At 41.3% G+C, this 288,358-nt stretch overlaps 9 protein-coding genes, 2 long non-coding RNA genes and 13 other non-coding genes across 40 annotated transcripts; 18 read left to right on the forward strand and 6 right to left on the reverse strand.

Annotated features, from left to right (window-relative positions):
* Positions 1-38,037: 38,037 nt before the first annotated feature.
* On the reverse strand, positions 38,038-47,312 carry LOC139635491 (uncharacterized). Of its 2 annotated transcripts, XR_011694231.1 has the most exons (3): positions 47,236-47,312; positions 41,238-47,137; positions 38,038-39,287 (listed from the first exon to the last, which is right to left on the reverse strand). It is a non-coding gene; the product is annotated as an uncharacterized lncRNA (long non-coding RNA). The 2 variants fall into 2 exon arrangements; XR_011694230.1 differs by having other exon boundaries at positions 41,238-47,306.
* Positions 42,429-42,500, forward strand: trnaq-uug (transfer RNA glutamine (anticodon UUG)). Its single transcript has one exon. It is a non-coding gene; the product is annotated as a tRNA-Gln (tRNA).
* On the forward strand, positions 42,947-43,018 carry trnaq-uug (transfer RNA glutamine (anticodon UUG)). The gene has a single exon. It is a non-coding gene; the product is annotated as a tRNA-Gln (tRNA).
* Positions 46,010-46,092, reverse strand: trnal-cag (transfer RNA leucine (anticodon CAG)). Its single transcript has one exon. It is a non-coding gene; the product is annotated as a tRNA-Leu (tRNA).
* Positions 47,313-47,792: 480 nt separating the features above from the next.
* On the forward strand, positions 47,793-47,864 carry trnaq-cug (transfer RNA glutamine (anticodon CUG)). Its single transcript has one exon. It is a non-coding gene; the product is annotated as a tRNA-Gln (tRNA).
* Positions 47,865-49,724: 1,860 nt separating this feature from the next.
* Positions 49,725-49,796, forward strand: trnaq-cug (transfer RNA glutamine (anticodon CUG)). Its single transcript has one exon. It is a non-coding gene; the product is annotated as a tRNA-Gln (tRNA).
* A 1,860-nt stretch (positions 49,797-51,656) lies between these two features.
* On the forward strand, positions 51,657-51,728 carry trnaq-cug (transfer RNA glutamine (anticodon CUG)). The gene has a single exon. It is a non-coding gene; the product is annotated as a tRNA-Gln (tRNA).
* Positions 51,729-51,960: 232 nt separating this feature from the next.
* On the forward strand, positions 51,961-52,043 carry trnal-cag (transfer RNA leucine (anticodon CAG)). Its single transcript has one exon. It is a non-coding gene; the product is annotated as a tRNA-Leu (tRNA).
* A 1,350-nt stretch (positions 52,044-53,393) lies between these two features.
* trnaq-cug (transfer RNA glutamine (anticodon CUG)) lies at positions 53,394-53,465 on the forward strand. The gene has a single exon. It is a non-coding gene; the product is annotated as a tRNA-Gln (tRNA).
* Positions 53,466-55,325: 1,860 nt separating this feature from the next.
* Positions 55,326-55,397, forward strand: trnaq-cug (transfer RNA glutamine (anticodon CUG)). Its single transcript has one exon. It is a non-coding gene; the product is annotated as a tRNA-Gln (tRNA).
* A 1,860-nt stretch (positions 55,398-57,257) lies between these two features.
* Positions 57,258-57,329, forward strand: trnaq-cug (transfer RNA glutamine (anticodon CUG)). Its single transcript has one exon. It is a non-coding gene; the product is annotated as a tRNA-Gln (tRNA).
* A 232-nt stretch (positions 57,330-57,561) lies between these two features.
* trnac-gca (transfer RNA cysteine (anticodon GCA)) lies at positions 57,562-57,639 on the forward strand. The gene is given in 2 exon segments: positions 57,562-57,600; positions 57,605-57,639. It is a non-coding gene; the product is annotated as a tRNA-Cys (tRNA).
* Positions 57,640-60,054: 2,415 nt separating this feature from the next.
* Positions 60,055-60,126, forward strand: trnaq-uug (transfer RNA glutamine (anticodon UUG)). Its single transcript has one exon. It is a non-coding gene; the product is annotated as a tRNA-Gln (tRNA).
* Positions 60,127-60,691: 565 nt separating this feature from the next.
* Positions 60,692-60,763, forward strand: trnaq-uug (transfer RNA glutamine (anticodon UUG)). Its single transcript has one exon. It is a non-coding gene; the product is annotated as a tRNA-Gln (tRNA).
* Positions 60,764-61,565: 802 nt separating this feature from the next.
* LOC139634874 (FYVE, RhoGEF and PH domain-containing protein 4-like) lies at positions 61,566-71,857 on the forward strand. 3 transcript variants are annotated; one of them, XM_071501583.1, is made up of 16 exons: positions 61,566-61,819; positions 64,971-65,084; positions 65,199-65,775; positions 65,870-66,326; positions 66,505-66,650; positions 66,747-66,903; positions 67,414-67,552; positions 67,682-67,740; positions 67,997-68,140; positions 68,349-68,521; positions 69,072-69,102; positions 69,270-69,323; positions 69,445-69,570; positions 69,664-69,807; positions 70,054-70,194; positions 71,016-71,857. In XM_071501583.1, the coding sequence occupies exons 1-16, from the start codon at positions 61,684-61,686 to the stop codon at positions 71,334-71,336; spliced, it is 2,919 nt and encodes a 972-aa protein (XP_071357684.1). In that variant the 5' UTR covers positions 61,566-61,683; the 3' UTR covers positions 71,337-71,857. The 3 variants fall into 3 exon arrangements, with proteins under 3 accessions (XP_071357684.1, XP_071357685.1, XP_071357683.1); XM_071501582.1 differs by having other exon boundaries at positions 61,567-61,819; positions 69,240-69,323; XM_071501584.1 differs by lacking the exon at positions 71,016-71,857 and having other exon boundaries at positions 69,240-69,323; positions 69,975-70,114.
* LOC139634875 (DENN domain-containing protein 11-like) lies at positions 71,378-83,872 on the reverse strand. The gene is made up of 9 exons (XM_071501585.1): positions 82,943-83,872; positions 80,908-81,007; positions 80,529-80,687; positions 77,279-77,435; positions 77,031-77,169; positions 76,392-76,523; positions 76,093-76,243; positions 74,803-74,871; positions 71,378-74,490 (listed from the first exon to the last, which is right to left on the reverse strand). The coding sequence occupies exons 1-9, from the start codon at positions 83,343-83,345 to the stop codon at positions 74,295-74,297; spliced, it is 1,506 nt and encodes a 501-aa protein (XP_071357686.1). The 5' UTR covers positions 83,346-83,872; the 3' UTR covers positions 71,378-74,294.
* Positions 74,390-77,699, forward strand: LOC139634877 (uncharacterized). The gene is made up of 3 exons (XR_011694092.1): positions 74,390-74,517; positions 77,042-77,180; positions 77,290-77,699. It is a non-coding gene; the product is annotated as an uncharacterized lncRNA (long non-coding RNA).
* A 19-nt stretch (positions 83,873-83,891) lies between the features above and the next one.
* Positions 83,892-89,076, forward strand: arl1 (ADP-ribosylation factor-like 1). The gene is made up of 6 exons (XM_071501587.1): positions 83,892-84,056; positions 84,593-84,730; positions 85,955-86,036; positions 86,300-86,411; positions 87,355-87,533; positions 87,836-89,076. Exons 1-6 carry the CDS (start codon positions 84,053-84,055, stop codon positions 87,864-87,866), a joined length of 546 nt encoding a protein of 181 aa, XP_071357688.1. The 5' UTR covers positions 83,892-84,052; the 3' UTR covers positions 87,867-89,076.
* A 66-nt stretch (positions 89,077-89,142) lies between these two features.
* utp20 (UTP20 small subunit processome component) lies at positions 89,143-114,007 on the reverse strand. 5 transcript variants are annotated; one of them, XM_071501579.1, is made up of 62 exons: positions 113,908-114,007; positions 113,061-113,111; positions 112,750-112,830; positions 112,574-112,640; positions 112,280-112,412; positions 111,969-112,157; positions 111,614-111,695; positions 111,278-111,415; positions 110,818-110,973; positions 110,448-110,600; positions 110,213-110,347; positions 110,038-110,115; positions 109,765-109,943; positions 109,439-109,606; positions 108,956-109,044; positions 108,088-108,195; positions 107,782-107,930; positions 107,469-107,531; positions 107,206-107,373; positions 106,177-106,253; positions 105,862-105,941; positions 105,420-105,684; positions 105,106-105,291; positions 104,457-104,547; positions 104,100-104,185; positions 103,364-103,489; positions 101,891-102,057; positions 101,172-101,380; positions 100,627-100,770; positions 100,464-100,543; positions 100,109-100,344; positions 99,810-99,954; positions 99,588-99,675; positions 99,160-99,303; positions 98,196-98,249; positions 97,914-98,066; positions 97,673-97,828; positions 97,401-97,541; positions 97,168-97,305; positions 96,893-97,032; positions 96,602-96,684; positions 96,194-96,513; positions 95,958-96,097; positions 95,522-95,678; positions 95,048-95,146; positions 94,731-94,898; positions 94,488-94,654; positions 94,157-94,304; positions 93,744-93,860; positions 93,442-93,612; positions 93,151-93,282; positions 92,924-93,034; positions 92,658-92,807; positions 92,297-92,479; positions 92,018-92,149; positions 91,805-91,937; positions 91,444-91,625; positions 91,276-91,347; positions 90,896-91,168; positions 90,123-90,249; positions 89,849-89,994; positions 89,143-89,764 (listed from the first exon to the last, which is right to left on the reverse strand). In XM_071501579.1, exons 2-62 carry the CDS (start codon positions 113,109-113,111, stop codon positions 89,609-89,611), a joined length of 8,460 nt encoding a protein of 2,819 aa, XP_071357680.1. In that variant the 5' UTR covers positions 113,908-114,007; the 3' UTR covers positions 89,143-89,608. The 5 variants fall into 5 exon arrangements, with proteins under 5 accessions (XP_071357680.1, XP_071357679.1, XP_071357682.1 ...); XM_071501578.1 differs by having other exon boundaries at positions 113,061-113,407; positions 113,908-113,947; XM_071501581.1 differs by lacking the exon at positions 113,061-113,111 and having other exon boundaries at positions 113,908-113,976.
* A 242-nt stretch (positions 114,008-114,249) lies between these two features.
* slc5a8 (solute carrier family 5 member 8) lies at positions 114,250-122,804 on the forward strand. The gene is made up of 17 exons (XM_071501986.1): positions 114,250-115,369; positions 116,093-116,212; positions 116,899-116,964; positions 117,076-117,127; positions 117,249-117,316; positions 117,470-117,508; positions 117,811-117,926; positions 118,892-119,032; positions 119,272-119,401; positions 119,698-119,786; positions 120,092-120,201; positions 120,295-120,362; positions 120,546-120,632; positions 120,924-121,141; positions 121,514-121,617; positions 121,739-121,827; positions 121,924-122,804. Exons 1-17 carry the CDS (start codon positions 115,136-115,138, stop codon positions 122,041-122,043), a joined length of 1,851 nt encoding a protein of 616 aa, XP_071358087.1. The 5' UTR covers positions 114,250-115,135; the 3' UTR covers positions 122,044-122,804.
* Positions 122,805-123,983: 1,179 nt separating this feature from the next.
* On the reverse strand, positions 123,984-125,294 carry lyrm5a (LYR motif containing 5a). Its single transcript, XM_071501989.1, has 3 exons — positions 125,168-125,294; positions 124,948-125,020; positions 123,984-124,853 (listed from the first exon to the last, which is right to left on the reverse strand). The coding sequence occupies exons 2-3, from the start codon at positions 124,990-124,992 to the stop codon at positions 124,641-124,643; spliced, it is 258 nt and encodes an 85-aa protein (XP_071358090.1). The 5' UTR covers positions 124,993-125,020; positions 125,168-125,294; the 3' UTR covers positions 123,984-124,640.
* A 12-nt stretch (positions 125,295-125,306) lies between these two features.
* dnai7 (dynein axonemal intermediate chain 7) lies at positions 125,307-131,576 on the forward strand. Of its 2 annotated transcripts, none has more exons than XM_071501984.1 (17): positions 125,307-125,378; positions 125,719-125,736; positions 125,933-126,017; positions 126,252-126,340; positions 126,578-126,682; positions 126,869-127,006; positions 127,283-127,417; positions 127,628-127,731; positions 127,849-128,007; positions 128,131-128,284; positions 128,367-128,457; positions 128,687-128,856; positions 128,961-129,120; positions 129,289-129,503; positions 129,584-129,742; positions 130,679-130,792; positions 131,259-131,576. In XM_071501984.1, exons 1-17 carry the CDS (start codon positions 125,322-125,324, stop codon positions 131,532-131,534), a joined length of 2,229 nt encoding a protein of 742 aa, XP_071358085.1. In that variant the 5' UTR covers positions 125,307-125,321; the 3' UTR covers positions 131,535-131,576. The 2 variants fall into 2 exon arrangements, with proteins under 2 accessions (XP_071358085.1, XP_071358086.1); XM_071501985.1 differs by having other exon boundaries at positions 127,972-128,007.
* A 65-nt stretch (positions 131,577-131,641) lies between these two features.
* lrmp (lymphoid-restricted membrane protein) lies at positions 131,642-164,394 on the reverse strand. 9 transcript variants are annotated; one of them, XM_071501978.1, is made up of 39 exons: positions 164,254-164,394; positions 162,642-163,393; positions 161,491-161,601; positions 160,062-160,242; positions 158,681-158,739; positions 158,479-158,554; positions 158,185-158,343; positions 157,968-158,085; positions 157,174-157,224; positions 156,914-156,991; positions 156,614-156,670; positions 156,396-156,455; positions 155,658-155,722; positions 155,295-155,388; positions 154,566-154,706; positions 153,851-153,952; positions 152,916-153,067; positions 151,315-151,426; positions 150,237-150,519; positions 148,466-148,518; positions 145,592-145,688; positions 144,721-144,886; positions 143,314-143,401; positions 140,937-140,983; positions 140,629-140,717; positions 140,309-140,490; positions 139,417-139,501; positions 139,167-139,221; positions 139,038-139,065; positions 138,558-138,698; positions 137,905-138,039; positions 137,628-137,775; positions 137,288-137,331; positions 137,111-137,179; positions 136,428-136,486; positions 136,041-136,139; positions 134,744-134,872; positions 133,042-133,196; positions 131,642-132,727 (listed from the first exon to the last, which is right to left on the reverse strand). In XM_071501978.1, exons 2-39 carry the CDS (start codon positions 163,336-163,338, stop codon positions 132,585-132,587), a joined length of 4,608 nt encoding a protein of 1,535 aa, XP_071358079.1. In that variant the 5' UTR covers positions 163,339-163,393; positions 164,254-164,394; the 3' UTR covers positions 131,642-132,584. The 9 variants fall into 9 exon arrangements, with proteins under 9 accessions (XP_071358079.1, XP_071358080.1, XP_071358082.1 ...); XM_071501979.1 differs by having other exon boundaries at positions 164,226-164,362; XM_071501981.1 differs by lacking the exons at positions 134,744-134,872; positions 164,254-164,394 and adding exons at positions 133,770-133,796; positions 163,820-163,969.
* Positions 164,395-164,552: 158 nt separating this feature from the next.
* On the forward strand, positions 164,553-175,194 carry bcat1 (branched chain amino-acid transaminase 1, cytosolic). The gene is made up of 11 exons (XM_071501988.1): positions 164,553-164,683; positions 165,541-165,597; positions 167,612-167,806; positions 168,663-168,773; positions 168,867-168,986; positions 169,071-169,231; positions 169,607-169,749; positions 170,022-170,107; positions 170,371-170,511; positions 171,278-171,352; positions 174,186-175,194. The coding sequence occupies exons 1-11, from the start codon at positions 164,630-164,632 to the stop codon at positions 174,222-174,224; spliced, it is 1,182 nt and encodes a 393-aa protein (XP_071358089.1). The 5' UTR covers positions 164,553-164,629; the 3' UTR covers positions 174,225-175,194.
* The last annotated feature ends 113,164 nt before the right edge of the window (positions 175,195-288,358 follow it).

Below are 288,358 nucleotides of genomic sequence, written 5' to 3' on the forward strand. Positions count from 1 at the left end.
GTCAACATTTACTTTTAGTAACAAAGTCCTTACCTCCTGAACTGTGACCAATACCAACAGGCTTGTATTGGTCGGAAGATGCCAGTGATTAAATGAGATCTGACTCCATATTTTTCATATGCTGTTTTAGGTTGTATTGGTGTATGTTTTTGTTTGTTTTATGTATTTTACTTAATACTTACTTATAATTTAATTTATTAATAATATAATATAATAATATATATTATATAATTTACCCACTGTGCATCTTAATGTGAAATGATGAAGGTTTGAAACACTGCCCACCTGCTGGTGTCTTAAGATAAAAGGTTATAGATAATGTGTGCAAAGCGTCAGAGAGCTGACATTGGGGTTTATTTCATTTATTATACCCACTGAAAATTTTTTTAAAATAAAACACATGTGAAGATAAATTAAATTCAAATTGAAGTAACAAAGGAATATAAACCTACCTACGGTCTGTGGGAAGTTGTTACACATTTGCTCATTTCTTTAAATTTACAGAGCTAAAATGATCAGGGCCTCCCCTGCTACCAAAGCCAACATTGCTATATTTATTTATCAGAAGTAATACACATTAGTTAACATTAATGTGATTTAAAAATGCTGTTCTAGCCAAATGCTAATGTTCCTCTGCTGTTTTTAAAATGTGAATATGAGCCCAGAGGGCTTTGTGTGACTGGGAGGCTATAAATCATACAGTATTGAGGGTGATTATCATTTCATATGAGGCTGCTCAGAGAAAGACACATGAAAGACTTATGCAACTTTCACTACTTACTTCAAATGTAGAAGGCCATCATGCATTATTCTCCTCACTGATCATTTCTGTTCACTTACCTCTGTTCCTGCTGAGTATGGTCAGTGACTGCCTGAGACATTATTTCCAAGCCTCAAGTTCTCTTTTATCAAAATTGATAAAGACCTTCTGCATAGGTGTGTGAAGTTCTAGCCCTGTAATAATGTATATTGCCTTCCATCATTTCAGACATTTTTTTAAATTTAAGAATTCCTTTTATTGTTTTTATACTACAGGATGAAACCCTTCCACCAGAGAGAAATATTTCGTCTCATAGTGAAAAAGCTTTTTGAGACAGTGAAGTGCGGTCTATGGAAATCAGGTTTTAGGATGTACTCATTTCTTTCTCAGTAATGCTCAAAATAATTCCCTCTTGATTGTGGCAACAGACAGTGGTGTGACCTTTGACCATTAATATTGTGTTCGTACGTGGTTCTCTTATTAAAAACACAGGGTGTACAAGGGGAGGAGCCTAAAAGACTTATGCAGATGACCTGATATTATACATTTCTAAACCTGCTCAGTACATTCTGTAGAAGCCATCATCTGTCATTTTGAGGAAATACCTGGAGGTACCTGAAACCTGGATGAGTGTGAACGCCTACCTGTTAATACCACTGGCAGCTTGTATAGAAATATGGCAGTTATGAATGCAGAGTAATATGTGACAGAAATTGGATGTGTGTTCATATGGAAGCCCGGTGTTCATGTTAAATCATGTTTTGACTTGGGTTTCAGGCTGTGCCAGCATGAATCTACTGAGCCCCATGACAAGCAACACAGTTCTCCAGCCCCGGCTTTTTTTACTTTTAAGCTGCCTTTAAATCCTACAGTCACCCAAGCAAAGAGCAAATGCTCTGCAGCGTGACAGGGCCTCATATCTACATCGTATCTCCTTAGGATAAACTACAGTGGTTGGCCCCACTGGTGTGAAAGGCAGTTTCATGCCATGGCCTGCTCAGTAGTCCCACAACTATCAGTGTGTATCTGGAGGGGTTTCCACTCATCAGCATTACCCTCTGGTCTGAGAAACACTTTAGAATTATGCCCTTTGACCTCTTTTACCAAGCAACATGGTTTTAACATGAATTTCTATGTGAGTCTACAAGTGCAAAGGAGTCTACAAGGTCCTCAGGTAGACAAGGAAAGAGCAACAGTGTGTTCCATGCTAAGCTAACTAGCATGCTAACTATAGTGCCATATAAACCAAGCAATTGTCTCAATTATTGTTGATAACGAGATCTTGGGGGGGGGGGATTACTGAAATTAAAGTGACACTTATATGTGTTGTGTAGTGCTTATTGTTGTGACTTGGGTGTTTTATCTTCATTGTGCAAAATGATGTATGTGCAGAGGAAAAAAAAGCTGCACACTCATACAGCTCTGATTCATCTGTTTCAACAAATGAAGATAAATATTTCAGCAAACTGATTTGCAGCAGTGCTCGCAGCTGCTTTCCTGGGAGGGAATTTTTAGAAACTCCCATTTCAGTACAACCTAAAAAGGCAACTGTTTTTGTCTGTTAGTGTGTTTTGTCCTTTCTCTTTTTTCTACTTTGCGTTATTGTGACTTCGTATGTGTGCAAGCTATGTGTGACTCAGTGTTCATGTGAACGTAGGCTATACCAGCAGTACAGCATAGGCGAGTCAGCATGTTTAATAAACTTTGAAAGAGCACCATTAACTTGTGAATGTCGCCTTGATGTGTGTTGAAAATGGACCTTTGCGCTGGTAGCACCTCCACTTGGACACAGACTGAAACTCTGCACATAGTAAATGTGTGAGAGTCTGTGTGTGTCCTGTCCCCCCACCAGCGCTCTGCCAGGGCAGCCTGAGCAGCATCAAATGTAATTGAAGATTTAGCCCGCTTAGCTGACAGTCTGTGGAGTGATAGTCATTTAGCTAAGACCAGGGGCATGAAAACACAGCCTCTGTGACCCTGCCGTCTTATCACATACATGCACATACACACCATACGCATACACACACACACACACACAGTGACTTTTTGCCTATCCTGCACATCAAAGAAAAGTTAAAAAGCAGCCGGGAAAGTGCCCATGCAACGCTGAAGTCATGGCTGTGAGGAGATTACGTGTTGGGAATTTAAATCCTTTAGCAGCAGCAGAAAGTGTCACTTTCTCTTATTCACTGCAGGATTTACATACACCGCTCTGAGATGCATAACAACCACCGACTCCACAAGGGGGAAAGTTCACATCCTCAGAGGAAACATCTGGGCTTAACACACACACACACACACACACACACACACACACACATTTTATTGTTTTGATGGAAACAATCCTGATGGCAATACACTTCAGAGAATTAATATTTATTCTCATGTGAACAAATGTATTAGTCAGAGGTTAGAGGAAGAATCTCTGATGCTTTGCTCACATGTTTTGATGTTAGGTGAACACCACAGATGCACTGACTAAAAATGGTGAGGCAGACAATACAATACACTGTCTGGCCCATGTCTAACATTAACTTGCAGCTTTATGTACTAAGACAATGAAAATATTAAACTTTTATTAAACAAGCAAAGACAGTAAGCAAGAGCAAGGAAATGACAGACATTTCAAAGCCCTTAGGACAACTTCAAAAACAGAATTTTGAATTCTCTCTCTCTCTCTCTCTCTGTGTGTGTGTGTGTGTGTGTGTGTGTGTGTGTGTGTGTGTGTGTGTGTGTGTGTGTGTGTGTGTGTGTGTGTGTGTGTGTGTGTGTGTGTGTGTGTGTGTGTGTGTGTGTGTGTGTGTGTGTGTGTGTGTGTGTGTGTGTGTGTGTGTGTGTGTGTGTGTGTGTGTGTGTATATATATATATATATATATATATATTTATTTATTTATTTATTTATGTATATGTTTTTTTTCTCTGCTCGAGTCCAGGAACAGAGAACTATACTGGTGAGGGCCAACCAACCAGACATCGTGTTGGTCCAGCAGATTCCAGGTACAACATCTGACGTCTCCGTCCAGAAGAGCGCAGGCCTAGGAGCAGCTAAGATACTGCACAGAACCCTCAAACTCCCAGGCCTCTGGACTGAGACCTGAGCTTGAAGACACACACACACACACACACACACACACACACACACACACACACACACACACACACACACACACACACCACCCCAGGTGAGTGAGAAGGAGATTTTTATCCTAAAAACTAAATGTGACCAAAGTCTATGAGGTAAACATATGTAAAAGTAAAGTCCCTGTGAGAGAAAAGCTCAGGCGTCAGTCTGCTTCCAATGGTTTCCTTCTTCTTCCTGTGACAACATGACATCATCATGTCACAGATTTCATCAGCTCCGGGCTCAGCTCACTCCCCCAAAACAGTCTACTTGAGTAGGTTTATATGCATGTAATGTCTCCCAGCATATAAATCACTGACAGTGCTGGTTTACTATAGAGTCATTTGGTTTCAGCAGAACATTTTCATGGAAACAGAAAGCAGATTTCTTCCACATCAGCATTTTAGCTCATTTCCCACACATACAACTGTTAATAGGAGCATATATAAAAAAAATCCATTAGGCGTGAACAACTGTTTAAAATTTCCTCACATGACTTGTACTTCTCTGCTTCACCTCCACAAAGTCAATGTCAGCTTGTTTTAAAGCTTTTTTCCTTCAAATGCACAATAAAACAGATTATTATTAAAGGCTGCAGAGTGAGGGAATTAACTTCTTGAACTGAGGTTGAGTAAACCAGACACAGTCTATGATCTCACTGCATGGTAATTCCAGCAGCCAGGCTGAGGTTCCACTTTATAATGGTAATGGCTTTCTCTTGCAGGGGAAAATGATAATGGTTCTCCACTTACGGCTCTCAGGGGAGGAAAATTATTTTTCATTTGTGGAGTAAATGCATTTTAGACATCACTAAATGACAGTTAGTCAGGTGATATATCTGACCTTGATTGAGAATAACTAAGAGTGTCTGTGTGTGTGTGGGCGTGTGAACTCTACAGTGACACACACACACACACACACACACACACACACACACACTATTTTTATGAGGGAAAAAAAAAAAAAAAAAAACACACACTAAACTACTGCAGGGAAAGTGATAGACTTTTAGCTGTAAAATTTTCTGGTTAAGATTTGTGAATAATGCAGCAACAGATTTAGAAGTGTTGTTGTTTTGATCAAAAACAATTTGCTCTTCCTTCTCTCCACAACTGCTCTGAGCTCCTCACAGCATGAGAGCAGGATACAGTTTCACAAACCCGCACCGGCCACACACCAGCAAAGCTCAATGGCAGAACTGACCCATTAACTACAGCTGTTTTCAAATCATTCAGGACCTCAACCTGATTTTAGACAAACAGCTTCCCCTTTGCCTGTGCTCACATGGCCTCAGAGTTGGCAGCTGTGGAAGTATATTGACAGCAAAAGATTTTTTTTTTCTCCGAGCCATCTGCCCAGCGTGTCCTGCTCATCAGCTCGCCACCTCCATGCTAGCATTTCCCCAGAGATGTTTGTCCCTTCATCTCCCCAGACCTGCTATTTTCCATCCACCCACCTGATGTCCACAGTCTCCTTACCCAACTACTCACCTGAGTTCCCCACCCACTCACACACCTGTTCTAGTTTTCTCATCGGCCCAATCAGCGTATATACCTGCTATTTCCACCAGTGCTTTTGTCCGAGCAACTGTTTGTTTTCCAGAGACCTGCTACTTGTTTTTAGTAACCTGCTGCCCTGTTCCTGCCTGACGACTTGTTCATGTCATCTGCCTGTAAGCTTGTTATGTCGCTGCCCCGGTGATAGCCAGGGCCATATGTATGTCCGTCCCATTCTCATGGACACGATATCTCAGTAACCCCATCACAGAACTTCCAACTTGTCCACTTGGACTCAAGGATGAACTATTACATATTGGTGTTCAAAGGTCAAAAGGTCAGTGTGACCCCATAAAACACTTTTAGCCATCACTCAAGATTTCACACAGCAATTATGACAAACATTCACACAAATGGTCATTATTTTATATGATTCTGGATAAACAAGGATGTAATCTGAAACTAGTTTGAGTCGCGGTGGCATACAACCACAAGGAAGTGATTCTAGTTTTTACTTTATTAAAGTATCTTCACTCCAATATACATACCAACTCGTTGGTCTGATCTCTCCAAAATTGTGTACGCTTCAAGTCAGACATATTTGGCCAAAGAATTGGCCATTTAATATTAAGATTTTAGCAGAAATGTTTCTGCTCTCCGAGAATCCAAGCAGTAGGGAGGGTTCTGTTAAAGAACTGATCCCACCATCCTAAATCTGTGCAACAAGCATGTTGTAACTGAGCTCATATGAAAAAAGAATCTTGGTGTCAGGTTAAAATGGTCTGGGCTGTAGACTTATGTAATCATCACTGGATCCTATTGGTAGCAGAGCAGCTGAATGATGTGCCACTGATGGTGACGCATGAATGAAATGGCTGATGCTAATCAGCTTGGCTAATGTGACTGTAAAGTGAAACTGCAGCAGTCCATGTAATCTAATGCAATGCTGCTTTTAAACTGTCAGTTGCTGTCCACGCTGACTGTTAATTACTTTTTGATACAATGAAAATAAAAAGTCTTTTATTTTGTCTTTCTCTTGTTGATTTCAGTCATGTCATATGTAGGGTTTCCACCCGTCCCGTATAACACGGGAGCATCCTGTATGGTATAGCCTATTGTTTAATCAATTGTATGTTGCCAACTGTAGCCTATATTATAGTCTATGGGAATGAGGAAGCCAGTTGACCGGACATGTAGCTTGACCACAGAATGAAGGGAAATTTGATTTGGCTATACATTTCATGCAAGTGAGGCAAACTGCCAAATTTATACTGCCATTATTTTATACTACTATATAAAGTCTGAACTACTTCATAAAAAAAAAAAAAAAAAAAAATCCGGTCCCTGCTTTCGCCAATTCAGAGACTCATTTTCTACATGAAAACACTCACACCTGTGCTCCTACTTGATCCCAAACCTTGTTCTCAACTTAACTTGTATTTTGGTTATAATCATTCATCACCCTCCATAACATCACCAAAAAACCATGCAGTTGAGTATCTATATGGGGGCTGACTGCAGGGACAACACCATTACACATGCTGCGGGCTGCCACCTTTGCATCCTCCCATCTATCAGCGCTAAGCTCTTGGTGACTGTTAACTCTCTCAGTGTGCTCCACAGCCACACAGTCTAAAATCCAGAGTTCAATCAGAATGGTCCCTCCCCATCAGCACCTCTCCTCCACATTTATCAGTCCAATTAGATTTTTCTTAATGTTGCCTGCAGGTACCACTAGGATTTATTAGGATGTCTGTGACCAGAACACCTGAGAGCCCCCCCCCCCTCTGGATTCAGCAGAGCTGCAGGAATAAAACAGAATGAGAAGGAATGGGAATAAATTACTTCAGCGTACAAATGATGATTAAAAAACATGCTCAGCGATGACTAGGCCTGGCTAACAAACGGATTGAAAAAGATAACCACAGACAAACACACACAGAAGAGAGAACATAGGCGGCGTAGCTCGAGAGTCAGAAGGCTGTAATTCTTTCATTTACATCGCAGGTCATAATAGGACCACAACTCCATTAATCTTCTGGCCAATTTAATTAGACTGTGATGACAGGACCGTTCCTGGAGGACATTGCATTATTGCTGATAGTACGGATGATTCAGATTGTGCAGAAGTGTTTAATAAGCACAGTGCAACTTTGAACTTGCACAGTCACTTTGAGGATGTACAGCAGACCTGGAGCGAGCTGAACAGCTGAAGCTTCCTTGATTCTGCCAAGCTAAAAATGACATTATGGTCAATGGACAACAAATGATAAATGACGTTTGAATCACTGCCCACATCTCTATTTGTTTGGCTATTTAAGCTGAGTGGAGGAACAATCATCCAATTAGACCCCATTTACACATAGTTAACTCATATGCCCTCTGTGGATCTGGACTGAGGTGGATTCAGGGGTGGATTTGAAATGTGGATGTTTTAAATCACCTCTGTGTGAGGGCTTGTACTTTTGTGTGGATTGGACCCCAGAGCAGATTCAGACTCAGACAAGCAGATCTAGGAAATAGGAAGGTTTGTTGTCAGAACTCGGCAGCTCAGAGTGGTGTGGCAGGGAATGGCCATGGAGTGTGGAGACTCAGGGAGAGTCGGGGTTGCGGGAGCAGGTAGAAGCGCTGGAGCGGGAAACTCTGGATCGAAGAGAAAACACTGATGAGCACTTTAAAAACCACAAAGCGATTACCCAAGTTCAAAACATACAAGGGACTGGTAAGGCCTGAAGTGTTTACCACTAACCGAGCAGAACAATCTAGCAGAGAGTGGGTGATGAACCGGGGGTTTTAAACTGGCTTGATGAATGATGGGCTGCAGGTGGGTCAGGCTGCCAGTGCTGCACCACGCCCCTGCTGTGAGGAAACACAAGAACACGGGGGAGGAGACAGACGAAAGACACACAAGGAAACACTGGGGGAAAAACCCCAGCCAGGCTGTAACACTCTGGAGTTGGTTTAAGACACGTTCCAGTCAGATGTTAAAAAGGCATAAAAGTATCTGTATCTTTATTCCTGCCATCGTGTGGGACACAGTAAACAGTCTGTGGAAACAGCCTTTACTGTCTCTGCCTGACAGATGCATTAAGAAAGTTGCTATGATAATGGCAGATAACATTATACTGAAATTACATTCAAATAAGCCATTGCTCTATTACATTAAAGATCCCATATTTTACATTCTTCCTATGTTTTATTTGAAGTGTTGATATCCATAAGGAGATATATTTGTTGTTGGTTTTAAGAACCAAAAACAATCCCAGTGTAGTTTCACATCTCCTCTCTCAGGCTTCTCTCTGGAGCTCTAGTAACAACAGGTTGGTGAGCCAATGTACTATACTGTGCTGGATTTACAAGGTTTTGTCTCAACAGCATTTAAACGATGTGCTCTATATCACAAGACAAAATTATGTCCTGTATTGGTGTTTTGTGTCAGACAGCACCACCCACCTCCACTGAAACAGACTGTCTCCTCTAAAAGTGTTCATATAACTTTGGCTTTGGGTTTCAGCCTGTGTCTCAGTGATATGGTTTCACTGTGCTGGATGATGTTAGTAACACAGATACAGGTGTACACATGGCTGACTTTGCTTCACAAACACGGTGAATTACTTGTTTATCCTCACAGTTATGAATTGAAATAAAAGGAAACCAAAAATCCTAATGAAGTATAATTTGTGCAGCTGTGCACATTTTCAAAACAAGGTCTTCAAGGTTAAACCAAACTCAAACAGGGAGAGAGACGATTCGATGCTGAAATGATCAGTGATTGGTTGTTTCGGACCAGCTGCTCAGCCTGTTCTCTGATCTGGCAAGGCGCCACCAGCTGTTGCACGAACCTCTGATTGATTAGAGGCTGTGTGCTGCTGTGTTCATGTTCACAGGCAGCTGCAGTTGGGTTTCCATCATGCAGCTTTTTTTCCCCCTTACCCATGAGACAGAAAGTGTGTGTGGCCACGTGGTTCAATTATGTGTGTCAGACTCTTCAAAGAGATTCCCAAACTCCCGGGATCAGGGAAAAGTGTTTAGGCATTCTTACATTCACCACCTTCTGCCCTCTGGGTTTGCCGATCTCTAACGTTCAAGGAGACAGCTTCCTTGTCTTACACGATTGGTATTCAGGGCCTATCCCCTGCCTCCAAATTACACTGTAAAAGTAATCTCCTCCTGTCTCCCGCTTCTTTCATCCTCATCTTGTTTTGTCCCCTCTGTCTTTCACTTTCTCATTGAGACTCTTCACTTTTCCACCTTTCCTTTTCTCAGTTTTTTTTTTGTCTTTTCATCAGATATTGTCCATCACACAAGACATTATGACAGTGGAAGTGAGCATGCCCCCTCTCTGCTTTATTGATACCAATGCTCACTTAAAGTGTTTTAGACACTTTTAAAGATCCAAAATCCATATAAATGTTCACTTAATTTACAATATTCTCTGTGCTTTATCTTTATCAACTGCTTGACTAACGTATTCCTACGCACAAGCGCACCTACAGGGCTCATTGTATTACGCCACAGCCACAGGTCAGCTGCATGACTCAGAAAGAGCTCAACTTCACTTTGTTTTGGTGGGAAGATGGAGCACTAAAAATATTGTAAATGAAGATTACATTTAAAAGGATATTGGATTGTTTCGGTGGGCGTCTTTTCGAAAGTGTGGAAAACATGATTTTTTTTCTGCTGACCCCGCCCACAGCAGCTCACCTGCTCTTCTAAACTGGCAGCACGCTGATCTGAGTCCTCTGCAGGTAACACACTGTGCATGACTGAGACAACCCCACGTCAGGTAACCCGAACAATCCCTTTAAAGACCTTGCCTTGACCTTGTCAATGCTTGCAAGCTTAGCGTGAAGCTCGCTCGTTAGCAAGCATTGTGAAAACACGCCACATAAAACTTTTTCAAACAATCGATGTGATTGTGAAAAGCTGCAGTTAAATTTTGTTTGTACTTATTATGGTGTATTCATACATGATCATCTCCCCTGGCACAGCTGTGAATGTGAAACTAATTTTTAAAGGTGGCGCGATCTAATGATGCGAGCGCTGTAAACATACCCTCTCTTGAACGGGCACTTGCTGAGCTGTCATAAGGCTTTGTGTTTAAATTTGGAAACTGCAGATCTTGTGCTAGCGCTGACAGCTCCGTTGTGATTAATGTACAGCATTCACTTCAAACACTTATTAAATGGGATAACTTCATCGCACTAGATTTGACAGTCACTTTAAGAGTAATGTCCTCGAAGGTTGGAGTGGCATTAGCAGCACTGTTACTGACTTTAGCACCAGTGGATTTTGTAGGCACACTAGCAGCATGAATCAGTCCACCACTGATCCATCAATCCAGACATAAATCTCTACATTACCACTGGATGAATCGCTACGAAGTTTTGTGCAGAAGCTCTTGGTTCCCAATAAATTTATCAGAATAACTTTTGATGATCCTGTGACTTTTCCTTTAGAACCATAAACAGGTCAAAACCTTAGTTTGTCCAGTATTTGGTTTATGACCATATAACAAATTATTATATTCTTCTTAACTGTACTTTGTGTTTAGTGGTAAATAGCAAACGGTAGCATGCTAACAGACTAAATTAAGAACCAGGCAAATATTACATATTAGCCTACACATCATCATGTTTGCATTGTCATGGCATGTTAGCTTAGCTTGTGTCTAAATGCACAAACATTTTAGCTCACTTAAATATTTTCTAAAACTACTTGAAACTACCACACAACTTAATTCTGTGTCTGGACTGTGGCTTTGCACCTGGTAGTTGTTAATGTCAGTGAACTCCTCACTTTGCTGTGTCAGTTTTACTGTGTGAGCACAACACAGTCACAACAAGACTGAAATATATTCAAACTTCCAAGACAAAGTTAAACTCTTTGCTGTTTGCTGAGGTGATCTGATCTGGAGTCAGTTACAGCAACAGCTTTGGGGACACAATTAGGAGCCCCACACCCACCGAGGGTGAAATCCAGCCTTGCAGATGTTCTTTGGAGTGTGTACCCATGAGACAAACACACAGAGCCTTGTTGACATGCTCCATTTTAAAAGCCTGTTTCGCTTCCCTCCTTGCACTGTAATGGATCTCCGGCTGACACTATACATTTATATGCATGAGCTGAGCTAATTTGCTTTGAAGCGAGGCTAGCACAGTTGTTTGTATGAGCAGATTACTTTCTTATTTAATGTTCTCAGACAAAGTGGTGTATCCAAATAAAAGCGCTCTACTGAGAGAAAAGAAGTTTCACATGAAATAATTAGGTCCATTCATAGTGAAGCTAGCTGAAAGCAGATTCTGTCACTGTCACGAGTTGATTATTGGACGTTCAACAGTTAGATTCTTGTGATGTGGGAGGGGTCTGAGGGCTGCTCCAGCCTGGAAATTGGGTGCTATGTAAAACTGGCCTGTGTGGGACTTATGAGAGAAATCCACCCATCATTCCCTACATACAAAGTTGTGATGTCACTCATCGGGATTGAGGATTTATTACATTCTCTTTTACCAAAACATTTAATATATCTCTGTGGTTTACTATGTAGATAAATGAGAATACAACTTTCCTTTTTTTCCAGTGCAAAAGAGCTTCAACAATTCTCTCTTTCCAACGTTTTAGCTGTTTCCCCCTTTTTTATTTCTCTACTGAGCTCATACCTTGTCAATGTCATTGATAATTGGAGGAGAAAGGTTGGTGGGATTAATTGAAACGTAACTTTTTGTTGGAGGATACACAAAGTAGCCCCAAATTATCCCCAAACCATTTTTACCCAATTAAATCGGCCACACTTCTCTCAAACTGGCCTAACTGGCTTGCAGGAAATGATGCTCAGTAAAGGCTGCTAAATGGAACATAGCTTATTTATTGGCATCCCTGCCCAGACAAGTGGAGTAAACTAAACTTTACAACACACTGTAGGGTAAGGTTATGTTCTGAGGCTGGAGTTTTCATCTCCCTGGCCTCGTTCCTCTGGTGACTTTGTGGGGCTACATCATCTACTCACTCCTTTGCTTTGCAGACAAGCGTCATAATTCCTTCTGTTGATTGGTCTGTAGAGAGACGCACACTCCAGTCTCCTGGATGAAAGTCGGATACTCCTCTTACCTTCACACCGTGGTTGTTGAGTGAGGTCAGAGGAGAATCGCCAGACTGGTTGGAGATGACAGAAAGGCTGTGGTAACTCCACACTCTTTACATCTGTGTGGAGCATAAAAGCTGCTTAGGAATGAACAGCACATCCAACCTTGAGGTCAGCAAGAACAGAAATCTGAGGGAGCAGTGGACACAGACTGAATGAAACTGAACAGGTGAAGACTGGAAAAACATAGTCTGGTCTGATGGATCTGGATTTCTGCTGAGGCAGCAGATAGTAGGGTCAGAATTTGGCATCAATAGCATGAATCCATGGACCCAACCTGGCCAACAGTCCAGGCTGGTGGTGGTGGTGTAATGGCGTGGGGAATGTTTTCTTGTCACACTTTGAGCCCCTTAATATCAATCAATCATGGCTTGAATGCCACACCCTGTCTGAGTATTGTTGATGACCACGTGCTTGCCTTTATGGCCACTGTTTACCATTTTTAATGGCTACTTCCAGCAGGATAATGCTCCATGTCACAAAGTAAAAGTCATCTCAAACTGGTTTCATGAACATGACAATGAGTTCAGTGAACTTCTCAGATCTGAATCCAGTAGAACCTTTGGGATGTGGTCGAACAGGAGAGCATGTCAACATGGAGCAGAGTCTCCAACAGAGTAACCAACAGCACGGCTGCTTCCTCCATTGACACTCACACTTCTCCTATACACCCTCCCCTGTTGCATTGGTGGGGAAAAAAGAATAGAGGAAGAAAATGCAGACAGACAGACAGACAGGTAGGAAGGTGAGTTGAAGTTAGGGAATTCATCTTAATTAGTAACAGCTGATTTGATCGGGTGACGTTTGTCATTTTAATGGCGGCTAAAATTAAAAAAGCTTCCAGTTGAATGTTTTGCACGTTGCTGCTCTTTGCCAATAAGAAAGAGAGGAGACAGGAGGCAGCAGGTGTGGTAATGTTGGAGCCAATCAGCACAGTCACTCACCACTGCACCCAAATATTTCTTTTACTTTCACACACTGTCATGTGTAGGTGTTAGAACTGTAGCCCGTGGCCGTCTTAAAACAAAGCAGCTTTGCAGCGCTGGCAGGCTGAGGTGGACAAATCAGCAAGGTGCAGGGGAAAGACGACTGTGGGACATCTCTACTTGTTATGCTCTGCTTGTCTGTTCCATTAGATTTACTTTTATTAAATCTTCAGGTCTTCGTGTCCCTGCTGTTTTGCCATCACTCATCCCATCCTTCCATCACTCCTTACCTTAATTTGTCTCCTCATCCTCCTCTCCCCTCTCTCCCCCTTTCTTCATCTCCATCCCTCAGGTCTTCAGAGAGGACTGACTTTCAGCAGGATCATTAATGTATGCCAGCAGCAGTGCCTCTGCAGTAAAAACAGGTAGCAGAGGCAGCGGGAAGATTTATTACATCTCTCTCTGTAAATACCATTAGTGAGCGTCTGTGTTGTTTTATCTCTCTATCTGAGTGTACTGAGTGCTCACTCATGCGCATGTGAATCATATTTGGGGTTTTTTTTGTGTTAAGCAGTCAACTTGTGTTTTGCTGTTGCCCAGTTGGTTTGCATGTTGCATCATTAAATCTAAATAGAAACATATATTGTCTGCCACCAGACATCAGAGGGAGAGTTTCACTCAGCTGAGCAGACCTGTCATCCGCTCAAACAAATCTGTGTATGCGCTAAACTGCTTTTATGGAATAGTTCTGCCAGAGTCACTTACTGTGCATCAAAGTTACTGCACAAAAGAGAAGCGCTGGGGGTAAAACTCCATGCACGGGAGTCGTGAGAGCAGCCCCCCCCCCCCCCCCCCCCCCAGGAGCAGAACAGTTGCAGGCTGCAGCAGCTGTTTCAGACTTTATAACAGAGCACCAGCCAGTAAAGATGCTGCAGCATCATCTGTACAGATTACTGTATGTTTAAATCACACATAGGTATTCACACACAGTGCAAACACTATTATTTTACATGCTGTTAAACAGTTTTTGACTCAAGTTTTCAGCCGTGGTCCACCACTTCAGTGCAGACTGAAATATCTCAACAGCTATTTGATGGATTACCATGACAGTTTGTACAGACACTGATGTTCCCTGAAGACCCTTTTTAATGACTCTGGTGAATCCATACTGCAGCCACAATGAGGCTGTAGGGCTATCGCCTTTGATGTGTGAAAGACCAGGACACTTGGATGATTTTTTTCCACTAATACTGTTACCAGCACCCACCTCAATCCTCTGGGATTGGGCAACGATGGGGTACACCCTGGACCGGACATCAGTCTAACACAGGGTTAAAAATATGGAGACAAACATCCATTCATTCTCACATTCACACTTAGATTCAATTTCAGGGAGAACATGCAAACTCCACACAGAAAGGCCCCAAGCCCCAGATTCGAGCCGGGAACCTCCTTGCTGTGAGGCGACAGTCCTAAGTAGGACTTTACCATTGTAAATAAATAGTAAATAAACACAAACATGTCATTATGGTGCAGGTCTAACTGACATTTTAACAGCACTGGTGTACTGAAGAGGAGGGCGGAGAGGGAAGCCATACGGTGGCATCCACATTACACCCATAGCGCGAGACCTGGGGGCTCAGTGGAGATCTCACACCTGCTGATGTCAAGTGTCCCCTGAGGTGGAGATTCAGTGGGCGGCTGAGACAGATGAGAGGGGGCAGCGGGTGAGGGCTGAAGGAGAGGATAAGAGGGAAGGAGCTGGGTGGGAAACAGGGAACGGCAGCAGCAGAAGGTGACTGATGAGGAGAGCTGCTGTCGTCTTGTATAACCAGACCTCTCTCTGCCCCTTGGTGAACATTTGTTATAATGAAGGCAGGTTCTAGTGGGAACACAGGCTGATAACAACATACAGACAGTTTTTGTAGGAGAGCTTCTAACTTCGTGTTAGTCTTTGATTCTGTGCATTTGGTAGTGATAATGTGCAGCTTTGTTTTGTTTCTGCCATTCAAAAAAAAAAATTCTCTGGTTGCAGCTTCTACATTGTGAAGGTTTTCTGCTTTCTTCTCTTTCATGAATATCTTTGGTGTTTAGTTGGTTGAACATAATTGTGATGGCATTTTTTTTTAAAACAGTTTTCAGACATTTCACAGTCTAAATAATTCCTAAAATTGAAATTGATTATGATATAACAGCTTGTTGCAGTAATAGCAAACCTGGATACCCACAGTGAACATAAATGCCATAATTTTCTTAACTTCCAAGCCAATATGACAACAACAAATTTCTACATTCATACTGGTAAGCACAAAAATCACTGAGGATGCAGATCTTCAGATCTTTGCAGATTTTTCTTGTAAAATATTTCACTTTCTTTCTTTCTTTTGCAAAGGGAGTGTTGAATCTGCCCTCTCTCTGTATGCAGACAGCTTCATACATCTGTAACTGGATATTTTGTGGGATTATGACTGACACATAGACCACAGAGGACGCTGGTAATTCAAAGCTTCTACCAGACTGGTGCGGAAGCTTCAGCATAACATTAGCAAACATCCTGAGAAACATTTCTGTCAGTTTCTCTCATCCACCAGGCAATCAGCTGTTCTCTCTCATGTGGTGGCCTTTTATAAGCAAATAAGTTTATGTCAACATAACCAGACATCACTGCAGGGACCCCTGAGGCCTAATAACTGTGATTAATCCCTTTCCCCCCTCTTAAGACATCTGTAGCCGACTACAACTGTCCATCAGCTTCGAGCCTGAAATCATCTGCAGCGCTGCTAATCACATCACCCACATGGATGCACTTTTGCATTTGTCTCCCTGTGAATATGCACAAAAAAAAACAAAAACTAGGGACCCATCCCTGAAAACATTGCTCCATCTCCAGCTTCTAGGTCCACACTGTTGCTTCCTTTAGGAAATGTAAACCAGCTTGATCTGGACTTGACCTCTGCTTTCTACTGACATTATGTGTTTTGTCTTTTAACCTCCTGTCTACACCAGAAGTCAGAACATATCCTGTTAAGTAGATTGACATCTGCTGCTTGGGATCACATTTTCCCACACTTTAGAAAACATCTTAAGGACAGACGGAGCTGGAAGGAAACACAGCAGTGGAAACACTGTTTGTGTAGCGGCACTGTCAGATCAGTTTTCCCACAGTGCTGAAAAGCTGCTTTTATCATTGTTGTAAGAGGTATCTGGTCAAACTCTGTTTGTATTTATTCAAAACAATGTTATTGATAATATACATATTGTAGATTACATGTTCATATTTACAAATCAGATTCCAGACCAACAAAGCAAAAAGCTGCAGGTTTAAATTCTGTTCATAACTTATGAACCTGCATGATCCCGGAGTTGAGAAATGTGCATCAGGCTGTGTGAACCTCATCACGTCTGAGACCTTTGACTTACTGAAGCTTTAACCAGTGACTGAGAGTCAAGAGACAAAACCAGAAATAGACCTAATTAAAATGTGGAGGCCACAGTAGTCGTTTGATACTATTACCAAACCATAATACTAAACATTTTGTGACAAAGCATCAATAAAGTTCTGTTGGTTGATACTGAATTGTTAAATTGAATTGTTAGGCCTCCCTTGCCCTTTTTTCCCTGTTGTTTACCTGTTGTTTTCTCTCTCATGTGTGTGTTTGTGCCCAGTTTGTTTCTGTGTCTGTCTGTGTGTGTGTGTGTGTGTGTGTGTGTGTGTATGTGTGTGAGACCATTTCAGGATTTTCCAATCAACACCACACCCTGCAGCAGTATTTAAGGCCGGCTCATCAACCCAATCTCTGCCAGATTGTTCCGTCATGTCTAGTGTCCGACTCTTGAAAATCTCATTCATTCATTCTTCAAATAAAGTGTTCACTCTACAATTGTGTAAAAAAAAAAAACTTACAGGAATGATTCGGATCAAAACTGCACTTAAAGAAACGAAAGCAATAACAAGGTCAACAGCCCCATTGGAGGTTGGAGGCTGTGGCGTTACTAATCGTAGGGTTGAAAATGTTAAGTTGGTCCTGGAGTGCAGGGGTTCATGCCAGTGGGAGCCTTGTTAGTCTCTGATACCTTGTGTACAAAGTCTGAGGGTTGAGAAGGGTTTGCATTTTACTCACTTATTGTATGCTCAGCAAATTTCATGACAATCAACCCAGTAGATTTTGTCTGGGTGGCACAAGACGATCACCAAAAAACAATCTTCATCTGGTGATCCAGAATGTAAATCCAGCCTTTTTTAAAATTTTTATTAGAAACCTGTACTGAAGATTTGGTCAGGGGGTGATCGTTAAAATTCATCTATTCACTGAAAATTTCACGGAAATCTGGAAAGGAGTGTCAAAATAAAACAAAGTGTTGTACACACCAGCAGTCCAACTAACAACATCAGGAGAGGGAGGATACCAGAGTGATCTAGTGCCAGGAAGATAAAGACGGAACAAGACAAAGAGACTGAACAAAGGTTAAATTAAACAACTACAGTGACTGAGTATCCGTCTACCCAGGCGAAAGGAGAGAGTACACAGAGACAGAGGGGACATGGTGAGAGGGCCCATCAGACAACCTTTAGGTATCCTTGGTGAATCAGAGCACAACACAGTGACAGAGCAAAATGTTACTGCAGACTCATTTCTCTTGCTGACCCATTTATTTGCACACCTCCCATTCAGCTGTGTGTGTGTGAGATGGTGTGTGTTTGTGTGTGTGGACTTGTTTTACTATATTCACGGGAATTCAGCCTTGTTAAGTTTCAGTTGTTTCTGAGTTTCCTTTACCATGTCTGAGAAAGCCATCAAGGGTGGAGAGCGTGAACAGGAGGGAGCCGAGCTCACCACCCTGGGAGACTCCGCTGTTAAGCACTAGAGTGGAGGAGGTGTGACTGTCTGGGGTCCGATATCCAACTGCAGAGTGTGGCCCTCAGGCCCAGAGTGCTCAGTTTGTATTGAACGCTGAGCTAAAATCAACAAACAGCATCCTCGTGCAGGTGTTTTCAAGGTGTTTGCAGACTGAGTGGAGGGCAGTGGAGTGGGCATCCTCTGAGGACCTGTTGGTTCTGGAGGAAACTGGTGAGAGTCCAGGCAGCTGGGATGTTGTCTATGAGTGCCACAGTCACTTAGAAAGTGCAGACTCAGGCACAGGGACGATGGCGGTTGTATGGAAGCAGGTGGGACCGCTCTCCTGTGACAGTGATGTGTTAAAAATGTCAGTAATATCATCATCTGGCTGACTGGCTCATGTTTTAGTCCACAGCTGAGGATGTTATCAGACCCTGCAGCTTTACTCGTCTTCACTCTCAGCAGGATTCTTTCACGTCGGCTGTGGATGCTGACAGAGGCAGGTCCTCTGGAGGTGGAGTAGACGTAACAGCTGACTCTTTGTTGAGCAGATCAAAGCCAGTATAAAATGTATTAAGTATCATCTGGCAACGTGGCCTCACACATGGTGGGGGCGCCCCTGCTTTTGTAGCCTGTGCAAATTCCATTCTAACTGTTGTAAATCCAAGGTAAGCTTGGCCTCTTCAACCGCTGAGGGCAGAATCACAGCGGTGAGGCTCTGGTTAACGTGTTTTCTCTCAGTGATGCACAGACATGTGCACAAGTGATTGTATATATTAAAAGTGCACTTGATAGTGTGTCCACTTTTTACACACGTACATGTATATTGAATAAGCATGTGTAATGTGGTGTGTGTCCATATGTTTAAGCACTTAAAATACCTTTGGGTTATTGCAGTGTCTCTCTCTGTTTTGCATAATTTCTAGAAATATATTCAACATTACTTTTGAACGTCTCCCAAAGTAAAGGTGACCCATTCTTTCAAAGTGATATATAAACTGTCTGCGGAGAGTTTTAGGTCTGCAAGAACATTTTCATATTGTATTGAAATGAAGTGAAACTAATGGCTGCCTGGAAGGTAGGAAATCAATCCAAGAAGTCCTGGTTTGGTTTGGAGAATGGTCAGCACTAGTGTAGCATATATATGATTTCTAGTTAATGAGCTGGAAAACTTACAAGTGTACTTGAGAGAAGGGGTCCGGACTCTCAAAACAGCTGACTGCACAGAAATCCCTTTAATTGCAATGAGCTAAAGTCCAGTTTCTCTATGTACTTGGTGCTACACAGTCTGCAAGTCTAAGCATGCCTCAGAGCGCAGAAACCTCTCTCTAGTATTTAAAGGTCGCATATTGTATAAAGTGAGATGTTCATGTCTTTATTAATTGTAAAGCAGATCTAGGTTCTATATTAATACTGTGAAAGTATCAAAGCCTCAGTCCACAGAGAAATGCTCACAGCCTGTATTCACAAACTGAGCCTTAAAACGAGTTGTCAGGACTTCAGTAACTTTGTGATGTCACAACAAAACAGTCACCACCCTTCAGCCATGCCCCAAGCCCAGCCCACCTGGACCCACCATCCAGACTTGCAGGATTTGGTTTTCTCTGAGTGATTACCTGAAATCTGCTATATTTTTATTAGATCACTCAGAAAACAGTCGCAAAAACAGTCTGTCTTCTGATTGGCTGACTGACCTGTTTTTTCTAGAGCTCAGATGCCCTGAGAAAGGAGATATAAAACTACACTGAGATGATTTTTGGCACTGAAAACCACAAATATATATACTTATGGACAAAAAAAAACTTCAACTAAAACACAGGAGAAGTGTTAAATATGGGACCTTTAAAGTGATTCTGGATTGCTGCATTTGGTTGCAGACATTTTCAGCACAGGGAAGACACAGGTGCACAGACTGGTCTCTTTGCCAGGGTTTGACACATGGATCTGTCGTGAGAGTCAGCGCTGGTGATGAGAGGAGCAGAGTCAGGAGAAGAGCCGCAGGCAGTGACCCCTGTGAAGCCGACCGTGGATTGGCCTTGCTAGCCTGTAATTATTTTATGGGCAGAGAGGGGAGAAAGTGTGAGACTTGTAATTTTCACACCTGAAAAGTACAATTGAAGAGGTGGGTGAGAAATCTAATCTAGGGAACTAATCGGAGACTTTTAGCTCACTTCATATCAAGAGCCATATCAAGTGTGTGTAACTGAGGTCAACAGTCCGGTCACAAGGGATAGAATACACATTACACAGATTATTGTTTCCTTAAAAGACAACAGAGGGAAGAAAGTGGAAGAAAAGTCAAGATTTTGCTTATAGGACCATCTTCTGTGATGTCGGTGGGGCTTTGTCAGGGATTGGTGAGAGGTGGTGTTGTTGCGCTGAGTGTGAAATGCCAGTTTTAACTTTAAAATTCATGGTGGTTGTGTCAAGTACACTTGTCTCTTTGGTTACAACTTCTGTGTGGACTCCCCTTCTTTGCCTTGAGCCAGGTTACAGACTGGAACAGTTTGTTGAAGGCTTGCACGGCATCAGTCGACTCTAAATCAAGCAGGAGCTCACTAATGGATCTTATTGTGTGCATCATAAAAAATGTATAAATGAGAAAAACCATTACAGAGACACTGCATAGATGGAAGGACCCCTGCTGAAACATATGCCAGATATATCTTTACTAATGTGACATGAACCTGTCTGACAGGTGTGTTGTTTGTGCAGTGGTGTTCTCTGCTGCTGTCTGAAGGTACAGAGGAGCTCAACAGGCACAGAGGCTTTTAAGCCGCAGCAAAGTATTCATGTTTTGTTGTGTATCAAAGCCCTTTCAGCGTGTTTAAATATTAATATCTTTGTTGATATATTAAAAGTGTTTCCTTAATGCATTTGGTGCATACGTCGCCTTCAGATTTAGTTGAGTTGTTTTGACAAAGAGCAGAGATCTCTTTCATAAACACGTCTCCTGCCCCGGGGGCTGTGTGCTCAGCGGTAGGACGGAGCAGGCAGGCTCCATTGATCAAGGGCACATCTTCCACAGGTCGGCTCAGGACTGGGCACTGAGCCTGGGGAGAGCTGTGCCGGGAGGCGGCCTGCCCTGGAGCATGCTGATGTTTCTGTCTCTTTGTCTCAGTCTCTTTTCCTAAATTATACATCAGAGGCAGACCATATACTCCTTGGCTCAGGGCTAATCACATCAGCTCAGTCCAGAAGAAGGAGCCTGTCTGTGGGCATGAGCTCGTCTGTCAGATCCCCTTGGCTCCAGCTCAGCCCATGAGGTAACACAGAGGACATGCACACAGAGTGTAAGCCCTGTAATGAAAGGAAGTGTGGTGGCAGTGGAGGAGAAAGCTTCAGAAAGTATGGAAGTAGATAGTTGTGGAGTCCGCAGCGAGGCCACAAAGAAAAGGACGGTACGTAACAGAGACTCAAGACAGGTCAGCAGGATGAGGCAGAGGTTTCGTCAGTGAGGCTAAAGAGTGAGTAAGTTTTCAAAGCTTCCGGAGACTGAGTAGCAGTGTTTTCCTAGCTGCAGGAATAGCAAGCTGTTTCTCTCCAGAGTTATAAACACTCTTATTAACACACTGTATCTCATTTGTTTTGTCCTTATTCATTTATTTATTTTCAGATTACCCATCTGCCTAGCAGTTCTGTACCTTGTCTCTGCCATGAATAGATAAATGTCATTACTACTCGTCTCAATGTTTTCCATATTTGTTGAATTGAAATTCATCCTCAACAAATATGACTAAGCATCATAACTGCCCAGGTACATCCGGATGTGTCCATTTAGATCACACATTGTGTTGGACACAACAGCAATACTTGTTCTGTGTTAAATTGTCGACAGAAGTATTTGTTGATGAAAAGAAGACATGATGTGCATTCATTAAGTCACATCAGCTGGTTTAAGTGTACTTGTTTGATTTAAAAACTATTTACACTTTTACCACTTCACAGTTTTCATCACAGTTTGGAGCCAGAGCGTGGGAGCAGATATGAACCAGGAAGAAATTGTCAGATAGACTGAACAGCAAAATGAATTTAGTTCTCAGGACGCTTTAGCCTCAGCTTACCGTCTCCCTCTCTGCTTTTCTCTGGGGTCCCAAAATTCGAATTCTCTTCATCTCACACCAAACTGCTAGAAGAGTGAGCTGAATTTCATTTGCAGCTTCATTTAGGTTTGTCTTCTCCCAAGTCACTGATAGAATCGATGCTGATTAATTCAGGGCTGAGGAGCAGGAGATGGAGGGCATTTGATTCATGACTACCCATTGATTTAAAGTGCAGGTGACAAAAGAGGTGTGTGTGTGTGTGTGTGTGTGTGTGTGTGTGTGTGTGTGTGTGTGTGTGTGAGAGAGAGAGAGAGAGATGCGTTTTAATACACAGAAACAGTAATTGAGGCTTATTTGGGGGAGGAAACCGTTGCCAACTTGCCAGTTACGCTGCTGTAACCAAAAACTCTGACAAGTTAGGAAGTCGCTCAGTCTGCCGTATCCAATCACATTACATCAACCAGCAGCACAACAACAGCTCAGCTGGCTGCAGGTGTGTGTTGCATCAGGTTGGAGCTGCCTCTGAAGAGTAATGAGCCTCCTGTGTCCTTAATGGCCCAGAAGATGTAAAAGTTTCTTCAAAACTTCTCCTGTAACATTGGTGGACAGAAAGATACAGCAGAACCAGAGATAACCTTTATTTATTTATTTATTTTTATTCCACGTGTTCTTCTTCTTTGTCAAAAAATATACTGTACACTACCTACTGAATTAATAAATTAGTATGCCATAACTGAGCTGTGTTCACACTGAAGTATATAGCCAGTATCCCAGAATGCATTTCGCACGAACCAGCAGCGACAGCAACGACTGGCAGGGATTTTAGAGACGGCTGAAAACTGTTACAATATTCACTAATAACACTGTTAATAGGTCACTTTTTAAAGTTTTAACATTTTTTCAGGCAAGAATATAACCGTATAGACTTACAATTTTCAGTCTGCACATATAAGTAATGTCTATTTGTAAATCTGCTCCAACAATTGATTGATTATTCATCTAAGAATCATTACTTATTCCTGTCTACGTCAATGATTGTTGAGATATTTCAGTCTGGATATACTGTCCATACAACCACACAGTTAGCATAGCATGGCTAAAACTAATTCACTTTACAGAGTTATTCAGATTTCAGGACATGCTCTGTTATTGCCATTTTTGAAAATGGATCAACTGAGTATAAAAGTAGCATTAGCTGCTTTTACCCTCAGCACATTGCTGCATTGCCAGCTCCGTCTTTCCTGCAGCACAGTTTGGCTGATCCTCCTCAAATGAATATTTGTCAGCTGTGCTTGACTAGATCAAATTCAGATGAAAACAAATTGTGAGCCTGCTGCAGCTGTTTTAGAGTTTAGCTGGAGAGGCAGGACGAGCTACTTCTCATCCAGTATTATATTGTGTATATGTTTATGTTTTATTTATCAGCTGAAATACACAGATGAAGAGGTAATTACTCAGAACTAAAACTGACTGAGAACGTAGATCGCAGTTTTCCTGCATGAGCATGTACATCTTCACATATACTGTGACACTCAAACAGACAGAGACTGTTCTGGTTTGTCTAATTGTTAGACAAGTTGATTTTACTTAAATAAAGACAACCAGCACTAGAGTTCAAATGTGATATATCTCACAGCCACCCTTATAAACCTTTTTTAGTCAAAATCATGGTTATAAAATAACCAATCACCAACCAGCCTCCAGTTACCTCTGATTAACAATAGTGTGCTGAGACCAAATCTGTTTCTGCGTATTACTTCCTCACTATGATGTCTGACACCTACATCACAAATTAAAACACAGTCAACATGTCCAGAGAGAGCAGGAGGGTCTCTGCAGGTTTCTCCGGAGCAGTGGGTCACTGCGCCTGACTATCAGTGGACAGGAAGGTGTGGCACATGACTGATCTGGACATGTGCAGGGCATTTTAATGTATTGTGGTTCACGAGGTGTTTTCATGTGTTTATTTGCAGGCCTATGTGTAGGTTATTAATCCTGGAGCTCAGAAACAGGCCTACATTTCTCACTGTCACACAGTGTGGTGAGCTTTTTACCCACCACCCCACCCTCCTGAAGTTGTCCACGGTGCTGACATGTTTTTGTGACAGATGCGTGTTTGCCCTCTGAAACACTGATCTGACAGTAACCCTTCACCTCACCTCTGCAGCACTAATCATTCTGCATGTTTTAAAAGATCAACGCTGTCCTATATTCACATGGTTGCTGAATCCACACACTGTTCACTCCACTTCCACACACAAACAGCTGATTTATACAGAAACCTGAGGGCAACCAAAATTCAATGAAGTGTGCACGTCAGAAATTATTAAAACTACTGGAAATCAAACCTCAAAGTCTTGAATATGTCAGCAAATAAAGTTTAACTGTGTTGGTAGTCTTTTGTCAGTTTATACAAACACTATCAATATTTAATGATTTATTTCCCTGCAGTTCCTTACCCGTATCATCTATATTTCCTGATTCCTCCTTTACAGATGTGCGTCATACCTCGCATGTGGCCATAGAAACTGCAGGCACATGCACGTGGTATTTGAGGTCTGCATTATTTACACAGCCTTAGTAGATAGTCCACTTTTATCCTGGTAAAAGAAGATAAGATAACATAACCAAAGCCAGGGTGTGGGGAGCCTCTGGAGGAGAGCAGAGAGAGAGGCTAGTCTGCAGCCAAGACTTAAGCAACCCAGAACACACTGAGCGCCACAGGGGTCCCGGGTACACCAATCCGGTACCTGCAGAACAAAGATCAGAAACCCCAAGAGGACCCCAGGGGTCATCACACAGAGACAGACTGATTCAGATGAAAAGAGTCAGAGAATTGGAAAGATATGGAGAGGATGACACAGGACAGGACACAAATAAAGAGAATCAGTTAAATTATTAGTCCAAGCTGAAGCAGTCACCACTAATTCAACTATAGGCAGCTGCTCTGCCGTTACTGACGTGACTGGACTGATGATCGTTGACTCTGTGGGAAAAGGTGAGCCACAAGCGACACACAGCAAAGAGGATTTGTCTTTGAGTCTAACCGGTTTTACAAATCAAATCCCACACAGACTGTGGTGATGTCCTCAGAGACAGTAATGACATTAGTCCTGAGTCCAGTTCCTCTTATGATCTGGTTAAGCAACAACTGGACACAAAGTTCAGCAGGAGCATATATATATATATATATACATATATATAGAAAGAAAGTTAGCACCAGCCTCTACTTTTCTACTTTCCTGAAACATTCAGCTAGTGTGCAATCATTTTTATGCTGGAGTGAAAATGTTGCAGGGAAAAGAAAAATCCTTGAAATCCTTATCAGCTAGCTGTGGAGCCTCAACTTCTTACTTTGATGGCCCAGCTCGCTGACGTAACACCACCCCAAATTCCTCTCTGTGCCTATAACCACCCTTATGTGTGGCCCCTGACACATCACCTGCTTGCTCATCACAGAATGGCATGATGCTGAATGTTGGTGGCTAGTGCTCGATGAGAGGCCCTGTGGCTTGGTATATCAGTAACCTGGCTGTTGCTGTAAACTTTCTCCGGAGGTGTAGTGAGTGTATTTGAAGCACTGAACCAGTTAAACAGGATCAGGTGCAACAGGATGGGAAACAACAGGGTCTGGCCGAACTAATCCTGTCTCCTCAAACACACAGAGCACTGTCCAAGCTCCCAGTTGCTCAGTTTGTCCTGGTAGCCACCTCTAGGAGGTGTCCTGGCTGTTCCATCATGAATTATGGAGGCCACTGTGCTCTTGAGAACCATCAATGCAGCAGATTATTTTTGTAGCCTTCCCCAGATCTGTTCTTCGACACAATCCTGTCTCTGAGCTCTGTAGCCGGTTCCTTCCTCCTCATGACTTGGTTTTTGCTCTGATATGCACGGTCACCTTTCCAAATCATGTCCTATCAATCGAATTTAACACTCCACTCAAGGTGTAGAAACACCCAAAGAGGGTCAAGTAAGTGTCATGGCAAAGTGTCTGAATACTTATGTCAGTGTGATATTTCAGTTTTTTTTTTCAGTCTTTTTTCATAAAGTTCAGTTTCCACTTTGTCCTAGTGGGGTGTAGATTGATGAGGGAAAAGAAGGCTGCAACATAACAAATGTTGCTCTGTATATCACAAACAGATTGCTGATAATTCATCAACAAATGTATTGTGTGTGGCAGAGAAATAGGTGGCGTGTGGCCTTTCAGATTCACGACATCACTTGAAAATGACTTAATTTCCCCTTTTTGTTCCATTTGCTGACATTGTCCTCTGTCACCATCTTTTATTCATCTCCTGTTATCCCTCCTGCACGGGTGATTGTGCATTCACTGTAGCACAGCTGAGGGAGGGGAGGTCCAGCTGTTAGTGGCATCTCTCCTCTGGCTACACGATGGAAATGCCAGAGGAGACCGGGAGATGAGAGATGCTGAGAGTCACTAATATGGTTCGTTGCCTTAGGATAAATTCAACTCTACAAAATAAGAATGTGAAGGCTTCAAGCACATGTTCTTTATCACACTATCCCACACAGATATCCACCTGGTGCTTAAGAGTAACCGGCTTTTGGAAAACAGACCCAGATTTGAAGGAGCATCATCCTGACGTGACAACTGCACTGCCACACCATCATATTATGGTCATTTTGTTTGCTATTTTCATTGTACTGCATTTTGTCCAGGCATTTGTGTAGGTGTTGTATGCATTAAAATGTTTTTGATATAAATGATATGTGTTTATTTACAGTCTGTGGAGGGAGCAAAGGTGCAGCCTTTATTATGTGTGATCACATGTTAAACACACAGTGGGAGAAAATGACTACATCTTCTGCTGTGTGTGTGTGTATATGTAGCTACCAAGTGGGTGTCTGCAGCAGTATTTCATAAACTGTATGTTCACTGGAGAGATTTAACATGGAGCTAAGAATAGCAGCACAGGCTGTTTAACTCACCTATGGCAGCTCTACACACACACACACACACACACACACACACACACACACACACAGGAAGTAATTTCACTTGCAGCAGATTCCTTTCCATCATTTTATATAGCTGCACGCTGCTCATCCTGTATATGTATGAATGTATAAGCCTGGAGGCTGTGTGAGTCTCAGCTATGAATGTTTCATAAATGTAAAGTAAAGCTGCAGTTAAGGGAGATGCATTTATAACACACTTTAAACACTGCACTTTGCCAGGAAGTGGCTCAGAGACTACAAATACACCACAAATACAGGTCAGGGGGAGAGAAAATAAAAGTATATGTACAGAACTCCATATGGCAGCCAAAAGCAAATGTGCTGTCAAGGACGATACATTGAAGTGGATTTTAGTCACTGATTTGGTTTCTGATGTAGATAAAGGGGGAGTTCAAACTTGGTGAAGGTGAAGTTTGAAAGAACGGCTGGATGCAGTAAACCCAAAGTACAATGTCAATGTATCGCATACTGCATAATTACAATATAGCTGAACATTTATCATACACCACACGTCTGTGGTGTGTATATGTGTGTAGTACTGTTCACAAACCTTTTGTGAACAGTAAAGCTGCTTTTTTTTACACTGTCTAAAACAACAAATCAAACAACAGAAGACAAACAAGAAAAGCACTGATGGAAATAATAACATTAATGATGACTCCTTTCTATTATGCCAGTAAGCCATGTCAGTGAGTCAGCGCGCCCTCAGAGCCCTGGGACTGGAAGGTAGCCATCATTATTGTCATTAATTCCATTTGTGCGTCTTCTGCTTCGACAAGTCAACCCGTGTGCTGTGTAAAAGCTGTGTTCACCCTCTACAGGACATCTCAGCGATGCACAGCTCAAAATCTCCACCATTACACCACTGATGTCCCTCAGGTGTGATGCATCAGCGGTTAATTACAAGTCAAAGCTTTCTGCTCCATGTCACCTGTCAGATCTATAATAACAGATGTCATAATTGGCCTGGGAAACACAGCTGCAGCGAATACATGAGAGATGGGTATGTCTGACTGAGGTATGCTAAAGAGTAAACGTGGATAATAGGTATTTTCACTGTTTGCTAATTGGCAGATTATCAGTCTAGATGGAGACATCCATTTGGACATTTGTGTACCTGTGACAGGTGACTGGCTTGAAAGCCTTACACACTGCAAAAGTACTGTAGTCATATACAAAAGTATATGTTTAATTTTCATTTAAACTGTTTAATTTTAGTAACATACAAAAGTATCTGACTGAAATTAAACAGTTTCTTTTATGGTCAAGACATAACTTTCTCTGTCTGCCCAGTTAAAAAGAACACACACAAAGAAAAATCTCCATTCTCATACAAATGGGCACAAACAAGCTTCATGGAGAACGAATCTGCCTTCAGTAAAAGAAAAGAGAGAGAGAGTATGATGCAAAGGCTTCAAAGGAATTCCTCCTCCAAAGTCAAGGACAGGATGGATGGTGTAGTAATAGCTACTGACAAATGAAATGACATATTCAAAGAGTCCGCTAGAGATTCAATCTGAGAAAAACAAAAAAAACAAAAGGAAAGGAGAAGTGGTTTTGACCAAGAAAGACAGATGTACGCCATGAGTCAAAATTCACTTTGCTAAAAAGTAAATAAAAAGATTCTCATTTGAACGATATGAACATCTAGAGACAGCAGAATCTCATTGAAACCACTGAACGTAAAGCTCACTTTGCCCACTTGGGGACATCAGAACAAGCTGAAACACAACAAACACTTGTGTTTTTATGAAGGCAGCGGACACACAGCAATGTCACCATTCATTTAAAATTGTGTTTGTGACCTGATAAATTTAACTCCACTATTCCCTCTCTTTTAGCTCTGTTTTGGGTCACTACCAACTCCTGAGGGAAATATCTGGCTCTTTAGCTGCTAAATGCTCCACTACGTTCACCAGCCGGTCTCTAACTGTGTGTGTCTCCTGTGTGGACAGTGGCTTTATCAGAACTTTTTTTTTTTTTTTTTTTTGTCCTGAAAACAGCTGCTACTTTTACAGGCCGTAAAAACAAAACAACGAGCATGAAAAAGGATAAAAAGCTCTGTAGACATGAAGGAAAATGCAGAGTTGGTGATAATTCTCTGAGTTTGTCACTATAAACAACGCCCTTCATATTAAATTATTTACATAAAAATGTTGATGACAGCAGTTTGACAGATTATATAAAAATGAACCTTTCTTACTTTTGTCGGGTTGTGCCTGAACTCTGAATGTATGACCAGGGGCGGGAGGTGGCAACATCAGCCTAGTAAGATTATGAAGAAGTAGTGGATGCCAAGTGTCTGTCATGTTATCCTCACCTTGCATGTTGTTTTTCTGGCATTGCTTCCTCAGACATCTGTTTCACAGTGCTGGCAGATTTGAGATGAAGGCAACATGCATTAAAGTGATAGTTCGGGTTATTTGACACAGTGTTGCATGAAGTACTTATACATAGTCAGTGTATTACCTGCAGTAGAGTCAGACTGGCACCTTCTCAGTTTAAAGAAGTCGCAGGAGCACTGGCACAGAAGATGAGCGATGTGTTACTGTGGACAGGGCCATTCACAAAAATGTGTTTTAGCAACTTATTTTAGTCAATGTCAGTTGAAGTATATGCTTTATTTTTGAATATTTTCACTTTCCGCTTTATCTTGCCATCAAACAGCCCTTTCCTTTGGAATTACATTTTCTCAACCGCTGAGCTACCATATCCCCATGCTAAAGCACACCTACACTTTCTGACTTAAAGAGCTGATTTATGCATAATACAGTGCACATGTGCATATGAAAAAAAACCCCAAAATATAGCATACACTTAAACTGACATTTAATAGCAGGTATTAATGTGAAGGCCCAGTGATCAGATGTCATCAACCGGATAAAAATCTCATGTTAACGCCAGGTGGAAATAGATCAGAAATGCTGAGGGGTTTATGCACCACGCATACACAACATGAATAATACAAAATATGTAGGAACTGTCGCTCGTCTCCGTTGTCTTAGAATCAGGTCTGCAGCCGTGTTCCCTTCACAGAGTTATTTCAGTGACAGCAACAGCTGGTGTCCTTTAACCAGCCTGAGCAAACAGATCCATCTCATTTACAGAGATGATCGCTGATTCAGGGTAAATAACTAGGCAGTAGAAAAAGAGAACTACTACACACTGTATTCAGTCTGATCATAGTCTATGGAGCATCACATCAGATACATGCAGTATTGATATAAATTGATATTTAATGCCTAGGTTAGTGTGTGTTTAACAGGCAGACTAGAGTCTAGCTGCAGTCTCAACATGAAGAGTCTCCACAGGAGACTGGATCAATCTTACTTGTCTACAGTGTATTCTCGTCTTTGATGAATTATTTCCATGTAGCCTCACTTTTTCCGCCATCTTCCCTGTCTCCAGTCAACATAAAACATTAAAAGCTGATTCTGTAATACAAAGACAGACTTACAGGTTTGTTGCCTCAGAGCTGAACTTGTGAGAGACAGAGACAAATAGGAGAAAAACAAGTGTTTGTGTGATATCAGCCCACTTGCCCATCGATGTGTGAGGTGGGAAACAAAGATGTTCCCCCAAACATCAGACTGGTCTTTCCCATACACATCCTTACAAACGCCATCTTTTCCCCAAATAAATGAGCAGGTTTTATTTCATGACATATATTCTCTACACTGCAGTTTTCTCTTTCCGAGCACATTAGACAATGCACTGCACCACAGGAGATGTGTTTGAGTGACATCAATTAGTGATCATGTGACTGGAAAGGCATGGAAGTGCCATGTGTTGTGATTTTTGTGTTTTTATGATAGAAAAATAACAATGTTTTAAAAGCTGAATATGGAAACACACACATTTTATTGGACCTTCACTGTCTCCAGGTTCATGATGTGGCTCTGGAGACGGCAGTGTGGGTTAGTTGGTCCACAACCTTTAACACAGACTGAAATATCTCTAATAGACCGGCAATCTGTAGTACAATCCTTAAAAAACAAACAAATCTGACAAATGAAATAAATAAAATGTATTACCTTCCTTCCCCTCATCCCTGAATGTCAATCTCATAGTGCTAAAATAAAAGTTATTGGGTCGCCAAAGCCAGTAGGATTTAGTGATTTATCCTATGGGATCTATGAATCATGAATATCTGTACAAAAGCAAACCAGTGTGACAGCTATACTGCCTTCAGTAGAGTTCTGCCTCTAGCAAGGCTAAAAATGTAAAGGCAGATAGTGCACTGTTACATCATGTCAATTTTATTTATATTGCACTGAATTATAACAGAAGTTATCACTTTTCATCTAGAGCAGGTCTAGACCGTACTCTTCATCATATTATTTACAGAGACCCAACATAGTTCCACATAAAGATGTGTTATGATGATAAAAAGTAATAAGACTAACTAACAAAAACTGATAATAGTAATAATAATAATAAAGATACTAAATAACAAGACTAATAAGATAAGATCAAATAAGATAAGAGATACTTTATTTATCCCTATAGGGAAATTCACAATAATAATAATAATAATAATAATAATAATTATAGTCGTGGATGTTGAGCAGGATCATGGGGCAGTACAGGAGCGGGGAGGAGAGAGATGAGGAGGCACAAAACTACAGGAGAGAAGAACATGTATTAATGGTATGAATGAGTACAAATGGAGAGGGACAGGAGGAGAGAGGAGCTTGGTGGATCATGGGAAGTCCCCCTGGCATTCTCGGCCTTTAGCAGCATAATGAAGGGATGGTTCACAGCCCACCTGAGCCAGCCTTAACTATAAGATTTATCGAAGAGAAAAGTTTTAAGCCTAATCTTAAATGTAGACAGGGTGTCTGCCTCCTGAACCCAAACTGGGAGCTGGTTCCACAGGAGAGGAGCCTGATCGCTGAAGGCTCTGCCTCCCTGTCTGCTCTTGGAAACTCTAGGAACCACAAGCAGGCCTGTCTTTAGAGAGCGCTGTGTTTGAGTGGGGTAACAGGGTACTATGAACTCTTTAAGATAACATGGTGTCTGACTATAAAGGGCTTTGTAGATGAGGAAAAGGATTTTAAAGTGTATTCTACAGGGAGACAGTGAAGCTAACATCGGAGATATCTGATCTCTTTTCTTAGTTCTTATCAGTACACCTGTAGCAGCTTTCCTGATCAACAGGAGAGTCTTTAGAGACTGGATTGCAATAATAGAGACTAACAAAAGCATGGACTAGTTTTTCTGCATCTTTAAGAGGCAGGCTGCTCCTGATGTTTGCCATGTTACGCAGGTGAAAAAGAAAGCAGTCCTTGAAGTTTGTTTTATGTGGCAGTTAAAGGATATATCCTGGTTCCTTGGTGGTGCTGGAGAGCAGGTCAATGCCATCTAGAGTAACTATACCATTAGATAATATGTTTCTGAGGTGTTTGAGGAGTGCAAGTACAACAACTTAAGCTTGGTTCAAGTCTTCCAATTCTTTATGTCCTCAATGTGAGCTTGAAGTTTAGCCCGTTCGACCACACCGCAAACTGCAGCCTCCAAAATGATCACTTTAACACAGTTTCAACAAAATCAGGAGCATTACAACCTTCATGAAGGGGGATTTATTGCAGGACTGTTGTGTTAGACTGCAATAATTTTGGCTAAATGTTCCTAATAAACAAATATAAAAGTGGTTTAGAGAGTGTGTGACTTTCTCTGCACTGTCTGTTGTTTGTGTCACAGCCAGTGTGACATGATATATGCACAAATAAATAATGCAAAGATGGAATGGCACATTGCTGAGTCCCACTCTCTCTCATCTGACTTCCTCTTTTCATCCTGCCATCACTCCCTCCAGCTTCCATCTTCCTCTCATACTTTTCTTTTGAAATTCATATCCATCCCTTGCCCTCTCTCCCCCTCTTTGTGTATTTACATGCATATATGTTTTCCTTCCATCTGTAACATGATGCCAGAGATGGCTTCCCTGCAGGAAAGATGGTAGCAGTGTGAATAATGGATCCACCGTGCTGACAGTTATACAGTACAGTGCTGTTACAGAGCAGCTAATGGCAGAGGTCGGGCTGTGGAGATGAAAGAGGAGGACAGAAACCACACGGTCAGGATTTAAAGCCTCCTGACAGCAGACTGATAAAACCCTGAAGGGAGATAAAACTGTGCTGATGCATCTTCTGCAACATATGAGATGTATTTGAAGTGACGGCGCCAAATGATATTATCAACAATCTGTGGAGGCTTTTGTCCCGCTGTTGTGTGGGCAATGGTTTGTTGGTTTGTTGGTTTGAAACATTACTCAAATACAGTGCAGAAGTATATTGACTCAGAATATAAGAAAAACAAATGCGCTATGCCATGGTTTTTTTTTAATTATGAATCATTTTTGTTTATCATTTATACATGTATATGAAAGTTATATGTATATGGCACATATGAGCTCTGGGGCAGGGAGCTCATATGTGCCATACCATAATCTTATCACTATGAAATATAGTAAACCGTCTTCATATTCCCAAAGGAAGAGTGTTTACATTGCTGTTTATATGTGGGTTAAACAAATGAAATGGTATCATTTAACTTTCTACAGAGCCTGTTTCCCCTGCTTGATTATTTATGCATAATATTTGAATCTGCAAAGTGATATATAATTCCTGTCTCTAAACAAAATGACCTTCAGAACTTGTGGATGAAAACAGCTTTAAACTCTGCTGCCCCATCTACATCAATGAGGGCAGACTAAATATTAGTACCACCTCTTAATTTGATGCAGTGCAAGGGGGTGGGTGGGTGGGGGTGGGGCATTTAACTGTGGAGATTCAGAGCAATTTACCAGAAACAAAGGAACAAGCGTTTCCCTTTCAGTTTGTTAAATGTATTGAATGGAGCCCAGCAGTGACTAGCGTGTGTTTGTGTGACTCTGTGTTTGCTGGCAGTGCTCACTCGCACCAGCAACAGAGAGTTTGTCATTTAGCCAGCAGCTGCAGGTGACACGTTCATCAAGTGGTAACAAGAACAACGGGCGTATATCAGGACAAACACACACAGCTACACACGGAAACGCAGGCCAGGCCTCAGCTCCCAGAGGGGAAATATCACCTTGCTTCTGTAGTCCAGAGAGATGAGACTGCTCACTTCCTGTGTGAGAGAGTGATAACCACTCAGCTCCTCAAAGTGCTCCAGTTCTGTGAGCCAGCGAAGAGCAGCATCACTATCTGTGGGAAAATACATCAAGCATTCATTTCTGCTACCACTGTCACCGTTTTTGCTCTCTCTATTCAGCACGAAGGTTTTTCTGAATACTTTAGAGCCGCAGTAGGCAACTTTGTAAAATAAGGTACCTCATACGAGTCATGGATTTAGCCACCATGTTTGGGTTGTAACACAAAGGCAAGACAAAAGAAGAAATATCACTTGCTAACAATAAAATGGTAACACGTTTATGAAACCCAGGTGTATACTGGATACAAAATATAACTCAGATATTATAAATTATAAATTACTTTTAAGTTATAACACTTAAGATTTCATACCTTATTCACTATTTTTGTTTCTCTACAGTATCTAGCAGTGTGGCGATGTCTTGGTAGGTGGGTGTACTGTGGTTTCTAATATGTCTTTTATTTTTGATACTTAAGTACAGTCGGCTGATATGACTTTTACTTGTAACGGAGTATTTCTTTTTATATTGCAGTATTTGCTGCTTTCAGGATCTGAATACTTCCACCACCAGTTATCAACGAGCCGTGGCCACAGGTGTAAGAATAATAGTGAAAGAATAATTTGAAGTGTATTTAGTTTACTCTGATGTGTTCTTATGTAATTTGTACACTGAAAGTATATGGCTGTCCATAAAAGCTTGAGTAGTGAAATTAAAGTGTATGTTGTTTGTGTTATGAGTTATGAGTACTTCAAAGTTCATTGTATATAAGCAACATCCCATGATATATATTCTTATAGCAGTAACAGTATGCTCAGTTATACTGTTGGCATATTCCAATTACTGAAAAACACATTTCATAGATAGAATAACCAATACATGTTGTTATTACTTTGCTGTACTACCTTGTATGTTACAAAGTTTTACCTACTGCAGTATTGCACATTTGGCGTGATGATGTAGGACGTTTACAGCCTTTCCTCAACAGTTTTCAACTACATGAATTATTTACCACAGGCTTTCCAACCATATAAAAGGTTTTGACATGTAGCAGAGTGTTAAGACAGAAGGCAGGGGAAGCCATCCAGACCTAGACCACATGTACCTGAAGGAAACCACAACAGCATAAGGAAATGTACAAATGGTGTAACCTGAGATCAAAGGGGTGTATGTTGGTGTCCAGGGATAAGATCAGCAGCAGCTGGATTCAGGACCCAGTAAAGTCAAAGTTTCACAAGTCAGAGATGATCATGGCTTTGAAGCTGAGGACCAATATGTTCCCCACCTTATCACTGCTAAGCAGGGGGGAGGAAGACCAGTCACAATCCCTGCTGTGCAGGCTGTGCAGCGCGGAGAGAGAAACCGGGAGACGCATCATCAGACGATGTGTGACTCTCAAGAGGAACAGAATAAAAGATCACAATAAGATCAATGACTTCTTACAGCAGGAGGGTGAAGACAAGGGCTGGAAGGTGGCAAGAGAGAAGAGGTTCACTGCTAGTGGTGAAGTCCTGGACATGATTTTGGTGAAAGGGGAAACGGCTTGTGTGCAGGGTACCAGGGGCACAGAGTTTCATATGCTACCAGAGGCATGACTCTGGCTGGCATGATTGGTAGTGTGTAACCATGGAGGGGTGCTTATAATTGGGTTCACAGGCATGACTGGTGGGCAAGGTCCCTGCAGGCAAACTTAACAAGTCCCAGATCTTGGCAACCTGGAGTCTGGAGCCAGTTCCAGGGATTGGGAATTACCAGGTTAATCTTTTGTTCCTCGCAAAGCTTTATAAATAGTTTCCTTTTCTCTTGTTTGATTTGTGTGTTTGTGGGTCATTTACTTTTCTGTCGCCGTTAATAAACCAATATCTGCTGGTGCTCTTGTGCAGTGAAAAAAAGACAAGGTCAGCTGTGGATATAGGGGTTCATTTGGAGCTGTACAAATATGATAAGGTGTCAAGAGTCTGTTCTTTTCTTTTTTTAAATTTTGCCTGTGTGTAATCTAGGCAATGACCACTGGATGGTGCTAGAGACCTCACATGACCCCTGCTCTCCTGCTCAGTGGCAGAAGACAGTTTCAGGTTTTAAATGTTTGCATGTCTTCATTTTGACAGTGCAGACACATTCAGCTGAATGCATGCAGTGTTAAATCTTTTGTTCATCACATGGCTTTATAGCTAAATCAATTACATTTTTCATGTATTGACATGAATTTCACTCACATGAATTAAGACATGTATTCTGTATATGTTGTTACCTTTCTATGAAAAGAAATGATGTCTCCAAATGTTGGTTTCTTTTATTTAACAAATATAATTTATAGCTTTTTTTTAATGGAATTCCTTGTCTTATTTTTCTGTCCATGTTTAAAATGTGATGAAGTATTATATTATTTCTCCCCCACAATTCATTCTCTCCATCTTGTCTACTACTGTGAAAATGCATGCCTTCTGAAGACAAAATTCTAAGCTGTACAATAAATCAACACTGACCTTGGTAAGAAAATGTTTGAAATTACCAAAGATACCCAGTGTAGTTAAGAGGTGAAACAGCCAGAACATTGGGTGTATTTTATTAGTTGCTGCAGACGCCTAGTCCTCCTTCTTTCCCCATAAGTATCTGTAATTTACTCCTAACCATACATAATGCATTAAATACTGGCTGCAATCTACATTCTCATCTGAGTAGCATCATCTTACCTGAAATGTGTGAAGATATCTTCATCATCATCAGCATCACATAAATGTACCTTCCAGCAGCTGCACTGCATATATTTTTCAATGTAAGACCTTCACTGAATTTCCTTCAGGTTGGTCTGAAAAGTTTGTAGCAAACTCCTTAAACAGCCCTGATCACCAAGGCTTTGTGCTACTCCTCTCAGTGCATAATAAGCAGCTTGCCGCTTGTCAAGTCCTATACTTCTGCGCAAAAATCAAGAATCACTTTAAATATAAATGTGTTTGTTCTTTTTGGAAGCAAGATGTTAGCTTGAGCTGTCTCTGGAGTCAGCAGAATACAACAAATCACATCCACAAGCAGATCCACACAGCAGCTCTCCACTCCCTGCTTGGCACCCAAAAGGCTTCTTAATGAAAACTTGCCAGTGACAGCCAAGGTCGGTGAGATTTTTGCTACATGCTCTGGGGAACTCTGGAGCATTCAGCTTGTTTTTTCCCCACATACGGACTAATAAAGGACTATCTTATCTTATCTTATCTTATCTTAGTCACAGCCATGAATGAAGGTTTTAAGAAATCAACTAGCCAGTGAAAACTGTTCTTCCTCCTCAGGAATAAAGGGATCCATGAGAGAGCGGAGAATAGTGGAATGAATGTCAGAGCTGAGAATATTAGCTGTCAGTCAGCCTCCCTCCACTCCAGGAAAAGATGAGATGGGTTGAACAGAGAAGGGATAAAACCTGTTTGTCTGACAAGAGCTGCGGCACAGAGAACCTGGTATGTCCCCCCCTACTGCAAGAGAAGAGGAAGTGAGAGTACAGGATGATCAAGAAAGCAGGCCAGAGCAACACTTTTTTCACTTTAATTTTATTTTTGTTTTATTTGAAGTGATGATATCCAAGTACCAAACTCCATCTCAGTGTAGTTTTACATCTCCTCTCTCAGGCTTCTTGGAGCTCTAACAACAAATAGAAACAAATCCTGCAAGGTTGGATGGTGGGTCTGGGTGGGTGGGGCTTGGAGCATCCCTTTGTTGTGACATCACAAAGTTACAGAAGTCCCAACAGCTCATTTCAAGGCTGTGGACTGAGCACTTTGATACTTTCACAGTAATAATATAGAACCTACACCTGCTTTATAATCAAAACAGACATGGAAATCTCACTTTATGCAATATGGCATAAATAAGGCATGAATGAGTGTGTCACCCTGTGACTGCAATCACACCAGGGGCCTTGTTTATTTAATTCAACAATAGAGTGCAAGCTGAAAAATATCCTCAAAAAACTGTCAGAAACAATCTGCTATGAATAGAACCAAAAAGACAGGCCAAAGTTTAATTTAAAAACTTAACATAAAAACTCAATTTGAATAAAAAAAGAAAAAAAATCTAAAAATAAATAAACAAACAAAGAAAAAAACACCTTACTATTCCTTTAACACATCAAAGCATAATGATGTCACAGGCCTCTTTAGCGTTTTACTAAAACGCTAAAGAGGCCTGTCCACTGCGTGATAAAAAACGAAATCCTGAGGTTGACAGCCGAATCATTTGAAAAGCAGCAGGAGTGCAGCAACCCTACAGGTCCTGTGAGAGGGCTTTAAATCTCTCTGTATCTCCCTGTCTCTCTCTTCATCCTCTTGCAGAGTGGAGATGAAATCACAGATTCTCCTCACACCCATAAAGCTGCGCGTGCTCACCTCCCCTGTCCACCTGCAGCACATACACGCACATCCACACAAACACACACACACACACACACACACACACAGACTGCACTGCACTGGCAGCCGTGCATTAAGTCTTTGTGGCCAAAAATAAACACACTTTAATCATCTGAATGTGTTCTCTGCCACACATTTAGGCTCTCCACAGTCCATAATAATCCCCTCTCAATGCTCCAAACGTAATCAATATTTTTACACAGACAGTTCAGTTAATCTCCTGCCTTATTCCACACGCTGCATCTAGAAAATAACATCCCCAGGAGAAACTTATATGCTACATGTACAAGTGTAGATTGATTCAAAGAATCTCACAGAATCTCTTTTGCTGGCACAAAAAACTCACAACTGCTGCCACTCTCTCATTCAGGAAAGTTGCTTCGTTGAGTCAGTGAAGGCCTCGTGGACAGATGTGCTCCACATTTGGTGATGCCAAGCACATTTGGCTCCCTGCAAAACAATTATGTAGAGTTAAGTCGTTTGGCGTGTGGAAATGGGGTGTGCTTTTGTTTGTCTGATTATTCTGCAGACGCATTTAGCTAGAGTTTACCAAATTGGTTCAGAAAACAAGCCAATAGCTGAGTTATAACTACGGCTGCTGCTCTGTATGTTCAAGCTGCAACATTCAAGACAATAGGTAAAGGTAGATTCTCCTAGAGGTCTCACTGTTGTGCACTTTAGTGTGCTGTTAATTTATCTTCACTGGTCAGAATCCAGGGGAAGAATCAGCCAAACACAGAGAGGTCCACGAAGAAAACCTCCTTCAAATTCTGGCCAGACTGTAGGTTTTCATAGATCACCATCTGAGCCCATGTGTATTGTTTTCTGTACTGTGAGAAAGGACATGAATGCAACCTTTTCAGTTTTTTTTAGTAAAATGACTGCCTGTGCAGTTCACTGCCTCTGCTAATCTGTCTTGTCTAATTAGCATGCCTTGTCATATTTAGTGGCAGCCATGATAATCCTTTCCCTGTGTTGGCTGTCAGTCTCTCAGACAGGTCTGATCAAGGTCAGTCTCATCTTCCCGTCAGGTCGCTCTGCTCCAGCCAACACTTTCCCTCTGTGCTGGACATTATTGATTGGTCTGCCCGGTCGTTATGTAAGAGCCTAGTAAGAGGCGTCTCTCTGAGGTCATCCAGGATGGAGAGATGAACTGTGTGTGCGTGTGCGTGTGTGTGTGTGAGCAGACAGCATCCATACAGTGCAGAGCTGCAGTGTCTGGTGGAGTCAGTTCTGTCCAGAGCAGTCGCAGTGATTAATGACTTTCACTGTGCTGAAACACTTTTCTTTATTTCTTTTTCTTTGTCCATTTCTTTGTAGAGGTGAATAGGCCTCCATAGGCCCAGCCAAAACTAGGGGGGTTTAGTTCAGGATTCACCATACCATGTCATATAATATACCCTACACATGTATTATAAAATCAAATGTAGTATAAAATCAAGTGTGTTCTCAGGACAATCTAACCAAATATCAACAAATCAAAAATACATCCAGTTTGTAGACAAACTCAGACAGAAAACATCAATTTGACATGACATGTGCTGCAAATTCACATTCACATTCGCCTATTTGGTTGTGTTGTGAAGATGTTTTCTGAATTTGTTTGTGGTTTGTCTATTTGTATGTGTTTTCTTAAGCTGCGGTGCGTTGAGCTCTCAGGGCCACCGTGGATTAGTGACTTCTGAAGTTAAAAGCATTGTAGGCAGCTTTTTGACCTGCCAGAAATCCATCTGATTGTCCACGTTCATCAGAGCTGAGCAGAAGTGGACAGAATCCACTTTGCATTTGTTAACTTTTAGTCCTGCCATCAATCGAGATGTGACATGGTGCATAATGGAGCGTTATCCTGGAAGTGGAATTTACTGAGTAATGCGTACAAAGTAAAGCAGCTACTCCTCTTCTTCTTTGCTGACTTTTCAGTGACTTTTGAAAATAGTCACGTAATAGCAGACAAATCTAATTACTTAAAGGTTTAATGGGAACTCGTGTATTTTTATGTTCCTTCAAACATGAATGATGCAACATCATCTAAGAGAAGAGAAGGTCATAGTGAGAGATGAAATGTGTAATCAGGTGTTCCTAAAGCTAGTTATTAAACACACTCTGGGGAGTGTGTTTGCTCCTGTTCTCTTTGAAGCTGATTTCAAATATCCATCTCATTAGTTATTCATTGGAAGCTCCATGCTAAATGCTCCATCTACTCCAAATACAGTTTGGGGAATTATATTGTGTGACGTTGTATGTGAATGAATGTGAGCAAGAAAGAGGCATGAAAAGCAATTAAAGAAGAAGTGTGAGGGAAAGTTAGCTATGCATGGATTGACTAAAGCACAGTGATTATGTATATTTATGCAAATAAGATCACGGTTGGATAAATGAATTGAAAGCAACTGAACTTACATGTGAAGGTGAGTTTGCAGCTGACAGCGACCACCACCAGAGAATGTGGACGACTTTCAGCAAAAATCAGTCGGAGGAGCTGGAGAGTGCTTCGGCGGTCACTACCCACACATCCAGAGAGGAGAGGAGAGGAGAGGAGGAGAGGACAACAGAGTTTGAGAGTTTTCTTTCCTCCCTTTCCTCAGAAGGCTTTGCAAATCCTTTCCTTTTCCTTTTGTTTGATCTGTGTGTTATCATCACTTTTCTGTGAAAATAAGACAGTTTAAGCTACATTATGTCTCTTAAAATGGCCCGAGAGCACTTGATATATGCTTTAGAGGACAATTTAATATCCGATGAGGAGTGAGTTTGTATTGCTCTATGAAATGAACAGATCCACCTGCCATATAGACAATATACTCCTTTGAATCTGGATGACATGGAGGACGATCAGTGTCATGAGTGTCTTTAGGGTGAGAAAATATTACATACCACTGCTGGTGGAGGCTCTTGGCATACCCGCCGAGTGTGTCTGAGAGCAGAGAGGTGTGGCGTCTGGCAGGGAGGTGCTCTGCATGTTACTGAGGAGGCTGACATAACCAGTGACATGATGCAGCAATTTGGCCAGCAACCAGCACCAGTCTTGTGCATGGCAACAAACTATGTGCTAGATTTCATCTACGATGCTCACTATTGCAGATATTACAGAGTGGAGCTACTACACAATAAACTATTACAGCATATATTTGGTTTGGAAATGTATGCTGCATACACCAGACGTGTGCCCCACTGGCCAACTGCTTTGACTTTGTGTAACCTTATCGCCAGACCAGGAATGGACCAGAGAGTGACGTACAATGGCCACAAAAGAGTGCACAGCTTGAAATTGCAGGCAGCTGCCACCCCAAATGGAATAATTGCCAATCTATATGGTCCAAGAGTTAAGATATACATAATTAGCACTCATGAGATATAAATTACATGAAAAAAGAATCAGAATTAGGCCTACTCCCAGGGCTGAGTTTGATGTAATAAATAATGCATCTTTTGTATTGCAGAGGGGAAGGGAACATGATTCTAGTAGTCAGCAGACTCAGGTTCACCACCTGCACTGAAACAGCAAGTATAAGATCCTGCACCCCCATGTACACCTCCAGGCCTGATTCAGAAATGTCCATCACACTCCCTAAGACAACACTGTCTTTTCGTCCTGGTTCCATGGTGTAATGGTCAGCACTCTGGACTTTGAATCCACTGATCCAAGTTCAAATCTTGGTGGAACCGGATTTCATTCAATAGCATGTTAAAGGGTTTGACCTGAAATCACAGTCTCATCCCGGTTGTTGAAATACTTAGATAGTATCTACTATGAACTTTATGGGTTGCAAGAGGATTGTGTAATCACCTGTTTCTAATCTGAAGTCTTTGTTAGCCTTCATAGTCTAAATAAGGTACTACTACCTGATCCTTGTCTTTCACTCTCTAAGGTCAATTCTATAACTGTTTTGTGTATAACCAGTGTTTCACGCAGGAGCTGAGCTGTTTGATACTCCCACTGTGAGTCTGTTTTGGAGTGTCTCTGCCCTCTAGTGGCCAGAAAACAATTAATACAGCTTTAAACCATGTTTATTTGTTTGGCTTCAAATGAGAAATGAACAGTGATAAAAGTTCTGTTTTTTGTGAACTGACTTACATCAGTGCTCCTATGACTCTCATCACCACTAACTAGAGGTTCCATGGTGTAATGGTCAGCACTCTGGACTTTGAATCCAATGATCCGAGTTCAAATCTCGGTGGAACCTCACTCCCTCTGTTAATTAACATGTTAAAAGACTTGACCTGAAAAGGTCATACTTTCTTGATGGTCATCCAGCAGAAAACAGCTGAAGTACTGAATTAAATTATCTACTATGTAGTTTATAGGATTCAAGGGGAAACTGTAATATTTGGACTCCTATAATCACCTAGGCAAACAGACTTGACAGTGTAAATTAGGAACTGAAACCTGAACCTTCTCTGTTACTCTCTCTTTCAGGCCAATTTTACAATTGTTTTGTGTATTCTCAATGTTCCAAGTGGGAGCTGAGCTGTTTGATAATCCCTAATACCACTGTGAGTCTGATTTGGAGTTGCCCTCCAGTGGCCAGAAACAGTGGTCTACAGTGTGAATGTTCTGGGTTTGCAAGCTGGATTACATCAGTGATTGCTGCACTCAACTTTCAGACACTCTCAGGATCAGGTGACGGCAGGTGATTATGCCATTGTACAAAACAAGGTCTCCCCAAGATTTGGATTTGAACTTGCTGGATTCAGAATCCACAATGTTAGCCACTACACCACGGATGTACTACGTAAGTTTCCCAGACTTGTGGAACAGTTTTGCACACCCAGATTATAAACTGTAGTTGGTGGCAACTTTGTGAAAATTTTATGACACTGCATGAACTTGGCGCCAATAAACTATTAATTTTTTTTCTCAGGTGCAGTCTTTTAGAGATCTGTTTTCAGAAAAGTGGATCAAATAGAACAGTCCTTTGAAGAACTCAGGATATGCATGTGGTCCCAAGGGTTTGTGGTGTTGATAAATTTTTCTGCCAAACCTGCAAATCAAGGCTGGAGTGAAAACTGCTGGGAAAATCACTGACCTCATTTAAAATTCTCTGCTTCTGACCCTCCTGCACTGTAAATGCTGCTAATTTGTCATATTATTGTCATCCATTTTCAACATTGTTCACACCTTCAAGGTTCTGTAGTGTCGTTTTCTGTTGTTCCATGGTGTAATGGTAAAACACTCTGGACTTCCAAATCATCCGAGTTCAAATCTGGTTGGAACCTGACTTAAAGTGCAGACAGGGCACTTTAAAGGTAATTCTGAGTGCGTGTTTATTATAGTTACTAGTGTGCAAATTGTATGCCATCCTAAAAATCACTAACCAAAGCTTTACAATACCCACTCAGTCATTGTGGTACTCCAATGATGTTCAGTTCTCTGGAAAATCAACCAGTGCTTCTTAATTCCTCCACTAGTTCAGTGTACTTTCCTCTCTCACTTCAATGCAGAACGGCAGGTTCTCAGAGAATGATCTGTTTGGAGAATTTGTGTCTGCACTAGGCCCATGTGTTGTAAAAGAAAGCAAGTTGTGGAAAAATCTTGTACACAGAATCAATTCTTAGTTTATATAACAATTGATTCTGTTCATTGGTGATGATGTTGTCCAATTAACCTGGAAATGGGTAACAGATGACTGTGTTTATGGGCTTATCAGACATCAAATCACTAAGTGACATTTTGTAATACTCACAAACAGGATTATTATGGAGGTAAATTCTTTTTTTATCGTTCATCATTATTGTTGAGGCAAACACTAGAAATCCATTGTTAAGTAATCTACTAGGAGTGAACACATTTCCACAGAGCCTTAAAAAGTCTTATGGCATTGAATCAATGCCTCCGTCTTCTCAGGAAGAACTGGAGTCACTATGTTTGAAGGCGAAGAGCTAGAGCGGGCACCATCATACCTTCTGGTGCATCCTTTAGAGGAGATGGTCAGTTATTCTCTCTCTGGTTCTGTTCACTATGGGCAAAGGGTGTAAACAATATATCCTCTCAGTGGGATTAAATAAAGGGAAGTCTTTAGAACTTGTGACGAGGCTGTGTTACATGCTGGGTATGGACTCGCACATGGAGTCAATGTTTGATCTGCTCAGAGAACGGTTCCTCGAGTGTGTAACAATTATTTTGAGGATTTGTGCTGGCCACAGATCAGCTTCTTGGAAAACGAAAACATTAGTCACATTAGTTATGACATGATCTGACTAAAGCCGGGGGTTAAAAAGGGAAAATAACTGCAGTTACAACTTTCAAACAGTTACAAACAAACTGCACTGTTACATTTTCACACTTTGTATAAGTGACATATGAAACAGGATTTAAATATCCTTCAAACTGAGTGCTTCTCTAAAGTGCTGTCTGATTGTTTCCAACATGACTTTTTGGCTGCATTTGAATCAAAAACTTAAGTGGGAGACGAAAGCGACAATTGATCGAGGTGTCAGCTTCATATTTCATTCAGAATGGATGGATTATATACTTCACCGATTCAAAGTATATAATCTGTGGGGGCCCCGTACACTTCAGAGTAATGTATATAACCTTTTTAATTTTCAAATCTCTAAACTCAGCAACACTGATTTACAGGTGACTGAGAAATTTCAAATCCAGATCCAGCAATTAAACCATAAATGCTTTGAAAAGACCATCATGTTTCCTTTAACGTTTGAATTGAACTTGCACTTCTGACCAAAACACTTACCCAAAGAGAGTACTTTACAGCATTCACTGATATTTTACTGGATCTTCCTTTTAAATGGAATGAGGAAAGGATTCATGGTTTCTTTAATTTTATTTTTATATTATCTTATTTATTTTTATGACTGTATTGTTTTATCTATATACAGAACATAAATTGATGCATTTAGAGATAGTATTCAAATATACAACCATATTGACCAGTTGATGTTGTCATCAAATCTTGTCAGCTTGTACCAAGGACTCCAAAGGTGCGGAGGCTGTTTGGTAAATTCAGCATTACATTAAACAAGCAGCACCCACAGAAAATAGACTTTCAGGTGTTCACAGGTTATTGCTGCCCTCTAGTGGATGCCAAATACATCACTCTCTCGTTGCCTTACCAGTTAGCTCATGTGGCAACACAACTGGAACCGTGTACAGAGATAATACGGCGACAGCTCGAGTGTCACAATACAGGCACCGCTCAAACGAAAAACAATATTGTCAGAAGTGGGATTCGAACCCACGCCTCCAGGGGAGACTGCGACCTGAACGCAGCGCCTTAGACCGCTCGGCCATCCTGACTGTATATACAACACGAACTTCCGCATTTATGAATTTTCATAGCATTAATTAATTATTAATCGATTGGTGTGTTAAATTCGTCGTTTTCGTGTACATTTCTGATAAAAACAGTCAAGTATCCGTGAAGGACGCTTAAGTTCACCCCTCTAACTTAAGAACTCACCGCGCTAATCGATGAAACATATTAATTTACCCTCCTGTTAGGGTTATTGATGTGTGATGATGATGATGATGATGATAACGGTGGTAATCACATTTGCCATGCTGCGTTCATAGACAAGTGCGGAGTGGGAAATTCCATGCAATCCAGTGGCTTTAAAACATGGTTTTCAAAAAAGATAGAAAAAAGGTTTACGTATAAGTCTATACGTTCATATAATAGTTAATATGATAACAAACATAAAAATACAAAAGCTCAAATAAAACACAGGGAGAAAATCAAAATGTATCAACTCAATGAGAAGATTACACAGACTGTATATAAAAAGGAAGATTAGCACATTACATGCGTTATGACAGTGTGACACCACTAGATGGCAGAAGTGCCACAGTAGTGGTTCCGTGGAGTAAACCCTGTTGATTGTCCCACAGTGCATCGTTTGCACTCTTTTACCTGGACTGATTCTGAAGAACAGAAAACAATGTTTTATTTTACAATTTATTGTATTCTAAGGTCCTATGTAAATGTTAAAATCATTTTTCAATATTAAATTAACCTGTCACTATTAATAGACTGTTTTATTACCAATATAGGCCAACTGGTAAGTCTAATAACACAGTTTCAATTGTCCTTTCTTATGTTTGGCAAAAAATGAATATTCAGAGGCTCTCTGTATTACTGCATATTACTGTCAGCTGACATCAGTGGCAAGCCGTGCATTTTACACCCAGGCCTTCAGTGGTGTCTCACCTGAATTAATCCACCTCTTAATACCGTCATAATGATGCCACGACTGTAGAAACCATCAATATTATACAGAAACGCAGTACAGCAGGGCCTTGCATCACAGACAGCTGTCTCATGTAGCGAGAATGAACACCATGACTAAAGCAAGAAACCCAATTAACACAGTTCAACAAGCAGAAGCATCATTATCAACCTTATAAAATTACAAAAATATCAACAAAATGCATTGTACTCACCAAAAATACTGATTATTTGTACACAAACTGGATCCTCCTTCCTTTCCTCAAGAACAGTTCAATCATTCTGTTGAACAACATAAAGTCCTTTTCGATCGCCATGGAGGCTAATGCTGAAAGTAGTTGTAGTGATTGCTGAAAGTGTAGGTTCACTCGGGTTTCCCTAAAAGTTTTCAAAAGCACCTTTGCCTGTCAGTGTCCGGCTTTGGTGTCTCGCTGCTGCCTTGGTTAGAAAACTCAAGTTTGCAGATCCGGTGTGGCTCAAACCACCGAGTCGATGTGTTGAAAATAGCGGGCCTTCCCAGCGACGCAACTCACAACAGAGAAGGAGGCAGACATGTCAAGACGAAAAGCTCATGTTTAAACTATGCTGACCTAAACATATTTTTTTTATTGTCTCAAGTGCCATCTGTCCTACTAACCTGGTAACCAGGGCTAAAACGTTGATGTTCAAGGTACAGACAAGTGCTAGCTAAAGTTAGCAAGATCTGATCGGCTACAGATTGCCTGGACTGCGTTCCGCATGGTCCAGCAGCAGAATGGACAGGCTCCCTAGAGGTTCCATGGTGTAATGGTTAGCACTCTGGACTCTGAATCCAGCGATCCGAGTTCAAATCTCGGTGGGACCTGACAGTTAGGAGCTACTATGCAAGTAAGACTCTAGTCCCTCTTCCTTTGGGAAAATCACCCAGCTTTCATCAGCACCTGGAAATTACCTCCTTTTATTCACCTAACTTCTATAATTTAGAGAGATGTTTAGGCCCATTGCAATGTGGTCGATGCAATCCATTTGCCCCACTCAAGGCGATGTTTTCGCTTGCTGTGGATACACTGTAATGGGCTCCCTTGGGGTTTCACACAGTCAGGATGGCCGAGCGGTCTAAGGCGCTCAGGTCGCAGTCTCCCCTGGAGGCCTGCGTTCGAATCCCACTTCTGACAGCCTGTGCTTTTAAAGACACTTGATCTCTGTAAGGTAATATGTGGGAGGCATTGATAATGTGATATTGGGACTGTACCTGCTCAGTTTCAGCCACACGTGGCAACTTTGTACTTCAACCCATCTCTACCCTCAATGAACTCTTTGTAGAGACTGGATTCCTGAAAGCTACCTTGGAATTTCCTGCATCACCTATTCTCTGTCAACGCCTCATGAGCTAGCTATGCCTAGTTTCTGTGTGGTCAATCTGTCACAATGTCGTCAATCCACCTGAAAGCCCTGCCAATCTATGGTTTAGAAAAGCTCATGTTTAAACTATGCTGACCTAAACATATTTTTATTATTGTCTCAAGTGCCATCTGTCCTACTAACCTGGTAACCAGGGCTAAAACGTTGATGTTCAAGGTACAGACAAGTGCTAGCTAAAGTTAACAAAACCTGAGGTTGCTATACTGATCGGCTACAGATTGCAGAGACGCTTGATCCCTGTGAGGTGATATGTGGGAGGCATTGATATTGTGATATCGGGACTGTACCTGCTCAGTTTCAGCCATATGTGGCAACTTTGTAGTTCAACCCATCTCTACCCTCAATGAACTCTTTGTAGACACTGGATTCCTGAAAGCTACCTTGGAATTTCCTTCGTGACCTATTCTCTAGCTCCTACGCTAGTAAGACTGTAGTCTCTCTTCTTTTGGGAAAATCTCCCAGCTTTCGTCAGCACCTGGAAATTAACTCCTTTTATTCACCTAACTTCTATAATTTAGAGAGATGTTTAGGCCCATTGCAATGTGGTCGATGTAATCCATTTGCCCCACTCAAGGCGATGTTTTCGCTTGCTGTGGATACCTCATAATGGGCTCCCTTGGCATTTCATGCAGTTAGGGTGGCCGAGCGGTCTAAGGCGCTGCAGGGAAATTAAAAACAAAGAAAGTGACGTGAGTGTGGAAGAAAATGCTGCCGGTGGCAGCGCAGAATCTGATTTGGTGCCAAAACATAAATTATCCTCCATTATTTGGAGGTATTTTGGATTTAAAAAGGATGATGTAAACCAGACCGAGGTGTTGTGCAGGTAGTGCTTGACGAAAATTGCGACGAAGTAAGTTAGCACAACAAACATGTTTCAACACCTGGAACAACACCATCGCGTGCTGCTCGAAGAGTGTATTGGAATGAGAGAAACACCGGGGACTTCTCAGCCATCCCAAAAGAAGCAACATTACAGACACTGTAATGTCCACCGGACGTATTGATATTGAGATATCTGGCATGAATATCAAGATATGAAATTTTGTCCATATCGTTCAGCCCTAGTACCTGTCAGTTTCTTTTCTATGGTTTAGAAAAGCTCATGTTTATACTATGCTGACCTAAACATATTTTTTTTATTGTCTCAAGTGCCATCTGTCCTACTAACCTGGTAACCAGGGCTAAAACGTTGATGTTCAAGGTACAGACAAGTGCTAGCTAAAGTTAGCAAGATCTGATCGGCTACAGATTGCCTGGACTGCGTTCCGCACGGTCCAGCAGCAGAATGGACAGGCTCCCTAGAGGTTCCATGGTGTAATGGTTAGCACTCTGGACTCTGAATCCAGCGATCCGAGTTCAAATCTCGGTGGGACCTGACAGTTAGGAGCTACTATGCAAGTAAGACTCTAGTCCCTCTTCCTTTGGGAAAATCACCCAGCTTTCATCAGCACCTGGAAATTACCTCCTTTTATTCACCTAACTTCTATAATTTAGAGAGATGTTTAGGCCCATTGCAATGTGGTCGATGCAATCCATTTGCCCCACTCAAGGCGATGTTTTCGCTTGCTGTGGATACACTGTAATGGGCTCCCTTGGGGTTTCACACAGTCAGGATGGCCGAGCGGTCTAAGGCGCTCAGGTCGCAGTCTCCCCTGGAGGCCTGCGTTCGAATCCCACTTCTGACAGCCTGTGCTTTTAAAGACACTTGATCTCTGTAAGGTAATATGTGGGAGGCATTGATATTGTGATATTGGGACTGTACCTGCTCAGTTTCAGCCACACGTGGCAACTTTGTACTTCAACCCATCTCTACCCTCAATGAACTCTTTGTAGAGACTGGATTCCTGAAAGCTACCTTGGAATTTCCTGCATCACCTATTCTCTGTCAACGCCTCATGAGCTAGCTATGCCTAGTTTCTGTGTGGTCAATCTGTCACAATGTCGTCAATCCACCTGAAAGCCCTGCCAATCTATGGTTTAGAAAAGCTCATGTTTAAACTATGCTGACCTAAACATATTTTTATTATTGTCTCAAGTGCCATCTGTCCTACTAACCTGGTAACCAGGGCTAAAACGTTGATGTTCAAGGTACAGACAAGTGCTAGCTAAAGTTAACAAAACCTGAGGTTGCTATACTGATCGGCTACAGATTGCAGAGACGCTTGATCCCTGTGAGGTGATATGTGGGAGGCATTGATATTGTGATATCGGGACTGTACCTGCTCAGTTTCAGCCATATGTGGCAACTTTGTAGTTCAACCCATCTCTACCCTCAATGAACTCTTTGTAGACACTGGATTCCTGAAAGCTACCTTGGAATTTCCTTCGTGACCTATTCTCTAGCTCCTACGCTAGTAAGACTGTAGTCTCTCTTCTTTTGGGAAAATCTCCCAGCTTTCGTCAGCACCTGGAAATTAGCTCCTTTTATTCACCTAACTTCTATAATTTAGAGAGATGTTTAGGCCCATTGCAATGTGGTCGATGTAATCCATTTGCCCCACTCAAGGCGATGTTTTCGCTTGCTGTGGATACCTCATAATGGGCTCCCTTGGCATTTCATGCAGTTAGGGTGGCCGAGCGGTCTAAGGCGCTGCAGGGAAATTAAAAACAAAGAAAGTGACGTGAGTGTGGAAGAAAATGCTGCCGGTGGCAGCGCAGAATCTGATTTGGTGCCAAAACATAAATTATCCTCCATTATTTGGAGGTATTTTGGATTTAAAAAGGATGATGTAAACCAGACCGAGGTGTTGTGCAGGTAGTGCTTGACGAAAATTGCGACGAAGTAAGTTAGCACAACAAACATGTTTCAACACCTGGAACAACACCATCGCGTGCTGCTCGAAGAGTGTATTGGAATGAGAGAAACACCGGGGACTTCTCAGCCATCCCAAAAGAAGCAACATTACAGACACTGTAATGTCCACCGGACGTATTGATATTGAGATATCTGGCATGAATATCAAGATATGAAATTTTGTCCATATCGTTCAGCCCTAGTACCTGTCAGTTTCTTTTCTATGGTTTAGAAAAGCTCATGTTTATACTATGCTGACCTAAACATATTTTTTTTATTGTCTCAAGTGCCATCTGTCCTACTAACCTGGTAACCAGGGCTAAAACGTTGATGTTCAAGGTACAGACAAGTGCTAGCTAAAGTTAGCAAGATCTGATCGGCTACAGATTGCCTGGACTGCGTTCCGCACGGTCCAGCAGCAGAATGGACAGGCTCCCTAGAGGTTCCATGGTGTAATGGTTAGCACTCTGGACTCTGAATCCAGCGATCCGAGTTCAAATCTCGGTGGGACCTGACAGTTAGGAGCTACTACACAAGTAAGACTGTAGTCCCTCTTCTCTTGGGAAAATCACCCAGCTTTCATCAGCACCTGGAAATTACCTCCTTTTATTCACCTAACTTCTATAATTTAGAGAGATGTTTAGGCCCATTGCAATGTGATCGATGCAATCCATTTGCCCCACTCAAGGCGATGTTTTCGCTTGCTGTGGATACACCGTAATGGGCTCCCTTGGTGTTTCACACAGTCAGGATGGCCGAGCGGTCTAAGGCGCTGCGTTCAGGTCGCAGTCTCCCCTGGAGGCGTGGGTTCGAATCCCACTTCTGACAGCCTGTGCTTTTAAAGACACTTGATCTCTGTAAGGTAATATGTGGGAGGCATTGATATTGTGATATCGGGACTGTACCTGCTCAGTTTCAGCCACACGTGGCAACTTTGTACTTCAACCCATCTCTACCCTCAATGAACTCTTTGTAGAGACTGGATTCCTGAAAGCTACCTTGGAATTTCCTGCATCACCTATTCTCTGTCAACGCCTCATGAGCTAGCTATGCCTAGTTTCTGTGTGGTCAATCTGTCACAATGTCGTCAATCCACCTGAAAGCCCTGCCAATCTATGGTTTAGAAAAGCTCATGTTTAAACTATGCTGACCTAAACATATTTTTATTATTGTCTCAAGTGCCATCTGTCCTACTAACCTGGTAACCAGGGCTAAAACGTTGATGTTCAAGGTACAGACAAGTGCTAGCTAAAGTTAACAAAACCTGAGGTTGCTATATTCTCTAGCTCCTACGCTAGTAAGACTGTAGTCTCTCTTCTTTTGGGAAAATCTCCCAGCTTTCGTCAGCACCTGGAAATTAGCTCCTTTTATTCACCTAACTTCTATAATTTAGAGAGATGTTTAGGCCCATTGCAATGTGGTCGATGTAATCCATTTGCCCCACTCAAGGCGATGTTTTCGCTTGCTGTGGATACCTCATAATGGGCTCCCTTGGCATTTCATGCAGTTAGGGTGGCCGAGCGGTCTAAGGCGCTGCAGGGAAATTAAAAACAAAGAAAGTGACGTGAGTGTGGAAGAAAATGCTGCCGGTGGCAGCGCAGAATCTGATTTGGTGCCAAAACATAAATTATCCTCCATTATTTGGAGGTATTTTGGATTTAAAAAGGATGATGTAAACCAGACCGAGGTGTTGTGCAGGTAGTGCTTGACGAAAATTGCGACGAAGTAAGTTAGCACAACAAACATGTTTCAACACCTGGAACAACACCATCGCGTGCTGCTCGAAGAGTGTATTGGAATGAGAGAAACACCGGGGACTTCTCAGCCATCCCAAAAGAAGCAACATTACAGACACTGTAATGTCCACCGGACGTATTGATATTGAGATATCTGGCATGAATATCAAGATATGAAATTTTGTCCATATCGTTCAGCCCTAGTACCTGTCAGTTTCTTTTCTATGGTTTAGAAAAGCTCATGTTTATACTATGCTGACCTAAACATATTTTTTTTATTGTCTCAAGTGCCATCTGTCCTACTAACCTGGTAACCAGGGCTAAAACGTTGATGTTCAAGGTACAGACAAGTGCTAGCTAAAGTTAGCAAGATCTGATCGGCTACAGATTGCCTGGACTGCGTTCCGCACGGTCCAGCAGCAGAATGGACAAGCTCCCAAGCGGTTCCATGGTGTAATGGTTAGCACTCTGGACTCTGAATCCAGCGATCCGAGTTCAAATCTCGGTGGGACCTGACAGTTAGGAGCTACTACGCAAGTAAGACTCTAGTCCCTCTTCTTTTGGGAAAATCACCCAGCTTTCATCAGCACCTGGAAATTACCTCCTTTTATTCACCTAACTTCTATAATTTAGAGAGATGTTTAGGCCCATTGCAATGTGGTCGATGCAATCCATTTGCCCCACTCAAGGCGATGTTTTCGCTTGCTGTGGATACACTGTAATGGGCTCCCTTGGGGTTTCACACAGTCAGGATGGCCGAGCGGTCTAAGGCGCTCAGGTCGCAGTCTCCCCTGGAGGCCTGCGTTCGAATCCCACTTCTGACAGCCTGTGCTTTTAAAGACACTTGATCTCTGTAAGGTAATATGTGGGAGGCATTGATAATGTGATATTGGGACTGTACCTGCTCAGTTTCAGCCACACGTGGCAACTTTGTACTTCAACCCATCTCTACCCTCAATGAACTCTTTGTAGAGACTGGATTCCTGAAAGCTACCTTGGAATTTCCTGCATCACCTATTCTCTGTCAACGCCTCATGAGCTAGCTATGCCTAGTTTCTGTGTGGTCAATCTGTCACAATGTCGTCAATCCACCTGAAAGCCCTGCCAATCTATGGTTTAGAAAAGCTCATGTTTAAACTATGCTGACCTAAACATATTTTTATTATTGTCTCAAGTGCCATCTGTCCTACTAACCTGGTAACCAGGGCTAAAACGTTGATGTTCAAGGTACAGACAAGTGCTAGCTAAAGTTAACAAAACCTGAGGTTGCTATACTGATCGGCTACAGATTGCAGAGACGCTTGATCCCTGTGAGGTGATATGTGGGAGGCATTGATATTGTGATATCGGGACTGTACCTGCTCAGTTTCAGCCATATGTGGCAACTTTGTAGTTCAACCCATCTCTACCCTCAATGAACTCTTTGTAGACACTGGATTCCTGAAAGCTACCTTGGAATTTCCTTCGTGACCTATTCTCTAGCTCCTACGCTAGTAAGACTGTAGTCTCTCTTCTTTTGGGAAAATCTCCCAGCTTTCGTCAGCACCTGGAAATTAACTCCTTTTATTCACCTAACTTCTATAATTTAGAGAGATGTTTAGGCCCATTGCAATGTGGTCGATGTAATCCATTTGCCCCACTCAAGGCGATGTTTTCGCTTGCTGTGGATACCTCATAATGGGCTCCCTTGGCATTTCATGCAGTTAGGGTGGCCGAGCGGTCTAAGGCGCTGCAGGGAAATTAAAAACAAAGAAAGTGACGTGAGTGTGGAAGAAAATGCTGCCGGTGGCAGCGCAGAATCTGATTTGGTGCCAAAACATAAATTATCCTCCATTATTTGGAGGTATTTTGGATTTAAAAAGGATGATGTAAACCAGACCGAGGTGTTGTGCAGGTAGTGCTTGACGAAAATTGCGACGAAGTAAGTTAGCACAACAAACATGTTTCAACACCTGGAACAACACCATCGCGTGCTGCTCGAAGAGTGTATTGGAATGAGAGAAACACCGGGGACTTCTCAGCCATCCCAAAAGAAGCAACATTACAGACACTGTAATGTCCACCGGACGTATTGATATTGAGATATCTGGCATGAATATCAAGATATGAAATTTTGTCCATATCGTTCAGCCCTAGTACCTGTCAGTTTCTTTTCTATGGTTTAGAAAAGCTCATGTTTATACTATGCTGACCTAAACATATTTTTTTTATTGTCTCAAGTGCCATCTGTCCTACTAACCTGGTAACCAGGGCTAAAACGTTGATGTTCAAGGTACAGACAAGTGCTAGCTAAAGTTAGCAAGATCTGATCGGCTACAGATTGCCTGGACTGCGTTCCGCATGGTCCAGCAGCAGAATGGACAGGCTCCCTAGAGGTTCCATGGTGTAATGGTTAGCACTCTGGACTCTGAATCCAGCGATCCGAGTTCAAATCTCGGTGGGACCTGACAGTTAGGAGCTACTATGCAAGTAAGACTCTAGTCCCTCTTCCTTTGGGAAAATCACCCAGCTTTCATCAGCACCTGAAAATTACCTCCTTTTATTCACCTAACTTCTATAATTTAGAGAGATGTTTAGGCCCATTGCAATGTGGTCGATGCAATCCATTTGCCCCACTCAAGGCGATGTTTTCGCTTGCTGTGGATACACTGTAATGGGCTCCCTTGGGGTTTCACACAGTCAGGATGGCCGAGCGGTCTAAGGCGCTCAGGTCGCAGTCTCCCCTGGAGGCCTGCGTTCGAATCCCACTTCTGACAGCCTGTGCTTTTAAAGACACTTGATCTCTGTAAGGTAATATGTGGGAGGCATTGATATTGTGATATTGGGACTGTACCTGCTCAGTTTCAGCCACACGTGGCAACTTTGTACTTCAACCCATCTCTACCCTCAATGAACTCTTTGTAGAGACTGGATTCCTGAAAGCTACCTTGGAATTTCCTGCATCACCTATTCTCTGTCAACGCCTCATGAGCTAGCTATGCCTAGTTTCTGTGTGGTCAATCTGTCACAATGTCGTCAATCCACCTGAAAGCCCTGCCAATCTATGGTTTAGAAAAGCTCATGTTTAAACTATGCTGACCTAAACATATTTTTATTATTGTCTCAAGTGCCATCTGTCCTACTAACCTGGTAACCAGGGCTAAAACGTTGATGTTCAAGGTACAGACAAGTGCTAGCTAAAGTTAACAAAACCTGAGGTTGCTATACTGATCGGCTACAGATTGCGGAGACGCTTGATCCCTGTGAGGTGATATGTGGGAGGCATTGATATTGTGATATCGGGACTGTACCTGCTCAGTTTCAGCCATATGTGGCAACTTTGTAGTTCAACCCATCTCTACCCTCAATGAACTCTTTGTAGACACTGGATTCCTGAAAGCTACCTTGGAATTTCCTTCGTGACCTATTCTCTAGCTCCTACGCTAGTAAGACTGTAGTCTCTCTTCTTTTGGGAAAATCTCCCAGCTTTCGTCAGCACCTGGAAATTAGCTCCTTTTATTCACCTAACTTCTATAATTTAGAGAGATGTTTAGGCCCATTGCAATGTGGTCGATGTAATCCATTTGCCCCACTCAAGGCGATGTTTTCGCTTGCTGTGGATACCTCATAATGGGCTCCCTTGGCATTTCATGCAGTTAGGGTGGCCGAGCGGTCTAAGGCGCTGCAGGGAAATTAAAAACAAAGAAAGTGACGTGAGTGTGGAAGAAAATGCTGCCGGTGGCAGCGCAGAATCTGATTTGGTGCCAAAACATAAATTATCCTCCATTATTTGGAGGTATTTTGGATTTAAAAAGGATGATGTAAACCAGACCGAGGTGTTGTGCAGGTAGTGCTTGACGAAAATTGCGACGAAGTAAGTTAGCACAACAAACATGTTTCAACACCTGGAACAACACCATCGCGTGCTGCTCGAAGAGTGTATTGGAATGAGAGAAACACCGGGGACTTCTCAGCCATCCCAAAAGAAGCAACATTACAGACACTGTAATGTCCACCGGACGTATTGATATTGAGATATCTGGCATGAATATCAAGATATGAAATTTTGTCCATATCGTTCAGCCCTAGTACCTGTCAGTTTCTTTTCTATGGTTTAGAAAAGCTCATGTTTATACTATGCTGACCTAAACATATTTTTTTTATTGTCTCAAGTGCCATCTGTCCTACTAACCTGGTAACCAGGGCTAAAACGTTGATGTTCAAGGTACAGACAAGTGCTAGCTAAAGTTAGCAAGATCTGATCGGCTACAGATTGCCTGGACTGCGTTCCGCACGGTCCAGCAGCAGAATGGACAGGCTCCCTAGAGGTTCCATGGTGTAATGGTTAGCACTCTGGACTCTGAATCCAGCGATCCGAGTTCAAATCTCGGTGGGACCTGACAGTTAGGAGCTACTACACAAGTAAGACTGTAGTCCCTCTTCTCTTGGGAAAATCACCCAGCTTTCATCAGCACCTGGAAATTACCTCCTTTTATTCACCTAACTTCTATAATTTAGAGAGATGTTTAGGCCCATTGCAATGTGATCGATGCAATCCATTTGCCCCACTCAAGGCGATGTTTTCGCTTGCTGTGGATACACCGTAATGGGCTCCATTGGGGTTTCACACAGTCAGGATGGCCGAGCGGTCTAAGGCGCTCAGGTCGCAGTCTCCCCTGGAGGCGTGGGTTCGAATCCCACTTCTGACAGCCTGTGGTTTTAAGGACACTTGATCTCTGTAAGGTAATATGTGGGAGGCATTGATATTGTGATATCGGGACTGTACCTGCTCAGTTTCAGCCACACGTGGCAACTTTGTACTTCAACCCATCTCTACCCTCAATGAACTCTTTGTAGAGACTGGATTCCTGAAAGCTACCTTGGAATTTCCTGCATCACCTATTCTCTGTCAACGCCTCATGAGCTAGCTATGCCTAGTTTCTGTGTGGTCAATCTGTCACAATGTCGTCAATCCACCTGAAAGCCCTGCCAATCTATGGTTTAGAAAAGCTCATGTTTAAACTATGCTGACCTAAACATATTTTTATTATTGTCTCAAGTGCCATCTGTCCTACTAACCTGGTAACCAGGGCTAAAACGTTGATGTTCAAGGTACAGACAAGTGCTAGCTAAAGTTAACAAAACCTGAGGTTGCTATACTGACCAGCTACAGATTGCCTGGACTGCGTTCCGCGCGGTCCAGCAGCAGAATGGACAAGCTCCTCTGTGGTTCATTGCAATGTGATTGATGCAATCCATTTGCCCCACTCAAGGCGATGTTTTTGCTTGCCGTGGATACCACGTATCTACAGCAAGGTGTTTCATACAGTCAGGATGGCTGAGCGATCTCAGGTGCTACAGTCGGGTTGTGGTCTCCTCTCGAGGCGTGGGTTGGAATCCCACTTCTGACAGTCTGTTTTTTTAAAGACACTTGATCTCTGTAAGGTGATATGGGGGGGCCTTGATATTGTGATATCCCGACTGTACTGGCTCAGTTTCAGCCACATGTGGCAACGTTGTAGTTCAACCCATCTCTACCCTGTGTTCTATGGGTTCCAGCAGCATAATGGACAAGCTGCTCCATGGTTCTATGGTGTAACGGTTAACTTTGGGCACTGAATCCAGTAGCTAGGTAGCTAGGCGGTACTACGCTAGTAAGTTAGTTTCAGAAAATCACCCAGCTTTCCAGTGGACCATCTGCCACAGATGGTCCACTAGTCAGGGCAGCAGCACCACTGTCCTGTGCAGTCTTTCCAGCAGGTATATCTGAAAACTCAGACTGTTGGCACTGGTCCCTAGAAGTAGGTGCAAATGAAGAGTCTAAAGATGTAGAGCCTCTGGCACATCTGTATGTTTGTCACTGCACACCTCCCTTAGTGAGCTCCCCTGTTTGGGTCTATAGGGCAACACGTAGCGGGTCCTAGATGTACTTTACATGCTTTCTCTGCACATGCCAGATGTGTTCAGTCCTCTCACTGTCAAACGGGAACTCTCATGGAGTCATTGCCACTGCTTCCCATGTGCACATACAGCTGTGCCTCCTGTAAGTGAGCGGTGGTCTCCTCACCATGGGTCCTGGCACTATGCAATTTGGCAATAGACATCAGTCCAGTTGTGAGGACAGTCTGACTGTAGGACACATGGGTGGGTCTACATTTGGTGCAGGTTAGAGTCTGTCACCATATTGTAGATCCTGTCCACATCTAGAACCCACTGTGCCCTCTTGTGCAGCACAGCTCCTGTAAGGAGATGCTGCCCACAGACAGGGTTGGGACAGACCACTTTCACCTCCCACAATTTGTAGATCATCCAGACAAGAAGTGGGTGGTAAAAGAAGTGGTCTGGAGTAGGAGCATGGTGGTACATATGGTTTGGCTGTGGTGGAAAGTGCCAGAGATTCAGGTTGTCTTGAATAAATAGGATATATTAAAAATTAAATGATAAAGTACTTACTGACAGAGTGGCACCCACTGCTTTGGGACTGAGGACAGGCACTGAAGCTTTGCCATCTGTCAGTAGGTCGGGATCCTTTAGAATTATGGCAAGGAATATACTCACATTTGTTAAAAATAAATCAAAATTTACATCACAGTCAAACCTTGTGTCATTATTTTAACTGCTCTACATGAAATAATATTATGTAGTTTAGTGTAATTTCTGATATTAATGGTTTTCAATACTGTTCATAACCCTGGAAAAGATATGTAGATGTAGAAATACAAATACTAGAATCACTCAATGATCAGGAAAAAATTATGGAATCATGAACCAAAAAAAAAAAAAAAATCATCAATCATCAAGTGATTCCATAATTTTTTTCCTGATCATTGAGTGATTCTATAATTTATATATATAGTTTTATAAAGCCAGAATGTTCAGCTGTTAAACAAAAACAGTTTTGTGTCACATCTGTGAATTGGTTTTTCTTGCTATAAAGTAAAAAAGCTGAATGAACATCCTCCAAGAGTAGTGATACCATATTTTGCCATGGGTTGTATTAAACACCCAACTTAAACAGATGATCTTACCTTTGTTACTTTTCTGGCAGCACTCAGGTATAGCTTTGCAGCAGCAGCATGAGCACCACCAAATCATGTCTTAATCAATGCAAATGGTTGTTAAGTGGTTCCATGGTGTAATGGTTAGCACTTTGGACTTTGAATCCAGAGATCCGAGTTCAAATCTCGGTGGAGCCTAATTTAAAATGTTGTCATAATTACATGACTTCAGAGGCAATATCAAGGCTCTGTTAAACCATTGAGACAATGATATACCATACAAGGAAAAAAAACAATGAAAGCATTACAGTATCCACACATTAATGTGACACTCAATGATGTCTAGTTACCCTGAAAATAATCATTTCATATCATTATTTTTTTAATTCATTTGTATACATACCATAAAATTATGCATTTTGAGATAGTATTCAATCATGTTACCCTCTAAATTTTGTTTGTACAAAACAGCGGCTCACACATATTTCCACTTGCCTCTACAACTGCCATTCTTTTACCTGTACGTATTTTCAAAATCAGGAGCCAGTGAGATCTGAACATGTGATTCAGGCAAAGTGTTATCCATTAAACCATGGAACCACTATACAAGTTTGCCAAACTGTAGTGGAATGGTTGCTTACCTGAAACACCTGAATTGCAAATTGTAGGTAGTCACATCAGTAACATCATGAAAATTTGTTGTTGGTTTATTTTTTGTTTGTTTGTTGTTGTTTTTTTGTTTTTGTTTTCTTTATTTTGAAGGGGTTCTATGGTGTAATGGTCAGCACTCTGGACTTTGAATCCAGTGATCCGAGTTCAAATCTCGGTGGAACCTAAATTAAATTAAAGAAAGTGTGGTGATGGAAGACTTCAGAGGCAATACAAGGGGTGTGTGGTGGAAGGGACCAGTGAGACCAGAAAACAGTCAATGTGGTTGTCTCCTCAAAATGCCCAAGATATTCATGAGTTCAATTCCCTGTCTGTCTTTTTCAATTATCACCAAACTAGTTAATGTAATCACACCTATCCAATTTGACTGGGCTAGATGTGTGCATGGATTTTCTTTCCGCCCTCCAGATTGTGTTTGTACAAGGTTGTTGAAACAGAGGCTCGCACCCCGGTTCCCTCTACAGCTGCCCTTCTTTCACAAGGACCTGTTAAGATCTGAACTCCGATCATCACACCACGGAACCGCTATACAGGTTAACCAAGACTGTAGTGGAACAGTTTCTTCCTTCAAACACCCAGATTGCAAATTGTGGTTTGTAACAACCTTGAGACCAAATTTGTGACATTGTTGCATAAACTCAGCACCAAAATGTTTTACAAAAGTGGATCAAATGAAGCAACTCAGAATCATAATCTATAAATGCTGCAACCTAATGTATGGATGAATTCCAGAGCCTATGTAATCTCTTGTTTAGTAATGCCTCTTTGTTATGACATGATTGCTTCTCTGGTAAAGAAACACTTGAAGTTAATCAGTGTTCAGCTTTCTCTTCTCCTCCAGTGATCTGTGAGATCACTTTCACAGTGTTAGAGGTGAGTCCGGTGATTGGCCGGTGTCTTGGGCTCTGTGGGGGGCGTGTGTGTGTGGGGGGGGGGGGGGGGTGTCAATCAGAGGCGGTGCTTATCAAACAGCTGTAGGGAGATTAGTGGTGGTGATTGAGAAGGTAAAGCGGTGGACGTCGCTCTCCCCCTCTCAGTCTTCTGCGCTCTGGGGAAAGAGCGGAGGGAAGTTGCGGCTCTGTGACAATGTTCGACCTGAAGAAGAGGAACAGTGTGACTCTGAACAGTGCGACTCTGAGCCGGGAGACTGAGGAGTTCAGGAGAGTGGCGCTCAGACGGAAGGCCAGGGGTGCTGCGGTCGACTGCCGTGTCTCTCAAACAGGTGAGGTACCTGAACTTTCACAGAAGCTCCAGTGCTCCAGTCACACATTTTTAATAAGATGTTTTCAGGATTTAAAAGAAGTAATTATCTGAACTGACAGCACAAAATATCCCAAACATCTCTGTGACAGTGAGATAAACGCTTTTTACCATAATGTTATGTCTCATTGGCTCGTCTGCAGCTCATTGGCTTGATGCATGTCAAGATGCGGAACGGGCATTCAATCTAATCAGAGTAATTACGCAACAATAAAAACAGGGCCTCAGTCAGCCCATGTTGTTGCACATATGTTTGTATTCAGCATGCATGTGACAGCTTAAAGCTTATAATGTCCAGTCGCTGTTGAACATGCTTGGAGAGGTGTTGGTGCAACTTCATGGTCATTTTCACTCCATTTATATCAGCGATGGAAGACTAAACATTAGAAACATTCAGTGAAAATAACGGAAAGCTCAGACCGCCTGTGAACACAGTGCCTCTGTATGTCCGTGTGCGCATATATCTGAATTTTGTTCGGCACAGTTGGCACCTGCTCGCCCCTGAGCTTGTTGGATTACTGTGGCGAAATCTCTTTCCCCTGATTCAGCCTGGACTATGCCTGCGCGTCTTGAGACCGGCACTCGTCAGTCCCTCAAACAAACACATGCACACGCACACAAAGCCTGTCTGTTTAGGCATGAGAAGTGTGCTCGCTCCTATGGTACTGTTGGATGCAGGGTTCAACAGCACCGTTCATCACTCGGACCTATATGGTGCAAGTTATTCTTTGGACACTTTTAAGGACGAAGTGTGAATTGAAATGAACACTGACATTGTTGCAATGGGGGTGTTAAAACTTGGTGATGGATACATTTCAAAACTGCAGGACAGCAGTTGATTTGGATTTAGTGCCTTTCGGAACCAGTCTAAAATAAATAAATAAATAAATAAATAAAATCTTAAAGAATTAGTTTTACATTTTGGGAAATTGTCTTATTCACTGTCTTGCCAGGAGTCAGATAAGAACATCAATGCCACTCTCATGGCTGTATAATCAACATGTAACATGTTAGGTTTTGTCTGTGTAATCTGTGTAAAAATGTGTCAAAACAACAATTTTTATGGGGGCAATATGCTAATTAACCTATAATTAGTAGAGAAAGAAAACATATTTATATTTATTCATATTTTTATTTATGAAAATCTCTGACTGAAAAATAACAAACTCAAATGATAAAAGCTCAATAACGATTAAAAAGGTTACAAATAGTTATAGTCTTATAGCATACCACTTTCTCTTTGTAATTCTCTGTCAAGCTTTTGTTCATGTCAGTGATCTCTTGACACTACTCAGTGAGAGTAATAGTACAGTCCAAATTTAGGCACGTCCTGAATGTTGTTTCTCAGACGCTGACGTAACTCGTAACACTGGCAAAGGTTTGAGTGCATGAGGGAAAAACGGAAGTGAGAAAGCAGAAGTATTATGCTATTGAGAAAGTAGGCTTTAGCCCGCTCCACATGACCAACAAATCTGTCACACTTCAGACAAGCCAGGAGCGAACTGGAAAGCTTTACTTTCTTCTACAAGTAACTGGAGATAAAGTGCAGGTAAGGAAACAAGCACTTACATCATTTGAAAGTTGCACGTTGTTGTGAAGTGACGATGTCAGTGCACATTTGTCTAAGAGTAATGAAACAGGAATAAATTATATCCATATTAGATCAAATACAAAACCACTGCAGTGCAAATCAGGACTAATATCCGAATGACCTGTGGGGCTTCTGAACAAAAATAAATCTCACCTATAACATTGAATAAATCTAAACTCATGTGTGAACTTGTGTGTTTGCATGGAGAGGAGGGAGGGAGTTTGAATAATTTCTCTTGTGCAAAAAGGGTAAAAATGTCTGGATATTGTGATGGCAACATGTTGTGATGGATAACAGTTACCAAGCATGGTCATGAATTTTTATGCACGTCACATTTTTGTTGTTAGTTGAAGGCTCAGGGGGAACACGACCTCTGAATCATGCCCTCAAAATGGTTTAAATTTAAGAAATATCGTTGTCAAGATCTCAAGCTTGGAAGATTTTTGGGAAAATGTGTTTTTGCACAACATTTTTCCAGTGTCTTGTAATGGTGCAACCAAATGCACTGCCACAAGCTTAGAACACCTACATTTTTCCAGTTTTTACTGAAATTTACATGGTGTAATGTCTCAGTGTTAAAGAGAGAAATTGAAGTGTAGAACAAATGAATAGTAAAGATCTTTCTTTCATATCATATCAATCATAAATGTGAGTCAAGAATTTAGATTATTGAGCAGCCGGACACACCTGTGGTGTTCTTTCTACAGTGGAAATGAAACATTGTTTAGAAAGTTCATCCCAACAGTGTTGCAGAAGTTCCCATAAATGTGTTGCACTTGTAGTTTGCTTTGCTTTCGCCTACTGTCCAGTTCCCAGACCAGCACCGTGGGGTTCAAGTCTGGAGGCTGTACTAGTCTTCCATCATGCAAAGCCACCGTTGAGTTCTTTACTTCTAATGTGTTGGTTCATTATCCTGCTGTAGGATGAACCCCTGACCAACCAGTCTGTCGTCTCTTGTCTCTTGCCTTTTTCTCACCAATCCAATAGCGATATACACAAGGCTACTACTTTCTGCAGTACAGCATTGTTCTAATAATGCACCAGAGGGTGTGGTAACAGTTTGTTCTAAAACTGCCTTTTGTACAGAGGGTTTCATCAGCAAAATTTGTGGCACCAAAAGGAATAGTTTGCATTAACTTGCAAAGCCTCATTTACTTCCATTGTTACAGGAAAGCCAGAAGTTAAACAATTTGTTAATCCATCCCTGAAAAAGGAGTTTTCCGGCTTGGCTTTTGGTGACCCCTTTTTTTTTTTTTTTAAACCCTTTTTACCTTACCGCTTAACTTTGCACTATTTAAGGTTATTCACTGAACTTGAACTGCTTAAATTTTAATTAAAAAAAAAAAAAAAAAAAAAAAAAAAAAAAAATTCTAAAACATTCTAAAACTTTTTAACCAGTATAACTGTGTTGAAGTGTCAATAAAGAGTGAAAGAAGTATTATATGTAGAAAACATTGCCATGCAGTTTTGGGAATAATATGTATATATGGTTTAAACAGTTACAGCATATTTCTTTTACTAGTGAGCAGTGGAGTGGGTGGCTCGTACAGCCGTGACAGAGTCTGTGAATCTCAGCCAAATTCCGAGGAAGGCAACAGAACAAGCCCAGCTAAGAGATCTCCTTTAAAACCACAAGGTAGGCTGAAATCCAGGAGCTTCTGTCCATCACCTGAACCACCCATGCTAACTCTCTTACATGTATTGTACTGTAATCACAAATTAGCCAATCACACTGTTTATCTCTTTGTAGTGCCTCCTAAACCAGCTTACCTCCAGAGCCCTGTGAGGCCAGGACAAGATCAAGCCTGCAGTCCCACCACAGGGAAATTACCGTCCTGGGTTAGTGACACAGAGGAAGACCAGAGTCCTAACAGAAGTTGTGGACTTTCTGTTTCCTGTGTCAGACCTGCACAAAATTGCCAAAACTCCCCTAGTCCTGTTAGAGGACGGGGGAGCTTGTTTTTGAATGGAGTATCTGGAGTCCGCATCAGCCCTGCCAGACATGTTCAGGGGATTCCAAATTATACAAGCAGCCCAGTTTTAGGATCTCCAAGTCCAGGCAAAAGAGGCATTCAGAACTGTAGCCCATTGAGGGAAGCAGGACACAGCCCTGCTAAGTTGTCCCCAAGAAACCATAGCCCTCTCAAAAGAAATCTGCGGACCCCCAGCCCTGTTCTGGGGAGAAAGGGGAGCTACAGCCCCGCCAAGAACTCTAAATCCTGGCTTGGACTGCACAGAATCTCAAGTGGCAAGATGGAAGGACAAGAGATGAGGACAGGGAAATCTTTGAGTGTGCCTGACTTGATTGTTTACTTGGATGAGAGCAGGTAGGACTTTTAATTAGGTCTGTTTCTGTTCTACCTAAATACCTTCATGAGTATTACTTCAATTTTCAATCATGAATGCACTTTATTTCTGCAGGATTCCTGCTGAAAAAGTTGAACGCTCTCCACTGAAACCGCTGCAATCTCCTAACTGCAATGGGCCTGCCATCACCATCAAAGCACCAGCTAACCATAGACTCAATCAATCCACAAATGAAGCCCATCTATTAAGCAATGGCAAAGAGCATTCCTCAGGACAAAATGGCATAGTGCAGGGGAAGGAATGGGCAGAAGTAAATGGGAACGTGGACCAAAGCAAAATAACCAGAACATACAGCTCCAAGTTTTCCTGCCAGTGGAATGAGGCTACCACAGAAGGTGGGAGGATTCACGAGGAGTCTATAGGAGAACAAAATGAGGAGGACAAGAGGAAGCAGAGAGGAGAAAGCGACCCAAAAGATGAAGAAAACACAGAGCAGAAATTGTATAAGATAGCCAATGAACTCCTGCAGACAGAGAGGGCCTACGTAGCTCGCCTCCACCTGCTAGACCAGGTCAGTGTGGTAACCTGTTTGTGGCTCCCTCCATAAAACGCAATTCTCTCAATCTGCAGCTGAATTTGTTCTTGCATTGGCGGATACTTATTGTTCTTGAGGGGTGAAACATTTCTTGTGTAGAAGATCAATAACTGTAAAACTAATGAGCATGCCCTGGCTCTGACTCCCACCACAGGTGTTCTGCTTGCGCCTGACAGAAGAGGCAGGTCGTGGTTCATTTCCCCCTGAGGTGATCAGAAATATTTTCTCCAACATTTCCTCTATCTACTCCTTCCACAGCCAGTTCCTGCTACCTGACCTGGAAACCTGTATTACCCGCTGGTGGGTGTTTGTGTCATGAACCCAGGCAGCATTCATGTAACGTTGTCTGTTGGAGCAGACTCTTAACTTTTACCGTCTCACTTCCACCGAATCTAGGTGTGAGAGGCCAGGCCTGGGTAATGTTCTTCTGCAGCACGCACCCTTCCTGAGGATGTATGCTGACTATGTGAGGAACTTTGACCAGGCAGTGGAGCTGGTGCGGACCTGGTCTGAGCGCTCCTCTGCCTTCAGAAACATCATCCAGGACATACAGGTGAGACATATTCAGCAGGTTATACTTTAGCTGTGTGCAATTCAGGGGCAACATCCTTTGGAGGATGCGTCTATGAAGGTGTGGCCCTTTGTAGCCAACCTAGACTGCAAAGGTCAAACCAAAATGAGACAGTCTGGTCTCCATCCTGGAGCTTTTTTTTTTTTTTCACCAAAACTAACTGTTGTACCGTTAGCTGTTGGACTCAACTGAAACCCAATTTAAAAGTGTAATCCACAGGCTCTCTGTTGGTGTTGATTGTTGGCATATTATTTTTATTACTGGTGTGCAATGAATCTTGAAATGGGTTAGGCCACGAAGGATTGGACGGGTGGATCCTTCTCTCCCCAGGAAAAGGAGGACACATTCGTTGGCTGTATTGCGCCGCTGTGACGCAGTCGGTCTTCAAGTGCAGCCTACGAAGGACTTGGGACTCAGTTATTGTTACCTGTTACTGCACAGCTCTGATCTGAGATCTGAGCAGGACGTAATGTATACATTGTCCCGTTTTAGAGTCAGGAGGTGTGCGGCAGCCTGACCCTGCAGCACCACATGTTGGAGCCAGTCCAGAGGGTTCCACGTTATGAAATGCTGCTGAGGGATTATCTAAAGAAACTGCCTGAGGATAGCCCAGACTATGAGCTTGCTCACAGTAAGTACACTGTACCATCTCTTCACCATGCGCACTTCCAGCATGTCTCATAAAGTGCCTGTCTGTCCCTGAAAGGTCATTATGTCTGCATTGAGCAATAAGAAACTCTCCCTTTGTCTCCTCCCTCAGAGTCCTTGCAGACTATTTCCATGGCAGCCACCCACTCAAACAGTGCCATCCACAAAGCTGTACGTTAGTATAACATACCAAGTCATTTACCATTGTTCTGAGTAAGATTTTATCACTTGACACAGCACATAAACTGTATTAAATTGTCAAAAGTGATCCTAATAATATAGTTTTCCGTTTTCAATTTCAACTGACATTTGTCCCTTTTTTATATTTTGAAATGTTATTTGTGGGAATAATTATTGTCATACAATGATTGTCTCCATACATTTGTATGAGTTTCAGTGTTTTTTCACCACCTCTCTTTGCCTGTAGGAGAGCCTGAAGCGGCTGCTGGAGATCTATGAGATGCTTGGAGAGGAGGAAGTGGTCAATCCGACCAATGAGTTTCTCAGGGAAGGTCGTCTGCTCAAGCTTGCTGCCCGGAACACTTCTGCCATGGAGAGACACCTGTTCCTGGTGAGGACGCTGGTTTATATGCAGAAACATTTTTCTTGAAATATAATACACCCTTATAATTTGCTTTTCTTTTGCCTCAGTTACAAGTTGTTACAGGTTATGTTAAATCACACCGTAGCTAAGAGCACTGTAAAATGTAGATCCGATATGGATAAGAGTTTGTAAGGTTAAGCTTTTGATTTTTGGTTTATGACCATTTGCTCCACAGTTCAACAACTTTCTGCTGTGCTGCACTCCGAAGTTTAGCCTGGTTGGGCAGCGTTTTACAGTTCGGTGCAGAATTGGAGTGGACGGCATGCAGGTGCAGCAGACCACCAATGAAGACCACCCATACACCTTTCAGGTGTCTGGAAAAGAGAGGACCCTTGAGCTGCAGGCCAGGTGTGTCTGTATACTTGCACTACATATGTGAATATTTACCTCTGTCAAGGTTATGTTTATGGTCCTGGTTGTTGGTACAATCCAAAATAATCACAGTAGATTTCTATAAAAATTTTGAACATTGGATCTTGGACCAAGAACCAAGGTTTTGGTGCTGTTTAGATCTAGGTTTACATCCAGGAACTTTAAATGAGGATTTTCCAAACTTATGAGACATTTTTATTGTTTTCTATTGAATAACTGCACTTACTTAAATGAAATCTGACACATGTATTCCATGATTGTTTATTTATAAATATATTTATATATTGTGATGTAGTTATTCAGTGTCCATTTTCTATTATTAAATTCAGAGGCTTGTGCAGCTTTGGCAGTAGTACAATATCTGAGTACATTCTAGTTATAAAGTGTATCTAGTTGATTTTAATTTTAAATTACTGTCGCCCGTGAACACAACACATCTTTTTATTAATTTGAGCATAGTGTACATTCAATGCTTTAACCTGATTTCCACTTAAAATGTAATTGTTTTGTTTTCTTCTTTTTGAAGCTCTGAACAAGACCGAGATGAGTGGCTAAAGGTACGGGGTAATTTCATTTGGTGTTTGGTGCTGTGTATTTAGTAATGGATGAGGAAAAGATCGAGTTGTGCCCTCCATTTTTCTTTTTTTCTTTTTTTTTTTTTTCTAAAGCAAATCTAAATCTGTCTGACATCCAGGTTATTCAGGAAGCCATTGATGTGTTTCAGAGGAAAAACGAAACCTTCAAACTGGCTTCTAAGGATCTCAATGTAGAAGAACCAGTGAGTTTCATATTTATTTGTAAAAATATGATCAGAAGAAGGTTGTGTCTATTTATAATAAGTTCAGAAAATACTGCAAGACTCTAGAACAGCCCAGCTGTGACATCCATATGTTTTACAGGCAGAGGAACTTGGCCGGCGAGCCCCTCGTTGGATCAGAGACAACGAGGTGACGGTGTGTATGAAATGCCAGGAGCCTTTCAACGCGCTCACAAGAAGAAGACATCACTGCCGAGCCTGTGGCTGCGTGAGTGACCAACGCCTTTGTAATGCAAACAGCGGACATAAGCTTGTTTTAACCGAAGGACAATTGAGCAGTGGTGGTTTCTCTCCTCCCCAGGTGGTATGTTGGAAGTGTTCAGACAACAAAGTGGCTCTAGAGTATGACAGCAACAAGCTGAACAAAGTGTGTAAAACCTGTTACTCCATCCTGGCTGGTCAGAGAGGGGACAGGGTGGAGGGCAGGAAGAGAGGAATACCGGAGGTGAGTCTTCAGGGGTTAATTATCACTGTTAATGTAACTTTTCTGACTTATATCTGTTTTCCTATTTAGCAAACTTTCATAATTACTGCACATTACATGTTAATCACAGCAGAGACACACTTTTTTAAAATCTGCCATTCATAATTGTGGTGTTGTATATTCTGCAGGACATTTGGGAAGTCTCTTCTTAAGATCATACAATTCAACAAAACAATAATAGATCTTTTGGTATGTGTTGTCTCCCAGTCGGAGGCATCTCCAGTGTCTAGTGACATTGTCATGAGTGGATTCCTGCAGTATGGTGACAACCCCAAAACCTGGCAACGAGTGTGGTCTGTTGTCACGAGGACTGAGCCTCCAGTTCTCTTCCTGTACGCTGTTCCACAGGTAGGGATCTCTGTGATGAGAAAATGTCTGATATATTCATGTTGAGTGGATTTTGTCAACAAACCAGTGCATTTTATTCTCAAGCTTTTAGTAATGATGCCACATACTTGTCCCTGTTTGTATTTCACTGGTATTCGGGTGTGTATGGGTGTGATGTTGTCATATGTTGCGACAGTCACTCCCCCAGAATGTCAAACATGCAAAACAACAGTCAGCAGCTGCCATCCTACACTCACGTGGAGAAAAGGGAAACTGAGGAGGAGCTGTTGTGCAACTGCACAGACAGATTCTTAAAAAAGTTTGAGGGCTACACAGAAGAGAGGCAAACATGTTGCAGCAGACTTTCCTAAATGAAAACTAATAAATCAGATTGTTTTTTTTTCTTTTTTTCCAACAAAACTCCCCAGACAACCAGAATACTCTTTGAAGTCCTCCACGATTTTGATGAAACACCAGCAAACACTCCATCTTTAAATCTGGATTAGTATATGCCCTTTGTTTATGTATAGTCCAACATTGCTTCTGAGTGTCTCGCTACATACACACATTCTGTAGGTGAGAAATAAAATAATATAGAGTGTCCCTCGAGGCAAACACGTCGAACTAAATTCTCCCATAGGTGTTCAGCTGGGTGCAGTGACTGTGAGGGTCGTAACATATCATTAGTTTTATTTTCATAGTCATCAGACTTCACTGACACCTCATGCCTTACTTGTAAGTATCGAAAAAACAACAGATAAAAAAGACGAATGTGGTTTTTCCATATAAAATGTTGCCTAACACAGCTTCAATTTTTTTCCATCCACCTCCTCCATCTCCAGGATGTGAAGCATCTGTCTAGTATACCTCTGGTGGGCTGCAGTGTGGAGGACTCCCCTCAGGAGCTGCAGGGTCAGCCTAATTTCTGTTTAGGTCAGCCCAAAACCACCCACACTTTCTCCTGCGACAGTCTGGACCTGAAACAGCGCTGGCTGACTGTTCTGAAAGTTGCTGTGACAGGCAGGATGCCAGCGAGCACACTGATTGGCTCTGACACCACCAGCAGTGACTCCGGATGTGGCATCAATGGTAACGTCAGTGATGGAAGTGTCTCAAGTGGTGAGGAATTTATCATCAGTGGCAACAAAGAAAACCATTCTTGAATGTTGAGGTACTTTTTCATGCACAAGCAGGTACATAAATACAACAGCAGATGGAACACGTTCATTGATTTTAAAGACAATAGCTTTGAACTATACATTTTAAGTGAATGAAATGTAGAGGTGAAATTCAGGAGTGACAACTGTTTTCTTTACAAGTGGCTTTGCACTTTATTTCTGAAATCTTTTACAGTAAAATAAATAAAGTGAAAGTGTTTTAAAATGAGTCGGACTCTACCTTCAACTACAAGGATATTTGCTCTGTACAGCTTGTCTAAGGTGTCATGTGACATGGTATGAAAATGTGCTTAAAGTTTTTTGTTTTGTTATTTTTTTACAGTGGACAGTTAAACACGATCGCATAAAGATTTCAGTGATACACAGAGGCTCAGCGGGATCATTATTGTCTTATAAAACACATTCAACTGATCCCATTTCTTCACAGATAGTTACAGCAATCGAATATTTACACTCAGACATTTACAGCTAAACAACATAAACACACTAAATAAAAAAAAAATAAATAAATAAATAAAAAAATGAAATGGATAAGAATGACCGGTGTGAAACATAAGGACTTGGGGTGTACTCCACCACAAACGATCTTGTTTGTGTCACATACACAGCATATATGATGACCAAAGCACCAGATTATCTCACTATGTTGCATGGTTCGGTCTGAAAAAAAAAAAAAAAACTTTTGCAGAAGCAATTACCACAATTAACGTAGAGCTGTTACTTCAATAATGTTTTTCTCGTTAGCATATGTATTTTCAAGTGTGAAAGATGAAATGATGGTTGGAGTCAACCCCTGAACACTGACCTTGGTGTTTCACATGAATTGCTGAACTATACCTGATCTATGAATGAATGCAGGCTGAGGCTGAACATGTCCCACAAAAGGGAGAAATTTCCTAAAGCTGCATTAATAATTATTTTTTATATTAACATAAACTCAAATGACAATATGCAATGTGAAAGGGGTTCCTGTTGCGGTCTCTGTTGCTCTGTGGAGCTTTTTAGCCTCTTAGCGAGCAGCGGTTCACTTTAAGGTTCAATGTCACTGCTCTCAACAAATGTTCCCAGCTTCTAGTTGTTTTTAGCAAAACGTTACAATAAACTGACTGTTTACAGCTACTTATCCAGCACTAAAGAGCAGAAGAGTTAATGAGGACCAAAGATGACCTAAAAAAAACAGACATGACATGACACCACATGACTGCTAATGCTTCTCTGCAACCACTGGATGTGTAATAATGCAATTGTTTACTAACGAGCTTAGAGTTAGTCAGCTCAGAAGTAGTTGCTGCCATTTTAAAGCTCTTCTGCGCCTTAGTTGCCAAAAACAATTAATAATGCACCTTTTAAACTGCAATTAGAAAATGCATTTTGTTTTTTGTCACTTGGTGAGTAATGGAAACAGACGCTAAACATAACATTAAAATTCAAGAGCTGGCTTTTCTGAGCAAGCAAATGGGCCACTAGATTCACCAGCTCATCGCTAAGTGTGTTTGTCTGGTGTTTGGAGCTGAGCAGATAGTGAATGGTGGGATGTGAAAGCTTTGGCGTAAAGACAAGTCTATGAGAGCAGTAAAGCCAAGGGGAACTGACAAGGTGGTAATTCTCTGTCGGTTCATTACTACAGGTAACGCCTTTCACTTTGTCATTTGATGCATCGTTATTATAAAATAAATTGATTACAGCTGCTTTAAGTTTCTTGCTCCATTTCCTAACAACAAAGAAGCTTGTGATGTCATGTTTCTTTTATGTCACTTGTGTGTTGCCTCTTGTATCAACACACGACATTAAGATTCCCTCCAGTCTTGCTGCTAAAAGGAACTAAAAGTATCTTTTATGCTGCTGGGCGTGCTTCAAAAATATGCACAGCTTAAAAGCTATCGAATTGTGTCTAAACCCATTCCCTCTGAGATGTTTTCTGCTGTAGGGTGCTTGACAAATGTTTAAAAACAAGTTTCACGTTTGTGCCTACAAATTGAGAGAATCAGCTGAAGTTGTGAGTTAAATCCCCGTCTGTCTTTCTTTTGATGGTTGAGCTAAAAACACAACTGGGCCTTTGAGAAAAGCATCAAACACTAAACAGTGTTTTGACTATTTGTGTAACAGCTTATTCTGAAATGCAGGCCCAGCTGACAATCAGTGCATACAAGCCATTTCTACATGCCTTTGCCTTTGGACATCATTAGAAAATCTGGTTTGGTTTCAGTGCAGGCAAAAAAAGACATTACATGTAAATACTGGATAGGCCAAATCCATCAACTGGTCATTTTCCACTTAAACAGCAGTGGTTACAGACATGGCTCTTGAGGACAAAGGCGGTTTGATCAGCTAGTAATGACGTATTTCAAGAACGGATGCCCTGATTTGGATATAGAGGCTTAAAATGGGATGTTAAAATCCAGCACTTGATAAAAGGATAATAACACTGGCAAACAGTCGGACCCCATATCACACATACGCTGACACACTGTACACAAAGAGAAAAATGAGCATTATTTACAGAAAGGCTACCTCTCTTTCACTTCCACACATCAATCATCAGTACGCTAACTTCATCTGAGAAGTCTTCTGCTCTCACATTCAGATCCATCAATTCGACCTCATGTCCCAGTACTGTACATTCCTCATGAGGAATTATTCCTGCTGGGGAGTGGGAAATCCATCTCAACGGCGAGTTTATCTCCACGAGGCTGTATCAAGCAGAACTGACCACATTACTCATGAGAGTTGACTGTTATTGTTCTTGCCGTTAGGCTGTGAAGGAGCGGAACCACGGTGAACAAAAGAAGGACAGGGAGATGTACAACAAAGAAGTTATACCAGAAGAATTTCTGGAGGCTCAACCCGTCCTTAAGACTCCAAGACGCCAGTAGTGCAGCACACAGAGTTGGCAAATCAACTCCCTTTAAAACCAGCAGTGACGAAAAGCTACCCATCTGTTTCTCAGCTGCAGCAGAGCTGATCTGACACCAGCAGGGTGTCATAGCCGTAGATCTCCAGCAGATGGAGCAAGAAGAGCCTGTCTCCATGGGGGTCCAGGCCCATGGCCCTCACACTCTCCTGTGTCAAAGTGGGATCAGGGCTTCCCGCCACCTCGCTCAGGGTCTGGAAAATTCGGTTGTTCTGCTCCAGGAAAAATCTGGGAAAGTTCATGGTGAGAAAGCAGGTGAGGCAGTTATTGTTTGATTCATTTTTAATAATTTTGTTTGCTTCAGTTCCTTTAATCACTCCATAACATGTCTCTAGGCTGAACAGAGACGTAACAACTGAGGCGACTGTTGGAGGAGAGAGATCTGGGGATTCTGTCTGGCGCAGTCGTTACCGCTTGGATTTAATTTTAAGTTTCCAAGTTATCACTGTGATGACTGTCGTACAAAGAACTAGTTAGGTGAAGTGGTTTATCAGTAGTTACCAGCACACCAGCTCGTTTAATGATTGATGGTGCACTTACAGAATAAAGAGATCCTCTTCACTGGACACACAGTCTCCATTTTCCTCCTGGGAGTACAGCAACATCTGCCTACACACACACACACACACACACACACACACGCACACTATTTCTAACAGTTCCTTTGAAAACCTAAAGGACGGGGAGCGCTGTCCTTGAGATATGTAATGCATACTTGTCCTGTTCTGTGAGGCTGTGTGTGAGCTAAATGCTAACGTTGACAAAAATGCTCACAGATATAATGTTCACATGCTAAGGCTGGCAGGTATCCTTTTTACTATGGTCACCATGTTAGCTTAGTCTGTTAGCATGCTAACATTTTACTGATTACCACTCAAAGTGCAGCCCTAGGCTCCGGGCTCTATTTTGAAATTATTTGCTTATTAAAAAAAAATATTGGACAAAATTTTGAACTGACTGTGGCACTGTATAAGAGATTGTCTTCATATTTGAGTCTAGATTGTAGCAGTGGACTGCGGCATCCTTAGTCCTCCACTGCTAGCATGGCAAAAAATGATTTTGTCTGCGACGATAACTTTGACATTATAGCTAAAAAAGGAGGAAATCCAAAAGAGGATAAGGATTGTGCACACCTGAGAATGGCCTACTGGAACGTTTTGGCCAGAGGAAGTTCTTGAAGTTGAAGTTGAGATCCTGCATGTATCACTATTTACCAGGGTTTTGCTGAGAAAGATTATTGCGCTTGCTCTATATTTTTGTTATTGTTAAAATGAAAAGACCAAAGCCAACAATGTGTTTCAATCTATCTCTCAGTATTTTCAGACTGTCCTACCCTGTCTATCTTTAGAAATTGGACTATACTGTGGCAAAGTATATGGATTCATTTTCTAAAAAGTGTAAGTAATTTTCTAAAACCACTGGGCACTGTAGTATTTTTTACTGGAGCAGGAGGGAATAGTGCATTTGTTGGGTACTATTTTAATTTGTGGATGAATAAACTTTTCCTTTAGGAGGACAGTATATGTATGTAGAACTGAAAATAAACTGCAATGCCCTTGTCTGTGGTAATAAGGGAGGATGTCACCCAATGCAACAGTGTTGATGAGTTCTTAATCATTTTTGGTCAACAATAGAGCACTATCGCACAGAGGAATAAAATATATCAAACTCTGGCTACACAGGAAATATATTTTAGTCGACTAAATCCATATATGGTTTCAGTCTTTTTATGGGATTTGTTGACAATAAGAAAAATATAGTATATCAACAGCTTTATCCTAATTTATTACCCTGGTAATTAGTCAGTAGTAGTTCTGTTGTTGTACCTACCTTTGCTCTGTGAGTTTGCGATATTTCTCCCGGTCTGCGGTACTGAGACGGAGAAGAGGCTTCAGGCCATCTCTGTAGGTTTTTACATTCTGATTGTCTACATACACATCGTAGAGATCCTTCTTTTCCTCAAAGATCTTCTCAGTAGTACCTTAATGTACAAACATACCGGAAACAATTTGAGATACTGAAGATGCTACACATACCTGTGAAAGGTGTGCATTAAAGCAACTACTCCTGAGTCCTGTTTCAGTGGGTCTTTTCACAAATGTTAAGCATGTTTTCTAAGATCCACTTACATGCTACATAGGAGAGCTCGTTCTCCAGGGCGCTGATATCGGCCACATTAACATAGAAGAAAGGGCGGAACTCAGGCACAGCCACGCTGACCCCAGGGATGGAGATGTTTGCCAGGCAACAGCAGCAGTAGACTGAGAGGGGGTGGAGAGTGAAATTAGAAAAATTATGCAGGAGTGTGGGAGAGAAAGAGAGGAACACAGGATATGAATGTGTGCATGACGTGCGGGCTGTCCAGTACTGTTACAGCTGGAAAGGACCTGCATGTATGCTGACGTGCAATCCCCAGACTCAACACCAACCATTCAGTTCTTGTACAGATTATACAAATGATAGAAAACATGTTAATTCGGTGTTAATTGTGAAAATACACATTTTCACTGTTTTTTTTTACCTTTGCACAGAGCCAGCTGTTTTCACCTGTTTCCAGTCCTCGTGCTAAGCTAAGCTACCCATGCTTAACCTTGATACTGAACAGATATCAATCTTTTCATTTCAGTCTGGGCAAGAATGCGAATACATTTAATTCCCAAGATGTCAAACAATTTCTTTGAACTTCTGTTCATTTTTATGTACAATGACAATAAAGGCATTCGATTCTATTCTATTCAAAGCCTTGTGAATACATCCACGTTTCTCACCCCTGTAGCAGACCACACCCACAGGAGGAGGGGAGAAGATGAGGATGCGTCTGCGGAGGAGAGCCAGTTTCCACAGCACCATGATCTGCTCCCCAAAGAAGCGGATGAACTGGGACATACATCCTGCCGGGTGGGTGATCTGTACCCCAGGTATTCACACACACACATGAGTAATATAGTGTAAGACACACTTCAGTCACAGATACCAGCTGGCATGATTGAAATTGAGATGGAAAATCTCCTCCTACCTTCATCTCAGGGTGCATGCTGTGGTTGATCACAGCTCCCCAGGCATTGGCCGGACATGCAGTAACGACACCATCTCCACTGGGGGGCAGGAGCGCTCTCTTGTCCTCATAGAAGGCCTCTAGAGGAGAGTAGTGGCCTGGGGACTGGAGCTGGAGCCTGGAGCAGGGGATGAAATAACATCCATAGATGTCAAAAAACAATGACACTGGCAATTCTGAACCTTAAAAAATTACACAGAAATTACACAAAACCCTATCAAAGACCAAGAAAAATCACCCAGTAACGTCCAGTATGGTGATACAAACAGTGAAAATTATTGATTTATTGAATTATATTTTGCATTAAACGTGTGTAAATATAAAACAGTCCACAAAGAAATACTTCGATCAGTGTGTATGTATCTACTGATGCACATCTGTCCAGCAGCTGAATACTAACTGCACAAGGCAACCAATGCCTTTTGATGTATGTGCATACCTTGATTTCTCTGCTGAATAAATGTTCCAAAGGTTGAGCAAACTCCCTCATCGCAGAGAGCCTTTTGGATTTTAAAATGGAGAGATAAAATGTGGAATGCATGTGGTTAACAGTTACTAATTAATGCAGAGTGTGTTTTGTGAAACAAATGATCAGCTGCAGCCCTTTCCTTTAGGAATTAATATGCCTGTGGCTTGGAAACCATCATTCAGTAACAACAGACTGGACTGAATTGAACTCCCATCCATACTCAGTGGCCTGGATGTCAGTAAGGTTAAATATGCTGCCAAAGAACAGAGGAAAAACTGCTGCCAACAGTGCTACACTGAGACTACGGCTATTTTTTTGCACGAAGGCTTTGTTAAATATATTATTTCTTGGTACCTTTTTGCAACGAACTTTTATATATACTGGTGATTAATCTATGAGGTATTTTTCCAATAATTTGTTTCGCCTCTAAGATGTGAGAAAATTGTCATAATTGTTTTCATGAAATTTTTTGAAGAGCCTATGGTGACATCTCTAAACCACTTTATAAAAAATATTTTATCCATAGATTTAATTATTATCACAAACTGAAACAACACTACTTTCTGACACCCACTCATACCCATGCATTAAAAAATATACAACATTATGGTAAAAGAAAAGAAGAAAAACAGTAGAAATAAAACTCTTACATAATCAGTCATTAGTTATTCCATACATCTCAATGTTTAATTTCATACATGGGGGCTTGGTCATCTTTGTAAAATATCCTGACAGACGATCCTGTATAACATATTTAAATCCTTCAAATCCATGGATTACCACTATGTGTTTCACAGTAGTCCACCAACAGGAGCAAACTGGATTATTCAGTCAGCAATACAAACATAAAAAATGTGCCAAATATTCTGTTGTACACATTCAAACTTAACACTCCATTTTTAAGACACCGAGATACATCTCTATTTATTATTCCTACCCTTGTTAGCTTAATTAGCATTTCTCTGTGATAACCAGTGACTTCAGTGAGCTGCGAATGCCAGGAGAAGACGGATAACAGGCTCAAAGTCAGAAAGAGAGGGAATGAGAGAAAGAGAGAAAAAAAGGAAAAAGTATCCATAAATTCCTTAATATCTTAATCACCTCATGACCAACAGAGAGCCCTTTGTATAATAAACAGACGGCCGCAATAGCAGTCAGCAGATGGGGAATCTGGAGCGAGCTACATGGAGAATGATGAGTAAGGAGCATGATCGCTGCGTGACTGGAGGCCAGGAGAGGCCAGAGAGTGGGAACTGGTGAGGGGAAAGACAGGAGGGTTAGGGAAAGTAGAGAGAAAGAGGGACTGAATATAGAGAGGGGGGTTTTTTTTGAGGAGGCAGGGGGTGTGACAAGACTTCAGATCACTGAAGTACACAGGCCTGTTCATCCCAGCAAAAAAGATCAAGTGGGTGAAAAGATAATGGGAGTGAAGTGTTGCTGGAGGAGAAAAAGGTTGTCAGACAGAGAAAACAGATGCACACAGAAAGTGTGAAAGTTGTCTTTTTGAGTTGAGGGGAAAGAAAAAAGAGGAACTGGGGTAATAAGAGCGAAAAAGCCCCAACAGCAGCTCATAGAGGCTCTTGGACTGACACTGACATACCTGAAGCCTCTTATTACCATATAAAAAGCTTTTTATATGTTGTACCCATACAAACTGCGTAGTTCTAGGGATGTTGACTAGCCCCTTTGGTCCTGCCTGCATTTTATTTTCATGGTCTGAACATCGTCATATAATATCTGAAAGGTCTGCAAGAATGGTGCATTCAAGTGCAGTCATATAAAGTGGAAGAATGTTTTAAAAAATCAGAATGCACTGCTGTTTGCTGCTGATTTTTTTTATATGTGACAGTTGAAAATTTGTTGAGGATGTCTTTTAGTTGCCCTTGTTTAGTCACGGTGACTAACACTAATAGTAAACATAATATTGCCCATATTTTTAAGCCACAACCTTTCTCAGTCTCACAGTCCTATTCCTCAAAAGAGAATCATAAAGAAGAGAAACATAAAATCAATTATATAACCAGCTGATAATTCTTTGCCTTTTCTTAAGTCAAATGTTGCTTCCAGCTTCTCAAATATGAAGATTTGTCGATTTTCTGCTTTTATCTCAGTTTAAACTCAATATTTTTGAAATTCAATCTCAACTTTTATGAAAAATACACATCTACAGTTCCATGAGAACTGGGCAAATCCATCTGCTAATGAAGATCCTGTTACATGACTGAAAGCTTCACAACGGTTACTGCATAGACCTTGTGATTACACTGTTTTGCCAGCTACTTTATTGCTCTATCAGAAAAATAATTGAGGTTACACAGTAATGAAAACAAACAACAGTTTCAGATCGATCAATCGATCGATCGATCGATAGATATATCGATCAATAGATAGATAGATAGATAGATAGATGTGATTAAATGCTAAATTATACACAATAACAAAATAAGCTAAATATAGTATAAAAATAAATAAATAGAAATAATAGACCACAGATAGGCCCATAGCTTTAATGTGTGCTAAATTTACACTGTAAAATGGTGAAAATGTAATAAACTATTACACAGTGTACATTAGTGCAAGGCAGGTGGGTGTATAAAGAGCTGCATTAACCTCGAACATTTAGATTAAGCTAATATATAACAGATGTGACACGTAATGTGATAAATAAAAAGTCCAGGTGAGCAGTTGAAGTGTCTGTGCACATGTGCAATCCACTCTGTTGAACAAACCGGCTCCTCTTACCTGACCTGGTGCTCCAGGAAGCTCATGTAGCGGTAGAGCAGAGTGTAGGAAGGAGACAGGATCCCTACCGACTTCATCCTCGCCCCCCTCTCCACCGTGCTCTCCACCGCCATGTTGGCAAAGCACGCCAGGCCAAAGTAGCTGCCCTTCCGGAAGTAGCTGTGGGTGCAGGAGAGAAGGAGACAGATGAAGCCATGAGTCAAGAAAAGCAAAGATACTGCCAGATGGCAGTGCCTCTTTTTTTTTTTTTTTTTTGCCAGGCAACACTGTGTCGTTCTGTCCTGCCAGGAGGGAGACATGGGGCCGCATCCTAATACTCACAATTAGTTTCCTCTACTTGGCTGTATGCAAACACACACACACACACACACACACTTACATGAAGTCTGTGGTAACTCGGTGAGAGCCGCTGGCGATGGCTTTGAACTCCACACCCTCCAGGTCCATGTCTTTGGGCAGACACCACTCCAGCATGTTTCCTATCACACCCACACACACACAAAAAGACAAGAATAAAACAAACACGCAAGCAGACAAACACTGATACAGGAACAGACAGCAAATATATTATCACCATTTCATTTCATGTTCATGAAACAACAGTGACGCAGCTCGACTGGATTCTTTGGACTTCATTTTGTGCCGGTCGAGCAGTGACGCTCCAGCAGCAGCTGAGCAAATATGGTCTGATAGGAGCAGGGAAACAGAAAAGGTGACTCAGCCAGTGCGGTTTTCAATCTAATCAGTAGCTCCATGTATCAGTCAGGGGAGTTTCTCCACCGCAGAAACGTATCGGCCACCAAATTAAGGCTGCAGCTCTGTATCCACTGAGACACAAGCCACCTGCACCTGAACACCAAAGGTGCTCTATCGTCCATTTCACAGCTGTTATTGACTTAAAGTATTGAGCTTAAAGTATCATGCAGTGCTAAGTACCTATCAAAGGTATTCGCTGCACAGACGGAGCATTGTTAAACAGTCACTGCTGGGTGAAAAATGGCTCGAGGTATAATATTTTTAGAAAGTAAGGATGATTTGCTTTGATTTGTGATGTATCATTTTGCTCTTGATGCTTGACTAAAGTCTGTAAGAAATTAGGCTAACATCAATATTCTCTACTCCTACTCTAATGAATGCTAGTGCTATCTATAGGCTCTCTTTATAAGACTTGTTTAGTAGCTTCAACAACTGGGGCCTTGGGATGATGACCACGTGATCCCAGTGACCCCAGTTCAAATTCAGTTGTATAGCTTCATTGCATGCCTTCCTCCCTCCTTTTCTCCACTCATTATAAAAAGAAAATATGGAAACAAAACACTTTCTGCAAGAATAACAACTTCAAAAAACAAGATAGAGTGTGGATGTTTTGCAAAATACTAATGATCAGCAACACCTGTTTTTGTGAAGCGTTTTCGGGCGGATTGTTCCTTTAAATGAGGAGCAATTGGGTTTACTAAGTGTTGGTATATTATTCATATACTATGTATCATCTTTTTGGTGAAATCTTACATGCATTTGCACCAATCATCTGTTACATGCCACAGCAGGTGTGTGTCCTCCCTTTTTAATTAACATTGCAATGACATTTGATGTGGTATCAGCTCATTAGTGGGCAGTGACAGAACTGACCATACAGATCAGAATTCAGCTAATCTACCTGGAGTCTTATTTGTTCACTTTTTATTAAGGCCTTTCCTGCAAAGCCCCTATCAAACCATGTGATGGTGTTAGTGTTGGTGTATTTACGACATTATCAGTGATCCTTTCATTGAACAATTTTTTTTTTTTTTTTTTTTAAAAAAGCATCATCATCACCAGTTCAACACCCTGTTCTCCTGTTCTCCTGGTCTCATGTCAATCTGACATTCTGCAAGATCAGAAAACACCCAGCTCCACCCTGTAGGGCATCTCCTGTTTAGCAATCAAGTCCGGTTTTCTCTCACATTATCCAAACATTAAATTCTACGATTCTTAAATTGTAAGTAAAACAGCTGTTTACTATTTCACAGGAGCTCAACCTGTCTTCAAAATGACCTCATGAAAAATGTATGGGCCTCCCAGCTGATTGATTACCATCACAAAACTCACTCAGACATTGAGACACATATGTTCCGTCGGCTGCAAAAGCTGACATGGCTTTTAATGATACCTCTAAACTTATGGCCAGGTCAGAAAAAAGCCGCACCTGTAGGAGAAGGGTCTGCAGACTTGGTACAAACATGCGCTTATCATTCTGGGCGTCAGACAGAATGATCGGAATCCGTGTTAGACGAGGCAGGCTTCATCTGCCCCCCCCCCCCCACCTGACTATAAACATAATTATGTCCCATTTTTCTGTAAAAAAACAAAAAAACAAATGTGCATTTCGTTTAATACAGCAAAGATAATTCCATGTTGCATATTTTATACTCCACCTGATCTGGTGTTGAATGTAACCACAAAAACCGACACAATCTGGTCCTTTTCCTCCCATTTCACCATCCTGTCTTCCAGCGACACCTCCCTCGGTCCTGAATCCGACAGATGCTCCTCCTTGTCGGGACGCAGCCCTTCATCCGTGCCCGCCGGGCTGCTGGAGGTCATGGGCGGGGTGCTGCAGCCGTCTGAGCCGGAGACAGACCCGCTGGGAGTGGGACCCCCCGGACCGCTGCTCCACCCAAACCCAGGCGCGGAGCATCCTGATAAGGCACGGCTGTTAGAGGGGCTCGCCAGTCGGTCCTTAGCGTGTGCTGCCGCCGGTGCTGCACCGCCGGGCTTCTCCGCAGACGGCACCTCCTCCCAGTCCAGCAGAGGGGCTCGGTCCGACCGCTCCACCATCCTCTCGGCGGTCCCGCCTCGTCAGTCTCACCGCGGATCGTAAATGATGTCTCAGCCGACGGGCACCAGGTCCATCCGTGGATTATCACCGCTCAGAACAGTTCATTGTGAAGTTACTCTGAACTGCTCAGAACGGCTGCATTTGGCATCAAATTAACGTTTTGCAGAGCAGCTTTCACATCGAGCTTTTGAAATCTTTCTAGACTGAGGGGATCATAAATTTGATGCTGTTGAGAGAAGGCAACTCCTTCGCCTAATTCGAGTTGCGTTCAAAACAAACCACCACCTACTGTCACACTCCCTTTCCTGAGAACAGCTGTGGAACACTTGCTAACACGCATTGGTTTTGGCCTCTTGAATGTACCCTGCATCACAGCGTCGGGATTAATCTTTCTTCACAAGCCGCACTTTCGATTAAAAGATTTACATTTTTACAAAACAATGCACCCGTGAGCCACGCGTATAAAATCTCAAAGGCCATGAATGCGTCGGCTTTATTGTTGGAAATATTTTAAACTCATTGTATTGGTCGCTTTTAGTCTATTTCACAGTTAAACCTGCTGTTTTGAATGTGACGAAAGATGCGAAACTAAATCCAAGCTGGAGTTGGTGACATCGTTCAGCGACACGTCAACTACGCGGAAGGAGGTCTCTGTCCAACCTGCCCGTGTGATTGTTACTGACATAAGGAGCGTAGTTTTGTCGAAATGGGTGAGTATTTTAGACATTGGTCGATAAAATGTGTTTCTGGGGCTTTTTGTACCTGTAACCTGCGTGTGTATGAACACTTACAGACGGACTCACTAAACGCGCAGTGCGATTGTTGCCAGCAAGCTAACGTTAGCTACTTACAGCGGATACCGTGTGTTTTCCATCCACGGTGTTTCGGTGTGGACAAACTCTTTTTTTAATATTTACACATTGGTTTCGAGGATGTAACTAATAATGTACGACAGCTTGAGGTTTTCAGTGAATACCATGGCTACTGTAGCTAAGTTAACCTCGACTAACTTGCTCAACCAACCTAAGTGATACTGTCAGCGAATGGTTACCCATTAACCTTTGAATAACTTTTTTATTTCTACTTTTTTTTAGTCATCATTTTCTCTGTTTATGAAAAGTCTAAATGATAAACTACGAATTGTGAACCCAAAGTATTCAGCACACAATTAAGATGGAATTTCCTACAAATCAAAAGCTTCTTTTCCCAGCACTAAAAAAAAAATCCCCTCCGTGTGTTTCCCCAGGTGGTTTCTTCTCTAGTCTCTTCTCTGGCCTTTTTGGCACCAGGGAAATGAGGATTTTGATTCTTGGTTTGGACGGTGCAGGAAAAACAACCATTCTGTACCGGCTACAGGTTGGAGAGGTGGTCACCACAATCCCCAGTATGTACTATTGCTCTGTTTCTTTATTGAGATACCTCAGTAGGGTTTATTTCTCATCACATGCCATCCTTAGATCTTGAAAAGCTAAACGTTCACTCTATCAGATGCACTAATTCTAACATAGTGGTGTGGGAACAACCTATGTATGTACAGTAATTAGATTACATATGGCGTTGACCAGTAAACCTGGAGGCAAATGCTGTGACAGGCTTGACAAACACATGCAACTAGTCTGGACCGCATTCCTCTTCGGTGCTCAAATGTTTTGACTGAAGAGAAGTGAGCTGGTGGGAAGAAACAAGTTTAACTGGCTCTAATTCTGCAAATTTGATAACAGGTAATAGAGAAGGTACTGACATAATTCTTTAATGTGATAGAACCACCCCCCCCCCCCCCCCCCCCCTTTCACCTTCACCGCAGCTGAGTATGAATGGGGAAAGTTTAGGCCATCAAATCAAAATCACATCTGTAGAACTGTAAACATTGAAGCTAAGACATTCACACATATAGGTCCTGTTGTAAAGCTGGGCATTTTTAGCATGATAAAAATCATATGGACCCGAAAACATATTCTGGTTGGCTGTGGGCAGGTTTCATAGACATTGCTTAATTTAATTGCATGATTTTGGCTGTCTGTGAAACGGTATTCTCTCTGCATAATTTCTGTTTGGTGCAGGAGATCACCCAAGAATTCTTTATATTCTTTTTCTCCTTGAGAATGGAGGTGCTCAATATTTCCATGTTTACCATCCTTAGGGGTGTGGCTAAGACATCACAAACTTTACCACTGGTGTTTGTTGTCAGTGTTGCTTATTTTCAGATCTCCGAATTACCACTGATATACATATTTACAATAAAGATGGAACACTATAGATTTTAAGTTGTTTAACGAACCTGGACGCATGATTTGTTAAAGAAATGGCAAAAAAAGTATTGTCTATTTCTCATGACTAATGTGACTCACAGCCTGCAGTTTGTTTCAGTGGGACAGACGTCGGAAACTAAAATTCAGCATTATCCTTGTCCTGCTGTCTTCTGCAGATTTTTCATAGCCTGAGAATAGAAATCGAATTAAGGAAAAAAAGCTGTGTCTGCATGTATTGCAGTGTTTATCATAATTGCAGTGCTCAGCACAAGCTTCAGACTGTACGTCCAGATAAGACAGTGGTGAGAACCAGGCTCATGTTCTCTGCCCTCACTGCAATTGGGTTTCTCTCCACACAGCAATTGGCTTCAACGTTGAGACAGTCACATACAAGAACCTGAAGTTCCAGGTGTGGGATCTGGGAGGACAGACAAGTATCAGGTAGGTGTGGCAGATGTTAGCTGTGCTGTGGAAGTGAATGCATGTGGAGCAAGAACAGGTTGTTGCTCTGTCAGCGCCTTGTAGACTGTTAATTTTATGTTAATGCAACCTATTTTCACCTCACTCTTTAAATGTTGTGACGTTTGTCTACATGGTTATGTCTTTGCACTGTCTCACCACTGCTCACCTTCTCTTCGATGGACCTTCCCTTCTACCTCTCCTCTCTGTCTGATTACCTTTCTCCTCCTCTTTCTGATTCACAGGCCCTACTGGCGGTGTTATTACTCAAACACAGATGCAGTCATCTACGTTGTTGACAGCAATGACCGCGACAGGATGGGCATCTCCAAGTCTGAGCTGGTGGCCATGTTGGAGGTAAGAGGACCGATTCTCAACTACAGCCTAAAGACACTGCACCAAGTCAGATGTGAGGATATTTCTTTACAAGCTGGAACCATCATGCTAGTGGTGTCCAGTCCAGCACTTTGGTTCTGAGTGAAATTTCTCAACTATCGGATAGATTTCCATTACAACGAATGTCTGCAGAAGATCAAATCAAATCATTTCCTCTACTGCCACCGTGAGGTCACATTATCCGTTTGTCGAACTCGGGTACTTGACAAGATATTATGAAAAACAACAGTTAAATTTCTATTAAAATTTGCTTTGGAAGCATCATCGTCCTCAGATCATTTAGGCTGTTTATTAAGGCCCTGTTACATGATACATGGCGCCTGGAACCATATCCTTTAGTGAAATTTATTCACTAAGGAATAGTTGTTCTGAAATGTAAATGCCACTGAATTTGTAGCATTTAAATTAAATTGTAACAGAAACAATTTGCCTGAATTTATATGGTTTTAACTCCTCTTTTAAACTTACAGGAAGTCATTTAAAGTTGCTCAATTTTAGAAACTTGAGTTGAACTTTTTTTTGCATGTTGCTTAAATATTGCATCAAAGTTCAGGATGAAATTCAGACTTTTTGAAAATCCCCTACTTGAAATGACCTTCTAGAAATTTCAAAGAGGGAATTCAAACCAAGTAAATTCAGACACATAGTCCTCTGAGTATAATGAGTTCAATGGTAGTTAAATTTTAACAGTAACTATTAAAGAGTCATTAAATTAAAAAAAAAAGTTATTTCATTAATTATAAGATGCAAATATTTACAGTTAAGCTTTATTTTATTTATTTATTTATTTTGCTTTTGTGACGCTGATATCTAGAGCTCTCTGACTTAACTAGCTGGCTGTTTGGAAATTCAATCAAAATTTCACTTCTCATGATGTCATTTTGTGACTGTGCATCTTATCCAGGAGGAGGAGCTGAAGAAAGCGATCCTGGTGGTATTTGCAAACAAACAGGACATGGATCAGGCAATGACGCCCACTGAGGTGGCGAACTCTCTCGGCCTTCCCGCCCTCAAAGACAGAAAATGGCAGATCTTCAAGACCTCGGCCACAAAGGGCACAGGCCTGGATGAAGCAATGGAATGGTAGGCTTTACCGTATATGATATATCAAGAAGTAACAGAAATAAGAGTAAATTAATTTGTAATGAGTCTGCAGTAGGAATAACATGACATCTGATTGGATATTTGATGTTGAAACACCCAGATAGCGGTGAGCACATCAGCCATTTTAACAACAGCAAATGACAATGTGGAGGGTTCATAAAAAGTTAATTTCACTAGATTACTCATTCTGTTCACTGTTATTGCAAACACATATTGCACAACATGTTATCTGTTCAGCGTGTTTACTGAGGCTGAATTATATTTGCTCTCTGTCATTGAAGGTTGGTGGATTCCCTGAAGAGTCGGCAGTAAAGGCTCCCCCACCCACTCTGTATATACTCCTGACCTTTGACCCTTCTGTATGAAGCCTTGTGACTGACCCCCTCCCCATGTCCCACTTTCCTTTGGACCAGTGCTTGCACTCCTGCCCTCCTTTCCCCACCTCATACCCACCTGAAGCCTTGGCCAAGCCCTCCCAATGCCTTTGAAGCCTGGAAATGAGGAGCGAGGGCTGCAGTAACGTCTGGACACACAAATGCACACACACACACACACACTACGCCCAAGGGAAGGTTGTAGAGAGCCCTAGGACTGCAGGATGGATGGGCAATAGTTAAACTGCAGTATTTACATTTTTGTATGCTCTGGAAATGCATCTTAGTGTCAGTTGATTAACACCTGTGAACAAAACATGTCAAACACAGCTAATTTTATGAATACATTTGTAATAGTGTCAACATTAAAATAAGTTATCATGGCTTAAGAGGAATCAGTAAATGAGGCTCTCTTCGCATTTCTGAAAGCAGGCATCTTCACTGGACGCTCATCATTTAACTTCAGCTAATAATTTCCCAAAGGGAAATTCTGAGTAATCTGCATGTAGTGAAGCCAGAGAACGATAAGTACTTGGTGGGCACTAATGTCAGCAAAAACAGGCCATTAAAGCACAAACATCATCAGGTCTGTTTCTCACCTCAGTTATCAGAGACAAGGACAGATGGTCATTGAGAAGAAGCTGCTGGGTCTTGGTTTGCTAGACTGGCCATTCAGCATTGTTTAGTGCAGCAAATATAAAATCCAACTTTGTTTACAAAGAGGTGTTTTATCCAGATTTGCTGACCTTTATGAAATGTTCTGATTTACTTTTGGAAATGGTAAAGTAAAAGGAATTTGATTTCAGACTGATTAAAATGAAGAAAAAAAAAAAGGATATTTCTCTACATCGACTACATGTTCTCTAACCACGTGTTACTGCATCCTGGGCTGTTTTTGTACTGAAGTCAGGCAGAAACACTGACATTGATTTCTACTTTTTCTTCCTGTTTATTTGTGTTGTTCCAAAATTAAAAAAAATTAATGTAGTAGTTAAAGCTTTTTCCATTGAAATCCTTGAGTGCAGCTTTGGCATATTAGTCTTTAGTTACTGAACACTAACTGTATGCTCAAAGTTTTATGGTGGCATATTTATATCTGCTTGTACAGTGACATTGATTCTCAGTAAAGATTGCTATCAGTGCTTGTACCATTACTGTGTTAGAACTCCTTAATTCTCAAATTATAATACAGCACGAATACCACAACAAGTACAAATGTTGGATCTTTTTTAATTACAAAACATACATTTAACTGCACAGGATATAAATGTGGACACAGTTCTACACTGCTCACAGCAGAAAAAAACAAAATGGATTTCAGCTTTGATCTGCAATTCATATGAAGTGATGTCAGTAGTGATACATAGACGACCTGCTGAGCAACAGCTGTTACATGATGGGTCATTTCTAATTCTCCTTACTCACACAAGAAGGCTGGATGTCTGTACAGCCTCCATGTTCCTCACATTTTGTAAACCACCAGCAAGAAACTTTTCTTGGCCCGATCCAATGTTTTCTTTGTCAACTGACATATTAATTACAATAGTAAAGTCATTCTGTAACATCATGAGGTGAGACTTATGGAATCTGGAGACGTCCAGCTAACACCTGCCTGCTCTCCTGGCCAGCTTTGATCCCCACCTAGCGTCCTTGACAAACAGATGAAGCCACCCACTTGGCTCACTGCACCATGGCCAGGTCTTTGAGCGCGTGGCTCCGATGTTTCTTGGCTTTATATCCAGGCCGTAGGAACTCAATTTTCCTCTTCTTGGCTTCGATTTTGTTCTTGTGCTTTTTGAGCTTCTTCTTGGCAGCGATGTCTGGGTTAGCTACCGCCTAGGAGAAGAGAGATGAGGGCAAATGTAAGGTGGTGTGCCGGGTGCGTGCGTTCATTGTGTTTGTGTTTTGCCTACATCATACCTGCATGGCTCTGTGTCGTTTACGTGCTGCTCGCCTCTGTGAGAACTCTTTCTGGACAGCGGAGAAGGCCAGTGAGAACCTCTCCAGCCCGACTTGTTTCTTCAGCAACTCGATCAGCTCCTGTGCTAGGTTCTTCAGTGTGGGGTCTAGACAGAGACAGAGCAGCGGTCAGCGATGGAGTAAAGTTTGAGGATGATTTCATTTTTCAGCCATTCTCCCATGTTCCAGGGTTTTGTTTGCTTTTTTTTTTTTTTAAAGAGGTAGGAGCATTTACCTTGGTCTGCATAGGTACTGTCCAGCTCTCTGTACAGAGGAGTGATAATGGTGGTCAGATAAGGGCCTAGCCTTTCCTTCCCCAGATCCATGGCTATTGCTCCCAGGAACTTAAACACACAGGTTCTCTGTTGGAGAAAGTGAAGAGAAAGAAAACAAAATTACAACTCAGACACTGAAGAGTGATTTACAGAAGACAATATCCTTTACCTATTTATATATCCTACAGTGAAGCACATAACCAAATAAAGCAGATCTGCAACAGCTTGCTTCTCAAATCTCCACAATCTATATTCTACGCCCAGACCCTTATCAGTTACTCCTCATCCCACATCCACAGGCAAAGTCCAAAGGTGACCAAGCTTTTACCATTATTGTTTACCTATTTGTTTTTGTTTTCACTATTTAAATATATTTTATATATATATAGCAAAGCGGGGAGATAAGTGCAGAGTGCATCAGGTGATGTCACAGTTGGCACACTCACACAGGCTGTGTTCAGAGGTGCAACAGCCCTAAAACCTTCAACAATGAGGTCTGTGTGAAATTAATTCTTTAAGCTGTACTGTCATGTTTATGTTATAAATGATGGACATGAAAATATACCAATGGTAGTTGTGGGCTTGTTTGTTACATCTACTAGAAAATTATTCAATTAAAAAGTCACTGGTGCATTGTTATATTGTGTAAGTAAGTTTATATCTCGTAATTGAATAACAGGATTCTGTCATCAAGCAGAGAACAGGACATGTGACTCCTAATGTCTATGATTACCTTCAGGGGAACTTTGGGAGTGTGCGCTGCCTCTCTCTTGGCCATCAGAGATAGCTTGTTCATCAACCACAGCAGGGAAGGAGGTCGATCATCCTTGTCATCTTCTTCCTCCTCTTCCTTTTCCTCCTTCTCCTCCTCTCCTTCTCCCTCCTCTTCATCTCCATTCTCACTCTGCTCCTCCTCCGCTTTCACCGCTTTCTCAGGGGAAGTGACGTCAGACTCGGGGGAAATGAGGTAGATCACCTTGCCGACGAACAGCAGGTTCTTGATCACCTGTGGGCGGAGCATGAAATGTCCTTCAGTCAAATCTAATCTGCGTGATTTGATGGAATATGCTTGAGACACAGTAAAACAGGTGTGTATTGGTGGAGTTTGTGCACCTGCTCCCCTGATGCTGTGTCCAGGAACTTGGACTGTAACTGATTGCAGAATGATAATGCCAACTCTCTCATCTAGAAGTCAGAAAAAGGAGGGAAAGAAGAAGAGAAATTTATTCAAACAATAAGTTTAAGACGAAGAAATCAGAAACAAGTGGTCCTCAGCCTCACCTTCTTGTCCAGGTTGGTGGTGATGAAGGCTGTGGCTGACTGGGATGAAGCGTCTCCACCCTCTCCTCTCCAAACATTAACCAGCTGTTCTGCCTGATGGGCTGCAAACAGCTGGCCAAAGAGCTGCGAGGCGGTCAGCCATACCCAGCAATGAGGGTACCGCAGGTGGGCTTCAATGTGACCTGCAGGTGTAATGGGGAAAAAATTCAATTGAGTATATGTGTATATGTATATGTATATATATATATATATATATATATATATATATATATATATATATATATATATATATATATATATATATATATATATATATATATATATGTAAGCAAAAGAGCAGTTGTGAGTGTTGGGCCTTTACCCCAGATACGAAAGAGTGTGTCATGATGCTTGTTGAGCTCCAGCAGACCGCAGTGCTTGCTGAGTTTGGTGATGAGTGTCAGATAACTGAACAACAGCCTGTCTGCTCCTTTCTCATCCTGCTCCTCTTCAATCTGAAAGACAGAGTCACAAAGATGCTTTCTTTTCCCCATGTTTCAAAACCGGGGGCCAAAAACAGTGTGTTGACATTTACATCTTCGTAGTTGTCAGGGTTAATCTCTCTCTCCAGCAGAGGCAGCAGGTCGTCCAGGCGACAGGCAAACTTCTCCTCCTCCACTTCTACAAACAGACCACATATCTGAGCACCGAGACGCCGCAGGCTGGCCTAGGAGGAAGGGAAAAGTCAGTTTACACTGAGTCCTTATTCAAAATCATTTTAAGTGAAAGTACAAAAAAAACTCCTGATTTTGATTTACTTTTGGCTAAAAATGTTCTCCTAGCATTTTTACAAGCATTTTAGTTCATCTGTTACCTTTTCTGCATTCAGCCAGGTGTTGACGAAGGAGAACAAGGTATTCTGGTGGTTTACATCCAGCTGGGTAAGCAGGGCCTTGATGGCCATGGCGGCCATTTTTTTACAGCGTGCTGAGTCATCGTTGACTACGACCAGGGCCAGCGGGGCAAAGAACAGTCCACTGTGCTTTAACAGCAGCTTCTGGAAAAAAAAAAAAAAAAAAAAATCTGGTGTTTTCTCGAGATTATGATCAAAGCAGAAAGTCAGCATAGGTAAGAATATGTTGGTTTTTACGTAAGAGCTACTGATGTGAATTATGCCCCATGTAAGATTATGAATAAGATTATAATGAAGTTCAGTCGAGGTGAAATTTACTCACCCGAGGGAAAGTCTGGAAGATGTATGCCAGCATCTCCAGCACAGACTCCCTGCCTGTGTCATGCTCATAGTGCAGCTGAGCCACCACAAAGTCCAGGTGCCCTCTCAGCTTCCTCCCCAGTGGGTAGTCCAGCAGGTACTTCAGATAGATCTGAACAACACAAACACTGTTTACCTTTCTGAGACAGCTGTGTCTTTATTAGACATTACACAGCAGAGAGGGGAACTATAGTGTGTCCTCTCCTACTCTTTTGTGTGTGTTCGTACCTGTCGACAGTGGATTCTGATCATAGCGTTGCTGCCGGTGACAGACAGCTTGGCAACTTTTTTCATCACCTCCTCCATCTCTGGAACTACAAGCTTCCTAGACAGAATCGCCTGAAAGAGAGAGATACACACAAATGTGAAAAAAAAGCTTTAATGATATTTTATAATTTTAATCCTCTGATTTGTCCTGCATGTAATGTTTACAGCACCAAAAAAAACTTGTTAACCTTCAGTAGCCCAAAGGCAGTGGCTTGGCGTGACTGATCGTAGATGTCCTCCTCAGCGTATCCCAACAGCACCTGCAGCTGCGTCTCTGAGATCTTGTTGCTTTTGACGTTCTTCACCAGAATGGTGATAGCCTGGGAGACAGACAAAGACAGGCAGGAGAGAAAACTTAAATTTTCTATGAGGTTTTACCAGCCAGGGGCCCTAATAAACAAAACAAACAATAGTTGATAGATGGTTTCACCTTTTTAATTGTGTTGTGTTTGCATGTGAGTATATATTCTTTGCATTACCTTGAAGCAGTTTTGGACCAGCTGGTAGTTCTCCCCGCGGGCAGCTCCGGCCTTGGAGTAATCCTTCAGCAGAACAAAGAGCTGCTTGGTCAGCTGGTCGGCGTTCTGCTCCACTGCTGGTAGAGGGAACTTCAACAGCAAGGTGAATGCCACCAGAGCCTCTGTGATCACCTAGAAGGGAGGAGAGACAGAAGAAGAAGAGGGCAAGTTATCATCTCTATCATCTGATTTGAGGAATCTGATTGGATTTTAGGACCCGATGCTCATAGTTAGTATTATATGTAAACATCAAATGCTCGTACCTTGACGTGCATGGAGTCAAGGCAGTCGAGCAGCAGCCGTACGAAGGGGTCTAGCATCTCTAGAGCTGAGGCCTCAGACGACGTCACTTTGGATTTCTTCAGACTCAGGTGGAGCAGCTGAGGAACAGATGGATTCATATGATGACAAACACTTCTGCTTCTGATTAATTTCAGACTCACAAATCAATCACAACAAGACAACCCTTCCCTCTCAGGGTAAAGAAAGAGTGAAAGATTTATTTTACTGGAGGAGAGAATGAGATAATGTATGCATGTTGTTAGTGTAAAGAAGTTCAAAGACCACTGTTAGAGAACTATGAAAAAAATAATGGTAGAACCAGTGCATTGCTACAGATTGATGCTAATAAAAACACCATATAACATTACTGAAGACTAGCTCGAGTGATGTGTACCTTGAGGCCAGCGTCCACCAGGATGTGCATGTTGGTTCGGCTGCTGACAGGAGCTTTCTGACCCCCTCTCTTTGGGGTGGGAGGCAGGAGCAGGCAGCTGGGAGGGGGCAGCCGGGGGTCAGGGGGAGGCTGTGCTGAGGCTTTCTCTCTAGAATTGCACGCATATGCACAGTGTTATATATAGTGGATGAAAATAAGCATCAAAGTGATTTACTGTACTTCGACCTGAGCGTCAGAGAGTGTGTGTGTGTGTGTGTGTGTGTGTGTGTGTGTGTGTGTGTGTGTGCGTGTGTGTGTGTGTGTGTGTGCGCGTGTGTGTGTGTGTACATACCGGTCTCTCTTGGTGAGCAGCGGCAGGCTCTGGCTGACCAGGCCATGGCTCAGCAGTAAGATATCCTGAGGAGTCATGCCCCCGTTGACGAGCAGACCCAGGACCAGCCGCCGCAGCACAGCACCCACCCGGTTACACACCTTCAGACTGGATGAAGTCTCCAGTATCTGATGGGAGGATAATACCAGCATTACACACATGCAAAAACTTTCACTTTTTAATCAAACTAAACCACTTCCTCACCTCCTTCAGTGGTAGAATGAGCTTGGTGATGCTCTCCCTGCTGCAGAACTGGGCCAGCAGCTCATAGGAGTCCATGCTCTTGCTGTGTCGAGCCTCCATCAGCTTGGAGACGATCCCCTTCACCTCTTTCTCCTCAGCCACGGCTCCGAACAGTTCGTTGTTGAAGATCTGACCAATGTTGAAGAAAGAAGAGGGGAAATAGAGGACAGAGATAAAATATAAATGAAACTACATGTTAATCAGGAGTTTTCATAGCTAATCCATCCTCCATATCTGAGAAATAGAAAGTCCACACAGTAATAGAGTGAAGTTCTTACATCGATGAGCATGTTCATGCATGGGTCCAGGTCACCACTCTTTAGGGTTGGTCTGAGGGCAGACAGCAGCTGATATACAGTGAATGTTAGCACATGGACCTGGATGGGGGGAGGGCAGAAACAGTTCAGACACAGTATAAACACGTCTCTTCACAACAACAGTGACACGCCACCATCTGGTAAATGAACCATCTATTTAAGTTTTTGTTTTCATGTTAACTGCATTAAACTACATGTCACAACTTTCAAATGTTTCTGATCTAAATGTGGGAGAAATATAAAGGCTTATTTAGATTTTGTAAAATATTTACACAGCAAATAGTGTATTGTGATGACTCACCATTAAATTAAATAAAATGACAATATTTAACATCAAGCTGTTCTTACTTATCATATGCATGATTGACCAGACAGGTATGTGTATGCTCTTCTCTGCTGTACTCTAGTGTTCTGTGTGTGTGTGTGCACTCTTGCCTGGTAGCCCTTAACCAGGATGCCCTGCATCTCCTTGAGCAGGTACCGCAGGTATCTGCACCCCAGCGTCTCAATGATCTTCACCAGCGTTCCTCTCGCTACGTCACGTATCTCCTGGAAACGGTTCCTCAGTGGTACACACACCTTGATCAGGATCCTGCGTAACACACACACATACGCAAACATTTAACAGCAACAGCAGAATGAAATGTCATATTCTTATCTAAAAAAAAAAAAATACAGCAACATCTTGCTTGTCCCCTAATCTGAAGATGCCACACACAGATTCGTGTGTGTGGATCCTGGAAAGAATGTTTTTCTGTTGATCTAGAGCTTTTTCTGCCTCCACATGTTTAAAGACATTCACCTGCAACACACACGCACACACGCACGCACACACAAAGTACACACACACAAAGTACACACAGCAGCATACCCAGGCAGGTTGGCCTCCATGATGTGTGGCGGCAGAGTCTGCATCAGTTTAACCATGGCGAAGGCTATCGGTATCCTCACCACCTCCTCATCCTTCACATCCTTTGACTTCACTGCCTTGTGCTCCTCGTCACGCTTCACCTAGAGGACACACACCCACATGCACTTTCACTATTACACTGCTGCCTGGAGAACTGTTTAGGCTTGTCATGTGTCAGTTGTGGGTGCAGTGTGTACCTTTGCAGTGAGACACTTGTGCAGGCGCGGCAGCACGCTGTCATTAACAGCCTGGTGGATGGTGCTGATCAGAGATTCCAGCTCCTCTTTGCTCTGTGGCAGCCCGCTGACCACCGCCACAGGTTTAGGAGCCTTGGCCTTAGCAGTGGCTGCTTCCTCTGACACACCATTCATTTCTCCATCTTTGTTCTCCATTTCCATGGGAACATCAGATGGAGCAGTTTTACTGTCAACCTCCATTGCCTCCTCGTCATCGCTGGCATCTGACTCATCGGCTGCAGCTTCGTCCAGGTCATCTGCATCGACTGTGACGCTCCCAGCTTGTCAAAAATGTGTTGTTTGATTTAGTTTCTTTTAAACAGAGAACAAATATGAGTGAACAAGAAACAGATCTAATTAGTCACTCACCTTCTCTGGTCTTAGCTGCCTCCATTTCTCTGCTGAGGGTCTGGTGGTCAAAATGGAAAGCCTCCAGGACTGTGACAAGCAAACTGGATTAAGAGAGAGAGGAGGAGAGGGAGAAAGGGGAGAAAGAGGAGAGGAAGACTTATGAAATAGTTAAAGTATCATGAATTAGAACGGGCAATAAAAAGGCAAAGACAAGAATATAAAAAGCAATCCAATGGTCAAAAAAAAAAAAAAAAAAAAAAAAGGATGAGGGACAATTCAAAAAGTGATTTAAAAGCCGAGATAAAGTACCTGACAGCCAGTTTCTGCTCAGCCTGTGCAGTCTGCAGGATGTGGACAAAGTGTTTCAGGTAGTAGAGGTACTTGGACCAGGTCAGCCTGCGACACACTGCACCCACCACCTCCACCGATGCTGATGTCATATTCTCATACTGCAGCATTGGAGGAGAAAGATTTATAGTTTCCATGCACAGCTTTAAAACCTTCTCACTAAAAATCAAATGCATTATGTTGCATTTTAAAATGAATCCATTTTCTTGATGAACATTTATGTGTAGATAAGTCACCTTCAGCATCTTTTCATCTAGCAGGGCTGTCATGGCGTACGGCATTATGTAATTCTGTAGGGAACGAGATGTCATCACCACCGTGCCCTCGGTCAGCTGCTTGGCCAACTTCCTCAACGCGCGACCCCGACGGTGGATCTAAACAGAGAGGAATGTGTTAGCTTTTGTGGTCCCACTGGCACAACAGTTAGGAGAGGAGTCAGAGGAGTCAGTGTTGATGGGGTCTTTCTTACCTGGATGTGCTTCATGTGTTCAAAGAAGTCAGACTCAGGATCGTTGTAGTCTGTGAGCTGCACCAGGTCTTTGAACTCTTTCCTGGAGGGGAAGGTCTTCACCAGGCAGGCTAGCACAGTGGTGTATTCATGCTGCACACTCTGGTAGAGTGAAGGGGGCGAGCAAAGGAAGAGAGCACATTTTTAAACATGTGTCGTAATGAGTGTGTTTGTAGTGGTTTCTTATTGGAAACCACAGAAACTGAAGGAAGTGTGTGTATGTGTGTGAGTACCTCTGTCTTGCTGCGCAGCCCCTTGTGAACAGCATTCAGGATGGTATGTTGTACAATGTCTTTGTAGATCTGTTCTCCAGGTCCGACCGCTGCCAGCTGAATGATCACTGCAGACAGACACAAGGTGGCATTGTCTGCCAGCGACATGTCGCCGATCTGCACCAAAGGAGGGACAGTTAATGAAAATCTTATGTTACAGCTTTTAGTTTAGACGGTATATCTGTGTGATATATTTGCTGACCTCAAAGGTGTGGAAACAGTTGTGTATGATGGTGTAGATGTAGTCCAGATCCAGAGTCCGCATGTCTTTCACCCGCCGGCTTGCTTCTTGGAAAGCCGTCAGACGCAAGTCGAAGTAGATCTCATCCAAGTGTCGACTGTCAAACGCGTTGAGCTGGAGAGGACGAGCAGGAAACAGTATGTTTACCGTTACTGACTGTAACGCTGTGGAGCAGGTGAATTTGACCACAGAGGTTAAAGTGTAAGTAATAAAACATCTTGTAGGTGTAATATATGATCTTACCTTTGCTGCTAAATCAGTGATATATGAGAGTGAAGGCTCCAGATCTGACAGAGTCTGAAAACAGAGCAGTACACATAGATTAAGAGACAGGACGTTTAATTTAAAGAATGGCCTTATTTTATTAAGAGGAGTCATTATTAAGAACAACAAATACCTGCCAAATGCACATTTTATTTATATCATTCAAGTCAAGTCTGGGCTTTATATCAGCAGCATCAGCCTACGTCTGGAACAATTTAGTCATCTTCTACTAGTGATATTCAGCACATTCAAGAATTTAAATTTTTATCTCTCATTTTTTACATCATATACAGCAGCCTCAGATTAGCAAAGGAAGTTTATCAGAATGCAGTGCTTCTGTCCTGGTAATTGATGGTGCTCATGATCTTGTGTCAAGATGATTTCCTCATCAGTTAAGGATGAGGATCAGGATAAGAATAAGACTTGATTTTGACACCACCAGCAACAAGTGATGTGGTCTGTATGTCTGGAGGGACACACAGCTTACGGGCTAGATCAATAGTTCCCAGCCTTTTTTGGCTTGTGTAAATGATTCAAAGCCTACTTTCGAGCCCTCATCACATCTTATGGGGATGAGCTGTGAGCAGTTAAAAGAGGGATTCGTGTCAATTACAAAATTTTAGGTCTGCAGAGGTGAAAGTCTATTTCACGCATTAAAGAAGCAAAGTTTAAAAAAAAGTCAAAAATTCGAAAGTAAAAGATAGATTTCACTCTCTTAGTCATCTAGGGACCCTTGAAACTTGTCCTGAAACCCCCAGGTTGTTGGAGGAACCATATCACTCTTCATACTGTAGATAAATTCATACACACATGCATAAATACATCTCTGTCAGAAGTGAGATCCCAACAGTTGAATGCGGTTTCTAATGGTGGTAACAACAATCTTGAATCTCAATCACTGTGTTCCTGTAATCACGGTATTTTGTCAGGTTTTCTGCCGTACCTGGAAGACGTTGGTGAGGGCCTGCCTGGGCAGCTTGTTGTGGATGACGGAGAAGAGTTTGCTGAGAGGACGCAGGAAGGCAGAGGGCTGCACACACTGCCGCAGCAGGTTCTGTATGGTGGCCAGGATGTCGATTTCTGTTTCCTGAAACAAACACAAACAGAGGTGAATAAGTGGTAGCATGAAGACAGACAGACAGACAGTTACTTTCAAATCTCTAATTTGGCCAATTTTTCCTTGAACCAAGCACTGACTAACGCTAAATCATTAATATCTTTAAGCTTTAATTCATAGAGGTAGTTAGGTGGTACACACAACCTTGGAGGCTCAGTTCAAGGCAGAAAGATCTTGTACATTAAATACTGAGTTACTATGAAATTGGCCTCATTCAATTATGGAGCACACATAGAATAATCTGTTAGTCTTACTTGAGGGTTCTTGCCTCTCTGGAGGTAGGGTAGCAACAGGCTGATGAGCACTGAACTCTGCTCCTTGTCGCTCACAAATCGACTGACCCTGGCAGAGAGAAAGAAACACATCAAAAAAAATAGTTTAATGAGACAACGCAAACTCCAAACAAGTGATTTTTAAAAGAGAGAACACATCTTGGATACAGTAAAACAAGAAAAAAATGAATGAATGTGACTCACTTGGAGAGGATGTTGAGCTCCTTGGCCACCTGTGCTCTGAACTTCTTCTTCTTGAGCCTGTCAGTGTTGCGTACAACTCCACTGAGGTACTGCAGCAGAGTGGAGATATGGGGCAGCAGCAGCCTGGAGCCCTGAGTTAATGAATCTAGAGGAAACAACAACAACAGCACGCACATCTAACTGTGGCCAGCATCAGATTAAGAAGAGATGTAGGATTAGGATAAAACAGGATAAAACTACAGTCAGATTGTACATTGAGGAAAAGTGTCCCTTTGATTTTAATCTCACTCTCAGCTAACCTGCAGTGACAAGAGCTCCCTCTCCAGGCCGAGGGAACACACTGTTGCTGACGCTCAGCCCTGTCTCTGTCTCCGAGGCAACAAAGTCTTCTGCTGTTGCTAGAGTCTCAGCTATGTCCATTACCATGGCGATGGTTGCTGGGGAAGCTTTCTTGGCAAAGAGGAGGGCGAAGACATTTAGGAGGACATCACACTCTGGATGGTCTGGTCTTTGCTTGGCCAGAAGGGGGAAGTACCTGAGACAGAAAGATGAACCCCTCTCAATATGCTGCTTAACATGGATGAAAGGATGAGGAATCGATGGATGAGCAAGCGTGATGGGAAGAGGACAGATGGAGAAGCGACTGACTCTGACCTGGCATTTTTGCACCACACATGGATGAGTTTCAGCAGAGGGGTCGGGGAGTAGGGGCTCTCTGTGGGGAGACGACACACCTGCACAAAAAAAGAAATTTCAACTTCTAGGTGAACCAAAAATCTCTGGACAAAGACAACAAATGCAATATTGCAATATGTACCTGAGGCCAGATCACCGCCTGGAAGACAGCATCCAGCTCGTCAGGGCTGAAGCTGTAGGAGTCAAAGCCGTCAAAAAAGTCCTGGATCCTAAGGATGCCGAGTCGCCTTAAGTTCTTCAGAGGACTGATGCAACCTGGCCTCAGCTGCAAACAAAAAGAGGCAGAATTCAGCACAGGGTTTTTTTTTTTAGATGTGACACAAAAACCAGATTCACTGAGGAAACAGTCTCCTGACACTGTAACTGTAATGTCAAACAATGGACAAGAACATAATCTATAAGAACTCTGGCAAGACCATATCTGACCAGGTACACAACAGACTGTGATTTATTTCATTAACAATCTTAGTTTCCTCCTACACTGTAAATTTTAGGGTATCGTTTGAAGTAAGAATTCTTAATAAAATAACAGCTTCATCTGGACAGCTTCAACCAGTTCAATTCAATATTTTTAAGATGCTCTCAAGTCGCCTTGCTGATTGTAATTTCTACAGTAAGACAGAATTCAGGAAATAAACACTGGAACCACTTTATCATCCTGGTTACCTGGTCCCTGTTGTCCAGGACGGTGGACACAGAGGCAGTGACACACAGCAGGATCTGCAGCACTTTAGGCAGGTAGATGTGGATGAGGTGGCCCAGTTTCTGGATCACAACATTGATGATGTTCAGCAGGCTGTGCTGACGGCCCAGTGGCAGGATGGCCCCCACGTCTGTCTCAGCAACTGCCCTCTCCACTGCTGCCAGACAGGGACCTGAGGACACGGCACAGGAAAAGATTGACAAGGGAACTTCTACTGTTTAAAAGCTGTCTCACACATTTAATTTAAAAGTTTATAAAAATGTATTTATCAGCTCATAAAATTGCAAAAATAAAGATAATTGCCCCTCACATTACTGGTTACCAGAGCACAAGTAAATATTTTCAAATTGCTTATTTTGTTTTGTTTCACCAGGAAATTTATTATATTAACCTCACACCTTTAAAATGTTAACAGACAAATATTACATGTTTTTGTAGAATACATTACCTTAATAATTAATTATGAAAACAATGTTAATTATACTTTTCTGTAGATCATCTACACAAGTAAAACAAGGTCCAGACAGACCATCTGTTGAGTGGATCTGCTAGATAGAAGAACTTTTTGTTGTGCATAGAGAATACTTAATCTTAATACGACAACCACACAAAAACAAACTCAACAATGTGTTTTTGTGTGGTAGAAAAAGTTTTGTGTGTGAGGGAATCTTTTATTTCCTACCTTGGCTGTGATGGCAGACGGGCTCCAGCAGCAGGTCAATGAACATCCCCAGCTCCTCAGCCTGGCAACCCGCCAGGAAACGCAGGATGATGGAGGAACGGGAGGCGGCAGCGGCTTTTCCCTGGAACTTACTGCCCGCTTTACTGCGCAGACGTCCAAACAGGATCCTGAATCATGAACAGCAAGAACAAGGCTGGTGACTGAGAGAATGTCATATTTAGATGCTCCTACTAAAGCTACACTATGATCAGAATAAAAGTAAGGAAAATAATCAAAATGTCCTCATGTACTTATATGCAAAACAGCGTGGGGCAAAAGTAATTGAGAATGAGGTATGATACAACTCCCATGAGTAGAACTATCATTTTATTTTTCAGTTATCTGTGTAAGAACGGACCACTAAGAACACCTCAGCCCATTCCTGAAGCTTTCTTAAGTAGTAGAAAATGTTGACAACAATCAGCCAGTGACAGAGGAAAAGGCTGATTCCTTGTAAACCATTGAATGAATGAAACAGAGTAAATATTTATATTTAAGAAAAAAAAAAAAAGTCAACAGTGGAAATGTGGGAGACAGACTGGCTGGGGACAGAGTGTGTGTAAAAGCACACTCCTCTTTGGTAAACACTTTTAGCTGCTTTCTAGCCGATGAAAAGAAATTAAACTATCAACTGCCTTTGTGTGTTTTTAGGCTAATATGTAACCTATGGGTGTTGTTTTGTAGTTCAATAAAAATACTCCCAAAATGAGCAAGGAATAGTTGGACACCACTCTCATGTCGCTTACATATGCTGAATATGACACTACAGCCAGGAGACAGTTATCTTAGCTTTAGTCTGACTCTGTCCGCAGGTAAAATTGAAATCCTTTCCTGACACTGAAACAGACAGATGTGAGAGTGGTATCGATCTCTTTGACTCACGGAAGAGAGTGAATAAGCACATTTTCAGAATTGGTGGACTCTTAGGCAGCAAAGAAACCAAACTATAAATGGAAGAATCTCTGTCTGTTTTTCAGTGTTCTAAAAAACCACTCATCCAATTGACCTCAAACTTTGCACATGTTGCTGAGGACCAAAGAAAGTGCAGTGTCAAGAGTGAAGTTTTTTGGATGAGAGGTTCTCAAGAAAGCTTCAGATATTGCTTTTTCATGTGTTACTGGACGTGAAGAAAAAGGCTACACTACAAGGGCGGTGCAGCACCTTTGCAGTGCACACATGCCAGGGTGATGGCACTTCCTACACCATCACCCAGACACCATCAGAGCAGCCACCAACTCCAACACTGTCCAACCACAGACTGCAGCCTGTATTGCTCAGGAGTGTGATGCTGTTGGGAAGATGCTCTCAGGAAAGCTGAAAGCTTGATTAATGCAGGTGGTCATCAATCAGCCCGTTCCCACAGGCACATTTTAAACGGGCCCTGCCCTAGTGCTGCAATAAACACACTCTGCAACACACAAAAACGTACAGTACCTCATCAGCAGCGGGATCAGTCTGGCTCTGTGTGAAGCATCAACCACTCCAGTCTCCTCAGAAATGTTGAAATGGACAATCTCCTCTTTGAAGTGTTTGTCTTCCAGTAACCTCTCAAGATTCTCCCTAAACAAAGACAAACACACACAAACAGAGGTCAAAACACTTGGACACAGAGCAGCACCCCTGGGGCTAGCAGGGGTTGAGCAGCTTGTTCAAAGACTTACTAGCAGGGCAGACACTTAAACTTGGGTTAAAGAAAATCCTATTTGTCTATAATGTGGTTTCCTAATGATTTTACATGTAATTAATAACCAGTAACAACATGACAAACAATATGAAACACCTTAGTGCAATACAGTACACAAGCAATACTAAAACACAGAAAGAAGCACTGTTCAGAAACCAGGTCAGTGTGGCAGCCTGATGCTGAACAAAGAGGCACACATAAAGACGTGTGTAATGCAAAACTTCCCCGGAACCACACATCTGTCTGCAGGTAGGCTGGAAGTGCAGTAAGTGGATATCTTGATAACAGACAGTGGAGGGCATAATGAGAGTGGAAGTTAACATTCCTCAGTCTGTAACCATAGAGGGTTGGTGACGAGAGCCATAACTTATCAAAGAAGCTCTCAATGATCCCATTGAGGAAGAGGGACATACTGGGAGACTGTTGCTTCCACAGAACTGCTGTCACTGTACATTTGTTTTAAGAGGATTGAGGTGGTTTTCTTACTTGTATGGTACTATGTTGGGGTCTTTGTATGTGTGAACACATTCCAGTGCCACTCGCTGAATCTGCTGATCCTGATGGCAGAGCAACTGAAAACAGACAGAGAGAAATATATCTAAATGGACTGATGCCTGAGGAGTTGCTCAACCTCACATACTGTATAATCCAACTGAAAAAATCTAAATCAACCAAAACTCCTTATTCCTTTTTGCTTTGCTAAAATGTCTACAAATGTCATGTTATTCACAGGAAATCCATAACATTCAAGAGAAAATACACAGTCATGTTTCAGTATTAAGCAGCTCTAACACTGGTTTGTTTTAACACAATGAACAGATGCATGTGAATTATTAGGTTTACCTGGTTATAGAGCTCACTGAGACTGCCCTCCAGGTAGAGAGCTCGAGGGTTGGTGAACTTGGCAAAAACTTTCAGATGTGCAATCAGCTGTCTATGGAGAGAAAAAAAGAAATCCCATTAAAACTCAACACAATCAGCAATGGCTGCCATTAAGGGTACAATCCATGCTTCCAGATCCTGTTATTATGTAACACCAAATACAGGCACACTGGTCATTAAAGCCCCTCCATGTAAAATATTTATGTGACTAGATCAGCTGTCAAACTATTCTGATTGTGTAGGTTTTTGTTTTTGTAAGAAATTAGACAAATGGTTCAGTTTATATGAAGCTTTCAGCTCATTCATTCTCAGTGTCTTTTGCTCTGATCCTTGGAAATCTCACACATAGGGGCTTTAAAACGAATAACAAAGTGTAACAACAAAGTATAATGATGATTTTGGAGGCTGTATTGAGTAGCGAATATGGCTTATGTGTTAGCAAACCGTTATCTATTTAAACACCATGCAGATCAACATTTGCATTTTTGGTCTCCTCCACCTCCCGAGAGAAATATGTGGATGTTTAGCTGCTAATTGCTCTATTATGTTAATAACAGCCATTAGCTTTGGTGTTGAGCTGTTAGCACTCAGTGGGTAGCTGATGTCTTACTTGGCAGCAGCTCTCCTTGGCGGTGCCTTCCTCTGCTGTTGGTCTCTCTCCTCCACATTCTGTTCCTCTTCCTCTCTCTCCTCCTCTTCCTCCACAGCCATCCCAGAATCCTCTGGGGCAGCATCATTCCTCTTCCTCAGGTCCTGAGTGGGGGCTACCAGCAAGTCGGCAGGATAAAACTCATTCCTGACACCGAAAAATAAAAAACATCAGGACTTGTACTCCCATGACACAAATGTACACTTTTTCTTTTTAAAAAAATGATATATTAGGCAAAGGTTCTTCGTAAATTAAGACTCTTTTGAAGCAATTACCTGATGAACCTGAGCAGCAGAGGACTAAGCTCTCGGCTGCGTGGTTCCACTCTCTCAGGAAACTGGGCCATTGCGCGCCACAGCAGGCTGCGGAAGTTGGGGAAGTCCGTCCTCTCATTGGGGTCACAGGTCAACTTCAGCTGCTCTAGGAACAGCACCCCCACGTCCCCACTTTCAATGATGTCACAGCCCGGCTCACTCTGATGATTGGACTCTTCCTCTTCACAACTGACATCATCTTCATCATTCTCCCGCAGTTCCTTTTCTATGACAAGCAGACAGGATTTATTTTTCTCACATTTCATTTGAATGCTGTTTTTCCCTTTGCTGACTGCATTTTTTGCTAAATACAACGAACCAAGAACCTGTCTGTTTAGCATCTAAAATTTGATTCATGACAATATGTTGCAGCAGAATCCAGCAGCCCAGCAGGCAGCCTTACCAGCCAGCGTTGCCACCATCTCTAGATGTTCGTGGTAGACTGCCCAGAAGTCCTTATTACCCATCCCTCTGGCATGGCTCCTGTGAGGAGGAAAGAAATCAGTTTAATATTTGGAAATTGGGCAATTCAGACCTAGTTCTGTAAATTAAATGTGTTTATAATGTACGGTTAAATGCCAAAAATCCATGGTGCTGTGCATGTTTAGAAATTTTTACTTTATATGATATACTTATACTTTATATAAGAATGCACATGACTCAAATGACGCTTGTTAATTTCAGTTAATTATTTCTTTTAGGAGCCTTTTATACTCACACAAGAAGCTCAATGACTGCGTCCCACAGTGGCCTGAAGTTGACAAACAGCATTGCAATGAGGTAACGCAGAGGCACCTGAAAGAGAAGCAGGGGAACCAGGATGTTTTCAGGTGTAATGTCATTACTATTTAAATGACTAAAAATAATTAGAGCTGCAACGATTACCTAATTAATTAAATGGGTGATCGTCAAAAAATCAATTTGTCAATTCATTAAATTCTGCAACAATTTTGATAATCGAGTTATCATGTAAGTCATTAGCATCTCAAATTTCAGGGTTTTGCACTTATCTTTGTCCTACATGAAAATAAACTGAATATATTTGCACTTTAGATGGTTGCTCAGAGAAAACACATTTAAGAATGTCAACTAGGGCTGTGGGAAATTATAACATTTTTTAAAACTAATTTCTGGCATTTTATCAACAAAATGATTAATAAATGACTAACGATTAATCGATAATGAAAATAATCTGATGCAGACCAAAAAACACCTCTCCTGTCACGTCCACAGTAAGTTTTCAATGCATTACCTTCAAGGTTTTTTACACTGGCATCACAGCAAGTGCATTTTAAACGGGGGATAATATACATCTTCCTCAAATGCCAACCAATTAAAATTGAAGCTCCATCAACAGTTACTTGGAAAATGCCAAACCCTGCTGCTGTCTTCATCTATGGAAGCCTGTCAGAGACACACTCTGAAGCATTGCTATCAACTGGTCTTCTACTGGTCACGCTGTCCTCCAAATATACGCACCTGTTACTGGGTGGAGACGATTTTATCTTTTTGTGGGCTGGAAAGTTTATTTTAAAATCCATGAATCTCAGAACTTGGTTAACTTACAATGAGTCATTACTTTGGATCAAGCAACCAAAACTCTACTGCAACTTTTGCCAATGATTGGCGATAAGAAAATGTCAATCCTCCTTTAAATGACTTATCAGAAATGATCAATATCATAGTGTTGCTTTTATCCAAGTGATGAAAAAGGTATCAGCAGCCAGGAGTACTCCTCTCTCTGTACCTGTTGGAAGGTGCCGGGCGGCCCCTGTGGTAGGCTGCGCTGCACCAGGTCGTGTCTCAGCTTCCGGAGGTGCAGCAGCTTGTCTCTGTAGTCCTGCACTGAGGCCGGCACCAGCTCTGCCTGGAGGCAAACTGCAAACACCAGCTGCACCTCCACACTCTCCTCACCCTGGACACAGAGGCAGACACACACAAATAAGTACATGAGCTTATTGTTTCTATAACTCCTATGTCTGGTGGAGTTTACTGAGAATCTGGACTGACCTCAGTCTGTGGAGGTAGCTCTGCCTCAAATTGAGAGAGAATCCTCAGAGTCAGAAGGCGAATCTGAAATCGAAAACAATTAAATTAAACTGAAGGCAATAAATGGAAAAAAAATCTTAATAGACCCTTTATATTTTATTATTCATATTATTCAGATATTCTGGATTAATCGTTTTAATATTTAAAAGTATTTGCTAAAAGCACACAAAGTCAATCCTCAGGATATGAGATGCAAAAACAGTTTCTCTGTATTTAGGTGATCTTTCTGACTCTCAAGGGATCTAATCTGCCTCTGCTGTGACTGAAGACAAACCTTAGAGATGTTGGATGAGAGGTTGGCGTGCAGAATCTGATAAAGCTCCAGCAGTGTACTGTGGGATAGATGCTCTGAAATGCCACTGAGTGACAGGCGGGTATAGTAGAGGTCTCCTAGCAGCAAGGCAGACAGGTCTGTGGGGGAAACTTCCTGTAATAATAATAATAATAATAATAATAATAATAATAATAATAATAATAATACATTAAATTAAATAAAAAAATTAAACCCTTGAAAAGAAGTTCAAGTGTTTTATTTCAGTGAAATGTTAGAGGACTTGGACAGGGATGCTCTGCAGCACACACCTTAGGATTGAAGTGATCTTGTCCACAGGAAACAGTGAGAGAAGCTGGGCAGAGCCGTCCAGACTGAGGAGGCAGCTCAGGGCCTGTCTGGCTACGAACAGACCAGCTGGAGGGTGGAGGAGCAGTGACAGGAGGGAAGAGCTTTAGTCAGTCTTAAGAACAGCAAAACCTGATGCAACATTCAAAGTCTTGCTTGGGGAGACTCCAAAGAGAAACAGATTTATTTGCTTGTAGGTAAAGTTTTAAAAAATCTCCACAGGGGCCGAGTGGTTTCAGTGCAAATGCCCTGGGAGGCAAGTCCCTGATTTGACTCCTGGCCAACTGGACTCTTTCCCCTGCTCTCAAAGACCATGTTTCCTGTGTCTCTACACTGCCCTAGCTAATAAAAAGGCATAAAATGCCCAAAAATTCCTTAAAAAAAACTTTATTACGTCAAGTCAAAGAATCCCAACCTGAGCTCACAGGCTTGAGGAGTCCATTCAATCTATTTGTAACATAATTTTAAAACTTTTTGTAAAGTGCAAAAAAATATGAAGCTGCAACTAGATTATTTGATTATTTTAGATTAATCTAGTCTTTATTTCACTGATTAATTATTTAGCTAATAAAACTGTGTCCATTAGGTTCCTGCAGACCAAGTGCTTTCAAACAGCTCACTTTGCCTGACAAATAATCCAAGGATAATCAGTTATCAAGTTATCAGTTATCTCACAGACATATTTCCTGTTGATTCACTAATCGATTAATCTGCTAATCATTTCAAACCTAATAAATCACGACCGTTGTTTTAGTTGCTATGGAGATTTTGCCATTTACGTTTCTGATCCTGTCTATACATGAAAATAAGAGAACAAGATGTCTCAAACCTTTCCCCAGTTTCTCTGCCTCAATCTCACACAGGAGGTGGTTTAAGAGAGCACACACAGCAGGAACAACACTGGCTGCAGCCAGAGGTCTGGAAAATGAAAAACAGTAAAGACAATAGATGAGGAAGAATAAATATAATAAATCAGTCAGATCACTTGTGTCCTAATTATCTTACCTGATTTTATGCCATCTTTATTCAAATTTTTTAATGTTTTTGAATGTCATCTTAATGTTTTATTTCTAATGTATTTCCATGCCTCTGTACAGCACTTTGAATTGCCTTGTGTCTGAATGGTGTTATATTATTAAACTTGCCTCGCCTAATGCACCATCTAAATATTTAGCTTAAAACATGTCACTTTCCCAAAGAATTTGTCATTTTCCCTGACTCTACCTGCCTGCCTCTTGAAAACACAAACTCTGACCAGGAGCCCTGAGGAGTGTGGCAGTGCATACATGTGTGTATTATGTGTGTGGATTACCTGACGTGTGGCAGCAGCATCAGGGCAGCCCAAGGCAGCGACAGGTCAGTGATGGATGGGTTCTGCTCCTCGGGAAGTTTAATGAGAGACAGCACCAGCTCTGGCACTGCTGGCTGCTCTGATGTCATACTGGTCACCTGACCTGCCTCCTTACTACTGAATACTCTGCTGGAGGAGACAAACACATTCACCTCATGGAGAAATGATACGATTGTAAATACAAGACAACCAAACACTTTTCAGGACTTTTAAAGTTCACTAGAATTCAATTTATGACCTAATTAAAAGTGGCATTAAAATGTTTGAGGTATGCTGCCGTATCTCACCCTATGGTCTGCCCTGTGAAGAGAAGTGGGTAGGTCTCAAAGGCCATGGAGCCATCTGTCGGGGGTGGGGCTTTGGCAAGGATCAGGCTGACCAGCACCTCCAGGCCATAGTGGCGAGACAGGGCATCTCCACAGCCAAACAACCCAGCAGTGAAGCGCAGCAGGCTGGGGAGGAAGAGCTGGAGGAGAGTGGAGGAGGAACATGTTAGAGAGATACAGGTAGAGCCAGAAACAGAGGAAAATACAGAATATATCACTCTGGTCATGACTCACCTGCTCAAACTCCATCATGGTGAACATCTCCTTGGTGAACTCCAGGATTAGGTCTTGTCCCAATGTGCTGCTGAACACCTGGTGAAGAAAACAGAGTCAGAAAAGCAGGCACACGGGCGCACACACACACAGACACACAAACACACACACACGTGTAAACTTTCTTTCTCGTCACCTTTTGAACTGTCTCCTGGATGAGTGATTTGGGCAGGCTGATGTTCTCCCCAAGGAGCAGAGAGGAGATGATCTGGAGGAGCAGGCGGGAACAGGGAGTTGACAGAGTCGAGCTCTGAATCAGCCGCAACACCATCTGCAGGCGTGAGGGAACAAGATGATGAAAACGTACAGTTGAAAGGGACAAGCTATATGATGCAACATTTTGACTTCTGTGGGGAATACAGTTTTCTTACCTGGCAGACAGCCTCTGGCTTGGTGACCTTGGCTCCGTCTCTGTGGGACACCAGGGTGTGGAGAATGAACAGCAGCCTCTCCAGCTGCTCTGTTGCCTGGTCTGCATCGTCTCCCTTCGCCTCCATGACATCAAGGACCTCCACCACACTGACCTACATGTAGGGACACACCACCATCAGGCACACAGTATTACACTGGTCTTGGAGAGTGGGGAAATTTAAGTCAAGACACAGACAGCGCATGAAATGAAAGGGCAAAAACTTGCTATTTCATAATCATTACCAGAACTGTCAGGGCGGCCAAAATTTCAAACCCAAATAAGGGTCATTCTAAATTTGCACCTAATGTTCTGACTGACTCCAGCTTTACCTGAAGGGACTCCCATAAAACCAGGAAGTGTTCTCTGTCAACATGATTGGCTGCAGCCTGGGCCATGTGATCCAGAGCATCCCTGACATTGTCCCAAGGCAGAGAGACTCCTGGGTTGGTTGTGGGACCAAGCTTCCGCAGAGCCACAGGGAAAGCCTGGAGAGAAAGACGCAGAGAAAGAGGAAATGAAGATAAAGCAGGATCACTTCAGTCTTCTACTGTAGGACATTACCACATTATGATGCTCTAAATGTCTTGAATAACAGACTGTATTACATTGAATCCTACAGGCAACAAGTCTCAATTTTCTATAAATTTTCTATCTGTACTGGGTTTCTGAGGCTACTACCATCAAAGCTAAGAGAGTAATGACTTTAACAAAAACTCTGTACAATATGCAGTATATATTCTGCACAGCACTGTCATTTGGTGTGCATCTAATGAGAAAATAAAACCTCACATTTGCAGCACAGGAGTGGAACATGTTTCTGACTCCTTTGCACATCTCAAAGAGCAGCTGACCCGCTCCTTCAGCCTTTTCGGGGTGCTGCTGCAGGTCTGAGAACACATGAGTCAGCAGGGCATCAAGATCTGGAACCTGTGGGATGAAATGAGTCATGAATTCACCACTGGATACAACAAAATATAAAAAATATTTAATAATGCACACTGAAGTACTGTAATGCAAAAAAACCTACATGATGATATTTGATCAAACTTTTGTTTAAATTAAATCACAGCAGTTCCAAACAATAAAAAGTCATAAGGATGGAAAACATGAATTCATGCCACTTACCTTTCTCATCAAAAAAGAGAAGCTCTCTGCTGCAAACTTGCGGATGTGCTCCTTCTTGTGTGCCAACAGTGTGCTGTACAAACTGTGGGGTGGAAAGCGGCAACCAAAATGTGACCTGCATGCAGTCTGATTGCTAATATTATCAATTCTGTATGTCACAAAACACAAACAGGGAATCAAGGGCCCTTGACATGACTTAATTAGAATGGGTAAAATAATTAAAAACATAACAGGACTGTACATTACACCTCTTTTGCTTTCAATTCAATTCAAATAAGATATCAAAAATGTTTAATTGAACTGATCAGGATTATATTTTTAAATGGTCCATGTTTGACTCCAGCTTATTCCTCACCTGTAGATGTTGGTCATGTCCTTCACCATGAGCCTCCACAAGTACTTGTAGAGGTAGGAGAGACAGGTGAAAGCCCACTCCAGGACCTCTGTGTCCTTTGTGTCCAGCAGTGAGGTGATGAGAATGAAGAAGTCAGGGAAGTGAGGGTAGAAGTCAGTCTGCAGGTCTCTGGCCAGCTGAACCACAAGGCTGGGGGGAGGAGGAGGGGAGAGACAAAACTTGAGTTAGTGGCATGCAAAGTTTCATTAGTTTTGGTTTTAAAGCAATAAAAAAAACAACTCATTCCTCTTCTACAGCCACAAAACACTTACTCCAGCAGTGGTTGGGAGGCCAGACTGTTTTTGACAGCCAGGTGTGTTTTCAAACTCTCCACTATCATCTTCTGATGGAAAACCAGCATGTTGAATGATTGGCTCTTGTTGGACACCTCTTTCAAAAAAGTTGCTGTGGAGGAAAGGCATCAGTTTTACATTAGCTGCAACAACACAACAACTTTTCATAGGTTTAGAAGTAGCAAGGCTAAGCCATTTTTGTTCATAACGGGTCAACTAGTACAGGGTGATAATAGAGCCAACAATGTGGTATTTCTTATATTGTATACGTACTGAAATGCTCCGTCAAGTTGAGGTCTCTCCATTTTGTCAGTCCTTCAGAAAAGTATGTTTCTACTTCCTACATTGAGAGCAAAAAAAAAAAAGCCATTACCAAACATATAAACAGGGGAGTTTACTGTATAAATGTGATTAAAAATGAAGGTGCAAAGATTACTGCCTGTACATACCTCAGCATAAGATCCACTCCTGTCAATGCGATGGATGACATCAATGTTGACATTGGCAAGTCTTTCAGCAAAAGTGAGAAACTGAAAGAGACAGAAGAGTTAATATTCTCCTATTGATTACACCTTAAATGCCATCTTTCCAACAACCTATTAAACCGATGTGAGGGAAATTAATAACGAATTTCTCTACTTGTATATATTTAACAAAGTGGTGCTACACTACTGAAGCGATGGGGTTTACACAGCTTTATCTCCACATTACTCCTGATACTCTGTCAGCATCATGGTGCAGTATGTTTGTGGACTCTCACCCTGAAGGTGTTCTCTGATTTGTGGTACGAAGACTTGGACTTGATCTTCATCTTGGCGTCGTTGTTTGATTAAAGGCAGATTGAATTCCAAACAATGGCAAGCGATAGAAGCGATTCATGAAAACTACACTTTGTTTTTTCTCTTAGCTGATGCTACAACTGTTTACACACACGCCGACACCAGGACGCAGCCATGTTGAACAATGCATCATGGGAGTTTTTTTTCCGCGTGGTGGGCGAAGAGAGGCGAAGAGAAGCGAAGAGGCGAGAGAAAAATCCTCCCTTCACTTCCGCCTTCGTTCGAGGCTTCATGCCAGTTTCCGAGCTCGTTTTAGTCTATAAGGCACCTTTTAAATCAACACATTTGTGAGGTAGACTTTAAATTGATAAGTATTTCTGGCTTCCAGTCTAGTCTACACCTTACTCCAACCGTTCAAGAGGACTTGGGACCATGTAAGAGCATTGAGCGAAGTGAGAAAAAGACACACTCCGCCATGTTTGAATGAATTAAAAATTACACAAAGACAATTAAAAAAGCTTTTTTTTTCTGTATTTCACCGGCTACATATTGCTATGACTCTTAATAGTAACATAAAAAATAAAGTTAAAAAAAACAATAAAAAGTAATAAAGTCAAGATATGACCACTAGCAAAAAAACCCACCAGTTTAAACTAGCTTAGCCACTACTGTACAATCTACTTTTTCCGCATGGCATTTCTTTTATTTGTTTTTCTTGAACAGACTTTGCCGTGAAAATTTGAATAGCCCGTGATTTTCACAAAGATAAAACAACAATTAATTTGTCAGCATTCAACGCCTCCCATGAATGAGCCTTTGGCAGCTTACCTATGTTAAAGCAGAATAATTCATTCTTCTTCACAGCAGATATTTTGCACCAGAACGGAAAATGCACAGGTGTAACTAATAACATTAAATTCAGCATTCAGTTCAGGTGTGTCTGTGCATGCTGGCTCACTGACCTGGCTTATCATTAAAGTTATTAGTTACACCTGTGCTTTTCCTGCTATAATAAGGAAACTGTCTTCTGTGAATCTACCTTTGATTTTACCTCATTTATTATAGTTATTACTTAGTAGTTCCTGTGTAAATCACTGACACACACGTCATCTTGAAGCGTACAACCGTTTTTAGTACAGTTTGGGGATTCTTTAGGGCACTGATGATGTAATGATTTAATTATGAATTAATTTTCATAGATAACCTGACTTACTTATCCCTTATAATTATCTTTTTAAAATGTATGAAAAGGAAACCCTTCATTATGAAACTCCACGTCCTTTGCTTGTTGTCTTTTATATCTGGATGGTAGCAAACCCAGTGGCACCACAGAAAACTCAGGAAAAAGTGCTCTTTGTCAAGGATGAGTTGACGATGTACAAAGTAATGGCTAATTATATGTTATCTATGTTCCAGAAATTGTAAGCAAACTCCAGAAAAATATTTGTTATCAATAAAGGAAAAGAGTTGTTTACATGTTTTTACATCTGTACTGACAAATGCCAAATATGTCCCAGGTCAATTTGACCAAGCAAATACCACTGAGCAGTTCAAAAGCGAATAAGTACACAAGGACTAAAATACCTCAGGTCAGGCAATGGGCTATTTGACGACAGCCCTGCTGGCAGCCCCTCAGCCATTTACCACGAAATGGCTTCTAAATCCACCAAAATCAAGTGCCACAGCCTCTCCAACCATTTCTCCTATTCACAAAATTGTGTGTTTGTGTGTGTTTGAAGAAGTGATGACAGCTTTTATCCTGTGGTTAGGTGAACAATCCATTCTGGCCTGTTGACTTCACAACATGTACCTGCCTGGAATGCTCTCTCTCTCCTCTCTCTCCCTCCTCACACACACACACACACACACACACACACACACACACATAAAAGGTTTCGGTCTGCTGTCCTGCTTTTGGCTGAGCGTTGACTGAGAAGGTGATGTGCCAGGACCTCCATTTATCCACAGAGGACTGTCTGTTTCTGAGACCACATGGGACAGTTTGAGTAACTTCCTGAACAGTTTTATTTCTAGTTTTGGTTTGACTTCTACCAAAATGTCAGGGGACTCTGTGGTTGCTGGCTCCTTTGTGGTAGCAGACTATGTGGTCTTTGCTCTCATGCTGGTGGTGTCTGCTGCTGTTGGGGTCTACTACGCCTGGACGGACAGGGGCCAGAGAAGCTCCAGGGACTTCCTAATGGGGGGCCGCAGACTGACGGCCCTGCCTGTCTCCTTGTCCCTGACTGCCAGCTTCATGTCAGCCATCACAGTGCTGTCGAATCCAGCCGAGGTAAGATTCCCGCGGGACGAATGCAAAAACCGTCTCCTGCGAAAAGTCATTTGGAGTCTGGTTCAGCCTGCAGGATTTTTTTTTTCTTTTTTTTTTTTTTTTGCTAACCGTATTTTCCATGACTTTTCAAGTAAATCAGAGACATAGTGATAGACACAATCAGACATGTATGGGACATAAACTTAACACTTAAACTTATGAGCTGTAAGCAGGGTAACTCATTGTGCCTGTGGAATTATAGAAGGACTTGGAACATGTCTAAATAATTAATTTCCGTAAAACATAATTGGAAATAGTACAAAGATAAAAATTTTAAAAATCCCCAAACTCAAATTTTACATTTTATTCTGTAGCTCTGAACTGAACTGTAAGGCAACTGGCTGATATCAAACACAAGACTGGTATCAGCCTGATGTTTCAGCAAACTGAAATCTGTTTTAACCAGATAATATCTTTACATAAAATCCCACAAGACATGCTCACTGAACACAGACAATGGGGGATTTCATTGCCTCTGTTTTTTTTTCTGGAGGGTGGTTGATAGATATATTTGAACTACTTTATGTGTCTTTTTTTTCCCTCGCTAGTCAAAAGTTCACATTGTAATCTAAATACCAATTTTCCCAGCTCGCCACTTTAGCATGTTCAAATGAATGATTTCTTTCAGTCTTCATTAGACAAATTCATATGAAACATTAGTAATTCATGTTATCCCTGGTCCAGGTGTACCGCTATGGAGCCAGTATTGGATTTTATGGTCTCTCCTATGTAATGACGATAGTGGTCACATCTGAGGTCTTTCTTCCAGTCTTTTACAGACTCGCTGTCACCAGCACATATGAGGTGAGTGTGCTTCGGTCTTCAGTTCATGTGCTAAGTCTTTTTACTGTTTTCATATTGTTTTGTGTCGTGTTATTGGTGTGGTTTTGCAGTGCAGTGGTTGTATTCTACTTTTACTCTTTTCATAAAGGCATGAAATATGTAAAATGTTTTGTTTACTTGTAAAAGAGTAGAGAAACTGACCCAGATATTTGACTGCTGCTGTCTTACTGCGCAAATAAAAGGTTGGTGTAAGAGTTGTTGAAAATGACACTGAAACACCAAAGAGCACGTCCAGGTAGGTAGATATGGCTCTGCGCCTGAAAGTATGTTGAAACCGAGTAAGGTAAAGGTGAGGTGAGATGTGTTTTGGAAGGACTGGTCAGGGCTGTCACTCTCCAACATAATTTCTTCTTTAAACAGAGAGATTGTTTGTTGGTTTGGTTCTATATCAGTAAAAGTGTGCTGTAAAGGGCATGGAGGGCTACTGTAGTTAAAACTACAGGCATGGTTTGTAAAATAGGCAGTGAGTTGGGGTCAGAAATTGTGAAGCAAGGTCAAGAGTCAGTTTGCGACAACAAATTGACTATTATAATTTTTTTAATTGAAAAATTGTCCTGGACTTAGTGACCTGACTTAAACTGACCACAGTTCTGATACAAACCTTTTACATTGTCTGTTATTTCTGTCTGTGTCACGTCTCGGCCAAGTATCTGGAGCTACGTTTCAACAGAACCACCCGTCTGCTGGGAACTGTGCTCTTCATTGTGCAGACAGTGAGTAAGAAGCCCATCAACACATAATTACAGAGCTGTGACCTTTGTGGGTTACACCACAAATCCAACACCTACCAAGGGTCATTTATGTTGGATTTCTCTTTGTCACAGATTCTCTACACTGGAATTGTCATTTATGCCCCAGCTCTAGCTTTAAACCAAGGTATGTTGATTTCAGTCCACAGCAATGAGGTTAACATCACAAACCTACATGAGGGCACTTACAGCTGCTTGGTTTTGCTCGGTTGAGTGACCACTGTCTGAAAGCCTCCATCTCTCTGCAGTAACTGGTATGGATCTGTGGGGTGCAGTCATCTCCACAGGTGTGGTGTGTACCTTTTACTGTACAATGGTACGTAACACAATCTGCTCTAATGAGTTCTGCTGTGCACATAAACAAATGAATTGACCTCACTGAGTGTTTCTCAAGAATTTTGTTTCCACGAATTCCTGGATTTTAATGTACAGTTGACACAACACCTGCCTCTGGTTTACATTGTTACAGGGTGGTTTGAAGGCGGTGGTGTGGACTGATGTCTTTCAGGTAGGCTTCTGGGTGAAAAAAACAACTTCACTAGAGCTTGTATGGTGTTACTGGTTCTACACAGTCCAAGTCAGCTTAACTGGATATGCCACATGTCATATGTGCTAGTGATAATACTGTAGATCAGTGTCATCTCTAGCCACCTTGGTACATATTAGCCAAATTTCATTCAAAACACCCACATTTTTGGCTCATGTTTTGGAATAATGCATTACACTTTATATGTTATCCATGTATAATAATTTAAGGTGAAATTAGAACCACTAAAGCAACCCTAAAATTATTTAAATTTTCCCCTCCAGCTTGGTGTCATGCTTGCAGGGTTCCTGTCTGTCATCATCAGGTCCGTGGTCTTACAAGGTGGAGTTTTCCCCATCATCTCAGATTCAGAACAAGGAGGGAGACTCAATTTTTGGGAGTGAGTATAATTAATTACATCTGTGAATGTACATTCAACAGTTTTGATCTTCTAAACCAGAGTACTTGCTTTCAGCCATGTGGAAACCACTGGGAAACAAACAAGCTGCCTGTGGAATGAAACATTCAAACCCTTCATGTTGTCTGTCTCTCTCCGTGGTGCTGAAACATTTGACCCCAAACAGAGTTACTAAATCAGAGGCTGGATCCTCTGAAGTCTGCACTGCTACATAAATTTTCATATTATAATCATAACAGGTCATGGGACTGTCCCATTTTATAGGTTCCTCCAAATCCATTCAATAAAGAAAGAATCTTTTTGTTTGAATTTGGAGGAGACTAAAAGGGTATTCTCAGTATTACCTGAACTGCCAGGTCAGTTGTTTGATGGAGTGCTCAGGTGATCTTCATCAACTTCTAAAGTCTGTAAATATAATGTAAAGTGTTAAATATTTATGTACATGTGGTCATTGATCTCTGGTAAATACAGTGAATTACTTAGACCAATGAAAAAGCTGTGTGTGATGTAATTAATAATAGAAATCAGACATAAACTCCATGGTTTGTTTTTGATAGCTGCTACATAAAAACAGTTACAGTATATACTATGGTACACTATTTCCCAGTGGTGCATTGTGTTGAAACTACATATGACAACTCTTCCTGTTCACTCATTATGTAACTTTTTCCAATTTACCCGCTCTGTTTACAGTTTGTGAGCGGTTTCCTGGTCCTAAACTTTGAAAATGTTTACTGTGCAAGTTCACAAGGTCTTCTTCAATGCACCTTTTGCTTAGGTCAAACCATTTTATTTGTTAAGGAGGACTTCAGATCCTTTGAACGCACACATCTTTGTTGTCCATCTGAGGAACTAGTCCCTGGTCTGGAGGACTGATGACCAATTTCTGGCAACAAACTTCAAGTTTTCACTTAAATTCAAACGGCCGTCTTTTTCTGTTTCACTAGCTTTGACACAAACCCTCTCAGGAGACACACTTTTTGGACCATAACCATTGGAGGGACATTTGTTTGGGCCAGTATCTACGGGATCAACCAGGCCCAGGTTCAGAGATACATCTCCTGCAAGAGCATCACTCATGCCAGACTGTGAGTCTTGTTTTACTCGTGGGTACAGTTACCAGGACACATGATGGGGTGTACCTATTCTGTGAGCTGTCAAAGGACACCTCCCACTAACCTGAGTCCTGCTGCATCTCACTTAAAGCAGCTGGAGAATTAGCACATTTATCATAAAACATAAAAACATTTTGTAATGCTTTTATATGTTTTTGTCCGAGTGCTTTGGCATTGGTTGGATGTCTATATGCGTTTCCTCTCTTATCCAGATCTCTGTACATCAACCTGTTAGGCCTGTGGTCCATCTTGCTATGCTCAGTTTTTGCAGGAATGTGCCTCTACTCCGTCTATAAGAATTGTGACCCATGGACAGCTGGCCTGGTTTCTGCCCCTGATCAGGTATGATGGAGAGAGGCATAGCAGAGCTGTTACTGCAATAACTGACTTAAGATCCGGTAACCTAGATTTTGTTGGACGTTTTCACAGATAATCAGCCAGACGTTCATTTTATATGTGAGATACCAAGATGGTCCAATGAAGATGAGAGGTTGATTTGTAAACCTAATCTTAAACAGCTCTGCAGCAAGTGTCCCAAAGCAGACTCTTTTTTTGACACAGTGGGCAGGTTTAGATGCATTGAGAAACTCCAATCCTCTTGATCATGTGTGTAATCCACTGTCACTCCTCTTCTGCAGCTGATGCCATATTTGGTGATGGACATCTTGGGAGACTATCCTGGCCTCCCTGGACTGTTTGTTGCAGCAGCATATAGTGGATCTCTAAGGTTAATACAGTACTTGACATTGAAGTTATTATACTCAACAGCTCCAATGCATCCACTGGAAATTTAAAAACTTGTGTGTTGGGGTTTTTTTGTTTTTTTTAGCAGATTGTGGTTAGGGTAAAACATATATCATAGGTTATATTAGGTCTGTATCATCTTTCATTTCTTCATCTAGAATTTCTTTGCTCAGCATTTCAGCTACTGTTCAGTGCTACAAAGTGGGACTGACAGGAAAAAAAATTGTAATTTTGCATGTGTATGTATCAAGTAAATTGTGTTTGACTTTTGTGTTATATCAACCCCAGCACAGTGTCTTCCAGTATCAATGCACTGGCTGCAGTGACAGTGGAGGACCTGATCAAACCGTACATTAACATGTCTGAGAAACACCTGTCCTGGATCTCTAAAGGACTGAGTGAGTGGACTGTCCCTGTGTTCAATATTTCAGTCTGTTGAATCCTAATACAGTTAGGTGGTAGTTAGGGATTGAAATCTCTGTTGTTTGCAGGTCTTGTATATGGGGCTTTGTGCATTGGAATGGCTGGACTGGCATCCCTCATGGGAGGGATCTTGCAGGTAGAGCGGATCTGTTTCATAGGGCTTCATAGTCTCTGGTTATACAAAGAAAAAAATACTGATGAATGTATATAATTGTTAATTATACAAAGTTTTTGTACGCTTTTGAATGAGACTCTGCCTGAGGTTTAAGATTTGTTATAGCAGCCCTGCATTTTAAGGGATATGTGTCTCTTCATTCAGGCAGCCATCAGTATATTTGGGATCATTGGGGGTCCTTTACTTGGCCTGTTCACACTGGGTATCACTTGTCCATTTGCCAATTCCAAAGTAAGTCTGTCCTCTTTTAACTAGACATTAATCCAGCATCATAAATTGATTTTACTCCTCAGATGTGCTGCATAATTTAAGGCTGTGATGTTTTCATTCAATTCATACTGGTGTAGATGAAGTTATTACCAATGTAGCCCATAAATGTATTATAAATTACAGGGTATCTTTCCAAATTCTATATAATAGCATTTGTCCACTTACCAACTCTTTAAAACTTCTGTATATGATTTATATGTGATTCTCTGAAAAGCACATTTTAACATTTTCAATGATTACAATGTTTTCTAGGGAGCTTTGTCAGGTCTTGTGTCAGGGTTGGTCGTGTCCCTGTGGGTGGGCATCGGAGCCCAGATATACCCTCCCCCGCCTGAGCTGACTCGACCTCTACCACTGACCACTGAGGGCTGTAACTTCACCACTACAGACGGCCTCAACTGGACCACCACAGCTCTGCCAACACAACTAAACTCCATCACCACAGCCCCAGTACACAACCTTGATAGCAGGTAAGTGTGCAACTAGCTGCAATTGATTATCAGTTTGTACCTTAGTGAATAGTACCTTATTTAGAGTCCCCTGTGGAGATAAGAGTAATGCCCGTCTGTAAGGTTACAAACTCGTAGCATAAGAACATTATGATATCAAGTTAGTAAGATGTTATATGTAAGTACTGAGTTTAAGGAACATACAAATAACTATGTTCCTGTAGGAAGACATTAGAAATCAACTAGTGACTTTTTGCTGGGGAGTCAAATTAAACACAAGGAGGACATAAGGGGGAATTTAAGGATGTTGATGCAACAGTTTTGTCTGTATGTGCAAGATTTCACTCCTTGGGCACTATTTTCTCAACATATACTATTGTTTACCTCCTCCAGGCCTGTGCTGGCAGATAACTGGTACTCTCTGTCCTACCTTTACTTCAGTCCCATTGGAACCATAATATCTATTGGTGTGGGGCTGATAGTCAGCCTGTTTACAGGTAAATGTCATATATATTTGTTTAATACATTTTCTGAATAAAGTACTTTTGGTTATGAAAATCAGAGTTTGTCACTGTTTTGTGATGTGTTGTTTAGACATGTTCTTAATGGACTTTTCAGGAGGCTGCTGGCTGAAGGCGGAATCAAGGCTTACATTAATGAAGGAAGACACAACTCTTTATTACCTAATCAAGTTTTTCAAAGACAGAGTAAGTACTGCAGCAGTGAACCAATATAAATGCTACTGCAAATGCTACAGACTAATAACAGCTGCCGACTCCTGCTTTGTGCTCTTCCCTCTCAAGGTTATGAGACGAACAGGAAAGCTTGACCTGACGAAGGACAGAGAGAAGAAATTTGGCAACACAAATGTTGCTTTCTGTGACACTGAGATGGACTTAACAAAAAGCAGCATTCCCACATGAAAGGAAACACATTTTATGCAGTTGTCACATTGTCTTAATATAAAGGAGGAATGATATTCATCATATAGCCAAATGCAAGAAATGTCAGGAAAAGGATTTAAATTACAGGAAAAAAATTTGTGAACCAGGATATCACTGCTTTTAAAATGTACATATACATGTTTATTTTTGCTCTCTATCATATTGTTATATTCATGACAATTAAATATGTATTTACAAATATACAGTGAAATATAAGACACAAATTACCACATTGTAATATATTATGGGCAGCTCAGAAATATGTTTTCCTCTAATGACTTAACATACACGTTCTGTGACCAGAACAATATCGCCTCTTGGCTTATTTAACTCATGTATCTGTCTGGTGAAATACGCACACAATCACATACAAACAGACACAGTCTACACTGTAGGAGATTGAAGGTTTCAAGGCTGTTTTACTGTTTGTCATTCTTGAGTGAGAAAACATTTTGTGGACAATTTGAAGTTTTGGTCCGACTTCCACCAAAATGTTAGGGGGCTCTCTGGTAGCTGTGGTGTTTGCTCCCATGCTGGTGGTGACTGCTGGAGTTGCGCTCTGCTATGCCTGTGTGAGCATGGACCAGATAAGCTTCAGAGACTCTCTATTATTGGTCTGACAGTTCTGCCTGTCTCCCTGTCCCTCACTGCCAACTACCTGTCAGCCTCTGTAGTGCTGGCCAACCCAGCTGAGGTGAACAGCAGACAGACCCTTCATGCAATAAAACATGTCTTCTTGATCCAGCCTGTTGAATGTTTTTTCTTTAAATAAGGAAATCCTCCATTGCTGTTTTTATTTGAACTGAAATGTTGGTTAAATTGATTTTTAACTATATTTTATACTTTAGGCAGCAAATTAAGATGATATCCAGTCAGATTTCCAGTTGCTGAGGTTATCAGCCAACTCAGAAGGATAAGCAATGGGGGATGAAGTATAATAAACATACAGAGTATCTAAAACAGAGGTAGACCGTGGTCCGGATCCGGACCCAGAAAGAGTTTAATTATGAACAAAAGGTCACTACAGAGAGTGAACCGGAAAAAATCTTTCCTTTGTTTCTCAACATAAAACCGTTTGTTTGCATTTAGCCTGAAGATCATCAACTGCAGTTTTACTGTGGAAGTCAGTAGAGATAGTAGAAATGCAATGCCTCCAACCTCCATCCCTCTGCTCGACGCTCTGCTTGGTGGTGTGAGGATTAGATGTAAGTGTGAAGCGCCCTCTTCTGGAGATATGGTAGGAGGCAGATCATTGCTTTGTTCCATCCTGGGAGAATACCAAGTCCAGCAGCTTCTGCCAGGTAGTCTAGACCCCTGAAAACTGAAGTCTCTGTGGAAGTGTATCTCAGCTGTGGACTGATGTGCTCCAGGTAAGCCCTCCGATGGAAAGGATGCCCATGTTGTAGTTGGAGTGGAGGTGCCAGCAGTAATACCTCTGTCACTGAGCAGAGGGCTGACTTCATTACTACAGACCACCTCAACTAGACCAGGAGGAAACACTGGTAACTGGATATATGATTGACTTGGAGTAAGAGACCAGGTAAGTATGAAATCAAAAGACATCTGTAGATGACATAATGACATTTACATGGAAGTACTGAAATTAAGATGCATCCTAGGATTATTGAATTATTAAATCAGCACAGTGATGCTATTATATCCTGGCTTCAATATTACACATGTATGCAATGAGAACCGTGTAAGTTGTTTTCGATATTTAATAAAAAAAAAACTGAAACAATATGGATTATACACTGGTCCAACTTTTTGTTGTGTCATTTTTACTTTTCTTGTGTTGAACACTTCTTAATGCAAAAATACAAATACATTTATTGTATATTGTAAAAGTTAAAATATTAAGGAAAAGTGCTGTGGTATTTTAATATTTATCATGACAGAGGACTCTTTTAAAACATCTGTACAGTTCCCCAAAATGTATTTTTTATTTCTATTTAATAGTGCAAAGATACACAGTCATGTACATTCTCTCTTCAAGAAATATGACCATGTATTTACAAATATATACATGTACACTGAAACATGTACAAAATACATTTCACAACATGATTCAGTCAGAAACTCCACCTCTACAGTTTATTACAGATCAGGTGGATGTCTTTATTATTAGCTATAACCTCTTGACAATAGCCATGATCCAAACACCTGTTTGAAATTATAATGAATTAACTAAGCTAATGAAATGTTGACTTAGAATGTAGACCAAGAAATCTGACAGTCGGCCAAACCGGGTCTAACAACTTTTCTGGATGAAAAACCTATGATATATAAATACATATAATATATGAGATTAAACACTGGCATTAAGGTGCAACTTGTGTATAAAACACACAAAGCACATTCTGTAACAGCTACATTTTTGACACTTTCTGGCACTTAGGGATCTTCCCTTTCCCTGATGAGGCAAGTGTAGTTCATATATAAATAAGGGCAACTGTTGAGAGTTTGCTTGAAAATAACAGACTGCTGGATGCCGTTGATACTTTGTACTGTGAATCACCGTTCCTGTTGCTTGTTTTCATTTCAGAAAGATAATCTGGATCTGTGTTTATGTGTAATTATTTTTCTGGTTCATAATACCTCTTCTTCATGGCTCGATATTTCCTGAGAAAATAGAGAGCCTCCAGTTCCTTGATGACAAAGTCGCCCCGGGCCACCAGCTTCTGGATCTTCTCAGGGTCTGTCACATCTTTATTCTTCATGAAGGCTGACTTCAGGCGCTCTCTGAAATACGCGGATCCCTGGGGGTACTCTCGGCCAAGGTACAGCAGCTTAGGGAGGACGACAACCACACTTATATACATTATCAGCGCAGGATACCGCCGACACTTCAGTGAAGCAAGCGTGTGTCACTAATTCACTTACATTTTTGTAAAGTCTGATAACCTCACCCCTTAAAGGGTTGGCCATGTCAAAAACGAGGAGGTCTCTCACGCTCCTGAAGCGAGAGGGAGATGACAGAAAGCGTTAACCAGAAGCCAGGCTAACAATAGAATTAGCTAGCTAGCTTGTTAGCGTTTACCACATCTACACCTCTCACAATCTCTACAAAAACAACAACATTAAATACTGTATTCATATTTACACGTGTTATTTTGCTGGGTAGGTTTACTCAAGCTTTTACTGAAGAGACGTCTCCTTTTCACTTTGTCCTTCCTTTGCCTACAGTGGACAGCTCAGTTGTACACCCTGTCGTAAGTCGTTTCGTGTGGTCGTAAATAAAAAACAGATCACCGCGCATGCGTACATGTTTCTATGGTTACCCAGACGCTAGAGTTTTTCTAAGCTTCAGTATGGTGAGTTTTTAACATTTTCTTTTCGAATAAATTGCCCATTTTTTTCATCTTAAAATCATTTTATTCTAATGGTACAAGCGACAGGGTTTAACTAAAGGTAACAGCTATATATATATATACATAAATACAAGGTAAGGCGAAAGATAAAGTAACTAGGATAATGAGTAAAGGGCTGCAGTTAGCTGTACTACTTAGCAAGCAAGTTAGCAGGAATAACCCTCTTTAAACTTCTACTTTAAACTTATTTTCATACTTTTCTTCGTACCCTGTGCCTTGAATTCATGTCTTAAAGCATGTTATTCTTTAACTCTCTCTCCATGTTTTCCCCTGTGAATGATAGCCGCCCAAGAAAGGAAAGGTATGAGCAAGAGGCAGTCAGCACATTCTCTGTTATACTTTGATCTATATAATGAAAACCGTTCTGTAGTCAAAGATGAGTATACAATCTTCCTTATCCGCGTCACTCAGTCAGTGTATACCCATCTTTTCCTTAGCAGTCCACCTATTTCCAAGTAAGTATGTATTGATCACTGAGCTTTTTTTCTGGTTTGAAGTCATCCAAAAAGGGGCCTAAACTGTCCAAGGCCCAGAAGGCAAAGCAGCAGCAAGAGGAGGAGGAGAGGAGGCTGCAAGAGGAAGGTAAATCCCTGTCAAACATCTGTCCCTAGTAATTTGAACTGGGGCAAAGTTATAAAATCTAGGTATGTGATGTAAGCACTTGCAATCATGCAGTTTACAGTGTGTAACATGAGATTCAGCAGCAAGCTGAGGAAAAGCAATCTGTTTATTAAACTGTTTTTGAGGTTTTAAAATAAAAGAAATAGGAATAAATGTTAAGGTGCTTTGTACATCCTAAATGCCTTTGCTTTACAGAGGAAGCTCGTCTACAGGCAGAGAGAGAGGAACAGGAGAGGTTGGAAAGAGAGAGAAAAGAGAAGGAGCTGGAAAGACTAGAATTAAAGGTAAGATGTCCCTGTGGAATATAATACCATGTCTGTCATGTTCAGTGACTTTGATATACACCAATATGGAGTGTGGCTTCCCGATTCTTTTTTCTTTTAAGGAAAAATTCAGTTTCAAACAAACACTGTTTGTTGAAGATATGTCCTGTAACTTTAAGGAAACACACCTTAGACACCACTGTTGTCTTGGGTCAGTATACTTTTGCTACAGTGTTCAAGTATGTCTTTTGCCAACAGGATGGAGAGCGCAGAGAGGATGAGCTTAATGAACTGCGCCATCTGCTGGAGGAGAATCATACTGCAGTAACCAAATGGAAAACCGAAACAGTCGAGAAAGCCAGGGTGTGTTTTCCTGTCTGAGTTAATTAGAGAGAGAGATATTTCAAAAAGAAAATTAGGATGTCTGACACATGTATTGTTACCAGTCATCAATTAAATAAATCAATCAATCAAAACAGTGCAATCCATATAACATCTTAACAGATTTCTTGTGGCTGATAATAACATACAGTATATTTTTGTGTGCAGTGGGAGCGGTACATGCATTCTGATGGTACCCCTGACCCAGCAGTGCAGCAGGATATTAACACATATATCAGCTTATGGAGAGATGACCCAGAGGTCAACATCACAACTGTACTCAAGCAATGTAACCTCGCTCTACAGGTTTGTTTTTTATGTGTAGATGTGGATGTGTCTTTGTGTCTATTACTTGATGAGTCCGTGGACAGGAAATAGAAAGGTAGACACTTTTAGACACATTTACAGTTATTTCTTATACTGAAAACAGGGCCCTTTGAGAAAATGCCAATGTATTCCTTCCATATAGAGTATAATTAAAACTAGAGTATCGGGAGTCAAGCTGAGTCCTAGAAATGTATTATTTGCAAATGCATTCTAGTGTTACAAAATCTGGGAAAAAGTAAATTTTGTCCCTTATAGCTGGTTGAGGAGCTGGAGGGTCTGCTCAGAGATGTTACAGATCCACAAGAGGGCCAGAAGTACCAGGAGGCGCTCATAAATTTGCAGGAGCTGATCCACTCTAAACACCACCTCACTACTGAGGAAATTCTTAAGGTAAAAATGTATAATTGCCAATGTGCTCACACTGTGAAGTACTTTGTGACTCAAGTATAAGGAAGTGGTTTGTAAACATTGGTGATTTATCATTACGTCTGTGGGTTGCCTGTTTTGCAAGATATGAGGCAATATTGGAAACGCTGTGTATGATGGCTTTTTAGAACCACTTGTGTTGTTTACGTTGTTTGCATGTCTCCCTGGTAACAGAGGGCCAGTGAAAGCATTGACACTGAAACAGGCAACATGCAGACTGTGGTGAAAGATGACAACATTACACTGTGTCTGTGGGCCAACCTCAAGAAAGATCCAAGGTCTGTGTGTGGCAGAAAATGCTACCAATATTTTGTATGGGTTATATGTGACAATAAAAGAAAAGTCTGCAGCTGGAACATCTGGTACTTCTCTCTGTTTCTAACTGGTCCATCCAGGTTTAAAGGATTAAACTTTGAAGAGGTCAGCCTAGGCTTTCAGCTTCCAAAGCAGTTGGCTGTGAGTGATGTTGCTGTACGGATTCTCCACACACACTATGACCACCTCTCCTTGCTTGCTAGGATGGCTCACCTGAAAATTCGCACACCTAGCCGCAGGTCTGATATTACTGCCAATACTACTATTACTACCATTTCTTTTGCAGTAATAATAATGCCAGAAATACTAATGTTGGTCTCTTTGCTTTGTGTTCTCGTCTTTCATCATCTGTTCTGCTCCAGATCTCTCGCAGGTGGCGACGAGGTTCCGGCAGACATAGCTCCACCTGAGCAGGGGGAGACAAAAGAAGACGGGGAGGTGAAGGATGGCAACGAGATGCCACAGCAAAGAGTGGATGAGGAGGTGCAATCCATCCATGGGTTGGAAGGGAGGAAGGTAAAACAAGAGATAGAATGACGGGGCTGGGTTCCTACATTCAATGTGGTGTTTTCATTCTTATTGTGTATGTGTCTCACAGAGTGCAGCCAGTCTACAGTCGAGGAAGAACAGCCTCCAGCCTGCAGAAGGCCAAGGGAGTCAGATAGAGACACAGATAGAGACACTCTGTGGTAACATGCCCAAACTAACACTTCCTGACGCTCCAAATGTAAACACAAAGATAGCCACACCACACAGGATTCAAACCTGCTGTCACTCAAATTGGTTGACAGGGTTTAGTTACTAATGTTGTTTAATCTTGATTAAGGGTTGTTTACATCAATGATTTTTGTAAATTTAGGATTAAATGAAGTTTAGAAAGACAAAAATTCTTACTCTTTTTGGATGACTCTCTCCCAGCTGAGGGGGACTTAACGTCTCCCTCAGTGCAGCTCTCAATGATGGACAGTGGTGAGCATGTCCAGGTGGTGGACTTGATGCAGTATATACCTCTGGGTGGGGTCTTCTTTTATGATGTGTTCTGCCTCCCACCACAAGCGCACCAGGTCAATGGCTGGGAAATTAGACAGGTAAATAGAAAAGAGTTTCAGTACCTGCTTTCACCAGGCTCTGCTGCTTACCCCTAAAGTTGACCCCACATTTCTATTTTTCTCTCATACCACATCCTTCTTAGGTGTTGGACACAGGGCTGCAAGTGTTTCCCTACCCCACAGAGAGGTTCAACTTGGATGACAAGGAGGCCATCACCTGCCCCCCTGTTGGAGTGTCTTTGAAACTGCCTGACTCTGTTGTCTTCTTGGAAACTCCCCAAGTAGCTCGCTGGGATGCTACATGTAAGACAGACAGGAACACACACACAGCATAATACTCAAACATCAAACCCAGAAAAGCAACAAAAATAGTAAAAATGAATTGTAGATGAAATTGTAAATGGCACATCAGGTGCCTGAAAGTCACCAAATAGTCGTAGACATGACAGTGACAGTTGGTCTCTCATCTAGGTAAGCAGTGGAGAATGGACGGTATCACTGATGTGTCTTACGAGGAGGAGGAGGCCATGATCTCCTTCAAGATGGACTCTTTCCAAGCCTTTGTGCTGATGCAGGAAACTTACGCCAACCTTCCCTTCCAGAGCTGGGAACTCAGGCCACTGGGCCAAGACTCTGCTGTTTTCACTGTCAACGGAGCACTCTTTGATCTCAGTATCATGATCCAGGTAGGAGACAGGACACTACTGTACACACATCAAGGCTTCTCCTAATTTAAGAATAAAGTTTGTTTCATTTTTAATGACAGGGTGACCAGTGTATGCTGCAGTCAGAGCAGGAGAAAGGCCTCTCTCAACTCCTAGGAAAGTGGATGAGCAGCCCGGCCCTACAGAGAGCCATGCTCAACGTGGGGATCAACGTCTTTGTGAATGAGTACACAGAGAAATATGTCAGCACCTGTGGCAAGGTCTGCATCTGCTACCTGCTGGCTTTTAGAATAAAAAAAAACAAAACAAGATACTAGACTTGAGCCCGGTTTGACTTTATTTTGTTACGTCTGTGTTAAATGGACAAACCAGTGTTTGCGGCATGTATGCATATATCAGTGACAGGAAGTGGGAAATGACATGTGAGATGCCATTTATGCTTCCAACTTACATAACATAACATTTTGAGCAGTTATTTTAATGGCTGGGTTCAAAGAGAGAAGACTAAGCATCTACAGCTATGCTAGCTCTGTGGGGCTGTTCTCAGGCACAGTACTGCTTTAAACTAAATGCTAACATGAGCATGCTAACATCTTCACAATGATGACCCAAGATGTTGAATTTTAGCGAGCACGTTTACCATATTCACCATCTCAGTTAAGTATGATAACATGCTAACATACACTAATTAGCACAAAACAAAGTAAAGCTGGGGCTGATGGGAATGTCATTAGTTTTGCATGTACTTGGTGACAAACCAAAGGATTGTCTTGGCCTGAAGAAAGAATCCAACAATTCAGATTCATATAAATGTATTAACATGTCTGGGTCACTTTATTTAAATTAAACATAGAAAAGGTGACATAGGAACATAAAAACATGCTTCGCTGAAGCTTAAACCACTCAGCAGTTTGAAGCAGTTAGAACTAATGCTACCAGGAAGAGCCACACCATTAAAATACAACTCAAAAAAACCTACACACCATTAGAGCTGCAGCAATGACTTGATTAATCAGTTAGATGATAAAAGTAATTAGATGCAGCCCTACACTGTAAGGGAGCATTCTACAGAATGAGGAACTTACTTATTTTTTGGTTTATCTTTGCTTCTAAAACTTGTTCAGATGTGAGTACGTGAGTAGTGACAAGATCTTCCTTGCTTATAAAATGTGCTGAGTGGTTTCTCTCCTCTTCAGGACCCACTTACAGAACATGCTGCCTACGAACAGATGGCCCTCTTCGCCTCTGCCTGCGCTTTCTCATGGAGCAAATGGAATGCCAAATGTGGAGCTGAGCATCTGGTCATGCAGGTATTCTTGCTCACGCATAGATGCGGGTGTTGGACAGAGGAGGGAGTACACAGTCCATGTATGGAGACAAAAGCCACATGCAAAGAACCATCCCAACCACTTCCACACTGGCACTGTGACTAACAATTAGGTGTTGACAATGCAGCGACAACGACTGCGACACGGTTGGGAGTTTACTTTGCCAGCTTGGTGCTGGCAAAGTAAACACAAACAGATTTGACATTGACACAGTTAGAGACAAAGCAGGGCAGATATAAAAAAATCTTTTCAGAATGAGGAAGAAGGAAGTTGTTAAGTGCCACAGAGAATAAAAGTGCTGTGTAGCAGGGAGCACCTGTTTCTCAGTAGGAGACAGTGAAGTTACAGGCAGTGGTTAAGTGGACAGACACAAAATGAAAATGCCAAATTCACTTTCTCTAATTTAGCCTTTTTGCTGTTTATATTGTTCTTCCCTTTTCTCTGCCAGGTGTGTGAGCACCATGTCCCTGCCCCTGTGCCTAAGGACTCATGGAGTCTCTACCTGCTTGGTGCTCAGAGGAGTCAGAAGCTGGAAATTACAGAGAGGAGTGAAGCTTTCTCTCCAGACCATTATCCTGGCAGTGAGTTTCACTCCACCTTCATCCACATGCTCCAGGACAACATGAGCACTGATGGCATAGCTAGGACTAGAGAATCCAATTACCTGTTTATCGATACAGTACAGAGTCTGCTCTGTGCCACCAGACCTCTGATGTATTCTTAAACCTATGTGAACTTCACTTGGTTGCATTTTTGATAATTAACCAATTAAATATATTTTAAACACCTGAATTTAAAATGTACGTTTGGATGCACATAAGAACACACGTCTTCTATTGTAGAATTGGCTACTTTATTTGTGCAAAGTTTCACACATCTTCTTTGGAACATACAAAAGTGTATGAAGTTGAAAACGGTGACCACCACAGCAAGAACACAGAGGAGAATTAAAAAAAAAAAAAAAAACCTTTGGTGTTAGGACTGTAACAATGTAGAATTATAACTTAACAAAAATAAACATATTCACATTTCCCCACTCAAAACTAACAAACTCATAAATATAGTTTTCAAAAACACTTTAAAAAAACACTTTAAATCAAAGTTTTATTACCAGTGTTTATAGACTTAAAAGAAATGAAAGGAATGAAAAATTCCATTTAAAAGGCTGGCAGTCCCCTGTATCCTCAAGTGCATGAAATGTGTTTAAAAAGCCATGTGGCAATCTGAGTCATCGTCCATGATGTTTGTCAATGGAAAACTGCACTGTGGCCCACCATGACTTGGTGGATCAGTGCTATCATTCTGATCAAGCTGTGACATGATTGTTCAGCGTTGTGTCAGCTATGATGACTGATGAAGCCTGATTTGACATATTGTGTTGGGTCCAGGTAGACTGTTGCCAGCAGCACTGATAGTAAAACTGCATCATAATGTGTTAAAAGAGTTTGAGCAGCCAACTGTGAAGAACATTGGTTGCCACCACCTGTAACTGCTTCTTCTCTTAAAACACAGACACACACATTCACACACACAGACTAACTAATTTAGCAAACGTGATGTGATGTATAAATCCTCCGTAGGGTTAACTATCCCCTGAGGACTGGCCAGTGCTGTCAAAGAGTCTTATTTTAGAAATCTTCAGGCACCAATAAACATCCAAATGGCCTCCACCCAGGAGTGGTGCACTGTCCTGTCTTCATCACCACCCCAGTGCACAGACAATCTCTGCAGAAGGCTAATGGGTGATAACACCATCCACCCCATGTCTCAGGGGCTAGACAGGTGGCTGCCCGTTGTGCCGGAGCCCTGCGTAGGGCCACAGCAGTTGCTGGATGGTCATCCAGGAGTCCCCTGTCCCCACGGGGGCAGCATCCACTGCTGGCTGCATCACCAGGCTGGCCAGCAGTGCCAGGAGACCTGCAGAGGGTGACAAAGAACTGGATATTACCATCCCATGTGCTGACTTATGCAGGAACTTGGCTTAGATGTTGATAGAGTCGGAGCAGGCGTGTCATTTTTCATAACAGAACGAAACATTTCAGAAACAGAAAAAAAGACATGTGATTTTATTTACCAAAACAAAAACAAAACTCAAACTCGTGTACTGTAAACAATACATATGCATATACATAATTTGGAATTATCTATATAAAACAAAAAAAAACAAACAAAAAAAAAAAAAACACACACACAAAATCTTAAAAATACTACTACTGACAAACTGACAGTACCTGCCAGCAACACCACCATAGCCAACCAAAGCCAGAGCCCCCTGCCGCCTCTGGCTACAGCTGCTGCTGCAGCTGCCCGGGAAGAGGTCAGGCTATGGGACAGAGACTGGGCCACCCCTGGGTCTGTAGACGTAGGGCTGGAGGAAGGGCTCGGACTGGAGGAGGGCAAGGGAAGAGAATGAAATGTTACCACATGATGGATCGAAAATTTGACATGGGAGTTGGATGGACACTGAGAGAAAATATCAGATAAAGCAAGAGTGTTATAAGTTACCAAAAATGATACACTAGGACGGGAGTATGCACCACCATTTATGGTAACTTATGCAGTGAATAGCAGAGAGGGAATTAGCTACGGCTTGGTGCAGTCTAATGCTTTAATGAAGCACATTTTACCACCTTTTTCAAACTTTGTGAAAGATGCAAAACCATTCACATCATCAGTATAATGAAAAGCTGTCAGTGGTTAATGGCTGTTGGCATGGAGGTGGATTTGAGCAACGACAGGCAAAGACAGCAGACAATTTTGGCCTGGAATATGTCAACAGAAGGAGTGCTGCTTCAAAACACTTTACAGTCATTATGAGAGTCAGTGTAATGTTGTAAGTGTTCTCTGATTGGCACTCCTACCTGATACATACAGCCCTTTTGCATGCATTTATTGTTTTTTTGCACAGAGATAGAATTCACAAGCTTCCCACTTTGAATTCTCCTCCCTACACACTTACAGCATAACAAACAGTTCATCCTGACTCCTGAGCGATGTGGAGGGAGGAAAAGAGGAAAGGAAAGTTCAAAACAACATATGATCTGCTTGCACAAAATACTCAGTTGCCCCAAATAGTAATTAAAAAAAAAAAAAGTCCAAGTGTAGCAGTTTGCGTTTAAAATTGTGAAAGTGGCTGAAAATGTTAGAAAATGACAGAGGACTGAGCCTGGTATTATTTTTACCGGGCTTTGCACACAGTGCAGAACTTGAGATCCATGCATGAAATCACAAAGCTTCCTTTACATTTTGGCAGGTTGACATACACTGATCTCAAGTCAGTTCAGGAAAAGGTTCATTTCTGGCCCTTACAGTAAAAAATGCTTTGTAAACATGATGAAAAGCTGCTGAGCCCATGGAGCAAAGAAGAAGCTAGTCCAGCACAGACCCATGTCATGAAAGAGTTTCATCACTTAGGAGGTTCCAAATGCTCACCCAACTTAAAAAACACATAAAAGGTATGATTTGCTGCTTGCTGTTCCAAGTTAATTTAGAAGAATAATTCAGCCCATATGTAGCTCATGAAATTTTTGACACTTGCTGGTGTCTCAGAAATTCTGTGAAGCACTGAATGTCAAGTCTCCACCATACACAACATTAATTTAGTTACGATAAACTGTTGAGATACTGAGCAGTTAGCATTGTGATAGCCACCATGGCTGAAAAGACCTACAGAAAATTCAAATCTGTCACTGATATCAAGATATCACAGATGTGTGATCCTTGTAGTGCAGTGTTAAAACACCACAGAAATGATAATGATGGTTAACATCAAAAAGTGAGATAAAATCACAAAATATGTAATACCAGCTTGCAGCTACTGGAACCTCAGTACAGCTAAATGGTGAACTCTCCCACTATGCAGCTGGCCTCTTAGCTTTGTTGACAGAAAGTGGTGCTGCAGTAGGCTAGTAGTGGCTATTTGGTTGGACTAACGTCTTCAGGGGCAGAATGAGGGAGGTGAGTTTGTTGCCCAGCTCACTGAGGCTGGACCTCCTCCTCCCTGCCACCGGCTCCTCCTTGTGCTCGTCCTCTGACTGGCAGTCGGTGTTGTCGCAGGCCGTCCTGTGTGGGCACGCGTGGGTCAGGCATTCACAAACACACTGTTCAGTTGCACAGTCAAATACAAGCATGGCCACATGACCAAACCCACTTAGTATGTGCACATGCCATGCACAAATGTACATTTCATGCATACGCAGACAACACAAGCAGGCAGATGCAGACACCCTGAAAGATTCACTGATTTTCATTCACCTGCTGTACACAGATTTGTCGAGAGATCCCTGATAAAAATCATGTTTGAAATCATCTTCTACAATATAACCAAGCATGCCCAGCAATATAAATAACTAGCAGGAAGAGGTACTGCAGTAGGCTAGTAGTGGCTTTTTGGTTGGACTAACATCTTATGCGCCCACCTCACTGAGCCTGGACCTCCTCCTCTCTACCATCGGCTCCTCCTCCTGCCAGTGGCAGAGAGGAGCAGGTTTAACCTTTCAGATATTTGGAGAACATTAGTGACTGATTCATATCATCTAAGCTTCAGTTTTGGCTTAGCTTAAATAAATTTACTCTACTTTCATTGTCCAAACATATGAAAGCGTATGGTGCCATAAAAAGTCCACAATGTCTCTGACTTTACGTTTCACACAGACGCAAAGGAAAAGTGTGCTAGATAAAAAGTCACAAAAGGATGTAAGCTTCTGATAAACACGTCCCCATGCTAGGATGGACCAGATGCATTAAAGATGGCTGCTGTGTGGTTTGATGTCATCACTGCTGTCCTGAGTTTGTTCAACTAAACATCACCCTTTACTTTACATCATTACTGCTAATTTCAACACACTCATTTAGCATAATAAGAGATATGAGAGCTTCTTTTAATTTTTGTAGTTTTGGTCTTTGTTTCAGCTTAAATTTGTTTTCATATAAGTGTTTCATTATATTACGCTGTTAGCATATATCATCTCACTCTGAGGAAGAAATAAAAAATCCATTCATCTCTTTTTAGCAGAGCCTCTTTTAGTTTCAAGCATAAATGATTCCACATAACATCCACTGCAAAGTTATCTGGTGAAATGAAAACTTGACGAGAGCCCTAAAACCTCCCAGTATTCTCCACCATCAGACATTCACACCAGAAAGCTGCCATCTTTATGCATCTGTGTCCACTGTGAAAGAGTTTGTGTATCGCAGCCAGCGTGGTATCCTTCTCCTTGGCATTTCTTACCCCTTCATCATGAGAGAGGGCTCTTCAGTGTCAACCCAGGCCGCAGAGCTAACAAAGCGTTTTAGTGGGGGGCGTGCCGTGCTCTTCCCTGCCACAGTCCTGGAAACCACCATTATCACATCGGGGCATAACAACAACAACAACAACCCTCATGTCATGGTACAGCAACTCTGCGACTTGAATCAGACAACCACAGCCAACAGCTTCACACACACCAGAAACAATGCAGGTGTGTTTAAAAGTAAAAGTAATTTCAACAGTCCTCGTGATTTCATTGTTCCTGCGCTCCCTTCACAGACTATAACTTCTTTAAGTTTAACTACTTGACATATTGTGATGTAATAGCAAAATTAACATACGCACATCAATGCACATATAAATACCTACCACGGGGATCGCCTGGTCAGTCTCTCTGTTTCTGCCTCTGAGCCGTCTTGTGTTTTGGGCTGTGTTGGGAAATCAGACAGTTTGAGTCACGATCATGTAAACAAAAATGCACCTTTGCACAACTTGCAGCAACTGCAAACATTTTTGACTGTCATGCTTAAATCTGACTAAAATCTCTACTTGTCTGGATGCATAACTCTCAAGTATAGATGTGACACCACTTAAACCTGCCCTACAGTTTACATATGAAGACTCACTGGTTTGCGACTTCAAATTTCAAATTCTGTGCTGCATGTAACTTAGTGCTGAAAGTAGCCTTAAGAAAACAGAAATTGTATCAGCCTGTGACAAAAACACTGCATTCTACACAGTTTGAGAGAAAATATCTAATTATAAAAAGGAACAATTCTAAAGATATGAAATTTTTAAGTTTCCATCACTTTTTGGAGCAACTAGCAGGTAGAATGCAACTTTACTATACACTGTAGTGAATCATGATTAGATTAATCACTGCATTCAATTTTTATTGAAACCTTCACAGGGCTTTGGAAATTTTAGGTAAAGTGAAAAAAAGAAGAAAAAGCTTTCTGTCAGTAAGATATGGGAAACCTCAGCACTGGATCAGTAAGGTGGATGCAATGTGATGAGGTTAATAAGTGATGTGATGTCAGCGTCATCCTCACCATATCAAAGTGCATGTTGCCTGCACCAGAGCGGGGGATCGCTGCTATGCTGACCCGCCGGGCTGACGACTGTGAGGGGATCCATGGGAGGAGGGGAAAAAAAACACCACACTTCATCAATGCACATGAGCATAATTACCACATAAAGTCACCATAAATGCTAGTAATGGAGCTCACCTTGTAGTACTGCGACGATGACTGCTTCTTGCCGCGGAAGTCATCTGGAAAGAGGAACACAATGTTTACTTCGTATGTTGATGATTGATTGTGCATACAACGTATATTGCATATGTACACATAAACCCAGTTTGCATATACAGCAAAGACATGCATAACGTTAATATGGAGGTTCCACTTTTAATAATCCAAATAATAATCCATTTCAAGGCCTAATGAGTATTTGGTATTTTGCATAATGATCGTCACTATAACATACTGAATATCTGCTAGTACACCTACTGTACTGTATGTTGCACCTTCACATACGGTATATGTCTCTGTTTACAGCACTTCTAACCTCTTTCAGTGTGTGATCCAAACGATCGCTCGTTCTGCATGAGTGTCTCTCTCAGTTCCAGCAGCTCAGCGTGTTCCTTTGTGTACATCCTCCTCAGGTTCTCCACGTGCTGGATCATCACCTCCACAGCCTTCCCAATACGACTCTCCTGACATTCACATACACAACAAAGACTCCATTGAACTGTCAAACTCAACTCAATCACAAGACATTACAGTTTGTTCTTTTGCCTGGAATAAAAATGGAGTTCACTTCATGTTAGTTCTCTTATACCCACCTGGTGAATAGCTCCTAGCATCTCAGAGCGACTGGACACCCTGGTCATGGACTGGATGAGGATATCTAGGTTCTTCTGGAGCCTCTGGATGATCTCCATGGACTGGTTGTCATCCTCACACAGAGGAGTCAAAGCCTGGGAGGAAGGTTAGGTAGAGTGAAAAAATACAAAGAGACATATAGAAAGAGAGGCCATGAAATTAAAGACGGAACTTGACACGGAAATGATTCCACTTATATTGACTACCTCAAGCCTATTCAGTTACACTTATATAAATAAGCAGAATGAATTAAGCCATTCCTCTATCAAGTCCACATCTTTTTGTTTATTATCAACAGCAGTCTAGTGTGATAGGTGTGTGGCTTCATGTGATGAAGTCTCGCCACCTGAAGCCACACCAATTACTGCAGAAAATAAACATATAACATGCTGTGCTAGTCAATGTGATTTTAGCTTTTAGACAAAGATTCAGAATTAGAAAGGTGTGCAGGGCAAAACATAGAGCTGCACTACAAATATTCAGTTTGTAATCATCAAAAAGTGAAGAATTCACACCTTTAAGACTGAGAATGTAAATATAATAACACCTGATGTGTGTGGTGATGGAGCAGAACTTGAGTGCTCCATCCAGTCACAGACATATGCACACTGACCTGCAGTAAACCCTGGCAGCTGGACACCTCCCTGCGGACGTTCTCCTCAGCCAGGTCACGTGACCTCTCCTCCAGCCGGAGTCTCTTCTCCAGGGTGAACATGTCGCACTTGAAGCCCAGTGCCAGACGCTGGAACTCTGCCTGAAAACATGACAAAGATACTTGACTTTTAAACATTTTAGATTGCAGCCAATTGCTGGACAAATAGTGAATGTGGCTGTATTCTCTGCCAGACTCCTACAAAGCTTCTGTTTCATTAAGATTCCCCAGTCAAAGCCAACTTTACAGTGCTGGCGGAAAAGTTACAAGAGATAAATTATGAAACCCCAACATTGCCTTAAAGCTACATTTTGAATTTCAAATCAACTTTCAAATAAACAAAATCCCAGCAAATGTACAACTCAAAACTGGCCTTTACAAACCAACTGTTTACATTACTTATTTTAAGAACACAGCTCCAACATCTGATAGTATACACACCTCAATCTCCTTGTCAGTAGGTGACAGGCTGCAGATAAAGAGACAACAGTTAGGACTTGTTACATGCATACATGGATAATTAAGAATTTGAACATTGGGTTAGGTTATTGTGATCATTAGGTGCCTCACCTGTTCCTGTCCTCTTTAAAGCTGTCATTGGTGTCAGAGATCACTGACGTCTCAGCTGGAGAGAGAGATGACAAGCACATGAATCATGGCATCATGATACCTGACCAAATGGTGCAATCACCATCTAGACTTTCAGTTCAAGTCCAGGCACTGATTTAAAAAGAAAATTTAATTTCATATCAAAATAAAAGGTAGTAAATGATATTCAAATGTCTAGTGATATAGAATAACATGAATGTATCACACATACATTCCTTCCCATTGGTCATGCTGGTCTCACTTTGGTCCTCCTGAACCTTGTGCTCCTCGATGGCCTCCATGTTGTGCGACAGCTCCTGCAGGGTCCGAACAAACATTACTGCCTCTCTCTGCTGCTCCTCCTTCTTTCCTTTTAAATCTGATCCCTCCATTCTCACATTTATCTCAACATCCATACTGCTCCCCTTGCTCTCTCCCTCCCTTCTCTGGCTTCTCCTTCAGTAGTCTTTACATAATGAAGGTGAGTTGTGAGGTTTTAAAGTAGCTGCTGGTGTAGTTGACTCTTGATTCTGAATGATCTTATCCAGAGTGGAGCTAAAATGAAACTATGCACTCTCCCTTCCTCCTGCTCTGTGCCACAAACACACAGACGCGCACTCACACTCACATAGCTGGAAAGACAGCATTTCTCTTCAGGTCGTAATGTCATGTTGAATGATGATATCAATGGTTAAAAAAAAAAAAAAACAGAAAACAAAAAACTTTGTGGTACAGCTGTAAACATAGATTTAAACCTATCTCAATAACAAGTGAAACTAAATTCCTGTGCATTTTTTGAAATCCTATCTAATTGATTGTATTGCATAACACCTGATGGAAGCTGTTGTGAACCAATCATGATCATCATATCTTAAAAATAAAAATATCCTGGTCCTGCCATAAATATCAAAACCGAAAAGAGTAAAATAACAAAAAAAAAAAAAAAAAAAAAGATAAACTTCAATTCAATTACAATTAAATTTATTACAAGATCTGTTGGCAACGATATATTAAAACTGATTAAATATCAACATCTGTTCTACAAAACAGTAGCAGTCAAGTGAAGGTAGGATAACACATCTAACAGTGAAAGGAGAATGAAGTGGGAGAAAAGCAGGTCTTACCAGTTGCCTCTTATTTTTGCCAGAGTCCTTTTTGGCTGCGTTGTCCTCCGATTGGCTGGGGTCAGAGGTCACACTACCCATGCCGCTCCGTGATTGGCTGGCATGTGTGAAGGACGATCCTGACTGAGGAGAGCTGCTGTTGGATAGGGTGGTCGCTCCGCTGCTGTTGAGCCGGTCTGTCCCTGGAAGGAAGAGTTGGTGTGTAGGTGGTCAAAGTTACACGTAGATGTGAGGAGGAATAAATAAACAAACTGCCTGGAAGCATCAGACTCTCTCCTCATCTCCTTCATACACACAGATGTGATATTTTTTCTTCTTACCTGCCATGCTGGCCGCTACTGTTGGAGCCTCAGCTGTGCTGTCCTGCACACTCTCCTCCTCTTCCACCAACACGGGTAGCAGGCTCGTGCTAGAAAACACACAAAGTGCACCATTACACAATACTACAGCATTTGCAAAACACAAATCTAAACCTTAATGTCTCTACCAAAAAAAAAAAAAAAAAAAACAGAAGGTGTCTTTGATTTGATACAGAGGCACTTCTGTCTTGACTCCGCTGGATGTGAAGCAACATGAAAACCCTGTGACGCCAAAAGGTTTCTTGAGTAAACAATTGATGGTCACTCACCTGTCCTCCACTGCTGATCTGTCTGCCAACTGGTCCTGGCTCAGGCTCTGAGATGGACAACAGTAAAGGAAGAGAAGGCGGGAGGGGGTGAGAAAACGACAGGTGGCCTTACAGCACAGTTTTCTGTCCCACATTACAAGAAAAATGGTAAATGATTAAAAGGCACACATACACATGCGCTCATATACATGTGGCGTACCTGTCCCATGGCAGTGAAACGCTATCTCAGCTGCACAGAGTGTGGAGGAGAAAGATTGGGCTGATTCCTTATATAATATGGAGCTTCATGGAGAGCCCTGCAGCTCTATGAGTGTGAGTGTGTATGTGTTAGTGTGAGTGTGTGTGTGTGTGTGTGTTGATGAGAAGGGTGCTCAGAGAACACGTTAACACTGGCACAGTGCTAAGTAGTGGAGGCGGACTGTGTGTATACAGAGATGTGTGAACACGCGCACACACACAATGGAGCAAGGTGAGCGTTCAGAGCGATGCAATAGGATATTGTGTAAGAAGTGGACGTAATATCCATTTTGACACTACTCAGAAAAAGAAGAGAGCTACCTCACCATTTCATATTAATAATATGAATACTAAACTCCAGACTTCAGTGTCATTTACATCCAAAGCCACAGTGAAGAAAAATGAAACTGTCTCTAAACTATTATCAGCAGCATTAATAGTATCAAATTTGTATCCAACACATTGTTTATTCATTTGATCAGACAGTCTTCCTATATTCCATGAGTTAAAAATCATCTAGTCCTTCAACCTTGTTGAGCCTCTTTCTTTGCTAAATAATACAATAATTCTATTCCTCCACAATCATGTTCAAGGACATCCTCTTGGTAATGCCACTGATATGTCGCAAATAATAAATGTTTGACTGAAACTGAAAAATTAAATCACTTACTTGTCAACTTTAAAACCAGAGAACACATATCTTCTGAAAATGACTGGATTATTCTCCACCACTTCTCTCACTGGGACAAACATGAGTTAATACCATCTCATGCCGTAATTTAAACATTTTAATAGTGAGATAATACTGTGATAAGAAACAATTTTGTATCCACAGCGTAAATATGGATACAATTACACTGAAAATGTCTTCCACTTACAAGTAAGACTTCTATTTGAATAGATCCAAATGTTTTTGTTCATAAGAAAATCTCAACTGGAGCAACAGGAGTTGCTTCTGAATTATCAAAGACTCTTTGATTTGGCTGAAACCCATGCTTGACTGGGTTTTTATGAGCATTTTGTTGACATACTGAACACACCTACAGAATCAAAGCCTCTTTCTGAGCTCCACTTAGACCATCTCTCAGTGGGGGGTGGGAGTCCTGCACGCAACCTGCAGGTAGGAGACTAAATAAAACAAGCTGATAGATCTCTCTGCAGGACACAAGGCCGACTGTGGTGGAACAGCATCACGACACAAGTGAGCCAACAAAAAACCTCTCTCGGTTCCAACATGAAAACACAGCTAACCCATGTGAGGCTGGGCATAATTATCATGAAACAACCTTATTGTATAGACCATGCATCAAAGCAACTCATTGTAAACACTAATTGGTCCACACAGACAGAAAATACAGTAAGATCCAGTCTGTCCAGGCCTTTGCTAATGGGCTTCAGAGCATGCCTGTCATCTTTTTGGTAAATTATTCTGCTTTTATGTAACTGTTGATAATCACATTAGGTCAGATGATAGACAGAAAAGTAACTGTCAACAATCTGCAGACTCAGCTCATTGCATAAGTCATGTATCACAGAAACTTCGCTGGTTTAAGCTTCTCAAATGTGAAGACTTCTATGATTGATATCATTCTAAATTTAATCTCTTTGTAAAATTTAATTTGTGCACATTTCAACCTTCTGTTAAATGATGATCCACTCTGAACTGGTATCTTCTTTACTCATTGCCTTTCATGAAGCACAAGTCGAAATCTGAAGCTTTTTAACTTCAGGTAAACTAAGTGACACCAAAAGCTTTAACACAAACACTTGAGTAAGAAATATCATATTGTACTTGCCTCCTTTGGCAACAGAGTTCAGGGAAGCTGACTGACCATCCTGTTACTCCCTATGTTGGTTCAGTCAGCAGCATGATGGCCACTTGAGTCTCTGATGTTTCCCTTAATTTTACATCCCTGCCCTCTCCTCTCCTCAAGGACTCCACCTCCCACCCCCCACCACCCACCCCCCCAGAAAACCCCACACACTTCAAAACACACCTATTCTCTCTCACCTAAGACGTACATGAAGTGGCAGGGAGAAACAGAAAGCGAGGGGGTCAAAAAAGAGGAAGCTGTGGGGAGCAGAGAACAGAGGAAGCTGTATTCCTTCATGCATAAAACACTTCCCCTCCAGTACTAACCTTAATACGGCTCATGTCCTCTGTGCTTGAGTCCACCTCGCCTTCTTTCTCTTCTCTTCCTCTCTGGTCCTCACTGGTTGGCTGAGTGCTGAACCCAGGTCAAAAGGTCAAAGGTCAACTGTCAAACACTATCACTATCCTTTTTCTCATTCTTGATTTATACTTGCACACTTTCGTGCCATCTAATAACCTAAAACTGTTACAATATGAAACAGAGAGAGAGGAGAGAGAGAGAGAGAGCGAGAGAGAGAGAGAGCGCGAGAGAGAGAGATGAGGAACAGCCTTCGTCTCTTTGTAGGTGGACTGCCTATGCAAAACATGTCTGCAGAGATACTAATTAGCCTGCACACTCCTCCCACAGCAAAGAAACACCCATTTGACTAGCAAATGTTAACCAAGTCATAGGGAAATTTCAAAACTCAGTAAAATGATGACTTCAGCTGTGACTACTGTAGGTATTTATAAGACCTATCAACTTCAAATCTAGCAGGGATAGGTTATACTGTCATGAAAATAAGCCAGGATGCTGGGTTAGGTTATGTGGTAACTCCAGTATCCTGCTGACGGAAGCTTCTGTTTTTTTCCCCAGTATTTGGGATTTGCCAATTCAAACACCAACTCAACAGGTGTGTCTGTAGTCTGTTCCAGTTTAGTTGCCCTGGAGAGAAGAGACTCATCAGGAATGCAAAAACAGAGACGGCTGCTTTAGAGTTTGCTCTTGTGCAGGCTCATTTTCTCATTTAAACCAACCATCTCAGTACTCTTTGGATGTGGTAGTAATTCTCAATATTGTTAAAATAGCCACGTCACCACCTGCTGCATTGTCATTGTTGGGTATACTTCCAGCTCTTTTTTTTTGCCATCTGTTATTGCTTTCTTTGTTTTGGAAAATCCTGTTTTGTTAGTCAGACATAATTATATCAGATGTGTCATGTGAAACAAGAACGTATCACAGAGCATATTGAGAAAGACCTACTGTAAAACCTGCTGTGTCACACATGAAAATGCCACTGCCGGTTGTGCGGTGTTCACTCTCTCACTCTGTCTCACCAGAAATATGGGTAACAATTTTGTTTCACAGCTCTCTTGCTATATTGTTACATTCTACTTGGCTGCAACGCCCTTGTTTTGCAATTTGTTAAAATTACTAACACATAAAAAACATAAATGCTTGATCGAAGCCACTATGTTTAAAAAAAAAAAAAACAAACAAAAAAAAAAAAACTGACATTGGCGCCTCCTAGTGGTAGTAGCAAAAAAGACTGTGGTAGACAGGAGTTTTATAAATATTCAAACAACAGAATATTAAACATATAAATGCAATATGTTGATACTATTTATAATTTCCGTAAGAGAAATATAGTCCAGTACTAATCACTGCGTCCAGTGATTTATTTTTTCAGTTACCTCTCACTCTGGATAATCGTCTCATCTGGTCCAGCTGATGTGCTGTCAGGAGAAACCATCTCAGCTGCTATGGGAGGGGGGTTACCAAGTGTAACTGTTTGGTCTTGTTCAGGTGAGTTGCTCAAATTTTGGGCTGGACCGTTGGAATGAGACTCTGCAGGGGCATCTGATAAGATAGGGAAAATAGTTAATCTATACATTTTTTCAGAGTCAAGCATCATAGGAGTGTCATGGTTGGTGCATTGCAGGATAACAGCTTGTACATTTCCCAGGGTGCATTAGGAATTCTTTAAAAAGTGTGCTGTTCATGAATGCATTTGCTTTAATATTTGATGTTGTGAAAACATTATTTGAACAAACTTTATCATCTGAGAACATTTCCTTTCTTGAACAGCACTTCATCTAGTTTATACCCAGAGTTAAATTAGCAGCAATCAGTAAATTATTATCTGACTTATCCTGTTAAGAAAATTTGTGTCTGCCTTCAAATCACGGTTAATGATGCTTCAAGCAGTAAAGCAGTTTGTTCTTTGCTTAGTACAAATTTTAGAAAGAAGCCGTGCAGTTCTGTTTTATATTAAAACAAAACAAACAAACAAAAAAAAAACAACAACAAAAGTGATGTTCATTCTGTGGTATTTGGTAGGGTTTGACTTTTATCTTGCAAGATTTAGTTAAGTCTTCTCTCCTCTAAACAAACAGCATACCAAGTGAGTCAGGACATGACTCACTCTTAAGATGTAAAACAGTAGAACTGGAGACTAGCTGACAGTAAGGGGAAAAGAAAAAGAAACAGAGAGATAGTGAGTGATCCACATAGAGAGTGAATAACAGAGAGAGAGAGAGAGGGAGAGGGTGGTGGAGGTCTTACTGTTCTCTGAGTGGGACGGATCAGGGAGAGCATCCGCCTCTGGGTGTCTAATGCTGACAGCTTGTGAGTGGGTGCTCAATAGCACTGCTGCCTCTTCCTGAAGACACACACACACACACACACACACACACACACAGAGAGAGAGAGACAGAGAGAGAAACAAAAATATAGATAAATATTCGAAAAGGGAAAGGGATGAAAAGGTCAAACAAGCAACACACATTAACCATGTAGCAAACAGCAGGCCCACAGTCAGTCAATAGAAACAAATCTTTGTCAGATGAGATGGCAGTGCATAAAAAGTCAATAAAATCTAACAGCTAACAGACAGCACAAAGCACCAGTGATGGGTTGTTGGAAACATCCCCAATTACTGTCATCTTCATAGGAATCCAAAAGCAAACATTACTTTCATATTGACTGCAGAAATGATGAAGTGTTTAAATTAGTTTTGTAAACCTCGCAGGCATGAAATTAAACACTGAGGACTGCAAGTGAGAAGAAGGCACAGCATCCAAGATCAGAAAGTGAGAAAAGATTTAGAGAAAAGATTACAGTTAGCTAATGTGTAGGTTATTGTATAAATGCATTGCTATTTCATGCAAAAATACATCTCAAACATATCTTTCTTCAAATGCAGGTGCATAATCTCTTCTTCCACCAATAACAGCGAGTCCCTCTCCCTTTACGTCGGTGTGATCTTAAGGTTTCATCACTGTCATTCTATATAAGGAAGCACAGAGCTTCAGCTCAACTATGCAATCTGCTGCCTATTACAGGAGGCTGTGAATAATGATATGTGAAGAGCTATTTGGTAGGCAAATGGCGATAAGAGAAAAAGAAAGAGAGTAAGTGCAGAAGCTAAAGGAGGACAAGGAGTTAAAGGCAATAACAGTATTGTGTCTGTAATATGGTATATTATATTGTGCATTCACATTGCATTCAGAGAAGAAGAACAACTAGCAGATACTGTACATTGTTGCAGACAGCATTGAAGTATTCCTACCTTCCAGGCAGTCATTGCTTCCCATTCATTTGAGAGTTGTAAGAAAATCAACTTGCACAGTCTTAAATAGTCCATCACAGAGGCTGAAAGGGTTTTTAAAGCCCTCCTTGTTGATGGTGCATTCAAGGACATTCCCCTATCTGATATTTGAAACTCTGAAATTTAATATGTAAGTGCATCCTGGACTGCACTAACAGGAAGAGTTTGCAAAAGAGTCACTGCTTGTACAGTGCATTACCATACAAGTGTGAAAAAAAGTGTGATATGATGATGTGATTACTCATCTTCTGCAAGTCTAAAGCTTTTTGTCAACTTTCAAGTATACACATTATGGATGGATGGAGGGTTAATGTGCCACAACAGCCAAACATGGTCCTTTCAAGTATCATTTCAATCCCCTTGCAACTGTTACTCAGAACTTCCTACTTCCCTAACACAACTACACAGCAAATGTGTGGCTATATTCCCAAAATAGCAAAGATCAGTGCGCCAAATGAAAAAAAAAGGTTAAACTTTATTGAATCAAGGGAAGTGAGCTGAGCATCAAATCTGTTCTTGTACCTCTTGACACCCCTGGCTGCTGCCTAGTACATCTACAACCTCTGAGCAGCTGATGGCTCAGTGACTAGCACAAAGGAACATCAGCAGTAGTTATTCTGGGTGAAAGAGAGTCAGCAGAGAAGTTTACTTTCATAACCCATGTTTCTCAGGTTAGCTGTGAGAATCAAAACACTAAACTGTCAGTCACGTCTTCCAATCTGTAACCACCACAGTGCTGTGGTTCAGTGGAAGTTTCTTGTCCTCTGTACAGCCCAGCTGAAATTAATCCTAACATAATCCTGGCTTCTCAACATATTTTTTAGTATGTTAACTAAAACTTTTTTTCCTTCAGCTGCAGTAAAACCTTCAAAATCCATGTGAACAATGAGGCTTTCAACTGAGAGAAACTTATTTTGAGATTGTTGTTGAGGATCAAAACATTTGGTGAAGTGAAAGGGATCTTAATTATAAATCAGGAAGTCACAACTGAACAAAAGCTCTGTTACACTACACACACACACACACACACACACACACACACACACACACACACACGTACTTCTGTCTTTGTGAGGACACTCGTTGACATAATGCATTCCCTAGCCCCTTACCCTAACCTTAACCATCACAACTGAGTGCCTAACCCTAACCCTGACCCTGACCCAAACCTAAACCTAATTCTAACCATAACTCTAAAACCAAGTCTTAACGCTCAAAATGTGATTTGAAGGTGTCTCAAAAAGTGAGAACCGGCCAAAATGTCCTCACTCTGTTAGTAAAATACTTTTTTTGGTCCTCACTATGTAGCAAGTACAAGTACAAGTACACACACAGACACACACACACACACACACACACACACAGGTTTCCACAAGGTCAAAAAAGGTATTATCCTCTAATAATCACATGTGAGGCATCGAAAGTCAATTTGGCCATTTTGAGTAGTTATAACTACTCATCTTTGGCCTCGTATCAAGTTACATAGTTATGCAACTTCACTTAGCAACAGCCCACTGGGCTGAAGGAGAATTATGATGTCCAACTTTTAGTTTATTCTGAAATACCATACCTAGCACTTGAAGGAAATTAGGTTTTCTAAAGTTTACTTGTCTGTGTTTTAAGGAAAACAAAATGCCTCATTAATACCATACAAGTTAAAGATTTTGGCCATTTTAACAAGTCATGTATTTAAATAGGTCAATATTTAGTCAAATATTAAGGGGAATAGAGTGAAACATTAATACACAAAGGTCACACAAGCATGGCGAGCATCTTATACTGTACACACACCTCATCCCATAACAGGGATATTTCACAGTTCAATTTACCTGCAAAGGTTGACAGTTCACCTCTGGCTCTGAGTCATTGCAGGCTGCAGTTTCTGTGTGTCAGACAAAGAGGAAGAACAGGACAATAATGAAATAAAAAACAGGAAAAAAATGAATGTAGGAAACATGAGGTTTGGGGAAAAAAAAGGACAAAACAAAGAAGCTGTTAATTTAAAACCTAAACCTAGTTTTTCTACAAGGGTTAATAGACGCGCCAAAAAAGCAACCCCACCTTTTACCGTAGAAGGTCAGACTGTCTATTATGCAAGGCACTGTGCTGAGGGAGGGGCAGCGGGGTTAAAATACCATGCATGGCTAAGGTGGCATTAATGACCACATTTGCACTCTCGTTTTCTGTCTCTCTGCCTGCCAGCCACTCATGCAGGCAGAGGAATGGGGGATTACTGAGCTCACTTCATGCACTCGGACCAGTCTTACACCTGGCCATAGAAGGACCTTGAGGAAGAGAGGATTTCACGTATTGTGTGGACACGCACACACACTCACTTTCACTCTCACACACAACCTTTAGAAGCCCAGGGCCACAACAACCATAGAAGGCAGGGGTCTACTTCCAGGGGCCTCAGAGTGTGTGTATCCTTACAGACAGTGAGTGTGTGTACTGTACTTGTGCTTGTGCTTCAAGGGTGGCTGAGTGCCCTGTGACTCCTATGGATTACAGGGGGATAATCCACTCCCACTGGCTCTCTCTCACACACACACACACACACACACACACACACACACACACACACACACACACACACACACACACACACACACACACACACACACACACACACACACACACACACACACAAAAATCAACACTCAAAGACAATAATGGCGTCTGTAAGCTGTTGTTCACCAGAGTTTATCCTGTGAAGGACTTTGTAAGACACTGTGAAACCTGCAGCTTGATGCACCAGCTGGACTAGTCTGTGAAGTCATGACATGTTTTAGTTGGCCTTACATTAAAAACTGCTTCTTGGCTTCACAATAACTTAAGAGAGTAGGAAAGACTCCTATAACTGAAATATCGCTGCTGACAGTAATCAGTAACATTAATGTGCATTTCTCTTGTCCCTACAGAAGGAAGTCTGATTTAACATTAGCTGTGGATTAGCAGAGATAGTTATAATCAATGTAAGCAATAACAAATGCAGACCTAATCTGGGTGTGGGTAAAATTATAGCTTGCCTTTCACAGTCTACTCAATAAGATAATATAAAGTATATAGTGACAGAAGAGAGTCTTCCATTTAAAATTAGCCAAGTGTTTGAGACCCTCAGCACAAACAAGTTGTGTTCATGTATAAAAATGTGTCATTTCAATAATCATTCAATTTAGGAAATGTTTGTCTACTGTTTTTAAAATCAAACTATTGTTACCATATTCTCCTGGTAAAAAGAAGCTGGATGTATTAGCTCACATTCTTGTTCCATGAGTCCAGCTCAAGGCTTATTTTTACTGTTAATCCTACTGAGTTTGATCCAGAGCTGGGAACATGGTGAGCACAGGGGTTACAACAGGGCTAGAAAAATATTAAACCATATTTAGCCCTATTTATCTTTGATTTATGAGGTTCCAGTCTTGGATAATTCTGATATATATACAGGATATTAAAGGCTCAAGGAATAACCCTCTGAGATAAATCAGAACATTTAATCTGTTGAAAAACAAAAAAGGTTATAATTATAGCTTAGTAGTTCAAGTGTTGAGATGTCGGTGTGAAGTGATCGTTCACATCCATCTTGGTGTCGACACTCACCTTGATTCTTTTCCACTGTGCCCTGCCCAGCCTGGGTCTCCCCAGAGAGGGCAGACAGAGGAGTCGACGTGTCCCTGACCTCTCCTTCTCCTGCTGTATCCACCACCATCCACCTCTCCTCCGTGTCCTCCTCTTCACCTTTGTCTGTTAATTTATCCACCGTATCCTCAGGCCTGCTTTCCGTTTGCCCGTCCTGCACCCGACAATTCCTCTCAGCTAGCTCGTTCTTAAGGAAGTCTTGGAGGGCAAACTCCTCATCCCAGTCCAAGTCTCCATCTCCAGTCTATAAAAAAAAAAAAAAAAAAACATAGAAAGACAAAATCTGGTATAGGTGAGATGGGAAAAACCTGCACGAGCGTGAGCTGTGACAACCACCATGGCCTTACAGACACATCACAGTAATAGCCACTTTAAAAAAAGCTGTCACAAAAATATTAAAGTACTACAATGATTTTTCTTAATCCAGTTAGCTATGCTGATTAAATCACTTCAGAGTGAGCGCTTCATTGTTTGTTAAGGACAACCAGGACACTGTGTGCAGATCTGTCCACCTCAACACAAAGCTCATTATGTTTTCCAATAAAAACAATGGTGCTGTACCGGAAATGTTCAAGCATGTGCTAGTGCATTTTGTGCAAGGAGCTGTGCGTAGGTGTGTAGTCACATCACACACACATACACGCACACACGCGCACACACACACACACACACACACACACGCACACACGCACACACGCACACCCCCTCTCTTCTACCAGATACTCCATCTGTTTGAATACAGTATGAGCTCTGGCACTGCTCTCTGAGCAAACCATCCAGTATCCCTGTCTGTATGTTACAAACAAAAACATACATGTGAAAAATGTATCTCATACTTTTCAATCCTGTGAACATTTAAATGGTGTGACGCTTGTTCACCTCCCAGAAGGAGCACATGACTTTCAGCATTTTAAAAACAATGTATACTGACCACAGATTAAATCTAAAAATTACTTATGAGAATGGTGGAACCAAGTAGTTGCTGTTTATTAAATATAGGTTTATAGATTGAAACCCACTTCCTCCCCTTCCCTCTAACCTCTTCCTCTGGTGCAGGTGTCTGGCATGAGGCCTCTCTGCTGTCCTGGGGTGTCTTTAGCTGCTCCAGCTCCTCACACAGCTGTCGCTTCTGGTTCTCCTGCTCCTGCACCCTGCATACAATGATACACAATCATGGTATTTAAAAAAATAAAAAAAACAAACAGCTGACAGATTATTTGTTTTTCCAGAGAAATGTGAAAGAAATGCACAAATTATCGATGCAGTCTTAACTGTCCACAGAGTTAGAAAAACACATCCACAGAGATCCTGCAAGACAGCACAGTGGACATACTGTACCCAATCCGCAGGCCCATGCAGTGTCCCATTCTGTTGCCCAGGGTGACCAGCGCCAGTTCTCCGACTGGCCCAATATCGATTCCTTCACTTCAGTTTCTTAGATCCAGTCCCTGCCCGACCCTCTAATCTCAGAATACACACAGATTCTCAAATGTGTCCTACAAAGTCCTAATCCCAGCACTGTTTTACAATCCAGTCTTACTCTGAACAGTCTGTAGATACTGCAGAGCATGAGGTAGAGCTGTACCTACAATGAGCCCTCTTCAGTATATTAAATATTAAACACTACAATATTAAAGTTCCTGAGTTCACCCTGGCAACTGAGCACCAGTAAATCCCTGACCAGTTCTCCCTCCCTGGTCTGATACTCGACCACACCAGCTCTGTTATATATCTGAAGGGGATGTCCGTCTCCATGAACACACACACAAACAGACACACACACACACACACACACAGCACGAGGAAAACCCATCCACACACAGTCAGACTGAAGTCCAGAAATGGCCCAAACCCGAAGCTAGTGAGGTGGGCCTTTTAAGGTCACTGAGGTCAGAATGATTGACGCGTCTTTTCCCCACTCAGTGCAACCGACTAGCCAACTGAGACAGAGCGCTGGAGAGCAAGGATACCCACCTCAGAGACATTTGCAGAGGTCTGATATGAAGTGGTGTGTGTGGTGTTATTTATGTAGACTGATAAAGTTTTATAAACATGAACTGCTCAGAGGCAGAGCTTCATTGTTTGCATAAAACCCTCTTAAGCCCTCCCCAGTAAGTTTTTCATTCAGGACTTTGTAGCACTTAAGATCCTGAAAGCTCTGCAGACATCCTAACAAGCTTCTACTATACTAACCAGTTAACCTAGATAACTCATCATGTTTAGACTGCGTCTTATCAGTTGTTAATAGATAGAAAAAAAATCAATTAAATAAATAGATTTAATCAGCTCCTTTCTCTGTTGCTAATGTGCTCCTCAGTGGTGTCGGTTTTACCTTACTTAGCCAGAATATTCTTTAGCCCTGCCTACTTGGGTTTTATTCAACCAATGACATCACTGCTGCAAAAAGCAGTCCCACCTCAAAGAAATGTTTCTCTTCCTTAAAGTCAAGTTGTCTTTAATTAGCCAGCACAAGATTCAGTGCAGTTCTATTCTCTTCCATCTTCCTCTGGTATTTCGCTTTCATCTTCCTCTGCTCTCATAACAACATCAGTCACTTCAGCGCTCGGTAGCTCACACATTTCTGACTGCCCACTTTTTTTTCCACACACAGCCACAGACACACAGGCAAAGTCTTCTCACCTGACTGAAAGGTGCAGGATCTCAGTGCGGGACCTCCTCATGTTACTGGCCATTTTGATCAGCTCCTTCTCCAGGGAGTCTGTGTATTGGGCCAGCTGGTCCAGGCTGAGGGCCCAGTCTGCCCTCCTCGTGTCCAGCTCGGCCTGCACCGTCTGTGGGAAGACAAGGCCAAGGGGTCAGCCTCTCGCTTGGGTGACAGGAAGTAGGCTGTTGCACAGCCTAAATAGCTGAGTGTCTTTTACGTCTCCAAAAACTTCTGATGCCTTACTGACAAAATCTTTCCTTGTCAGGCAGCACACTGAAGAACCAACAGAGGACAGACTTGTACTGGTACAGCTCTGCTCCACTAATGATTTCTGTCTCATTTGGTATGTTTACTGCTGTATGGCAGTACGTGGCTAATGAATGCAGAGTGGCAACAATGCAGGAGGAGGGGGGAAAGAGAGAAAGAGCGAGCGAGACAGAGAGATACAGAAAGTCAGTGTGAGGGAGGAGGGGAGTGGGCTGTGTTCATGGTACAACACACTGACTAAACAGCTCTGCTTGGATGGGGCCTGTTGGAGAGTTATATAAGTGAGAGATCTCTAGAGAGGAGAGATAGTGGGTGGGAAGGAGAGCAGGAGCAGATAGACAGTGATAGATAGAAAAAGAGAGCAACAGGTGGAGGGAGAGGAAGATAGAGATCACATTATATAATTTTGTGATTCATATATAAAAAAAAAAAAAAAAAAAAAAAAAAAAAAAAGTACTGACACTGCCCTTACAGCCTCAAATCAGCCTGTAGGCAACCAGTATGCAAACACACAGGAATGCACACAATGACTAAGACTGCACAATACAGTTAATCTGCAACTTTTCTTACAATTAGTGTCATAAGTGGGCTGTCACAGAACATAAAAATTTAATGTGTGAATGAAAGTGTGTGAGCATCTGACCTGAAGACCGGTGTCCATGTTGGCTCCCGGCTGTGTGAGGTCATCCAACAAGCCTCTAACTGTAGACAAGACAGAGTCTGTTTCGTCCCTGAAATCCCTTTTCTGAGAGACATAAAGATGCTTCAGAGAGGGAAAACATTTACATGTACTACATGCATTCATAAACCTAATGTGATACAATACCATAAATGTGCCTGGATGAAAGTTGACTGACACTTCCTTTTTGACTGACTGACACTACTGTACTTCTTATGCTACACAACAGTTACTCCAACACAATAGTAACTATGTTTCATTAGTAAGGGGAAGCTCATACATATACACAGAAAAGTGACCTACACTAAGTCCAAGTCAAGGCTCTAGTCTGAGACAAAGATCAGTCATTTCTCAACAGTAACCACACTGTGGTTTAACTGTTCAACCTGTTATGTTGTCAAATTTAGCTTGTGGCTGGCTGTAGCTGAACATACAAAAGGAACTGGGCACATTTAACTGACATTTCAAGCTAAACTTTTAAGATGTTAGTCTTTGCAACAAAATAATTTTTAACAAATGCTACAACTAATGCCAAGCTGGTTTTGTGCTGACTGAGACAGAGTCACACTTTCAAGATGAATTCACATCTAAAATGTAACATATAAAACACTTAAAACGATAAAACAATGAGACTATTTTAGATGCTAATGAGTCCAAGGTCAAGTCAGGGCTTGGTTACCAGTTTGTTTAATAGGCTCTTGAACTCCAGGGCCATGTGTTCAGGACTGGGGCCCTGCAGCATCAGCAACACCTCCCTGTCCAGCGTCTCATCCAGCGGAGAGGCAAAGCTCATATTAGTGGACAAATGGTCATGGGAGGCCTGTGGGAGATAGCAATGCATTTTACATGAATGAGCAAAAGATGCTTAAAGCAGTTATCATCAGTCTAACTACTGCAGAGAGACTGGACAAGCATGTAGCATGTGAAGAACAGCATCTAATGTTCACACAGTGCTTTGTATTGTGTGAAAATATGTGGGAAGCCCGACAGAAAACTCTTCAGAGATTGATCACCTGCCTGTAGGCATACAGATTCTCAGAATAACCATTGGTATCAAGGGCACTAAAAACTGAGATTACATAACACAGCCACTACTAGCTGCTGGGGTGGTTGTTCGGTGTGAATATTGTGTTTCTGTGTAGTGAGCATTCAGGTTTAAATGTGCAGCAGTTTAGCAGCTACAAGGAAGATGTCCAGGAGTTGCCACAGCCATGAATTCTGTCAGACATAAAATACGAAAGGACCAGAGACTGTGTGCAGAAAAATGAGGATACATGTCAGAATATAAGAGAAAATGAGAGAAGAAGGAACAGACGAGTAAGAGATGTGAGAATAAGAGCAAGAAGAAGAGAGGGGAAAAGGAAAGTTGAGCAAATGAGACAGATGGCCAGAGTAGGGGAGTGCTGACCTCCAGTGGTGACTGTGCCAGAGCCAGTTCTGTCTGTAGGGACCCTAAGCTGCTCTGGTTCAACCTGTAGGCCACCGACAGGGACAGACCAGCCCTGAGAGAGACAGAAGGAGAGGTGAGGTGCAACCACATTAAAGACATTAATTAGAGAAGGTAGTAGAGGACATGTTTCCAGAAGACCAGAACAACAAACTTCATAAAAAGTTATTACATAAAGATAAAGTTTGTAGCCTCAGGTGGTTTCTTATCCAAAAAAATAATACAGAAACAAAAAAGTGGCTAATATCTACTTCCTTGGTAGTGCGATAACCTTCAATGTTAACATCGGAAACCCCACTCCCAGGTCATTCTTGGTTTACTTACCCAGCCAGGTCTGGATGCATCATCTGCATCTGGTTCTCCAGTTTGCTTTTGTCTGCTCTTAGTAGCTGGAACCAACAACACAGAAACCAACCATGTCTCAGTCTGTCCGATTAGATATTTAGAGGTCAACTACAGAGCATACCCTTTCAGCTGTGAGATACCAGGCCTGCGTGTGTAGGGACAGCAGGTGATTTAATTCCCACAGTTGGTCCTCACAACCAAACTAACACACAATGATAATTGAACCAACACACTGGATACAGAGAATTGTCTGGGCAGTAAAATAAAATGATATTTTACCAGTTCAATTACAATAAGGGATTTAGCTTTAAATTGTTTCCTAAATATTTACATGAAAACAAATTACTACCTTAAGCTCAGAGTCAATATTTCAAATCTGATTTTAGTGTTACTATATCGTAATAAATATTTATGACACCTGATAATGTCTTCAGTGACTCTTCTCTTTCCCAAATCTAATTTAACACAATTCCACAACAACTGAAGGATTTTCCACTGCTGTGCACAGGAAATCAGTCAAAATCTGATTTCAGCTGAAAAAAAATGGTGGAAGTAGACCAAATATTTTCTAATGAGAATGTAAAATGGCTGCACTGGCATTAAGCAAAAACAAGCCAAGAGATAAGGAACATATGAAAGCATCTCTGAGAAACTATTAGGGGCTATTGATGCATACAAGTTGAAATAATGATTTAATGTAAAATTCAACACACTGACCTCTGTAATGGAGGAGTATTCCTCCACTGCTGCCTTCAGCTCATCCATCTGTCTGCTTTTCTGTAAAAAGGAGGCGGGACAGTTTGTGTTTCACAGACAAATGGAAACGAGGATGAGGCTCAAGCTATTTCATGTAACAAATGATTAAGAACTGCCACAAATAGCAAAAGATTTACAGTGACAGTAAAATGGATAATAAAACCAAATAAGATACTGACCTCCAGTATGACCGCTTCCTTTTCACTAACAACAGCATCAAAAGAGTGAATTTGCACCTGAGGCCAAGGAAAAGACAGTTGCATAAAAACATAACGGAAGCACAATGAGATGACAACAAGGTCGACACAGTATTATGTGTTATGTGCCTGAGACAGATTTACAATGCAAAGGTCATTTTGTGAGGAAGGAAGGCAGGTATAAATTGAATGTGTGTGGAAGACAGAGTAAGAGAGTAGATATGTAGTAATCCAGAGCAAAATGTAAAAATGATTGTGCACAGACAATAAAAAAAAAGGTACCTGAAGGTCAGCGTTAATGTCACACAGCTCTGCTATTCTCCTCTGAAGCTCGTCTGTCTCCATGGTGACCCTGAAGTTCTGGGGAGCCATCAGAGGGGAGTGAGGACACCCATTCACATCCTTTCATGAACAAACTTACAACAACATACTCTCTGTAAGCTATCTATGAATAGATGAGTGCTTCTGATGCCCTGTGAAGTCAGGCCATTGATATAACTATCAACTGCTTTGACAAAAGTCATCTTTACACAGTGAAGTACCTCTTCCTGAAGAGAAGCAATCTTGGCAATGAGACTCTGGTTCTCTTTCTCCTAAAAAAGAAGAAAAGCAATCAATAGAATCTATGGAAACATATTCTCAGCCATTGACATTGCCATTGTGCATTTAAAATATTACCAAACTACCAAATACCTAAAGACTTTGTAAAATGTATAAAAGCATACTTAGACTGTATGTTTCAATCATTTCAAATTCAAATGTAATGTGGGATGTGGACTCTGGCTGAGACACCGGGGCCTCGTTCAAAGCTTACACCATTTTTCTTAAGGTGCCAAACATTTTCCAAGTTGAATGTCATGTTACTAATACAACCATTTACCTTTATACACTCTATTTGCATGTTACAAGCCCTATGCACCAATGTACATGGCTGAAACACATGCAAACTGCAAGTCAAAGTCTGTTAATAAATTTCACGTGAATTTTAAATACATCATTTGTTTTAGAGGAATCCATGATTGCCTAAAAAATTACAGCAATGCAATACATAAGAAAAAGTTCTATTTTTCAGTCATTAGATGGGGTTCAAGTCAAAGGGGCAGAGCTTCAAAAAATGAAGTTGCACAACAAGAATTTTTATTTTAATCTAAATGGGGTCAGTAACAGCTGATGCTATGACTTGTTTTCTATCATACAGTAAATTCCAGCTGCATTTGTCTTCAGACCGAGTAAGAATAAACCCTTTGTAAGAAAATAACAGACACATGCCAACTCTTAGCATGTGAGCAAAACACACTTTTAGAGATCTTCTATGTGCTGCTTGATTTTGACTGACCACATGTTTGCTGTGTGCGGAGGCGCGAGCTCTTCCTTCCTCTGTACAGCTCAGCGTAGCCTTCATCTCCTCCACCTCCTCCTTCAGCATCTTCTCCTTCTGGGCTAGCTGCTGGTTGCTGTGCAAGAGATAAACATAGATGAAAGTCAACGAACCACCACGTGCTACAGTAAAACTGTGCAGTGTATGTGCGTTCAAGTATGCAAGTGCTTCTTACACCCTGGCCTGATTGCGTAGATCCTCATTTTCCTCTGCCAGCTTCTGGTTGGTGTCCTCCATGCCTTCCACCACCTGCTTCAGCTTCCTCACCTCTTCCTGGAGCTTTTGGTTACTCATCTGGAGGTCAGCAACACAATACACCAGCTCTGACGTCTCACTGAGAGGGGAAAAATACATACAGGCATAATGCAACTTATCTTATCAAGGACATGTGTGGGTGGTAATATACAAATACTGGCATGGTATGGCCCATTTATAAAGAACACAGCACTACTTCACACACATTACTTACAATTCTGCTCTGGATGCCTCCCCTCCAAAGGCCTCTAAGCTTCCTGAGGTCATATTGAGCAGCATGGACCTTTTGGCTAAAACACACAAGTCCAAAACACACAAAACATATTATTAAAGCTCCAAGTGTCATCAAAATTAGACATGTGTACAATACAAGGATATGAAAAGCTAACATGTGAGTGTTTACATTGCACACTCACCAGACAGGCTGTCTCTGAGTTTGACTGAGTCTTGAGTGACGTCATCTGCTGGCTCTTCCCTGAGATAAAGCAGAGAAATCAAATAACAAAATGTGCAGTATCAGTTACTTTCATGATCTCTTGCCCAACTCTGGCAGTCATACACTATGGTGTTGCTCTTGGACTCCTCCTAATGTGTTTCTGATGCAGCAGTGATTTCTTGAACTGTTTAATTTTTGGTGCCTGGCACATTGAGCACTCTAGCTGTACTGCAAAGACAGCTGGCTCATTGGTGCACATGCCTTACTCATTTCAAAGTTACACAAGAGTGTGGTCAGCTGCTTTGGGCTTCTTAGTATCAAGATGCATACGCACAAAAAACTGGAACTCTACTGTCACAGTTACAACCCTTCAAAGTAAGAAGACTTTAGTTTTATTTACATTTAAAAAGCAGAACAGAATGGCCAAGATGCATCAGGTCTCACAGGTTTCTTACTTGCTTAAGAGATAAATGACTATAGTATTAACATCAAATATTTTGACTTTTAATCCCAGAATTTGTGTAATTCCTGTAACGTTGTATCGAGAGTAAAGGAGAATGCTCCTGTCAAATGCACATCTGATATAGACCTGACAGAGGGCAGAGGGCAGTGTGATGAAGATGCAAAACTGCCTCTAAGACAAAGGACACAATGTTAAATGGAGACACTCACATTTGAAACTATGTGGAAAAAATGAACACCGGTAATCTCTCATCTGATGCATAACCCGCCTACACATCTCTATGTTCGTGCATAGCTCAAACTATTAGTGGCTGTTCAGAAAGTACAGGGCCAGCAGGGATGATGTAAGGTGTCTTCTCCTTTTCACACCATGTTTAAGAGGTTGGAAAGTCTGATAACTACAAATCTGTGTAAGGAAACAGCAAACATGTGGAGCTAATAATTTAGTCATAGTGCATGTCTGGGTTAGAAAATTCACTAACACAAAGTTTCTAATGAAATTTTTCTATTAACATACCTCCAAATTAAAGTAGGTACTCTCACAAGACAAAAATGTTAAGTGCCAGCAAAAGGTGTATTTTTTATCTGACACTAAATCCAGTATTGATTTATGATACTGACAGCCTAAAAGGGACTTTTAGTTTCTCTTCTCTCCACATACAGGGAGGTCCTAGCATGTAGCTACATAACAGCACTGCTGAACCTGGATTCAGCATCTGGCTAAAGGCCGATTCATTTCAAAAAAAGCTTGACCTCATCCAACTTTAATCGCAAAGTCATGTTATATAAAAACACTTTCAAAACGAATCAAAACCTCCCAACATTTCAAAAACTAAACACCCAATGTTACAAACAACAATTCTAAAGGCCCTGCGTTCATTTTGTACGTCTGCCTTTACCCGTTGTTGCGGCAGTCATCAATCCACTCCCTCATGACGGCGTGGTATGTGTCCAGGTCAATGGAGACATCTTTGTGTTCTGGATCCAGCATGTTGCAAAGCTCCTCCAGTCCGCTGTCTTCTGAGCTGCGACTCGTGGTGTGTCGCAGGTAGTCCACAATGTGAGACACGTACACTTTACCTGGAAGATGAGCGAATCACAGAAACATATAGATGACTGCACCCTGTCGAAACATGAACTGTGATGTTCAGTACATTGCAGGACTTATTTTGTGATGATGAATGTGATGTAATTTACATTTGTAGTATACACACTTCTCCCCAATCCATTTGTCTATTTCGCCTGTTGATTTGCCTCATTTGAAAACTTTAACACCCCCAGACTATTCTGATACGTCGTGACTGTAGATGTGGGTTATATGTGTAGGTGGCAAAAAGTAGTAACCATAGTGACAATATGAATCAGTTAACTTTTTATGCAGTGGGTTTCACGCAATTCTCAATGCTGACTTCACTGTTTAGTCATCACACAGTCATCAAAACAGTGGTCTAAACTGTGGACTATTTTTCTGCTCCAACACAAAATGCATTCAATGACGACATCTGTCAAAATTCATTAAAGTATTTCTCACTCAAACTCAACCAGTAAAGTTTCAGTCTATCTATTATTTTTATATTATTGAGACACTCCTCTCCAAAACTGTTCGGTGTCAGAACCTAACATAACACAAAATTGGATTAGACAGAAATTTGCTGTTTCCCTGGCAGCACTGGGCTGGAACAAAAGCTAAAAAAAGTTCAGACCAAACATAGTTTAATCGCATTTTAGCAGTGGACCTCCTCAATTATGTTCATTTTATTTTTCAACCTAAATAACATCTGTGAAAAACCATAAGCCCAAAGAGAGAAACCTGGACCTATCACCTGAATAGTACAAACAACTGAGGAGCCTACAATCTGGGGTGCAATCAAGTCAAGGGGTGAAAATAAAAGAACAAAAATGTCAGGAGTCTTCTTAAAAACTGGTGAATAAAATTCCTGAAAATCAGGCAGAAACACACAGTATAAATTAATTAAAAAAAACAAAACAAACGTTTCCTCCCCACTTCTTTAGATATCATATCCCCTACCTCTGCTGCACAAGATGGTTCAGTCCAGAAGAGCATTAAAAATGTTGAGAAAACAACAGCAGAGAAAATGTGAAGGATCTTGTGCCCACCAAACCCAGCAAGCACTGAGGAAGACTCAGACAACAGTGTGACTGTGTGACTGTTAGAAGCCGAGGGAATTACATCCACTGTCCACACAGAATAACACTGCCATAGTGTTGTTAATGACAAGGTATAATTCATCATTAGGTTGCATAAAGTTTGCTGGAAGACTCTGTTGCTGTGTGACCCAAGCAGTGTGTGTGTGTGTGTGTGTGTACCTCGACGCTGGGTATCACAGGCATGGAAGATGGTATCGAGCAGATTCTCCTCACAAATGAGGCTGATTTCTGCCATATTCTCCTTCCTGTTCTCAGAGGCCACTGAGCTTCCTGAATATGAATATGCAACACACACACACACACACACACACACACACACACACACACACACACACACACACACACACACACACACACACACACACACACACCAAACACAGACTGTATTGAGTTGTGTAGCAAAGTGAGCACATGATAAATTTTCCTTCAGGCAAAGCAACCATTATAAAGTTGCATAAGTCAGTTTGGAGCTACAAATATTATTTTTTTATCTTTTTTTCATTATTATTTCATCATCCATGAGTCAATGAAATGACAAAATAATAAAAACAATGTCTAAAAATTGCAGACTTAGCCTAACTGACAGCCCTGGAATACAACCTCATCCTAATTTTGCTGTGTGGTGACTTCATTAAACAAATTTACATTTAGGAATGTGGAAAAACTGAAATAATGTACGATTCTAACTAGATCTAGACAGAAAACAGACTCCATGACAGAGCAGAATCAACCTTAAGGTCCTTATCAATGCTGAATATAAAATAAAGGGAAAAGGCAGGTGGGCTGGTGATTCCAGGGCCCTAGAGAAAATATTTGCTTCGCCTGGTTAGTAATCCCGTCTTGCTGCAAAGTAGCTGCATTTTCATATTGTTCTTCTTGTTATTACAATTCAACAGTTACTCCCTGAGTCACTGTTTTGAAAATCTTTAGACAATCAAATTTCAGGTAATAAAAACATTACTTTTGAAGTATTAAAAACACCCTCCCAGGATGCCAGACTTCCAGTCTATAACCTAAAACTTATCTACAGGAATCAGCGTCTCAAGCATTTTTCTGGTGCCAAAATTACGCATAATCCATTTAGTTTCACAAAATAAAAGCTTAATCCAAGGTCAGTTTACAAGCATTTTCCCACAGTTTTCAAACCCATCTCACACTCTTAATCAGGAGATGAAGTTTGCTCGACAGAAAAACTCCATCTGCTGAAGAATACCATGAGATGTGGCTGAAATATAGTAATGGGACATTGAGTAATGGGTCCTTTTTGTGTTCACTGCAAAAGCAACCTGCACACCCCAGCTCCTCCCTACCTCCATCTCCCATGGACAGTCTTTTCACCACCAGAGCTGGGTACGGAAGCTCACACTCCGTCGAGTTTGTTGTGTCCGCGGAGCAGAAGTTGAGGTTGTAGGTGAGGGTGCTGTGACTCGGGGTGAAGGTACGAGACAGAGGCGGGCTCCTGCTCGGCCTCTCGCTCTCAGGCTGCACCGACTGAGGTCCTCGTGTGAACGTAAAGTAAGGGGAGTCTTTGGATTGGCCTGTGGGTGTCGAACAATACCTCTGCCATGTCTTCACTTGTCTTAAATCACTCCCATCTGCACCTCTCCTCTCACCCAGGGTGCTAGTGATGGTGTATGTAATGTTAGTTGGTGTAGAAGGGGTGGACGGGGTGGCCAGAGGGACAGAGGGACCCAGGGTGCTCCTCTGGGAGGCTGCAGAGCTCGGCATCCCCATCCCTCTCCCCCTCTCCTTCCCCTTCTCCTTCTCCTTCAGCCTCTCCTTCCCCCTCTCCCCCTCGTCTCTGTGGAGGGTCCCTTTCTTCAGGATGGCTTCTAGGTTGTGCCTGAGGCCACACTGGGGGCTGTCGTAACTGCTGGAGGAAAGCTTGGGAATCTGGAAAGGTGAATTGGGCTCCCGGTCACCGCGCCACTGAATGGTCTGCAGTTTGCGGCAGATGCTGTCCACAGGGTTGTGCCGACGGTTCGGTTGAGGCGTGTAATAGTCCATGCTGCTGATGGCAGGGCTGCAGTGCTGGCTTCCTGGCTAGAGGAGAGGCTGAAGTCTGGGGAGAGATGAGCAGAAAGTACTTAGGTTATACTTAAATTTGGAGACAAAAAGAGCTCAAATACATAAAAACACTGAGCAGGCCATGGTTATGCTACAGGTGGATAGCCATGAGTACATAGTGAACACCATAAAGTCCTGGATAAGTGTGTTTAAGACTGTTTTCCCTGGTTGAACTAACTTAAAGGATTGAGGTAGAAAATATGCAGGTAGAGACCAGTACACAGAAGCCAAATATGAAAAACGATATCTATGGAGTCACCATAGAGTCACCTAATACCAAAATAGTTAATATTACTCCCAAGATTCAATAGCTGTCAAACACAGAGGTTTTTGTGATAAGAGCCGTCATACAAGCATTAGAACATGAAGATGAGAGAGACAGAACAGGGACAGAGAGGGCATCACATTTCGATCTCCCTACCCACACAAACCACTGCACAAGGGGCCGTAAATGTGACAGGAGAGTCCACAGAGACGGCTGCACACACAAACCAGTCCGCGAGGTCTCTGATCTGAAAGCTTTGGAAAACGCGTTTAAATCCAAAGCGCCGCCCACTCAGGCTCCAGGTGCGCGCACCGGCTCATCAGCCCGAGACTTCACCTTTATCTCGTTCTCTCCGGTTCACCTCCCCGCAGTCGGAGTAGCAGCTTCAGATTGGATCTCACATACGATTTCATCACAGGACCATTTTTGCTCGATAAGGTTCAGTTTATAAAACATTTCAAGTAGGTGTTCGGCCACGACAAAACACACCGCAGGGACTTTTACAAATCCAGCGCCAACACACAAGGACTTCTGCAGGACGAGTCCACGCAAACACACGCACCTGGCCAGCAAGTCTGAAGGAGACTCACCCTCTGCGTCACTCTCTCAGATACCCGTTGTCCCCCGGCACAATATGGTGTTTGTTTTTTTTGTTTGTTTGTTTTTTTTGGCTGTGGTGTGAAGCGTGTATGAGCAAAGACCCCTCCACGAAATGTTTGGCGCAGCGTCCAGACGCAAACGGAGAGGAGCGCCTCAAACTTTCAGTGGGTGTAGGCGAGGAGTAAAAATGAGGCTGCACCCCCGCCCTGCGGCCCAGGCGCGGCACAGCAGCACCGGCGCGGCGGGTGCTCGTCCATGGAATAAAATAAATATGGATAGAAATAAAAAAGAAATAAAAAAAAAAAAAAGAAATCCACAAACCCCCTCTCAGACATTGATGACTGTGCCACTGGTGGACTCATTTGGATGTTTGGTGTAACTGCAGCGCAAGGACGGGACTGGCTGCGACCTGAGCGATCGGTAAGCGGTTTAGCAGGGGGAATGTGAAGCCGGTTTCATTCTCATCACAGCCAGCTTTGAGTCAGACGTCTCTCCTGCTCTGAAGGGAACTTATCCTGCGAGGAGGCCGGCGGGCTACTAACGTGAATGTTGGGGATAAATATTGGTGACGCAGGCTGGGCTTTAATCTGGCAGTAAGTGTAAGTGTACAGTGTTGATAACCTATAGATTACTAAAGCTGTATGTAAGTGTTTGAGGCCGGTGATATACAGTCATTTTACAGACAGCTTTTTTTTTTTTTTCTGTTTACACCTGCATTTAAAAAGATATTTCAAAAAATTCCTCAATATGGCTTTCATCCCAATGTGATGGTGAACACAATATATTATACACAGGCCAGAAATTAGTGCTGTAATTAATTAGAAAATGAAAAATCATCACACATAGCAAAATCCACATCCACACTGAGCTGAAACCTCTGTGCCTGAGAGAAATACTAAAATATACATATGATCAGTCTAATTCGCAGAGGACCTGTTGGGTCTCCGCAGCTGTTCTATAGCTGTTCAACAGGGATAGGTTTGCAGTATGCAGTGACAAAATATTATGTGACTCATGTGACCTGGTAATACTGTGAAGTGAGAAGTGGATGATCAAGTTCATCCTCAGTCTGATAAAAGGTGGTTTTACCACATATTTAATCCTGTTCAGCAGGTCATGCCTTCCTGAAAGGCCTTTCTCATGCAATGCTTCTGCACACTGTATTTGTATATGTACATATTTGAAGATGAAGAAGAAGAAGACTGAATGAATGAATGAATGAGTGAGTTTATTTTTATTGTCATCACTGTATTGTTAACATTTAAAATTGTTTTCAGGGAAGCAGCTACCTGTCTACCACTCCAATGGCTGACAACAGCATTTCAAGCTTTAAGGTAATGAAACAAGTTGTTTTACTATTTCATAATTTGGTTTGAATGGATAGTATGCAAAGCTTTGATAGATGTTGGTAAATGCCACTGTCTAAATGCCATTTTGATTTAAGAGCACCCACCCTCAGTAGCTGCTCCAGCTGCAGCATCTTGGTGATTCCTTGGCTTCCTGACACTCAAAAATCCCCCCTGCTGCTCCGTGTAGAAGATACTCCAGCACTGCTGCTTGTCCTCATGCTGCAGAGAGCACTCAAAGGCCTTGAGAGCCACAGTCATTCAACGGTACTCTTGTCCTGACAACAACCACATCAACAAATAATCCATCAGAAATCCCGGCATTTGAAAAAGTCCACTTGCTGTTAACCTGAACAAGCCTTTTCTGAGGCTATTGATTTAGCCCTGAACGTCCTTTGAAACAGAATAATGTCCATGTTGTCGCCATTTTCGGGGAGGAAGGACACGGTGTCCACTCTGGTGCTCGTCCTCCTCTTCCTCCTGGTCCAGCCTGCTCAGCAGAATCCACTTTCCCAGCTCACGCTAAGTCGCTGGAGCTTTGCTTGTTTTCTGACCCTGGACGCCTGAGCAGTAGACAGCAGGCTCAGGTAGAGATTAGGGCGGACATGTGCAAACACAACACACTCACCGGGACAAGTGTTGGCTTTGGTCTGGAGATGTGTGCCAGTTTCTTATGGTTTATCTTGTTACAGTGCTTTACATTACCCTGAAGCCTGTACTATGTCAGGCAGACGAACAATTCAAAAGATATTGCACAAACAGCGTTTGGATTCAAAGCCTTGTGTTCCCTCTAACCTCCTTCACTGCCCTCTTACACACCAGAGGATGGTTGGTTATCCAGCCAAGCTCATATTTATGGCCACTTAATCCCAATCGAACATTAGCTGGACTGTGTGTGAACTCAGGGATGCAGCTGACAGTGAAGAAGGATTACAGCTCATTCTGAGTGCCACTGTTCATGGACTACTAGGCCTGCTGTGTTATTGTGTGGTGAGACACCAAAAAAGTTGTACAAAGATGGTGTAGAAGTGGATATTCTTGGCTCTTAAACAGACAACATGTAGCAGAGAAGGTTAACCGCTCAAAAAACACAAGTCTTTATGTATCTGAGCATGTGATGTAATATTGATAATCAGAGACAAACTGACTGTGAGGAAAAAATAAAGCAGAAGAAGAGGAAAGTGCAGCACTTTCATGCAGTGTGGTGCTGCGGTTGCTCGCCACTTTCCAGCGCTGTAATCTGGGATTATGGTGCAAGCAACCTTCTGCACAAGAAGGGAGGGGATAAAGGGTCGATCTAATCCCAGCCAATTGGAACAGGTAACTAACTGAATGGTGGGCCAGCAAGAAGAATCACACAACTGGGTCTTATATAACAGCAGGGAAGGACAGCACTCCCAACTGTCTCTCTTCTCACAGCTCTGGACAAATGACACACATCTCTCTCAGCCGGCTGTTGCTGCAGCACTGTAGAGGTAGCAGGGGACACGGGGGAGTCAGAGACTGGATGGCTTCAATTCAAGCCCCTTCTGTGCTAATGTGATGCTACACTATTCAGTCTCTAGCCATGACCTTTGACCTTAATGCATGTATACAAATAGTCACTCAAATTGCAGGGACTTTCATTTTTATTTTGAGTGATATCAACTGCAAAGACAGTGTTTGTGTATAAATTCTATATATATTATTCTTATTATATAAGGTTATTAAGGTTATTCCTGTTTTCTTTTTTTTTTTTTTTACATTTTCTTTAATCAGAGTGAACACTAATATTACTCATTAACATTACACACATTCATCCAGAGGTCATGGCTGAAAAAAGCTACAGCATGAGTATATGTGTCTTTGACTTGAGAAGGATGATGTGTAATTAAGGTGTTAGGCAGCGATATGTGAACTGTGCACACGATGCTCCATGAATGAAAAGGTTAATAGAGACTGGACTCCTGTATAACACATTCGGATTCATTCTGATGTGACACTGTGTCCTGTGTGTTTTAAGGCAGCTGACCTGGTTATCCAACTGTCCTCCACTCCTAAGACCAAACTGGATGTTTTTTCCTTTGGGACTGTCTTCACTGACCACATGCTGACCATAGAGTGGAGTGCTGCTGAGGGCTGGCAGGCTCCGCTCATTAGGCCCTTTGGGAACCTGTCACTGAACCCAGCCTGCTCGTCACTACACTACGGCATACAGGTGCTGTGACCTGGAATGATTCAAGCTCTTTATACCTTTCTTTGGTGAACACTGATTCACTTGGTCATGTCAGGAGTCAGCTTTGACTCAGGATGGGGGGAATAAAATCTTGAATCGGGGTATCAGCAGAAGAGCCACTTACACAACATGCAAGTAAAATATGACATTAATCAAGAGCTGATAAAGATCAAATAAATATGGAGATGACCGATTTGTCCAAAACCTTTATTTAAGTAATTAAAGCATATACTCACACAGAAACCAAATAAAACCAAAGAAATGGGGAAATAACAGAACATTATATGACATAATGTTAATTGTTTTTTATCCTTCCAGTCTGACACCTGGGAGGAGTTATATTCTGCAGTTAAAAACACGTGGTTGGTATTTTACAGGCTATTTGCAATGTTTTTGGGCCCAGTAAGTTTGAGTTATTCCAGGTAGAATGGAGGGTTTGTTTTTTAAACAGGTTTTACGTTTTTATTTTAGAAATTAAACCTGATGATTGATTTTATTTCCTAATCATTTCCGGGGACATGTATAAAGAGAATAATTTCACTGATGCCCTAATTACAAGGAAAACAGAGAGAAAGCTCTGACGTTGTTGTTTGAATCAGAGTTATATTATAAACAGTTGAAAGAGTCTGTGAAAGAGTTAGGAAAATCTATCTGAAAAAATAAAATATGTAATAATTTGGGTGCCTCCTTTTGGCCCTAATCTCAACCATATTGTTGTGTATGATAACAAAACATACGTTTAGAATTTGTAATATAAATATCTAGTAATACAAATAAATGATAATGATCTGACTTGGTTTAGTACTCAGTTTTCTCCTCTCTGCTCTCGTCTCATCAGCTGTTTGAAGGCTTGAAGGTGTACCGTGGAGATGACAACCGCCTGCGCCTTTTCAGACCGATGCTCAACATGAACCGCATGGCCAACTCTGCTAAAAGAGCTTGTCTACCTGTAAGATGAATGGGATGGATGAATGGATGGACTGATGAAAGCATATGTGACGGCAGAGAATAAATGAATGCTGTCTTTCTCTGCTTCTCTCAGGCCTTTGATCAGTCCGAGTTGCTGGAGTGCATAAGGCGGCTGGTAGAGATTGACCAGGACTGGGTTCCTCACTCAGACCCAGCCAGTCTGTACATTAGACCAACATTTATCAGCACTGAGGTACAGAGGATCGTGAAGTGCTGCTGTCATTTGTTTTTTTTAATTAATGAAATTTAAAATACATTTCTTATGTGTCCATGGCAGCCCTCCCTGGGTGTAAAGAAGCCGTCCAGTGCCTTGCTGTATGTGATCCTGAGTCAAGCGGGCTCATACTTCAACAATGAGGCCAAGGACATCTCCTTGTGGGCCGACCCAAAGTACACACGAGCCTGGAAAGGAGGAACGGGAGACTGCAAGATGGGAGGGTAGGTAGGCCCATATTGTATGCATGTTTTAGTTTTTATTCGCTGATAGTCAGTCAGTGCACTAAACTCATAAACCTCAAAGACAAGGGCAGAAGAACCCTCAGTGCTACGCTTCTCCAATTTTAGTTTGATTTGTTATTGAAAATATCCAAGTTGTTCTAGCTTTTCCTGACATGAAATGATTGAGTTTAGTTTTATACACTTCATTAATGCACACACAGTAGGTGCAGAACAATCAGCCCCAATAAAAGCACCAAATATTCTTGTATCCTGACACAAATCTAATCTAACTGCAGTTTTACAGTTGCATGCAGCGCTGTATGCAATAACTGAGTAAAAAGGGCTAATTGCAATTGTTTCTGTGGATTTTTTCAGGAACTACGGATGTGCTCTGTTTGCCCAGTATGAAGCAGTGGATTATGGGTGCCAGCAGGTGCTGTGGTTGTATGGAGAGGACCACCAGATCACTGAGGCAGGAACCATGAACGTCTTCCTGCACTGGATCAATGAGGATGGGGGTGAGTCTTCATCAGTACCAGAGCCCTGCTTGCCCGTTCACAGTCACAGAAGATGTGGATTTATAATTGTTTTCATATGTGAAATAAATTATCAACTGTAAAAAAAAGAGAAAAGATCTACAAAAGAGAAGCATCAGTGTAAGCATTTTACAAATGTGACCTCTAGTGGCAGAACAGCTTCATTACAGCCTCAGGACGTGTTTTTTTGGCTTGAAACAATCTTTTATTTATTGATTAACTATTTGTGTTAAATAATGTATTATGTTTTTCAGAGGAGGAGCTTGCAACTCCTCCTCTGGATGGTATCATCCTCCCAGGTATAACCCGACAGAGCATCCTAGACCTAACCAAGAAATGGGTGAGAAAGACACACACACACACACACACACACACACACACACACACACACACACACACAAATACACATACGCTTGATGACATTTAAAGTAGTCTATAGCCTTTCTTACACCTGACTGGACAAACACTTTTTTTAGTTGTCATTTGTCTTTGCAGAAATAAAACTCACTTACATTAATACAGTGATTAATGCTAATGATTAAATCTCAGAGTTCCTCTGTGTGGATCATTTTCTCAGGTGTCTCTGCTCTTCTCTTCTCACAGGGTGAGTTTAAGGTGACAGAGCGCTACCTGACCATGAGCCAGCTGCGCTCTGCTCTGAAGCAGCAGCGGGTCAAAGAAATGTTTGGCTCTGGCACCGCCTGCATGATCTGCCCTATAGGAAGCATTATTTACCAGGGAGAGGTAAGAGAGAGGAGCAGACCAACACATTCTGTATGTATCTCTCTGTTCACTAATGCAAACCATATGGTTTAACTAACTATGTCAGAGTGGAGAGCGGTAGTTAGCTGCAGTGCAGCAGGATTTATATCTTCTGTTGTCTTTCAAGAATAACATGTTTATGAAAGACCAGATAATCTATTTTTTCTGAGGTCTTTCTGGACTTTATGGAAACACTATGATGATCAGACCAGAAAGTTTGCAACGATTCACTGTCAAACCCCAAATTGAGTTGAATGTTTTACACCTAAGATCTTTTTAGTTTTTGTCAGATTAAACAAACAAGATGTGAGAGGTTAATGGGTGAGCTTTAGAGGTGCTGGAGGGCAGGTTTTATTATTCAGATGGAAGGAAACGTCTGCACCTGCTTCCAGTCTTTATGCTAAGCTAAGCTAACCAGCTGCTGGCTGTTTCCTTGTATTGAATGAACACATAGCGAGAGAATTTAAAAAAAATTCAAGTCTTTCCATTTAGCCCTTTATTTTCCTATTTGTTCTTTATTTGATTTTTTTCTTATTAAAAACATACATTTTAATAGAAAGTAGTTGTATGTAACTCGTTTTAAAACTTTGATGAATGACGCTCATTGTCTCTTGTGACCACATGGACAGTTTTCATCTTTAGGAGGTCGTCAGAAGCCTGCGGATGCTGGTTTTTCTAAATTAGATTTTTTAATTCGATTCACATCTCCAATTAAATTATTAAAACTGTGTGTCTTTGTGTGTTTTAGAGCTTGCACATCCCCTGTCAGGATAAAAACTCACAGTTGACTTCACAAATAGCAAAGGAGCTCACAGATATACAGGTTGGTGGACGCACGCACATACACACATACAGCCGACAGATGTTTCCCCCAGCTCAGTAACAGCTGGTTGAACATCTGTGTTCTTTACACCCCTGTCGCTCTGAGGACTCTGTTTTCATGTAGTAACAGGTAACTTTAAATTAAGCCTTCACTGATGTGATTGTAGGTGAAAAAACTGTGAGAACCGCAGCCAAGAAAACAAAACGTGGGAGTACATCACGATACCTGGAGCATTCATACTTTGTCACATTTCAGCCTTGTTAATACTCACATTTATACTCACCATCAATAAAAATAAAAAAAGACAAATAAATAGAGATATTCTCACTGACTTACTAAATTGAAAATATAGTTGATGAACAGCAAAACCCAACAAAAACTAATCTTCCCTCCAAATATTAATTTATCTTGCGCCTCTATAATTGCATTACGGGACTGTTATGAGTGTTTATTATGTAACTCAATGAGATCAAATTACCTTTTTTTAAACAAACCCCATTGGTCCTTATTCATTTTACACACATTACATGCATTATTTTGCCTGCAAGTACATAATAAGTGAGATATCTTATTAGATAATGAGTAATGATTTGGTGATATGGCCTACAAATACGCCACCTCTACAGTCTACACAGCACTGCAGGTTTAACCAGATTCATAATGTTCTTTGCTGAAGGCTTGATTTGTGTTAATGAGTGTGTTATATATCGCTGACTTTCTGTTGTTGTGCTGTGCAATGAGTCGGTTATTAGTATTCTCGTTTTTTTCTCTCTTGCAAAGAGTCAGGCCTTCTTATGTTTGAGATCTCAGTCAGGCTAAGATGGTCCTTGGTGCAGCACGGACCAAATTTTCATCCTGCAAAAGTGCAGGTGCCTTTGTAAAGATTTGTTCTTCTTCACAGATCCATTTTCCACCAGAATGAGTTGTCCATGTTTAACAGATAACTTAGCAATATAAGCGAGTTTGTATTGTATAAAAAGGAGTAACATTAAGGAGAAATAATCCAAATTGTAGTATTCAACCAACTAGAACGCAGAGTCGGAGTCCTGAGTGCGCCTTTACATGACCGACAGTAAGTATTTCGGCAGGTTAGGGTTGGTGTGAAAGGAAAAGGTGTGTGGACAGAAGCCTGGAGAAAGGCGTGGCTACAGGATTCACACGGGAAATCAAAAGGAAGGTATAACAAGAGCCAAGCTACTGTACTGTAGACTACCTGACTCCATAGTGAAGTGTGACAACACAACAGATTTCAGAGAAATCTTGACTCATGACAACCTAAACCAGAGAATTTTCCCTCTGTGCATATTCAACTACCTGCACCAGGGCTAAAGCTAAGAGGAGTTATCTGTCCACCAAACTTCAACCAAATATGTTACTTTTTTAGTACCCTTGTAGCTTTTATCATCCTTTTACTTTATTCTACTATATGCTGAGGAAAAGCTGAAGAACGGACTGAAACAGACGTCTAGCTTGATAACCAGACACTTTATTCATACATGTATCTGCTGTGCATGGATCATTGAAGCTTCAGTGACTGAATCAACTTTGAAAACCTGTTGGTGTCAATCTTCCACTCTTGTTGTCATTTGTCTGTCTCTGGGCGACTCTCTGGTTCTTCCACTGTTCTTAGAAACATTCTTGACTGGGACTCTCAGAGTAGAATCGTAAACTTTTACTGGATTTGTACTACGTAGAGGACTAGTTAGACTTTGGGTGTCAGTTTCTTTGATCCGAAACTCCTAAATGTCCTCGAAACACTTATCTCTTTAACTGTGACTTTTGTCCTCCCTTCTTTTTGTCTTTGTCTTTCTCTTCTCCTCTTGACGATTAGCATATCTGCTCTCTCCATCGATCAGCCCTTATATGCATGCATGATGTGTGTTATGAATGTGTTGACCATATCTTTATACGTGATAACATCTCCCTTGGTCGACAGTGCTTCAGAGAGAGAGAGAGGGGAAAAGAGAGATAGTCGCCGGCCTAATGGCGGAGCGTGGAGAGTTGGAGATAGGGGCAAGACAAACTCCTGGATTCTCTCATTAAGCTCGCTGTAATTGCACAAACCCAATTATTGCCTCAGCCTTTTGTGATCTTCAAAGCCAAGATGCTGCAAATGAAGCCTGGAACAAGTGGGAGAGGAGGAGGAGGAAGAAGATTTAGGCGAAGGGGAAGGGGGGGGGGGGGGGGATGGGCGGCAGCAAAGCTTAATGAACAATAAAATCGACAAAACGCTGGAAAACGCTGCGCTCCTTCCGCAGTGCTGTTAAATCTGTTGACATTTCATTTGGAGGGAGGCAGCACAGTGTTATCCCCCCACACACACTCTTCCTCCCGCCCCTCTTGAAGACAACATTGTGCAACAAACAAACGAGTGGTCTGAGGCAGCAGATGAAAGATGGGTTTACTAAGTCGCCCTGCTGTTCCTCTTTCAAGTTAATTAGAAATCACATTCTTTTGTTTCCCCTTCGCAGGCGTTTATTTACTTTCTCACTTCGACCATTAGAACAAATTTGCAACATGAGACACAAATAATTGGATTTGTCTCCGCGGCTGTCATGGATTGGGGAACATTTTGTTTTGATTTTTATTATAGTGCCTTTTCTCTGTTGTGTTGTGTTCTGTTGGTGGCTGAGTTTGCAGATTTGCTTACGGATATTTGATCTCATTTTTTGATTTGTGTTTTGCTCGCAATTAAGCGGAAGGCGAGAGAAGTTTAGTGCTTAGCGACATGAGATTTTTTTTTTTATTTTTTTTAAAATTTTTTTTTACTGCTCAGGCCCCAGAGGACCAAAGATTGTCATGTAACCTTCTCATGACCTTTGTTCTCTTACAGTATGGCCGGACACCCAGTGACTGGACTCTCCTGGTGTAGCAGGGATGAAGCAGCCATGCACAATAACCAGTGTGCGTACAGGAAGACATATTATTATGCAACAACAAAAAACATACTGTACTTGTACAGTAATAAGGAAACAGTGTATGTGCAATATTTTTAGTGCAACTGCAATACACCGAGGAGCCAAAGTGGCTCCGCGGTGAGTGTGTCGTACAACTTTACCTCCTTTCAAACTTCAATTAATGACAAACACACAACTGTCCAAAATAATTAACAAAAGGGGGCAAATGTCTCATGCAATACAGCACAATAACTTACACTGTCTCTCGCCTCCAACATCCAGGATACAGCTGTAGCTTTGATGCAACATGAAAAGAAAAAATAAAACCCTGAGATATTAGAGTTACATATAATTTCATATTACTTGTGTCAGAGTTGCACAGCAGCACAGCAAAAATTACAGTTTCTCAAAGTTTTAAAAGAAGACAGTTTTATTAGTATTTTAAATTTTCATTTTCAGTTTTAGTTGACACATTATTCTGTACTATAGTGTTTCTGGCTTTCTGTCAGTCTGCAGTTAAGTATTCATGGTCATTTCTTAAGGTTTTTGGAGATTGTATTCAAAGCAGGTACATTTTGGGAAAAGTACTAAGATGTTAACCATGAAATGCTTAAATAATGTGTAAATGAGTGAGAGGTGCTGCTGGGTGGATTTTGTTTCTTTCAAATACATCCAGGCTAGCTGTTTCCTCCCGTTTCCAGTCTTAATGCTAAGCTACGTTAGCTGGCCGGTGGCTGCAGCCTCATATTTAAAATACATTTCACTTTATTGGATTAAAAGTACTTTTTAATGAATACTGATATTTTATTGTGATCAATCTATATAACGTATTAAGTCCTGAAGTTGAACTGATAAAGATGATAAATGAAGTATGTTATATATTTAACATGTAGTCAGGAACTGCAACTTCTCTCTGTCAGTTTGACACAACTAATAAATTCAGAGTAAATTTAAAGTGTTGGCTGTTTTTCAGTGTCCATGAGTCTTTTAGTTTTTGTTGTGTTTCTTCAATAGCTAAGAGGAAAGCACAGGGAGCGTATGAAACGTTCCCACTATCATCTCACCGCTGTATCTTTTAGTATGTAGACAATGTTTTGTTACAGAGAAAGACACATGCTTCACACTGTATGTGCTGGAACCTTCTTCATTTTCACTGACTGGGAGAACAAAGTGTGTAGTCAGTACCTCCCATGATCCTCCCTGTTGTCTTAGTTGGACAGTAGTCTGGTACAGTCCAGTGCTTTCTGTACTTCAGAACCAGATGAAGACGTCTGCGACCGTCTCAGGAGTCAGAGCCAGGATCTGCAGAGATCCTTCCACAATCCCTAATGATGCTGTGGAGTGGAACACACACACACACACACACACACACGCATACACACGCACACATACACGGACACTTAGAGAACCTGGAACAGAACCAAAGCCATCAGTATAATGGAGTCATAACAGAAAGCCATCAAACCGGAGAGCACTTGGCTGTTTGGCTCCGCTAACACACACATACACACACACACACACACACACACACAACATAATTCAGATTACACATATAGGTAGCACTTTAAAAATGAAAACTCAGGTGGTAAATTGTGTCCACTACCAAAATCATGTATTATTAACTGGGCTCTTGTTTGCATATCTGCCTCTGTGAGTGCAATGGATGCACATATATGTGTGCTTGTGTGTGTGTGTGTGTGTGCACACATGAGGATGTGCAAGGGGGTACACAGTGGCATACTGGATGATTTTTGGCTCTTTGTGAAGACAGCTCATTTTGGCTGCAGCTCTTTCCTTGTGTTGCTTTGGCACAGCTGGTGTAGAGCCCAGCAAGTGTGCATGCACACACACACACACACAGCACATACTTCAAAATGCCAAACCCCATCTAGCCTTCTTAATGTAGGCCACTGGTGAAATTACCATCATGTACCTCATTGTCTTACACCAGCGCAGATTCCTTTCAATCAACTGCTCAGTTCAGCAACAATTAGCTGTGAATTACTCGCCCACAGGGATCATTAAAATTACATCAAGTCTAAACTAAATAACAGCGAGACAGGTGAGGACATGGTTGTTTAAGGGCATGGTGAATGATGGTTGGAAACCATTCCAGGAAAACTAAACAGCAAATCTGAGTTATTGCTTCGTAGACACTTCCTGTGAGTTGACAAGTGTTGATTGGACAGTTGCTTGTCCACTCAGAGAGCTGATGAGGCTCTGAGGGGATGATTTATAACTGTCCAAGTGTTGAAGCAACTCTGACAGTGTGAACTGATGAAAACCCTGGCGATGTGCTGATTTAACTCAGTCTGAGTTTATACTAGTTTAGACATTTGCCAAAATATTTGATGCAGTAGTTCTGATATTATATTGTATATTAACTACGTCTACAACAGTGGTTACCAACCTTTTCCAACTCACAGCCCACTTGAAAATCACAAAGATGTTGGCGACCCACATCTGACCTCCAAACAAAACGGAGGCCAATAATAATACTTTCAATTTACCACCTGTCTCTTGACTCTCTTTCCTTTGAACTCTTTCCGTTACTGACCAGCTTTTCATGTTGATAGACCAGTTTTTACCATGGGTGTAATTTCTTAGTGCACAATCAGACTGGAATAGATAACGAGCAGGCCCCGCCCCACAGGTTGGGAACCACAGATCAGCAGAAACCACTGAAAATCATTGTACCTATGACATGCCTCAGATCAGGCTCATTACAAGGCTGTGGTTCCTTTACAGAGGAATAAAAAAACATCAATACATGTCCTCCATTTTTAAATTGACAGATTTATTTTATTTCTGTTGAATTTGCTATTACATGGTGATTTAACGTATATATGTGACGTGTACCATGTATTTCAACGTTTCTTTTTACATATGCATCCCATTACACATACTCATATCAATCTTCAGCTTTATTGGCTTCATTTAGAGTTCAGATATGTTGCCAAAGTATCTCTCTCTCTCCATTTAAACAGCTCATAATATATTTCCCTCCAGCTCCTCCCTCTCTTTTATTCTCTCTCTTTCTCTCTCTCTCCCTCCATCTCTCCCTCCCTCACAGAGATCAGGGACCCTGGCAAGCCGCTCCCATTCAGCCTAGAGATGCCGATGATGTTTTAATTGTCACTTCTTGTTAAGGCGGCTGTGACATTCACGCGGGGACAGAGGCATAATCAGGGGAAATGGGGGGGGGGGGGGGGGGGGGGAGCGAGAGAGCGAGAGAGAGAGAGAGAGAGAGAGATGGCACCCATTGGTGGTGGTATTTGGCTCTGAGCTGTGTGCCTCCTTCGCTCTCTTCCCTCTCTCTCATCCTGCCGGGGCATGATCTGATTTGACAAGTGCAACGCTGTCATCTTGAGTTTGTCCAATTTGAAATTCTAATTAATGAACTCGGCGCCACTTTGTGTTTTTGTTGTTGTTGTTGTTGTTGTGCTCTTCCTCTTCTTCTCCTTCCTCTTCTTTGGCCAGTTTGTCTTCTATTTGTCTTTTCTTTACCCTTCCTCCTTCCCTCTCTCCTCCAGTCTTCTTCGGAGGCGGTGCGACTGCAGAGGCCGCCGGTCGCTCTGGGTGAGATTGTGGTCTCACACCATAGCAGATGATATCAGTGGCTTTAGGTCACCCAATTAGAATCAAACTGTGTGTGTGTGTGTTCAGTGAGTGTTATACGTGTGTGTGTGTCTGTTTGTCTCTGTTCTCCTTTTCACCCAGAATTCTAATGAGGAGACAGAGAGGAGCTGCTGATCGCTGATGCTGAAGGGCACAGGAGTGGTCGGCCTCTCCTTCCTCAACTTCACACATTTTCTGTACACTCAGAGGAAAAATCACCCCAGTGCTCTTTAACACGTTGCACCCTGCATTTCTGGGGCCAAACATGCATATTGTGATGTCACACAGGTCATACTTCAGTGTCATCTTCAGGTTTTGATAGTGAGTTTTCTAATGAGATGCAAACTGATTGTGCGAGGAGAAATACATCATGGAAAAGACTAATGACGGATGCAATGTAACCACAGCATGGACAGATGTAGGCCTGTTGTCAGTGCTGTGTGATCTCATGACCGCACCCATGCTTTGGGTGGCGTTTGTGAACACTCATGTCTGTGAGTCAGAAATAGACTGTATTCTTTAAAAACAGAAAAACGGCAGAAATATACAGACACCACAAAAAAGAACCAGGTAATCTGATTCTTCTCATGTGAGCACCATCCTTAAATTAAGATGAGTGACAAATCCAAAGAAAACCAGTGTCTTCCTGAGGTGTTGGGCCACCACTAACCTCCAGGACATCTTCACAACTCCTTGGTATAGATTCTCATTGTCTCTGGAGCTCTACTGGAAGGATGAAGACTATTTTTCCAAAAGATATCCCAACATCTGGTGTTATGATGATGATGATGATGATGATGATGAATGCTATCTAACATGATGCTCCCAAATATCCCACTGGTGTTCAGTTGGGCTGAGTGCACTGTGGCCATAGCGTGCAATTCATAGCATATTTTCATGCACATCAACCTGCTTTGTAGGAAATTCATTCTTCTTATCCTTTTGCAGGCTTGCAGGGGGACTGAAGTCAACTGACACCGGGGACTCAGTTGATCACAGGGCTGACATGTAGAGACAAACAACTCACATGTGTTATTGGGTTGTGGGAGGAAGCTTATGGCTTGAGAACATCCAAATTCCACACAAAATGGCCTGAGCCATGTGATGTGAAAATGTTTACCACTGCACCTCTGTACTTTCCGCGTATGGAAGTATCTTCTTGCGCCAAGTAACTCACTACGCAAATGCAGTGCAGTCCAATGTTTTGCTTCTGGCTGTTGCACATATACCCTGAGTCCATATTAGCAGATGCTTTGGTCCATCAGTTTCAGTGTAACTTCAACAGAACACATGTTGTTGATGTTGATGTTATAACAAAAACCCTCTAATCTTTTTTTTTTTTTGCACAACTGCACAACCCTACTTGTTCGCCCTCATTGTGTGGAGCAGAGACATTAATGTCATGTCTTTTTGTTACCAGCAGGTGGTGCTAGCAGCCTGCAAACTGATAGGCCCTCACACAGCCCTGCTTTAGAGAGGGGTAAATGGAAGGAGCGAAAACGGAGAGGGAGTGTGTGGAGTGAGCTTTTGGAGGCCTGCCAATCATGATGAAAAACCACTGCATAACTAATCTATTTCCATGCCCGTCCTAATCCACCAACACAACGATGGCATCATTTAATCACAAAATCATCATCACCATCACCACTATCACCATCATCCTCCTCTGCCTCACTCCCCTCCCCCTCTGCTGCATTAATAAAAAATGTATTTTTTTGTAAATAAGAGCTTGTGATTAAGAGCAGATTAGTGCGCCTTCAGACAGACAGACAGACAGACCGTGATGGGTTTTGTTAACACGAGAGTAACACTGGGTGTCAGTTGTGTGCGTCTGACATTACATCAACGTTATCCTCCTGCCGCTCATGTTATCGCTCTTGGCTCAGAGTTTTAAGGGGACTTTTTAACAGCAGCACTGCTTAAGAGCTTAGTGTAAATGGATGGATGGATAGATGGATGGATGAAGATCAGGCACACACACACACACACACACACACACACACACACACACACACACACAACCACAGAGAGATCAGTGTCACTCACACAGCTTCAGCACCAAAGCCTGATTTGCTTTGTGGTAAAAGCTGTTTTATTTCTCATCAGTGTTGTAATGGAGATGCTCTGCTGTCACACGGCATTTGAAGTCTCATTTTGGAAAATCAGCCATTTTGCTGCTGTGGTTTTCACTTTGTTCTGAATGAACTACATCTGAAGGTATTGTATCTATTGTACATACTCAAAGATGTATTTAAAAACCTGTTTTTTTTTTACAATAAATTTGATACCTTGGTTTAATTCTTGCCTGTATTAAACACTTTTCACCTGTAAACAATCTTTTTCTTTGCAAATGCAAATGGGAATGTAGGCTTTTTTGTTCTTTGGTTGGTGGTTTAAAAAAAAAAAAAAGGTGTTTTTTTTTTTTGAGAAACATCTTGCAACACTTTTAAACTTTAGAGATAAAAGTCCACTCATCCTAGGGACTGTCTGAAAATTATTAGGGAGAAGGAGGTTAAGAAATGGGGAGATGTTTTTTTAAGCTGAAGGGAGCAGAGTCTAAATATTTTAAGTGAGTGGGGGAGGGAAAAGAACAGTAGAGTAAAATGTGACAAAAAAGTGAACCTAAAGACACAGTGACAGCTACTGGTTAAAAAAAAATTAAGTAATGGCTAGAATTTCAGTAACAGGACGCATCATGTTGTTATGTTCACCATAATTTTGACAATTGCTACTTTCTCTGCTACTATATTGTGGGATTTAGTGGCTACATGAAAATTATTATTCCACTAACATATGTACAGTTAAAGGTTTAAATTAAAGAACGTCAAATTCTATGTACACTTTCAGTTATTTTTAGCAAAATTGTAACAGTCAATAGTGCTATATTGTTTTAAGATGCTGTGCGCACAGGTTTGCAATATGAAACTTCGTGAAGGTGAGTGTCCAGAGCAAATATTAATAAAGGAAACAAGGAAACATAAGGTTTCATTTTGGCTCCCTCCTTATATCAATAATTTTTGTACACTCCCTTACTGCCCGCTTCCTAATTTGTGCCATAAAGCAACCAAGTGGTTGTTTTTGTAAAATTAGAAGATGAATCACAACATAAAATGCAGAGTGGAGGCTGCCAGTCTTCTTGCCAGTGCTGCCATTTGTTGATCACTGTATCATATGATCATTGTAATAATGTCTCAAAATTGAAACGATTATAGGTAATGAATTGTTTTTAATTTGCCACAACAAAGCAAGTTTAACATTCAAATCTCTGTGTGCTTTTGCTTTTCTCTCAGTCCATGTGGGTGAAGCATATATTTTATTCCTAGGTGGGAACATTTTGTCTTGGAATGCAGGACACCTACTTATTATTCAGTGGCGTGCTGAATATTTGTGTATATGTGTGTGTGTATGTGTGTGTATCAAAATGAGACGTCGGTCCTGACGGTGAGTAATGTTCTCCAGGCCTGGCGGCTCTGTCTCCCTGCAGGTGGGAGTGAGTCACACACACACACGCACGCACACACTCTTACACACACACACACACATGCAGTACCACCCATTTCATGCTGACCACCTCAGTGTGCCAGCCCAGTGACCATGGCAGCCAACTGGCCAAGGAACAACTGTCTGTCTGTCTGTCTGTCTGTGGAGCAACAGCACATACCACCACAGCAGCTAGAGCGAGCTTCTCTCTCGGAATCTGTTTGCGCTCTGTCTTTCTCTCTCTAACACACGCACACACACGCACACAGACACACACAGAGTCATTCTCTCTCATTACTCACACAAGTCTGACACATTCCTGTCAAATGCCAACTCACATTAAGGTGGAGAGAAGGTACCTTCCTCTCTCTTCTGTTTATTTGGTCCCCCTCTCTGCCTCTCCTTCTCTCAAATTTCAAATTCAAGCTGCTTTACTGTACGAATTATAAACATAAACAGCATTAAATCAAGGAATTACTGCAATTACACAACAGTAAAAACATACATTTGAATCTTATGTCATCTGCAGTCACAGTGCAGTTATATATGTACTTGTAGGAGTCCAATTTCTTGAAGTGTTTTTGCTGTTATTATTCATCTCATTTTAAAGGGACATTGCACTACAATGCATACTTTGTCAGTGCATTAATCATCAGTTATTTACTGAGATTTTGAGACCTGGCTGCAGAATCCATAAATGCATTTTACTGGAGGGGTTAAGGTGCAGAAGATGCCACTTCTCCAGTCTTTCTCTCAGCTTCCGTCACGAAATAAAATTCTTTAGCTTTTCTATGGATTTATATTTTATTCATTTATATGTTTCTGACTATGGATTGTTGACATTTGTTGCCATCTAATGCCTGTGAGTAAACCATCTGGGTACCACCTTGATGATAATAAAGAGGATTAAAACTGAAGCCTTGCAGGTGACAATTTGTTTCATCACATAGTAGCTTCCTCTTCAACTCTACAGGCTTCACAAATCATCAAAGTACCACATCATAACATTTAACTGATGGGTCTATCCATCAACTGTAAGTCCTGGATTTACAATGAACTGTGTAAATGTTTGTGTGTGTGTGTGTGTGTGTGTGTGTGTGTGTGTGTGTGTGTGTGTGTGTGTGTGTGATGCCCTTTTCCATCATTTGTTAATCAGATATCATGATTTGCTCCAGCAGAATATTGAAATATGTCTGCTGGTATTTGTATCACTCCATCATAGTTGAGCAAATGATGATGTGACAGGCATGGAAAACCCACCAGACGTGATGTAGCAGTGTGTGTGTGTGTGTGTGTGTGTGTGTGTGTGTGTGTGTGTGAGTGCCTCTGTGTGTGTGTTTAAGTGTGTTTTAATGATGTTCTGTGGAATCGGCGATGTATGGTTGTCTCTGAGCGCAGATAAAACAGTTAAACACAGTAATTGCCATTTACTCTCAGCTGTGCCGCTGTTCCCATGGGAGAGCACAGCGCTCAACGGGTACCACACACACACATACACACACATACACATGCATAGATACACATCTTATTTTAGAGGATTTCATTTTCAACAGCTCCTCTTATGTTTTGCTTTTATGAGGTTCATTCCCAAATGTATGTCGCTGCCACACTACCCTGTGTGTGTATGAGTGTGTGTGTCCATAGTTGAGGTCTTGCAACCATCATCAATATTACACTCCGCCCTGAAGGCAGCTTAAGGTTTCTAGGTTACTTCACTCCTTGCTCTCTGTCTCTGTCTCTCCTCAGAATAAAGAAGGGGATTTATTCTCATTTGTTTTGTTTTGCAAAATCGGTTCCAGTATCATTTAGTTTTCTTGTATATTAAACACAATTCTAACTTAAATAGTGAGTGCTTGTGTGTGTAGTTGAGAGAGAGAGAGAGAGAGAGGGGTATGTTTCCTGATGTATAAATTAAGTGCACATAACTTTTCCTCCAGGTCACTGAAACAACAGAGCCGTCACCCGCCTGCCAAGTATACATGTGGGGTGCAGAGAAAGACATAAATGACCCATTGTGAGTGTGTGTGTGTGTGTGTGTGTGTGTGTGTGTGATTGCCTTTGCCTGTGTCTCTAAATGTGTGTGCAAAAGGGTGACCATTTATATGTATCCATACAAATGTGTGTACAAATGTGTGTGCAGAATATATGCTTCTGCGTGTGTTTGAACATATGTATTTTTGTGGAGGTCTGGATTTCTCAGTGTGTGTGATTAGGTGATCGCTGCTTTATATTCCCCACAGAGGAATAAAGAGAGTATTCCCCCTGAAAAAACAACAGCACACAAAGGGTCCTTTGACAAGGCAGTTGTGTGTGTGTCTGTGTTTGTGTGTGTGTGTGTGTGTGTGTGTGTGTCTGGGCAGAGGGGGGTTGGCGGTGCAGGTCTTGGACCCTCTGAACTCCCCTCAGCTGTGACCCACTGCTAGTGAGGCTTGACAATACCTTGTATGTGTATGTAAAGACAACATTACCCAGGCTGCCCTGGCTACAGTCAAAAGCTAAAGACACAACTCTGTCTTCACACTACTTTGCATTTCAATGACATATTGATGATGCAGGTTACAAGTTCATTGTGTCTGTGTTGTTTTCATTTGATTAACTGTTTGGGGATATTTCAGAGGCCTGTTTCTACTTCAGTTAGCGAGTTCCTACATTTCCCTGAATGCCTTTTAACAATCTCTAAAGTGTTAACCTAATTTCAAGACATTACTGAATTTTAGCTTTAAAATTTTTTATGTGGGTTGAGAGGCCAGTGACAATATTGATAAATGGAGTGAAAGTAAAGCAAAACATGACTCACTTGCCTCAACTCAACGCCAAGGAAAAACCATTAAAATGCAAAGTGCATAAAAACAATTGTTGCAAGTGGTGTAGAGTTAAAACCTGTTTGAAACACATTTCACAGTGCCAGGCTCAAATGAGAGATATACAGTCATAAAGCCTGAATATCAGGAGTTACATCTGCACCAATCAAAATTTCTATATTATTACTTGATCAAATGACAAAGCATAATGTGAAAGCTGCTGCACGTAGGAACAAAATCACATCTCATTTTAGTGTCTTTCAGCTTATCGTTTTGGTTTTACGGCAAACTTGTCTCATTTAGTTCACTTGCACAGCTCTCATCAGCTTTGTTACAGCAGATTTTTAGCAAAAAAAGTTGTGACAAATCTGCTACATACTAGACCAGACAGTACACCGGCAAAATTAGCAACTAGCTGGTGAACATGGTAGCGCTTCTCTGGATTTCGATTTACTCAAGTTGTTGGTTGGCCAGAATCACAACTCTAAATGAATGCTAATGTTACAGCCTGTCACGGTGCCTCCAAGTGGCCAAAAATCAATTAATGAATGTTATGCTATGTAAAGCTATGACTGAACCCTAATTTCCCCGTTAGTGGGTAAAGAAGTTCATCCCAGGTGACTCAAAATTTCTCTAGATGCACAATAAGGCTGTTTTGTACTAAAACTTAAAGATTTCAATGTATGAATAAAATCTTATTCTGATATCAGACATTTCTTTTCCTCGTCTTCCTTCTCTTAGTCTGTTTTATCAGTTCTCTCCCTCTATCTATCCCTCTCTCACGTTGCTGTCAGGGTGTAATGCCATGTTGTATCAGTGTTAATACCTCAGCTGTCATCACAAAATCTCATGTCTCCTGTCCCCTGCCCTTCTCCACCCCTGTATTCATCTGTATCTCCTTTCTGCTGCTCACATTCACTCAAAGGTTACTGCCCCTCCATCCCCTTCGATAAAGATAACGATTAGTAAAAGGCAGTCAGACAGACTGACAAACAGACAGATATATAGATAGATGCTTTCCATTTTCCCCGGAGATCAACGCCGTACCACACACAGGCAGACACACAGGGGGATTATTTGGGAAAATTCCAGGGCATTTGTTCCAGAGTGGCACCACGGGCCCCTGAACACCGGCGATTCAGCTAATGTCACTGTGTGAAAGCATCAATCTGTCAACAAAACCCTACTTTGTAGGTCAAAAGGCTTTCAGCATTGCAGCAAAAGACAGAAAAAAAAACAACGGCTCCACATTTCACCAATGAGTGAGAGAAAGAGGCCTCGAGTGAGAGTGAAAAGAGAAAATTGTTACCATTACCTTGGAAAGGCAAAGAAAGTACAGAGGAGAAAAAAGATATCTCCATGAGAAGGAATAATCAAGATGGTTATTTTTCCGCCAGATACCGCTGCTCCCTTGCATTATCAAAATTGATGGTGCCTATAATTTTACAGGGGGGAAATACTGAGAAAGAAAGAGGTACAGAAGGTCCTATTGTCAGGCAGGCACATATCAAACACTGTGATATTGTAGTAGTTAAGTGGCAATTTTGTTAGGAGCAAGCAGGTTTTTTTCCCCTGCAGAGTGATGCCCTTCTGTGCTTTCTTAGTGACTTTAACTGGTGAAGGGGAACTCATGGACCTGATCACAATCACATAAACCTTCTCTTATGTATGTATGTTGCATTTGTTTGTTAGGTTTTGATTCTAGAGCTTACATGCATGCATATTAACCTCCTGAGGTTATATCAAATGTCTCTTTTCAAACCCATTTCTCAATATATTTTGAGCTGCAAATCACCAAATCAGTGCTACTGGGTACTGCCATCATGCATCTCCTTTTTCAATTAGATGTGACCGATGTTTCAGGTTGACTGCACGTAACTTACTGTGTGCAAAGCAAGCAGGGAGCGTAGGGAAGTTTATTTGTTTTTGAATTATCAAAGAGAAAACAACTGAAGGGACACCATTTTTGCAGAAAAGGATCTCAGATATATGTCAGGGACAAAACATGAGAGATGACATCATCTAAAGAAACAATGTTATAATCATCAGAGTCACACACACACGAACACACCTCTCTGCCCTCCAGAGGTACACTATCTGCTACAGGAAGTCCCACGCAGACACTTCCTGCTGGTCACAGGAACAATGGCTATTGTCGCAGACTGCGCCACTCTGATATGCCGTGACCTCACCTCCACGTCTCGGCTGACAATAAATCCTTCACCTTTAAATGGAACAAGTGATGATAGATTAACAAGGTAATGGTGCCAAAAGCATAAAAAAAAACAGCATCTGGGTTAAAAACAGTAAAGTACGTAAGACTGAGGCAAAACATGCCGGTTGTTTTTGCATCATATTTTGTGATTTTTTTTTTTTAAGATTCTGTAATTGTTCATGTTCTTTCCAATTTAGCAGCAATCCCATGGTGCCAAACGTCCAACACAGAAACACAACATCATCACTGTAACTCTGACTGAGCTGAAATGTTTCAAATAACTCACATGTATAACAAGAGCTTCAGGGAATCTTCTCCAGCTGCTCCACATTCCTGTCTTCCAGACTGAAACAGTTTAGTCTTTACAGGTAGGACATTTATATCATTTTACAAGAGATAACTCAAGTGCTAAACGGACTGTTGTTTTACCCATAATCCATCTTCTTAGTGTCCAACATGCCCGACAGATGGGCAGCTGAAAAAAGTTTGTAGTTTGCTCCTTCACAGAGAATTAACTCTGTGGATCTGATTGGCGTCTCTGCCTGTTTTAGCCCGTTTAAACGCTTATATTTGTTTATATATTATTTTCTGTCGTAATTGTGGTAGAGAAAGAGCAAGGAGTTAAGTCATTTCTGACTAGAAAGAAAAGAGAGCTGCAACTTGGGGAAAAAAAAGTTAATAATCTTTTCTTTAAAATGTTTTTGTCTTTGAGGATTCTGGAAATTAGTTATAGAATAGCAAAAAAACCAAAAAAAAAAAAAAAAAAAAACGAGACAAAAAATGGGGCAAGTCCAGTCCCAGTATTCAGTGTCAGTGCAGTTTGTGCAGGTTAGTGCTCACCATTTCCTCTTTCTGTGGCTTTTCTAATACAATTTTTTTCTCCTCTAAAATTACTGTCAATCTTGAAGCAGTTTTGTTTGAGAACCCCCACCGCACCATGCACTACTGCCTACTGAATTTATATATCATGCAAAGGTGAAGTATCTGACAGGGAGTGTGAAGTGGAAATGGTCAAATTATGTGTTTATAGAGGTTAACTGGTCTTCTGCTGTTGGCCACTGTGCAGCTCTGGAGCACTCAACAGGTTGGGTCTGCATAAAAAAAAAACTGTCTGAACCCAGAGTGGCTGGAACCAGCTGGTATTTCACTGCCGCACCAGGAACAAACTGCAGTTTTTAGGAATATGATCATGATGAAATGAGTTCATATGGAGCTTACATACATGTAGACACACAGAAGTAATGAACCAGACATAACATTTGCTTCCCCCAGACAATCCAGGGATCCAAACTTCTGTGCAGCAGCATTAAATAGATAGAAGAACTCTACATAACATATTGAGAGAGAGAGAGGCAGAGAGAAAGAAAGAGCATTGTGTTCATTAATCAGCTGATGACACAACTTCAGTGGCCTGAGTAGAGTGGGAAATAATGGAGCACAACCAAGCTCCCTTACCTTATGTTTAGCATGATCCTCAAGAGTGTTAGAAAATGCTTCCAACATTTGACAGTGCTGTTTGTGTGTGTGTGTGTGTGTGTGTGTGTGTGTGCGCGTGTGTGTGTGTGTGTGTGTTTCATCCCCATCTGTACAGAGCAGCTGCCGTCAGGATGCTTCTGGGGATTAAACGCCCCTCTCAAACACAATCTGCCTTTCACCCACCACCCATCCACATCTTCTTCACCTTTCCACCTCCTTCCATTTGTCTCTCTCACTCTCTCCCTCTTTCATTATTTCATCCTACTGCCAGTGCTGACTCTCTCATTTGTCTTCCTCTTAATATTCTAATGTCAACCTGCAGTTATTGTGCAACAACGTGTGTCTGCCCTGATGCCAGAATCCATGTGGCATGCATCCCATGTAAAGTGTGCAAGGTTTGTGTCTGCATATAGACCATGTCAGACCAACCTGCCTCCACCACATGAACTGCATTTACTGTGGACCACGTGGACTTTGATGCTGACTGAAATGGGCCTTTATTCTAATCAGTGATTGGGTATTAAAGCTGCACCATTCAATATTTTTTATACAAACAATTGGTCAAAGGACAGTTTACTGTCTGCTGAATGTGTGAATAGACATCTGTTTGTTAACACCTTAGTCACATCAACTTTATAAGGTGATATTTATAAGGTGATAAGACAAAAAGACAAAATACAATTGCTAGATTTAAAAATCTTCTTGTTAGCGACTGGCCTTTTTTAGGATCTTCAAGAAATCATGACTGGGGCATTCACTGATGTATTTTATGTCGGAGAATAAGACATGAAAATGTCTTCAGCTTGTGCTAACCACAGACCTTATTTTAGTCATCTAACCAAAAACCCATTCAAAAAAGGGACAGGGGAACCAGAAGTGCTAAAATGCTAACTAATTTGCTGATTTTAGAACTAATTCCTGTGGCATGCTAGGCTAATGATGGCTATGTAGCAATAGCAAAACTTACAAATAGCCCCTTTCATGTGTTTACTACTTTTTAATTTCTTTTAAAATATACATATTAAATTATAAGTCACTAAAAACTTTAACACAAATATTGAAATTCATCCACTTATGACATTACAATATTTTAATGGATACTTGAATGTTTGGTACCATACTTGCTAATTAAAAAGAGGCCGAAGATGAAAGATTTGTTGGGAGAGTTGTTGAAAATGGAACTGACTGTGTGAATCCAACCCAGTGACTGAAATAGATTCATGGATATAACAAGTGTTACATTTCTATGGACTCAGAAACAGTGTGTATGGAGCCAAACTGCTCTCAGTGTTAACCCTGTCAAAAATCCCTCACAGTTACTGGGTCCAACAGCAAAGATACAAACATAAGTTATATCTACACCTCTATGTGAGATTTTTTTTTTTTTTTAATCATACATGGTGTGAAGATTTTAGGTTTTGTATGTGGACAGGACTGTTTAATGTGTGAAAGCATAACGTGCATGTTTGTGAGAAAAACTCTGCGTGACAGGAAAAGAAGTAAATTGTGTGCATATGTGTAGTGTGTGCGCAGTGTGTGTGTGTGTGAGCATGGCTCGAGGGGTGAGTGAGTTTTATCCTACTGTCAGGGAGAATGTGTCAGATTTCGACTCCTTTGTTCCTTGTCGCCGAGCCTTGTCGTTATGTCTATCCGTACGTGTGTGTGTGTGTGTGTGTGTGTGTGTTTGCCTGCCATCCCTGTCGGCTTTAGTTATTAGTCACTGGCTCTGTCGAGAGGCGCCTTTTTTTTTTTTCAAATAGTTTTGAAGTCATAAATCCATAAGCAGACAGATGTAAGCTGGCGACCAAATACAGAAATATATTAGGCATTCCCCTGGATCCAGCAAGCTGCTTGATGGGACATAAATGCAGTCATATCCTTTCTCCCAAATCCCTCAGAGCTTTCACATTCTCCCTTTACCACTGCTGATAGACTATTAAGATACAGATGCTATTGCTGTATACACTGCACCAAGTCGCTTCAGATAATTCTCCTGTATGCTGTATGCCTTCCCTTAAATTTTGATAGCCTGCATCCTCTCTGTAGCACCGATAAGACATTTGAGTGGAATATAGCAAGCATTGTGGTCCAAAGCCTGGTGTGGGCTGGAGCGTTGGACTGCCTGCAAAGAAAAAGCTAAATGAAAGAGACATACTGAGTGAGCACATTTCATTAAAAAAAAGGTTATTTAGAGTAGCATTGCACAATCAAAGTGGAAAGTGAGGTGAATTTCCGAGTTTTGGATGTAATCTGTCAGTGTGTGAAAATGAGAACAAGATAGTTTACATCCTGTCTGCCACCCAAAATGTAAACCCTTTGAAATCATTATACTCCTATTACTGTAATTGAGTTAGAGAATAATACCAAATGCTTCAATAATACCAGATTATGAATTCATTATGATATGCTATAATAATGATGCCAGATGCTGCCGTTTTGTCTGGCCTACAAATGAATCTAATCCAAACTGGACATCTGACAATGGAGGTTTTCATAACCCCTAAATGACTTTCTCTAAATGGTTTTAGGTTGTATTCATTTACAAAAAATACTAATTAAATGCAGAAAAGACACAGGAAATCAAAGCTGGCTGCAGCGTGATGATTTCAGGTGAATGAAAATCCCATATTGCAAAAGCCTGGTTATTTCTGTGCTTTCGTAACTCTTTCACATCTAAGGATTATTCCACTAGAAGTTTATTATTTGTGACATTCTCACCATGAAAGTGAGGTATACACCTTTGCCAGGGGGTTACAATATGAAACAGCTATATGTTTTTCATGACAGCATGTCCTGTAATATTCACTTGCATTTCTGTTTAAAATTATTATTATCATTAATATTATTATTTTGCCCTATCTTAACATAAAGCTAGGCACTGGTGGCTTGTGATGGGTATTTTATTTTATAGATTACATTTAATCAAAATAATGATACATACAGAAACTGATAGAGAAGATAAAAACAGGAAATAGACAAGAAGTTTAATCATTTTTTCAAAAACAGAAGTTTAACAAAGAGATTGATCTTTATTCAACTGTACAAAACCCAGGTTTTGGGAGTATACTTGGAAAAAAAAACATTGTCTATTGTGTGTTATTAGCATGAAGGAAATGTGTAAAACAAGGAGCTCTTCTGTGTCACTGCTGCCTCGGGTCTGCTTGCAGTCACACAGAGGTGGTTTTGGAACAGGAAGCGCCGCCTTGACCCTTTCTTCCTCCATTGCGCCTTGTTTATGTTCCAACGACTTCCTGCATTTCTCTGTCATTTCTCAGGCTTGGAATAGCACGGCTGGCGGATGAATATACCATGATATATTTGTCTAGCAAGGGCACATACGTGTAGAAATAGCAGTGGAAACTGAAGGGAGAGCTGCTTCCCAATAGCTGGAGATTGCTGTGCTGCAATTGTAATGTTGGTTTCCTGTCACTAGAGGGTGGTTAAGCCTGAGCTATGTGAGCAAGATTCATCTGTGGAGATACAGTTCGTGACAGGAGGTAAGATTATTGACGTGTCTCATAAAGTGATCTTTCCTCTGTGTGGAATTTACTTGGCATTCAAGCTAAATGTTTTCTGAAGTCTGGAAATGCAGAATTTGATATGAATTTCAAATACTTAAATCTGAATCTTGTTACAGTTAATTGTATTACTGGTGTTATATTTTTTTGCTTGCTTATTTCATCATCAAAAAATGCACAGTGGAAACTAATCAACCTGCAACCTACTCTTCAGATGTAATTTGTATGCGTGTGTGTGTACATGTGTTCACATGCCACCTCTCTTTCTGACATCCTGCCTTCCTGCGACAGCAGCAGGTATGAAGCACAGCTCACAATGAATATCTTGACCATCTTTGCATGTTAGTAGACATCATGTAATGATATTATCCTTGAGACAGGAGAAGCTCTTCAGCTGCTTGAAGTGACTCAAATCCACTTGATCCCTGAGAAGTTCAAGCACATTCTTTTGCGATCAATGAAGGCATTTATTAGTGTTTAGCTTCTGTTTTAAGATCCTGACATTTTTGGCAAAACAAGTGCAACTTCATCTGAGACAAAGACATTTTTATCTTGAAGGAGAAATGAATCATCGGTCCTTATGAGACTAATGTTTTTGCAGTGAACTGACGGACTTCAGTTGCTGCAGCCATCAGCCAACAGAGGAGTGATTTGTGCTTATGAAGGCCCGATCATGGGCAACCTGTCTTTCAAAAAATGCTGGTTTTTAGGGGGGAGGGCACTGTTCCAGGAGAGCAGGGGGAGGACCCTTCCTTGTCGCCCCAGCAGGGTATCATTTGGCTCGGCTCTCAAGCTCTGGACCCCAGGGGTCTGGCACAGGCTGCCAAACCTTGGGAAGGTAGCTGTATTACAAGCTACTCAAAGCTGTTACAGGCAAAGAGTAATACATGGAGCTCAATGTGTGTGTGTGTGTGTGTGTGTGTGTGTGTGTGTGTGTGTGTGTGTTTGTGCATGTGTCTGCTCCTTTTGTTCTTGTTAGGACTATCAAAGACAGGCTGCTAAGCTATTTTAGTCCTTATATTTACCAAAGAAAATCATGATTCGGCCCATAACATTGAAATCTACAACATTTTAGCTCATTAATGGGTATATGATTAGTGGTTATGTGTAATGTAATTTTTTGTAAGGGATGAATGATATGAAACATATTAATGCTGAATGTAATTTTTAACAGATGAGTTACTGCTAAGGAATCTGTGGAATTGGCTGAGAGGTCAGAGGCAGCTTTGTGCTCTGAGAAAAGAGAGGAAATTGACAATTAGACTTTTCTTAGATCGTGCATTACAATTTATGCTCATATCATAGCCCTGGCTTCCTGATTCCCATCCCTCCCACACACACACACAAACACACAACAACATCCATTAAACTACACAGAGGAAGAGACAGAGAGAGGGCTGGACATGATCTTGATTTGGAGCAGCTTTAAACAAATTAGCGCATTTCTGATGCCCAGTTTTGAAGTAAAAAGGCCAACACTGATTTTGGAAACGTTCCCAAACAAACCCAAACATGAATACTCCTACAACTCAGTTGCTTTGTATAAAAAAAAAGATTAGTATGTCACATGGGGATGAAAACATGTAGGTCTTTGTTGTACAATGAGAGACAGGGCCGTAGTCAGGATTTTAGATATGCTGAGGTCATGGATTCAAGCCCCCCAAAGGCAACTCGCCATCCAATAACAAAAAAAGTCTATACATTACTTTGATTTTTCTTATTTATTCATCTATTCAACTGCCCCACAACTTTGTCTCTTTTCTGTATGATAAGCACCTGGTTACACAGGAGTTTATCAGGATTACACTTTAAATATTATTTCAAAGCCCTCAACATGCTGTCAGGGATAAAATTACGGTGGATGAATACAGAATCCGTGATCTACTAATCTGGTTTTTTTTTTTTTTTCATTTCTTGGCCTGTAAGTAGTTAAATTTAAATATACCAAGTCTGAAAAATACTGGAATCCCAACTGTGTGACTTAAATTGAGTGTAAACCCAGGTTTTTAACAAATTAATGGCAATAACTTTTTTTTTTTTTTGGATAATATTGTTCAGGCATTGAAACAACAAATTTGTTTATTATTATTTGATTTTTAACTGGGGAGACAAAGTCTACCTCCTCTTCATGCAAAGACCAGTTGAACTGAAATACATTGCAGGAGTCAAGAGTCAAGAGTCTGTGAATCACAGATAAATATAGGCTATACATTGAAATGATGAAGACATGAAATAAATATGTGATAGATAAAATATGTCAATAGATAAATTATGTACATTTCTGGATACAGTAGATAAAATGATAAACACTCACACAGTGACTGCTGTTTCAAAAGGCCTAAACTTTCCACTAAGTAGAATGTGTGAGTGTGCTTTAATAACCAGCCCTGGACACCGGGAAGGAAATTAGAATAATGGTGTATAATTAAGAGAAAAATAACATATCTGAGCTTTAGAAAGACCCACCAGGCGTTTTATCATTTAATCACACTCCTCCTCCCAGATAACCTGCCGTCATGTTTTAGATCTCCAGATACTCCACAGATTCTAGTGGCTAAATTCAGTTGTATTATTTTAACTAGAATTAAAATGAGTGGAATAAAATTTTAGGGTGGAACATTTTTAAGCAACATTTTTAAGAAGCAAACAGGTAGACTTTCAAAGTTAGGGCACACATACAGGCTCACTTACACACATGCAGCAGAAAGACAGAGAGAGAGGGAGATACACATAGAGAGAGAGACAGATAAAGAGAGAGAGAGAGAGAGAGAGAGAGAGAGAGAGAGAGAGCATGTTCCCTGAGCTACCTAGCTGTTAAACACTGAAGAGAGGAGGGTGAATTTGGATTGACATCCCAGTTATTGCTCTTGACATTTGTGCATCGTCCAGGCACATATGCGCAGTAAAAGCCGCACCTAGGGGAGGTTGTGTGTATGTGTGTGTGTGTGTGTACTGATGAGCTGAGCGCAGCTGAGGACAGACAGTGAATGAATAATAAAGTGTGTCAAACCTGACCTATGCGGTCACTCTGTTTAGATGTTCCCCCCGTTTGACCGCCGCTCCAACCTCCTCTCCATCACACACACACAAACACACACACGCAAAGACAAGGCCTTGTGCAAGCTAACTTCAGAATGAGGATACACCAATGAGTGCTTTTGTTTTCTCCAGCTTTAACATACAGTAACTGTTGAACTGTGAAAGTGAATTGGACAGGGATCAACCATATAATATAGTTTTGACAGCCTTTGAAGCGCATCCGCTCTGCCCCCACGCTTGTGCTGATTGCCCCTGAGCCCTTTTTCTTCTCCGCACAGGCATACTGTGGCATTTACAAGGTACAGTGGGCAGCAAAACGCACATTAGAAACAAGTAGGCATACATGGATAGAGAGAGAGAGTGGTACAGTGAGCGAGGCATAGGGTGACTCATTTTCTGTGGCTGAGTGAAACAGTGGTGTAGTAGTAAATAAAAAGCTTGGTAAACAATGATATGCAGCTGGTGAGCATCATAAGATAAATACACTTGTTAACAAAATTATCAACCCATCTATAGATATTGCAACACTTCAACACTGCCATAAAGACTGAAGAACAAAACTCCCCATGCACAGACAGTGCATGGTTTTGTTGCAGGAACATCTTGAGTGAAAATCAACTTTAACCACTGAAGACTGAAATTACTTTACTGTGACTTTGTGAGGAGCAATTTCAGTGTGGAGTGGTTAATGTTGACCTCCGTTAAGAACTATTTTTTTTAAATATCCTGTATACTACACTCTATTTCTGTTCTTGTACAGGTCATTTAACGCCTTCACATAAAAAGTAAAAACCAATAGAAAGTATCTTACTAAGGTGTTGCCCCACCATGACATCCACAACTTCTTCTCCAAGTCTTTGAAAATCACAATTAATTGGGGTGAGCACTCAAAAATTTTCTTTTTGGATTTTGTCTTTTTATAAAATCAATAGCAACAGTCTGTAGACACACATGTTTGTCTCAGGCGTGTGAATACACGCCAAAGAAAGCAGAACAAAAACATCCTTGTGTGTCAGTGGACAGCTATTGATTTAACAAAAATGCAAGAGGAAGATTTGTGAGTGGATCTTTGCTGCTGGCTTGTAGTTCACTTAAAACAAAATTAAATATATAAGGAAACTGAGTACTAGAGCCTGTCCCATCCTTTGTTATGACTCTGAAAGACCATTTTTCCTAAAGGCATCTCGTTTAATGTTCTGATGATGGCTTTGGAGAGTGCTGTCTAACACATCAGTCCAATATCTTGCATAGGTGTTGAACATGTTTGAAATCTGGGGATGCCAGAGCATTCAATTCACAACTCATCGACCCATTGCTCTGTTTGAGCCAATAATCACCAGTAGAAAGTACAGGCATGTTACTTCCCTGAACAACTGAGTATCATAAATTATTACTCAGTGCTGCCACTCCCTAATAAATGTAGATACTTGTGTTGTAGTGACTGCAAGTGTTTCCCGCTGCAGTATAAAACAAAATTGTGCAGCTGTTGAGGTAAAGTAGGTGGTGTAGTTCAGCCACACTGCTGCAGGCTGTTCATAAATTGTTTGTACAGATCCTGCATGTAACAGGGGTAATGTTGGCTTTCTTGATTCATTTTTGTTCATAAATCAGTATTTCATATTGCAAATTAGTAATTAATAGTATTGTTTGGTGAGCTCACTACTAGTCAAAAGAACTGGGCAATTGGATTTTCAATTTTCCTTACATGTATTTACCATGTTATAAGATATGTGATAAGAATTAAGGTAGTAATCCAATCACAACTGTGCAATATGGAGATTTTGATGCTGATTGGTTTCCTGGCATGTCACTCAAAAATTTATTTCGTATACGAGCCAAACACCAGACTCAAGACAGCTGTTTTAACTACTACCTGAATATATACGTATTTATTATTATTATTATTATTATTTTATTTTTTTGCAGTTTTTTTATCTTCACTTAATAGAGGGAGACAAACATTTCTAAGCGGGCATACTCCGTTTAAAGTATAACGTTAAATCAGCCAGTGCGAAGAGAGAGCCAATGAGCGAGCTAGGAGAGAGCACAACAGACCAATGAGGAAGCAGGAGGCGGGCTCTCTAGTTTGCGCTAATGACGAGCAATTGAACGAATCCCCGCGAACTTGACGAGAGAAGAAAGACGGAGTGACAGAGCTAGCTTTTTACAGCAATGCCCACAGAGGGGTGAGTGTTTCATTTCCAGTAGATAAAATGAACCTTTTCTTGTGTTGGTGAGTGCAGACCCCCACAAACTCAGCTCAGCTTACACAAACTGACGGTCAACGTCCTGACAGCGGGCTCAACCGACAACAGACGCCATAACTGAATTTGTATTAATTAGCTACAGGTGTTGGCAGATAAAATTGGTCATATTTCTGGCCACCTGGTGAGTTTAAGCCCAATATTCACTCAACTTGTTGCCATGTATTTTTATTTATTTATTTTTTTGTATGTGTGCTGCTGTGACAGTGGATTGTGCAGCAGAGTTTCTGTCAGCACCACAGCAAACACTGTTGTTACTGGGTTACAACCGCAAGGAAATTCATGAACTCATCATGGACAAATGTCTTAAATGAACTTAATTTATTATTTTGAAATAGTTAATCAATCCTTCCACTTTCTGCAGCTTGGGCCCAAGTCAATTTTAATTGGGTGACATATTGTAAATGTTAGTAAACCCTTTATTTAGCTGCTAAATGCTGAGCTATGTTCTAGTACCACCTAGCTGCTAACTTTTTTGCCTTTTGTATTTGCTGGGCAAGTAGGGTACAGTGGGTACAGCCGCTGGAAACACTGATGAGTGAACAGTGAGAGTGAACCAAAAGAGTAAAAACAAAACAAAACAATGAGCTGAAAGACGCTAAATGCTCCATGGAGCTTGGGGTCACTACAAAGTCTAGTTATAATTATATGTGGGTTTGTTGCTGTGAGCAACACCTTTACACATAGCCATTTGATTTATTGTTAATATAAATATATTGATTAATGCACCTGTAAGGTAACTATAATGTAATGTAGAACAAGAGCTGGCTAGTTTGCTAACCTGCTAGTCAATCACTGGAGCCTGTCACTGTAGGCAGCTGAAACCTGGCTTGCTCTAGCAGCTATGATACATGGATAATAAAGCTTTGCATGGAGTTGACATGCATAACAACTCCTGATACTGACAAATTAAAAGTTATTCCTCTTGACAGTCGACAGCTGCATCGTGCTTCAGGGCTCAGTTTGCCCACTATGTTTTCAATCCTGTTTGCAAAATAAGCTCTGACCAGTAAGGCTGCCCGACTGTATATGAATACTCAAAGAGCCTGTGGGACCATGTTGGACTGTAATTGTTCATTCTTGGGGTGCTAATGAATTCTCAAAATTACGATGCCTTGTATAGAAAGATTTACATTTATTTTGGTAGGTCTTTCGTTACTGTGTGTGGTAGAAGTTGACAAATGTTTTGTGGAGACCTTAGCTGGCCTGCTGTACTTTTAGTAGCTGTTTTGGCTCTGTAGCAGTGCCTGTGCTGTAGAGGAAACAAACTGACGTCTCCTCCCCTTGGTACCTCAGCCTTGTGTAATTTGCCCGAACCTTGGTGTGTGTGTGTGTCTGTCTATGTGTGTGTATGTGCATGCATGTGTGTGTAATGTGAAGTGAAGTGAAGAGAGAGAGCGGCAAAGAGGTGGAGTGGCGAGAGAGAGACAGAGAAGTGACACAAATCAATGTGAGCACCCAAACCACCATCACCAGCAGCAGCAGCAGCCTCCCCGACCTCCATCACCTCTCTGCCTTTCGCTGGGAGAGACGGATAGAGAGAGAGTCACAGGAAAGACAGTCTCCTCAACAACGCAGCATCTGGTAAGTCGCTACAGAGACAGAAATACCTCCCACCATACACAAGTTGTAGAAGCGTTGACAACAAGAGCGCGTTGGCAGTGTGACTCTGCTCTCTAAGGCACAGAGCGCACAGAGCAGGCAGACAGTCGTGGCTGAGTGTCTTTTTCTGCTATTCACATACACCAGCTCCTCTCCACTGCTTCTGTCACCGCTGCCGCTGCTGTAGCAGAGATTAAATAACCCCTCGGAATAGGACAGCGAGAAAGCCGCCACTGGTCCTCCTCCATTCATATGTTGTAAAGCCTGCTGGGGATTAGGGATTGGATCGAGGGAGGATTTTTTGCGCCAATCACCACCCTGCCTCTCGCAAAGGATAGAGGAGAGAGAGTGAGAGATAGAGAGGTAGTAGGGAATTAGTTCTCTGTGAGACATGACAGATATGTTGCTTTAATATTCACTTTGTCTGTGTTTTTCATTAATATTGCCACAGTATCCTTATGTGGATGCAACTGTGCTTCTTTGGTGTCCAATAGTGAGTTTATGAGAAACTTTATGGTTATTTTTAAAGGACTATAATTGTGGTTTTGCAGATTTTAGACCATTAAGTAGCTTTAAAGTTACTCTCACACATGCTGTACATCTGTTTCTGCCAGTTACAACACTTGATGACAAAAGATGAGAATTTTAGTGTTGAAGATTTTCAGTGAGTAGTTTACATTACAGTGATGTTCCACAGCATGCCAAAAAATTTAAGATTTGTTTCCATTCCTTTACACTATGAAAATTAACAAATGTAACTTTTTTAACTTTTAACTTTTTTTTTTTTTTTGCTGTCATGTTAATCTAATCAGGTATTCACTGCAAAATGAACTCCCTGACAGTTCTTAAATCTGTTTTTTCTTGTACTAGCACCTCAGTCGTTGTTTGGTTAAGATGTGACAAAATAGTATACACGAACTACTCTCAGTTGAGATGCACGGACTGATCCGCTGGCGATCGGGAAATGTCAACAGTATGGAAGTTCTTCATCGTGAGTGATGAAGACACAAAGCTTAAAATTTGTAATACCCTGAAAGCCAAATAAAGCCGTGGAGGAACAACCATGAAAATATTCATGACAACAAACCTAATCAGACATTTAAAACACCATCAACCCACTGAAGCTAGCAAAGGCTGAGTGGCTAAAACTGCTGTCATACCGCTGACACTGTGCATGATGGCTACCTCACAGATGTGTGTCCTCACTGCTGGCGTACTGCTGCTACTGTATGAGGTGATCTTTTCCTCTCTGAATTTAATTCCCTTTCACAATTAGGGCTGACTTGAAAGTTGTTGCTAGTTAATTTGGACTGGTAAAACCCCAAGAAAACGGGTTAATCACAAAGTAATGAATTACAATTGGCTGTATTACAGTATCCAGAGAGGTTCAAGAGGTTTTAGACCCCAAGCAGAATATGGTTTATTACTGTGACAAGGCTATGTGAATGTAATTGACCTGTTTTGATAATCTGGTAATTCTTCATCTGTGTTTCTACAGTACACACTTTTTTGTGTGTGTTATGTGTCAAACTTCTGGTGTTTCCTTTCTAACAAGCCTTACATGTCCTGAGAGTCTGCTAAAGCTAAAGCCAGCCTTTATGGTTTAAGCACTGTATGTGTGTGCTCTTGTGTGGTTTTGACCACAGGAACTTTTGAGCTGCGCGTCTATTTCATAAAGAGTGAAGGGACTCACTTTGTTCTCCTTAGCCATCGATGATTTGAGAAATTGGCGGAGCCTGCCTCACCATGAAACTATGTTCTGATGGACTGGGAGCTCTGCTCCCATGTGACTCTTTTTCACAACCATTTCTCTTATTGAGCTGTATTGCCTCATACTATTGGTAAGGGCTGAACTGACCTACAGAATGCCACTGAGGTAAAATCACTTTTTCCATTAGAGATATTTAACGTTAATATTTGCATGAAAAATGGGAAAAATTAAGTAACTTTACTGTGAGTTCTGAAATATTACACTCCTGGCTTTGGATTTTATTATTAGACCCATTCTTTTCCTGTGCTTTTCTATATTCAGAGTTTCCTACACCCGCCACGCTCATTTTATTTGAAGAGCCATTTGCAGTCAATGCTGAGTCATACTGTATCTGAACTGAATTGTGTGTACTATTTACAGTCATACAGTATCAGTTGCTGCTGCCTCCCATTTGTTATTGTGGCTGGGCGAGCTTGGCAGCAGTGGATATGGTTATCAGGCTGTAGCATCAGGGATTGGTTTCCGCTCCGTTTTCGACAGTGATGAAAACACAAGCATGTACTGTACACAGAAATACACGCACAAACACACAAGGGTTTGTTTGTTACATCAATGTGTGTATGTGAGTGTGTGTTGGAGTGAGTGTACGCGTGTCCCGGGGCCCACAGAGCGAGACACATTGTTAGATGCAGGTTGGAGTCAGACAGAGAGAGACATCTGTCATTCTCTGAATAGTATTTTCTCAATGCAACTGATGAGGTCCTCTCTCTCTCTTGCAAACACACGCACACACACACACTTACATTGTGGAAGGCTCAGGTGAGAAAGCTAGGCATATTTGAGTGTCAGTGCTTTAACGGGGTGTTGATCTTATACAAGACAGGAAGCAGTAAACAAATCCCCCAACATGTGGCGGCTTGCTGGAGCATACCCCTCTCCTCTTCTCCCTCTATCAAAGTGTGTTTGTGTGACATGGTGTAATGAAATATAACAGCTGAGGGAAAATTGGAGCAGTTCTTCACTCTTGCAGACATGTTAGTGCACTTGAAGTGGAGTTTTTGTTTTGGTAAAAGAAATTGAGCAATAAACAGTCCAAACCAAATTTGTTGAATAATTTCATAGGCTTACAAAATCAGCCTGTTAAACAACTGAGAAAGGACTTTTGTCACATGCGAAAAAAATGTGTATTTGATCCATCACAACCTCTAATGTAGGGTAAATGCATCATTTATGAATGGCTGGCCATATTTCTAGATCCTCAAGAATTAGAGCTGTCAGTCTTATTGTGGATTGATGTTCAGCAAAGTTGTATTGTGATGGTATAATGAGCTTGTGCTATTGTTTAACAGAACTTTGTTGTTTGATTACTGACTTGAAATTTTAATGAAAACTAAACAAAGCAACAACAAAATGAGTTGTTGAATGTGGTATATCACTGAATTGTTGCTCACGTCTTCTGTGGCTATGGAGATGTAGAATCAATTGTTTTTGGGCCTTGACACATATATAGGAAGTAAAAGTCGGGATCTCAGTTTCTGTTGTCTCTTGTGAGTGCTGCAACTTTATAAAAATGCCGTTCTAAATTACTGAAATATACCTTTTTTAAGTTTTTACTTGAAGCTCCTAATGCAAAAACCTTTTTTTTCTTTGTAGGCTGTGAGATGTTTTGCAGTTCTCAGGGTCTATGCAGTGACCCCCTCAGTTATTGTCCTTAAGGGGGTATTATGTTTGAATCAAAGTTATTAGTACACAATCTAAGTACAATCGTGTCTATACCTCTTCTGAATGGCCACACTCAAAGGAGAGACAAAATCTGCTGTCAAAGTCTCATTCTGGCTGCAACACACTGCCTCAGACTCTCTCACAATGCTCTGTGCTTCTGTGTGTCCTGGTTCAAACTATGCAAATAGGGATAGACACACACACCTTGATACAGTCTCTACCTGAAGGCAATGGCGCTGTTCAATGATCCAGCAATCAGTTTCTCACAACAATGCTGAGTATGTTTGACATTTGACAAAGATGTTTAGTGCATTTCCTTCCTAATTAAACATTTGCAAAGTTTTTGAAACCTGCATTGTTTACATCCATGTTTGTTAGCTAGCTGTCGTCCTCTTCCCTCTATTTGCTGGTGTTTTGCTTTGAAATTGAATAACATGAAACTGACACACTTGTGTGTGTGTGCATGTGATACAAACAAAACTAGGACCCACTCATCAAAACATCACTCCATAGTGCTATAAGTGGTCAAAACCTCCACAGAGTACCATTAACTTTTTCAGTGCACTCACTACTGTAAATGGAAACAGTATCCTGTATTTTAGTGTGCTGACTTTCAGAACATCAGGGATAATATTCTTAATATTTATTTATGGTGTAGATACTGAGTCGAAGCTCATTTTGCTTAATCCACCTCTTAGCTGTTAAGTGATTGGTGTAAATTCAGAGGAAACCAATAACAGTAAGTTTGACCTGGGTTCACTTCATCACCGTACTTCATTAAAGCATAAGTACCTACTTAAGTGCACACTTTGTACATTAAGTCTCCTCTTCTTCTCTTCTGTATCCCTATCTCCTCTCTCTATCCATCTATCTAATGATCTATCTATCTTTTTCTTTCTATTCATTTCTCTGCAGACTTTGGAAGAGGCTAAGGGGTGCTTTGCCAAGATGTATGAATTATGACACTAATGATCTTAAGTGGCTTGTCCTAACATTGTCTTTATCCAGCACATAAGTCACACAAAGAGGCTCGGGAGAATCCACAATGTAAGAATAAGAAATTAGAAGGAAACCACAGTACCAACGCCCTCTCCTCTCCATTGTCTCTCTTGTTTTCAAAGTCAGGATTAAAATTCATTTGAAGTAACTGTTAACTTTCCCTCCTCTGTTTTGCAAGAATGAAGTGAACTATTGTTATTAAATTGCGACATGTGCTGCATGCTTTTGTTCCCCGTGATGACTCCAAGTAAATAAGTGAGCTTTAACAATATTTGATTTTAAAAAATGGAAAATCTCCTTAAAATAAAGAATCAGACTGGGACAGATGAAGCACAGTGGATGTTGCAGAATTAGAGGACGCTGGTTGGGATTGTAGAAAGAGAAACGTAGAGGAGCAAGACTTGTGTGTGAAGTGTGGCATAACACTGAGGCTTAGCATGAGCTTTGGTCTTTGCTGTATGGCACTTGTAGCTTGGAATGTGTGTGATATAGGGTTTCCCAATGGTTTTGGGGGTAAATGTTAGCACTCTGCAATGCAAGGCTGTCAGACACCGGAAAACCAATCAGATTTGATCCCATCATTTTTATCTCCTGTGGCCTTGGAGCCTCGACTGTAAGTAAATTTAATCTTAAAAATGTTCATAATATAGATACAAACAAGATTGTTAATATGTAAATAAATGAATACAAAGGTATTGATGAGCATGATTATTACAATCAACAGTTACTTAAACACATGCTTAGCTGAAGTTGTGTGTAACCACATTCAGGCCTTCTACACACCTGTAATACATCACTTTTGATCTTAGGTAAACATGGTTTGCATTTAGTTTGTCTTTAGAAGGCGATTTAGTGGTGACTGTCCTATAAATAAAACAATTGTTGATTGAATGAATGAGTTGTTTACGTAATGTAGCAAACTATTTATAGGCTCATCCTGTCTGCACTGCAGGGTTGAGCAAGACATTTCATCACCCATTACAGAGAACAAACTACCACTTAAGATCTTTTCATAAACTCTGGTACAGTTCAAAGAGATTTTGTAAATTTCATCTTGTGCTCTGTACATCCTCCAGTCAAGCTCATGGAGCTCTGGAGAAATTTACAATGGACTGTCGTTACACTTCTAGTAGGTAAAGTTACATCAGTAACAGCATTGACTAGAAGTAAAAACCCCAAATATACCACAGGTGCTGTTGTTTTTGGTCTGAATTTTTGCTCACACCAATTTCTGTGACCTGATTTTAATTACCGATGTAGCTTGGCAAGTGTTTCTAGCATGATCACATATTGTACTTTGACACCTGGTGTCTCCATAGGATTTAGATAAGGTTATAAAACTTTGATAGCTGTGAGAGCACAGACTTGTGGTCAGTAGTCATTAGCTCTGTTTGTAGATCACTAATATGTCACCTGGAAGTATTTGGTTGACCTATCTGTCTTCTAATCATACTTCATCCTCTAGCCTCTTGCTCTGGTGTAACACTGGAGATAGGTAGTTTCAGACACACAGTGAACTGCTGAGATCTCATTACTCCAATTTTTTAGATGAGATTTTCTATAGACATCTGAGAGTCTGCATGAACTTGAGGATGTTAAAGGGTCAGTAGAATGACTTAACATTACAGTGGAGATATTTGGTCCTTTTTTGTAGCTTTTGACAATCCGTGGATTTAAGAGAACATTTTTGTGCACACAAATACACACACCATGGAAACTTGTACTCAATGAGTGGGTCAAGCAGCTCCCACCTCTTTAAAAAAAATAAACAAATAAAAGATCCCAGAAACAAAAAAAAATAACGAAACAAGAACGGACAAAAAGAAGTACACCCCTTGAGGCCTTTCTAATGAACCAAAGTCCAAGTTGGACAGAGGCCGCCTATTTCTAAACTTTTTTTCTCATGTTCCTTTGTGCATCAAACTCTTCAAAAAAACATAACAAGCTGCTTTCATGGATCAAACGAGAGCGGCAGTGCTCATTGTGCCAAAGCAGGATATAAAAAGGAGAGAGAGAGAGAGAGTGAGAAATACCTTATTATTGTTATCAAAGTAAAGCCAGCTCCTCTCCTGCTGCTCTTATGGGACCTCTCTCACTCTCTCCTTAGAGACTCAGGGGAATCTAAACATGACCCGCATACACACACCCCCCTCCTCCTGGAACACACACACACACGTGGGCCTGTCTTAGTGCACGTCGTTTCGTTTGTGAAATTAGTCCATTCTCTCTGACCCTGTCTTTTCATCAGGCGCGGTGGTGCATATTTTAGTCCCTTTCCTGCGCTTGTTTTACTAATTGGTGGCTATACTTTGCCCAACACTGATATCCTTTGATCATCTCAGATCATTACGTTTACCTCATTAATTTGCTCAATGTGATTTTTCTCCCCCCAAAAATTTAAGGGTCCATGCAAAATTGGATTAATAATAGATCATATGAGCCGAGAGAAAGTGTAATTCCTTTGTGATTTCTACTTCTCTTGCTCTTTCTTTCTCTTTCTGATCATTGTGTATCATTGTCCTATGGCAGACAGGCCACCTTTAAAGGAAAAGGTCAACATTTTGGAAAATATGCTGACATGAGAAAATCAACATTAGTTTGCTTTAAGTAGAGAGCTAGAGATGGGAGGTCAGTCTTTATAGCTTAGCATTAGAGGCAGGCGAAACAGCTTGCCCAGTTTGAAACACCTCTAAAGCTGCCTTTTTAGTATAATGAATCTTTTTTGTTTAACACCAGTATCCAACAACGTAACATCAGCCCGATAACGGCGACCCAACAGATGTTTGGTGTTGGGAACAACAATAAGGGTTGGGCATGATATAATTGCTGGATTTGTCCTGTGCAGTGTGTCATAGTGGAAAACAACTGATGAAGCAGCTGGATCACTTCATTATTTTCTGACAAAAACTAGCATGTCAATTTATTTCACTCGTCTCACCCAGTTTGACAACTTCTATGTGCGACCGATAAGGTGAAAAATTCTTCTGTACACATCTGTGGAATCTTGTTTTATTTAATTTATTTCATTATTGCATTGTACCGGATAATCATACCTGTGTGTGTGACATCACACTCTACATTTACAAGATCCTTACCGAGTGGGAAGAAAAAAGACAGACCACTGTTGAAAATGAATGAATTAAGGTTCATGTGAACATTTACTTTTGGAGACAAATGTTTCCCCCTGTCTCCAGGCTTTATGCTAAGCTAAGCTAAACATGTCCTGTCCAGCTCTATGCTCAAAACAGACATGACCTCACATCACCTTTGGAAAGGCTTTGAAAAAGCACATTTCCTGAAACTGCTCTTTAAAAGTGCAACAAACAGGCTTGTCATATATACAAATTCATGACTGTTCTCACAAATATAAAAAACTCAGACACAGCAGTTGAAAACATCCTCTTTTACTCTGTTTTCCTACGCTTTGTGTCAGATAGACTGGGTCCCGTTTGTTCCGACATACATTAAACATTAGACAGAAACACTGTAATTCATCCAAACTGCGCGAAGTCGACAATCATATTCCACTTACACTCACCCACTGCGATTGTAAAGGCTGTCAGTACTTTCTGTATCACACTGTTTCCTGTATTTCATGTGCTGTTCAGCATCAATATCTCCTCCAAAGATATCTTCCCTAACAGCAGACTTTTGTCAGCGCTTTGTTGTTGACAGCTTCATTGTCAATCCATCCAACTCCAAATTGCGTTGCATATAAAGACGTGTATCTCCCGTCCTCCTTTCTCTTTCCTCTCCCTCTTGCTCTGTTCGCAGCAGATTACATCTCGGATCACTCTGTCTGCAGGCACAACTCGGCATTGTGCTACGTCTCTCTCTTGTTGTCACATTGAGCTCTGTGCCCTCCTATTATCATATAGATAAGTGAATGTTTGTGTTGTGGCAAGACAGGGAAATGCGGCTCTAATGTAGTGTTTTGTGCATAGTGTTAAAATTGGGCCCCTGTTGCCTTTGCCATTCAAACAGCCTGCTCCTCAGCCATAGTTATAAACACAATCGCAGGAGCAATGTGAGTGAGCAAAAGACGTTGTTTGCGTGTGTCGTTTCTCAGTAACTTGGTGTGAAAGTGTGCCATTTTGCATGTATTTGTGTACAGTATATGTGTATGTCTTAAAACGATGTCTTGAGCGTGTGTGTCTGCCTGACTGTCAAAAGCAGTAGACAAGGTGCAGATGACGGATGGTGGTTTATGCTCTATACATTCAACTTTTTCTGCATCAATTTGTACATTTGTACATTCCACATGTGTGTCACTGCATGCCTAATGTACAAAGTGTGCAAAAATGTGTGTTTGTATTTATAAGAGAATTTGTTTGGCACTGATAGAGTTTGTTTAGGCAAGAGGAAAATGCCCAATAGCTCTCATGGCTCAAATAGCCTTTGGGAGCCGCTTGTCGTGTGTGTTTGTGTGCGTGTGTGTGTGTGTGTGTGTGTGAGCGAAAGAAACAGGAATACAGGGATAGACCACTTCACTCTCAAATCCTCATGCCTCCCCAGCGCTTACACACACACACACACACACACACACACACACACACACACACACACACACACACACACACACACACACACACACACACACACACACACACACACACACACATACACACTCCCTGTAGTCCAATATTGACTGTGGCATCACTGAATTACATGGCTCTCACAAGATAAATGTGCTGAGTTAACCCCAGCCCAGTCCACCAGTCTAGTCCTGTACAGATCAGACCCGTCAGGCCAGTCTAATCCAGGTCGGCTCAGCTGATTTCAGTCAGTTTTAGCAGAACAGTGTGAAGTCAGCTGGAGGAGCTGCAGGCTGTGATGTGATGACTCAGAGATGGAAGGAGACAATCTGTTCCCTGCTCAGCCCCAGGTGTGTGTGTGTGTGTGTGTGTGTGTGTGTGTGTGTGTCCGTCCCTGGACGTGTTAATGAAAATGCACCTCAAGTATCTGATGCACTGTGATATTGAAAAAAAACAAAAGTTCAGATTTATTTATATATTTTATGCTCTTGACTTTGTTGAATCTACCCATTGTGATTCAAAAGGGGCTGAGCTTTGTCTGCTGAATTTCTTTATCAGCATCTGTGATATCTTCAAGCATTTGGTGGGTAGAAATGAAATGCTAATGCTTAGATGTTGCATAGCTTAAGTATAACAATCAATTTTCTTCAGCTTAGCTCTGAGACTGTGGGGCTTCTGCACGACACCAGAACAGCTTGTTAAAAAAACTTTTCGAAACACATTGTTGAAAGAAACTACAGCCTCCTCTGGTCAGGAGATGTTTCTTTTCTTCAGTTAAGTGTGCAGCCATACGTCCACCTGGGCATCAGGCAGCTCTAACTGAGTGTAATTAATCTAGGTGTTGCAGAACTTTTAAAACTTTTATGAAATCAAACCCCATTTTTGATTATTTTTATGCTCAGCACTGTTTTCAGCAGTAGCTGTTCAGTACATTTTTTTCTAATTAAATCTCAATATAGTAATTTCTTTTCTAAATTCAGATTGACACATGAGGGATTCATATTAAATGCATGCAATCCAGTCTTGCTGTTTTTTTATCTGAGGACTAATTATTGATGGACTTTATTAAGACAACAGCTTGTTTTGCTGCACCGTAAACAGGTATACAGATTGCTCTTTCGTTGTATGGTACTTAAGTGTACTCACTTTTATCACCAGTCATTGTCAGTGTCATCAAATCAGCCAAACCTGAAATCTTAAGGATTGTAACTTTAATTGTACTTGTGTAGATCAGCACAATACCCTTTAATATTTTTTTGTTTCTTTTTTGAGAACAAACAATCGAAATTGACAACTGAAAAAAATTAAATTTGAAAAATGAGATTACAAAGCTCCATTTCTCCTCCTGCGGTGAGCAACAATATCCACCATGTCTATAAATATCACTGCACCCCTGTTGAGACAAGGTATTTCCTTTAAAACTGAGAACTGTTGTCAGTGTAAGAAGGGCGGAGGAGTTGCACACTTCATTTAAAAGAGAAAATAATTGTAGTTGGTTGGGTTGAAAGCATGCTAAAATGAGAAGTGCTCCTTAAATTCATGTTTGGCAAGGTGATTTCATGCAAACAACAAAGCATGAAAAAAATGTCAGATTTTACAATGAATGTGCAGGTTTACAGGTGGCACAGGGTTCAGTCCATGAGAGCTTTCACTGTTGTTCCCTCTGTATGTCTCTCTCTCTCTTTCTTTGTACAGGATAAAAAAATAAAAAATATTGAAAGCCAGCTTCCTGCTTTTGAACAAAAAAATAAAAAAGACTAAAAGTTGACACGATGATGTTTCCTGTAGAAAGAGAGAATAATGGCACAGTTAGGGGCCGTTTAACTCCACCATATGTTCAGCATAACAGTTTCTTTGAATTTTTATGCCTGTGTGAATATGTGTGTTTTCTTGTTTGTCATCTCCACCTGTTATCTTCTTCTCACATACTCGCTCTGGCTTTTCACTGTATGTTCAGATTGTTAATGGGTATCCCTAATAGTGGGTCACAGTAATATAATATGTGTGTGTGTACTTCTATGTTTGCATTTGTGTGTCTGAAGCAGTGCACAGCTTCCCTCTGATCCAACACACACACACACACACACACACACACACACACACACACACACACACACACACACACACACACACACACACACACTTCCTCCCTCCTCCATGCGTTCTTCCACTTTCAACATCCTTCCCTTTCTTATGGAAAAGAGCCAATTAAACTTGTGTCTGTTTGTTTTAAACAAAATGGCTTTTAATTAGCACGATCAAAAAGGCTTCTTTCTGCAGGCCTCAGGATCCACTTTGTAGTTCCCCCTCCAGATCGCACATGGGTTTGATGCCACCTGATAGGACGCCAAGACAATCAGAACACTTTTATAATGAATACACACACACACTTTATCACTTTGTCTCCATCTATCGCTTGTACTCTCTTAAAGTCTTTTGGTCTTTTGTTGTATTGTTATCACGACCCTTCCTTTCTGTTGCCCACATCCTCTTAATTCTTCCTGTGTTGCTCCTTTCTTCTCTTTTGTCCTCTCTGTCTCTGATCTGTGTTGTTTTAATGACGTGGCCCAGCATGGCCCACTGCTGGGCATGAACTTGTGTCCTTTCTTTTCCTCTTTGGCTACATTCACTTTTTAAATTGCTGCTCAGTTTGTTTAGTGACATTTCATATCTATATTAAGATGCAACCCTTATGCCATGTGAGTATGATTTGCTGTTGATTTCAAAAGACAAGTATTTGGAGTAAGGATAACACAAGTTACATTGTATGCATATTTTCCCCAAATGCCACCTCCAATTTTCTATACAGTAAAAAGCAGCTGTAAGTTTCTGTCTCAAAATACTTTTGCACTCAAAATCCCTTAAGCTTTAAATTCTCTGAGGTGTTTATGGCACAGCAAAGTTGAGCAAAGTTGTACTTTTTAAAATAATGATGGTTCTTTCTACTATTCTATAATATTGTCGCCTTTGGCTCTACAAGCTTGGCAAAAGATATTTGGAGTCTGAATGTGTGTGTGTGTTTGTGTGTGTGTGCTCTGCACCTGTGATTATATAGCCTTTGTTTATTTTGCCAGATGCTCTCACACTCCTGCCCGCATGCTGCACACTCTGTATGTTTGTGTGTGTGTTTGTCTTTGTCTGTGTGTCAGGTGATGTCCGCTGTACTGTTGGTCTGTTGCTGACAGTGGCTGCAGGGAGTAAACATGTGACCCAATCAGCTCACTACTGCTCAGCTCACCATAGCTCCTAATTGACGTGTGTGTGTCTGTATCTGTGCGTATATTATGTGTGTCCCAGCTGAAATGGGTTCAACTGACAGCTGTCAGGTTGCTTGACTCAATCATGATCTTCTCTGTCTTGCTTTCTTTCACATATTCTGACATTCACAGTCAGCCGTGCAGAGCAGACACTGAAATGACGCACATGCAGTAGAATAATGATGAATACATCTTTTATCTAAAACTTAATGTGTATTATATAATGGCTTACAATATCTATCTCTACAATTACAATGTGCCTTCTAGCATGAAGCTCATTACTGTATCAGTTACTTACTAGCTGAGATTCACTGTGTTCACTGTGACTATGCTGCAGGTTATAATCACAACTGGCAAATATGATGGTAGACTTTAAATATTTACTATGGCTACAGAATACGCTGTGTATGATCAGTGACATAAATCACTACATACTGGTTGAAAGTTTCAAATCTGACCAAACTCAGCATCTACCTGTAATAACCCACAGTGACATCACAGTGTGCTGACACACCCTGGGGTGCACTTCTACATCACTGCAGCAAGGTACGGAGTTAAAGCAGTGGAGTTCAACAAAAACATAATTTTCTGTTGCTGTTAAGTTGTTCTTTATAGTCAGACTTGATTTGTCAAAGTACATTCAAGATTTAATGTAAAAAGCTTGATTTGATAGCTTGATAAACATCATTATATCATCATAACAGCAATCTGCTGAAGTCCTGAAGACCAACAGAACTAATTTGATAGCTGTTGGATTTATGAGAAAAATGATGCCTGTGACAAATGGTTGGAGTAACATAAAAACAAACCTTATGGCAGACAGCAGTGAAGGACAGTGCTGATTAATACACCAAAAGGCAACGCAAACTACAACAGATTTCCTTGAGATTGTCTCATTTTTATATCAGTAACAATATTTTTAAAACAGCAAAAATCGGCCCTGAGCATGACTAAAGTTTAACTGAAAAATTCTACATATAGAGGCTTTCATTTAAAATATAAATGAAGTAAAGAAGCTTTAATTAAGTGTAAAAAAATAAATGCAGCCCTCCACCATATGCATAATCCAAAAATGGACTTCACAAGCTTGAAACGAATAGAAAGCATATTTGACAAAATTTCCATCTTTGCCAATAAGGAAGCAACTACCAAATTTTGCCTGGCACTGTGACATGACTTCCCTCCAACATTACAGTATGTACTGTATCCTCGTGTGGTGACTCCCTAAGCCAACAGTGAGGAGAGGGAGCTGTGACTGCGCAGTATGAGTAGGCATTCATGGATGATTCCCTAGACAAATGCCTGGGCAGTGTCTTAGCTTTAATGGCTGCACAAGCTTGATTTATTATGAGTTATCCCTGATCCTACTCTGTGTCATAGCGTCAACCTTCACTTCTACGCACGCACGCACGCACGCACGCACGCACGCACGCACGCACGCGATTACACAAGCACATGCCTGATAAATGGACAGAATCAAAGCCCAATAGGGACCAATTACAAAACAATACAGATGATATGTAGACTTATGTTTGAGATCTAGCTTTGTGTGTGTGTGTGTGTGTGTGTGTGTGTGTGTGTGTGTGTGTGTGTGTGTGTGTGTGTGTGTGTGTGTGTGTGTGTGTGTGTGTGTGTGTGTGTGTGTGTGTGTGGGGTACTGCAGCTGCACAGTCTCTTTACCTACCACAGTAACGGCCTTATTGTTGATGATGTGAGTAGCACTTAACGTAGACCCCATTTACTCTCAACCTTCCCTCTCTCTGCTGTCCTACAGCTCTCTGTCTCTCTCTGTCACAGTGAGCACTCGCCTTTGTACAAGTATACGTTTGTGCGTGTGTGTTAGCGCACTTAGCGTTGCGCCCCCTGGTTTCCCTTCATTTCCATATAATTAGATTGTGTGTGAAAGGCTACTTCCAGTGCATTGATTAAGTGTCAGAGGAGAGGAGAGGAGACAAGCATCTCTGGGCAGAAGAGGGACAGGAGGGGGCACGGCACTAGAACAACCTTACACACACACACACACACACACACACACACACACACACACACACACACACACACACACACACACACACACACACACACACACACTTGTACTTCTATCTTTGTGAGGACACTCATTGACATAATGTATTCCCTAGCCCTAACCTTAACCATCACACCTGAGTGCCTAACCCTAACCTTGACCCTGATCTTAACCTAAACCTAATTCTAACCATAACTCTAAAACAAAGTCTTAACCCTCAAAATGTGATTTTAAGGTGTCTCAAAAAGTGAGGACCGGCCAAAATGTCCTCACTTTCCCAAAATGTCCTCACTCTGTTCGTAAAATACTTTTTTTGGTCCTTACTGTGTAGCAAGTACAAGTACACACACACACACACACACACACACACAGACCCTCTCCTCCTGACACCGTTACAGAGAGTTATGTCTTGGCCACTGAAAAAGGCACTAACAGAAGGAACTGAAAGTGTGTGTTTGTAATAATGACCCATATTGTGTACAGTATGACATTGCCCCTTGTTTGTACTCTTTTTGTTTTGTGTGACAGAATCGGAGCAGACAGTCTTAGCCTTGTATTTTCTTGGACTGGCCCCTGTGTCTCTGTCTTAATTTATGTTTTGCAGTGGCGCAGTCTGACTCTGGTGTTATATGACTGTCCGCTATCGTGCCCTATATAAGGACAAAACTACTGGACTGGGCTGAGCTGAGCTGTGCTGGGCTAATGGATTGCAGTCTCTCCACAACTACGTGTCTACAGTACCACAACCCGAACTGCATTCCAGAGGAATAGTGAGAACGTCCCTCCTACATCTCTCCCTTATTCTTACCTTTATTTTTTTCCCCTTGCATTTCTTACTTATGTGATCATTTTAGGTTCACAGCATTGGTATTGTCTGCACTCCTTTGGTGATTCATTAATGTCTGCTGGCTTTTAGTATGATTCAGGAAGTCATTTTTCCAGAGTGATAGATTTGTGCAAAGTCAGGAGGTTGAGGATTCAGCATGCAGCTACTTTTGAATGAAACCTGAAGAAGTGAGGTCATTCTGTAAATCTAAAGATTTCAAGTGTTTCCACACATGTGTAATGTTGCCATGCTTCATCCTTGGACTATAAGCAGATGCACTGGAGCAATACAGGGAAAAGGCCTCACCTGAAAACATCTCTGTTGTAGTTGTACAGTGAACAGAGGGAGTTTCTCTTTCTTATTCCTCTGCCCATACTCCTAAGCCTGTGATGTTTTTGTCTAAATATTTGGCAGCTGCTGCCGACAACTGTTCTCTTTTGAAATAATTTAATCATGCATTTGGCTTCCTCTGCCAAACCTGCCAGAATTTTAGTTCATGAAAGGTTAGATGCCACCAAAGTCATTAGTATTGTAGCCTCTGGGTCATATGTGGAGCATAGCATTGGCTCAGGCATGGCATCAGCTGATGCACATCTTCCTCAGTCATGCTTCACCATCACATGGCTCATTTACCAGCTGTTTGACTATTTGAACAGCTATCTAGTTACATCCAATCACGTCCTTGGAGGTGTAGAGAATGGCTCCTCCTTATGTGTTAAGCTTTCATTATATTTGAGTTAAGACCTAATGTTCATGTATGTGTTTATTAAGGATGGATTATTTTTCAGGCTGAATCCTCATTGCTGCTCAGATTCTTTGCTACTTTTGTGAAAGAGCACAGCTTTTCTGCCAAATAATAAGTTCATTAAAAACTGTCAGTACTTTAGGGGGTGTTTTATGCCTTTTATTTGACAGCTGTTAATAGAGAGAGGACAGTATTGGTTGGGATGGGAAACTGGGGGTGACAAGCACCAATAGTTTATATGGTGGACGAAACAAATTGAATGAAACATGTAGTTTTTGACTTTGTCGTTGATTACAGAGTTGATCATGGTAGAATTAGATGAAAGGTCAGGGGTGGTGTGCAGACTCACCACCAGTCATTATTTGGAGAAAATAAGGATTCATATCAAAAATGGAATCTTGCCAGAAATGATCAAGATATATTACTCTGAACCAAAGTGTAGGACATATTAGAAAACACTAGGGCTGGATGATCATTTTTGCATTTCACTGAAAATTCTTAAGAAATGATGATGATGTGATTTTTCTGTTGAGGATTGTACCAAATAAGCATGGTCCCTTATGCTTGGAGAATATGATTTGTAGCCTGGGACATCTCTGCAGCACCACAACACTGGTGCCAACAATGTACAACAATCTTGTGACACATTTTACCTTCATCAAAAAAATTACAGCTCCTGTGATTTGGATATTGCACTTGGCCATATTGCAGTTTTGATTATATTTCTATTAATTGTGCAGCCCAAGAAAACACAGTTAGTCAAATACTTTTATGGAGGTATAGCTGACTTTGGTTTATGTTTGTGTTGTACTGATCTCTGGCTGCAGCTCTTTCTCTACCACCTCTTGTAACTCTGGATCCCTGCTTGTAACACCAGGTTTGGTGGAGAGTGAAGAGGGTTGGACTTGGCAAGTCAAGTGGGGCTGCTTAAAGCCCCAGCTGAGTTTGGATAACAATCCTCTCCACACACACAACTGTACTGTAACTGCTCTCTGTGCTAAGTGCTAATTAGCAGAACAAAGCATCTGTTGTTCTTTTAAACACACGACAGTTAAATATTTCATCTATCCGTCTGTCTCCACCGATCCTCAGCTCCGCTGGAGGAGCAAGAGGAGGCAAGCTGACAGCACAGACACACACACAGTTTGCTGTAAATGTGCACATGCATGCACACAAATGAGTGTACAAGCCGGCATACACATAAATAGACATGCTGGGACACACACACCGCCTGCGCTCTTATGTGAGCTGACAGCAGCATCAGTGTAATGTGCCATATTAAAGTGAACAGGACCTTTACTATAAACACCATCCTCCTCAGAGAGAGAGCTAGAGGCAGAGAGCTGGAGGTTTGGTCTGAGAGAGACAGGGCCAATGGCTAAATGCTTATTACCCTGCCTCCCCTGACATTTACAAATATGTGTTCTTTGTTCCTCCACTGTCTGAGGTAGGGAAGAGGGGGCGATAAAGAGAAAGAGAGAGAGATCACAACCTGGAGAGAAAGGAAAGGTTAAGTGAGTCGAATGATTTGAGATAGGAAAAAGACATATCTAATGCTCTGTCTGTCTCTTTCCCACTCTTTTCTTTTTCCTCTTTGTCTCTCCCCTCCTCTTCCTCCCTTCATCTCTGTCTCTCGTGGCTTGAAGGAGAAGTGTGGGAGCAGAGCGCTCTTGTCTTGTTAAACGGCTGGCAGATGACAGAAAAATTAGAGGCAATTCGCTCTTGACAGGTTGTTGTGTGTGCGCGTTTTTTTTTCTCCTTTTTTCTCCTTCAAATGTTTTTTGGCGGTTTGTTTTCAGTCAAGCTGTCTCGGCAGCATAATAAGTGCAACTGGTGCACGCGCGCACACATACACATACTAAGAATCACACACATGCAAAAACATGTGCAGTTTTTTGTGTGTTCTTGTAGGAGATCTGATTTTGTGTTCTCAGATTGGTGGCAATGGGAGGAGGGAGAGGAGCTGTTTGCTCACAAAGACGTCTTCCCCTTTGCTAATTATCGAGACAGGCTTTGATTGCCTGTTTGGAAACAGTTTTTCAAACAGCTGTAATGACGATGATTAGGTGGCGCTGCAAATTCTGTGCAGGCAGGGGGAGGAGTGCAAAAGTCGGTCCGTCCAAACATCTCGTCACCGTGTGTTTACGTGAAGGTGTGTGTTTTTCGCAGTCGTATGTCATTTTGTAAAATTATTTTTACATTATAGTGCAGGCTTCTTCCTTGTGCCTTTTCTCCTTGTATGTTTGTAAGGTGTTGCTATTTGAGCTGACAAAGGTGCATTCAGGCACTAACCACCACCCTTTGAAACAGTGGTAAAATTGTTTTTTGTGCTTTTAAGGTAAACAGTGTTACACCTTCGTTCCTCCTTTACTGGTGGTCTCTTAACTGCTGGATACATCTTAGTGTTGTTGGAGGAAAACTTGTACTGACTGGTCTGAAATTTTGGTGGAAAGCTTGAACTTGAGCAAAAACTTTTGTTAGCTGCACATAGAACCTCCAACCATTGACATGGTGGTGCAACATGACTTTTTATTGTGGCAAAAAAAGGTTGAAGCTATTCACACAGATGGCAGAGTTGTTTTTAATCATCAAATCAATAGATTTAACTGGTTGTAAAAGGAAAGAAAGTTTATTGCTGAAGTTTACATGGACAACATTCACTGGGAGGAACCAAAGATGTCTGACCCTCATTAGAGTGGGGAAACATTAGAAATGAGCACCAAACAACCACACAGAGTGGCAGCCAGCTTCTCATTAGAAAGACAGTGATAAAGGCAGAAACAGAGAGAGAGAGAGAGAGAGAGAGAATGAAAAGAGAGAGAGAGAGAGAGAGAGATCCTTGATTTGATTACTTGTGCCCGGGCAGACAATGCAGCTCAAGTCTTATTTGTTTCTTTGTATGTGTGCAAGTGCATACACGTGTGTTAATGTGCATGTGGGTGTTTCAGTCTCAGGGATGAGCTGATGAAGAGAGAGAGAGGCCATTCATGTTAAGTGGGCTCTGGAGAATTTGTGTGTGAGAGAGAGAGAGAGAGAGAGACTTTGAGACATAGAGACTCTACAGTACGAGTGTGCGTCATGTTTGTGCACACACAGTATGAGTCAGCATGTTTTTGTGTATGTCTTTATCTTAAAGCCGGAATGATCTTGCGGTTTAGCTCTGACATCTTCGTTGATGTGAGTGAATTGATCTGTATAGGTTTAAGTACCAAAACACACAAACAGCCTGAAGATGTGACTGTGTGTTTGTGTGTCAGCAGTTTTCCAGTGCACCTTAGATCCTTTAACTTTTACATAGTAGTATTTTTAAAGAATTATGGCTATTTTAATAAAGAAATAACCATCATTTCCATTTTTCAAGCAATAACACTAAACGTTCTCTTGTTTCAGCTTCCTCTCTGGTTTTCTTAGCTGATAGAAAAGTGAACATCTTTGGTTTTTGATACTTATAAGAAAATTATACAATCAGACAGGATCCATAGAAATTTTAATAAAAATGTAAATGCATCTCAAGCAGCCAAATAGTCACCAAAATGTCACTTTCTACCATAAATTTAAAAAAAAAATGTTTAGACTGTGAGTGTGTGTGTAAATATGAGGTAGAAAACAAGAATCAAACAGTGACTTGCAAAGAAAGTATATTTGTAGACTTTGTGTTGTTAGCTGACATCAGTGTGCTTTCTGTAGAGCTTTGTCTGTGCCAGTTGATAGGAAGCCCATGTCTTAACTTTGCACTGAGATTGTTTCTGTGATGAAAAATTACAACTTAAAAAATGCGCTTCAAGACGGCAAATTGAATAACCCACATAAGAAATATATTGTGATATGTGGGAAGATGATTCATTTTATCATTTTATCTGATGACTATAGCATAACAAGCAGTGATAGAAATGTTGGATTAGTAGTCAAATACAGTAACATTATTAATCTGTGTGCTGTGTTCTCTCAAACAAATTTTTAATGATAAATGCTGTCAGAAAATGATTTTATTGGTCTTAATTTAATAAGACAGTTAACGGATTTAATAACACAGTCAACAGTTACAGCTCTGTTATCTATTGCTCTTCATGCTAGCTGCCCAGCTCTGGTTCTTTTAACTGTGAACAAATTGCAGGGCTTCTGTCAGAAAAGTGAATCACATCACTTCCTGCACAGCAGAGGACTTTCCTGCATGACAGTGCATGTTTTAACAGCACATGTAAGCTCTTTCATGAACTGGATATGTCAGTCAATGATAAACATTAGCAAAAACTGACATCAGTGCTATGAATGTGAGGAAGATGCCAGGAGGCACAGCTGCTGTTTTGGCCTTCAGGAAAGTATCAGCATCCTCACACCCACCGCAGACACACACTTTAAATAAAGCAGGAAAACACACAAATGTAACACACACACAAAGGTATAAATTCACATATGAAGCATGCACGGTTGTCTTTTGAAAATGAACATGTGCTACACCTGGGATTAGCTAGATGTTTTTTGGATCAAATGTTGTCCACCATCCCCCACCCTACTTCCTATTATCTCTAATGTGGAGAATAATCCTCTTGCGGAATCTCCTTTAAATGGTGTTTGTTACCATGCTGAGATAGAATTAAAGCTGTTGTTCCACTTCTGGATGTGATGTACATGTGCTTTTTTATGCTGTTTGTCTGTGTATGTGTGTGAGAGAGTCAAAGAAATATATTTGCACTTGAAGTACTTTACCCTTTAAAAATTCAGTGCGTTTTTGGGAGAAATTTGCCCATTAAGTGAATAAAACTAACCACAGAATTGGTCCCTTGTCCTTAGCAATGATGGTCATGTTAAACTGTAGACATCTGTTAACATTTGAATCAATTTGATGCATTTACTCTTAAGTAGGTTGATTTAGTTTGACTGAGTTTGTCCCAAAGCTTTGATTCTCAGCCTGAGCCTGATGGGGCACAATAGGTCCAGTTAGCAAAGACTTTTATTTCTCTTAATTATCTTTGTCTTTAGTCACATCTGGTTTGATTTAATTCACTTCATTTGTTGTTTCTCCTACATCAGCGTGTATGAAACAACAGTGGCATATTATTTTCTTCTATTATAAACAAAAGCTATAGTGAGGTGTGTTAGACAAGAACCATCTGTACTGAAAGCAGCACCGCACACCAGCTACTGGATTTGTCCAGCCACAGTTCTGCTGTGAGTTCTGCTGGAATTATGTACTGAAAAATAGACTGGATTACTATGAAGATCCTTTGGCTCACAGTTACACATGTAAGATGACCAGTGTAAACAGCAGTACTGATTTAAAATTAAAGCGTTTCTGTATATTTTCAGAGAAATCAGATTGGTGATTAACAAACACAGCTGATCAGATGTAGACAGGTTGTAAAATTGTTTTTCTTATACTCTGATTGTTTAAATTAAACAACTTTGCATCTGCCAAAAATTAAATGGTTGGTTGCTCTATAGATGGCTCTGCCTAAGTGTCTCTCTCGATCCAGACAGAAGTATCTCAACTACTATTTTACCGATTTACATGAAATAAGGTACAGATATTCATGGTTCCCAGAGGATGACTCCCACTGACTTTTGTGATTCCCTGACTCTTCCTGTAGCACCATGAGCAAGTCATTTATCTAATAACATGTTGTGGATGGATCGGTCAGAATGCTAACACACTAGAGTAATGGATAAGATGAAAAAATGGTTACAACTGCTAAAAACTGCATGTTAATATTGTCATTGTGAGCTTCTTAGCTAATGAGGTTAGCATTTAGCTTAAATGTGCCTATGTACAGGCTCACAGAGCTGCTAGTATGGCTATAGACTCAGGTCTGGGACCACAAGTTTGCAGTAATAATTTCTCTCTGTTTCCAATATCTTCCCTCCTCAAATTATAGAATTAAATTACTTCATTGTATTTGGCATAGAGAGCCTGTTTTAGCTAATTTGCTTGGCTGACAGTCAGGTGGGTTCTGCTCTGATTGTCCATATAGTGATAAGTTGAACAGTCGAACCAGCTGAGCTGTCTTGGTGTGAGCCAGTAGAACCATAGTAGAGTCCTTGTCTGGCTTCAGAGGGCAGACCAGGGCATGGACCCGCACAGCCCCTTCCAAAGGATATTTCTCTGTTTCTCTCCCTAATGTTGTTGGTTCACTTGGAACATTTAATCCCATTAAAACATTAAGAAGCATATCTGATGTGTATGCATGGGCGTAGGTTTCGTGTGAACATTTGGAGGAAGGGGGGATTGAAAAGCTTTTATACTCTGAGTTGATCCACTATGGACATGAATGCCCTTTTCTGTTTAAACCATCCTCAGGCCTGGAAACATTTTTAGAATGTCAAGCTGTATCAACGGCCATGGGTATCTATATACTACTATACTGTACTATATGAACTCATACCTGTTTGTCCGTCCTGCCTCTCTCTGCCCCAGTGACTGGTACCTTCTGCGTGAAGTTCACAATTTAGCAGAATTCAAACTGCCATTATTTAGTTATTTTATCCTTGAGTAGTTTGATGTAACTGAGGCACAAATCAAATGAGAGAGGTTTTCTGTTAATTGCTTCACTCACTTCAGCTGCACTGATCCTGTAACCTGAAGGAAGGAATTATGAATTACCCAACAAATAACTGGGTGACAATGATTTCATCACTTCTTGTGGTCAGACTAAATCAGATAAATGCGCATTACATACTTGTGATCTTACTCACAAACTTTCCTTTATAACCTAAAAACAATTTATTATCTTGGTTTGCACCAAAATGCCTCATGTTGAAAACATCTATTATTTCATTTCTAGGAATTTGAAATGAATGTAAATAAATTCTGATGATGAATTCAAATGTCCCATGTTATCACAAATCACATGCTGCCGTTCATCTTTGGACAGCTGTTGTGCAGTTTATGCTGGATTCGCTTGTCTGCTGCCATTTTAGCTAGCTGGCAAGATTTTATATTATATATTACTTTATATGTTACTTTGTTAGCGAATTAGTAAACAACACTTGTAAAAGTAAACATGAAAGACAGTAAAAAATGTCCCAATATTAGTCCTCCTCCTTTTTCCCTTCTGGCTGCTCCATGGTTATCGACCTGCCGACAAAATAAAAGCCTTTTCCTTCTTTCATGTTTTTACTGAGGGGCAAATGCATGTGTTGTAAATATTCAGGGGGACGTAACACCCCCCCTGCTGAAATCTATGCCTATGTATGTTTGTATCTATGTCTGTTCAGATAGCATTGTTTTGTTAAAGCTGGATACGTAATGAGAGAGGGAGAGAGAGAGACAACATGCCAAACATGTGTCTTTGTCGCTATCTGTCTCTCAGACAGGGGTGAGAGAGACAGGGATAAAGGAAAAGAGAGATAGACAGGAAGAAGGAGAGCTGTAATTTAGCCAGCTGACAGAGGAAGTGAGATCTCTTGGGGGTGTGTTGAGTGTGACAGTCTAAATGAATAGAGACATCAGTGAGTGTGTGTTTGTGTGGACATGAGGAGGGATCTGTGCTTGGTTTGTTTTACTCACCCTGTCAAATCCAAGACAGCCTTAAGTGTTTTTATCAACTTTCCTCCTCCTCTCTTTCTCCCTGTCACAGTTCTGTGTGGAAAAGTGTGTGTGTCCGTGTGTGTTGTCATTGCCAAATGGGAAACTGCAACAGGTAGGTGGTGGGAGCAGAGTGTGCACAATGCAACATGTCTTTTCCGTCCTCTAGTCTTGCTGATGTTTCCTGTCCCATCCATTCACCTCACCTCTGATGTGTTGCCAGATCTATTGAGTTACTTCTTGCAAGAAGTCAAACAAATGTAAAAGTGATATTGATTACATTGGCTTTTTGCTCTTTATCTAGTAGCTAGGAGACTGGACCAGAGCGGAGGAGTGAGGACATTAGACAACAGGTAGCTGAGAGCTTTGTCTTCTGTACAAGTGCAGAAAATAGCAATTACTATGGGTAGAAATTACACATTACTTTGTTCATTCAAATTATTTTGTTCAGTTGAAAGATTTGTAGCCACTGGCTATATAGATTTTCCCCTTTTTCTTAGCTAAGTGACTGCATCAGAGTTCAGATCTACTTAAAGAATATACAGGATGTACCCAGATCTTTATCTTCACCAAGGAGGTTATGTTTTCACCCATATGTTAGTTTGTTTATCAGCAGAATTATGCAAAAAATTAACTGTACTGAATTACACTAAACCTGGTGGAGGGATGGGTCAAGGAAGAATCCATGAAATTTTGGTGCATTTGTTTTTTTTTTGTCAGGAAATAATGTTTGGATCCTGATCTAAAAAAAACCAGATACATTCATGGTGTTGAGATCTATGGCTTTGTATAATTTGGTGCAGATTCAGATAATAATCTGGATTTGAGATTGTTTGGCCTTCGGAGGTATGCGCTGCAATGATAAAATTCTATTATAGTTTACTTTAGTTGAGTACTACATTTAATATTTTACTTCCAAATGTTATCATCAAATTGTATTTAAAGTAATTAAAGTAAAATGACAAAATAATCCCTTTCAGATTTCAGATTATTGATGCATTAACAGATACACAGCATTTTAAAAGTTTATATAGAATTTAATCTATAACACTAAATCATATTTTCTAAATTGATCATTTTTTGGTTGGAGAATTCTTTAAAAGTTTAAAGAATTACACAATTAAAATTCTCATTTAAAGCACCTCAAAATTTATATAATACAATGTACTTCAGTTCAGCGGTATGTTCAATCTGTTGCTGGTTCAACCTGTTCAGTTCAGTACAAACCTCTACAAGCTTTGGTTGTGAGGTTAATGGCTCAGCAGCCAACTATTTGCAAAGAGTGATCACTTCTTTTTTCATTTCTGTGGTTTTTGTGGTCTGTTAATAAGCTTTTAACAATGTACAAAGTCATGTCACGGCTGACCTGACAATGGTCCTTTCAGTCACCAATAAGTGGAGCTTTACTACTCAAAGTGATTCAGTGTGGTCAATTCAGTTTGAATATTTTATGTCAAAGATATGTGTGTCTATGTCGTGAACACTAGTAATGACTGTTGCAGAAATTTTGGTCTGGTGGCACTAGATACAAAGTGAAAGGGTCGTTAAAAACCTCCTCCGGGAACACTGGATACCCACAGGAAATTGAATGGAGAAAAAAAAAAAAGCCATCAGTTTTAAACACATTGAGCCAAGTTTGAGGCTACAAGCCTAAGTAGTGTCCAAAAAGGAAGAGGTTCAACCTTTGCAGAACATGGATTTCATGGCCCTTTGCTGAAGTTTCTTGAGTATTTGTGTAAATTTTTAGCCTGATGGAGGTGCTATAGGAAATGTCAACAAAAACAATAGAATTCATCCTCAGGGGAGCATAATTATCCCCAGCACATTTTATGGAAACCTGGTCATTAGTGTTTGAGGCACGTTGTCCTGAATCAAAGTTTCAGAAAAGGGGAAATTTTGAAGAGTGGTTGTGGTAATTCTGGACTCAGCCTCTTCTATTCTTTTCTCCCTTCCTGTCCTCTTCCACTTTACCTAAAGCAGAAACAGTTTTTGTAAAAAATAATATATAACTCTCAGTGACTGGGTCAAAAGGGCAAATCTGCAATGGATCCCAGCCTCCACAAATCCATAGTTCATGCTCTCTTAGTGTACAGAGCTCTCACTGAACCCTGCAGTAAGTGTGTGTGTGTGTGCGTGCGTGCGTGCGTGCGTGCGTGCGTGCGTGCGTGCGTGCATGTGCGTGTGTGTGCATGCTCACAGCTGTCAAAAGCAAACTCAAATACAACAGTAAAGTCTAGCGAATACAAACAAGTGCTTCCCACAATTGACCTCCTCTACGGTGAATGTCTAGTTTATATGAAAGACAGACTACAGCTGGAGCGCTGACTCCAGTAGCAAATTGATTGCTCCACACTGTAACTGTTAAAAAGACATGTCAAGCTTTTATTTCACTGTAAACACACATATTGCTTTGAAATAATATTTGCTTGTATGTGCAACATCTCAACTTTACGCAGACGAATCAACTGTAAGTCACTCTGTTGCACATAATGCGATTTTAGAGGTTTTAATATAACTCTTGTAAATAAATAGTCAAATAAATTACACAGACATTCCCTACATTCCTACTTCACTACACTTTACATTGTTTGACAGTAGGGATTTGATTTGAAGAAATGGAGAATCCTAAATCAATTTGTATGCAAACAGGGCCCATTTTCACATAATTTTCTCTTTCTTTCTATATTACTTCATTTTGATTTGGGTGCATGAGAAGGTTTTCACTCCTGTTTCTGTGTAGAAATATCAAGCTTCAGTGGTGAAATTTAAAGGTGTCTCTCTTTCAAACACAACGTCCCATCTCCTGGTTTTCTGCACGAAAAGAAGAACCTTTAAAGATTTTATTTCAGCTTTAGGCTCTGTGTGTTCGAAGAAAGCATCACAAGACCACTGGTGTGAATGTGACTCTGTCTTTGTTTCTGTGACATTCTGTGTCATTTCTCAGAAGAGTAACTGTAGCAAAAATTACATTTTCGTGTCTTGTCTTCAATTCCTTCCTCTTCTTTTAAAGGCTTTTCTTTGTGACATGTTCCTTTTTGCTTCCCTTTTCTTCTGAAAGAGGGTTCTCATGCTTAACATCTTTTATTTTGGGACAGCGTAGCAGAGAGTGGGGATAGGGTGATAAGGGGTGGGTAGTGTGATTTAAAAAAATTTTTTTTAATTTTTTACCAGTGGATCAAGCCACTGAATAACACATGTACATGTACAATTACATTGTCTTCAATTTGAAGACATAGACAACTTTTTGCTATGTGACATTTTTGTGTTTGGATGTAGAGTATTGATTCTGTAATAACATTTACTCTGTATTTAACTGTCTAATATTGATACTATATAAAGAAACACTAAGCAGAACCATATGCAGGCAAAAAATGAAGATTGAATATGGGTGAAGTGTACCAACCGTTTTTAAGTGAAATGGTTCCCATGCTTGTGTCACATGACTCTTTAGTTTCCTCTAATCAATTACTCTTGAATTATGTCCTGATTGTATTAGCTGTTTGAGGAAATATATGACATTTATAAAGGAGCTATTTTTGTACAATAGCTTTCATATATTTCTGACTCAGGATAAACTCGGCTGTGTAATCTAAAGATTTTCTGCTCCTGATATCTTAGAAAAAAGTCCATTCAGCTTTTATCCAGTAAGTCTGTTGCCCATGTGATCTGTTTTTTTTCCTCTCCTGAGGCCAGGACCTCAGTAAGATGTGAGTAAGCTGTCCAGTGTGTAGTTGTATTGAAGTGGTCGCAAGCTTTTTGCCTCTACAAAGGCTTTTGTTTGGTCTGGACATCAAGAGGTTTTCAGGAGGGTTTCATCAGACAGACGGTTAAATACACCATGGCTGTGGTGGCTGGTGGTTGTGCTCTGGTATTATGGGAAGGGTAGTGCCAGTCCACAGTTTTGTGCTGTGCTGTGTCACATCTGAAGCAGTTTTAAAGCACCAAAATAGCAATTCCAAATGTTCAGCTGCAACACAGAAAAATGTCTATTTTCCCTGCATTTATTTATTGGGCATTTGGTTGGATTCACTGGTAAAGCACGACTATATAAGTTTTGCTGTACAGCAGCCATAGGCAACAATTATGGGATATTAAAAAATAAAAAAGTAACAGGGGCACAAGACAAGAAACAAATGTCTCAATAAAGTCCATACAACAATATTAAACAGAGTCTGCTAACATTAGACACGGTGAGCTGCTACCAGATGAAGTCAGATAACATAGAGCAAGAGTGCATTTAATTTTTTATGAATTCAACTGTTTATTTAAAATAGGAAGAATGTTACCTAGCCTCACTTTAAGGTAGTTCCTGCACTGGAGCATCATACCCATAGTTACAATAAGAAAAGTATAACTAGTAAGGCATGGATGACTATTAAGGGAATAAACTGCATGGTATAAAGTCACCCAACACTTGTCCAACCAGATTGCGACACAAGAGTTTCAATATTGCATTCTTCTAAACCACAGATTTAGTTCAATGCTGTTTTTTAAAATTCTCATTTCTACAGGATCTGTGCATGGAAGCTATAATATGGTTTAAAGAAACACCCCTGTCGTGTCAAATAAATCATGGTTACTGTATGGTTAAAGTTGTGCAACCAAAAGACCTGTTGTGTAAAGATTGTGGTCAGAGTTAATAGAAAGAGGAACAATGCAACAATTGCAGGACTGTGACATGGCACAAGCGATGGACTCCCTCGTGAAACTCAGAGCAGTTGTCACGTGACAACCTTCTCTATGACTTTTCTCTCCACCTTCGAGCGTTGCTATTATATTATATATATATAGTATGCTATATATTTATAAAAACAAAATGGACTGGATTAGTAAGGGATATGGGACTGAAATTGTCAGGTTGCAGATTACATTTGTATTAGTAAATGATGTCAACTTTTTACCTGGAATCACCTCCTCAACGGAAAGTTCTAATGGGATATAGAATCATTGAATACTAGTATAGTACTATTATAATAGTGAATGGCTATGTAGCTTTTTAATGAAGGCAACATGCTGCAGCCATTTCTTACAAACTTCAGCTTGAATTCACATAGAATACATGGTATGAACTCACTAAAAGCAAAATGGCATTGCTGTCAAAATGTTTTACATTGCATTAGAAAGTTGTGATGTACTGACACATTCTCAACGCACACACACATCCAAACTAGGAAACATTTTTGGGGTGTGTATGCTTTCAGTAAGGTTGTTCACAGTGCTTTCGAGTATCTGGCTATAGTAAGGGGCCATTTTAATAACTGTAATAAAGCACGCACAAACACCTACGCTGGACTGAGCCTGAGCAAAAATCATGAGCTAAACGCTAAAGACTGTATCCCCATAAACCAAATGCGTGACGTTTCCTTCTGTACATGACTGAAATGATGCAGCAGTTTGCTGCAGGGCACCAGTTCATTCATCCAGCGTGTTCCTATTAGCCAGATGACGCAGACAGTTGGGATGAATCAGCCGTTTGGCAGACCGAGCTGATCTCAGACTAGTTATCAACCCTCCTACGTGTGGTACACATGAATCTATCTGACAAAGGCTGATCCCAGATCTGAGCCAGGAGGGGTCAGAGTTCTCCTTCACAGAAGTGGATGAGATCAAATGAACGAATCAGATTGCGGTGTGTGGAGACTAAACATCATCACCCCACAGGAAGGAAGTAGCTGTGTCTGAATTACACGGACTACCATGACTTTGTGTGTGTGCGTATGTGTGAGTGAGTGAGACCAGCGTTTACATCCCACACCCAAATATTTACTTCTGAGCAACTGCCACCCTCTAACACAAAGCTATGATTAGGCAGAGGGCAGTGTATATTATGTGTGTTTGTCTGGCGGCCTACAAACTGTGCGTATGTTTGAATGTGTGAGTGTACTGTATATGCATGTATATGTCTGTGTCTGCATGTCTGTGTTTGTGTGTGTGTGTGTGTGTGTGTGTGTGTGTGTAGAGGGTTAGGATTGGAGGTCCTACAGGGACCACCTTGGTGAACAATGGCTCTTTTATTCCACCAGAGTGTTTGGCTGGACTCTGTGTCTCAACAACCACACACACACACATGCACACATGCTGCCAGACAGGAAACACTCATATCCATACATGCACACATAGTGGCTTCACACGAACGTGCATGCATTAATTCACAAACTCCATGGGGGTATCCTTTGGGGTCAGTTTTCGCTTAAACTAGGCGTGTGTGTGTGTGTGTGTGTGCGTGTGTGCGTGTTTCTGTTTGTGTAGCAAGTCAGGTAATTTGGCCCACTGGTCTGCAGCTTCAGACGGTGTGGAATGTGGAAGCGGTGGTTGGGTACAATTTTGGTTTGAGGGGGCAGGGCAAAGGAAACAAACCTGGGGGTAAATTTTGTAGTAGCTAAATCTTTTTTAAAATAGAGAGAAGCCTTATTTGGTTCATTTTATGATTATTTTCGGTCTCTTCTTATTGGACACAGTATTAACTAGAAGCCGAGCAAACAGGCAGGGAGATTGCACAACAATGTGAGTGATTAGTAATCAAACTAGTGATGTTCTGAGAATAGTGTGAGTCAAGGCAGACCTCATTCAACCCTTCATACCAAGGAGAAAAGAAACAACAAAGTAAAACAGTGACTTACACGTAATGACATAATGGGTAATTATAGCACAGCTATTTACGCTGTATATAAATGACTAAAGGACTGAAACTGAATACCTTTGTAAATAATACAAGGTGCTGGATCTGGTATGAGAAGTTAAGAGCAAGAGCCACCAGAGGTCTCAAACTGAAATGATGTCCATTCTCACATGAAATATTCTCAAGGTAACACCAATGCTGACAGTTTTTCATGGCAAACAGTAAAGTATTAAAGCATATAACAGAACAAAACTGTCAAATGCAGTTTGTCATTTCTTCCTGTGGATCATCACCTGAAAGTAAAGACAATGATGTTGGTGTTCATTCTGTGTTGTGTGCATGACCAAAAATTTCCCCAAAAAGCCAGTGGTGGTGTGTAAAATTTAGCTGCCTATTCTCAGGGGTTAAGAGTTCACTTGTAATTATGAAAGTTAACTACTCTCATTGATGCTCATTTTAGCATAAGCAGGTAGAAATCAATGTTTCTCCATCTGCACTGTGATTAGGCTGGTGGATATTATTATTATTTTTTAATTCCAATAGATAGAAATCATGTTTTGTTGATGCTTTTTATTGACTTTAAAAAACAGTACATTGGATTTAGTTCATGTCAGGATAAAATTAACTTTTAAATACATAGACTTAATAATGTAATGCTTTGCTTTTTTATTTTCAGTGTTCATTGTGTTAATTTTTTTTTCAGTTTATCAGTCCCCTTTTAGTTTATATGTCAGTTTACAGTAATAATACAGCAAATAGTCACATTTTTTAAACTAAAACCGGGTCATGTTCAAATGACTCAAATCAATTGTCCATTTTATGTAGATTAGTATTCTTATACTTGAAGAAGGAGAACTTTTACACCCTCTCATCATTAAAAGGTAAGGTATCATCCTCTAGAAGCATTTTGACCACTGTGCCATGAACTACTGCACCTACAGTGACACACAGAACATGAACATTATGCACTCAGTTTTTTTGTGTGTCTGTTTGTGTATTTGTCCTTCAAATTAAAGGTTCAGAAAGATGTTTTAAATGATGGAGATCAAATCTGTTCTCTCTCCGACACGTTTCTCACAGTGTGAGCTTGTTGTCACTGAAGCAGTGTGGCCTGTGAACCTGCGTGTTGTGCATGTCCCTCTGTCTGCCTCTCTCTTGCCTCAAACAGATAATGACTATAGGTTTGCCATCTGCAACTGTCCCAATCCCTCCTCTTGATTGCATTGAGCCCCAAATGACCAGATGTTTCATCACTATTATGGCATTAGAGCTGAGCTCAATAGGCAGATGTGTGTCTCTCTCAACTGATTGTTGTCATGATAGAGAATAGTCTGATTACCTTCTCTGATTAGGCCAATGGGCTGCTAATCCTCCCACAGCCACGACAGATCCAGTGTGTCAGCTCTGCCCTGCACCTCTGAGAAAGGGAGCAGGTTATACAACTAATACACACACACACACACACACACACACACACACACACACACACACACACACACACACACACTTGTACTTCTGTCTTTGTGAGGACACTCCCTGCATTCCCTAGCCCCTCACCCTAACCTTAACCATCACAACTGAGTGCCTAACCCTAACCCTGACCCTAATCTTAACCTAAACCTAATTCTAACCATAACTGTAAAACCAAGTCTTAACCCTCAAAATGTGATTTTGAGGTGTCTCAAAAAGTGAGGACCGGCCAAAATGTCCTCACTTTCTCAAAATGTCCTCACTCTGTTAGTAAAATACTTTTTTTGGTCCTCACTATGTAACAAGTACAAGTACACACACACACACACACACACACACACACACACACACACACACACACACACACACACTTTTGCACAATTCAATATTACTCTTTTCAATATGAATCTTTTCACATGAGCGAAAAAAGGGAAAAATGCAGATAAATGAAGTAGTAGTAACATTGAAAATTACATACACAGGATACATGCAGGTAAATGTGCACCGCTTTTCCAGGTTGATAGTAACCGGAGGACACATGCGCCCACACACACACACGCAGCAGTAGATACGGGTCTGATGTCAGGGTTTAGTATAACGTGAGCTTGGCCTCTCATCCCAAATGTCTTGTTTATCTGATCCGTATTAAAGACCCAGTGACAATGGAACAGATGGGACTGCCTTTTGTCCTGCAAGTGCACATAGGGGATAGACACACACACACACACACACACACACACACACACACACACACACACACACACACACACACACACACACACACACACACACACACACACACTCATTCATACATATATATATCCATGTAGCCTCTCTCTCTCTCTCTCTCTCTCTCTCTCTCTCTCTCTCTCTCTCCCCCTCTCTCTCTCTTTCTCTCTCTCTCTCCCCATCTCTCAGTGGGCTGTATGAGTCGGGTTGAGGTTGTGTGATTGTGTTTAGCCAAGCAGAGTGATTGTGCTCTACAGGGGAGCCAGCCTGCTCTCACCACGCCAGACGGACAATGTAACACACACACACACACACACACACACACACACACACACACACACACACACACACACACACACACACACACACACACACACACACAGACAAAAAACACAGCCACTGCAACTCTCGCACAATATTTTTTAAACATCCCTCAATATTTTTGCTGTCCTAAAAGCTCAGCTGAACTTAGATGCATTCATCAGGTTTCTGCATGTCAGTGGAATGACTGCAATTAGCTACCTGCTAATACCCAGTTCTCTTTGACTTGGATTGACTTTCAGACAGATCACAGATTTGGTGTGTGTTTTGAGTGTGAAATGATGAGAAGTGTTTGCTGTTTTTGCCCAAAGAGATATAGAGTATAAACCAAGCTACATTCAAATGTTTTTATCATGTTTTCTAAAACTCAACCCTCTTGGACTGACATTTTTGAAATTAAAATCCTTTCTTCTGATCTAGAACCAGATCCTTTAGTTATCATCCTCATCTCATCTGAATCAATGGTGAACCTTAGGACAGCTCAGGAGCTCCTCTTTTCTCATTCCCTCATCATCTCAAAAACAATTAATTTTCACATATTTTGTAAGAAATGTACTGAGCCAACCATCAAAATGTGGCTGGCTGGATGAATTAATAACCCATGTAAAGAGATGATATATTAAAAAAAAATAAACTCTCGATTTGAAACCCTTTATTTAATAAGTTCAATTTTGAATTGTAGAAAAATTATCTTTTCATTTTATACCTTTGCAGAAGGGCTGAACAAAATGCAAAAAAAAAAGTCATATAGCAGTTATTCTCGCAGATATTGAGATTGCATTATGAGTCACGATTTCAGTTGGAATCATTTTTGCATTTCATTTTCACTGAAAAAAAAAATACGATGATGATATGATTTTGGGGGCTTGTTCAAAACAAGCATGTTCCCTCACATCTGGAGAATATGATTTGCAAGCTGAGGCACTTTTGTAACACCACAACGCTTCATTTATGGTATGTTGTGACACATTTTATCTTTATCAAAGAAAACTGCAGCTCCTGCGATTTGGATATTGCGCTTAGCCACATTGTGATTTCGATTATATATTGATTAATTTTGCAGCCCTACTTGCAATATTACACTGTATCACACAAATACGATGGTGTTTTTCAGGGAAATAATTTTCACCTCTGTGACAGGCTGGGATCATCTAGGCTCCATTGCTTTATTATACGTTACAAGGTTAGATTAGATTAGAAAGTATGAGACCACTTTCCCATTCAAATTAATCTATGTTTTTCACTTACTGATTAAATGACAGTGGCTACATTTATAGCACAGCCTTTGGTTCAGTATAGTTCATCTTGTAAAGTAAGCTGCTTAGTGTTAATACCTGGACAAGGATTCAAAACTTAATCAATGTCCCACTGTGCCTGAACCACCACTAAATTCTATTTATGTCTGACTGGAAATAGTTTCAGTGCGGCCGCCTGAGACAGCTGGAGCCTGTGTTTGGTCCTCTGCTCTCAGTGGTGTGTGAATGTAATGGATGCATTGTTCTCCAGGTGGAAGAGTGAGAGGACGCTAAGCCCACTGCGCCATCAGTCCCACAGGCCTGCCCTGCTCACAAATGCTGCCCTGTTTTAGTGTGTATTTGTGTCCATATGTGCACATGTATATTCACATGCAAATGTGTAGAAGTTAATATTTAAACTGCACAAACTTCAGGTGTAATACACTGTATGTGTTCATTTTGTAATTGTATGCTTGTGTGCATCTGAACTGTGTGAATATCATTTGGGCGTACTGTATGCATGTGTATGTGTGCTTGTCTCAGGTTTTGTGTGTGTGTGTGTGTGTGTGTGTGTGTTTTCTGCTGGTGTGTGCCTAAGTGGCCATTGTGCAGACAACATGGAGGAGAGGGAGACCAGCTAGTAGCATAAAGCCACCAGTCCAGCTCAGTGGCTCCACCAGCAGCCAGCCAGCCCCACTCGGCATGCACCTGGCGTCCCCTCACACACACCACCATTATTAATTGCTAATACATATTTATGTGGCACAAATTTGCCATTTGTTTATGCATAAAATTATCAATAGCGTGGGGCGCTTAGCCAGAGAAAACGGTGACCTTTTTAAAGAGTAATAAATGGAACTGTACGTGTGTGAGTGTGTGTGTGTGTCTGTGTGAGTGTGTTTATCTAATGGCTGATGTTTAAGAGGGAGGTATTGGGTTGGAACAAGGGGAGGAGGGTGGCGGTTTTGCGGCTGGACGTGGCGGAAAGGCAGCTGAGGCCTGCCAAGTGGAGATCCACTGATCTGGATTTGTACCCCCAGTTTGTTGTTCACACAGGCAGTGAGCTGTCTTTGTCTTTTAAACCAATACATTAGAGACTCCACCCACTTTATATTAAAGTAGATATTTATATAATAATAGCTTGGAGCTGGACTTTTTCCACTAGACCTCACTTAGGACTGGCTCAGTTTGAAGAGAACTGAACAGAATTTGATAGGGATGGCTTAGGACTGAAAAGACCAGAACTAGGACAAAGTGGGCCAGACTACATTGATCAGGACTGGACTGTAGTGGCTAAGTTAAGCTACGCTAACAGCTGGTGGCTGTAGTTTCCCATTTATCAAACAGATATGAGACCAGTATTAATCCTCTCATATAACTCTCTGCAACAAAGTGAATAAATGTATTTCCCAAAATGTGAAAGTACTTCAACTGACTGAAAATCCAGCTGAAGACAATGTTCTCATGAACAGAAACAAACCATCAGAATGAAAAAAAACCCCAAACAAACAAAGAAACAAAGAAACAAAAAAACTAAAACAAGGTGCAGCACTTGCCCTTCATAATCATGTTATAATGGATAGAGCTTGAATTTTCGACAGAGCAAGTGTTGCAGCTCCATTTGTTCTCTGTCACAGTGAATCAAACAATGAAAAGAAGCACAACAACAAAACAACAGCATTAATCAGTGTAATTTCAAAATCCGGAGGACAAGGACAAGTGTTTTAAACAGTTTACAAAAATAAAAAAAAAGTTTTGGTCTGTTGTTGAACAGAAACCCTGGAGGAACTATTCATTCTGCTTTGCACATTTCACACAAAAGCTGTGACAGGAAAGAACAAGTATTTATACATTTTATTCAGTTATTCAAAGTGTCTAGCGACTGACCTGCACATCTTCCTCTTTACACTTTGCTTCTTCTCTTGTAGTTCTGCCTTTGTCACTTTCTCAGTTCTTTTTATTCCTTGTTCCCTTTCTCATCTTTAAGACTTCCCATCTCTCTCTGTCTTTGTTTCCTCTCATAGTTACTGATTTTCTCTCTCTGTTTGTGTTTACCAGGGTTGGCTGTCACTCTGATGGGTATTCACTTCGCAGCAGAGCCACCTCTCTGGGGAAACTTGTAGGTCAGTTGCTATTTTCACACCACACACATGTTTTAAACTAAGGCAAACAAACACACGTTGAACTGGGTTGAGGGACACTGTCAGTCTCTTGCTCATTCTCTCTCTCCCTCTAACTATCACATGGACTCTTTCCCTCTCGCTGTAACCCAGCTTTCATGTGGCCTTCATGAGGTCACACACAGGGCTCAAGTCAGTTTCCATGACTACACAGTCAGCATCCAGCCAATCGGCATTCTCAGCTGGCCTCTGTGGGGCCAGTGGGCAGCCAGAAAGCATCATATCTGTACATCTGAGCGTATAGGGGGAGCAGGCTGTGCATGTTTGTGAGTGTGTGTGTGTGTGTGTGAAGGAGGGGGATTAGTGCAGGGGCCTTTTGTGTGTCTTGTGAGGTACATTAACAACAGTTTTCATTTTTAAAATGGAAGGAAACATGTCACCAGAGTATGCATCCCTAAAGTGGTGGTGTTAGTCGAAAACTGCATTTGAAATCAGGACAGCAGTGTTTGAGCCAGGGTTTTCTTGGAGAGGGTCAAATGGGCACAGTAATACTTTTCTAAGGGGTTCCTTCCAAGGGGGACATTCATCAGTAAACTGTACACCTGGTGAGTGCTACAAAATAATATTAAAATGATATGATAATAATTGATTGACATTATTGTACACTTGACTACTTGCAACAAAAGGCAAGTGCAACAGCACAGCTGGTATTGTTTTCTCCTTGAGAGAGAGAGAGAGAGAGTGTGTGTGTGTGTGTGTGTGTGTGTGTGTGTGCGCGCGCGTGTGTATTAGTTGTATTTAGTTGTATAACATGCTGTCTTTCTCAGAGGGGTCTACTGTAGCAGGAACTACGACAGAGGCAGTCGTGGAGTACTTAAGTAGCAGGTGTCTACAAGTGTCTATCTGTGGACAGATTTTGTCACATGACACCATCACAACAGTGTAAGATACAGTCATGAAACTTTACAGCTGTGGAGTTGAGATCAAGATCATGAAGGATGATTTTAAAGATGGGTGTGGTCCGACCCCTGTGCACCAAGTACCCATGTTATAGATTAATGACCCGTGAGCACTACTGAGTACTCATGGGTCAGACTGTCAACATGTTGATGGTTGTCATTACTGGTGTGATCCAATCACAAGACAGTCTCTGTTTTAATATTTTATTTAAATTTTTATTTGAAGTCAACTTGATAATTCATTGATTACATTCAAACATGGAATTATATTTAGTGGTGGGTGGTGTGTAGTTGTCTGCTGATCCTGATTAAATGAATTCGGGCTGAATGATGCAAAAAAAAACCCCAAAACAAAACATAATTTGCGGTTATTTTGACAGATATTGTTGCATGTTCCTATATGTCCAGAGAATATGATTTGTAGGCCAGGGCATCTCTGTAGCACCACAATAGCTTCTGCAATTTGAATTTGCACTTGCCCATTTTGCAATTTTGAAAAGATTTAAATTCATTGTTCAGCCCTAAAATTAAAGAAAATGCTTTTCTTAACAGTACAAGTGAGAGGCTCTAGTATTTACCAGCTGCTCGCTTTAGCTGTCGTACCAGGCTGAATTATGACATATGCAGTCAGTTTATGCAAGACTGTTTACTGACAGGCAGATTCATCGCTCTTTGTGTGTTTTTGAACATCAGAAAAACGTAATCCTCACTTCTAAATTTGAAATGGTACGGAGTGAAGTTTTCACACATCTGTGGCTGAGCGCACAAAGTTGCTTTGCAGTACACAGTCACTAGAGAACAGCCAACAGTTCATTTTGTAATTTGGTGAACTAATGATATAAATGTTGATAATAAAATCTAGAAATGCTAAAAAATTATAGGCCTGTTTATAGCTTTGGTGCAGCCCTTTGGATGCAGGATCTTATGGAAGATTTTATATTTTAAGGGGGACATTGTCGAGTAGCTCAAACACTATGATAGTCTAGAGAGTGTTGTCTACAGGCCTCATGAGTGGTGACTGACAAGATATATTTTGTCTTTGTGGTAGGTCATGAACGTTACAAAATGATCGTGTAAGAGAAAAATTGTCCTTAAATGCTCCCTTTTACTACAACTCATTTACACTCCAGTGTAACACCATACAAAGCTCAACCATTGCCCGTGTATCTGCTACCTTTTCTTGTAGTAGCAATAATGTGTCCTCTGCTACTACATTGCTTAAATGCCCTGGGTCTGTCGCTGTGTTCCCTGTTCATTCCAGCGCTGGGGGTTGAACAAGTGTGTGACCTGGGACACTGGGAGCTAGGGAGGGAGGGAGGGAGGCCAGGAGAGGAGCCAAAAAGGTAAATGGTCAGACAGAGAAGCAGCATATGGAGGGTAGGGAGAGTGGGATTGGTTGTTTGGAAAATGTAAGCTGAGGGAGACGGAGACAGAAAAGGACAGCTGAGACAAAGGAGACATATGGAGGGCAAACTCTTCAAACACCAACCCTATTTTGTGTGTTTGTACTGAAATATCTCTGTGGTCAAAAGTATGCATACAGACATGTAAAATCATGGAGGAAACATAGTGTTTATGGCTTTAAGCTAGTGATGATAGAGAAAGAGAGCTGATAGACAGGCAGGGAGAAAAGTAGTCAGGTAGACAGACAGGTGAGTTGACAGACTGTCATACAGAGAGACAGGCAGGCAGTGAGGTGTGAGTTAGCTCAGTTTAGTTGGGACATATGACTCCTGCCAGCCCAGAGACTCTGAGGGACCACAAGGACAGAATAGAAGAGGAAAGACCCACATGCCATCTGGACAAGGGACAAAGAGTGGGAGATAGCATGAGCTGTGTGTGTATGTGTGTGTGAGTAAGTGTGTTTGTGTGTATCGCAGAGAGAAAGAGAGGGCAAGTATAGCCCAGCAACAATGCCAGGTCAGATGAGAGCATTGGTCTCACTCCCTAGACTACTGAGACACACAAGCACACACATAGTAGTGGACATGCACCCATACAAACACACACACACACATATGCACATTCTTACAGGACACACATGCATACACAAACTTTCAGATACAAACAAATGCATGTGACACAGTCACAGGAGAACATGAGCAAAGGTACATACAAACACACAAACACAGACACTTTGACTGAAACAGGCTTCATGTCACTGCTGTCGCTTCATCTGCCAGAGCGGCCATCCAGAAAGCCCTGTCCTCAAATCAGATTTTGTGTGTGTGTGTGTGTGTGTGTGTGTGTGTGTGTGTGTGTGTGTATGTGCCCCTTCTCTCCTTTCTATCAGATACCACTGGAGTGGTATGCTTCACAGGGCATTCTATTGTCTGACATATGGGTTTTGCTCATCTGCTCTGTCCAGGAAACAAGGCCAAATCGGCAGCCTCAGAATGGAGCCTTTGGATTTGATGCATTTTCCATCAAGTCCAGTTGTCTTTAGTGTTAGCCGAGTGAAACTGGGCTACTGGTGGGGCTCTGCAAACGGGGTCACTGGCCCCAGCGCTGGGTCACTTTGTTGTCTGTTGGTTTCCTGCACAACTTCTGGGTCAGCGGCAGAGGTTGGGAGAGCAGATTGTTACCATGACTAAAAGTGACAGACACACTTTCTGTGAATAGCTCACCTACATGCTTTTGCCCCTAAATTCCAGTCTTTGGTTCCCATTCGTTTCAGTTCAGTATGAAAATTAATCTGCATGGACTTAAAACTTTCTTGAGATGGATGATCAATTATTTTTTATGTTTATTTTTTTGTCAGAGTGACATTATTGTTCAGTAACAACATAAAAGCAAGCAGGAACAATTTGAAAACTTTTTCTTTGGTGCTGTCAAGGAAACTCCAACTTCCAGGACTTGCCATTTTGAAATGCAGAAGCAGAATTTTGATATTATACAAATATTAATATAATACAAATATTAAAATGTAAAAGATAGTGTATATATATGACACACACACTCTCTGTGTAGGAGATCCACTGAATGAAAGCTATGACAGCTGATCTGAAAAAATGATGAATGGTAGGCCGTTACAATTAATTAAAATTAATTATCCTATGTATGTATGTATCCTATGTATGTATCTGCCTGATATTTCATGACTCATTTGACGCTTTTATCCAGACTGACTTACAAGTGAGGGTCAACACTAAAGCTTCAGTGGAATAGGAGACCTTCTCTTTAGAGAACAGGATGTTCCTTGTTTTCCATAATATTCCAGAAATTCTGTGACCAGTAGACTCAGTAATGTGGACATGAACTCTTCATGTCCAGCAGGACTTATTAGCTTCAAAGATGTAGGGCATTGGCCCCCACCTAGGTGCTTTCTGTTTCTAATGAATGTGTGTGTGACACAGAGTGTGTGGGTTGGTGTGTTTACAGGCATGTGGGTGCTGAGGAGCTGATGGCATAAACAGATAAAGCTGTGATGGAGGATGTACACTCTTTTGTTTGAGTTTAAGAGACAAACGGCTGTCTGAAGTACACACACAAGCATGGGTGCATGCATACACACACCACCCCCTCTCTGCCGTGTGTATACACCACACGTCAGGGCTTAAGTGCTTGGTAACAAAGGGTGAGTTTATCCCTGGGTTTCACTGTAAATACAATGGTGAGTAATGCTAAGAAGACTGGCCTGTGGTCACTGCAGCCATGCACAACTGAGAGATAGAAAAGGAAGGGGTGATGGGTGTGGGGCTGGGGTTCAGTATTTTATAAGGACTCTCTAGCCTCTGGCCTCCTTTTAAAGGTGCTCTGTGTAGCATTTTGTCTTTCTCAAAATGAAAACCACATTTCCCATAAAACTGTTGCTTTCCCCTCCCTGGCGTCGCTCCATATTTAGTTGTTTAAGGGAAAAACGAGGAAGAGCAGGGATAAGGGCCTTGATAACAACCTTTATTAATTATCAAGGAACTTCCAGCAGGCAGCTGATATTCTTTAGTCTGAACAGAGGAACTGGAATTCACTTCTGTAGTTCTTGAAAAATGACTGGTTCTGCTTGAGTGCACAATAATAATCCAGATGAGTTCCTGTGCAGTGCGACTCAGTGAAGCTGCTTACAGTGTTAAAGTCACCGTTCAACCGGTGTCAATACCTGCACCAACCCAGACTAGAGGCGAAAAAGAGTCTGCTGCTCAAACTTGGTGCTTTCCTTTGGTTTGAAGGATCCATAACATTAGCTAGCTAGTCACTGCAAAACATCTCTATACAATATCTTATTATGTCTGTTTCTTTTCTGAATGTTGTTCCCTACTTGCTCCGTGACAGAACACTTGACCTACCTTGTTGCCTTGTCCTTTAGCTAGTGTACTGTTCTGATTGCAAAACAAGAACTGGACTCTGTAAATGTTGGACGGATGATTAAAGGATTTTAGAGGATTTGGGATAATTTAACACATATTGTAAATGTTGAATATGCATTTTCCAATTGTTGATCTGGGCAATACAGAAAGGAAATAGTTTTCATAGATGATAATATAATGGAATAACATGTAATCATCAGTATGAATACATGATACAAACACAACATCGTAATGAATGATTTTGAAATAAGGTGATATTGATGTAAAGTCATATCTCCCAGCTCTAATTCAGAACCTAAAGACACTTGAGCTGTATGGAAGCTTGTTGACACAGGACAAGAGCTATTGTTATTGTGACAAGCTGTCTCTATACGGTCCTGCCCCCCAAACACACACACGCACACACATGCACACATGTATACATACACACACAGCTCAGCAGTGGGACCACATCATCTGTCACCCAGGGCCCAGGCGGAGGGGCGACAGATTGTCCTCGCGGTGTTCCTTCAGGTCCCATTGCTCCAAACACACAAACACTCACAGACACACACACATACAGTACATGCAAACAATCTGTCCACTGACACACTGTTCTCATAGTATTCCCTTGGATTGCAGCAGGGCGGCTGCACTGCCTTTATCTCACAGGAGCATTAATACAACACAAAATGATTCACAGCATTTTTACATAGGGACACAGAAGTGTGTCGCAGTGGTGTTGAGGAGTGTGTGTTTTTCATTTCATCAGAATACACACATTTATTATGTCTTTTACACATATTTATCATAGTTTGTATGGCTTTTATGCTTTGGCCTTTATTCGTGGACAGTAGGAAAAGTAGAATTACGTGCTGATGAGGAGGAAGGTTTGACACACACACACACACACACACACACACACACACACACACACACACACACACACACACACACACACACACACACACACACACACACACACACACACACATGCACACACGCTTGCAGAATGAGTGATGTTACAGTTAAAGATTAACCACATGCGTACAGATCAAATAGGAGATCACTACTTGCAGCGCAGAACAAATGAATCTCACATCAATGGCTTTTTGCAGCTATATGATAGGGCATAGCGGGGAGATCAAATGCCAGCGTGACGTATTTAACCGTCACAAAACAGCCACATCAATTAAACATCAAGAGCATGCATTCTATAGCCTCACCCAGTGATAATCAAGGGTCTTTTTAGTATCAAAGTGCTGCTCAGTAAACGCCAGGCCTTTAAAGATCATCATCCATAAACATTACCTGGCTTTGTTCTTCGCTCTCGGGGAAACCACACAGGCGTACACGCCTTCCGTTCTTTTTTCCTGTCGCTCTTTCCTGGGCTCTACCTGCACATACCCCCTTCTCCTCGACTTCATTCCTTTCCCCCTGTACCTGTCTATAAGTTTGTGTGTACGTGTGTGTGTGTGTGCACAAAGCTACGAGCCTCATAGATTGTCTGAGCTCACACCCTTTCTTAATGTGCCTTCTGTTTCTCCGTGGAATTCTCTCGCCTTGAAGAGAAAGAGATAGTGAGATAGCGCGCAGGTAGTTTCATTACCTTCCCCCCTCTCTGGGTGCCTGGGTTATGGCCAATTAGGCCTATTAGCAACAACAAAACACAAGAAAACACAACAAAACCCGGTCGGCAGGCAGGCAGGCAGGTAGTTAACGGTGGGAGGAATTGTGATCTCTCCCACCGACAGAACAAAGAAAACGCTCTCCAGAGTGCTGGAGAAAGAATTTACACCTCCCGGTGTTCTCAATTCTACAATTAAACTCTTTACTGCAATTTCCCGTTGGTTGGAGTCTCCGAAGGGACTTTTCAATGCACTGCAGTGATTTTTACACCTGCAAAGTGGTGTGTTATGTAATTAACCAAGTTGGAGACAATTGCTCAGAAGTGTAGAGAAGGCACAGCTTTACGGCTCCTAAACAACACTTTATCTTTTATCCTGTGATGCATGTGGTGATGCCATATTGACCGAATTATCAGTTTACTTTAGCTCTCTGGCTTGCTTGGTAATCAGCTGTCCACAATTTAGCTATTCGGTCGAGCTTTGATTGACAGCCAAAGTGACATCACAACTTGTGGACGATATTCCAGAAAGAAATGAGAAAAACTCAAAATCATATTTCTATTTGTAATAAAGGAAATCACTAAAAACTGAGCCTGGGAACACAACCTTGCTTAAAGGGGGACTCCAGCGACTTTATTAATGAACTTTGATTTATTCTGAATGATGTTGGCTTTTCCAGTTATGGTGGTATACTGTATTATGAGTGCTGCCATGCTCATAAAACTTAACATGAGCTGTAGTGGTTTTATTGTTTTATTTAAATGCTAACAAAGGAAACATTGTTTAAATCTCACACTAAACTAATCAGGCCCAACCTGACCAACCTGGTCCTCCCTCAGGCTTGTCCGGTAATGTTTCGTGTTTGTATTTTATTTTGAATCGGAGCCTGTAGAAAAGCCTTGCCTGATATTTCTGTTATATTTTGAGGTATTCTCATCTTGACCAAGGTTGATTGTACAGTATTTATACAGCCGAATGAGTGTATACGAAGTAAAAAAGGAATCAGCATAAGAAACATTTAATGTGTATGTATGAAATATGGAGTAACTTGTACAGTAGTTTCTAGTGTCAGCAGTAAGCAGATACTGTATCTGTGTTGTTATCTCAACCATATAATGGTAGTATACTAATTGCGGCTCTTTAAATGCTCACAATAATAGTAATAATAATTATCGCCACATTTGATACAGTTTTCTACACAAAGAATCGAGAAGCTTTGCAACATAATTGAATGTCAGTTATGGCAAAAGATAATCACTGGAGAGTAAAACCATTGTGAAAGCGCGAGGGAATTTTTCATTAGTATCCAGCTGAATTTGGCGAATGCAGATGTGCCAGCCAGGTATGATGTGACTTTGCCTTTTCTATGTATGAGGCAGCAGGGAAATACAATGATTAAGGTGACATGGGATGGCTGGAAGGATTAAATCCCAAAGATTTCTATTCTACATCTCCTTTTGTCTGCTCAGTGTCTCTCCTTCCCTTAATTTCCTCTCTTTCTCTCCCTCTTCCTCTCTGTCAGTCTCTTAAGACTTACTCCACGCTCAGATTAAATGCTCCATGCTCTGTATGAAATCCATTAACTTAACATGCCGATACACAACCATCACCCGGATGGGAGTTGAGTGTGTATTGTGTGAATCTCATGTTGAAGCGGAGGGAGATGCAATGAAATAGAGATGTGCAGAACAAAAAAAAGTGGTGGGTGGAGGGAGGGATGGAGGGAGTAGGCAGGGAGGTAAACCGAATGTGACATCTCATATTTGACTTTTCACTTCCCATTTAGCTGACACGTCCAAGATAAGTGGAGGAAAGATTACTGGGCTCATTCTGCTAGACAAAGGCCTGTGTGTGTGTGAGTGCATTTGTTGTTTCAGGCATGTACATTTTTACATTCTAGGCCCTTAAGCTCATTTTCTTATATGACTGATGATAATTAAGCAGGTCAGAGTTCAGTGTGTTTGTGCGTGTGTGAGTTTTATTTACACATCTGTGAAATTTCGTAGCGTGTACCATTTTGTAACATATTTCATGTTATGCATGACTTTTTGCAGGTTTTAAAGGGAACTTTAAACACTCATAACGATAACACTGACCTTATTGAGTTAGTTGCTGAGATCTGGAAATGTGGCAACATGGCAAAAAGGAAGTACAACGTGTCCAGAAACAAAAGACAGTCAGTCAGGTTTAAACAAAGCCACACTTACTTAAAGAAACAAAGGCACGTTGACGAAATTAGAAACTGTCTGTTGTAAACATCAGTTACAATTTACAGACAGACGCGTCTTAAACTTTGACTTTCCTTACCTAACATAATTGTGTGCTCACAGCCTTCCTTTGCTATAGTGACTTCTAAGATGAACTCAGTTTTGGTTTTAGCTCCAAAACACAATAAAGTGGTTAAGATAATCTGGCTAAACTGTTTCCCGATTTATGAGCTGTCTGATTGTCTGAGCGTTGTGCTTCTCCCATTATTGGACTTGTTTTTATCAAAGTTTCTGCATTTCCAGATGTCGGCACTGACTTTGATGATTCTATAACAACCAGTAGAAATGATGGCCGGCATTACAAAACTAAAACCCTAGTTAAAATAAACCAGATTCAGGTTAATTCTGAACTCAAATATCAGTTTATCCTCATACAGCATTCATCATGATATTTGCTGTACAGTGTGTACACAGTAAGTGGTCCTAACAGTGTAACTGCCAGTTGAACAGCGAGAGGAGAAATGCTCCTGTGTGTTTCTGAATTCAGTATCTGTCAGCTTCTATAGGACAAAATACACACTATGGATAAAGCAACACTGTTTACCTATAGAATAGCTTTGTCGCTCATGTGAAAAGAGTCATATTAAGGTGTGAGTGTGTCTGTGTGTCTGTATGGCTGCAACAAATGCGGGTGCCCACTGAAGCAAACAAAAGAGGCGACAGTAATCTTCATCTCCAATTACACACTGGGAACACCTCTTCTGTGTGTATATGTGTATGTACACAGTCGCACATTTTTGTAACCTTCGTGCGTGACTGTTTGACTGTGTTTGCGTGTGTATGTGTACATACTGTACGTGTGTATGTGTCTGTATCCCCCCACAAGGCCCTGGGGTTACAGGCAGCTTGGTGACGGTGCAGATGGGATAACATATGACATGTGAGTGACTGAGTTAGTGTGTGTACGCGTGTGTGTGTATGTGAGTTATTTTGTGTGTGTGTCTCAGTCCATCTGGGCTCCCCCATGATCAGCCGGGGCTCCCTCTGCTCTCTGTGGCCCACTGGGGAGCCGGCGGGACGAGGGAGTGAGCGAGAGAGAGAGAGAGAGAGAGAGAGAACGAGAGCGAGAGCGAGCAGCAATGCCTTTCTACCTTCATCCTTTCTCACCTCCACCAACTCTGACTGCGCTACAGCTTTATAGAAATATTATGAATAGCAAAATCACATATTGTGTTTTTTTTTCCAATAATTGATTGCACTGTTTTGATTTGAACCACTCCAATAGAACCCCACTTTGCCTTCAAATTATGCAACACAAAATATAAAATAACTTAATGCACTGAATGACGTAATTCTGTAAATGTAATGCGCAATCATGACTAAAATGATAATAAGTATTCTACAAGTACATCTTTAAAAAAAAACAACCTGACTATTTTTAAATCAATCAGCCATTGTACTTAGTGTGCAATACTCTAAATTGATGTTGTGTAAAAGCAGCAATTTTTCTCACCTTGTCATGGGTATTTTTCACTATTCATATATATATACTATTATATTATAGGTTAAATGAGCAATTAATAGCTATGGTCTAAACTATACTGTAACAAGCACTTAAAATTAATATTTAGTGAATATTCATTTTAAGTGCTTGTTACCTCTGCCAAGGAGGTTGTATTTTCACCCACCTTTGTTTGTTTATTTTGTTAGTCATCAGGATTATGCAAAAAGTGCTGAACCACTTTGCACTAAACTTGGTGGAGGGATGGCTAATAAAATTTTGCTGCAGATCTGTGTAAATTCAGCTGATTCAGGAACTTTTTAAAAAATCATTTTCCTTAACGTTGTGAGAGAGTTAGTTTTTCACCATTTTTGTTAATTTCTCAGGAAATAATGCATGGATGCTGATGTAAGAACTCAAATAAATCACTGGTATTGAGATGCAGATGTGTAGGATTGCTGGTGGAGGTATGCTCTCTACTGAGTGTCTTTCTAGTTCACTAGTAAACAAAAGTCTTCTAAAATTACATTCATATAATACTAATAATGAACAACAGCAAATATGATTTGAAAGAAAAATGATGCCACCTTGATTGTGTTTTTATCAACCTTGTGAATTTTTATGAACATTAACATATAATGAATAAATAGGAAATGTATCTAAAATATTAACTCTGGACATTTAATTTATTTTCCCTGTAATATCTATTCATGGCAGCTTAATATAATGTCAGTGGTAAACCTCTTCAGGGTTGATGTTTAGGCAACTCAAGGCACTTGGTTATGGTTAGGGTCAGGTGATGGTCTTGGTAAAGTTTTTACATTTTTTAGTCAAAAGTTTCTTGGAAGATGAGAGAGGACGTGTTTCCTTTTTTGATATTTAACCAAAACTACAATCATCCCTGTGCACAAATGTTGTGGAGAGCTGCTGCACAAAAAGGTTTTAGAGTGAACTGTTAAAAGTCTGATAAGTTGCCTCAAGTAATGCGTAGCCATTTGAGGCAATTCTTCAAATCCGCAGTCAGTGGTTGAGTTGAACTTTGAGTAACGTGGGTGCCAGGGTTAGACCAGGCTTTATCGATTTTGATCCCTGTTTTTTAAAATTGTAAAGTCTGGGTTTGAGACGAAGGTGTGTTAGTAGTCTAAACCACTTTGTTTACCCAGCATCGACCCCATCACCTCTCTACAACTTCTGTGGGTCACACAAGAGCAAAAGGCAGCAGTTATGTATCCTGCAAATCATTTTGACAGTTACATATTTATGTAATTTAGTGGAAACAAGGTTGCGGCAGAATATACTACTTTATGTGATTGGTGTGGTGAGTAAATTTGTACAATTGTTGGTGGAATTGGCTCCAATTTACACACAATACACATTGTATGGACATTCACAGTGCCACCTTTTGCCAGTCTGTGGAGCAGTAGTGAGGGCACTGCCAGCTTACAGCACCTGCAATATAAGTCACTGTATATCCTTCCTCCAATTAATAATTAGGTTGTTTTTTTGACTACAACACAAGTTCATATGTGATTACATGCTGTGTATACTGTATCTTTTTTGAAGTTTAATTGGGCCATTTTTTTGTGCTGAATCCAAGTTTTTCTTTAGCTGGCACAGGCTTCATGTTGCTAAGCCAATGGCGTCGGGATTTTACCACCACAAAGGCAAGGCGTTGAATGTACAGGACACTGTGTGTTTCTGACATTGTGCATTGTGTTCCCATGAGACTTGTCATGCTCTCTTGTTCATGGGATCCAGGTCCATGGCTATTTAATGCGGCTGGCCAGGGCTGTGTGGTGTTGAGGGGAAAGGCTGCAGGATTTGGACTGGTGGAGGCATTGGAGGGATGGTGTGTGTAGTCGGGATGAGAGGGAGACAGCAGGGAGCTGGGCAGTCAGTTTGTCCCCATTCCATCCACGGGCTGGAGGCCAGAGCCTGGACAGAGAAGATGAGAGATGATGAAGAGAAAGAGAATGATGGAGAGCAAGGGAGAAGGAGTCAGAAGGGCGGACGCAAGTAGAAAGAGACTTGAGAAAGAGGTGAGGGAGTAAGGAGAGGGAGACATGAGGTCTTTGCGACCAGGGCTGGAAGGGTTAGGGAAAAAAGGAGAAGAGAAAGGGAAAGAGAGGAGGAAGAAAATGTCACTATGCGAGCGAGATGGGGAGGTGGCGTTCATGTCCGGTCGGACCAACACTGAGATGCTAAAGAGAACTTAATGACGCCTGACAAGTGCAATTAATAATTAAAGCAGAAGCCGATGGTCATGGAGCTAGCATGTGACAATAACTGAGGTTGCACTCCCTTGACAAGCCCACTGTCCTGCCCCTCCACCTCCTATCCTTTTAAATCACAATTTTGTCATCTTTTCACTTTCCTCTTATCACTCTTCTGCCTTTGTCGCTCCCTCCCCCTCTCTGTCTGTCTGTGTAATTTTGGCACTTATGTTCGTACCCCGCCCCTGCCCCCAACCCTGCCCTCTGTCGCTTTATCCCTCACCCATACGATCTTTCCATCCCCCTTCTATCTCTCTTGCTCTCTCACCCCTCCCGTCACCCTTGAGTGGCTCACGCAAAACTGCACCCGTCACTATCAGGTGTTGACGAGTTGCCCTACTTGATATTCATGGGTGAGATTATTTGAAAGTGTGTGTGTGTGTGTGTGTCGGGGGGGGGGGGGGTTACAGGAGAGAGAGGTGATGGAACTGGTGTGTGTGCGTGTGCTGGTTAGGGATGGGGGTTGGAGGGTGTACAGGGTGTACATGAAGCATCATTACCATATCAAAGACACGCTAGGCTTTTCTGTCCTAATGGTAATTACACTGCCCACAATTGGCGCTCACTGCTCGGATCACAACAAGAAAAAAATTTCAAAAAATGGATGGAGGGATGAGGAGGAGGGGTACTAAAGGGAAGTGGGGGGTGGGTGGGGGGTACAATTGGCTGAGGCTTTCAGGTTATGTTAATACCGCTCATCTATTTAATTAGTGGCTGGCGTTGGGCTTTGTTTACATCTGACGTGCCCCTTCTAGAAAGACTAGAGAGAGAGAGAGAGAGAGAGAGAGAGAGAGAGAGAGAGAGAGAGAGAGAGAGAGAGAGAGAGAGAGAGAGGAGGGAGGATGAACGAGTATCAGAAAACAGAACAAGAGAGACAGAGAAGGAGGTTAGCTGAGTGGTTTCTGGTGCTGGGTGGTGGGATGGCTGGAGCGAGGTGTGACTGCGCCTCTTGAAGCCGTAATGAGGTCTGTTGTGCATGGACCTTTGATAGGCCTCCTGGCTCCACCTCGTTCGCCTGTCTCTGGAGCCTGGCGGGTCGGGCATGGGGAATCGGCTCAGGCTGCAGCCAGGAATAAGGCCGGCCTGTCTGCCCTGCTTGTTTCTCTGGCCCTGTTCAGACCTGGTATTAATATGCATCTTGGGTGATCTGATCACAGCTCTGAGTATGTCAGTTCACACCTGGCATTAAAATGCGTCTCCACATGCGTCTCAAATGTGACAACTTGTGATCAGATCTCACTTCCTGTTCTCTATGCAAATAAACACGTACATCATTTCTGTTTGCAAAGACCAAAGACGTTGTTGTTTTTAGCCAGTCCGAGTATGACAGACGGGTCCATTGTCAATGTGTGTGTGTGTGTGTGTGTGTGTGAGAGAGAGAGAGAGAGAGACAGAGACAGAGAGCGGGGAAAGGAAGGGCTGAGCCAATCATTGGGCTGTGCACAGCTATACAATGAAATAAGGTTTTACCCATTTGAAATAATAAAAAAATAGAAAATCAACATATGGCAAGCTGCCACAAATACTATGTCCAACCAGAGATAAAGGAAAAAGTCTTTATACCTGTTCTGAATAGCCGCATTCAAAGGTGGGACAAAAGCCTGATGTCATAGAGAGGGGTGAGACATATGGAGTCACACACTTTCAGTCACTCACCAAGAGCTGTCTCCAAAGCAAAGCTATTAATTCTTATTTCTATCAAGTCTTTTCTTCTACTGAAGTTAGCATGCTAGCCAGCTAGCCCCGGCCCATCTCATCACTTTATGATAGCAACTCACTGTAGCCTCCAATCTGCCCTGAAGATGTAGCAAAGTCACCTAACAGTGACTGAAACTGTTGTCATGTGGCAATTGGCACCATCTGTTCCCAGCAGGAAACCTCTTTCGGCAGCAGAGAAAGCTTATGAATAGCTCCTTTTAAGAAGATATTATGTCTTAAAAATATATGTTTGAGGCCTGTCTTAGCTTGGCTTTGGTTGCTGCCTGCTTTACTAACCTTTGCTCCATTGTGTTTCACATAATATGGAGTTCTTTTGACTAATAGAACTCCATATTTTCTCCATATAGTCTTTTATTTGAATAACTTTTTAAGAAGAAACACCTTTTCACAAATCTGTTGTTAACTAGCTAACTGAATGGATGACTGACAAATAAGGCCTGACTGGCTGCATGCTTTACTGATTAATCTATAAGCTGCCTGGCTTGGTTGTTCCACTTTACTGTATGTGTGCTTGTGACTTTGTTTCTTCCCATGTTTGGTTTGAAGACATGATCTTTGGGACTGACTTTTTGCATGCAATTTGCCTATGCTTATTGAGCCCTTACGCCTGAACGCACATGTTTCTGTCAAGTCTTTGTAATGTGAATGTTTTGGCTCCTGAATACCTGTGTTTGCATCTGTATCCACTTTTTAAAAAGGGACTTGTGATGAGTATTGTAATAGAACCCATTTTACAACCCTCTCAGGGGAAAGTGAACAGGGAAATGAGACGGAAATGAGAGGGAAATGAGGATTTTTGCTTCTGTAGAGTAAGCCATCACATCTCTTCTGCAGATAGTTGATGGCTGTTGCAGTTTCTTCTCAGGTATGAGACAGTCAAGACCTTGGTTAGCACTTGATTGTAGTACATATCAGCGACTCATCGAACACAGAAAAAGCCATCAATATTGTAGCTTGAAATCATTACAATACTTATTCTTATATGCATATGTGTGTGTGTGTGTGTATAGACAAGTGCACTCTCAATGCTGGATGAAGAGTGTAACCTGCATAAAAAATTCACTGTGACATTTTCAAAAGGTCCAAAACAGCAACGATTCTTTTAACACCTTTTACTTCAAAGAGCAGACAGACGGACAGATCTAGAAAATAGCCTTTGGTTCCAAATGCTTGCCATTTCATTTAGTAGCACTGAATGATGGGATGTATCTTTTTCTTGCCCACGGTTTAGTTGAAAACCCTGAGAATTGTCGCCATCTTCTTCAAGGACCTCCAAGAGAGCATCTTTGAAAAACACTTGTCTCCCAATTGGGGGAAGCTGAAGAAGACTCACAATAAGACTGTGTGATTTTTTTTTTCCCCTAGCTAAGATCTTTGAACACTGACAGAGTAGAGGAGAGTTTAAGAGTGAAAGATGGCAAGAAAAGCGAAAGATGATAGCAGCAGTATATGAGATAAACAGTGAGAGAAATGTATGGCTGTGGCAGAGAGGGCCTCCCAGACTGCTCTGGGAAAATACAGTCAGCAGGTCTGCTGTGTGAAAGCTGCCTCACTGGTAAACACGGTAAGAAAAAAAAAAAGAGACTGCAGTAGTTCTATTACTGAAAAGAGGGCAAGAGAGGAGTGATAGATCGTGCTCAAGGAGAGAAAAGAGAGAGAAGAAACAGGGAGAAGAGAGGGAACAGCCCACATGCTATCACACTGTTTTTAATAACAGTGTAGCGGCGACCCGAGGCCTCCACGTCCACGCAACGGCTGTGCAATGTCTGCTCGGCGTCTGTGCCACACACAAAAGGGCTGCAATCCAAAAGTCAAGCCATTCTGCTCTGTCTATCAGCTACAGGCTGCAGAGAGGCAGAAGCAGTCAAGGACCTCTGCCTCTTAACTTACGTATATTTACCCAGAGTCTGTGCTAAGGAGGCTCTTCATGTCTCTTCATACATAAAACACTGCTCCACACTCTTAGGCCATGTCCGCACTGAATTGCTGTCTGTATGTTGAAAATCTACGTTAGCATTTTCAGATCATCTCATAAAAGTTCATCATCAACACTGATACTTCAATACCGGAGGAAAAGGTTCAAGTCTCTCCTCTTGGGTCTGTGCAGTATGCTTTAGTCAAAAGCTTGAGTTAAGATTGCGTCAGCACTTGTCCTTGTTCACAAAGCAAGGCCAGTGTTTTCAAATATATAAGAGTGCTTAAAAGATGATCAAAAGTGACCAACATGGCCAGTTGAGTTCTGATGGATTTCTACATCAGAGCCTTGGTGAGAGGTAATACTCCTTGAAAACAGCACACACCTTTGGGCAATCTTTTCACAAAGGAATTCATAATAATTGTACAAAAATGTTTAAAAAGTGTCAGAAAAATGAAAAGTGCTTACTTTCTCACCTCTGCACATCTGGTGAGTTGCTGCATGAAGTTGGATCATCAGATTGTCTGTTTTGGAAAGTTGGAGAAATTGTGAAAACCTTTGTGATGTCGGGGTGAGGGTGTTTTTAGATTTAGCATTCAGCAAGCACCTCAGTTGAATCATAGTGACTCCTTTACACCTCCACATATTCACACGTGGGTGCGACCCAGTCCAACCACTGCTGCTGGCCTGACTTCTTTAACACCCATGGAGCAGCTGAATGTTCATCGTCTTGCTCAAGTACATCCCAGTAAAAGAGGTGGAGCAGTTTCCCCTGGACTTTTGAGTTGTGCTACAGGTCCACACATTTCTCTACCATCTGTTGTTAGTCAGAACATGAAAATACAACAAAAGCATAAATATAATAATATTTAAGAAATAACAGGCTTTATGCTGATTTGATCAATGATTTGATAGGGAAACATCTTGCAATAAAACTATATATAATGTGATATATAATTTTATTAGCCACCATTCAAAGTTACAATATTAAATCTCCCACATTACATTAGATGCAACTACTTATTGATTTATTTTTTTATCATAATTATTTAGTATTATCAAGATATTTTAGATTTCAGTGTGGAATTATACTGCAAAAAATGTTCCAGTCATTTCATATGAGTTACCAGATAGATGCACCTTTTCACCAGAGATGAATGCAGTTTTACTTATTTAAAAACAGATATAATATCATAATGTCATGATGACGACAGAGGTAACACGAAAAATTATCCTTTTATCCAGTGCAGTGCATTTTGTCCTTGTCGATTTAAAGAGAAGTAAAGGCTTGCAGTTAATAACTTAGTGAATTGTTTTTTTTTCCAGTGTGAACCACATGGCTCTCTAATGACTAAAGTAAAGTCCAGTAGGAGGCGTACTTAGCGCAAGCAGCTCAGTCCTGTCCTCCCCCCCACGCCCCCTCCCTCTGGAAGTCTCTCCCTCACTTCTTTCCCTCGATTCTTCCTCCTCTCCTCACAGTGTATCAAGTGCATCATCCTCTCACACCTCGCTTTGCCCTCAAACAGCGCCCCACTCACACACACACTCTCTCTCTCACACACACAGTGCACATGCACAGTGTCACCTCGTAAGTGAGATAAGGAACTTGCGACACCAAAGGGTCCGGCTTCTGTCACCCTGCTACCTCGCCTGGACCACATGGCCTCGGGTGCAGAGAGGAGTGAGAGAACGGAGAGAGGAGGGGTGGGAACAAGAGTAGGAGGGGAGAAAAAGAGAGCTCAGGAGCAAAAAGAAAAAGGAAATGTGATGAAGATGCAGAAGACGAAGAGATGAAAGAGGAAGAGAGACAGATGGGGCCAGAGAGAGGGAGAGAAAAAGGCAGAGAGACACAGAGAGCTTTAAAAAAAAGCAGTGAGCGAGCGGCAGCAGTGCCAACAGAGAGGGACTGTTGTTTTCGGTGCATGTTGTCGGTTGGCTTGCCACCAGTTAGCATGAGGCAGATGCAACCGGGAGCACTTGGTAATTATCGTGGTGAACCTCCCTCAGAGCACATGTGCTTTCCACTCACTAATCTTCACAAAGATTCAACGTGGCCAGTCTGTTTTTCAACATTTCACCCGTTAAAACAAAAGACAAATCAAGGAAAAGAACCACAGCACATATAATTTATCAAAATTGTGGCTTCACTGAGGCTCCTGTGTGTGTGTTTCCTCAGAGCACAGAAACACATTTCAGATGACAACTTCTGCCATCTTTCTCTGCTTGTTTGCTTGCGATCAACATCTCTCCGAACATCCGACTCTTCGGTGCGACTGGTGCGTTTACCGGCGTCTCTTATCGTGTCTAGTTCAGCAGCTCTCGCGCTCCTTTTCAACAGGTGTTTTTGGATCCCACTGTTGGAGAACTGACTCCTGCAAAATCCTGATAAGCCTCCGTACTCACAACTTACCCAGTCACCGATAGAATCTGCATATACCTGCAATCACCTGCTCTAGCCAAGTGACAGAAGTGTTCCCTCGCCAACTGGCAGAGATAAGTTATCTCCATCAGCTGTGCCTCCCTACACTTTGAACATAGTATTCAGATGAACACTTGGACTCACTTTACATGAAGTGCAGTCACAGTCACATTGGTCGAACTGCCCTTAATGTGCTTAAGCACCCTAACAGTGTATTTAAGATTGAACTGAACTTTGTAAAACGCTTGTTGGTGCATTATCAGATTAAAGCATACAAATGTCAGAACTAATGTTGCCCTGCTCAGCAGATTAACACTGAATTACATGCTATGAGGTCTTCACAATTTATGTATTCAAGTGATATAAAGAGGCACATGACAGGACATAAGTACAACATAATCAGAAAAGCCGAAAGGCATTTTAGATGGTAGGAATGCAATTTTTCTTGGTCAAGGCGGCTGCAGGACACATGATGTGGCGTGCCTCTCTCCATCACATGTCCTTGTAACTGTGCTGTACACAATCCCTATTGACAAAATAACAACCAAAAAAAAAAAGGACAGAAAAACTACAGCTGGGTGAACAGACACTTGATTACAGTAATGTGTGATCTGCCATCTAACATTCAACCAGCTGGATCAGTACACTCATTAAATGAAAAGGGTTGTTTTAGGTATTTTTGTTAAAGGCCTGATAATGAAGAACACCTGCTGATCCCTACCTGCTGGGTTTCATTCCCTGTCTGTTCTTTTCCCTTTTCTTTTAAGCTTTGTAGTAGCTCTGAAGTAATTGTGTCTTACCTCATGCAGACGGTTGCTGACCAACTGCTGTGCTGTGTTAGCTTGTATCACTCATGACCAATTGGTAATACCTGTGCCTGACTGTTTAATACATTCATTCAGGGGTGTTTCCTGATTGGATAATTGGAACAACAGGGGGATCATTATCAATAATCTTTCAGAAAGTATTGTCTCAAAATTCACATAAACATTAAACAATAAATCAAAAACATACATTCAGAATAGATATATTATTGACTCAAATGAAAAACATGCTTTACTTGAGTTATTCTGGGCTTAAACAAATAGGTCACACCAAAGGCTTAAAAAAAATATTTCCTTACTCATGTGTCAAGACACTGTTTTATGAAGTTTGAAAAAGACTCAGTAATAGTATATATCAGAGAAAAGTCAACATAATTTTTATCTAAGAAATCATTGGTTCTTAGGGGGAAGTGTCCAGATTTCAGACCAAATATACCTTACATTGAGGCTTATACACTGGGCAGCCATAACATTATGACCACTGACAGGTGAAGTGAATAACATTGATTATTTTGTTACAATGGCACCTAGCAGTGGGTGGGATATAAAAGGTAGTAAGTGAACATTTATTGTTGGAAGGAGAAAAAATGGGCGAGTGTAAGGATTTGAACAACTTTGACTAGGGCCAAATTGTGATGGCTAGACGACTGGGTCGGAGCATCTCCAAAACTGCAGCTCTTGTGGGATGTTCCTGGTCTGCAGTGTTCAGTACCTACCAAAAGTGGTCCAAGGGAGGAAAACAGCGACAGGGTCATGGGCGACCAAGGCTCATTGATGCACGTGTGGAGCGTAGGCTGGCCCATGTTGTCCGATCTAATAGAAGTGCTACTGTAGCTCAAATTGCTGAAAACATTAATGCTGGTTCTGATGCAAAAGTGTCAGAACACACAGTGCATCACAGTTTGTTGTGCATGGGGCTGCGTAGCCGCAGACCCATCAGGGTCCCCATGCTGACTGGTGTCCACCACCAAAAGTGCCTACAGTATTCCCTGATGGCAGTGGCCTCTTTCAGCAGGATAATGCGCCCTGCCACGCTACAAAAATGGTTCAAGAATGGATTGAGGAACACAACAATGATTTTAAGGTGTTGACTTGGCCTCCAACTTCCCCAGATCTCAATTCAATTTAGCATCTGTGGGAATTGCTGGAAAAATGAGTCCGATCCATGGAGGCTTGACCTCGCAACTTACAGGCCTTAAAGGAGCTGCTACTGACAGCTTGGTGCCTGATACCACAGCATACCTTCAGAGGTCTAGTGGAGTCCATGTCTCAACGGGTCTGGGCTGTTTTGGTGGCAGAAGGTGGACCTACTCAATATTTAGGTGGGTGGTCATAATGTTATGATCGGTGTAAATGGCCTCTGTTAAGATTCAGTAGGATATTGTATTGTTGTTTGGTGACTACAGTAAATGTGACTGTCACTGCTGTTGTCCATATCCTTCTATTTCTGTCCTGAGAAACATTTATGCTCTTTTACTATAGCACACAGCACCAACTGAAAACACATCAAGCACTGAAGGAACACCTTAATGTTCATCAGACTGTATCTATTATCTAACTATGAATGGATGAAGCTCTGTCTGCATTTCAGTTTTCTGATTGACTTCAAACTTGGCGGGTGCACTCAAGGAAGTGCAGTCTCGACTGTGAAGTTTATTGGATGAGCAGTTCTTGAGAACACTTCAAATATGTTACTTGGCATAAAAAAAAAAAACGCCGAACTACACTACAGGCACTACAGGGCAGTGGACCACCTGGACAATTTACAGCGTGCACACACCAGGTTTTTAAGAAAGGCGGAACTGAACTCACAGCAATTTCTACACCGTCACCCAGAGACTATCAGACTGACTGGCCACACACATTGCAGTGTGTAGTGCTCAGGACCAAAGGAAGTGTAGTGTTGAGTGTGAAGTTGTTGAAGAAAGCTGTCATAAAACATCAGAATAAATGAAAAAGAAGAGAAAAATGTGGCATGAACACAGGGACATCACAATGAAGCATAGCAGTAATAGGATACAGATAGTAAGCAGAAACTCAGATTTGGCTTCACATGCTTGACATGCGCATTAGTGCAAAACATGTACATGTTTATGTTTAGTCAAGAGCTTGTAACTGCAGACTTTGTAACTGCAGACTAAACTTTGGTTCTACAGTGATATGCAGAAATCTGCGAAGACAGAAGCAGTTCCATCTTCACTAGTACATCCTTCCGCTAACGCTTTAAACCATCTGTAAGTACCATGTAATCTTTGCTGTTGGACTAATACTCTAGTCTTTCCCTACGTAGGTCACCAGTGGCTTTCCATCTTGAACATGTCCACTGAGATAGTTGGTGTCCCCTCCCCTATCTAACACACATACACACACACAATCACAGCTCAACATGGATAGTTAATGTTGAGCATATCGAGCCTTGTTGTACTTGGAAAATAAATCACAGCACTGTGGCTGAATAATGTAATGAGTCTTTTTAAGCTGCAAAGACAAGTTGATCCACTCTGGACGAATATGGGAACTTTTTTCATTACCCCCCCATCTTAAGTGTTGTTTTTGTTGTCTTAGTGCATTAATTTCTAAATAGGTCAATCCGATGAAGTGGCTTCCTAGTTCCAGCTATCTGCAGTGAAGCACAGGAGCACAAAACAAGAACAGAAGGAGGAAGCATGAGAATTCAAGCATCTTTAACAAATATTCAGTGTCACTTTTATTCAAAGGCACAGACCAACTGACTCCAAAATTTTATATGCCAACATACAATTAGGGTGAGGAATAGTTCCATTGAACCTGTTCTGAATTTTGTATTCAGAGGTCATGCATTTGACCTGATAGTCTTGAACAAATACCATTAAAGCTTCCATTTTGACATGAGAAATCTACCGTGAAATAATCAAATATGAAACATCTTTGCCTATGAATTCACTTAGTTTAATACTCTCCTAACCATGTTTAATACCTGACTCATATTCAGCTTTTTCCATCTTTTCATTTTACCTGTTTTATTCACCTTTTTTAAAGTTCTCTATGTTACAGCCTTTTGTTTCGTAAATATCTTCCACTGTGCTGATTTTGGTCATGGTTGCGGACTCGTACGCTTTTGCATTAAAAGCTGAAAAGAATTCCAGGCAGATAATTGGTGCCGATAGAGAGGTCATTGCTGTCTGCGTTTCATTGCATAAAGAGAGCTTGTGTAAGAGATACAGCATTGTCTGTTGTACAGCATATAGCAAAGGTCAATCTCAATCAGCTTCTTTTGTCAGGGGTCTCAGCACTGATTTCCAAAGCATCATTTTTCTCCTTTTTTTGTCTTCGTGGAACTCGCCGCGTCTGAATTCCACTTATATTTCATGAGGGGTAACCTCAGTGATTTGCTTCCTGAACAATGTCAGTTTGGGCATCGTGGAACTGAAACAGCTTTGACCGCGACACCCTACCAGTAATTGAGTTCCTTTGCTAGTTGCCATGCGTAGGGTCAGTTTCCTTGCAGTTGGGTGCCTGGGGGGGGGCGCAGGACCATTGAAATCTGCTCTATTGTGGGGACTCTGTTTGGGAGAGGCTTGGACAACGGCGTGCAAGGCCTGTGTTGTTGATAATAGACTAGCAGAGCTGTCATTGTCCAAGGCCTCAAGAAACAAGCTTTTAGAGCAGATGCTCCCCTAACTCAAGGTTTGTACACACAGGAAGTCAGAAAGAGAAAAGACTCTGAGCTGCTTGAAGCATAAATGACTACCTGGAAATATTTTTGCCATGTGTATATAACAAGTTCCTCTCCTCATGGCCATTTTTCTCCCTTCATCAACAGCTCTTCACTCTTTTGCATCCAGCCTCCTCTTTGAGGTTACTCATCAAAACTCTCACTGTATTCCTCACTGTATTCCTCTAATCATGATTTCCTCTCATTGCTCGACTCACTTTGCACGGCCTCTTTCTCTTTCCTCTGCCGACTTGTTCGGTAATGATCCTCACTCTCTGTGACGACTGGAATCCTTTTGTGCCGTCTGACACGTTTTATGTTTGAAAGGGAACAGAGGGCGTTTTTACAATGGCCTTTTATGCCCTGTGAGAAATATATGAGTCTTTTGGCGCAGCTAATGAAGGCGCTTTCATGTCCCTCACCAGTAGAAGTGTATAGAGATGGATTGTCTGGGGCCCACACAGGGCCCAGTGTAGCAGCACATTGTGTCGTCCCCCGGTCTCTGAGTATTGATCTAACAGGGGGAATGGAGAAAGAAAGTACGAAGAAAAGAAAATAAGAGAAAAGAAAGAACAATCTCTGGTTTTACTGTTCACTAGTTTCCGCTCCCGCTCTGACGTTGGGACAGGAGAGCAACCGAGGTGAGCCCACGCTGACAGGCTACACTCCGCCTCCACCACTTTCAGCGCTTCACCAACACAACCATCATCATTATCAAGGTGACCATTACTCCCCCTTGTTTCAAAGACAGTCATTATGGCTCCTAAGAACAGAGGCAGGGCCAGGACGGACGACAGGGGAGGAAAAAAGATAAGCGGAGACAGAAAATAAGGAGGGGTGGACAGATGAGAAAAGGGGGGAGAAGAGGGAGAGGAGGAGGAGGATGGGGTGTGATGAAGAATTATGATGAGGAAAAGTGTGATTGGGGAAGGGAGTGAGGTGGAAAGAGAGAGAGAGAACATGTGGGAATAAGTGAAATAATTATGGACGCCACTTCACCAAGGGCATATTGTACTGTGCAGAAAGTTACTTTAAGCACACACACACACACGCAGTCATGTCAGCCAATGTCAGCTCTTGTCAGCTCTCGGGTGAGGACGGTGTTATCTTGTGAGGGTCTTGTCGCGCTACCGGGGGTCATGGGATATGAAGTCTCATTGTGGATTTAATTGTCTCTTTATAATCAGATTAATTGGGAGTTGTTTGCTTTTCAGGAACAGTCTCCTAACCACACACACACACACACACACACACACACACACACAAATAAATCACAACACCTCGCTTCCAGCCTTCACTGTACTGCCCTTGCTTTGTCTCAATGCCCTCACTTGCCCTACGTATTTTCACCCTGAACTCCACTGAGGCTAAATTGTTTAAAGATGTGTTTGATTAAATGTGTGTGCATGTCCACTGAAGTAGCCTTGTCTATACAAAATGCATGCATATATCTCTTCAAGTACGTACCCTTTTTCCCCTTCTCTGTGTGTGTGTGTGTGTGTGTGTGTGTGGCGCAGGGATGGATATCTTCGCAGACAGTGGGGAACAGAATTATTCTGAGCGTTTAACATCTAAGGCCACAGAACAAGGCATGTGTGTAATACAAGGGCCGTGAGTTCAATGGTAAAACAAGAAAAGGGATTTTTTTTCTTTCTTCAAGAGTACAAGAGGGAGCGGGGTAAATAATTCATTTCCTTTGGCTCAGGGCACGTCCTATTGTCACCACCTAACAAGCACAAGGACGGGCGACCGGCGGGCCTCTTATTGCTTGTGAACAGCAGAGAGGGGAATGGAGACAGAGAGAGACAGAGCGAGAGGAAGAGAGGAGGCATGGTAATGTGCTCTTTGATCCTCCCTCGTTAGCCCTTGGTGAGCTTCCTCTGCTCACGGCCGCCCAAAGAGATGGTCAGATCGCGCCCCTGGCTCTGTCAGGTGTGTATGTGTGTTCATGAATTTTTGTGTGAGCACCCTGGCGAAAGGACAGTAAAGACACTTCCTCCCTCTAATGCAGCCCAGGTGGAGGTGCTTGCTCTAAGGGGGCAAAGAACTCAAACACACAAATACACAAATGCACTCAAGTATGGAAGATTATGCACGAATGCTAATGCAAGCTCACATACTGTTGAAGTATGTGAAAATGCACATCCATTATTTATGGATGTCATGTCAGGCTATATGCTGGCTAAATCTGAAATTGCTGTTTGTGAGTGAAAGTGATTCTTTTTCAGACTTGGCATTTTCAGGTCATTTTCATAAAAGGAAACATTCAGGAAATGGCTAAATCTCCTCTTCTGTTTTGGATGGCAAACAACAAAATTTCACGTCACAACCAATGACTGGTAAGGAGTGTGACAGGTCTGACTAAACCTCTGCTCTGTCACCTCCTGCTCTCTGTAGTCAGCCAAACTCATGATTTAGTTTTGTTGTCATGTATTTATCTTTTTCTGTTGTGAGACGACTGCAAAAGCAAAAAAGGCTGCAGCATATGTAGATCAAATCACTAACTACAACGACACCCTACTACAGCTACCGTATTATTAATCTTTTAGTCTTTTTGATAATTGTTTGGTCTATGAAATAACAACATATTAACATCATAATTTCAAAGAGCCCAAGTAAACAAATGAAAATTGCTTGTTGTGTCAGCTAACAGTTTACAACCCAACAATATTCAATTTACAATCATTGAAAAAAATAAATATGTAAAAAACTCAAATTTTGTCAATTGTGTTTCATAAAAATGCTTCAATTGTTAACCTGTGATTCACAATTGTTGCAAATCTGATCAATAAATTTGACTCATCATTTTAGCTCTGCTGACACAGCTCCTAACCAGGCTTTTGTTGTCTGTCATCAGGCCACATGTCCACACTGAAGCATGTGCGAGGGTGTCTCAGGTTCTCAGATTCCTCCACTCTGAAGTCCTGTACTCTGTATGTACTCTGGTCCAGCACATTATAGACCAAATAAACACACAAAAAAAACCCCGGTCAAAGGCCAGAGAAAAAGGTGTGTTTGTGAAACTGATCTCACTGGTGTGGACTCTCAGTCAGTAGCTCTTTCTGTTTATAGGCTGTACAGTGTGTGTGGGAATAGCAGTCTGTGAGTCTGTATCGCTCCTCTAACTGTCATTATGGTCATTGCACTTTGTTTCCCTGCCTCTCTCTTGCTCTCTCTCTTTTTCTATGTCATTGTTTTGGGGGGAGGAAGCAGGAGGAGGTCCAGGCCTGCAAGGGGACAAGGTCCAGGCTAATGGCAGGAAGTCTTTAAAGTTTGCAGCCGCCGCATTTCATCTAAGCACAGAGGGGGCCCCCTGGCCACAGACCCCTACTTTGATCCTCTCTCTCTCCTGGCATGTCTCTCTGTTGGCCTCTCTCTCTCTCTGTCTGTGTCTCTCACCACAGCACAGGACAGAGCTGCTGCTTAATTAACAGATCTCTTATTGCAGACGCCTGGTACATAGACACATAGTAAAAAACATAGTAACACACAAAAACACACATTTGGTGAGGTGCACATGAACTTGGACACACACACACACACACACACACACACACACACACACACACACACACACACACACACACACACACACACACACACACACACACACACACACACACACACACACACACATTAAAACAGCTAACAAGGCAGCAGACACAAAAACACATTGTGCCTCCTCTGTCTGACTCACTCTAACCAGTTTAACTTTTCTTTATCTTACTCTGGCACAAATCATCTCCTCTGCACTTTAGTCAATGTGATATCAATCTTGTCAATTAGATAAGTGCCACAGGATTTCAAATAGGAAAACTCTCCTTTACATCTTACCACAGTGTGAACGAATGGCAGTGTGGAAAAAGATGAGATGAGATATAAATACTCTTAGCTTAGCACAATTCGTTTTATGAATTCATACACTCACAACAAGTCGAGTGCTGTGGATGAGCACTTGACTGCTGGCCTCAGGCCAATGACTGCAGCAAACCAATGCCAATATCACACAGTATAAGAGTTTAGACCACTGACATTAAAGTTGTAGGTCCAAATAAATTAGAGCTTCAAGGATTCCCAGGGGAAGTTGTGTCCAATTGATGATTATTAAACTAATCTTAGCCTGGTTAGTAACGTGTGGAGCAGTGGTGAATTTTTTTCACATATCAGCACCAGATTGTGACTGATTGTGCTGTTTGTCTCTTCTATTCCCAACTTTTCCCGACTTCCCAACTTTTTTCTCAACATTTGAACACTGTTCTGATTAATAATTGCAAAGCAAATAAACATTGTGATCGATCAAGCTAATTCAGAAAAGTCCTGATGCTTGTAATGTAGGTCATGTTCTGTCGAGTTTTTGACCTCTACTAGTGCTATGAAGCAGTTTTTTATATGTAGGTCCCTGTTTTGTTAGTGCACGCAGGGGACATGACACAAGTAATGCCTCAAGAAACATAAGAACCCACCAACAAAGGCAGTGAAGAAGACGAGTGCAAGCTTATAAACATAGATTTGAAATTTTGAGGAAGAAAACAAATTCAAAACATGTCGGACCTCAATGATACACACAGTGAGTGTCAGTGAGTGACACTGAATGTAAATAGAAACTTTGTTTACATGAAAATGTTTTTAAATACTTGGCTTTTGCTCTGTTAGGATCCACTGCTTGTTTATCCTTAGTTTAATACAACTAAAAAATATGATCATTTCTTCTGACATTATCACAGAGGCACTCTGTATTTCGGGGGAGGCAGAGCATCTCTGCAGTAAAACATTTCTGGAGGTCTTGAGCTTGTACCGTTTGAGACTGCACTGGGTCAGGAATGTTGTATAAGCTACCAGTGGTCTGGCCTCAATGTCAGATGCAGTATAGAGCCAGACAAGGGTTTAAAATTTTACTTTTTTAAATAAGGTGCATTGCCAGTCTCATTAGGAGAGTGACACCCATATCAAGTGCCAGTATACCATAAAACTTCAATTATAGCCTTGTCTTTTATTTGTTCCAGTCACTGAATTCATCCGGCTTATATTTGGGACTGGTGTCTACATGGAACAGGCTTTAATTCCTGTTGCACAAAACTCATGCACAGCAAAGATCAAATAGATTAATCAAATTCATCAATTACATCGGTATGAATATTACTCACATAAATATTACCACGCTATGAAATAACATATTATGAATCATTGATTTAATCGAGCTCTGAGAGACAGTGCATCTAGACAACCCTATGCACAGAGAGAGCGAGAGAGAGAGAGAGAGAGAGAGACAGACAGACACACCCATATCAAAATACAGGTAGCCTACCTTAGAAAGGATGAAAGCTGAAGGCTACCATAGTTAAATTAATTAATTAATTAATTTATTAAATTTAGTCAAATGTATTTGCAGAGCAAATTTGGTAACTGACAGTTTAGATTTCACGTACCTTTTTTGTCTTTGCTGCTATGGTTCATGAACGTGAACGTTGTTCACTCTCAGCACAATACATCCAAAGAACCAGGCGACTAATTGAGACCTGTGTTTATTTGATAAATTACCACCACTTTTAGCATGTGTGGACCACATAGCTCCAAGTGAAGTTGCTGAGCTGGAATTAAGAGTTAAGAGTTGAAGAGAAATTGTTGCTGCCCTCAGACTACCTGATGAGCAAAATGTCAGTAGTTCGACCAATCAATAACACTTGCAATTGGCAAACATCATCTGACAACAACAACAAGAACATCATCTATGTGACCTCCACAGCAAAATAGGAGTTTTCATTGGTAAATATGAGATGTCTTGTGAAGTAAAGATTTAACACAGTCTTCACTGTATACCTGACCTAAGCAGAAACCCCCAATTGAGGATCTGAGCTCTGGGTTTTGTGTTATATTGTTTCACAGCTGGTTTTGTGTTGATACTCTCAACAAGCTTATAGTCAACTCTATGTGCATGACACTCAGCAGCAGGTTTCTGACACAGATGTAGATTACCCAAACACAGAGGGTCCACCAGTGGGTCTGTCGTGGCAAGGAGGGGGGGTGTAGATTTTTCAGAATTTGCACCAAATTTTGATGCAATTAAACAGCCATCAGCATCTATTTGTATCCGTATTCTTCAGCTAACGACTCTTTAATATCTCATTCAATAAAAGCCAGCACTCTGAGCCAACTGCAGAGCTACATTTGATCTAAGAGAAGGCACCGCTGCTGACCCTGTCGCCTCTTCTCTCTCATACTGTGTGTATGTGTATGTGTATGTGTATGTGTGTGTGTGTGTGTGTGTGTGTGTGTGTGTGTGTGTGTGTCATACTTGTGAAGAGGTATTAGCCTAATGGCAGTTGGATTCAAACACTTTTATTAGCTTTTCACGTGCCTCTGCTGGGCTCCAGCCACTGTTTCAGAGCCACTTGCTTTAACACACATGCACACAGTCTTTCTCTTCCTCTACCTCTGTCAAGCACCCACACCCACCAACACACACACACACACACACGCACACACACACACACACACACACACACACACACACACACACACACACACACACACACACACACACACACACACACACACACACTCGCTCATACACAGTCACAGGTCTCTAAGTGAGACAGGGCCCTGGGTAATTTGCTGTAGTGGAGCAGAGTGGCACTAAAAGCCTGCTGGGTAATTGAGAGGCTAGGGGACGGAGTGAAGCCGACTGCCCTCTGTGTTCATGTGTGTGTGCGCGCGTGGAAGTATGTTTGTGTGTAAGCGAAGGCCCCTGCTCTTTCTCATTATGCCGTGGCTCCTGCCTGCCTGTCATTGTCTGGACGCAGCACCCACAGAAGGCAACAGTAATGCGCAGTGACATGCGGCGTGTGTGTTTGTCTGACTGTGTGTGTGTGTGTGTGTGTGTGTGTGTGTGTGTGTGTGTAATGAGACATCATGTCTTCTGTAGAATACTCACCCAGTCCTCCCGTCTCCTACACATGTGCACAAATGCAAACACATGCATAAACACACATACTTAACATTCCACTAGTTGTATCTAGTCTGAAGTCGGATGGACTCTGACCAGTCTTCCTCCCTTCCCCCATCTCCCTCCACCTCCTTCTGTTCCACTGACTCTGTTTTACACCACCCAACTGTACTAGATGTAGAAGGTGTAGCTGGCCATGATGCGTGAACATTAACAGCAACCTGCCCCCAGAAATTGTTCTTGAGTGTATGTGTATGAATGCGCATTTTGTATAATTTCTTTCTGATTGGTCTACACTCTCTTCAGCTGATTTAAACAGGGTTAGGGCTCAGGAATCAATGAAACTTGACGTTAAAGGGTCCCCTCACTCAAATTACCTCCAGTGCTCCTGAGATCTGCAGATGATTTTAGTTTTATTGGGCCCAGATTTTCTATTTCTGCCATACAGCAGACTCTTATGCAGTTTTCATCACAATAGTCCCATGGAAAACTGTTGATTTCATGTTCTGCGGATTACCCAGAGTCATCGGGACACTGTCTCTGGAAAGAGATGTTGCTGTTTAACTTTGCAAATGTAGAATTATATTGCATTGTGCACCACAAACAAAATCTCATTCATCTCCATTGCACTGGGGTGGAGGCAAATCTTAGTGACAGAAATCTCCAAACTTCACCATATTAAACTAAAATAATTTGCATGCAGAGCTGCCAGGATTAGTTGATTCATCAATTAATTGACTGGTATAAAATTAATTTGCAGCTATTTTGATAATCAATTTGTTTTCAGTCACTTGTCAAACAAACAAACAAAAAAAACTAACATTCTCTCAGTTTACCTCCTAAATGTGATTTTTTGCTGCTTTTGATTTTTGGACTGATGGTTGGACAAAATGAGGAATATGAAAGCATCACCTTGGACTCTTGTAAATTAAGAAGAGCATTTTTCTGTATTTCTGACGTTTTAGAGACAAAACAATTAATCAATTAATCTAGAAACAAAATGTCAGATTAGTAATAATGAAACTAATTGTTTGACTGGCTAAATACCACCAAAGGTAAGTGAGAAAACTATTTTGTTGTAATTTTAGTGAAAAGACCTAAGGTAGAGCAGTCTTTGTGTTGGGGAGTCAAACCATCAGAGTCTGGTGAAATTGCCAGGTTAGTTATTCACCCATGCTCCTTTTTCTTCCTCTTTCCTCCTCTACCTCTGATGTTGTGGAGGGGATCAATACAGTGTCTCCTTTTCTCAATATCTGTCACTCACAATTTCTTCAGGCAGACCTTTTATTATGCATGCATCAAATGCTCGAATACAGCTCGCCCTGGTTTGGATCCTGTGACAGCAAGTGTCTGGTCTGCTGAAGTGTCCTTGAGCAAGACGAGCAGGATCATAAAGTCTGTTCTAGGTGAAATGAGATTAAAAAAAAAAAAAACTTTCTGTTTTCACTTTCACTGCTCACATTGTGCAGTGGGACAGAAATTATGTGTTCATCGTCACCAGCACTGACGAGCTCTGTCACACAGCAAAATGTGGACACATACACCTCATATACTGTCCTTCCAAGCACATTAACATTCATATACAGTTTTACATTTTTAGGCATTTTAAACATTTTTTCACGCAGTCTGCATGTGTTTTTCCACTTTTCCATTACCTTTACCTGGGTGATGCCAACAGCTCACTTTCAGTCTCCCTCTGTGCTCCTCTCTCTCCGTGCTCCTCTACTCTCCTCTCTCTAATTGACGCTGACATCAAATCAATAATTTCACTTTTTTTTGTCCTTTTGACTGTTTGTGGTTCTGTGCTCTGGTGGCATTGTCGGGGCGAGGGAGAACTATGAAAACTGATGGAGTGTCCCTCGTTTCCAAGACAAAAGGGGAGAGGAGTGAGGAAATAAAAATAAGAGGCAGAGAGTGGAGGGAGGAAGACAGGAAAAACAACTAGGAAATGAAAGAAGAGGAGTGTCAGTGCTGCCTTGTCTGAATTGTTTGCTCAAATGTATGGCCTCCATACTGAGACGAACGCACTTTGTCAGCAGGCCTTCACTCACATATAAGTGTGCAAAGGCCTTTATACTGTAAGTGTTTTTGTATGAGCGTGTTTGTGTGTTTGTCTGTCAAGGCTGGCTCACCGCTCTTGACCATGCATAGTCCTTCCTTTCATGTTTTCATGTACTGTTCTGCTGCAATGTGATCAGCTAAAGCGTGTTAGGTAAGCCATGTCAGAGCAGAGTGCTGGAAAAGAGGCTTTTCCCCTCGTTCAACCAAGTCTGTCTGCCTCCCTTTCTCTCTTCAAGTCTTCCTTGGATTTGCTGAATGTGTAAGATTACGCATCAAAAATTTGGGGAATGTCGCTTACAGCATCTGATTCATAATTGTAATGGGTTCTTTTCAGGCAGCTGGGGGACTCAGCGATGTAATTGTGATGATTTCTGCTTTACCTTAAAATTATGTTTCAGTATTTAGCTGATGCTCTCATTTGGAGGAATTTACAATGCATGAAGAGTGGAACACTTCCCATAATTCACCATCCAGCTCCAAAAACTGTTAGCACAGTAGCATAAACAAAGAAGAAGGTTAAGTGAAATTTGTCATACCCAGAGTAGCCTGTTGTGGTTGAGAAGCTGAATAATTTATTAATAAACTTTAAGTGATAGAGATAGTCACATACACCCTTTGAAGGCGTGCTGGGGTATGAAGAAAGATATTTTTGATTATATTATTATATATATTATATCTATATATTATACTCTTATATTTGACCTTTTAGCAGCAACTCTTTTTCTCTAATTGGTGGGTTAGGTATCTCACCACCCCAGAAGACAGTTGCTTTTCTCTGAGTAAACTTTGCCTCCACAGAGCAATCACACGTCACCATCATCAGCCTTTTTCCTCCTCAAACATTACAAAGTATTTCCCCAGAGATTGCTGCTCTTTTTTCGCATATTGCTGCAAAACTGTAATAAAATAAAAGATGACAACAGTGAGGGAACATCTGCTTTTTTTCCCAGACTCAGAATGGGGAAGTTTGTTGACAAAAGACATGCAGCAGCTAGTGTCTCAAATGCACACAACCACAAATGTGCAAATGCTGGTGGGCACACACACAAACACATGAAGGCACATAGAGAAGCATGCTCTGACCACATGTAAAAGGAAGTGAGTGTGTAAGATAAGCTTAATAATAAATTTATAGAGGCTAAATCACACATTTTTTTCAATGTGCGTGTGGGAGCTTCTTGTTTGTCACAATTACTCTGTATGTTCCTGTTCACATCTCTCCATCCAGGAGACGCAAATAGAAACAGGCAGCAGTGTGACATTGAGGTAGTGCAGACGAAAGCGAATGCTTGGGGGTCATGATGGTGGACAGCCGTATAGATTTTTCTTTCAGCTCCAGTGACCTGAGTTCAGTTCGCAGCCGATGAAAGATTTTTACACCGTGAGTGACCTTTTCATTGAAAACATGTATTTTTCTATTCTTTTCCTTTCTTTTATTTTCTTTTACACCATGTTTCTCATCTAATTCAAACCATGCTCATATCAAAAACGTCTTCTTTATGTCCACATCGCCTGATATTTTCCTAATCCTAGTCATGTATGAAGTCCCCCCCTCTTGTTCACCCTGTTGAATACAGTCATACCTAAGGACATTGTTCCATGGCTTGAATTGTGTTTGTATTGGTGTCGTATAAGTCCCTTAACATTGAAGTGTGAACATAACATGTATACATAAACATGGCTTTAGTATGACCATCACCATATAGTCAAGGTTATCGGGTTAGGGTCAGGCATTTCTTTACTTTAACTGGAACCTGTGCATGAATACTCTGCATAGAAAATGTTCCTTTGAATGTATATCTGAAGGTTGTGTTGTAGAGGTCTTCTCAGATTACCTTAGTATTAAGAATTGATGGCTGTTCGATCTGTTTTTGAAAACATTTAAACGTTTAAAATATCATCCTAAAAGGTTACTGTAAAATTGTTCTTTAAGTAGCAGGTCAGTGTTATTTAAGCTAAAAGCCACTACATGGCAAAAATGCAGTACAAGTACTGTTGTTATACCAACATTGAAAACACGCTGAGAGTGGAGGCAGCAGGGTAACCCAATGGTTAGTTTCACTGGATTCAATTTTGTTTGTACCTACACAGCTCCGCAAATTAAAATCAAGTACCTCTTCATTGACACCACCCATCATGTTCTGAATGTGCTCATTTGAACTGATTTTACACTGGGTGTTATTTAACACTATTCATAATAAAAAAGTGGATATTGTTACAGTATTTATTTTTCATGTAACTGAACTTTCAATGGATAGATAGAAGTATGAAGTTGAACAATTTAGCTATTTTTAGCTAACTATTACAACCATTTAGCCATTACCATTTATCTAACAGGTTTAATTGGTCATCCATTACTTGTAGCTATTATTTAAACCATGTATCCAATGTAACATTTTCAACTGTTTTCTTTTAGCTAAACCATTCGGGTCAAGCATTTATCCATTCATTTTAGCTACTTCAATCATTTAACATTGCTTTTGGCAATTTTGCCATTTATCGATATCCTTCAGCTAACTATTTCAGCTGTTCATACATTGGCTAACTACAACAGACATTAGAAGTTTAAAAATGTATCCATTACCTTGAGCTAACTTTAGACTGCTCAGCTTGCTTGCTAACTAGTTTTATGCACCCTTAATTGCAACACCCCTTAGTGTACAAGTATCCCAGATTGGGAATCACTGCTGTCTTATACAGTATCTTACACAGTATGTCTTATAGTTCACAATCTATTGCTTTGTTGGGCTAGTTGAATAATGCCTAAGATTGTTAACTTAGTGATGGAGAAGACTTGTTTAGTTGTGTTGATTGGCTCTGGTTGAGATAAGGAAGAAGAGGTCTTGGAGCCTAACAGACATCATTAGAGGTAGAGTGCGTATTTTTATTTGTTGTAAGGTGAGGTGTAGCTCATTAAAGGAGGCTCATCACATAGAGATCATTCATGGTGTCACGCTCATTCTTCATGGGCTCTTGTTATCAAAAGAGAAGTTACTCATAAAGGTCAACCTGCTAGTTTGACAACATACACCTGAACATCAAAAGAAAAAAGGTAAATAACTTGCGGTGCAGTAAACACTGTAGACAAGGACCAGCATCGGTTGACACTATAATAAAATGTTAATGTTATATTACTCTTAAAAGGGGGGCTACAAGGATGACTGCAGACAGGTTTAGGGTTTTGTTTTTGTTTTCTCATGATCATAGAAGTGCACTTCTGTGTCTTGACTTTACACATTGATGATGAAAGAGAGATCATTTGTCCACAATTTAAAGTGGACCTGTGTCCTGATTAAAACTTATTTCTGAATGAGAATAATTCAGATGCTACTAAAACTTTTGCTTTTGTTGTCTCTGCATATGTCATATAAAACCCACAACTGTCATTTACCAATGTTGAAGTACAGGGAAAGAGTAAAAAGATAATTGCATGCAAAATTGCATGACTATTTGACTGTACTATGGATAACTGATATTTAGTCAACATTATCACTACTTCAGTTTTTCCTGCAGTTGTTATACTGTTATAGTTAGGGTTGGGTATCATCTGGATTTGAATGATTCTGATTCTGTTTCAGTCGTTTTCCATTCACTGTACTGTAACAGTAACACTGAGTAACACAGTAACACTGGGATGACAACACAGCAACAATCTAAAAACCAACTTACAGTTCAGACAGCTGCAGCCCATGTGGGTGTTGATGAGAGAGAAGCAGGAAGGTCTATGCATGGTGCTTGGTGCACTTGCATAATAGAAACCAAACCAAATAACAAATATAGAAAACTCCAAATCTGTGACAATAGTGCGCTGTGACAGTAAGTCAGTGGTCTTGAGCCAACACAGGAGAGGGTAATCTTAAATCTGCACACATACACAAAAATACATTACAGTATTTGCAGAAATCTGAGACACCTGTAATTTATTTAATGATTTATATTAATGAAGCCAGGCCTTTGAGCGGTTGCAGCAATCCATGATGTCACACGTCCGAGGTTCTACTCAGACTTGTGTTCTTATTAACTTCACACAAAACCAAAACAAAATACATACTGTCATCGACTCTACCGGTCGACTGAACATGTCCTGGTACTGAAACTGAAACTAGTGCCGGTGAAAGGAACCACTAAGTGGAATCAAAATTAGAATTCCTTAGTGATTCCTTTGGAATAAGAAGTTTTGGCATCGAGAACCGGTTCCAAATTAGAACTGGTTCTCGATGCCCAACCCTAGATATAGTGTAGGCAAACCACCTGTTCTGGTAGCGGAAGAATTTATAACAGTTTCATGGAAAAAGTGAGACCAAACTTAATGCTCAAATAGAAGAGTGCTGAACACTAAGTTGAAAGTTGGTTCGAAATTTAAGTGTTCGACTTCTGCTAACTAACTGAGACTGACTGATGCAGTCCCTACATTTGAAGTAGGGGTTATTGATGTTTGCAGTCCAGTGGAGTCCAAGTCACTTACAGTCACTTGCATATTTTCCAACTACGGTGGCACACACAGTCTGGAATAAAACCATACACAACAAAGATAGCACCCACAATAAAAGAAAAAGTCCAACAAAGCAAACACAATAGTTCCTGATTAAGATCAAATGTGATTTCACACTACTTGGCTTGGCACAGAGATTTAATTTACTGCTGCTGGACGTAGAGCAATATCTACATTGACTTGGGGGCACAGAGGCGTAAAAAGGGGAGGAAGAGGGTGGGTGTGTTTGGTGGGGAGGGGGAGGGGCTTTTATGTTAAGGTCCGATTTGGGGGGTGGTTGTGGTAGGTTGTTGGAGCTGAGGGGAGTCCTGTCAAGAATGGTATCAACACAAGTGTTCGGCCCTGTGTTTACGCTGTCGCTCTGTCTGGAGAAATTAGTCATTTCCCATTCTGGAGACTAGGAAGCAACGAGACAGAGAGTGAGAGAGGAAAAAGGAGTGTATTGGATGTGTGTGTATGTGTGTGTGAGTGCTCTTTCTATGCTTAGCATGGCTGCCTTCCTGGACTGAGCAACGCAAGGTGAAGAGATTCAATTGCTCTGTCTTTTCATGTGCTGTCGAGTTCAGGGACACACGCACACAGTACATACTGTACATTTATGTAAGCAACCATAAACATACTTATAGAGACAGTATATGCTTCTTACACACACACACATACACACACACACCAGACAACAGCCAGTGGGAATTCTCTGTCTAGTGAAATCAATAGAAATGTACACAGTTACAGACACATGGGACAAGAGTATAGTGTGTGTGCATGTGTGCGCGCGCGTGTGTGTTTATGTGCCACTGGTTGATCCAGGGAAAATGGCTTTTGTTGAGTCCCCTGTGCTATGTAACATTACAGAGTAATTACAGAGTGTGTGCTTTGTTTAGGGGAACTCTAATTATGCTGTTTGGGTTGTGCAGGGCCCTGGGGTGTCACCGTGTGTGTATGTGTGTGAGTGAGAGAGTATAGTCGGCGAGAAGACACTAATTGTGGAGGCGGTGTTAATGGTACAGCAACTGCCATACAGGGAGGGAAAGAGAGAGGCAGAGAGAAAAAAACAAACCCGAGCACATCTCTCTGGCCTTTCTCCTAATCTTTCACTACCTCTCTGTCCATCAGGATGTGACAGACACTATCACCTAATGCCACATCTGCACCATTATCTAAAGCCCCTTTCCGACATGGATTCTGAAGCATTATTGGCTTTTTTTGGCTTTCACACACAGCTACTGTAGATCTCTGTTGTGGATAACTTCCATGTTAACAGCACTGCAACTCTTCACAAACTTATGTTATTAAATAAGCAGGTCCAGGATTTTTTTAATCACTTTCCTTAACAGTGTGATTTTTTGGCACTTGTCAATTCCTCAGGAAATAATGCATGGATCTGCTGTGCCAGTATACTAACATACTGTGATTGTGCATTGAGCCAGGTCCAGCACACACTGCCGCTTTCACGTGCACTCCGAATGATTGGCACACAGAGGGGGCTGGGAAAGAGACAGACAGGGATGGTAAAAACTTTATGGAGCTAATGGAGCTAATAACACACAAACTATTATAACAACTATTACTGCTATAACTACTAAGTAAGACTACTAACACCCATAAAACATTTCCAGTGCTGGTGGAATTTGTTACTGAACCTATTGGTTTAATAACTGGTCAAATCTACTTTGGCATCATTATCCTCAAGCAATAGCTTCTGACAGCTGCTGATCAGGCCTGCACAATGTTCAGTGGGATCTTTGGACAATTTTCCTCCAGAACTGCTTCAGCACAACCATATTTTTAGGATGTGTGGTGTCAGCGGCTCTCCTCCGGTCACTCTACAGCATTTCGTCTTGGTTAAAAGAAGGCAGATTTTCTTTGTTTAAAGTCATTCTGTAGTAGTAAACACTTTAATGTTTATGGTCATTGCTGCATCACCCAACATCTACTGAGCTTCAGCTGCTGGACAGCCACCCTGACATATTTTTTTCTAACTCCTGACTCTAATTTGGTTTATCTGATGTCATTAGCCGAGGGGTTGATAACTTTTTCAAACTCTCACTGTGGATGTTTGAATGATGCATAAATATGGACAAGAACAATACAATGATATGTGTGCTATTAGTTCAAATATGTTGTGCTTGTTCATGATTGTAAGTTAAATGAAGTTCTGAACAGTGGGGTCTGAAAGTCTGAGACCACTTTGCCATTTACTTTTGGTACCCTTGGTATTTTAAGACATTTATACATGAATGCAGATTACTCCAAATGATTCACTAACTTTTTCTTGCCACTGTATGGCATATAGTGCATACCAGAGAGACATTCAAGTCCCCCAGATGTCATCTTGTCACCTAAATATGGGGCTATAGAGAAAAAACACTGACAACACTGGTAACATTTTAAAATCACTTTAGAAGGCTTATGAACAATTAAGGTCTAGAGATCTATAACCTTTGATAATATAATATGACTTTCTATCAGAAGATACCACTTGCCATGGAAATATTCTTTTACATTCAGTGTGAGCTCCACAATGGGGCCTGTTAATTGACCTGTACAGTGTCAGCAAATAAATTGCAGGTTCTGGCTGTGCAGAAAAACATGTAGAGTGAATTCACCACACACAAGATCAATAGAACTGTGTCTGTCCAGCTTTACACTGTACTTTCCAGTGGTCCATCAGTTTATTGACATGCACTTCAGCAACCAGGTTACAAAATAGGTGTTCATACACCTGTTTCTATCTCAATTTTCACAGAAAAAATAGAAAAAATGGAGTGGAAATGGTGGACATTTGAAGAAATCTTAAAATATTGAAAAAAAGTTATTGTTTGGCTGAAGGGGAAAAGTTTGTCTATTGATAAATGCAAAATGCGACAACAAGCAATGCCAACACACTTGATGAATGAACCGTGATGTGGTGAAGCTTCCACTCCACTGAAGAGACGAAAAACAGTGGCAGATAAATACATCAGATCTGTGTGGAGTAATGCTGAGACTGTTTGCCTGGTACTTTTTTAATGATGTCATCTTGTTGTGTCTTTTTTTTCTGCAATAATTTGATGGCATCCAACTACAAATTTTTGAGCCACCAGCTATTTATCTTGAGCGACCAACCCCTAATATTTGCATAACAGTAAGGCAATAATTTGCATTCTATTTTGGTGATTTCCTCAGGTTAAAATTTGCGCTACATTTGGATTTCTCCTGAAAAATGCTGATGTGTCTGCCATTTATATTGGACATCAACCAATTAATTGGCCAATTTTTATATATATACATAAACAAAAGTTTGTGTGTGTGTGTGTATATATCTATATCTATATCTATATATATCTATATATATAGATATAGATATATATATGTTTATGTACTTTATTCAGTCAGGAAATTACATTGTGATCGAGATCTCATTTACAAGTGAGACCTGAGTAAAGAAAATAAAGTAAATAACGAAAAGAAATATTAATAGCAGAGAGACATAGCAATGCGTCTTGGTATTTGAAATAACTCTTGTATCAGTGTAACTTATATAAGTTTCACACTTAAAAATATAAGCATTGCTGTTTGCAAACTCATACCATATTATGCCATTTATATTCTAAATTTGCATTTTTACACTCTGCACAGTACATAAGTAAGTTAGTGTATAGTCTGACTAATGTGGACACCAGAGCCCATGTGAAACCAGTGAAGCATAGGTTATACTAGGACATAATTAATAAACAAATAAAGCAGAGAAAATGGCATTGAGAGAGGAGCAAACATTGTATTTCAATGTATTGAATGAACATAAGTAATAGAGGAGGAACAGCTATTGCTCTCACTTATTGATCCTGTGTTCCCAGACAGATTTAATCTCATCCACAACAGGCAAACACACAGAAGACTGTTGTAGATTTTTGTTTTGACAGCCACGGAGAACAGGATATAATGGCAGTATGATGTTTGTCAAGTGAGTTTGATTCTCTAACATGTTTGTATTTGTTTCAAGGTCTGTACAAGGTCTCACAGCTGTAAATCTGGTGTTCTTATTGACATCCATCAGAAATGCAACCGACCCATTCTGTCTCACAAAGACGGGACAGAAAAGGTCTCAGTCTTCCTTGTTTATATAATTCTAATTACCTGGGTTGATTTAGACTTGGCAAAGAAAAGTGGTGATGTCGTATTTGAAAAGGAACCGTTGGCTTGAATAGCTGTTGGCCAGCTCTGAGAAGGGGTCAAGGTACTGAGATACGTCCTTGTCCATACAACAAACAATACAATACCCTGATGTCGCTGATGCATAATTGCGAAGTACATTTGTTCGAATAAGTTGTGGTTCATCATGACATCTTTGGACCCATTGGTGCATTGTCTGTATAATATTAGACCAGCCTTCATTTCATATAATATGCCCAGGGCATTAATTTGCCCATGGAATATAATGAATTACATTTTATTATTGTTAACATTATCATTTACAGAATGCAGCATCACAGCCATAATCCATTTTAAATGAATGAAGGAATAAATTAAATTTCTGTGGCAATGCTGTTGCTCACATTGATTGAATTGAAGGTAGAAAAGTATATAGCACAATGCAAGTTCTTTACTGTAGGTACACTGTGAATAGTGAATTGTGTCATTAAGAGACACAGAGAAAAGAAAAAAACTAAATTTTGATGTGGATTTATAGACTTATATAATGGTCACTATTAGACAATTAGCTATCGTTCTACAGCACTACAATACAAATTTAACTCGCATCATGACCTTTACCTTCTAATAAGTGTTGCAAAGCCTGCATGTGTGTCTACTTATGTCCCCACATAAAGCAAATAAGTGCTGTATATGTTACATCCTTATGTGGAGGATATGAGCTGCGTATCAACAGTGTATGAAAAAGTGTTGGAGTTGCTGTGTATTGTCGGTGTGAGTGTCTTGTACTGCAGCAGTCCGTGAGTAACATGATTAAATGGTGAGGATGCAGTGCAACTGTGTGTGTGTTTCTGTGTGTATATGGTGGTGTTCTGAGAAGGCCACTATTAATTTGATAAAACAAGATTGGACTTAAACATTGTGACCCTCACAGATGCTACAACTGCTGCTGCTCACACACACATAGAATACACACTGTATTCTGTATATGTATGTATAGTACATCAAGCCTTGTAGATAGTTTTGGTTTTATGTGCTGAGATTTTTAGATGTGTCTATAAGATTTCAGCTTCAAATCCCAACACTGCAGAGGAACAGATCTTAATTTTTAGCGAGGAAAGTTGCATGAATAATTTAACCTTTTACTCTAGAACAGGGGTCGGCAAGTAAGTTTGGCTTTGGGCCAATTTTTTCCTAACCCATTATAGGGCAGGTCAGAACATAATTAAAGGCAAATTTTAAGAAACTGATTGATGGAAATGCAACTTAAATTTACTTTATTGTGTGGCCACAGTTGAGTGATTCATTGAACTTGTGTTATTTTTTCATATCACATCATATGTCTGCTATTTCAGAGGTCTATCAAGCAAGCGACAGAACCTTTGGAACTTCTTGTAGGCATTTTTTTACAATAAAAGCTGAACGTTTGTTTGAAGAAGATTTGCAGAAAAAAATGAACATTTTTGCACTTTTATTTTGTAGACAATATCGCTAAAGAGGAAGTGATTCTGTGGGTAACTGTTACTGCTATGACGGAGATGTATTGTTGAACCAGGCGCTGTGCGCTGGTCCTGATGTGACACGACTGTGTCTTTCATTCACTCTCAACATGGATAAAAGTATAAGCATCTTCAGGGGGGAGGAGATTCTCTATTTCAATATTAGCTACAGTTTAATGTGAGACTGTCATTTCGATGATTTAAGATAGGCCAGTTTTTGCCTGCAGGCTGCTGGTTGCCCACCACTGCAACTAGAAATATACTTCCATAAGAATTTATTGATGTTTGCTTGCTTGCCAGCATTCTCTTCTCCCCTGGTGTCTTTGACCCTGGTCACCTGCAGGCGGACACAATGACATTGTGAGGTTAAAGGCTAAGACATCCCTATCCGTTTCAATTGTATCCTGTCTATAATCCAATCAAGTTATTGACATTTCACCTGGTCTGATTCTTTGAATTCCCCAGTAATGGGGGTCATTGGGGTTTGTGTATTCACTTATTTTCATTTTTAGTCTGCTCATGTTCCTGTCACTGTGGTCTGTGTGGCTTTGTATGCACTAATAATAATGTGACTGTGTGGGTTTGTGCATCCTTCCCTCTCCCTTAGTTTTGTTAGGTGTATATGACAGTGTCTTTGCAGATTGTGTGCATGCAAGTACACTGAATAACCAGTTTATTAGGCACCTACAATCTAATGCAGTCCAGCACAATAGCCCTAAAATAAACTTCTCGCTCCAAGCAATAATGTTCAATTTTAAATGTGATTGCAAGAAATCCCCACTTTATTGACTCTGTATTTACCTGTCTACCTGTGTCTAAATGTTTCTTTCTCTCATGTGTCTTTATCTGACACCCACTGTCTCAGAGACAATCAGCATGTCTGCTCAGTGTTGTTATATAACCAGAAAACAGTCCTATGATCTCCCCACCAGCTCATTGCCAACACACCACTTTGGTACTGTGTGTTTCTTTTGTTCTTAGATACAGAAACCACAGTAAAAAGCTAATGCAGCACTGCTGTAGATAATTCTGTGTAAAATGTGTGTGTTTGGGTTCACTGACTTTTCAGTGTGCTCACGTCTTTGTACCTTAATGTGTGTCTGTGTGTGGCAGCCTTTGGCGGGACAGTCTTGTGGTCCCTCCCCTCTCTGTCCACTCTGTTAGCGGTCTTTATCTTCCCCAACAATCAGGCTTTATCCCTGGACACTCCTGGTCCCACGGTAGCAACAGCCCAGTGCTCCTATCCAAACCAAACCAGACATATTTCCTGACATATGTTCACTTGTGTAACCCACACAACCCTAAAACACACAAACATTCCCACACTGACAGTGGATGGACTCAAAATCTAAAGCAAAATGTGAGCAAATTATAATAGAGATACTTTCACTGCTTCCTCTCACAGTTTGAGTTTCTGCTAAAAAAAAATTGTGCAAACATGATTCTGTAACTCTGGGTCAGAAATATGGAGGCATTTTTTAATGTTTTGTTTCATGTTCTTGTTTAATTATGCTCTGATTTACATTGCTGATTGAAGTTTGGAGTTTGTAGATTTTATTTTGAAAGACAATCCTAATGCAAGGTACAGGGTTATTATATCTGACAGCAAATGTGGGAGACATGATCAGAAACACAAAATATCAGTAAGAAAAAAAGCATGGCAACCATTAGAAAATGACATTCCCATCAAAAAAAGAAAACTGTTATAAAAACACCATCAGAAATAGAATCCTTTATTGTGACTGAATACAATGTGAATGAACAGCAACAGCAAAGCACAAAAGCAGCACTGTGTTCGCATCAGTATCAGAAGTTGCAGAACATGATGTGGTGTTTGATCACAGGAAGCCTGTGGCACTGTGAGCTGCTTTGCACAGAGAGGAAAACTGAGAGCATTGATTTCATTGTAGAGGAGCATGGGCTGTATGTGATTTGTCAAATGTCTGTGTGTGTGTGTGTGTGTGTGTGTGTGTGTGTGTGTGTGTGTGTGTGTGTGTGTGTGTGTGTGTGTGTGAACTGTCTGGAACATAAAACTATAGAGGCCCATTCAGACCCTCCTTTCTCTCTCTCCTTCCATCAGGAGATAGCAGGGACATTGAACTGCAGCAACAAAAGCAGATTTCCATCAGACAGAGTTTCTGAGAGAGAAAGGCATTGTGTTGAAAGGGGCTTAATGGAAGCTCAGCTTAGAGCTTTATTCACACAAACTGTACTCTCTCTGAGCAACACATGTGTACACACACAAGCACACACATGTTCAATTTTCCCATATACCAAACGCTGCTTGTTCATCTACACTAAAATTGGTGCTCTCACTTTTATAAAATGATAGAGGAGGGTTTGTGGGCAGATAGTTGCCAGTCATGATGCTTCATAGCAAGGCACTTAAAGCACTGTGCACTGATCTCAGACTAAAGTCACATGTAATGTAAGAAATGAAATAATGTCCTCACATGCAGTCAGTGGGTAAAAAAATCTCTCACCTGTGATGGGCTGACCTTAATCAGCTTCTTTATGCCAAGCACAAAATAATGAACACAGATAAAAATCAAAAGCATATTATTTTGGAGCACCATAGTAGCTGAATGTCCACAGCGCATGCCCCATACACACACCGTGGCTCCCTCTTCATTTCCTGTCTGCCTCTTCACCGTCAGCTATTCATAAAATCCAAAAATGCCTAAAAAAAAATGTTTTTTTTTTATTTGTAAGGGGGCATTCTTGAGTGTGCAATACTGTTTTATTGTTATGCTATTTTATTTCTGCTCAGGGTCACATGGCACATGAAAGGCCAAGAATTTTTATAGACGCATCATGCTCTCAATAGAACACAGAGGCCTCCAGACATACCAAAGGGTTGAATCAACCTCTCTGATATTGTACTGAAAAAGTAGAGCAGTGTGTGCCTCCCAATAAGTGCTCTAACAACAACATAGACTGTCAGATTGCATTCAGAGTACAGCGCATTATCAGCTTGTGTTGTAGTTAAGATTTCGGCAAGTACAACCACTTGGTTCAAGGTTGGGCGAAAATCACCTTCATGGTAAACTGCCGGTATAAACACAGAGCAAACTGCAGTCTTTAGTGTCAAAGTTGCATGCTTTTCTCTTTTATGCACATCAGTCCACCCCAGCCTCCCCTCTAAGGAACCGGTCACACCAGCATTTAGTGTAAAACTACAATCAAAATCAATTCATTTCAGTGGAATCATTGCAATCCGTCAGTTTGCTTACAAATGCAGTGCCAATTTGCACCACACTTTTGTGAAGAGTTCAACTTTGGTGACACACATTTGCAAACCATCTTTACACTGCTAACCTCTGAGGTAATTGAAGATCTGAACTGGAGGAAGCAATCATATTAGCTGCGTTGTGCAGTAAAGTCATCGAGCTTTCAGTGCAGACTTTTACTATGCACAAAGTAGTTTTGCATTGAAAATGTTTCAGTGTTAAAACACCATCATGTGGTATCCAGATACATTGTGTCCAGATATGAGACGGTTGAAATGACAGGTGTAAATTGGTAATTGCAGTGCTTTTGTTTTTGTCTGGTCCTCCTTGTCTACCTCTGTGAATCTGGCCTGTTATCTGCCAGTAAGAGAAAACAAACACCAATCTCCCAAACAGAAAAATTGATGTGGAGATACAAGTTGTGTAGGCGTATTTAAGAGATGTTTTGTTTGTTTTTTTTTTAGATGAACTTTCCTGTTTTTTCATGTATAACACACTCATGTTTTACAGTGAAACAGCCCTGTGAGTCGTCTGTATCTTAAACCCTGCCTGCTTTCCCTCTCCCTAAATAAATAAATATGTCCCCATCTCAGTTCAGAGTTGTCCTCTTTTGTATTATGTGTAAACTAGGGATGAGCAGGCAGGCCTCCCATGGATTAACCACCGACTGACTCCAAAACTTACTTCCTTATTATGAGGCATGTAAAACCTCCACAACACACAGACAGACACGCAGGCGCACATACAGTCAAAAGGTTTTCGAAACTAAGAACATAGAAGCATTGCCATACCGTTGTCCCCGGATCACATCACCTAATATTGCTGTGGAAAAGGCGACACAACGGCTGCTCCCAAATTTGATTGGTGTTATTTGTAAGTCAGCCTAAATCTCAGAGAAGCTACACACACAAATGGAACAGGGCTTACTAATCCATTTGTAAGGCAATAGGCAGGCAAACAGGCAGGGGAGAGCTTGCCAAGTGTTGTAATCACAACTAAAGATGATGAGCCCACTCCCTTCCCCTACACTCTACAGTACTGTGTGTGTCTGCACGCTTGCATGTGTGTGTATGTGTGTGTGTTTTTGTGTGCGTTTGCATGTTTGTCCTACATCGCCTCCTTTACAAAACTGTGACAAGAGAGAGAGAGAGAGAGAGAGAGAGAGAGAGAGAGAGAGAAAATGAATCGGTATCAAGTGGATAATCTACAAAAGTACACTAGGAGCTTTTCCACCTTATGCAAGTCCCCCGCTCATTCATTTGCAGATACCACGCAATCTCTCTGAGAACAACAACAAGCCGGCGATATGAGTTTTGAAAAGGCAGTAATTGTAAGCAGGCTGGGGAATAAATTAGAATGATGACAAAATACAGAGATAAATCCAGCTTAAGACAGATGTATGCCACTGTTTATTTGATTTCAGCTTTTCTCGCTATCCTGCTCTTTCTCCCTCTCTCATTCCTGATCTTTTTTAGTGGGGTGGAAAAATGGATTTTTGTCAGTGATTTGGCCCTGAAATAGCTTATTGTCTAAGGCATCCACTGTGCGGGTACAACGTCAACATCACATGTGTGTGTGAACGTGCTCGTCTGTTTCCATGGGGAGTAATGGCCATGGAAGTGTGTATTGGCTCTGCTGGCACAATACACCACTGTGCTCATTGGTTTAGACTGGTGTGTGTGTTTACAGTGTGTGTGTGTGTATGTACTTCTATAGTCTCTCTTGTTGATATTTATAGATGGAGGAATTCTGGTATGAAGGGGGTGAGGGTAGGAGGAATGTAGGGAGCAAGAGTAGGAGGGTAAGGGAGGGAAAAAGGAAGGAGGGATGAAGGGAGGAAAGAGAGGAAAGAAGCTTGAAAGAGTGACTCTGTCCTAAGCTTTTTCGTTCTTTCCCTCCCTCTCACTTTTTGTGTGTTTATTTTACTGATTATCTCTTTTCACTCTCCTCTTTCTGTCTTACCCCACACATTCAAGCCCATAGGCGTGTGCACACTCTTTGACACATAACACTCTCACACATCCACACACACAACAGCTTTTACAGTAACTGTATATTCATTCTGATTCTTATCTGTTTTTCTTTATCTCTTTACAACAGTCATTAAATGAGGAAGGTTTGTAAAATAAATGCCAAACAGTTAGTGAAAAACTGTGTGAAAACTGTGAAAAAAAGTCTGATGAGCCACAAAGTCGGTGCGGCTGTGATATGTATATACATATACAATGAACACACCCTCTGTTTCAGAGGTAAATTTTAGTCCAGAAAAAAGACTTAAAGAGACTTTATCATGGTTTTTACTTCCTTTATTTTTCTGTTGTTCTATTCCTCCCTCTGGCTCAGTCTTTGTTCTGTCTTAGACCAACCCCACATTAATGCACATTTGGTCATCTGCATTTACCTGACACAGATATTGTATTACTAATAAGCTGTTTCCTTGTTCTTGTGTACATACAGGAGTGAGAGGAGGAGCTGATTACTGAGAGGACATTTTTCTCCTCACATTGTTCAGTCATATAACTGGTAAGTGATTTGTGGTCAGTGTCTATAGCAAAGTTTTTTTTTTTTCCCAATTTCTAAATTCCAGAAAATCTGTTAAAAAAATGTGAATTGAGGTGTGTTTCAATCCACTGCTGTGATAATCAGCTGGTGGTGCTAATTCTCCAGTTGGTGCTATTAAACCGCTGAAAGGGCAGAGAGTGCAACCAGATGAAAAGAGCCCCATTCAAACCTCAAATTAACAAATACAACGTGGAAAACGTGATGGAGATACGACATGCATTTGTTTAATGTATTCATTTGAGGAAGTTAAGTCTCCTCATTGCTCCACCCTGATCTGATGCTTTCATCCACTGTCATCTTTTATCTGTTAAATCTGTTTCCATTGATCAACCATATCTTTGACCTTAGTGAAGTATAAAAACTTTTTTAAGAATGAAAAACAAGAGTTTCTGGCATTTCCACTTTCCACTGAGTTTTAACTCAGTTTTAACACAGTCTCATTTATGGCTTATTTCCACTTACTATCCAAGTTACGACAGCAAGTAAACCCATACTTTTTCTGGCAGGTAAATCTACACATTTTTTGTACTGACAGTCATTAAACATACAACTAAGTAAACATTCATCATAGTAGATATCTAAAGTATAATGAAAACGCTGCAGCCCCAGTAGAGACCCTGCACTGTAGTGCAGCCATATGTTGCTCACAGAGTAAAACTCATTCTCTTGTCTAGAAAAATGCCAGTGTTGCTTTCTACAGCAAAATGCAGCACGAGTTCAGATGTTCTCCAGAGTTGCTGCAAAACTTTCTGGGAAATCACTAAGAAATGCTATACCCCGACGAGACCCAAAGTGTAGTCTTACCCAGCCGCAACAAATTAAGAATACAGTACAGTATATCAGAGTGGACGATAATTAAAGAAAGGAGCTCTTAACCAGTGTGAACAGTTGACTCCACACATCCAAACATCTTCAGAGTCTTTCAGAGCTCAGGCTTTGCCCTGAGTTTACCAGCAGCCACAGTGATAGATTTTCTCTTGCTGCTCATGCTTTTAGCTGCACGAGTGCCTGATGTTCTGCACAGTCATATGTTTCTATCTTGGGAACTTTTGACTGTTCATCTAAAAACTTTACTAAGAACTGAATTTGACTGGTGCATTTCTGTAAATGTTGTGGCACATCAGTGAAAAACACAGATGGTGTGGCGTGTTCGGCTGCGATGACAAAAAGTAGTGGATGTTGCTGTGTAGAGAACAAGGCCTGGAGTCAGGGGAAGACAGCGATACCAAATCCAGATACAAAACAAATGACCTTAAAATAGAGGCTGAGCTGATGCTGTCCACTTGCTCTTTGTGTGTGCGTTTGTGTCTCTGTGTGAAGAAGTACAGATACTGTGTGTCAAGCAGTGTCACGAACACAGATTGTGGCCTCGTCGCTGCTCTGTTGAGGAGATTTAGCTGGCACTGGTTACACTGACCGCGGCCCGTGTGGTAGTGTGTTTGTGTGTATGTGTATGGATGCACGAGTGTTTGTCACAGCCCTGTCAGATCAGCCATGAGTCTGCCCACTGTGTGTGTCAACCAGGGGTGACCTTTTTCTCTGTGTGTCCCTTGGAGTGTGTGTGTGTGTGTGTGTGTGTGTGTGTGTGTGTGTGTGTGTGTGTGTGTCCTGTGCTGCAGGCAGGGAAAGTCCCTGTCTCTGCTGTGCCAGGGAGTTGGAGCCCTCGTTCATCTGGGCTGTGGGAGTTCCCCGCCAGAGCGAGAGGGGCTGGTCCTCTGCCTCAGTTTCATCAGGTTTTTTATTGTGTCTATGACTTCACTCTTTGAGTCTATATTTGCTAGGTGATGCCAGAGCTGTCATTAGCTAAGAAATCAGAATAACCCACCCATCACACCCTTTGGCTTTTCTTAAACTTTGTCCCTGCTGGCCCATCGTACACTTGATTAAAAAGTCTTACATTGTACGAGTGAATAGTAATGCTGGCACATAATACTGAAGCAGTAAATGAAATTATTGCCATGAAAAATGTAGGTATTTGTCACATCAGACTGTAGAGTCCATTACTGTACATAGTGTCCTCTTCCAAGAAGAAAAGATGGAAGAATTTTAGAAGGATGTATTTATACGTCTCAGAATAATCTGATCAAGTTTAAAGTCAGAGTCAAGTCAAATTTCATTGCGGTCCAGCCAGTAGTTACATAAATATTTCAATAAAAACTGTCTCCTTCATGGTGGCAGAATTAGAGGGTGGTCAAAGTCAGTAGGATACACTGCCTGGGAACCATGAATGTCAAAATATTGCAACATGCGCTTGCCGCCGCAGCTGCTGATACTGTTGTGGACAAATATACAGCAAGCAAATTAGAAGGCAACTGTTGAGGGAGGAGGGAAAAGTGCATCTAAGAGTTGAATGATAGCTGATGTGTTTTTGAAGGAGGTGGAAGAGGAAGTGACTGGGTCAGGGTACCACAGGCCAACGAGCCAATCATCCACAAGAAACTGCACAGGTGTCATGGCTGCAGAGCTCAGGGACATGCCAGTCTGCATGGCAGCAAAAATTACAAAACCTAACTATGTCAGAAAGTAATTTCAATAGTTGCTCAATAAATTCAATATGCAGAGACTTTGTCCTTCCAGGTGCATGAAAGGTTCTTCATGCTGTCTCAGTTTAGTGCTGCATTATTAATCAAATATAATAAAAATTGCAATATGGCCAAGTGCAATATCCAAATCTCAGGAACTGCAATTTTTTTTGGATAAAGTTAAGATGTGTAACAACATTGTTGAGCATTGTTAGCACCGTAAGCGTTGTGTTGCTACAGAGATGCCCCCGCCTACAAATAATATAGACATAAGGGAAAAAGCCCCAACAAAAATTACATCATTTAAAATTTTGTCAGTGAAAATGAAATGCAAAATTGATCATTCCAACTGAAATCGTGACTCATCCCACAATTGCAATAGCTTTGAAATAGTTGCAATATGATATATATATATATATATATATTTTTTTTTTTTTTTTTTGTTTGTTTGTTTTGTTTTTGTTTTTGTTTATCGTTCAGCCCTATTTCAGTTGAAAATTATTTCTGAGGCAGTGTCCTGTAAAGTTGTTCAGATCAGTGCCCACAGACAGCTCTCATAACCAAAGCAACTGTCTATTGAGCCTTAACAGAACAATTTTATTTAATAGACTTTATGGCATCTTTATTGTTGCCCTCTTTGGATTTGCACCAGTGACTCCAAAACCTTGCTCTACTGTAAATCATAAAGGATTAAAAATAACAGATATTATCCTCAGTGAGAAGTCACACATCCCTTAGAGCATCTCCCAGCAGTAAATATGCTATTCTCCATACGTGCTTGTTAATTAGCTCTCTTCCATATCTTGCTGTGCATTTCTTATGCCAAACAGATCCCCTGTCCTCTCTCTCCCAGCTCTGTCCAGAGCTGTACGAGAGCTAATTGGCAGCTCGCTTGCCTGCCGCGTTGGTGATCATGCAAATGTATTGGTGCTTACCAATAGCCGGGCCCGTTAAAAACATTACGACGGCCATTACCCAGAGCTGGGGCCGGCCTAACGAACATATGCTTCCCACCCCCCTGTAAACCTCCCCCCCAATTCCTAAACTCTTATTTATGTGTTTAATTTAATGTGCGAGGGAAGAATTTCCAAAATTAAATTTGGTTTTCGTTGGTGCCTCCAGAGAGTGGCGGCGTTATAATAACATGGTAATTTTTTACACGTCTTTATGAGAAATGAGAAAATTAATTCTTTCTGACAAGCTGTAATTATTGGGCTTGGAACAGTTGCAGCTGAACAGTTTGGGCTGTGGTAGCCTGGCAGTGAGCTGAAAGAGGGAGAGAGAGAGAGAGAGAGAGGAGGGATGGAGAGAAAGAGATAATAGAAAGACAGAGTGAAGAGTTTAGTAGTAGAGCTAGAATCATATCCACTCACAGGGAAACAGGACAGGAAGGTGAGGGTGAAGGATCTGAGGTGTGAGGAGACAAGGATGGATTAAATAAGGGGAGAGAGAGGTGAGTTTGTAGGATGTGAGAGAGAAGGGAGGAAGAGGATGAAGTTGGGGAAAGAGTGAAGAAAGGGGAGCAGAGGACAAGAGAAGAGGGGAGGACATGAGTTATGAGGAGACAAGGATGAACAGAAGAGAGGAGAAAGGTGGTTGGAAATGAGGGAGCAGGGAAAGACTGAGGAGAAAAGGAGAGCTGAAGAAGAGAGGGCAGAATAAAGGAAGGAGATGAGGAAGATGGAGGAGATCAGAGGTGGTGGGGGGTGAGGGAGAAAAGAAGAGGGGGGCGAAGGTGGAGAGAGGATAGGCGAAGGTCGGAGGACAGATGTGAAGAAAGTTAAGGAAGGAGAGTTGGGTTAGAGAAAAGGAAAGAGTGGAGGGAGAAGAAGAGATGTTGATGGAGTAGGAGGAAAAGAATAAAGAGAGAAGGTGGAAGGAGCAGAGGGGAGGAAAGGAGAGGAGAGGTTTTGGACAAAAGGAGAGGGAGAGAACATGAGGTTTGAGGTGACAAGGTTATGTTACCTTAAGGGTAGGAGGATGGAGGAGTAGGAAAGGAGAGGAGAGAGATGGGTGGTAAAGGGGGGGAAGATGAGGGGAGTGGAGAAAGAGATTAAAGAGAAAGGAAATGAGAGCAGAGGTAAGGAGGAGAAGAGGAGAGGGCTACGAGCAAAGACAGTGAAGACAGAAGGGCATCTGAATGAGAGGGACAAGGGTGGAAGAAGAGGAGGAGAGGAGGAGAGGAGCAGGGGTGGAAAGAGAAGGTTAGATACACGAGGAGGGGGAGAGGAGAGGAGACAGGAGGTGTAGAGAGGAGTCACGCCTCAGCGCGTTACATCAGGTAGGAGTCCCTGTCTTCTTGTCTGATGTCATCAGAGGAGGCTCCTCTCCAGCACCAGCAGCTCCTCCCGTGTCAAGGTTACAACACATTAATATTCACAGTCTGCAGCCGGGCTGGCCTCACTCCAGGCCTCCTTAAGCTCACACAGACACACACACACACACACACACACACACACACACACACACACACACACACACACACACACACACACACACACACAAACTCAAAGCACCAGCATCTGCTCACACTTACAGAGCTTCTTCCTCTTTGCTCCATCAAGCGCAGGCATGCGTTCACACACACATACAGTACAGATGCCTCAGAACTTACATACACACACATACACACACACACACACACACACACACACACACACACACACACACACACACACACACACACACAGAGCCTCCTCTTCTTTGCCCCATCATATGCTGAATATGGAACATGATATTGATATTACGCTGCCATATTGTTGTTTCTCTACAGTTATTCACTTAGGCTGCCGTAAAAGCACTCTTATGGTTGTTGGGTGACTCATTTAACGACCCACTTGTGGTGTGTGTGTGTGTGTGCGTGTGTCTGTTGGTGTGTGTGTGTGTGTATGTCTGTTGGTGTGTGTGTGTGTGTGTGTGTGTGTGTGTGTGTGTGTGTGTGTGTGTGTGTGTGTGTGTGTGTGTGTTCAGCCAAGTGGCCATTTGTTTTCACTAAGTGTCACTGCCTTAAAAGGAGAACCAGTGTTTTTGGCCTGCCCTTCTCAGCACATGTGTGTGTCTGTGGAAGTTTGTGTGCATTAGGGCTTTGAGGTTATGATAATAAAATATGTTTTTGTACAGAACAGAGGCCAAATGTGGGAATAAAATGTACGTTTAAATAGCTTCTCTTTTAAATCTTGACATATTTTAATTGAGCTGTGCATGTGTATTGGAAAGGGTGTGAGGGTATTTTAAAGGAACCTTGTGAAAATGAGACTGTGAACTGTGTGTGTGTGTGTGTGTGTGTGTGTGTGTGTGTGTGTGTGTGTGTGTGTGTGTGTGTGTGTGTGTGTGGGTGTGTGTGTGTGTGTGTGTGTGTGTGTGTGTATTCCTCCAGAAACCCTTCCTGTTTATTTGT

The sequence above is a fragment of the Trachinotus anak genome, unplaced genomic scaffold (assembly GCF_046630095.1).
Source record: "Trachinotus anak isolate AG129_WGS33_773 ecotype Australia unplaced genomic scaffold, CSIRO_AGI_Tana_v1 ptg000018l, whole genome shotgun sequence".
In the NCBI taxonomy this organism is placed as follows: Eukaryota; Metazoa; Chordata; class Actinopteri; order Carangiformes; family Carangidae; genus Trachinotus; species Trachinotus anak.

Bases quoted from the DNA above. Each gene is read 5' to 3' on its own strand.
- arl1 (XM_071501587.1), top strand. The intron at 84,731-85,954 runs GTATGTACTATT...CTCTCCACACAG, and splicing joins GGTGGTCACCACAATCCCCA to CAATTGGCTTCAACGTTGAG. The intron at 86,412-87,354 runs GTAAGAGGACCG...CATCTTATCCAG, and splicing joins AGCTGGTGGCCATGTTGGAG to GAGGAGGAGCTGAAGAAAGC.
- LOC139634874 (XM_071501582.1), top strand. From the start codon at position 61,684: ATGTTCGACCTGAAGAAGAGGAACAGTGTGACTCTGAACAGTGCGACT. The intron at 69,103-69,239 runs GTACGGGGTAAT...TCTGACATCCAG, and splicing joins ACCGAGATGAGTGGCTAAAG to GTTATTCAGGAAGCCATTGA. The intron at 69,324-69,444 runs GTGAGTTTCATA...TATGTTTTACAG, and splicing joins ATCTCAATGTAGAAGAACCA to GCAGAGGAACTTGGCCGGCG.
- lyrm5a (XM_071501989.1), bottom strand. From the start codon at position 124,992: ATGGCCAACCCTTTAAGGGGTGAGGTTATCAGACTTTACAAAAAT. The intron at 124,854-124,947 runs GTAAGTGAATTA...GTCCTCCCTAAG, and splicing joins TTATCAGACTTTACAAAAAT to CTGCTGTACCTTGGCCGAGA.
- bcat1 (XM_071501988.1), top strand. From the start codon at position 164,630: ATGTTTGGTGTAACTGCAGCGCAAGGACGGGACTGGCTGCGACCTGAG. The intron at 164,684-165,540 runs GTAAGCGGTTTA...AATTGTTTTCAG, and splicing joins GGCTGCGACCTGAGCGATCG to GGAAGCAGCTACCTGTCTAC. The intron at 167,807-168,662 runs GTGCTGTGACCT...TCGTCTCATCAG, and splicing joins CACTACACTACGGCATACAG to CTGTTTGAAGGCTTGAAGGT.
- utp20 (XM_071501579.1), bottom strand. From the start codon at position 113,111: ATGAAGATCAAGTCCAAGTCTTCGTACCACAAATCAGAGAACACCTTC. The intron at 100,345-100,463 runs GTCAGAGTCAGT...TTTCTGTCTCAG, and splicing joins GTGTGGTGCAAAAATGCCAG to GTACTTCCCCCTTCTGGCCA. The intron at 99,955-100,108 runs GTTAGCTGAGAG...TGTTTCCTCTAG, and splicing joins GGGAGCTCTTGTCACTGCAG to ATTCATTAACTCAGGGCTCC.
- LOC139634875 (XM_071501585.1), bottom strand. From the start codon at position 83,345: ATGGTGGAGCGGTCGGACCGAGCCCCTCTGCTGGACTGGGAGGAGGTG. The intron at 77,436-80,528 runs GTAAGAGGAGCC...CCCCTGCTCCAG, and splicing joins TTCCTGGAGCACCAGGTCAG to GCTCCAGCTCCAGTCCCCAG. The intron at 76,524-77,030 runs GTGAGAAACGTG...ACCCCCTCTCAG, and splicing joins GGGTGTGGTCTGCTACAGGG to TCTACTGCTGCTGTTGCCTG.
- dnai7 (XM_071501984.1), top strand. From the start codon at position 125,322: ATGCGTACATGTTTCTATGGTTACCCAGACGCTAGAGTTTTTCTAAGC. The intron at 127,007-127,282 runs GTTTGTTTTTTA...TGTCCCTTATAG, and splicing joins AATGTAACCTCGCTCTACAG to CTGGTTGAGGAGCTGGAGGG. The intron at 129,504-129,583 runs GTAGGAGACAGG...TTTTAATGACAG, and splicing joins ATCTCAGTATCATGATCCAG to GGTGACCAGTGTATGCTGCA.
- lrmp (XM_071501978.1), bottom strand. From the start codon at position 163,338: ATGGACTATTACACGCCTCAACCGAACCGTCGGCACAACCCTGTGGAC. The intron at 140,718-140,936 runs GTGAGTGACCAT...TGTGTTTTCTAG, and splicing joins AGATCAGCAGTGGAGGACAG to CACGAGCCTGCTACCCGTGT. The intron at 138,040-138,557 runs GTCAGTGTGCAT...CCTTCCTCCCAG, and splicing joins GCTGCCAGGGTTTACTGCAG to GCTTTGACTCCTCTGTGTGA.
- slc5a8 (XM_071501986.1), top strand. From the start codon at position 115,136: ATGTCAGGGGACTCTGTGGTTGCTGGCTCCTTTGTGGTAGCAGACTAT. The intron at 116,213-116,898 runs GTGAGTGTGCTT...GTCTCGGCCAAG, and splicing joins CTGTCACCAGCACATATGAG to TATCTGGAGCTACGTTTCAA. The intron at 116,965-117,075 runs GTGAGTAAGAAG...TCTTTGTCACAG, and splicing joins TGCTCTTCATTGTGCAGACA to ATTCTCTACACTGGAATTGT.